At 33.1% G+C, this 266,213-nt stretch overlaps 25 protein-coding genes, 7 long non-coding RNA genes and 2 pseudogenes across 51 annotated transcripts; 18 read left to right on the top strand and 16 right to left on the bottom strand.

Moving 5' to 3' along the window:
- Positions 1-8,113: 8,113 nt before the first annotated feature.
- On the bottom strand, positions 8,114-16,576 carry LOC103869181 (transcription factor bHLH87). Its single transcript, XM_033291583.1, has one exon. It carries the CDS (start codon positions 9,469-9,471, stop codon positions 8,473-8,475), a length of 999 nt encoding a protein of 332 aa, XP_033147474.1. The 5' UTR covers positions 9,472-16,576; the 3' UTR covers positions 8,114-8,472.
- Positions 16,577-19,456: 2,880 nt separating this feature from the next.
- LOC103869182 (protein HEADING DATE 3B) lies at positions 19,457-24,023 on the top strand. Its single transcript, XM_009147238.3, has 5 exons — positions 19,457-21,710; positions 21,794-22,029; positions 22,192-22,766; positions 22,850-22,901; positions 23,147-24,023. Exons 2-5 carry the CDS (start codon positions 21,820-21,822, stop codon positions 23,918-23,920), a joined length of 1,611 nt encoding a protein of 536 aa, XP_009145486.1. The 5' UTR covers positions 19,457-21,710; positions 21,794-21,819; the 3' UTR covers positions 23,921-24,023.
- A 248-nt stretch (positions 24,024-24,271) lies between these two features.
- On the bottom strand, positions 24,272-29,453 carry LOC103869183 (glycosyltransferase BC10). 2 transcript variants are annotated; one of them, XM_009147241.3, is made up of 3 exons: positions 25,897-29,453; positions 25,095-25,605; positions 24,272-25,005 (listed from the first exon to the last, which is right to left on the bottom strand). In XM_009147241.3, exons 2-3 carry the CDS (start codon positions 25,599-25,601, stop codon positions 24,367-24,369), a joined length of 1,146 nt encoding a protein of 381 aa, XP_009145489.1. In that variant the 5' UTR covers positions 25,602-25,605; positions 25,897-29,453; the 3' UTR covers positions 24,272-24,366. The 2 variants fall into 2 exon arrangements, with proteins under 2 accessions (XP_009145489.1, XP_009145487.1); XM_009147239.3 differs by having other exon boundaries at positions 25,095-25,699; positions 25,897-29,452.
- Positions 29,454-29,476: 23 nt separating this feature from the next.
- On the top strand, positions 29,477-32,247 carry LOC103869184 (uncharacterized RNA methyltransferase BH0687). Of its 2 annotated transcripts, none has more exons than XM_033291575.1 (10): positions 29,477-29,932; positions 30,007-30,240; positions 30,331-30,492; positions 30,575-30,684; positions 30,847-30,955; positions 31,073-31,228; positions 31,319-31,434; positions 31,513-31,679; positions 31,772-31,902; positions 31,993-32,247. In XM_033291575.1, the coding sequence occupies exons 1-10, from the start codon at positions 29,561-29,563 to the stop codon at positions 32,098-32,100; spliced, it is 1,665 nt and encodes a 554-aa protein (XP_033147466.1). In that variant the 5' UTR covers positions 29,477-29,560; the 3' UTR covers positions 32,101-32,247. The 2 variants fall into 2 exon arrangements, with proteins under 2 accessions (XP_033147466.1, XP_009145491.1); XM_009147243.3 differs by having other exon boundaries at positions 29,479-29,932; positions 29,998-30,240.
- Positions 32,186-32,786, bottom strand: LOC108872023. Its single transcript, XM_018659237.2, has one exon. It carries the CDS (start codon positions 32,615-32,617, stop codon positions 32,393-32,395), a length of 225 nt encoding a protein of 74 aa, XP_018514753.1. The 5' UTR covers positions 32,618-32,786; the 3' UTR covers positions 32,186-32,392.
- A 347-nt stretch (positions 32,787-33,133) lies between these two features.
- LOC103869186 (uncharacterized protein At1g51745) lies at positions 33,134-37,338 on the bottom strand. Of its 2 annotated transcripts, none has more exons than XM_018659179.2 (3): positions 35,675-37,338; positions 34,786-35,583; positions 33,134-34,283 (listed from the first exon to the last, which is right to left on the bottom strand). In XM_018659179.2, the coding sequence occupies exons 1-3, from the start codon at positions 35,863-35,865 to the stop codon at positions 33,470-33,472; spliced, it is 1,803 nt and encodes a 600-aa protein (XP_018514695.1). In that variant the 5' UTR covers positions 35,866-37,338; the 3' UTR covers positions 33,134-33,469. The 2 variants fall into 2 exon arrangements, with proteins under 2 accessions (XP_018514695.1, XP_009145492.1); XM_009147244.3 differs by having other exon boundaries at positions 33,134-34,296; positions 34,787-35,583; positions 35,675-37,335.
- A 1,417-nt stretch (positions 37,339-38,755) lies between these two features.
- Positions 38,756-45,086, bottom strand: LOC103869187. The gene is made up of 12 exons (XM_009147245.2): positions 44,512-45,086; positions 43,787-44,013; positions 43,346-43,404; positions 42,954-43,028; positions 42,479-42,822; positions 42,316-42,384; positions 42,176-42,237; positions 40,020-41,864; positions 39,851-39,928; positions 39,637-39,748; positions 39,196-39,246; positions 38,756-39,106 (listed from the first exon to the last, which is right to left on the bottom strand). Exons 1-12 carry the CDS (start codon positions 44,896-44,898, stop codon positions 39,056-39,058), a joined length of 3,360 nt encoding a protein of 1,119 aa, XP_009145493.1. The 5' UTR covers positions 44,899-45,086; the 3' UTR covers positions 38,756-39,055.
- Positions 45,087-53,984: 8,898 nt separating this feature from the next.
- Positions 53,985-56,163, bottom strand: LOC103869188 (dof zinc finger protein DOF3.1). The gene has a single exon (XM_009147246.3). It carries the CDS (start codon positions 54,852-54,854, stop codon positions 54,279-54,281), a length of 576 nt encoding a protein of 191 aa, XP_009145494.1. The 5' UTR covers positions 54,855-56,163; the 3' UTR covers positions 53,985-54,278.
- A 5,576-nt stretch (positions 56,164-61,739) lies between these two features.
- On the bottom strand, positions 61,740-72,159 carry LOC103869190. The gene is made up of 4 exons (XR_004458178.1): positions 71,044-72,159; positions 64,858-65,159; positions 64,743-64,773; positions 61,740-64,497 (listed from the first exon to the last, which is right to left on the bottom strand). It is a non-coding gene; the product is annotated as an uncharacterized LOC103869190 (long non-coding RNA).
- Positions 72,160-72,308: 149 nt separating this feature from the next.
- On the top strand, positions 72,309-80,814 carry LOC108872026. The gene is made up of 4 exons (XR_001958750.2): positions 72,309-79,152; positions 79,547-79,774; positions 79,874-80,175; positions 80,377-80,814. It is a non-coding gene; the product is annotated as an uncharacterized LOC108872026 (long non-coding RNA).
- Positions 80,815-103,243: 22,429 nt separating this feature from the next.
- On the bottom strand, positions 103,244-110,921 carry LOC103844052. 2 transcript variants are annotated; one of them, XR_004458180.1, is made up of 3 exons: positions 107,936-110,921; positions 107,790-107,829; positions 103,244-107,678 (listed from the first exon to the last, which is right to left on the bottom strand). It is a non-coding gene; the product is annotated as an uncharacterized LOC103844052 (long non-coding RNA). The 2 variants fall into 2 exon arrangements; XR_004458179.1 differs by having other exon boundaries at positions 107,790-110,921.
- A 356-nt stretch (positions 110,922-111,277) lies between these two features.
- Positions 111,278-113,351, top strand: LOC103869192 (glycolipid transfer protein 3). The gene is made up of 6 exons (XM_009147249.3): positions 111,278-111,715; positions 111,931-111,986; positions 112,368-112,498; positions 112,594-112,729; positions 112,824-112,967; positions 113,077-113,351. Exons 1-6 carry the CDS (start codon positions 111,517-111,519, stop codon positions 113,110-113,112), a joined length of 702 nt encoding a protein of 233 aa, XP_009145497.1. The 5' UTR covers positions 111,278-111,516; the 3' UTR covers positions 113,113-113,351.
- A 6,834-nt stretch (positions 113,352-120,185) lies between these two features.
- LOC103869193 (ABC transporter C family member 8) lies at positions 120,186-126,719 on the top strand. Of its 3 annotated transcripts, none has more exons than XM_009147252.3 (12): positions 120,265-120,974; positions 121,414-123,359; positions 123,436-123,756; positions 123,833-123,919; positions 123,994-124,608; positions 124,687-124,851; positions 124,933-125,227; positions 125,306-125,520; positions 125,603-125,908; positions 125,980-126,043; positions 126,133-126,372; positions 126,459-126,719. In XM_009147252.3, the coding sequence occupies exons 1-12, from the start codon at positions 120,962-120,964 to the stop codon at positions 126,584-126,586; spliced, it is 4,395 nt and encodes a 1,464-aa protein (XP_009145500.2). In that variant the 5' UTR covers positions 120,265-120,961; the 3' UTR covers positions 126,587-126,719. The 3 variants fall into 3 exon arrangements, 2 of the variants coding, with proteins under 2 accessions (XP_009145500.2, XP_009145499.2); XM_009147251.3 differs by having other exon boundaries at positions 120,266-121,100; XR_004458171.1 differs by lacking the exon at positions 126,459-126,719 and having other exon boundaries at positions 120,186-121,100; positions 125,659-125,908; positions 126,133-126,208.
- A 4,361-nt stretch (positions 126,720-131,080) lies between these two features.
- On the top strand, positions 131,081-150,446 carry LOC117134066. The gene is made up of 3 exons (XR_004458184.1): positions 131,081-131,095; positions 145,989-145,993; positions 148,650-150,446. It is a non-coding gene; the product is annotated as an uncharacterized LOC117134066 (long non-coding RNA).
- LOC103869195 (4-coumarate--CoA ligase 2) lies at positions 133,359-136,739 on the top strand. The gene is made up of 4 exons (XM_009147254.3): positions 133,359-134,659; positions 135,677-136,089; positions 136,177-136,279; positions 136,361-136,739. The coding sequence occupies exons 1-4, from the start codon at positions 133,634-133,636 to the stop codon at positions 136,475-136,477; spliced, it is 1,659 nt and encodes a 552-aa protein (XP_009145502.1). The 5' UTR covers positions 133,359-133,633; the 3' UTR covers positions 136,478-136,739.
- A 2,323-nt stretch (positions 150,447-152,769) lies between the features above and the next one.
- On the top strand, positions 152,770-160,443 carry LOC103869196 (4-coumarate--CoA ligase 4). The gene is made up of 5 exons (XM_009147255.3): positions 152,770-156,337; positions 159,316-159,511; positions 159,601-159,814; positions 159,932-160,034; positions 160,134-160,443. The coding sequence occupies exons 1-5, from the start codon at positions 155,297-155,299 to the stop codon at positions 160,257-160,259; spliced, it is 1,680 nt and encodes a 559-aa protein (XP_009145503.1). The 5' UTR covers positions 152,770-155,296; the 3' UTR covers positions 160,260-160,443.
- Positions 160,444-160,675: 232 nt separating this feature from the next.
- LOC117134061 lies at positions 160,676-172,298 on the top strand. 2 transcript variants are annotated; one of them, XR_004458172.1, is made up of 3 exons: positions 160,676-163,136; positions 163,230-166,971; positions 167,006-172,298. XR_004458172.1 is itself a non-coding variant. In XM_033291574.1 (2 exons), the coding sequence occupies exons 1-2, from the start codon at positions 162,327-162,329 to the stop codon at positions 164,253-164,255; spliced, it is 1,836 nt and encodes a 611-aa protein (XP_033147465.1). In that variant the 5' UTR covers positions 160,676-162,326; the 3' UTR covers positions 164,256-172,298. The 2 variants fall into 2 exon arrangements, 1 of the variants encoding a protein (XP_033147465.1); XM_033291574.1 differs by having other exon boundaries at positions 163,230-172,298.
- On the bottom strand, positions 164,769-175,263 carry LOC117134064. Its single transcript, XR_004458182.1, has 2 exons — positions 174,509-175,263; positions 164,769-173,533 (listed from the first exon to the last, which is right to left on the bottom strand). It is a non-coding gene; the product is annotated as an uncharacterized LOC117134064 (long non-coding RNA).
- A 2,293-nt stretch (positions 175,264-177,556) lies between these two features.
- Positions 177,557-181,535, top strand: LOC103869197 (4-coumarate--CoA ligase 4). 2 transcript variants are annotated; one of them, XM_009147257.3, is made up of 5 exons: positions 177,557-178,736; positions 180,467-180,662; positions 180,824-180,956; positions 181,038-181,140; positions 181,246-181,533. In XM_009147257.3, exons 1-5 carry the CDS (start codon positions 177,690-177,692, stop codon positions 181,345-181,347), a joined length of 1,581 nt encoding a protein of 526 aa, XP_009145505.2. In that variant the 5' UTR covers positions 177,557-177,689; the 3' UTR covers positions 181,348-181,533. The 2 variants fall into 2 exon arrangements, with proteins under 2 accessions (XP_009145505.2, XP_009145504.2); XM_009147256.3 differs by having other exon boundaries at positions 177,559-178,736; positions 180,743-180,956; positions 181,246-181,535.
- A 1,871-nt stretch (positions 181,536-183,406) lies between these two features.
- On the bottom strand, positions 183,407-185,869 carry LOC103869198. The gene is made up of 6 exons (XR_633162.3): positions 184,710-185,869; positions 184,473-184,566; positions 184,353-184,387; positions 184,126-184,270; positions 183,898-183,987; positions 183,407-183,792 (listed from the first exon to the last, which is right to left on the bottom strand). It is a non-coding gene; the product is annotated as an uncharacterized LOC103869198 (long non-coding RNA).
- A 549-nt stretch (positions 185,870-186,418) lies between these two features.
- On the top strand, positions 186,419-191,117 carry LOC103869259. Of its 3 annotated transcripts, XR_004458174.1 has the most exons (4): positions 186,419-189,702; positions 189,767-189,806; positions 189,930-190,050; positions 190,210-191,117. XR_004458174.1 is itself a non-coding variant. In XM_033291585.1 (3 exons), exons 1-3 carry the CDS (start codon positions 189,084-189,086, stop codon positions 189,952-189,954), a joined length of 684 nt encoding a protein of 227 aa, XP_033147476.1. In that variant the 5' UTR covers positions 186,419-189,083; the 3' UTR covers positions 189,955-191,117. The 3 variants fall into 3 exon arrangements, 2 of the variants coding, with proteins under 2 accessions (XP_033147476.1, XP_033147475.1); XM_033291585.1 differs by having other exon boundaries at positions 189,930-191,117; XM_033291584.1 differs by having other exon boundaries at positions 189,767-191,117.
- LOC117134381 lies at positions 187,678-191,117 on the top strand (annotated as a pseudogene).
- An 815-nt stretch (positions 191,118-191,932) lies between these two features.
- Positions 191,933-193,852, top strand: LOC103869260 (the record flags this gene model as incomplete). The annotated part of the gene is made up of 1 exon (XM_033292682.1): positions 191,933-193,852. A coding segment is annotated over one exon (1,215 nt), but the record flags the coding sequence as incomplete, so codon positions are not given.
- Positions 193,570-195,404, bottom strand: LOC103869199 (glutamyl-tRNA reductase-binding protein, chloroplastic). The gene is made up of 5 exons (XM_009147259.3): positions 195,008-195,404; positions 194,834-194,914; positions 194,386-194,490; positions 194,153-194,302; positions 193,570-193,995 (listed from the first exon to the last, which is right to left on the bottom strand). The coding sequence occupies exons 1-5, from the start codon at positions 195,350-195,352 to the stop codon at positions 193,744-193,746; spliced, it is 933 nt and encodes a 310-aa protein (XP_009145507.1). The 5' UTR covers positions 195,353-195,404; the 3' UTR covers positions 193,570-193,743.
- Positions 195,405-197,054: 1,650 nt separating this feature from the next.
- On the top strand, positions 197,055-199,527 carry LOC103869200 (protein MANNAN SYNTHESIS-RELATED 1). Its single transcript, XM_009147261.3, has 7 exons — positions 197,055-197,140; positions 197,218-197,336; positions 197,772-197,922; positions 198,023-198,093; positions 198,194-198,279; positions 198,359-198,938; positions 199,009-199,527. Exons 2-7 carry the CDS (start codon positions 197,235-197,237, stop codon positions 199,285-199,287), a joined length of 1,269 nt encoding a protein of 422 aa, XP_009145509.1. The 5' UTR covers positions 197,055-197,140; positions 197,218-197,234; the 3' UTR covers positions 199,288-199,527.
- A 141-nt stretch (positions 199,528-199,668) lies between these two features.
- LOC103869201 (calcium-transporting ATPase 9, plasma membrane-type-like) lies at positions 199,669-206,195 on the bottom strand. The gene is made up of 28 exons (XM_009147263.3): positions 205,444-206,195; positions 205,243-205,359; positions 205,117-205,156; positions 204,905-205,023; positions 204,684-204,815; positions 204,517-204,606; positions 204,341-204,410; positions 204,167-204,237; positions 204,006-204,089; positions 203,862-203,939; positions 203,643-203,798; positions 203,483-203,565; positions 203,283-203,391; positions 203,155-203,210; positions 202,942-203,068; positions 202,729-202,866; positions 202,596-202,661; positions 202,411-202,509; positions 202,128-202,238; positions 201,520-201,912; positions 201,340-201,456; positions 201,157-201,255; positions 200,913-201,050; positions 200,726-200,826; positions 200,609-200,654; positions 200,372-200,509; positions 200,184-200,291; positions 199,669-200,100 (listed from the first exon to the last, which is right to left on the bottom strand). Exons 1-28 carry the CDS (start codon positions 205,645-205,647, stop codon positions 199,903-199,905), a joined length of 3,288 nt encoding a protein of 1,095 aa, XP_009145511.1. The 5' UTR covers positions 205,648-206,195; the 3' UTR covers positions 199,669-199,902.
- Positions 206,196-206,445: 250 nt separating this feature from the next.
- Positions 206,446-208,883, bottom strand: LOC103869202 (GATA transcription factor 24). Of its 2 annotated transcripts, none has more exons than XM_009147264.3 (8): positions 208,635-208,883; positions 207,874-208,152; positions 207,715-207,807; positions 207,486-207,619; positions 207,257-207,388; positions 207,047-207,152; positions 206,851-206,922; positions 206,446-206,744 (listed from the first exon to the last, which is right to left on the bottom strand). In XM_009147264.3, the coding sequence occupies exons 2-8, from the start codon at positions 208,147-208,149 to the stop codon at positions 206,652-206,654; spliced, it is 906 nt and encodes a 301-aa protein (XP_009145512.1). In that variant the 5' UTR covers positions 208,150-208,152; positions 208,635-208,883; the 3' UTR covers positions 206,446-206,651. The 2 variants fall into 2 exon arrangements, with proteins under 2 accessions (XP_009145512.1, XP_009145513.1); XM_009147265.3 differs by having other exon boundaries at positions 207,721-207,807; positions 208,635-208,882.
- Positions 208,884-211,397: 2,514 nt separating this feature from the next.
- Positions 211,398-215,263, top strand: LOC103869203 (mannosyl-oligosaccharide 1,2-alpha-mannosidase MNS2). Its single transcript, XM_009147266.3, has 14 exons — positions 211,398-211,950; positions 212,107-212,154; positions 212,239-212,412; positions 212,660-212,772; positions 213,000-213,065; positions 213,220-213,391; positions 213,473-213,562; positions 213,768-213,892; positions 213,981-214,046; positions 214,219-214,327; positions 214,408-214,509; positions 214,603-214,683; positions 214,766-214,936; positions 215,012-215,263. The coding sequence occupies exons 1-14, from the start codon at positions 211,780-211,782 to the stop codon at positions 215,261-215,263; spliced, it is 1,740 nt and encodes a 579-aa protein (XP_009145514.2). The 5' UTR covers positions 211,398-211,779.
- LOC103869205 (B-box zinc finger protein 32) lies at positions 215,262-217,924 on the top strand. The gene has a single exon (XM_009147267.3). The coding sequence runs from the start codon at positions 216,736-216,738 to the stop codon at positions 217,399-217,401; it is 666 nt and encodes a 221-aa protein (XP_009145515.1). The 5' UTR covers positions 215,262-216,735; the 3' UTR covers positions 217,402-217,924.
- Positions 217,925-220,124: 2,200 nt separating this feature from the next.
- Positions 220,125-222,960, top strand: LOC103869206. 2 transcript variants are annotated; one of them, XM_009147269.3, is made up of 9 exons: positions 220,125-220,576; positions 220,907-221,095; positions 221,212-221,314; positions 221,676-221,755; positions 221,843-221,920; positions 222,024-222,115; positions 222,184-222,295; positions 222,380-222,505; positions 222,609-222,960. In XM_009147269.3, the coding sequence occupies exons 1-9, from the start codon at positions 220,292-220,294 to the stop codon at positions 222,723-222,725; spliced, it is 1,182 nt and encodes a 393-aa protein (XP_009145517.1). In that variant the 5' UTR covers positions 220,125-220,291; the 3' UTR covers positions 222,726-222,960. The 2 variants fall into 2 exon arrangements, with proteins under 2 accessions (XP_009145517.1, XP_009145516.1); XM_009147268.3 differs by having other exon boundaries at positions 220,162-220,576; positions 220,901-221,095.
- A 770-nt stretch (positions 222,961-223,730) lies between these two features.
- Positions 223,731-229,788, bottom strand: LOC117134063 (annotated as a pseudogene).
- LOC103869207 lies at positions 225,300-227,014 on the top strand. The gene is made up of 3 exons (XR_004458181.1): positions 225,300-225,777; positions 225,866-225,929; positions 226,057-227,014. It is a non-coding gene; the product is annotated as an uncharacterized LOC103869207 (long non-coding RNA).
- Positions 229,789-233,688: 3,900 nt separating the features above from the next.
- On the bottom strand, positions 233,689-239,752 carry LOC103869208 (putative F-box protein At4g10190). Of its 2 annotated transcripts, XM_009147271.3 has the most exons (3): positions 239,442-239,752; positions 235,371-236,691; positions 233,689-235,274 (listed from the first exon to the last, which is right to left on the bottom strand). In XM_009147271.3, the coding sequence occupies exons 2-3, from the start codon at positions 236,092-236,094 to the stop codon at positions 234,943-234,945; spliced, it is 1,056 nt and encodes a 351-aa protein (XP_009145519.1). In that variant the 5' UTR covers positions 236,095-236,691; positions 239,442-239,752; the 3' UTR covers positions 233,689-234,942. The 2 variants fall into 2 exon arrangements, with proteins under 2 accessions (XP_009145519.1, XP_033147470.1); XM_033291579.1 differs by having other exon boundaries at positions 233,689-236,691; positions 239,442-239,748.
- Positions 239,753-253,221: 13,469 nt separating this feature from the next.
- On the bottom strand, positions 253,222-257,527 carry LOC103869209 (zinc finger CCCH domain-containing protein 55). 7 transcript variants are annotated; one of them, XM_009147275.3, is made up of 8 exons: positions 255,486-257,527; positions 254,973-255,149; positions 254,696-254,875; positions 254,514-254,617; positions 254,182-254,415; positions 253,994-254,081; positions 253,727-253,890; positions 253,222-253,583 (listed from the first exon to the last, which is right to left on the bottom strand). In XM_009147275.3, the coding sequence occupies exons 1-7, from the start codon at positions 256,292-256,294 to the stop codon at positions 253,740-253,742; spliced, it is 1,743 nt and encodes a 580-aa protein (XP_009145523.1). In that variant the 5' UTR covers positions 256,295-257,527; the 3' UTR covers positions 253,222-253,583; positions 253,727-253,739. The 7 variants fall into 7 exon arrangements, with proteins under 7 accessions (XP_009145523.1, XP_009145522.1, XP_018514704.1 ...); XM_009147274.3 differs by having other exon boundaries at positions 253,727-253,887; positions 254,514-254,620; positions 255,486-257,517; XM_018659188.2 differs by having other exon boundaries at positions 253,727-253,887; positions 253,994-254,063; positions 254,514-254,620; positions 255,486-257,514.
- Positions 257,528-266,213: the final 8,686 nt, after the last annotated feature.

The raw sequence follows: 266,213 nt of genomic DNA on the forward strand, positions 1-266,213 counted from the left end.
GCTTACAAATTACAATCTTACATTATACACACGGTTTAACTTTTACAGTTGGTAAACTCTAAACGAAATTAACAACAAACTTAACAACCAGCTAAAACCAAGATTTAAACAATCTCAAAGTTACCATCCAAACCAACTCCGGTTAGTTAAACCAGGATTCCGATGTACAGAACGTCTAATCTGATAACAAATTAATCTCGGGATCAAGAGTCAAGACTTATTAAAATCGAAACATTGGTCAGAAAGCTTACGAAAATTTTGGTTAGCCCAAAACAAAAAAAATGGTTTCCAATCCATTTTCTTTTGTTTTTTCATGGTAATAAATGGGTCGTAGGCCCTGGTATGGTTCAAAGTATCTAAGCTCTAAATATGTAATCAATGGGCCCGAGATGAATCATACCGTGGAGGATAAGAAGCATCTGCCAATCTATACTATTAAAGAAGTATAATTAGGTGTTCAAAAAAAAAAACTATTAAAATATAATTTTTATTAGAATTCTATCCTTATTTTTTAGATTTATTTATAATTGCATAACATTACCTTTTCTATTTTTATTAAATCTATACTATTAAAAAAGAAACATTCTGGAAAAATCTACTTATGCAAAGTTGTTGGACCTTTTCGTTAGATTTAATTTTTATTTTGGTCTTGTTTTATATATTTGTAATACTACCTTACTCAATAATATTATTACGTACATTTATCCCATTTTTACTCCTTTTGTGAGTTAACCACTATAACAACCACATATGTTTTTATCTTTAATTTAAAAGCACTACTGCAACCGTATATATTGCAATGTAATAGACATATTCTCTTATACATATTCCTTCCCTATTCTAAAACATATTATATTCTTCTTAACTCTTTGTTAACACATAATCCTTTTTAAAATATGTTGCATGCGATATATTAATTTAAAACTACGTTTTTATTACATTAATAATATAATGAACTTCTTTGATTAAAAACATATTATTGCATTCTATCAAAAGCAATAAATGACTTTTTATTGATATTCAAAATAGCAATTTATTTTATAATTCATGAATAATTGCATATAGAGTTATTAATTATTTAAAATTAAAGAATTATAGTTTATATTAACGACACACGCAGAATAATACTAAATTCACTTAAGCCTATTAATAAAATTAATATTATACATGCAGAATAATGTTATGCATTCCACATATCCTTTATAAATGACAGATGCACAATAATATTAAATTCGCTTAGACCTATTAATAAAATTAATATTATTCGTACGTCCATTTTAGAAATCATAAATTTAATTTTATTAATAGATCTAAACCCATTGTATGTTCTAAATAGAAAAAAAAAAAAATTATCTACGTTAAAATTGTAATGTTATTGATCACTGCAAAACCTATAACTTAAAATGCATAATATAAATACGATATATTTACTTTATATGAAAAATAAAATATTTATTTAGTTTCATGTACTATTATAAAGTATATGAAAAGTTTAATCAAATTTTAAAAGAATATTATAAGATTTTTTCTGTATTCTAACGGGTGTTGGTTTACGGGTTAATGCGGGTTTATAGGTTTTTTCGGATTCTCAATTAATAGGTTTTCTTTAAATCTGAATTTTGTGAAAATATATCATTTGATAGAACCTCTGATTAAATGTTATATGAAAAATAGAAACCAGCATTATACACGAAAACCGAATTTACCCGTTCAACCGCGGATCTGGTTCGGATATAAGAGTATTTCTTATGTCTTAATTCGTCTAACCCTAGATATGTACCCACACTAAAAAGAGTTAAATAATTTGTAAAAAAAAATAGAATGCTTTCTTTGCACCATTTAAATATATATGCACTATTAGTCATCAGGATTCATTTTTGGTTCATGTATTTTTGTTTTTGATATTTTGGTTCTAAACATTTAGGAACCGTTCTGGTATTTACAAAGTTTGTTTGATTTCAGTTGGATTATTTTGGATTTTGGTTTCGGTAAAATAGAAAAGTTGGGAAACGGCAAATATGCAAAAATAAAAAAAGGGTCCAATTCAGTTTCGTTCGATTCTGATTTTTTGGGTAATTGCAGATTTGTAGATAAAAATATAGGATAATTTTAGTTTTCAGTTTAGATATCAGGTAATTCGAGTTGTTCGTACAAAGTATCTGATAATTCAGATAATTTTGTAATACAAAATATCCAGGTAATTTGGTGATTCAGATAATTCATAATATAAAATATTATTTTATGATATTTGGTTATTTAAAAATAAAATATAATTAATAATTGTAAGCATATAATTTTATTTTTAAAATTCAGATATCCATTTGATTCCAAGTTTGGTTTCAATTTTCCGGTTTTAAAGATATATGATATGTTATGTTATTTATGAAATTCAGTTCACTTTTGATTTCAGTTTTTTCAGTTTAGTACGGTTCGGTTCGCGTCAAACCTATACAATATCTTATATAGAAATTCATTTTTAAAAAAATATTTAATTTCGAAGACAAATTTAATTTCGAAAACAAACCCGCGCTTTTCAAGAGCGGCTCAAAATCTAGTATCTACCTTTAGTTACAACCAATCAAAAGGTATTTATTATGCTAACCAATTACATGCAAACAGTATTTAACTAGATGATAACCCGCGTGCATGCGCAGAAAGAGTTCTTATAATAATGTTTTGTTTATGAAATAGTTTTAACATTTGGCAACACTACAATCTTTATCGATTATAAAATGACGAATATAAATGTTGGTCTCTTAAATATATCATCGTTGATGAATAGTTAACATATTACATCTCATTTTAATTATTTTTAAGACTTCATATGCACAAAAAGAAATTAAGTTTTGCGGCTAACACAAATCACCAAAACCAAATAGGCAACATCGATTATCAAATGTATAATGACAAAAGGGGATTAAGTTTTCTTCTATCAAGTTGTTTACTATTGGCTCTCCATAAGTGATTTCATTTTTTACCTCTATAGAATTGTTCTTTCGTTCTCGTCTTTGTTTCATTGATATGAGTTAAGTTTTTTTTTAACTTCTTTTTTGAATTCATTGAATTACATAAGTGTCAATTAAAAAAAATGGACATCTGTAAAAATTAGTTTCTCTCCATATATATATCTAAGAATCAAAATGTTGAAAAAAAATCATCGGCAAACTATATTAACAGGATAGTGTTCAAATCTAATATATCAAGTGTTATAGAATATAAGTGCAGACTCGAAATATAAATGTATGTCTAGTATATATTCACCAGCTCGGTCTAAAAGTAACAACTAAACAAATTATTTATTTCACCAGTTTGGATAATATCTGAATCCGAAAGGGTAATATCCGAACCCGAATGAATATCTGAAGATAACCAAACATAAGTATACTTAACCCTACATTTCTAGTTTATTTTTCTCATTTTATTAAAAATATTTATATTAATGATGCTTATTGCTCAAAATTAGATAATGTACATATAATTATGGATAAAATCATTTGCTACTCACTTGAAATACATATCAAGCTCTTGTTTCTTGCATTAACAAAAGTTGCATCTAAAATTTCAAAACAACAACTAAATTAATATCTTTCTATTTTTAAAGTTTTATCTCCAAACCTATTAGTAGTTTAATCTTTTAAAAATTAGAAAACCAGTTAAGTTAATATATATTTTAAATACAAAAACTTAGAAGATGAATAATTTACTTATTTTTTCTTCAAAATGTAAATATCCGAACCCAAGCAAAAATATCTGAACCCGAACATAAAATATCTGAACCCGACTCGAAGTGTAGAAATATCCAAACGGGTTCTATACCTTTATACTGAAATATCCGATACAAACCAAACTTGTATCCGAACGTCCAACCCTATGATATATGATCATTTTTATCTTGCTTGAACAAAAAAAAAAGTTAAACCATTGATCACAACATTTTTAATGTGGGACTTTTACCATTTTTTGGTAATTTGTAGTCGTTTTTAAAAATTCAAAATATAACGTATAAGAAAAAAATCTAATTTTCTTATTATATGCTTACTGTGATTGTTTAATTTCTTTTAAAAGTATAAAATTAAACAAAAAAAAGAGGTTAGAATTTTTTTATCAAATATGTATTATTCATAATCATTAATTGTTATATATATGTTAACCATATTAGGTAATTCTGTAACTTTTATTTAAGAAAATAAAAAAATATTCTTTTGTACTTTATTAATTAATTTGATATTTAGTTTAATAAAAACATAGTATACACTTATATGAACCAACTTATTTTTCTAACAATTGTAAGAATCATTCTCGTGATGACAAGTGGCTACAAAAACATGTTGTAATGCTCGAGGATTAATATATAGGGGATATATTTCCATTTTTGTCACGTTTTAATAACCAATTATATGTAAGTAATATTTAATATAACTCCAACTTAATCACATTCTTTTCTAACCAATTATATTCAAGCACTATTTAAAAAAAAATCAAACTAAACGATACACTAAATTTAAATTATTTAAAATTCACTTTACACCATAAATAAAAAGGTTGATATCCTAAATCACTCAAGTATAACTTTGACCTACACAAACCCTAAACCCTAACATACATACAATTAAATTTTAAAACTTATCATCAAATTAAATTTTAGATCTAAAATTAATAGAAATACAAACTTATCATAAATTATTAATAACAAAAAAAACTAATGGCATATCAAATTTTTTGCAATTTTCTATTATCATTATTTCATTTTTTTCAAATGACATAATAAAAATTTCATCAAAGTCTAAGAAATTACAAGTTTTTTTTTCAATCTTATGTAAGATTAAAAAGTATGAGTTATTGGTTAAAAGGATTTTAAAAATATTATCATTTTTTGGGTATTTAGCGGATCATCCGATATTGGATCGTGGGTTAATAACGAGGTTTATGATTTTTTACAAAGTTTTATCGGATTTTTAATTAACAAATTTTTATTAAAACCTAACCGGATTATACACAGTTCCCGGGTCTATCTGTTCAACCACGATTTGGGTCAGATATGAAAACATTGCTCGGAAATTAAAAAATATAATAGAATAATTTTTTTTTTGAAATACTAATAGAATAAATTTTAAATTATTTGTTTGACCTAAAATTTATAAATTCAATCATATTATATCAGAATGTTAAAAATATACATGTATTTTTAAGCATAGATCAAAATCTAGTTTATATTAAAGTGATCTTCTTCTGTACGCGTTCCATTTCATGTATGAAAATTTAATGTCTGTTTATTTCAAGCCCAAATAATATCAACAATGTTCATGCATGGTCATCTAGTTACATTTTTCAGTATTGTCGTGAAATTGTTTTGGTGTTTCTAATTGTCTCAGTCACTAATAAGATAAAGCTATAATGAATATAATTGTTCTAATTATTATCTTACTACAAAGTTTACTTAATTAATTGCATATGTGCTAATGTGCATTAGTTCGATATAAAAGGTTATACTTTAATTTGGTTTATTTTAAATTATCTCATAAAATTTACTTTATGTTGGTATATTGTAGTATTTTTACCTAGTAGTATATTCTGGTAAGTGCATACAAATTTTTAGCGCAAAGATTATCAGGTTACGTGAAATGATTAAAAGAGAACTTATTTTAACATAAAGAGAACTAATATACTATTAATATTTACACCAAAAGAAAACCTATATTGCTTTGAAAAGTTGAAAAATTCAAATTGATTTTCTGAAAGAAGAACAAGTTGAGGAATAATTAATGAAATAGAAATGATGATAATGTAGGGGTATATCATATCGGTTGATGATTGTGGACAACTGGATGCTGTTTTCGTTAATTATAAGCTAAGAAGTTGCCAAGTTGATGGAGTAAGAAATATTCAGCTCTTGTCATCAAGTGTGTGTATATCCTCTGATTTGACAAGATACTTTGTTCTTGAAGTTAATTTTATTTGCCCTAATAATTATAATACTTAATAAGTGGATGGACATGTGTACTCATGAGGTTGTTTGTTTGATTTTGCGGACCATGTCTTTGTACCATAATTTTGGAGGATTTTCTCTTTTGAATTCTAATGATTAGTAGGACCAAAATCTCGGATTTATTAAGTAATTAAGGTTCTATGTTAAACTTTCCGAAAATAGGTTGCTTCAGAGGAACATCTTTGTCTAAAACGTTACACGGAAACAAACAAAAAACCATAACCGTTCAAAGAAAAAGTCAATAAACATGATCGATCTCTCTTATCTCACCAGCTAGCAAACCTCCATCGAATCCTGACTTTTCTTTTGATTATAATATAGTTTTTTTATAAAAATGATTGTGTTCTTAGAGTTTTCCGTTTGTTGGGAGTCAACTTGAATATATGATATTATAATATCTAATGTAAAAAGCATATTTTATCTACCAAATCATCCAATTTATATACTTGACTTAAAATGTTTGTCGTTATAGATAAGCCTGTTTTTCATAACAAGCTACCAAACCAAGTCGGTTGCATCTCGGACTCGGATTGTTTCATTACTTTGATGACTCAATAACCGTTATACACTTAGACTATAATTTCATCGCCGGGTTGCAATAGGCCTTAATTATGGGTCTTTTCCACATGTAACTGCATATAGTGTAGTTTTTTAACTAGGAGTTTGGGTTTGGAGTGTAGTCTCTTCTTGGTCTGGAACCAATCTATGCTAAGACAAAACATGATGTAAATTGTAAAGCATCTCTTATATCAAACACACACACTAAAAGTCCAACAATACAGTCAATACTAACTCTTGCGTTTAACCACTAGCGTACTTCATAGTTCAGTAGTAAATAGACTATATGTGTAATTAGACCGTTTGTGCTTCCGTGTTCTGTTGTTTTCAGTAACATACCTTCTGGATTGAAAGTTTGAAACCAAAGTAGCGATCCAGTCATGATATTAACACAAAGTCACAGACGACTACATGTCACAATCTTTTTCATTTATGTAGTCTACGTTTTATAAGACTGTATACATCACGACATCAGTTTTTCTAAAACATGATGGAACACATTATGTATATTAAAGACCTTATAAGTTACATGCAGAACACATGGAGTTTTCTGGATTTAAACAGATCAAAAGAGTTCCATTTAATTAGTGTAACTAAACCAGACTAGTGCATGGGTTGCGGTTTACCGGTCCAAGTGATCGAATCAGATGGGTGGTGATTATCCGATTTTGACATCCGGTATGACACTGAAAAATGTAAAAATACACCCAAGTAAAAAAGAACACATCCATAAAAGAACAATATAAATAATAATAAACGAGGAAGATGGTGTTTAGGAGATATTAGGGGGAGAAACAAGACAAAAACCAAAAGACAAAAAAGAAGAATAAAAAGAGAGGGTGATAGAGAGAAGCATGTGGTGAGCATTTTAGGGTGTTCGAGTCAGGTGCGAGTTCTATTCTCAAGGCGCACGCCTTCAACATTCTTAAGTCTTTATTAATCTCTAAACAAACTGTTAAATCTCTGTCTTTATATACAACCAAACAAAACAACACAGTTCTGTTAAGATAAATTTAATATAAAGTATATAATAAATTTCTTCCACCAACTAATTCTATTCAGCAATCAGCATATATACATACTGGCCTTTGGCTGAAATTTATCCTGGAAGTAAAAACAGATCTGAAGTCAATTTTTGTGGATCAGTGTTCCTAAGTTAATTTATCCAGGGCTTCTGGTAAAGGGCTCACGGCTGTGAGTTCTGTCACCTGGATTAGAAATTCGGCCACTGGAAAATTTACATGTAGATCTCCCAGCGTCCGAAACTGAAGACCGTTCACGGAGTGCCACATGGTGACATTCTGGCAGCGTCTTTACTCGCTTCGGTCTCTAGTCTGGACGACTACGGTGGGACCAGGATACTCGGTTATATAAAAAAAAGTGCCAATATAGTAAAGAAAAAAGCCTTTAAAATCTTGCAATATAGTTATTGATATTTATATAAAGTTTGAGCGACAGTTTATAGATTACAAGAAAAAGAGGATGAATATTTAATCAGTTATTATTCTAAAGAGTTCTCCAAGAAAAGCTAAAACTTTTTAACAAAATTGTAAAAAAAGATAATAGAGATAGAGGCACTTTCTAAACACTTTTGCTAATAATCATTTCTTCATAATTGCAAGTATCTTACGGTTTCTTTCCTCTAGTAAAATAATAAAAGGGTGAAAAAATGTTGCAGAGAGAGTAAATTAACATCTTTAGGGCTCTGTTTTTCACAATTTCAACCCTCGAAATTCCACAGATACTACAAAAAAAAAAAGATAATTAAAAAAAGAACTTTGTATGAAAAGAAATGCAGAAAACAAAGACTGGAAAGTAGAAACAACACTGCCCAACACAACATTCTTGCCTTTTCTTGAGAACTGCTAAAACAATCAAGAAGCTATGATTCTGTTGATGATGATGATGATAATGATGAACTGACATGTTTAGATCTGATTAGGGTTTTGCATGGGAAGAAAAGAAGGGTGGAATAAAGGAGAGGAGAAGGAGAGATTGGTTGGGTCAAGCTTGGGTCTCAAGTTTTCTAAAGCCTTTACTTGCGCTCTAAGGAACTTAAGATAATTAGCAGCCTCATCAAGCATTGAAGCAGTGTCCATCTTAGTCCCACCTGGAACCAATGTCTGTAAAACCCTAATCTTCTCGCTTATCCTCTCCCTCCTCTGCCTCGCCGCCACCGTTTGAGGATCCGTCGATATCTTCACGTTCTTCCTCTTAGGCTTCTCCACGGTCTCCAAACCGAAGTTCACCGGTCTGAACGCAGCCGCTCTGTATATCATCTCCTTCATCTGCGCGATCGCTTCTGCATCTGGCTCGGCATTATCAGACAAAGAAGCTGAATGTCCGAAACTGATGTTGGAAGAACCACCTCCTTTCTCTGTTCTTGGTTTCTTGGATTTTGATTGATTCTCATCGTAAATGAGCTTGAAGCTTCCCTTGTCGGAATCATCTTGAGGATGATGGACAAGACGGAAGTGACTTCCTGTCTCGTCTCTGTTTCTCTTCAAAGACTTAGGCTTTGTTGTTGTCTCTGTAGTGATCTCTCTGTTCTCAGATTCTGCAGATGAGATTCCTCCACCAAAGCTCCAAAGAGTCTGACAATCTGAGAAAAGCGCAGAGATTCCTTCGTCGTCTTCCGTCGAAGTGTTCGTCGTCGCTGATAACAAACACTCCAGCGATGATGGATCTATGGAAGCAGCTCTGTTTCCGACATGTTGTTGATGTTGAATCTCAGCAATGACTCCAAGATCGGACATGAAACAGCTGCCACGATTCGGATTAATGAGCTGGTGAGAGGAAGAAGAAGAAGAACAGAGCTCTCGAGGGATCAGCCCATTGCCTCCCCAGATCAAATCTGATCCTTGATGCTCCATGGTTCGGTTCGTGCCGTACATAGCTTGCGCATAAACCGATTCTAAACCTTCCATTGGAACACAAAAGAGGAAGAAAACAAAGAGAAAGAGAACAAAGAGATGAGTGCAGAGAGGAAACTGATAACGGTTCTGCTTTATAGAGTTACAACCCCCAAAAGGGAAAGAAACAGAAAGAGGATTTGCTCAGAAAGGAAAGAAAGTAATGAAGGCTCTGTTTCTGTTCTGTTTCTATAATGAGCTCTGCTTAGAGTTATAGATGTTTTGCTATAAAGAAAGGACTTGCTACACCTCTATTCATATACCCCAGATTTGTTATGAGCTCATTTGTTATTATGCACATAGGTATATATATATATATATATATTTTTTAAAAAATATATATATATATACGTATAGATATTTGTATATTATTATAATTTAAAAGGTCCCAGCTTTTGATGAGATCAATTGTTCCTCTGAATCAAGCACTAGTTCTGTATATTGGTATGGATGGTTAATTTTTAAATTAGGGTTAAGCTCGAAATAACCCATTTGAATTATAATTTTAAAAGTTAACTATATGACCGCCGTCAAAAAGGCTTTAGATAGATAAAGAACATTTGATCCCTTGACTAAACCCCAGATTAGTCTTGCATTTGCTTTGAGGTTTTTTTTTAATAACTTTTATGATAAATATTTGAACATTTGTATCATATTAAGTAGTGTTTTAGGAGAGAAATTCAGTACATTATTAGTTCATCCGTGTAATTATGTGAGTTTGAATCGCGTATGTTACCATAACTATAGAAATATATATTGAAAAAGAAATGAAAAAGACACAATATTTAAGTGGATAAACCTCAATATGAAAATTATATCCACTTTCCCCCCCGCAGATTTGAGAGATTGGGTTCTATAATTAAAAAAAACAAATTAATTAAATATTGTAGCATTAGTACATATACAAATTTTATGGTCAATAATTTGGGATATTTTATGATCAATATTGTGTATACCGGATATTTTTAGAAATATTTTAAGAGATCATAAACCAGGATTAGTCTCAATCCACCTATTTTTACAACGTTCAAATGAGTTCGTTAAATTCCCTAATACTAAATTTCAAAACACCACCGAAAACATAAACTTTTGATTTTAGAACAAGTGTGCAACAACATTCCGAACGTAAACTTGATACCTCTCGTAAACCAGATTTATTCTTTACTTGATCCGAAATTTATTTTAGTTTTCGTGAGTAGCTGATTCAAAATCAATGTTTTACACATACTTTACATCATCACCAACTCACTTTTATAATTTCCTCTAAAATAAAAAATTCTGTTATAAATGTATATTTTAAAAAATATAGGTCTTTGTAATAGATTTTCTCTATTTTTAATAAAAATATAGAGAAATTCTATTTTTCATCTAAATATAGAATCAAAATAGCATTTTCTAAAAATAGAAAAATTGTATTGACCATCTCCATAATAAAATTCTTTTATTTTAGAAAAGAAACATAGAAAAATATAGAAACAAGTCTGAAAAGCTCTAAGATAAAAATGAAATTACTAATGGAAGTTGGGAGATGATCTTAAATCTATACTACTAATACACATATGTATATATATGAGGTTGGTATGCATTATCGTTCCTGGATTCGAAGAGCATCTTTTCGTAACCCTAGAAAACATATACAATAATTGATAAAACTATAGAGAATATGATTATGCACTTGATGAAAAGGGAGATGTAATTTAAAATCTATGAGTGCTTGAGCAGAGAAAAAGGACTGACATCCTTTTAGTATCGTGCGAACTGAAAAGTTTACGGGAAATGTCGAAACGAAGTTGCGAATTAGGGTTTGATTTCATTTTCGTGAATAAAAGATTTATGTTAAAGTACATTTTATATTATATCTAATCATAGGTTTGATCATGATCAAGCTGCAAAAGTAACTTGTAAGTTATATACCATTTCTTATTCTTCTAGCTGTTGGTTTAGTTTACCTTTTCGTTATCATCATGAGTCAATAATGATCAATATAATATCTTCATATGATATCGATCTACATATACTGTACACTTTTTGCAAACGAAAATTATAAAATGTATGTTTAGAACGTAATATTAATTTTTAAAATACTAACGTTTATTCCAATTATTTGTCATGTCATGTAAATATATAACTGTACATGAAATGGTATCAAGTACATAAAAAGTGAAAAGCTTAACCAAATCAATCAAAATGGAAAGCACATTACCAAACCTTTTTGGGAATTTAGTTACTTTTAGTTACAACTTACAAGATATAACGAAAGCGAACGTATATAATGAAAATATCGTAGTTTTACAATGTCATAATATATTTCCATATTTGCGGAAATCATTTTTTTTTTTGCGGAAATAGTAATAAAATGTACAGTAATTGCCATTTTACCAATACGGAAGTGTAAATATACCAAACATCTTCCATTATATATTATCTTCAAATTTAGAATGTATATTTCAGTTTACAAATAATCCAATCAAATTAATATTACCTCAATATTCAAGTTTGAGTCCTCATGTAAAAATGAAAAAAAAAACATGGGGATTTTCTATTAGTAGAATTGAGAACAAAATAAATGGAAATATTGTAGGGGTAAGAAGACACAAATAGCAACATCAGCTGGGAATAAAAGAAGAACTCTGGTTTAGTGTAAATTATACAAAACATCGCAATCTGTAGAACGGTGAGAAAGAGAGAGCAAAGAAGGCGACATGACCTCCCTGCCCAACCACATGCCTTCCATAATCCCACGTACAGCTCATTCAATTTTTTGCTTTTGTTTTTATAATTGTCAACTTTGTTATATCGTTTTATCCCACTGGTTTGCCCTCTCTTACTCATGTTTTACACTTACCATCGATGTTTTCTTCCTCCAGATAAATAAACAAACAAAACGTTGGTGGATTTATAAGCAGGTGTTACGTACAGTTTGAGCTCTCTAATCACACATATATACACAAAAATTTATAACAATTATTTTTTATCTGCTCTCGTGATGTATAAGAGAATAAGAAAAAAAAACCCAACATAATTCAATATAAGTGATTTCGTTATGTACTATGGATGTGTAAAAATATAAGTTAAAAAAAAAGAATCATCATTAATATACTAAAATCCCTTTCTTTCATTTTATAATTATGGTACATAACTTTATTTAGCTAAATATATATGTTAGTGATCACTAGATTATTTCGTACTATCATTTTATTAGAATTAAGTTTGACAACAGTCAAATCCAAATATATATATATATATATATATATATATATTCCCAATATTTTCAGAAAACACACATATATAAAAGAACAATTTTTTAAGAACGTAATTTATATAGATATAATACATAAAAATTTAATCTCTAATTTTTTTCTTTCTAAACCCTAAACACTCCATAACTGCGTCAAGACTTAAAATCCAAAATTTTTTGTTAAGATCCTATTCATTAAAATTTTATCAACCGTTTTAATTAATCTGAATCAAAGTTTTATACTCCTTCTGTTTCATAAAAAGTATCAATTAGACATTTTTCACATATATTAAAAAACTGATTGAAATTTATTTATGTTTTCATTAATGTCATCTATTTAACCAAAATCATTTTAGATAAATACATTTATTTATAAGATCAATGTATTTTACAATTAATATTGAGCTAATTGTATTAAAATTATAGAACGACATTTTTATGCAACAAGAAAAAAAATGTTAAAAAGTAATAGTTAATGTGAAATAGAGGGAGTAATACACAAAACCCTGGTTTATAATTTTTATATAAAACCTGGTTTAAATAAAATATAATCGAACTCGTTACTTCAAGAGTCCAAGTCTCCGATCATTTTTGTTGACATGTTATGTGTGGATGGATTATAACAATCAGTTCTGATAACAATATTATTATACATAATTATTAACTAATGTTCAATACAGCATACGATTTGATTGATAAAAAGGCGACAATATTTAGATAGAAATGCATTTATCTTCTGCAAATGTAGCTTATTTAAAATGTCTTTCTTGAAATGTCGAATGTGCAAACTAAATATAGAATAATCATCTACAGAAAAATGATCTCTGCACCAAATGCGTATAACCATAGATGGAAGGTAAATGAAGATCAACATCACATTCACAGTTGTTGACATCCTTAGGATACTCATAACGAAAGAGACATTACTTTGTCTATTCATGTGAACGCAATTTTCTTCTTAATTTTTTTTTTGAATAATCCCAAAAACATATATTAATTGGCAGACCCATAAAAAACAAAAATTCTCAAATCAATACTTCTCACACCTCAACCGGGAACCAAAAATGTCGGTCGAGAACAACTTCTCACCTTTAATTCACGAATTTGACTTCCCAAGGTCATGCATCCCATCCAATGTACCAAAATTAAAATCGACCGCGTCGGTTTACTAAGTCAACTTGGGGGAATAACTGCAACACGTATGATCATGAGAAAACATTAATAGACCGGACGTCTTAGGTACATACATAACTGAACAGAGATCATAGATTTGAGCTCTTGATGTTTCTTTCTAAAGAACCATAAGAGATTAGTGTAGAAACGTAATGTAACGTTTTGTCGGGGGCATGTCCATGATTCTGCACCCATGATAAAGAGATCAAGGTGGTCCATTATCTTATATATGTCAAAATATGAAACATTTTAAGAGCAAAACCATTACATTCTTTCTCTTTCAGCTACTTTGGCTCGGTTCGGTACGATTTCAATGGTCCAGACCGGAGCTGTACAAGTAAGCGAAGCTGAAGAAGCACTTGACTCTTATTCACTCTTCCATTATTGATGGCTCACACGTGAACACAACGTTCTCCACATGCACGTGGCTCTGTATAATTGGTTGTTATCCTAGAGGATAGTCGTCCCACGTGGGAAATCAGCATGGCGTCATAATGTAGGGACCCCAAGTTTTTTTTTTGTTTTTGTTTTTATTTATTTTTGTTTTTCCAAATTTTAACTCAATTTCTTTTTCTGATGTATCTAATATTTTCGATGTATCACCCCCGTTAATGTATTGAATATTATCCTGTAGGAATAAATGAATCTTGACAAGGATATGAGTATATTTGGTATCTTCACACACACACACACACACGTACATATATATATATATATATATATATATATATATATATATATATATATATATATATATATATATATATCTATCTATCTATTTAATTATATTCATACATGTAATTCCATATAATTTTGACAATAAACTTATATTTAAAACTATTTGAACAAAAATCGATGGATTGAAATTTAACTTATAATTGTGAATGGAGTTTTATTTTTCAGGTATGTTCACGTTATATTGTTGTGTCGAATAATAACGGTCATTAACCAATGTTAAGCTTGGTTTTTTCTTTCTATTAACACAAAATATTTTTATTAATATATCTGACTATTTAAACTCATAATTGGTCATGAATATGAATGATTAGCTTTCTCCAGTAAAAATATAGAAAATGTAGTTTATTATATATAGAGATTACATAAAAGAGACTAGGTGAGGTCCCATACTTTGTGCGGATATATCTAACGAATTATAATTTTAATGTCAGTATTGTATTTATATAAATTATTAAATTTGACAAAAAATATTAAATCAATATTTTTATTTGTTGAGAGTTTTATTGGCCTTTATTTAACCAAAATTTAATTCCTTGTTGTGTGAATTTTTTTTTCTTATGGTTTATGCAGGATTCTTCATTTTGAAAATATTAATTTTCACTTCAGTGAGTACAAACATTGACTTTTGCGAAGTTTTTTTAAGATTGCAGAGTGGTAGTGTTTGTCTGTTTTTGATTGGTTTGACTCTAGTTATGAAATTTCAGAGCTTTTAGGTCAAATTCATATTAAAAAAAAATATACATAACCATGATACAAAGAATTATGAAGCCATTAAGGTAGAAACAACGGATATGTATAGAAAAAGAAGTTAAGATCACCATAAGTTGTAAGCGAATGAGCTAAGAAATTTTTTATTATCTTGGTGAAACAAAAGTAGGATCTGAGAAATTTCACTCCACATATAGATATCAAAATTGATATTTTAAATAGAGACATTTTCAATTTTCCTTCATATTGTATCAAATAAGATTTTACAGTCTCCGTCGACCATAATTGATTTGAATCTTATGTTGCATGTGTACGTGTCATCAATAAACCTTTAGCCTCAGTTTCCAGTGGTGTGCTTGAGAAACTTGTTTTTTTTCCTGAACCCCAATAAAGAGGTTTCCCTTCGTGGTTGCATATCTATGTCTTGTATCTTTGTTGAACCTACATCGAAATTTCATTTAGCAAAGTTTTTTGTAACCAATGGTTCTCGAGATCTTGATTTGAGGTGTACTGTCTTTTGCTGATCCTATTGAAGATACATTAGCTTGAATGCAGTTTACATGATTTTTATGTTCACTAGAGTCTGAATACGTAGCCACAAAGCAAACAATATCATCCTGAAGTTTCTTGAAATCATCTGAATTTATAAATATATTTATATAACTAAGAGGTGTGTCTTTTTGGACACATAACTTTCGATTGATGAATTCATTTTAACATAACTTCGAACAATATATAACCCATTTTTACCTAAAGAAATATATATTTATATTTTAATGAATGCAAGAAAAAATTCCCTTTTAATAATAATAAATAAGATTATATCATATATTAATGTATACTATACATTCTAATTATTATATTTTTTTTTCAAAACTGTTTATTATTAAAATATATAAGTATTATGAAAATATATATTAAAATTATAAAACTATTGTTTATTCCTAAATTATGGAGAAACTAACAAATAAACAAAACTAATTCTTAAATTATATCATAAGAAAATATATGGATATTTTAATGACATGCAGAAAAAGAAAAGTTCACTTTTAAATAATAATAAACTAGATTTTCACCCGCACAACTGTGCAGGAATATATTTTCACATTTATATATATATAGATATTTGTTTTTACATAATTACTATATATTTTTAATATTACTCACATATTTAAATCATATATATGTTGCTTATTATATATTTGTCCTATTGAATTTGTGTTTGATTACTAAACTAAATTTTTTAATGCATGAAACAACATATATAAAAATAATTTTGTATTTAATTTATTATAATCATGATCCGTAACTCAAATCGCTAGATTTTGTTAGTAATTTTTTAATGTTTATTAATTTTATATAATAAATTACTGTATAATAAAAAGTTTAAGATAAGATAAATTTTTATACATGTATTATATAGTTTACTAATATTAACCCGTTCAACCAACATATTATATTTTTAGCATAAATATTTAATATTTATGAAAATAAAATATGTTAACTTATCAATTTAAAATAATTTTATCATATTTTGTTCAATATAACGTTTTTATTTTAAAATGATAAATATTATTATAAAATTGATAAAATAGGATATAATTTTATTCTTTTAGTAACATTTCATTACTAATTACAAAATTAGTTGAAAATATTTATATTCAATTTATGACAATTAAGATCTTATTATAATTTTTTTAAGAGATTTGTTAGAATTTTAATTTTTTTAAAAAAAATTAAAAGATATAAAAGATATTATGATTAAAGTAGTTAAAAATATTATATATATTAGCATTAGTGATATACATTTAATAGAAAATTTAAATGATGGTCCAAATAAAAATATCATTCATCAAAAACATCATAATTTTTATTTTATTAGAAAACAAATTTGAAAAAATTAAAATAGAAATAAATATTATTTCTAACAAAATCTTTAAAAATTATTAGTAAATGTATTTTTGAAATTATTTAATTTATTTTTATTTAAATTTTTGTTTATAAACCAAAACTATATTCAATTTTAATTTCTAATTATATTTTATGATAATTTAAATAAAAGCTAACTAATTTTCAAAAGTAAATTTAAAAAGATTCTAAGAAGATTTTCAAAAGATTTTGTTAGAACATTTTAAATATATTCATTTGTATTTCAAATAAAAAGATAAAAATATTAAAAGATATAATAATGAACTTATGTAAAAAATGATATTTTCTAGGAATGGTCCACACTAGATATAATAATGAACTTATGTAAAATATGATATCACACATGAAAAGAAGTCATGACTTCTGTTTTAATATATTAGATAAGACAGTGTCAAATATTTATGCGGATTATACATATAATTATCATAAAAATTCCAAAATTTGTGATAATAAATTATATAAATATTATAAAAACTATTTATTAAAATTATTAGGACTACTGATTATTTTTAAAATCATGGAAAAGATGAATTTTAAAAAAAAATCACTTCTCCAATAATAATAAAATTATATTTTAATGGCATGCAAGAAAGAAAATTTCACTTTTAAATAATAATAATAAATAAGATAATATTTAATACTTATGTGGATTATACACAAAATTATCATAATCTTTTCAAAATTTTAATATTAAATTATAAGAAATATTTTTTTAAATTATTAGGATTATTGATTATTCCTAAAATTATAAAGAAGATCACAAGTAAGCAAAATCATTTCTTACATAATAATAAAATCATGGAGAAAATGACAATTAAAAATAATCACTTCTCAAATAAAATAATAAAAATATATTATATTTTAATGGCATGCAAGAAAAGCTCACTTAAAAAAATAATAAATATGTTAATATTTAATATTTATGTGGATTATACATGTAATTATCATAATGTTTTCAAAACTTTTAATATTAAATTATGAAAATGGCATGAAAGAAAGAAAATTTCACTTTTAAATAATAATAATAAAAATATATTATATTTTAATGGCATGCAAGAAAGGAAAATTTAACTTTTAAATAATAATAATAAATAAGATAATATTTAATATTTAATTATCATAAAAATTCCAAACTTTGTGATAATAAATTATATAAATATTATAAAAACTATTTATTAAAATTATTAGGACTACTGATTATTTCTAAAATCATGGAGAAGATTATTTTTTAAAAAAAATCACTTCTCGAATAATAATAAAATATAGTATATTATAATGGCATGCAAGAAAGAAATTTTCACTTTTAAATAATAATAAATAAGATAATATTTAATATTTATGTGGATTATACATAAAATTATCATAATCTTTTCAAAACTTTTAATATTAAATTATAAGAACTCTTTTTTAAATTATTAGGATTATTGATTATTCCTAAAATTATAAAGAAGATGAAAAGTAAGCAAAATTATTTCTCACATAATAATAAAATCATGGAGAAGATGACAATTAAAAATAATCACTTCTCAAATAAGATAATAAAAACATATTATATTTTAATGGCATGCAAGAAAAGTTCACTTTAAAAAAATAATAAATAAGTTAATATTTAATATTTATGTGGATTATACATGTAATTATCATAATGTTTTCACATAATGGTGTTTTTAGATTAGAATAGATTTTCGTGAATTTGTATTATCTCTTTTAAAAAAAAAATTATTACCTCTTTTCAATTATTCTTTTTGTAAAGTAAATAAATAATTTATTTATTTTCTAAATCATATAGCCTCATTATTTATTTTCTTTTCTTTCAAATTAAAAAGAAAATAATAGTGATACATACAAAATTGGACAATTTTCTTAAATAACCATTTTTAAGTTTTTGTCACAGAAAACATTTAAAGAGGAAATGACCAAAAACAATTTCATTAAAAGGTCAAAAGACTATTTTACCCCTTGCTTTATAGATATATATGTAATAAAAATAAAAAATAATATGTTTCTTTTATAATTTTGGATTATATGTTTTCGAATTTGAACTTTTGTATATTTCTTTTATAATTTCGGATTATATGTTATCAAAAATAAAATAAAATCGATTTTTTTTTCAAAATATTTTTTTCGAATTTTCTTTTTAAAATTTGAAAATGCTTTTTTCAAAATATTTTTTTCGAATTTTCTTTTTAAAATTTGAAAATGCTTTTTGAAAATATTTTTTTTAATATTAAAATTTATTAATATTTATAAATGTAATTATTAAAATTTTACATTCAAAAATGATAATATTTATAAAAATAATTATATATTTTAAAAATGTAAAAGTATATAAATGTAAAGAATTATAGTTTTGGACATTTTATATATTAAAACTGAAGTCACGACCTTAATTCATGTGTGATTTTTTTTAAATGGATCTAATGGACATATTACTATAAAGTTATGTTACATTTAATATGTAATCTTATCATTATTATATTTCTAAATAACTCACTTTCTAGATTATAGGAGCTAAATAATATGTTTATAACACAATATTGCTATATTATAGGAACCAAATAACTATCAATTATTTCCAAGAATAAAATGTGATTTGGAAATTCTGTTATCAATTTTTACTTCCATATCTTGTACCATCGTGTTTGAAAGAGACTGCAAGGAGCAAAAATATTTCTCGAGACTTCTACACGTAATCAAGTACATTTTTAAAACTAAACTGTTTTCATATTAATTTGTGTTTTTTATATAGTTCATTTACAAAATAAATTTAAATGTTTTATAAATTCTTTATAAAATTTATACACAAAGCGTTAAGTTTAGTTTTTGTTAACTTTCTTATTTTGTGAAATGTTTGATTATCTTTGGAGATGATAATATTTTAATATTTTCAAAATTATATTTCTATTTATCTATTCAATAATGAAATACTAATCCAAAAAAACAAAAAAAAATATATAAGAAGAAATAACACATATGAAAGTTTGAAACAATCTACTTGATGAAGAACAATTATACTCTAATATTATTATGTTTGAACAACCTTAGTGTACTCGATAATATAAATTTATGAAGCTAAAAGTTTATTTTTTTAATAACTTGTGAAATTTTGAAATAACCAATTTAATAAAAAAAATATACGGTAAAATTATTATGTTCTAAAAATTAATAGATACACCTCATATATATTATAATATATACCAATTTAGAAATAAAACAAAATGTTTATATAAAAATAAATGAAAATAAACACCCGCGCGGTTGTGCGGGTCGAGATCTAGTATATGGATTTAAGGTGCAATAGATATTTGGTAGAATGATATTTTTGTTTTCTAGTTTTTTATCACATGGATTTTGAAAATCACATGGATACATATAATATTTTGAAAGTTGAGTCTTATGAGTAAAAATGAATAGAATTCATCTCCCAAATAACATTAGATTTAGTTAGAATTATTGAATTAAAAATAACTAACCTTTTTTAATAACAATAGATTTTGAAAATTCTTAAACCAATAACAATGGATTCTACTAAGATTTTTGAAATCGAAGAACCAATAACAATGGAATCTCAAAATTTTCAAAGTTCATGAAAATTCACTTACCAATAATCCCCCTTTAATGTGCAATCTGATGTGATCAAAAGCAACATTCTCTATCTTAGTTCTATACAAAAAGAAAAATTATTTAAAAACCCGTATGAAGTTCTCCCATTGGAGGAAGAAAAATTTATTTGCACTAACAAAGGTTCTTAACAAATCAAATCATCTTATTAACCACTAATTTAATCATAAAAACTCATTAGAGGTACTAATGGATGGACTTGCTCTTACATACGCGCGTTAAATTTGAGAACGCACGAGCGGTTGACTCGCGCGTGGACTAATCGTCCTTTGGTTTTGTGCTAAACCTCGCTTCTGGTCTGTCCCGATCCCAAACCGGGAAAATAGGCTCGTTCCGACCGAACACGCTTCTTCTCTCTCACTTCTGTGTCAGATGATTGCGATCAGAAACAGATATTTCGTTAAAGATAATCCCAAAATAGGAAAAGTTTTGGAAATGATGGAAGTTTTAAGTTAGCCACGCGAGAGATATTGAAAACATGTGGCTAGTGTTGTGCAAAGAGACCGAGTCACCCGAGCATCTTCTCCCTCACGCCCACTCCGACCTAACCAACCAAACCTCGCCACGTTATCTATAATCCGAGTTCCCGTGAGTTAGGGATCTTTACTTGAATGAACCAGACATGACCGCAGAGTCACACACACCCACACACACACAAGTTTTGTCGTCCCCTCGTATGGAATCCATTGTGGGGCGACACAAACATAATATCTTCTTTTGCTTCTGCTCTTCTTGATCTTCTGTCAAGATTCGTTTTAGCTCCCCAAATATATTTAAAAAGAAAAGGTTATAATCATTTGGACGTGGGATTGATCTAAAGTGTTGTTAGATCTTTGATATTCAGAAGGTAAATTCTTCAATAACTACCAATCTTTATTTCTTGAGATTACTTGCAGTGGAAGAAATTGATAGGGTTTGTTGGAAATGTAGGTACACAAAAGAAAGAAGATCTAAAGATGGGAGGAATGAAAGATGAGGCAAACAGGATAACAATTCCTCCATTGTTCCCAAGAGTTCATGTCAATGATACTGGAAGAGGAGGCTTGCCTCAGCCATTTGATGGCAAATCAAAACGTTACCCTCTTCCTTCTCCGACCAACAAGATCTGCGATTCTCCTTCCACACTCTCTCTGTCTCTTGCTCCCCAAGCCAACAACACCCGTCGCGTGAGTTTTCCTTTTCTCCTTAAGTCACTTCTTGATTTTGTGTGTTGTTCCATTGCATACTCTTGGTGTGACACAAAACATTCATGAAAATAAAATAAAAATACAAGGTTTGAATATCACTTTATACTTATTGCCCAATACTTTTTTCCTTGTTTTGAACAGCATGGTCGACCTGAAAAGAGTCAGTTTACACAAATCTGCAACACTTCTCCAGCATCTAAGTTTGAGGGGAAGGTGATTCATCCAAGTGCCAGGGGATCATCAGTTACTAATACTAAACCTAGTTCAATAATACAAAATGAGTACCATTTCAAGAACCTTACCAACTTGGATTCTCTTAAGGCTCCTCTTGTTAGACGCTCAGAAACAAATCCACAAGCAAACACAGATTTATCACTCCAGTTTTGTACTAGTAGTAGCAGCATAGCTGGAGGAGGTGGAGAAGCTGCTGGTTCCAAGGTTGCCCTGGACAATCTTCAAATTCGAGAATTACTTTTGCAAGATGAAAGCAAGAACAGGTCTCTCAATATGATGAAAACTCAGTTGTATAGAAGAAGAGCCGTTGATGTATCTAACGTTGAAACTCAAAAGAAGCTCAAAACCGTGCCTCCACGTGAACAAGATGTCTTAGACCGTTCTGCCATAGACTCTTTGTCTGGTATGAGTGCTTCATCTAATGATGTTGCAAGAGTGATAGGTGACAAGATGTTTTGGAAGATGAGAACTTATATGATCAAGTATGTATCCTTTCACTTACTTGTCAGTCTCAAGTATATAAACTTTGCCTTGTTTCTTACTTTTGTTCTGCTGATATGTTCAGCCAGCAGAAGATCTTTGCAGCACAAGTATTTGAGCTTCATAGGCTGATAATGGTAAGCTGCTAACAACTAACTTCCTATGTTTTTCAGCTTTCATTTGATCTGACCATTGACAGGCCAGCCCTGATTTTTTTTGGAAGGGGCCGGAGGTGATTTAGTAATGGTTTCAATTTTTTTCTTTACAAAACTAGTGGTGTATGTCTATATAATTTTCTTTAAAATTTTTGGGGGCTATAGGTGAATGTTTCATTTGGCTATGCCTAGGACCGGTCCTGACCATGAACCTTAACATGATACAGGTTCAAAAGATGGTTGCAAAATCACCAAACCTGGTTCTTGAAAGTAAGCTTAATGGCCTAAGAAGTGGTTCAATGGTTGCTTCAAAGGTTAAGAAACCAAACACAGAGAATCACAAACCTGTAACTGAAGAATATCCAGAACATATGAAACCAAAGCTTCCTCTACCTGCCATAACCAAAGAGCTCATGAAGCCAATTTGGCAACAACAGCTACTTCCTCCTCCTGGAAACCAATGGTTAGTTCCTGTAATGTCTCCTTCAGAAGGTCTGGTCTATAAACCATACGCAGGACCATGTCCTCCTCCTCCTTCAGCCTTCATGGTTCCAATCTATGGACAAGATTCGCTTGACACATCAGCATTCAAGTTCCCTGTTTCTACTCAGTTTAGCCACAACTACTTCCCACAGCCGAACGCTAGGACAACAGTACTTGACCAGACAAACCCGTTTGGTCAGCTTCAAAGATGGTCTAGCACATCGAGCCACATGACTCAAGCCATTCCATTTTCTTTAAAGAAGTCTCAGGAATCTAATGACAGTGATGTACATGGAAGTACAGCTTCAAGTCCACCAGAGAAGCATAAGTTCGATGTACTTCCTTTATTTCCTACAGAGCCTACTCATCACAATGATGAGCATGAGCAGAAACAACAACCTCTGCACCGTGCCATTAAAGCCATTCCTCATAATTCAACATCTGCCTCTGAATCTGCTGCAAGAATTTTCCGTTCCATTCAAGAAGAAAGGAGGGACTCAGATCATATGATTAGGTAGTTTTTCTTTACTTTCAACATTCCACATTCTTTTTGCTCTATAATTGCTTCTTTAAATCTAGTTAAGTTTTCCAGTGTATTCTATTTAATCTTCATGTGAAGATGTAACATAAAACACACACACACACACACATATACATTGATATTGTATTTGACAAACATCTAATAAAATAGAGAAGTTTTTGTTCCATTAATAACAATTCAGTTTTGAAATGTTATGCAAATGCCAAAACAATATAACAAGATGACTCTGATACTAAAAATATATCAATTCTCTTTTATTCAGTTATCTATAAAGTTAAATTTCATTAGTCATTGAAGTATCTATATTTTTTGTTTTTGAACGACAAAATAAACATCTATATATAAATGCGGAAGTGGACTATAATGATCAGTTGTGTCCATGCTAAAGCAAAGCTACAGTCAAAAGTTCAAAAAGCACATCCATTAGAACCCAAGAACCTTTGGTGCAAGTTTGAGTAATGGCTCCAATGCACTTGGAGCAAACTTTCTTGCAAAGAGATAACACACTTGAGATGTCTGATCATTGTATAAGCAGGGCTGACCTTTCTGAATCATCTTGAGAAACATCTCTGTTATAACAGACTTCCCAAAAGTAGTTGGATGAGGACCACCTTTTGACCAATCTGTCCAAGTTAATGTCCTCTTCGCCAGCAAATGAGAATATCTAATAGATAGCATCGTTGGGAAGTAATGTTCATCCACATAACAAGGAGGTCTACAAAACTCTTTGAATTTGTGATAGTAAATGATGTCTTCAACAATGTAAAGAGCAAGTTCTCTGTTGATTTCAAACCACTGAGACCCTTTTCTCCACTGGCTTAGTTGGACTTCTGGTCCCATTGCATAGCTGTATCTGCCTCTTCCGTAAGGCCCGTCCTCATCAGCAGAACCCATGAAACTATATCTTGATTTGGAGACATAATTGTAGATGAACTCGAAACCGCGGAGAGGAATGCAAGCTTCAGAGAGCAAAACAAACCATTCATTAGAGATATCGAGTAACGCGTTAGCCAAAAGCCTTCTCTCAGCTTCACACATACTCATCTCTCCCCAAGCCACATGCTACATAAAAATAGAGAAACTAAATGAAGACACAAGAAGCAACATTACTAAAGAGAAGTTTTGCTCAGTTAAAAGATCAATGAAAGTACCTGACTTGGGATCTGTCTTCTGTAAAACACAGATGAGCTAGGGAAATCCGATTTATAATCTGGCAATGTGTGAACGTATATTGAGTAAATCCCTTCATGCCCTTTGAAAAACCTTTCCCAAAGTGGAGCAAATGGTAATGGACCTTTGGTGAGAAACATGAATGCCATTTTCGGAACCCTTTTAAAAGGATATTCATATCTCCGTGGCTCAATAGATGCACGCCAAAGAAGCTCGCTGTCATTCATGGAGTGCCAAACACTCGATGGAGGCTTGATAAAGCTCTCCAATGTAGTTATCTCATCACTCGTAGAGATAAATGTGGTAGGTGCTAAAGTTTGAACCTTCAAGTACTTGATCATGTGCATGCTAACGACTGAGATTCCAAGAGCCAAAACAACGAGCATCAAGAAAACCTGAAGCACCCGCATTGGTAAAAGAGTCCTACATTGGTTTGTAGGTTTTAAATTAGAAGCTGGTGTATCTTTGACCCCTTCCTCCTTCCCCATTAGCCTGAGTTTATGGTTTTAGCAAATGGGTTATTTTTTTCCAGAAATGCAAGCAAGCCAAAACGTACGAGAAGTTTCAAACTCCAACCTAGTAGTTCCTGTTAGTCTCCGAAGAACACAGAGAGAGAGAGAGAGAGAGACATAAATATCCGACAAACCGTTTTTGTGGTAATATGAGTACATTTTTTTGATTAAAATCTAAAACAAAGCTTCGAGAGTGAGAGTATGGCGAATTCAAGTGTTACTGATTGAAAAAGAACACTAAAAAGATGGAAACTTTGAATAGAAAACGCACCAGAAAAAAGACAAAATTAGTATTTTGTATCTTCTCTGTTACCCATTTGGTTCAGCTGTTGGATTAGTCCATATGTTAGGAGGACATGTTAATGGAGCTTAAATCTTGTCTCATGATCTTAGCCGAGGGATGTTGTCTGAAACTCTCATTTACTTACGAAAACAGAGAGCTTAAATATAAGAAAACTCGGAGAAAGAACATAATAAAAAGCATTAAAACATAAGTACGTTGGTAACTGCTGGTCTTTCTTTGTAACTGATGGTCTTAGTTAGAGACGTTTATTACAATACAAAACGTTTATGACAACTCCGAACGTACGTGTAATGCAGTTTCATGAGCTTTTCATGCCGTCAGAAAAAACGTCTGACGGCGTAGTTCATGAGCTTATCACGCAACAATCCTGGTCTTGAGACTGTCTTGAAGCCTATTGTTCCCTGCGATATCCAATTCAATTACCGAAATAAGATTGTAAAATATGTATAAGAATGTGTTTGTTTATAACAAAAAAAAAATTATATGTTTTTAAAAGTTATCTTTTAATATAAAGATGTGTTTTTCATTTTAAAAGTTGCATATATTTTAAAGGATTCTCATAATAGGACATATCTTTTTTCTCTTATTTTAGTTCATTTTCGTATCTATTTGATATACATTTAAAGAATATTAAATTTGTCTATAAATATTCAGGTAATTTGAGTTTTGGTAATTTAATTATTTTAAAACATTATATATGTATAAACTATTACAACTATTGGTGATTGTAGTCTTTAGAGACGAACTACTACAACTATGATAAACCATTTCAGTTATGATACTTATTAACCATTGTAATGCTTGGTTACTAACCATTGTAATGGTTGATTATTAAGCATTGTAACCTTTAACTCTCTGTATAAAGATATTATTTTAGATTCGAGATTCAGTAAAAACAAAAGGCAGAAAATATTTCTAATAACACATATCTCTTTTATTAGAAATCATTTACAGGATCTCTTACATACTTACTTGATTCGAATTACACAACTGAACACATATTGATTCTTAATTTATCCACCTTGCTTGACTCAACACCTGTTGATTAATTATCTCAGTTACTCAGCTATGAAACCCCAAAACTTTTGTGTTTTCCTCTTAGAATTACAATGTCAAAAACTCTAACCTAGTTAGAGGATTAACCGAGATATATATCAAATAATATTTTTCTATTATCTAATATAATATTTTTTTTTATTTTAGCATTATCAAATCTTCTAAATTGTTATCAAATAATGTTTCCTTAATGCTTATCACATCAAACAAACATATAGAAATGCTCCACATCAGCACATCTTGACGTTTCTTTCCATTCTTTGAAGTGTGTGTTGCTGTGGGGCGTGCATGGTTCCTCCAAATTCATGATGTTGCTGGTGCTTGCGGACCTGAGTATTGATAAGTTTGATCTCTTCCTGTTGCCGTGAACACATTCTGCACGTTTATTTGCGTCACTGAAATTGGTGTCCACAGCATCTTGCCTCACATGTTTAGGAAGGTCTTCAAAAAACTTTTTCATTGTATTAGAGATTTTTATTTATTAATTAAATAGACCTCTGAGTATAACTGAAAAGAAGAGACTTAGTTGAGATGACGTGACAACATGACAAAAATATGATTGGATGAAATATTTCATCTGACGTGGATAGCTTGAGAAATCTTTAAAATTATTCCTTTTATTAGATTATCTTAACAAAAAAGATAAATATGATCGATTCCGGTTAAATTTTGATGAAGTTTGAGTATCATGAATCTTTGTTGGATCCTAAAATGTCCAAATATGTATCCAAAATTTATAGCTATTTTATAGGTATTTTAACTATAGATGCAAACTGACCCGAACCTAAACAGAATCAACAAACTCAAATATAAAATCTGATTTTTACTTTACACTAGGGGCATTGCCTCCGTGCAAACGCGGGGTTATAGACATAGTTTTTGTTTTATTTCAATATTTGTTAGGGTTATTGTAGCTGTGAATTTTGCGTTTTGGGTTGATCATTGTTTTTCAAGTTTTTTATTGTTATAGGGTTAGAATTGTGATGATAAACTCTGTATGCACTGTTTTCTACTCATGAAAGACTAAATTGTGTTAGTAATGTGATTGATATAGTACGTGGTGTTGCTTGTTGTGTCACTCAGACTTTGTTTGTTTGTCTTTTGTTACTTGTACTGTTGAGATTATATAAATTATATTAAGGTTGTTGAGAGTACCTTTTGTTTCCGGATATTTTTTATCCAGTTTAGTTGTGTAAGTTGTGTACGTATTAAGTAATATATTTTCTTATTCTTATTATGTTGGTTATATGTTTTTTTTAAACTTGTTGCTTTTAATGGACCTTTAAAACAAATACATGAAGACTTATAAAAATAACTATAAAATGAGTGACAATTAGTATTTGGGCCTTAATGGATTATAAACGAATATATGTATTTTTCATAAGAAGACAATATCATTGGCCTGTTGACATTGAGCATGTAAGCTATTTTCATAAGACAAGAGAAGTGAGCAGGTGGAGATGTTGTTGCCGCCTTTGTGTATGTTGGGATTGTCTCTTGTATCTCCTGGTGTGGCTGTGTTTGTTTCTCTTTTATTTGATGGATAATATGTAAACAAAAATCATTATTAGTTATATTTATCAGAGTTTGTAACTTACTCTGCTTTTTTTGTTTATGTAATTTCACTGATTTTGGTTGTCGTCTTCGTCTTCTTCGTAAGCATCTGCGAAAGTAAGTTTGTAAATTGTTAAATAGCTGGCCGTGTAGTTTGTATTTCTTTAGATGGCTCAATGTATGTGTCGTTGAGTTTTAGTTGAGTTGATTGGTTTGGTATATTTTTTTAAAAGTTTATTTGTAAGATTAGATAAAAAGAGAGGTGATCATTAATGATTCGTCTTTTTTGGGATTCTAGTTTTTGGTGTTTTGATTGTTTGGGTTATTGTGGTTTCTTTTAAGCTGTAAAATAAAGATTTATGTAAAATTAGATTGATAGGTGAGGAAGATAAATAGATGACCACAAATCTTAGGTAGGAAATATTTTTGATTATTGATGTTAGCACAATATAAACAGTAATATGTTCAAAACGATGTCGTATTATCTTGTTAACGGTTGACTAACTTCTGTTAGAGTCAACGTAGATTTAGACGTGTTTTAAAAAGTTTGGGTAATTTTTCTTAAATTATAATTGAGTTGAGGTCGTTTTTGGCACTGGCCATTTGTTCGGGTCCTATTTGGCACGACTGAGAGTGTTGAAGTTGAAATCGGCACTTTCCTTGTATATCAAAACGACGTCGTTTTATCTCGTTAACGGTTGATTAACTTCTGTTAGAGTCAATGTAGATTTAGGCATGTTTTAAGAAGTTCAGGTAGTTTTTTTAAATTATAATTGAGTTGAGGTCGTATTTGACATTGATCAATTGTTCGGATCGTATTTGGCACGACTGAAATTGTTGGGGTCGAAATCGCCACTTTTCCCGTAAGAAGACGAAGAAGATAGTTTTCTGACGGCGTGAAACGCTGTCGTTTTAAACGCTGATGAAGATGACCAATTCACCCTTTATCACAACTTCTGAGAAAGTCATTTTTCTTCCTCTTTCGAGCTCTCTCCTCACTAAAACCCACACATCGACTCCAATGTTAGCCACCACGCCTGCCCATGCCCTCAGGCTCAGGTACGTGGTCCCCACGCGCGCATGGCTTCATAAGTTCCGATGCTCCTCCTCCTCCTCCGCGGTTCCTCTCGCTCACCTCTCTGCTTCTCAGCTCTCCGGCGGTAACAACAACACACTGAAGGCGAACAAAGAAGAGAACAACAGCGAGAAGAAAACGGCGCCGTATTACCCGAAACGAGGGCAGACGGTGGAGCTCGTCTGCGAGAGTTTGGGGTTCAAGGGAAAAGGAATCTGCAAGGTTGATGGCACTGGCTTCGTCGTCATGTGCGACCGTGCTCTTCCCGGCGAGCGTTTCCTCGGCCGCGTCACTCGCCGCAAAGGCAGCTACGCTGAGGTTTCATTAAAAATCTCTCCTTTTTTGTTTTTTTTTGTTCGTATTTGCTTATTGTTGTTGTTTAGGTGACAAAGATCAAGACTTTAACTCCACACCGTGACTTAGTAGAAGCTCCATGTGAGTACGCTTCCTACTGTGGTGGTTGCAAAGCTCAGAATCTCTCCTACGAAGCTCAGCTTCGAGCTAAAGAGGAACAAGTTCATGAGCTCATCACTCATGTCGGAAGGTTCTCTGATAACAATCCAGGTCTTGAGACTGTCTTGAAGCCTATTGTTCCTTGTGATATCCAGTTCAATTACCGTAACAAGGTTTTGATTTGTTTTTGTTATCAAGTGTCCCTTTTGGTTGATTTGGTCTCTCAGCTTATATTACTTTTATTTTATTTTTTTGTAATATAGATGGAGTTTTCATTTGGTCCACAAAGATGGCTTCCGGTTGAAATGTTGCACGAGAGAGAAGATGGTCCTGTGAGCTTTGCGTTGGGGCTACACGCTCCTGGATTTTTTGACAAGGTTTTGAATGTTGATAAGTGCTTGTTACAAAGCGAGCCTGCTAACATGGTACGGTGAAAGCAGTTTTGTTCAGAGTTAGAGCTCTTCTTTGAGTATCGTTTAGTAACATTTTTTGTTATTATCCATATAGGTTCTTGCTGCTGTTCAAGATTGCTGGAGAGATCCTGAACTAAATCTTTCGCCCTATAATGCTCGTTCACATGCCGGGTTTCTTAAACATTTGATGCTTAGAACTGGAAGGTATTGAAGGTACTTGAATCATAATGTCAAATAGAACAAGCAATTTGTTCTCTTATAGAGAAGTGAAAATTATTGTTGTATCTTCGTATGATCAGTAGCAGTAGTTCTTCTTTCATCTCCTAAGTTTTGCTAATACTTTCTTATTATCAAACTTGAGCATAGGAATGTGGAGACTGGTTCACAAGAACTCATGATCAATTTTGTGACATCCTCTTATAAGCCAGAGCTGTTGAAGCCCCTGGTTGATAAAGTTTCGTCAATTCCTGAAGTGGTTCGTAATATAATCTTACTTGCTTCATTCCTACAGCCTTAATAGATTGATCACATTCTTTTCCTGCATTGTAATTTTAATACTTTGCATACTTTTCTTTGGGTCATGAAAATGCAGGTAAGCATCATGAATAATGTAAATTCCTCTGTTGGAAATACATCGGTTGGGGAACAGGAATATACACTTTACGGTAAAGAAACAATCGCAGAGGTCTTGAGAGGCCTTACATTTCAAATATCAGCCAACTCTTTCTTTCAGACTAACACTCATCAGGTATACATAGCAATGAACCAGCTTGATTCCTCTTACACCTCAAATATTAAACACAAACTTGGTGAAACTAAATTGGTATTCACCATGTAGGCTGAAGTTCTGTATAAGCTAATTGAGGAATGTGCTGGACTTAAAGGAGATGGCTCAGAAGTTGTGCTTGATCTTTTCTGTGGAACTGGTACAATTGGTCTTACACTTGCCAGAAGGTAAAAGCATGAGCCTAAAATATTGCCAAAAGATAATGAACCTTAGCAGTTCTGATCGTTTGATTCTCTTCCTTCTAGGGCGAAGCATGTGTATGGTTATGAAGTAGTACAACAAGCAATAACAGATGCACACAAGAATGCTCAAATAAACGGCATAGAGAATGCAACATTCATCCAAGGGGATCTGAATAAAATAGGAGAGGATTTTGGGAGCAATTTTCCTAAACCTGATATCGTTATTTCTGGTTATAATTTCTTTTTTTCATCTTGATTCTAATACTTTTTACCGGTTTTTTTTTATTTCCTACTCATTAGAGAAGTGTTTATTTTTTTACAGATCCCAATCGGCCTGGTATGCACATGAAGTTGATCAAGTTTCTGCTAAACCTTAAATCTCCACGGATCATCTATGTTTCATGTAATCCTGCAACCTGCGCTAGGGATCTTGATTACCTTTGTCATGGCGTGGTTAGTAGCTAATCCTTTTTCCTGAATCTTTACTGATTATATAAATTTTGTAAAGGTATTCAACAAAAACTTGGTGATTTTGAAACGTAGGAGGAGAAGAATATAAAGGGTTGCTACAAACTGATGAGTGTGCAGCCAGTGGATATGTTCCCTCACACTCCTCACATTGAATGTGTCTGCTTGCTTGAGCTTTCTTGATCTCTCTTGTGACTATGACTTCTTTCATTTGGTCTCTAAGCAGATGATAAACAAAATGAAAACACAGATTTTTAGATTGAGGGAGTTTTGTTTTTCCCAATAGAGTTAAGCCTTTTGTGGGATGGGATCAACAAGTCTCAGTAACATCATCACATCAACTTTCTCCTTTCACGAACCGACTTGAAATATTATTTGAATAAAACTTGCTTATCTACAAAAGGACAAAAAAAAAGAAAGTAGTTGACTTCAACAAGAACATGATCAATCTTCCAAAAAGCTTTCATCTTCCGTCTTAATTACGTTTTCTTGAGCTAAGTTGACGAGCGTAAGCCGCAACACGCTTTGCCCACTTCACAATACCTTCCTTCAGCTTTTTAGAATCCATACGACTCAAAGATGATGGTTTCTTCTTCCCATCCGTTGATGACTCCATGAACGAGAATGACAAGCATCGATAATAACTCGACTTGTTGCTTCCATTGTTCTTTCTCTCTGAAGCCTGTCTCTTCACAGACATGTCAGAGATCTTGAAATGGAAAATTAAGAATTGCTATAATCGTTGAGTTGTGAAGAGACTTTATAATAGAGCTTAGGCGCAGACATAAGAAAGATAGTCTTACAAGTTATTGGACATATTATGGTTTGCTTTGGCTTTAAGGTAAAAGACGTGTAAGCGAAGGATCATGTCTTGTTTCATTGCGTTTGACTTTGTCAACGCATATTCTTCTCTTCCTGTCACTTCCCAAATGGAATCTAGATGTTTTTCTTATTTTCTCTGTTCTAGTTAAAGAACTTGTAATATGACTTTTCTATGATCCGGTTTTGCCAAACCATTGACCAAACACATGTAAGAATAGAGTTGGGTCCACAAAGATGCAATAAACATAGCCAGCCACACACCCAAGTAGAGATGGTGTGTCTGAATATAATGCAGACATAAAAAGAACCAAATAGCTATAAATAGTTTCTTTTCCATCTGAGTTTGACAAGAACCTTTAAGAGCTACAACAAACAATCTGAGTTTATCTGGAAAAAGACTAAAGCAATCCTTGAAATGTTAAGTTGAGTAAATGAGCAACAATGTCTTCTTCCACCTATTCTGAGTTTATCTTTTTTTTTGTTTCTTTTAATATTACACCTCCCACCACCAATTGCTATGTCTAATATAATTACATATACACACATCCACTTCCACATTCTTTTCTCTCTTTCTGTCTCACAAGGACTAAGATATCTCTGTACTATACAGTAATACCCATCCAGCTCGCTAAAACCGGGCTAGTTTCATCTTAAACCTGAGTCAATAAGAAAAAAAGAAAAGACGAGAAATAGAGGCGAAATCAAACCAGGGAGGACCAAACTCATCTCATCAGGTAGTATTATTGCCTGAAGATGGCAATGCTCTATGTACTTGTCTCGCTGACCCCTTCACTGCTTCGTTTATCCTACTGAAGACTACTTTCAGAGGGATGCAAGACACAATCCCCTCTTTCATCTTCTCAATCATCACTTTCTTCTTGCTACTCACTGTCAGCTTCTGGCCACTTAGAGCAGAGAGGCACCTTGTCTTTACGGATAGGGACGAAGCTTTCTTTGACTTTGATGATTTGTGCGGAGGAATGTGTGGTTTCTTTTTCTTGGATTTATTCTTCCAAGATGGCTTCGGCTTCACATCACCAGCAACCATTGGAACAACAAGCGACTTGATATGACTGCACAAAATGCGGTCACACGATCCATCTTGAAGCACTTCAACGGTTAGAGGATGACCGACGATAGCTTCACCGTCCAGTTTACTCATAAGGGAAATCATCGGGACGTTTCTGGGTTTGTAGCTACCTTTTTCCTCGATCTTCACGTCATACAGTTGAGAGTTTCTTCCCATACCGCTGAAATGACCATGCGGATTTTGATCAGAGAGAGAACAGTGAGGCAGAGAATTGTTGTTGGCTTCTTCGGCGTAAGCAAGTCTTCTTTCCTCTTGTTTTTTACTCATCTGCCTTGGGTTCCTTTTCCCTTTTATCTGCCACTTGGAAGTGATATCCTCAATCCCATTGATAAGTAAAGCAGATGGACTTACACAAACAAATCCATTACATCCTTCCGTTTTCACCACATCATCACATTGCCTCGTTGGTTCAGAAACAAGAGCTAGAGCTTTCGTGTGTGAAGATGTGAAAGCTGCCGCCAAAGTACCTGGGAACAACAATGCACGTCAGTTTAAGTCATGTTAATTACAAACTGGAAAAAGAAACTACCAAAGGCGATCTAACTGACCAAGTGTTTGATCCAAACAAGCACAGAAGAAACTATAGCAGATAAACAATCTTAAGGCAATACCAGAAACAATTAGTCATACAAAAATAATAGGAAGCATCTGTAATGTTAAGTCACTGAGTTGAATAAAAGGAAAGCATCCATTGCCCAAGTAAAGATCATTAGTATTCTATCTGGATGAGTTGTCTAGACATTAGTGATATAAGTACTTTAATCCATCATGTGACAAATCCAACTGATGATTTATCCACGCTGTTATGTTTCCTCTCTTCCTAAAAGTGGAGGCATTCAGATTATTCCAACCAAGTGTTAACACAAAAATAGACACAGAAACTGCAAATGTCCCTCAGATCAAAAAGGGAACATTCAATCACCAGAAATTTTTATAAAAGAGTTTAGCCATCTATACCTGCAGAGTGTTTTTCTTCTCCAAGTAGGGGAACATCAAATACTTCATCCTTTGCCGAAACTGAGATGCTGGAGATTTCAGTCTCTTTTGCATTGTTATGTAACATCACTTCAGCAACATTCTCAGAAGCATTTAATGAAACATCATCATTCTCACATGAAACCCCATTGCTGTCCAAGTTATCATTGTTGACTACAGCAGAATCTTTGTTTTCAGAGACAGCAACAGAAGCCATAGCAGTTACAGCTGGTGACCTTTTACCTTTCATCGCCGGAGAGCTACCCCTGCTAGTACCATTTGCAAGAACCCCATTCGGCATAGAATCACTGATGTCTTCTTCATCACTAACCAATCCATTTTCCTGCTTATTACCCTCTCCGTTTGATCCTATTGTACCAACTCCAAGATCCTCAAGCCCTCTCATTCGTTTGTTCCCTTCATCACTCCCATCAACTTCAGAGTCATTAGGTGTTCTTTTCCTCCTCTTTCCTGACAAAGGCTGCACCTTTGAAGACTCGCCATTACTAGTCTTTTCGCAAGACACACTAGACTGCAAGGCACCTTCAGTCTTTGCCGCATCAGTCGAGTCAGAAGACGTGCTTGGCTTCTCATCTTTTCCAACAAGGAGGGCACTCTCGATCTCGAGAGCATGGACAATGGCGTCTTCACGTCGAGCGTACTTGACAGGCTTCTTACTAGCACCAGTGGCAGTAGCCTTAGCAGTCTCAATACAAGCATCATACTCCCCACAACGAAACGCCTTCACCCTCTTGGACTTTTCAAGATTATACCAATCCCTGCCAAGATTAAATCAAAACAACAAATATTAACTCTCGACAATGACTAAGAGAAGACTGAATCAATCAAAAAGGAAGAGACTTTACTTACACGCCAGCATCGTCACGACCTAGAAGCTTAATAGGTGTGCCTGATTTGGGAGAAACGATGGTATCATCAGGAACCTCGTGATGAGCCATGATCCGACCCGGCCACCATGACCCGTTGCGGCGTCGGACCCAAACCAAACCTCCAACGGAGGCATCAATCGCCTTACTGTTTCGCTCATCGCTACTCCCCATCACACACTTGATCTACAGATTCCAAGAGAGGTTCATGAGACTGATTGCGAGAGGGTGTTTATCTAATCTACCACGACAACAAGGACAACAAGGACAACGTCGTCGGAGAGTTCCCCCGATCTCCGATCAAACCCGCTGTTTTTTATTTTTGCTCTTTGAGGGTTTTGGTTTGTCTTCCTCCGCCAGAGAGAGAGAGAGAGAGAGAGAGAGAGAGAGAGAGAGAGAGAGAGTTTTCTTTTTCTTTACTTTAGGGCAAAGAGGCGGTTCTGAATAATTTTGTCTTCCAGTTATATATCTCAGTTTGTGTTTTAGATTCTAGATTTTATTCAGACATAAATTTCCGATTTTGATTCCAGACAATTATTTCTAGTCTAGTTTAGGAGATAAACTTCAGATTTCTTTTTGTTTTGTTTTTAAGAGTTTCTTCTTTCATTCAATATATCACCGAAGCTTTGTCGGACGTCCGATTTTCCGTTTTATAATCGGAATCGGAAGCTTTTCGAAGTTTTCGTAATCTCGTTTCTAAAATGTTTCTAAAATAACTTATTTAAAAATACGTTGGATGTTTACATTTTAAATCCCAACTAAATTTCAACGCGCGCTTTACAAATGCGAGATTACTATTTAATTAAAAATATTTATTTAATAAAAAACTGTAGTTTATTTATTTATTATTTTATTTTAATAGTCTTATTTATATTTATGTCGTTAATTGTTTTCTTTATATGGGTAAAGTTTTTTTGCTTTTAAGGAACTCCAAAAAATTATTGACTATGCACTCTATATGACAATTTTATCCTTGGACATAAAGTTTTGTTTATAATTTTCCATCGATTTGGTCATTTACGGTTCATAAAGCCAAGCTCTATCTTTTCAAACATAACAACCATTCATAAGAAGGAAAAAACCTAAAGACCGAGAGATCTAAAGGGATGATTGGTAAAACGACTAACTTGACCAATCATATCTACAATAACAAAATTTTATTTAATTTAGGTGAAAAAAATCTAAAATTTGGACATGTATTTACTACAGTAATGAGAATCAGTCTCTCACACAAGACACTTATAAAAACGTTAGATATAGCAAGACAAAAAGCGGAAACTAAAATAAGAAAATTGAATAAAAGTATCATATTCCTCGATGTAAGACCATTTCGAATAGCATTCTATTTTCTTCTTCGTTTTCTTTTAAAATAGAATAATTCTATTATAAAATAATATTTGTTTTATTGGTTGATTCTAGAATTTATTAGGCCAAGATTATAGAAGTCAATCAAATTTAAACATGGAGAGGTAATACAATTGAAGATACAAAATAACATGCATATGTAAGTAAATATATGAAAACTAACTATAAATATATTTCTATATCAATAAAAGTTTTATATGTTTTCCTTGTGAATTTATAAAATTTTAGAAGATAAAAAAACCATGCATATGTTAGAAAAGTCCAAAATATTAATTTTCAAATACGAAAATAAAATTAAAAACATCACTTTTAAAAATGTAAGTATATATATATATATATATTATTAAAAAATTCGATTACGATATTTAAAGAAGATATTAAAGAAAACAAATAAAAAATATTAAACCATATTCTAAAATATTTATATTTCGTTTAAAATGAAAGAAATTAATTAAATGGTTTATATATGTAATTTAATAAGGAGAAGAAAAACTCAATTTTTATTGGTCCTCATCATGTTTTAACTTCCTTTTATCAACATTTAATGACTATTATTGATCATAATGCATATTAGTGCAATCTAGTATGCATTATTAATGCACTGCGATGAAAACTTGGTCCTCACACAAATATGCATTTCAAAATATGCAATTAACATTACATATCGGTGTTATGTACATTAGTATTCAATTTCATGTCTTGTAAAAATGAAATAAACATTGCATATCGGCTCAATATAAACATGGTATTATATTTTATACCATTATATAGTATTACCATGTCTTGTATGCGAGAGTGATTGAATATCTGATCATATGATTTATAAGTAGACTTAAATCCTGTTTGAATAACATAGAGTATTTTCGAAATTAGTAATAGATTTATAGGGAAATTCAATGTTAAAATGCGTTAAAAGAATTAAACCATAAAAGATTTTGGAATACAAAGTACTTTGTATAAAAATAGTTAAGAAAATTTCATAAATAAAAAAATGGTACCATCGTAAATACTAAGAAAAATCAAGAAAATCTCAAAAAAGGATTATGTTTTAATAATAATATTAATATAATAAATAAATAAAAATATACAATCATGGTTTATGTTTTATTTTATATTCAAATCTCTAAAATTAGTAGTATTAAAATAGAAAGAATAAAATATGAAAATATTATAACTAATAGCATGAATTATATTGTATTAATTATTTGTGATATATTAAAAACATTAATTTGATTAATTGGATAATTTTTTATATATGTAATTTTGTTAGAAATTTTATAGCATAATGTGAAGTCGATTGACAGGATATAAATTATTAGAATGAAAAATTACTTTTTGAATCTTATAAATTTTAGTTGTAAGTTTTATTAAATTATTTATATTTTTAATATATATATATTAACTTTAGATATGTTTTCAATACGTACAGTATCTTAATTTTCTAAAAAAGATTTGTTTCCACATTTTCATTCTGATTCCATGGAACATAGTTTTTGTTCGGTAAGTTCTCAAGTGTTCCGGCACCATAATTTACAGTCAGAAATTTGTAACTCGCATGCTTCTCCACCGCTGATCGGTCTTTCCGTTGCCAATGAGTCGTTTCTTGAGTTGGACTCATCTGCTAAGAGTTGGATGAAGCTTTCTTCTACAAGATAGATTTGTGGAAATCAATGGGAAGGCGACACATAAACAAAAGTTAAATCAAGCAGAGCCAAATAGAATCTAAATTGATCTTGAAAATATGTACATATACTGCTACTGGTATGGACTGGTCAAAGGTCAGCAACCAAAATAAAGCCATAAAATCTACGAAATGTCTCCTTAAGGAACAACTCACACAAAACTGGGCCTATAAATCATTTCTAATTTCATATGAAGAAAACACAGGTAAATAATTAATCAACAAGATGACTTGACTCCAAAGGAGAAATGCACATCCATCCTCCTCTTTTCACAGCATGAGGTCCATCGTCTATAGAGAGTTTTGATTCCAGTTGCATCAATCTTTCCCGTGAGATGATGCATAGTCTTTCATTCTTTCTTTCAGTTGCTGCAAGAGATAATCAACATTCATAGTTATTATTACAAAACAGCTCAGAGCAAGATGAAAACCAAAACTGTGGGAGCTTTGTAACTCACCTTCAATTCTTCATGGAGAACAATAAACACTTTCTTCAAACGTTTGTGCCTCTGCAGATTAACATATATAAGAAAATCATCATCAAGTATAATGTGCAATTAAAGTGTAAGCAAATCTGGCAATCTTGTATCATGATGATTACTCGAAGTACCAAGATGAGCTTTTTTGACTCCTTTAACCCACTACATAATGCGATATGTTTTTCATAATTTTCGGAATCGTACACACAAGCAAACAAACTCATCATTCGTCAACCTCTTCAAACGATAGGCCCGTTTCCAAATTTCACTCTATATCTAAATCCAGATAAATAAGATGGAAAATAATCTGATTCCCTAGAAAATTTCAGTAAATAACTTGAGTTCAATCTTCAAGAACATGTCAAAAACGCTGTCCATAAGAAATGACTATGTATAAAGTGGTTAGAGATAGAATATCACCTCTCCATATTTGCGATAAGATTCGTTCAAGTCCTCCACAATTTTGTTATATCTCACCATGTCTCTTCCTTTTGCAAGCTTAAGGTCTTCCCCCAACTTTTGAAAGTCATTTCTGGGAATAAGGGAAATATATATAAATATTTCAAGAAAGCTGATAAACTAGAACAACACAAATGAACCGAGATTTCTATGAACGAAGAATTCATATAGGTACCTGTAGCTCTCTAATATCTTGTTAATGGAGCAGTAATCATCGTATTTATCCAAATATTCCTGCATGTATGCTTTATACCTGAAATAGAAGAAAGCAACATCTCAGTCTTTTTCGAGCCACAAATACTAAGCGATTAGATTTCCAAACATTATAGTTTCAGTTTACTCACTGCAAATGATCCCTAATAGGTCCCTTTTGGTCGGGAGAGGCTTTCTCGTATTTCAAATAAGAAGAGTCTTCTTCATCGAAAGTTGCATCTTTGTGTCCATTCATAGAAGTTGCATTTTTGTGTCTTTTGCTCTCCCTTGATGAGCGGGATGTGGATGGTCGTTTGGAGCCCTGCTTTATAACGGGCGTTTTTTTGTTCGTCTCTCCATAACCTTCCACACTGCTTCCTACTCTTCCTCTACTATCTCTCTGTCTTGATTTATAAGCTGCATCCTCTAAATTATTGTTATGTGAGCCGTTTTCAGTGTCTGTACCTGTATGGTTCTGTTCATGTGACTGCAAAGCCAACTTTTGGGATCTTTCTGAATCATCAACAACTTGTTGGGGCAATTCTTTTGTACCATTGCCAGCATGTGTAAGAGCTGGCTTTTTTGAAGATTTTTTAGACCTCCGTTTATCTGAGTCAATACCCAAGTTTTCTGAAGTGCTTGGTTTTAAATTTGACTGCCTAAACGAAGTTTTATCTTCGAGTTGCTTCAGTGCTGTATCTACCTCCAATGACTCAGGGAGTTCGCCCAACTCCAAGTCCGAAACTTGTTTTTGGAGCATAGATCCATTTCCCTTGGGTAATTTTGCTCTCTGGCTATCCAATGGAGAGGAACCCATGCCAAAGCCTGAAACATTCTTGGGATCCTTCTCACTTCCATCCAGTTCACCGTGTTTTCTGTTGGCTCTGTCAGAAGGAAATGAAGGTCCAATGGATGACTCACCATCTTTTTTATTCCTTGCAAACTTATTTTTTGAATGAACAGCATCCCTATGATTGTCTCTGAAGGCCTTTCCTGACCGACTAGAAAGGGTTTCATGCGGAAAATGGTCATCTTCGTCAGATTTACGAACATCACCCAAGGCATCAGAATGTTTGTTTGATTTACCTGAACTATCACCAAGCTTCATTTGACCATGTCTACTCAACTTTTCAGTAGATGACTTCTGAAGTCCTTTTAGTGGATCCATCATTTGACTAGCAGAAGCGTTCAGATGTTGTAAATCATTCTTGCGCTCTGAAGGCTGTGAATCTTTACCTATGGCAGGCAATTGCTGGGATTTTATGTTTCTCTCCCGTGCTGATTGCTGACTGTAGTGCTCCAAAGCAGGGGATATTTGGTTCTGGTCTGTGGCCAGCCTCTCAGAGATGCCAGGCTGGTCACTTTTTAAGCTATCCTTCGTAGTATTATCTGTGTCATCAAACAACTGTCCAATAAAATTTTGGCGCTCTCGTAGCTTGTCGTGACCAGAAGGTAGTTGTTCCAGCTCTGAAATGCCAACTTCATTCTTCCTGTCAGCTTCAGAACCATGACCCTCATCTGAACTGTGACCATCGATGTCCACCGCATCAGAATCATGACCATCGATGTCGACAGCATCAGAATCATTACCCTCGATGTCAATTGTCTGTCGGGGCTCTTTGTCACCATCGCTCATTATATCCACATCCTCATCAGAAACTTCCTTGCTGTTAGAAGAAGCCTCGCTATCACTGCTGCTCCCGCTATCACTGCTGCTCCCACTATTATCACTATCACTGTCGCTACTAGAGCTACGAGCCTGGCCATTTCTGTTCTCAGATCGCTTTTCCTCATGAAGAATGCCAGGTGAATGATGCTCAATGTCAACATTTTCTTGTGTACTCAGATGCTCTCCCAGAGGCAAAGGTGAACACTCTTGTAAACCTTCTCCTTTCCGCTCGCACACAGAGAAGGTCTCCATGTTGCTAACCCCTGGAACAGGTAACTGGTCGCGATTGCACTCAGTGATTGGAAGCAGTTGCTGGTGTTCAGGTGAACTGAAAAATAAAAGTTTTACTAAACCAGATACGACAATACAGGATAAGAAAGTATAGTAGATGCATGCGTTATAGTAAATAGCTTCTAAATTCATTCTACCCTAAGTTGGATAATAATGATTATTCAATTAGAGTTCACTGGCCACTAAACAAACGCCTTTGCTATTGCTTGATTTTCTATTCTTATCATAGATTTTATCCTCATGCAACTACTTGACATTATAAATCACTTGCATTATTTGTGCCAATCCTACTTCCTAGGGTGTCATATTCTACAATGACAAAAAAGCTATCATTTCGGGTACACGTACCTTCTGCTATCCAAATCTGCTTCTGGTTTTAAGAAATACCTTGGAGCTTGGAAATTTGCAATCTGGTTATCAACAACAATTAGGGACACAATAATACATAATGCACCTCATAAAACCACACCAAAGTTTTCATGACTTACTTTTTTCAAAATTGGCTCAATCTTCTTTGACGCATTAGGGGTTCTATCTCCAACAGCTTTCTCTAAAGCCTAGAGAGAAACAGAGAGAGTGGAATCAAACGTGGTGGAAACACATATTGGATATGAAAATAGCTATATAGCTGAAGTTTGATCTATGTATTACCTTCAAGCTCATTGGAGCCTCTTTTAGGAGATCAACTAGCAGTGCCTGCAAGTCAATTTCTTTATTAACATTGGTTTCTTGGCGTTCAGATGTGTCCCTTAAAGCATTTCTTTCCCAGGTTGATAAATCCTTTTCGCTAGCAACAATGCTCTCTCTGCCCTTTGTGTTGACTGGTGTGACATTCACGTTATCTGCATGAGTTTTAGCAATATTCCCAGTCCCATATGAAGAAGGGGTATTGTATTGATTAGATGGAGATGGTCCAGGTGAAGCCGAAAGCCTATTCTTCACAGAAGTGGTTGAAACCGCTGGTCTGAAAGAAGGCTTTGGACCTCCGATTGGAACTACAATAAACGACAAGTGATACTCTTAGAATTGACAAAACAGTAAGGGAGTATAATAGCAACTAAGAGTCTTTGAAACCCTAATGTGTTACACAGGCCGACAGGCTCATTGCAATGTTTTTCCTATATACCTGGAGGTGGATCGACTTTCCGCTTCTTAGGCGGAGGTTCCTTCTTCTGGTTATTTGACATTCTCCATGGACTTGCTGCAAGGACAGGGAATGCGTTAGATAATTACTAGTCGTACCCAAACATAAGTACAAGCAAGATATTCAAAGGTTTTGAACCCAAGAGACAAAAAAACTGACCATACAGTAAAATTATAGCATGGGATTCAGTTTCGAACAAGAATAGTTATCTAAGCTCATGTTAAAGTTCTAAAACCGCTTACTTAAAAGGAAAAGAGAACATATAGGAGGTGGAAACAAGGTTTAACAAAAGTTTCATATTAGCAGCCAAAAAATTCAAATAGATAGATATAGAAGCTGTTCCCATGGAGATCAAGTAATAGACGGGAAGTTACCTTCAGCACGAGCTAATTGCTTCTTCAATGATGGATTCCCAGGATCTAAAACAATTGCCCTGACATGACCAAATATGTAGTTTCAGGCATAATCGCTTTGAGGACAATAAAGTTAAATACGAACACAAAACGATGCAATTTGTTACGCAGTGAGAAACACTCTTGAGTCTCAGTGTAAAAAAACAGCTACGCTAAAAAGGACCCACTCCAGCCTAACCGCAATAAGATGAACAATGTGTATACGGATACTTTGTTCACAGCTCTGCTAAAGGTTTATATGTTATCGTGCCAAGAGTCATGAGACTACCCTACCGAAAGAAGACTGCAAAACTAGAAAAACTAAGATAACAGACAGACGACACCTTTGCAGCAGCGGACAGACTATGCTGGGAAAAGCTACAGATATCAGATGTAATTAAAATGTTAGGTTGGAATATGTACTTGCGCGATTTGGTCCTCTGTTCAGCTTCGACTGAGCGCATCTTCATCTGGCTTGTGGTTGACTCATCTAGAGTTCGCTGGACGTTCAATTTTCTCCAAGCAGATCCAGCCTCAATCAGCACACCATTTTCATCTTCACCACTTTGGTGTTCCTCATAGATATCACATAAATCACCACGCTCCCCTGACCAGGTAAATTTGAACTCCTTTCCACCAACATCGATGATCTGTTCAAAAAGTGTTAGTTCAAAACCGGTAGTGTCACGACTTTAAACCAATAGCCCAAAACGCAGTAGGAAATAAATGAGAAAAGGGTATGCAGCGGGGTTAGTAGATCCAATTGACAACCACTTCCAGTGACAAAACCACAGCTCAAGAGATCATGAAATGAGAAGCAACTAACCATACAATACATTCTCAACCAATAAGCAAGTCCAGAATTAATGTGATCCAATTGCAATTCAAGTAGCAATCGGATCTTCACTAACAAATCTAAGCAACAGATACTCTTCTCCAAAGCCATAGCTTAGAAACATGATAATAACAGCTACAGAGATGCCAGAAACAATTGGCTTATGCAGAACTAAACCATCTTCTTCTCCAATGTTATAGTAAGCTATTTTGTCCCAATTTCACTAATCTAGGTTACCTTGATTGAAAACTAATTAACAATTTCAAGACGTGCAACTAGGGTTCGATGAATTTGAAAGTAGGAGACGACTCACATTCCCAGTGCTATTGTTCGGAAAGGCATCGAACTTGATCTTGGCGGCTCCACCTTCTGCCTCCACGCGCTTGATCTCATCCACCAAGTCAGGAGTTAACCGTATTATCATCCCAAAAGCCGGTGGACTCTCCCTCGGAACTAGGCTAAACTTTTCCTCAACCGTACGAGATGAAGACGCCGCCGCCGCCTTGACGCTGGTAGTATTCCTCTGTCGCGGGGCGGCGGAGGAGCCACCACCACCGGTGGACATCCTCCCGATGGGGGAAGGATGTCGGTTGGTGAGAGGTGGGAACGAATTGCGGTTTCGGCCCGGTCCACCGCCGCCGCCGCCTCCTACTCCTCCACCCCTACCGCGACCGGGTTTCGACGATCCTCCGTAACTCATCGGGTCAAATTGCGCCGTCGTCACTGCGATAGATTTACAACCATGTATTGATTTAACTGATTGAGACGCGCGAGCGAGGAGAACAGAAGGGATAGAGAGAGAGGCGATGATTAGAAGAGAAAGAGAGAGAGAGAGAGAGAGAGAGAGAGAGAGAGAGAGAGAGAGAGGGACCCAAGGGTGCTGCTTCTGTTCTTCTCTTCCCCTTCTTCCCTAAAAAAAATAGTGTTATTGAAAACGCTGCGTTTAGGTTTCTGTACCCAGCGGTGAAAAAAAAACACCACTTGAACCACCCGGGTCGAGCCCATCGGACTGAAATTGGGCGGGGAGGCTGACATGTTATAAACGAATGAAGGAAATTTTATTTTTTGTTAGCCTTCTCTACAAGAAAGAAATTATTCTCGCTCTCTCTTTCCGCTTCAAAACATGTTAACAAGTGAACTTTTTGTTGTAGCTTACATAGTTAGTGCATTCATGTGTGTATGTATGTTGTTTCGGACATACTTCAATGGCAGTCTAACTTCTAAACATGAAACCTAGCTAGATATGTGAATCTCTTGATTGTGTTTTTCCTTTTACTTTGTCTTGCATAGAAGAACTGATGTGTGTTTATTAAACAAGCTATTTTTTGTTTCTGTAGGTTGCATTGCCAAAAAAGTAACAAAGAAAGTTCAGAGACAGAATCTGTCTACTCTCTGAAATAGTGAAATATCATATATCACATGAGGTGAACCACTTGCATGAAGGGTTAAAAACATGTGAGCAATTCAACCCATTGACACAGTTACTCAGAAATATAATTGAATCTGCTTTCTCTTTTGTGAAATGAAGTCCAAACTTGTGGTACATTATCTTGCACTCAGATTTTTATTTACATACAACTTTGTCTGTTGTTATGTGACATTATATCTCAGATAAGTTCATATGAAAAAGAGTTCAAATTCTTCTGGATTGTTGTAGGGACTGAAAGGAGAACTTTAATAAACATCTCCTGCTCTAGGACGTACAGTGATTTACATCAAGGATTCTCTTATATATTCGTTGCCAAGGTGATTAGTCTCTTCTTATTATTTGTTCTTCACTACTTAGTTCCCTTCAGTTTTTTTGATAAGCTTTATAACCAACATCTTCCAGAGGAAAAACTACTTCAGTTCTAATATGTTTTCTCTGACAAGAAGCTTCTTAAACTTTTCTTATTGATATTGAAGGTACTTGACTGTTCAGCTTGTGAGATTCTTTTAGAAAAGGGAGAGTTATAAGAAAGCAAAAACTCTCCGGGTATGGAAGCTTTCTGTTTTAGTGGGTTATCCATTGGAGTTGGATATCTTTGACCTTTGTTCCGAGGATCGTCGAAAGAAATTTGAAGCTCCTCGCCAGCTAGGTATACAGTTTGTGGCCTTATTATCTGAGGTGGTTCACCACATCAATTGACAATCTGTGGTCAAAATATTGGTCTACAAACCCAGTGCAAAGAGCAGCTCAAAGGGCGACGGTGTGAAATGACTGATGTTGAGGTACACATTTTAGTTTATCTGTTAACTCTGCTCTAAATACGATCCTCTACGATCTTTTTTCTCTATTTTTCTGGATCATCAAGCGGAACTGGCAAATCATCCACAAGCGACCAACACGGAGGTATATTCTCTGAAGAACACCTTTTCAACATCTTTCTTGTCTAGCTTGGAATGCGCTGTAATAGGTTTGTATGTTGGATTTAAGCGTTGGTTACATATAATGTGTAAATTTACTTGTGACTGTAGTATAACAGAAATAAAGGAGCAAATTTAGAAAATATTTAAAAGATGGTTACTTGCAAACGAAGCCTAAACAATGGTAGTAAGCACGAGAACGTGTATATATGTTACTCTTGGCTAGCGTAGTCTTTGATGGTTGGTATCATTCCCTAGCAAGTTAACTATATGTTTCTGTCTTCTTATTTTATCTTGACCTTTGCCTATGACATATATCGCAATGTACAAGGCTCGTGTTGTCTCCATGCAATCTCTTTTCTTTTCCTGATTCACTTCTTGAAATATCTAGATCGTTTTAAATTTTTATATAGACCAACTTCATGATGATCTTTATCTGAATTTTCATTTCTGGAAATTTTCACAATATTGTGCTGTTTTTATTGACAATGTTATAAGACCAGAAAACTCAAAAAACGTGTATGTGTTTTTTCAAAGGTTTTCTTTTGAGCTCCCATTATGGATATCGTGAATCCACTAATAAATATCTTATAAGTTTATTTCAAAGAGAAGACAATAATAAGCAGAATAGTTTGGAGTGATAGGGATGTCACATGTTGAACAGTGAGATGAATAGCAGTCATTGCACTTGAAGTAATTTATCAGAACATTAAATACTCGAATTGATATTTATTTTGTGGGTCAACCAATTGAAATAAGCGATTGAGGTAAAGAACAATTACAAAATAAAACAATTTTAATATTAAAAGAAATTGACAATAGAGGAAAAAAAGAAAACACTTAACCCCAATATATATAAATACAAAAAGAAAAAAAATTTACCTTCGGAAAAGAATATATCAAACCAAAACTTTGAAACAATTTCGCACAATAAATTAGCTAACATTTACCAAAACAGTCATCTAAGTATTGAAACAGTGAGCCCATCACAAAGAGGAATTTCAGAAATGATAGCTGAACATATTTAGTTAAACACTGTCAATTCAACTTTAAACCAATATTGATTATACATTTCATATCTGTTGCCCTGATTAGCTCCTTAGAAGTGGACCATTATCAAAATTCGGTATCAATATAGTATATATAGCCACATGGACCACCATTTAATCTGCCAGCCCTTTTCATTTTGACTTTTTTAAAAATGATCTACATTCAAACCTTTTTTGGAGTCAAATCTACATTTAAAACTTATTTCATGGTATACTAGGGTCGGCCCGCCCTACGGGCGGGATATACTTTATATATGATTTATATTATTATTTTTTGTATGATTTTGTGAGTTGTGTTTTTAGTTTACATGACTGTTGTCTTTTAAAAAGTTATAGGTGAGGAGAGATTATATGTGATAAAATATATTTCGCTTGTTTGTAATAATTATTTTTGTATTAAAGAGTTGTGGCATTGATATGTCGTGAGTGTTTCAAATGGTTTTCATGTTGTTTTTTTTACAAATTTTGATTCCATATTTGGTGTGTTATTTGTAGTTTGTAATATTTGGGTTCAGAAGGATTGAATTGTGAGTTTTGTGTATGATATAAAAATATTTATTTTTTATTTTGAAATCATAGTCTTTCGACATTCTATTGGAGTTGAAGTAGTGATTATTTGAAGTTGCATTTTAATTAAAATTAGAATGTTATATTATGTTGGTTCTGCAAAGCAAAATGCAAAAGGAATAAGATAACATATACATATCACAAACTAAAAGACTATGTTCATCATACCACGATTAGTGAAGGGCACCATTTAAAAAAAAATTAGTGACAGCTACAAATACGTACCAAGAACCCTAATATTTGGCCAACATCTCCACGAAATCGTTGTATAAATCAAACTTATTTTTGAAACAAATATATTGACGTAGCCGTTATTATCAGATTCAGCTGTGTGAGAAGGTTATTAGAGGAATTTAGTTTTTATCGAGAAAATCAGTCATAAATATGTTGTCTCGATTGATTTGTTCTTTTGAACGATATTCCTTGATTTCTATTAGTTTCTTCTCCATTTTTTTAATCTTCTCCTGCATTTTTTTTATTCTTTAAATTTTTATAATTTATCATTCCTTCCTAATTGCTATTACTTATTTTTCATCACTCAGAATAATTTTTTATTAAAAAATTCAGTCATAATATATTTCCTTCAAAATCGAATCTTTTCTTAATCTTTGCAATCTCAGACTTCCTTTTTTTCCTCTTAGTCTTATTTTATTCCTTTCATGGGCTCAATCTTTTCTCTCGCTCATTTGCATCTCATCTCCTTGTTCCCTTCTTCTCCCATTTTCTTTTTACTGAGATCAATTTTTTTTCAGATCTAGCCCTTTTGAGAAAGATCTGATGTTGATCACACAACTACTGTGGCTGACAGCCTCTCCAATTTCACTAACACCATCGAAGATCCACTGCAATCGCGTTTTGTCGACTACCACCACCACCGTCGCTTTTTTCGGCCACCACTACCATCTCGTTTTGTCGACAACGGCCAGCACCCGTCGCGTTGTGACGACTACTACAACCGTCGTGTTTTGTCGGCCACCACCACCAATCGCGGTTTGTAGACCACCGTCACATTTTTTCGGTCACACCAACAACAGCCGTGGCTCCTTCTTCCACGTTAAAAATTTGGGTTTGGGTTAGTTATATTAGTAGCCCAGTAAAGCCCACTAAGCAAACATCTCTTTAGGAACTCAGCGATTAAAATCTTAACTTCCCACGTGTCATTCTTTGTTCGCTTTATCTAATGACGTGGCGCAAGGAGGAGAGAGGTAAACATATTTTTATATTTATAGATTAAATAATAAACAAAAGATGGTTAAGATATGAATATTTTGTAAACATTTTGTATATGTTTATTTGGTCGACAATGTGATAGTTTTACACTTTGGTAGTTTATAAAATAATAACTTGTGCGACTAATTTGGTTTTCAAACATCAAATATAGCAGTCAATCAATATATTAATTTGTATAAATATGTTAAATACGATGTGTAGAATGTAAGAAATATTGATGTTGTTGTTGCACTTTAAGGTCAAATCGGTAACATCATTTCAAAGGATGGTTATGAATTTCGTAACTTGATTGAAATAGAAACGGAGGTTGCACTTGTTATCCATGTCATTGACATGACATTTTATTGATGTTTTGAGCTTTCACATATTTCTTTGGTACAAATTCGTGAAGACGATGTTAAATTGTGGTAGTGTTGTTCTACATTTAGTTAGATGAATAATATAAGATATTTTGTTTATACTATTAAAGCAAACTTATACATTTTTACTCTTGTTTTATAACTTTATATTATTTTTTTAACTATTATTTTTTGAAAAAATTGTGATTATCTATGATTTTTTACTGTGATTTTGTATCAATATCTTATTAAGTTCACTTAACATGGTTTTGGTGATTAAAACAAACAAAAACCCCTCTGATCAACATTTTTTCGTTTATCTTGGTTTGATCAAAATTGTTGAAAATAGTGTGAATAAATTATTACACTACTTTATGAGATTTCACTATATATTTATTTTTATGAAATTTAACTGTATATTTTTAAAAGTTATGTATTTTTAAGTTATATTATTTATTTTTGGTAAAAGAAAAAAAAAATATTTGCTTTATATAATTTTTTTGTTTTTCTTACTGTTTTTTTAAACATATGTTTTGACTATGTATTAAAGTCTATGTTCTCTATCAAAATTTTCATTTTTCTCTTAAGTTTAGGACTAAATCTCAATAAGCATAAACATTGCGATATCCTATATCTGAAATAAAGCCCACTAAGCTAATGCCAAGTTTGACACATCACAAAACCTTAAATATACAGACCCTAAATGAAGTTAGTGCAGTAGATGACGTCCATATTCAGAGGGACCTATTTAAGGATTTTTATAATTCAAATTAAGTAATCCTAACAAATAACAAAATGAAGATTAAATAAGAACATCTTGCTGCTATTTAAGTATGTGGATTACAGCATTATTGAAGGAAAACATAGAACTTTGTAACAAACAATGGAACTCGATTGTATTTTGCGAGTTCCAAGTCTCCATAGTTGAGTGATCACTCTTTGCGAGCTTTATTTGAACTGGGGACCTTTTCATCATCAATGGAGTCTCGGTGGAGGTTATGACTGAATCAGTATGTGCAGGCGCTGGGTCGGTGCTGGCTGGAAGTCCTTCAATAACTGGAACATCATCAGATGGCCGTTCGTGTGATCCGAACATTGCGTTTCACCACTGGATTTGGAACCATAGAAAGTAATTACAGCTCCAGCCATCATAAGCAACTCCACAGTTACTATAACTTTTCAAATGTGTAGCTTAGATAAATGAGCAAATGCAGAAAGCCAGCAACAAAAAATCTCTTACTTTCAAATAAGAGACGTTTTGATAAGAGTTAATTGTGTGCAGCATGAAAAAGGAGAGACAACGCAAACAACACATGTATTTGGTCATGTTATGAAAGTACACAGGAGCACATAGCTAAGTGCAGTCATTACAGTGATCCCTATTCAGTGAACGTACCTTGGGGTGAATTGAGAATGTAGCTATTAAGTTCAGAGAGTGCGACGGGATCAGTTTTCTTAACACCACCATACTTGGAAGATGTGGCAGGGGAACCACTATCTGCTCTACGGAGCCTGCATTTGGTGTGTTTATAGTGTGGGACGTGTGTCACTGATGTGGCATTGAGGAATAAACGATATGCACACACAGACTAAGAGAATAGGAAAACTGATGCGTTCCTGTTATTGTAAATGACATTCTCTCTCATTTCATTCATTTTCTGTCTAAAATGGAAAGCGCCATGATTCTGTTTGTGCTTTTTCCTGGAGTCTCCAAAGATTTTACACCTTTAAATCCTCAGTTTCTCCTCTCCAAACAGAAGAAGAACCTATCTCTGGCAAAGTGATATAGTCAGGAAGACAATGATTAGGAGATACCCTTTGGTCTCGAGCACCTCTGAATCCTCAGATTTTCCTGTCCAAAACAGAGGAAGAACCCATCTCCGGCCAGCCTTCCTTCAAATCAGCGAGTAAGATATAGATGAGAACAACAAATCCGCGGCCGGCCAGTCTTGAAGTTCTGGTTGCACCGAGTAACATCAAATCCGCTGACAGAGAACATGGAACCTGCAGTGAGCCGATGTCTGAAAGTAGACAGACGGTGGACATTAACGGTGGCGGGTATGAGAGTCGCCTGCAAACATGTAAATTGGTAAAGTAATCAACAAACGGAATTTAAACTATCTCCAAAAGAATAAAATACATATTTCGACTGAAAAAAGAAGAATAAGATGATCATGAGACAGTATACTGTAGATATAATCTTTATAGATAGTAGGAAGTGTGAGGATGTTGATCAAGTGATGAGGCCTAACCTTTTTATAGGTGAGAATCACCGCCTAAATGAAGATTAGATGCACTGAATGCGAGATCGTGGTTGTAGTGGGCAAGAAGAGTAAAGCTTTAGTTATTGGCGTTGAATCAATTCGATTTGTAACGGTTGGGATGAGAAGGATGAAAACAGACACGATATGAACAATCACCGACTCGAAGTTTGCAGACGAAACGACGAACCCCACACCTATTTCACAATCGCCATTGATGGCTTACAGAACAAACCTTCACAGCTGACGGCTAACCCTATCAACCCTAACTTCGCGAGTCAGGAAGAAGAGCGTGCAATAAACAGGTTTGCATTCTGTTTGTAACTTGGCCCAGACAGTATCAACAAAAAAATATCACCAAGGCCCAATCGTAAACACAGAAAGAGATGTGATTTTAAATGATTTTGCACGTGTCGAGTTCAGGTTGCACTAATTGATGACGTGGCTCTCTCAGGAGAGACACAAACATCTTTATATATATATAGATATGGGTAGAGCCATCTACCTCTTCTATCACATGTAGGCACTAGATTAGTATTGTTGGTCTTCTATACATTAACGTTTGAAAGTATAGAATTTGACTTTTCTAATTCAACATATAATATTATATCATTTATGTATCTTTCTATTAAAGAGTAACTACTCTTAATCTGAGAGTTTGATTGGACTTACAAACCTAACTTATCAGCGGCTAACTTTAGCCTTGGTGCATTTGATCATACAGTTTGATTGGACATTGTGTGATGCATTCCATTCACATTTAGAAAGAAAGCAAAAAAAAAATAGTGTAAACTCTAATTTGTCAGAAAACATAAAACAAAACGATAAATAAGTGAATAAATAACATAAAATGCAACTTGTAGTTCTTTGTCCCCTTGGTCAAATACAAAATATCTCAAACAGGGAGAGCAAATCTTTGTAACCACATTGGATCTCTCGTATATCTATCAGTCTTCCCATTTCCTAAACAAATTTATCGAGCCACTAAAATCCAAAAGCTTAATTTATGTTGAGGTTAAACAATTCGTTTTTATAGGTAGTGGATAAGAGAATGATGCATGGCATACATGTCAATAGATTTTGAGAAAATTAAGCGCGCGTATTAATAACAAGAAGGTATAATCAAAGTGTTATACAAAAAATCAAAGTGTTATACAAAACAAGGAACCCTTATTTTACAAACCAGTCATTTTCATATATCAGTATTTATATTTCTCTACATACTCTCAGCATAAATTCGGAACTAAGCCTGCCTTCGATGGAACCTTCTCAAAAAGTTCAGCCGGAACACTTAACCTAGACCGATAACCACCTAAAGAATTGTGATGTGGACTATAGATTAATCCATGAGAGAACCGTAGCCACATAACATTGATTATATTCTTCAAAGACAATAACATTAACCACTCCTCTCGTGAATGTCATTCGGATTGTTAACTGTTTTTAATGATAAAAGAACATGGTAGTAGTAGTAGTTAAGTAACAAAACGATAAGTCTAGTTAAGAAAAACCATCAAATACAAAACAGCATAAGTTACTTACTATTTTTCATTTCTTTTGAAGATGTATAAAATAAAATATAAAGTTGTTATTATCTTAACGACTTATTCTTTTGGCTTCTTTGTCTAAATAATTGACAATTAAACCGTTTGATCGCTAATATAGATCATGACAATTAAAAACGCCACACGGTTCAAGAAAAACCGGCGACTACTAGTACCGAGTCAATATCATGATGCTAGAACTTAGGAACGTCTTAAAGTAACTAAACATGCATAATTAAAATACGATCGAAGACCACATGCCGTAAGAATGTTGCTAATCTATGTCGGTTCATGCACAATTATTTTATTCCGTCATTGGGTTAAAAGAGCCCATTCTGCGCATATATGCATGTAAAAGAGCTTAAGTTTATATATTAGTTTTCATTCAAACTTACCTTTCAAACTAATGACATAGGATGATAGGAATGTAACTAAAATTGTCGGTTCAACCTAAAAATAATGTCGTGGCTAAGAATTCATTCAACGTCACGAGTTTTGCGAGTCTCGTTCTAGAAATTCTTCAATAACACAAACATTTTTTTTGTTTCTCACTAATGTTAAAGATAACAATAAACTGAAAATCTCCTCCTATTACATAAGTCTAATTATATTTAACAAACCGATTTATAAATTAAAAAAGGAGTAGGAATAGATTACCAAAATGACATAAACACCTTGAAATCAGTTTTAGCAGCTCCATATTAATTTACCAAACTACCCCTCTCCGTGTTCTGCTCCTCCTCCTTCAGTTTTTCTCCACTCTGTTCCTAGAAAGATCGGTCCACGGGTTACCACCACCTTCGTCACCCGCTTCACTCCTCTTTAGTCCCATACCCGGATCCCAACCCGACCCGTCTAGGATGATCCCACCAAGACCCAGCTGCATATTCGACGCCAAAAGCGAGCTAAAACTCCCACCACCACCACCCATCTCCATACCTTTCACGTCTTGGTCTCCGATCGGAAACCCGTACAGCATCCGGGTCGGATTCGTATCCGGGTTAGGATCCGGGTGTTTGGTCTTCTTCTTGTGTGTGTTGGGAGGAGAAGACGCAGAGGTTGATCGTTTAGCGTTCTTGCGAGAACCGCCGCCGACGGGAACGTTGCGGAGAGCCCCGCCTTTGGTCCAGTAACGACGGCAGCTTTTGCAAAAGTGACGGGGCTGTGACAGGTTGTAGTTGTTGTAGTAACAGAATTTTGTGTTCGGTGAGTCACAGCGAGGACACTTTAGCTGTTCTTGCTCTGGAAACTGCTGTGGTTGTTGTTGTTGTTGTTGTTGTGTCGCCATCATCGAGTTGTAATAAGCTGATGGATCCTGCATTTCTTCTTTTGAAAAACAGAGTCTTTTCCTTAAATTATAAATCTTTTGGTAACCATATATGAAAAAACCTAAAAAGATCGAATCTTGGAGATGTCAAGAGAGATATATAAATATATGAGAGTGAATGATTTTGGGGCTTTTATAGATAGAGATGAAGTGGTTCTTGACGCATTAGATAAGACAAATATAACACTTTCTCTCTCTACATATGAGAGACAAGGAGAGAGAGGAGTGGAGCAGAGCAGAGAAGGGAAGAGGGCTGAAGTCTAAGACGAGAAGACAAGCTTCTGTGAGATGTGACCGGTCTTAAAGGGTTACACAATAACAAAAGATTAGTACTTCCCTAATCTTCTTCCTTTTGATTAGAATTTTTAATATTATGCTAATTATTAATTGGTATATATATACTCTAATTATCATTTCAACTATAAAAGACAAGAGCGTGGGTGTTGAACTTTTTCATTGACTTATTTAACTAATAAGTATCAATATATCATCATCATAAGAGTTGTTTTTGTGTTGATGTCATTTTGTCGAATGGGTTAAAACTTAAAAGTGTTTACTTTTTATTTGTTTACATGATATCCTAACAAGATCGATAGCTTTTGATTATTATTTTTAAATACGGTACGGTTTCATGATTATAAACTCTACAAATCTAGAAAAATTCACAGGCATTGTGAATTATTGTAAACGAAAATAAGGTTTTAAAATGTGTTTTGTATATATCGAAGGGGTAATAACTGTTTCCAACATATTTGGATACGCCTGTCTTGGTGCTATGGTAGTTGTTTTGGCTTCGTATGTTTAGGCCAATATCGACTATAAGTATCTTTTTGTTTTCTTATGTGTGTTCTTACCTTTGCACCAAAAACAAACACAATGGCCTTTTCCTTCTGATGGCTAAAAGTCTCTCTGCTCTTTTTAATAAATATTTATCTAATCTTCTTTTTTGATAAAAAACATATATTTTCTAATCTTTATATGCAGAAATTGTATTTGTATTGTTATCACAGTTCAGATTCTCTCATAAAGACGAGTTTGATCATTTGGCATCGATTCTTAGCTTTGGCCTAGGAAATTTGGTGATTGGAGATCACTAACTTCTTTTTGACCTTCCGGCACTGGACAAGCAAAGCTCGCCTGAAAGCTAGATTTGCCTAAACTGCTTTTTTTTGCCAGTTCAGTAATGACCTTAAAATCTAGTTCTCATATTGTTAAATGTTAACGAAGAGTTAGTAACCATTCTCTGTATTAAACCCTGGTTAATCCACGTCATTCTCAATACCTTTTATTCTGTTATTATAAGAGAATTCTTATTTAAAATCTTGATTAAAACTATTGATGAGAAACATCCCACATCGGATATATAAGAATTAATCTACTACTATATAAAGGGTTAAGGCCAATCCACTAATTGCCAATTGGTTTTGAGTTGGAAGCCCATAATAAACCCAAATCTAACATGGTATCAGAGCGATAAGATCCTTTGACCTAATTTACTACTACTACTACTACTGTACCGATGTTGGGCCCTCTGTGGATGTTATTCCCACATTGTCCACGCTTCAGACCTAGATGTCTGAGCGTGAGGGAGGGTATTGATGAGAAACATCCCACATCGGATATATAAGAATTAATCTACTACTATATAAAGGGTTAAGGCCAATCCACTAATTGCCAATTGGTTTTAAGTTGGAAGCCCATAATAAACCCGAATCTAACATGGTATCAGAGCGATAAGATCCTTTGACCTAATTTACTACTACTACTACTACTGTACCGATGTTGGGCCCTCTGTGGATGTTATTCCCACATTGTCCACGCTTCAGACCTAGATGTCTGAGCGTGAGGGAGGGTATTGATGAGAAACATCCCACATCGGATATATAAGAATTAATCTACTACTATATAAAGGGTTAAGGCCAATCCACTAATTGCCAATTGGTTTTGAGTTGGAAGCCCATAATAAACCCAATCCACATCTAGCCCAAAGTTGGCCCATCGATCCTTGCCCGAACATTCCGAGATTGACGTTCAAAGAGCCATCATCTCGAGGGGGCGTATTAGGGATAAATGTCCCACATCGGATATTGGAAGGGATCCTAAGCAATATATAAGATAGATGGGTCACTCCATTTAGCGCCAATTGGTTTTAAGTTGGAAGCCCATAATAAACCTGAATCTAACATGGTATCAGAGACCAGATCCTAATAAGTTAAACCCCTAATTAATATTAACCCTACCCAACCGGGTATATAGGTCGTAATTGACTCGCTCGACCGAGTATAACTGTCTTAAGAAGTTTCCGAGATTTCTGGCCGATAAGAGCCATCATCTCGAGGAGGGGTATTAAGGGATATGTATCCCACATTGGAAAATCAATGGGACATTAAGTAATACTAGATTTTGACCCGCGCTTTCAAAGCGCGGATTTATTTTTGTTTTTTTTTTCAATTGACAAATATTTAGTAAATGTCACATTTTCATATATTTGTGTTTTATTTTGTAAAAGACTTAAAAATTTTATCTTTATTTATCGTATTGCATTTTAAATGACTATTTATGTTAAAAAAATTAAATTTTATTTTTTAATGAATTAAGTTGGTATAACTCTGATAAATTAATTTTATTATGGGGTTAATATTTTAATTAAAAAATTATATACTTTTAATAAAGATTTATACTTTTCAATAAAATAATTCAATTATTTTTATGAATGCTTAAATTATATTAAGAAAAAAAAAATAATTAAGAATAGTTGAAAAAAATTATTTGAACTTAGACTCAATGACCCAAAAGAAAAAAAAAATGAGAATTGAATCTGATTTTTTAATAGGCTCAAATGGCCCAAGAGAGATTTGATTTGGGCTGGATCCAAAAATAATGACCCAATATAAATTTGTTATTAATATTACTTAATTGCCCTTAATGAAACATGCAATGTTAGTGAAAGAAACATGCCCCTAAGGTAATTATGACAATAGGATCCTGCTTTAATAGTATAGATATAAAGGGTTAGGGCCAATCCACTAATTGCCAATTGGTTTTGAGTTGGAAGCCCATAATAAACCCAAATCTAACAAAAACATAATCAAGAAGACGTCAAGCAAAAGATAACAAAAACAGTTGTTCTTTCCCACTCATTGTCACATGAGTTTTCTCATGCATGCAGAGACCTTGCATGTACAGCTCAAATTCTTTTCGCAATAAAATATAAAGAAAATTGTAATTTAACTAATCCAGTTGGCTGTAAAATCAGAAGTGATGACCATCAAATATTATTATATTTAACTGAATATAAAAATATTGAGTAACAAAAGAAAACAATGAGCCATCATCATTCACTGCCATGATTTCTAAAACCCACTCTGGCTCAAGAATCAGGAGACAATAGGTCATTAGCGTTCTTTTGAAGCAACTAGCAAGTATGTATGCACTTGATGAGATCATTACACTTAAAAATCGAATTGCAGCCGTTGAGTTTTGCACTGCAGGGACTAATGAATCAGAGCCGTCCGTGTGTCGAGGAAGCAGACTAAGGATATTTTCGTAGCGTTAAGCTGCCGTAAGAGCTGACCATTTGGCCTTCCGTGTGTTCTGTTTTGCCAACACGTGGGGACAAACACTCCACTTCCTCTTCTTGATTCCCCCATCATCGCGTCTCTTCTACGGCTACGATTTGTGGCTACTGCTTGACGCATGGACGGTGCAGATTAAACCTGGATCTTTCGAATATTTTCACAACCAGGCCATATTGGAGAGTGACAAGAAGACATGTTACCAGAGTTGTCAAGTTACGTACAGAAAATAGCCACTCAAGATTAATCAAAATAAGAATAACGTTGTATATAATTGATTTTGGAGCCTTTGGTTGTGTGTTTTGAAGGCATGTATCAACAACAAAAATAATATGAATTTTGTTTTTATAATTTCAAAAATATTTCCAAAATAAACAACTCTCACCAAAAGTTGTGCGTGAGAACAGGCCTGGTCCTGAACCCATACCTAAGAAACATTCGTATGGGGCCCATAATTTGTACAGCTTTTGAGACTTTTTTTTTGTTAGCAGAAAAAGTATCAAATGGATTATAAAATGTGTTTCAAACATATTACAAAATAAATTTTGAATATTGTTTCTTATCTGTATAAAAATAAATTATACATGTATTACTTTTTAAGAAGTTGTATTTTTTTAATTGTAAATTAAATACTTTTATCAATTTTTATTATTATTTAAAGCCTATTTTTTTCGTATTGGATCGAGGACCGGTAGATGGTCACGAAAACGTACTCATCAGCTAGCACTGAGTCTACTGATGCAACTCTCTCCCTCAAAGTACAAGAAACTGACCTTTGGTCTTAAATATTCGTGGAACTTGAAAGTTGAAACTGGACCCGAGTCCATGTTGATATCCCATAACTGGCATGTACAAACATAACCATGATTTCAGTCCATGACTGGTTTTTTCGTTACAATCCGCAAACGAAGCTTTTGCGGTTGGTAGCGGTTGTTGGCATTTTGCAACAATCATTCAAATCGTTATAAATCACTCGTTTTAAACTTCTTAAATTCAAAAACTGGTTGTAGCTAGCGTTTTCGGTTGCAAGCGGTTAGGAGAGTAAATGTTTTTTCCTTTTTCAAAAACAACATAAATACAAAAGTAAAATAAAATAAAATTTAAATTGAAATAATAGAAATGATAAAATATATCTATTATATTTTAATATATATTATAAAAATTTAAAATAAAAAAGTTTTCTATAATTTTTAAAAATTTAAAATAAAACTTTATATATAAAATTTTTATATTTATTATAATATTATGATATTTAGTTTTTTTATAATTATATAAAATGTAAATATTGTTAATTTATTATTTAACCGCTATTGTATTTGGTGGTTAACCAATCATAAGTATCCCGCAAACGCATCAATTTCTAACGATAGTACCAATCGTACAAATCTCTTAAAACCGCTTGAAACCGCAGCCACTCACATCTGTAAATTTCCGCAACCGTAACCGCTGCGGTTACACCAGTCAGGCCCTTAGCTTAAAACTAATCACTAAATAAACAATGCAAATTGAAAAAAAACAGATGTTGCCAAATGCGACTCTCACGAATTAATAAGACATAATGCACACGGAAAATTCGATTAAAACATGGACCTTAAGAGTCATACTAGATTTTGATCCGTCGTTTCAGCGCAGAATTTGTTTTTCTTTAATATTTCACTTAAATATATAAATTTTGTTAATTATAATATCATATGTTTTCATAAGAAAAATAAGACTATATGTTTTAATATTTGATAAGCTGATATATTTACAATTATGTGTCGATTTTTTATGTTTGCAAAATATTTCTACTTGTATAAACAATTTTTAAAAAATTATATTTTTAACAGTTTTATTGTATTAAATGTTTAAATTTACTTTTAACAATTATATTTACAAATATAATAAAAAAATATTTTCATTATATATTTTAATATTTGTTGAGACCAAAAATGAAAATGTGATTCTAATATTCATATTTTACTTTTAATTTTAAAACAAAGAAGTATAGTGGGCTACATGGATTTTATAATATTTTCAACCAAAAAATTAATCACCAAACTGTTTTTAACGTACGAGTCTAGAATAATAGGATAAAACCTATTTTTACTTGAATAGTTTCTCACATTCCTATAGTTAATGGCCTGTAATCTTTTAATAGTTACAAATATTGGGTAGTTAATGATTTACTACGTATTGCACAAGTTATTCATCTTCTTACAGCTAAGAAAGTTCTAAAATTTTCGAGGAAATTAAAGCACAAAATAGGTAATGTTAACTAAATATTCTTACCAAATTATTAAGTTCTTAAGGATGATATTATAAAAACACAGCAACTATGAGAGTATAAACGTTATGTCGAAAATATTGTTTGGATAACCATTTTATTATTCCAAAAAATTAGGACAATAGTTATTATTAAAGTTAGATATATATATATATATATATATATATATACTATTAAATCGATTATGCTGTTTTAAAAATATACTAAAAAATCTTAATCAATGTTTAAAGCCGTATTTGTTAATATATTAAATTACTGAGTCTTTTATACTACATACATGATTTAGGGTTTATGTTTTGGAAGTTAGTGTTTAATTTTAAAGTAATGGTTTTATGTTTAATTCAGGTCTTGTAGTGAGTTTAGTGTATGCGCATGAACTAATAAAGATGTTCCATACGAACTTATAAATTATTTGACAGTGTAAAGGTAGAAAACTATGATCTTGTCAATATATCTTTTTTTTTTTAATCTACATCTTGTCAACATACCATGGTATATAATCATTAGTTGACTTAACTATCAAACTCATCTTTTACAACTTGCAAGTGGAACGGTCGAACATGATCCAAAATTTTAGAGAATTTGTAATTTTTTTTGTTTTAGTAATAGTTATAAATTTAAAATCATATATTTATAAAAAAGTCAGAATAACTATATTTGAATTTAAATTTTGTATTTATAACCAATAAATATGAATAAAAATTCATTATTTTGTTTATATAATCAACTGAAAATGCAATAAATTAGAAAGTAATTAGTATTTATATCACTTATATATTTTGGAAAGTAAGAAATAGTTGTTGATGTGTGTTTGAATATTTAATGGTAGTATAGAAAGTTAGTATTCTAATTTAATTATGTTTAGGAAACAATTATCAATTAGTGACTATAAATAGGCAGAAGAAGATATATTTTATTGCCTACCAAAAAAAAAGAAGATACATTTTATTCACAATTTTCTAATAAAAAAATAGCAAACATAAAGAAAAAAAAACTAGCCTACAATTTCTGTCGACAAGCAAAAAAGAGCGTCTTGTCTAATCAAAGAGTATATAGATTTTTGTCTAACTACTAACCAGATTTTGCTCTATTATATTTATAGATTATAATTTCTCATTGTGGATTTAATAAACGTAAAAAAAAACTGAAAAAACTAGAAGAATGATCAAATTTGATGATTTGATCGATGAATTTGCATTGAAAAATGTCAAATGATCAAGTTCAATGATTTGATCAATGATTTGCATTAAAAACTTAAAAATTGTGTTATTTAGATATAAAATAATTATATTTATGTATTTATTTTATATTACAATGATATATTGTAAAAAAATCTAAACTATTTCAGATTATTAAAAAAGGTCTTGTTTTCTTTTTTTGAACAGAGTTTGTATAAAGTTTGAGATGACCCTGTGAACAATTATAGTATACTCACAAAAACTATGGTTCTAAAGAAACGTTATATTATCATTAGTGGAAGGTTAGTTTAATTTAGAGAAAGAGAGGAACATTCATTAATTTCAGTTTTTATTTCCGTTTTCTTTTTTATTTAAGTGGGCATACCATATATATATTTTTTTATAAAATAGTTCGGTGAATTATTTAGACAGAATACCACTTGGATTTATCTTTTTAAAGGTCAAAAAAATAATGGCATACCATTGTAAATAAGTCTAAAAATTAAGGGCAGAATCCTAGTATAGATTCTGTTTTAATAGTACTGACATTTTTTTTTTCAAATTTAGTGTCTGAAATTGAAGCAATTATCTCTGTGAAAAATGATTTAGAAGTTAGTTTCTCTATGTCCTCAAACCTACAAAAACAAGCAATGTTAGACTTACCTTGATGCAACAAGTAATAAAACGTTAGAAGAGAATTTGGTTTCTTTTGTGTTTGCTATACAATTATGCAGTGCCGTGTGAAGAGTTTTAGGGACTTAAGGCAAGTTTTAAAAATAAATTTATTTACAACCGTAATGAAAATAATTTTTTAATATGATATATTATTTTCACCAAATACACAAGTCTAATACTGTAAAAGAATAAGTTTATAACGTAAATATATTATATTATGTCATATAGAAAAAATACATGAATTCAAAAGAAGAATTAATTAATTTTCGTAGAAATTTTTTTTTTCAAAAAAGTCTAAATCACTATGCTGGAAATTATTTTAAATTTTGGGACCTTAAAAACAGTCATATTAATCGGGGACCTGAGGCGAATGTCTTTTTCAATACACTGTAGGCACGCCTCTGCAATTATGGTATCCTCAACATTAGTAGTTAACACCTCGTTCACTTTATTCTAAAAAGTGTTACTTTAGAACTAGTGATTTACTGTGTTGATACGAGAGATGTTAGATTCTGAGAGATTAGTTCAGATATTTTTTTTTGTCAGCTATTTAACACCTCGTTCATATTAGTTCAGATATTTATACATATCTAGATCCTCCTTTCTATAAATTTCATTACTGAGTAGGTCTACTATGCTCAAGACTTACAATTTTGGAATGTGAGTCACATAAAGCTGACTGACGCAGATCAATCAGGTGAATTGAGCCTTTCAAACTGCTATACGCTAAGGTATTGCAATTGTAGGATGTAATTCAGCTGATGTTATAACCTCTGCAACAAGGAATAGAATAAATATTCCAGCTCTAATAAACTCCCCATCAACTAATAATTTACATACAAAATTAAACATAAAAGAGAGAAGAGAGAAAGATACCAACCAAGTTAGAATTTACCATTTCAATATATTATTTTTGTAGCACACCAAAAAAAATGCAGCTCCCCAGTTAGATCTTCCATATTCACAGGCTTGACGTCCACAATGTTAAAACTCTGATTGCTTATCTCCAGGATCCAAAGATTTATACTCAAATCGTCAGCATAAATAAATGTCGCCGTCCCTTGAAATTTGGTACCAAAATCACCAAGACAAAAACATGATCAGTGCAAGTAAGAGGAAGGACAACAACAATGTGACCAAATGGACGGGTAACCTACCTATTGTTTGAGATTGAATTGATGTGATAATCATGAGCATGAGTGTACACTTTTCCACATGGTTAGTCTCAGGGCTTATAGTTACCTGTATGTTGTAGATGAACTATTAGTCTACACTCTCAAAATAAATAATTCCACATAAGGAAAAAAAATAGAAATTTGCTAATCAAAAGAAGAGAAGAACATATGAAAATAGGACTAAGAGTAGGATAAAATCATTATCCTAGAGACCCTAAATGGGTCTCTTATTTTTTTTTTAATATTTTTTAGTTGTAAAAGTTAATTAAGAGACTGGATTAAGAGACCCGAAAATTTACATGCTCCATTGCAAGTCTCTTATTTACGGGTTTTTAAAAAAAATTAATTAAACACCAATTTTTTTTTATTTTTCTTATTAAACTTAAACTTTTTCTTAAAACATAATATAAGATAACATTTTAAACATTGAAAAATAAAAACATAAAAAATAAATATTGATCAAAATTTTCATCGTCCGATCCCTCAAAAATGCTATGAGAAGAGGATGCCATATATGAAATTTTGAAAATTTTGTGAAGACAAGAAGAATGGAAGATTGAAAATTTTGAAAATTTTGCTTTTCAAGTGAATTGCAAATATATATAGAGAAGGATGGAAGTTGTTGTGAATTGCTTGTGAAGATAAGTTGAAGTAGAGAATGGAGTAGATTACTTTGTGAATTGCAAATATACAATTACAACTCAATGACACAAGACAATGAAACAACAACTCTCTGTCACTCGTGAATGCTCCACTCCACTTCACCACCTGAAACAACAAGAATGAGAAACACAAGTCTTTTAATGCTCTAGAACACAAGACAGTGAAACAACAAGACGCTTGAAACTTAAACTACAAGGACAGTAACAACAACAAGCTCAAGGAACCGAGACAGTAACAACAACAACACAAGCTTTTATATTATCATAAACTTAAACTACAAGGAACAGAGAATTAAACCGAAGGTTAAGCAACAAGAAACAACTTAAAAGTTTGAAAGTTATTAGATTTACCTCTGTTGCAACTGGAACCTGACTCATGTCACTTGATCCATCCATGTAAAGGCAAGAAAGACAGAACAATCAAAAAGAATCTATCATTATGTGGACAATTGTATGACCATATTACCTGACAGAACATACTTGCCATCTGGTGCGAAGGTGGCTTCTAGGGATGTACCTTGTGAAGGCTCCAAACTAAAACCACATTTCTACAAAACAAAGAAAAAAATGATAAGCTCGCTTCAACATCTCCTCACCAACAGCTGAATGACCATTCTCTGCAGCAGTGTAAAGAGGAGTCTCTCCCTCAAAATTCTGCTTTGACAACAACTCTCTCAACTCCTCTCCATCGCAACCGCCTGGAATCAGCTCTTTAACCTTCCGTAAGTTCTCAGTTCTAGCAGCTATATGAAGAGGCGAGTCACCTCTCTTCAGAAGACCAAGAAAAACATTAGCAAAAATCTGAGAATTGGATTTTGGCAAAGTTAATCGTATTGACATACACAAGTCACCAGACTTGAGAACAAGTCACAAGACTTGAGAACAAGTCACCAGACTTGAGAACAAGTCACCAGACTTGAGAACCAGACTTGGAAACCAAACTTGAGATGCAGCCTTGCAAGTTCAAACTCGCCCAAGATGTGTTCAAAGGTCAACCAGACCGTTGGAAAGATCAGAAACAAGTTGGAGTTCTAAATTACTTAAAGTCACATGATCTATTTAGAGGAGAGAGGAAGAAAGAGCTGTTGAGGTGTTGTCCCTTTCAGCTCATCTTGCAGCATCATTCTTTATTATTTATCTCTTTGTTTGTATCCCATCTCTGAGCCTTTAAATATTGTAACATTGTGAACTAAATGAATTAAAGGAAAAAAATATCCTTCTTTACTCTATCTCTTTTACTCTTGATTTACTCTCTCTCTCCCTCTCTCTCTTGTTCTTGAGCATTATCACTCTTGTTCTTCATTTTCTAACATGGTATCAGAGCATTAAGCTCCTGATTACCTCAAACACTTCCGCAAAACTCACTCTGTTACTTCATTTCTCTTGATTCTCTATTTTATTTCACAAATTTCTCTACAGATTTTTTTTTATCCAGTGGATAATAAATCTGAGTTCTTGAGTGTTCTTGAGTATTTTCTTCAAATTTCTTGGATGTGCTCACTCTGTTCTGTCTCTAATCTTATTTCTTGAGAGTTTATCTTATTTCTAAGCTTGAGATCTCTCAGTTCCAGAACTAATTTCTCTCAAATCCAGTTTGAAATTTCAAAATATTCTTGAGAAAAAATGGAGCAGTACAGAGCAATTCACATTCCAGTCACACTCAAGGGACCAGGAAACTATATTACCTGGTCTAGGATGGCCAGGAAAGCCCTTGGAGGTAGAGGTCTTTGGGAGCATGTCTCTTCAAGTTCAGCTCCAAAGAAAATCACCCAAGGAGAAGATGGTAAGGAGGTTGTAGTGGTAGATGAAGGCAAATGGGTTCAAGAAGATCTCATGGTACTGTCTACCTTGCAAAGCTCTCTTGATGGTCCTCTTATGGATTCTTACTCACATTGTACCACCACAAAACAGTTGTGGGATACTTTGCACAAGGTATATGGCAACACTTCAAATCTCACCAGAATCTTTGAAGTGAAGAGAGCCATCAACAACTTACAACAAGAAGAAGGAGACTTCACCAAGCACCTTGGGAAGTATAGTCAGCTGTGGTCTGAGCTGGAGATGCTAAGGCCAAGCACCAATGACCCTGACACACTTGAAGCCAGGCGTGAGCAAGACAAGACCTTTGGGCTACTTCTCACACTCAGCCCAAGCTTCAATGATGTGGTGAAACATATATTGAGAGACAAGGAGCTTCCATGCTATGATGAAGTGTGTGCTCAACTTCAAAAGGAGATAGGCTCAGATGGTCTTTTTGGAGGTGGAAAAGGAGGTCTTTCTATGGCACACAAGGCTGAGAATATGGGAAATGCATCAGCTAACAAAGCTTACTTCAAGCCAAGGGGAGGAGTAGACAAAACAGTGACTTGTGAACATTGCAAGAAGCAAGGACACTCCAAAACCAACTGTTGGATCCTCCATCCTCATCTCAGGCCAGCCTCAGCCAATAAATACAACCATGTCAGAGCCCATGAAGCAAGAGCTCAGGAGCATCCATCACCAAGCTACATACACATGGGAGATGGTGGGAGAGCCTTTGTCTCTACAACCCACACTGGTACCTCCACCTCTCATGCCATGCCTCAGCCATCTCATGAGGATGCATTCATCAGGAAGTCAGACATTGAGGCCTTGATCAAGGCTCTCAATGCAAATTCTGGTAACCGAAGTATTAATGCTTTAAATTCTATTCACACTGAACCACACACTGCTAGGCCAATGATCATTGATTCAGGAGCTTCTCATCACATGATTAGGGATGCTAGACTAATTAGTGATATTAAACCAGCTCTAGGAAGTGTTGTGATTGCAAATGGTGATAGAATTCCAATTAAAGGAGTAGGAAATCTGAATCTGTTTGATAAAGAATCTCAAGCCTTTTATATGCCTACATTTACCTCTAATCTTTTATCTGTGAAAAGAGCCACTAATGATTTAAATTGCAATATTATTTTTAGTCCTAATGATGTGTGCTTTCAGGATATTGAGACAAGTAATATGCTAGGCAAAGGTGTGAGCAAGGGAGAGCTGTATTTCCTTGAAGATGCCAAGCTTAGATCAGATTCTACTTATGCATTTACTTCTGCCTCTGTTTTAGCTAATGATGTGTTATGGCATGCTAGATTAGGCCACCCTCATTTTCATGCTTTGCAACTGATGTTACCTAATCTATCTCTTAAAAATGAAACTTGTGAGGCTTGTATTCTTGGTAAACATCATAAATCTGTTTTTTCTTCATCTATGACTATGTATGAGAATTGTTTTGATCTAGTTCACTCTGATGTTTGGACTGCTCCTTGTGTTTCTAGAGAAAACCATAGATATTTTGTGACATTCATAGATGAGAAATCAAAATATACTTGGCTCACATTGATTCAAAGTAAAGATAGAGTTTTAGAAGCTTTTATTAACTTTCAAAACCATGTAACTAACCATTTCAATTCCAAGATCAAAATTTTTAGGTCGGATAATGGGGTAGAATACACTAGCAATGCCTTCAAACAACACTTAGCAAAACATGGAATTATTCACCAGACAAGCTGTCCATACACACCACAACAAAATGGAGTGGCTGAGAGAAAGAATCGCCACCTTATGGAGGTTGCAAGAAGCATGATGTTTCACACCAATGTTCCAAAGAGATTTTGGGGAGATGCTGTGGTTTCTGCATGCTATCTCATCAATAGAATCCCAACCAGAGTCCTCAAAGATGTCTCTCCATTTCAGGTATTGAACAAAACTAAGCCTCCTATTGATCACTTGCGTGTGTTTGGGTGTGTGTGCTATGTGTTGCTACCAGGTGAGCAAAGGACCAAGCTTGATCCCAAGAGTATCAAAGCTATGTTCATAGGATACTCTCACACACAGAAAGGATACAAGTGTTACCTGCCAAACTCAAGAAGGGTAATGGTCTCAAGGGATGTCAAGTTTGTGGAATCAAAGGGGTACTATGATGAGAAGAGCTGGAAAAACCTTAGGGATCTTTCACATGGACCATCTGATAGAGCAAACAACCTGAAGATCATCCTGGAAAGTTTAGGAATCAGTAAGCCTCAGAGCAGTGAGGCGCATAGAACCTCTCCATCAACACCAGTGGCTGTAACTAATGAAGAAGCAGTACCGATTGTTGAGCCAATCCATCCTGATCATGAGGGGGGCAATGAGCATGAATCAACACCAGAAACACCAGAAGATGATTCAGCATTAGTTCATGATCAAGATGGAGCTGAATCTGATCAGTCTAGTAGAGATCAGTATGATGGTGATCAAGGACAGGAAGAAGCAGTGGTAGAAGAGCAGATTCAACCATTGAGGAGAAGTATTAGAGTGAGGAAACCATCCAAGTGGGTCGACACCAGAGTATACTTCAACAGTAATGCAGTGGCTCATCCTATCCAAGCAACCTGCTCCTTTGCAAGCTATCCTCAAGAGCATATAGCTTTCATCACCAACCTGGATCAAGAATATGTTCCAAAGACTTATGAAGAAGCTATGGAGGATGATGAGTGGAGAGAGTCTGTTGGAGATGAAGTTGGAGCCATGATCAAAAATGATACTTGGTATGAAACTGAGCTTCCGAAAGGAAAGAAAGCAGTCACCAGTCGCCTACTCTTCACCATCAAGTACTTGGCAAATGGAAAGCCAGAAAGGAGAAAGACAAGGCTAGTTGCAAGAGGATACACTCAAATCTATGGAGAAGACTATCTGGATACCTTTGCACCAGTAGCTAAGCTCCACACTATAAGGATTGTTCTCTCCTTGGCTGTGAACTTGGAATGGGATTTATGGCAGATGGATGTTAAGAATGCTTTTCTACAAGGAGAGCTAGAGGATGAGGTTTACATGAGACCACCACCTGGTATGGAAGACATGGTCAAGCCAGGAAATGTCCTAAGATTAAAGAAGGCCATCTATGGTTTAAAACAATCACCAAGAGCCTGGTATCACAAACTGAGTACAACTCTCAATGGAAGAGGGTTTGTAAAATCAGAAGCTGATCATACTCTCTTCACCCTCACAAGCAAGCAAGGAATTGTGGTGATTCTAATCTATGTGGATGATATCATCATCACAGGAAGCAATAAGGAAGGTATCATCTCTACTAAAGCTTTTCTTAAATCTAGCTTTGATATTAAAGATTTGGGTGAGCTAAAGTACTTTCTAGGGATAGAAATATGTCGCTCTAAAGAGGGGCTTTTCTTATCTCAAAGAAAGTACACACTTGATCTTTTAAATGAGGCAGGAAAGCTTGGAGCAAGAGTAGCTAAGACACCACTTGAAGAGGGTTACAAAGTCTTGCGTGAGGGGGAGATTGAGGACACTCCTTTTGGCGACTTTAAGCTCTATAGAAGAATGGTTGGGAAGCTGATCTATCTCACCATTACAAGACCAGACATCTGCTTTGCTGTGAATCAAGTCAGCCAGTATATGCAAGCACCAAAGGTTCACCATTGGAATATGGTGGAGAGGATCATGAGATATCTAAGGGAGGCTCCTGGTCAAGGTGTTTGGATGGGTTGCAACAAGAGCACTGAGATTGTAGGATATTGTGATGCAGATTGGGCTGGAGATAGAGTGGATAGGAGGTCTACTACTGGTTATTGCACTTTTATAGGAGGCAATCTGGTTACTTGGAAGAGCAAGAAGCAGAAGGTGGTATCATGTTCAAGTGCTGAGGCAGAATACAGAGCAATGAGAAAGCTGACCAGTGAGCTCATTTGGATCAGAAACTTGCTAAGGGACTTGGGCATAGAGACAACAACACCAATTACAATGCACTGTGATAACCAAGCAGCCATTCATATAGCTTCAAACTCAGTGTTTCATGAGAGGACAAAGCATATTGAAGTGGATTGTCACAAGGTTAGATAAGCTGTGGAGCAGAAGATCATTCTACCTTGCTACACTAGAAGTGAAGACCAGCTAGCTGATATCTTCACTAAAGGAGCAAGCACCAAAGTCTGTGAGTTCATCCATCCAAGACTGGGACTCATAGACTTGCCTAGATCATGATCCTCTTAAGCCATGAAGCATCTACTCTTTTTCCTCTTGTGTGTTTTTGTCCCATTGGGTTTTTCACACAAGAGTTTTTAATGAGGGATGTCTTCATGGGTTTCAAGCTCAACCATACCTTATGGTTAAGCTTGAGGAGGAGTATTGACATACACAAGTCACCAGACTTGAGAACAAGTCACAAGACTTGAGAACAAGTCACCAGACTTGAGAACCAGACTTGGAAACCAAACTTGAGATGCAGCCTTGCAAGTTCAAACTCGCCCAAGATGTGTTCAAAGGTCAACCAGACCGTTGGAAAGATCAGAAACAAGTTGGAGTTCTAAATTACTTAAAGTCACATGATCTATTTAGAGGAGAGAGGAAGAAAGAGCTGTTGAGGTGTTGTCCCTTTCAGCTCATCTTGCAGCATCATTCTTTATTATTTATCTCTTTGTTTGTATCCCATCTCTGAGCCTTTAAATATTGTAACATTGTGAACTAAATGAATTAAAGGAAAAAAATATCCTTCTTTACTCTATCTCTTTTACTCTTGATTTACTCTCTCTCTCTCTCCCTCTCTCTCTTGTTCTTGAGCATTATCACTCTTGTTCTTCATTTTCTAACAAATCGGAGATCATAGAGAAAAATAGTTGCATACGAAGTCGGAGAAGACTGCTCCGATGGCCATACTGCGTACCAGTCCGTCGTCTAGCTCCGTCAACGACATCTTCACGGTGAACAAATTGTGGAAGCACGAGACGGAGAGGAAGAAATAGAGAGGAAGAGAGAAAGGCGAAGAGAAGAAGGCAAAGAGAGGAAGAGAAGAGACGTCTCTTCCCGTGCTTAATTAAGAGACGTCTCATGTGATTATTACATTTTTTCTTTTTTTTTTAAAATCCCAATTACACGAAGAGACCTGTCTAAGAGACTAGGGATAATGATGCTCTAAGAAACTTAAGGTAATAAAATCTTCAGAACCAAGAACCTAAGTTGATGTGAGTGATTCTATTGAGATCTCACTAAATCATATATGCCAATGCTTCATATATTATATTCGCTCACTTAAGCACTCAATCTTTGACCAGCAAGTCAGCTAAAGAATAGAACCAACCAGAAGCTGTAAAAGGTTCTAAGTTCCTTCCTTATGTGTATGATTTATTCAGGTTGAAGTTCATATTGACACTAAAATCTAGCAAAACCACAAACAATCAAGAGAGAACAAAAGTCGTTCATAGTTAACTACCGCTGGTAATTACTGAGATGGGATGCCTTCTGGTGGAGATGTGGAGTCATTACTTAAATAATTGTTAACTTTTTCAGGTAATCCTCCATTAGCAAGACATGAGTTTGTACTGTTTGATTACTTGTTTGGATGAATGTTATATATAAAACTAATTTTTATCTATTATTATTTATTTGTATTTATTTACGTATTATGTATATAATTAAATTAGAGTAAATACATAAAGCAAAACAATACATCTTGTTTATTTACTATATTTTTTAATAAATAAATCAAAATAATCATTTTATTTATTTTACATGGTATATAACTAAATTTCAATGACATGTACATAGATATATAGTATATTTTAAAATAAATATTTATTACTGGGAATTTATACTAAGATGATAAACACAAAAATTTCTAGTGTGCGATTTTTTAATGTAAATTTCAAAATTAAAATGTTAAGGTTTTAATATTTTTTATTCAAATTTATAAATTATCATATTTAAGTATTTTTATATGTTATATAGTTTAATTTAAAACTATATTAATATATAATATGAATTTCTATTAAATGAGACTCATATTCATACAATTTATGATCATTTGTATCTTGTTATTAGAAAAAAGTTAAACCATTGATCACAAAATTTTAGTGTTAGATATTTAACGTTTTTAGTAATTTATAGTCGTTTTAAAATTTGAAATATAACATATAAGAAAAATATATATTATATGGCTAATGTGATTGTTTAGTATCTTTTAATAATATAAGATTAAACAAAAAAGAGCTAAAATACAAAAATTGTTATCAAATATTTATTATTCATAATCATTAATTGTCATATATACGTTAATCATATTAGGTAATTTCGTAGATTTTACTTAAGGAAAGTGCGAGAATATTCTTTTGTATATTATTTATCAATTTGATAGTTAGTTTAAAAAAATAATATAAATTAAGATGGACCAACCTATTTTTCTAAGAATTGTGAATTTCATTTTCATGGTGACACGTGCCTACAAAACAATGTTGGAATGTTTCTCAATTAATATATAAGAGATTCCAAGACTATGGTCTTCATTCTTTGTGAGATCTTTCATCGGATTTGAGGCATACTCATTTTCATATTCATGACTAAAAAACTTTAGTATGAATTTATCAAATTTTTGAAAAAAAATCTAATTAAATGTTAATATAACTTATATTCCCATTTTAAAAGAAAATCAAATACCACTATCTTTTTTTCAATACCAATATCTTAAAATGTTTCAGTACATAAATAATAATCTTAAAAAGTTAATGTTGAAGGAATTGAATTATTATTTTGATATAGAATAGTGTTTCAAAATAAATAAAAATTTCAAAAAAAATCTTTGTAAACCATGAAAAAGGAAAATTAAAAGCTCCAGTGATTTTAACTAAAAAAATTATGTCATACTCGTCCTCCAAAAACTAATTAAATAAAAATTTATTTACATGTTAAAAATTAGTAAAAGACAACTAAACTAAAAGAAACTTGCATAATTACAAGCCTACCAAAGGTATTTCCCGGACCATCCAGATCCAACCCATAAAATTTGGAAGGAGCTCCATAACTTCCGAATCCAGAATGGTATAATTTAGTAAACTTGGTGTAACTGTAAAATTTTGTATAACTGAGTAAGATTTGTTGTAGCTGTATAACTTAGTAAGACTTGGTTAGCTGTGAAACTTTGTATAATTTAGTAAGACTTGATGTAGCTGTAAGACTTTGTATAACTTAGTGAAAATTTATTCTGTTATTTTTTTTTTTTTGGATGCAGGTGTTGTTATTGATATATTTACTGACGTTAAAAATAAAAAAGAAAGATTAATTTATAGAGAAAAACTAGATAAACTAGATAAATTACATAATGTAAAATTTCTTTTTCAAATGTCAAATTCAAGTCATCTCCTCCTCACTGTGGTCACCATGGTCGGGAACAGAGTTGTGGCCGCCAAAATCATCGTCGCTTTGGTTGGAGATGAAAGAGAAAGCTTCACAGGAGCAACAATGGTGAACTTTTGATTATTTGCACATCTGGTCTTACAACTTTTGTTTATTTTTCAATTTGCCGCAATTTTTTTTCACAAATTTTCTCTTAGACTTTTAATTGTGCAATCTAGACCAAAAGAATATTCTGATTTTACAACATCTATGACTGCCATTTTGTTTTATTTTGTTTCTGCCACAGATGTTTCTGATTTTCAAATAAATCCATTTTATTTGGTCTCATATTTCTAAATGTGCATATATATATGTGTATATATTTAAATGCATCTTAAAATGATTAATATGAGCTAAATGAGATGATAAATATCTGTAAAATGATAACATATCAATGGTGTATAAATAATTTCTTGTGTACATTGTTTCTTATGATATTTGCATGTAGTCATATGTACATGACACTATGTAGAAACTTAATATTTTGCTTAAAAACCAGAAACTTAATATTTTGCTTAAAAACTAAAAAAATTATTTTAGCTAAAACTGAAAATACTTAAGGATTTGCTAAAGTATTTACGCATATTAAAAAATACAGAAATATTTAGAAAATATAACTTTACGGAACAAAGAATATATTTATTCAGTGATAGACATGATATCTGCATACCATTTGACAGCATTCAACAATATTATTTAAGTATGATCCACACGTACGATGATTCTTGAATATCTATATGTACATGTCATGGTATACACAAACATTTTCGGTATCCACATGTACAACAATGAATATGTACAAGGTTTTATGATAAATAACATGTACAAATGTTCATTGGTACTTTGCGCAAGTTATGATATTTAATGATTTTGAGTAAGTTGTTTAGTTCATTTAGATCTCGTTAGGTTTCATTAGATATATATATATATAGAAATATGTATTGAATTTGTTTGTACAATAACCTGTACAATAATACATAGAAACCGGATAATTTTGTAGATACATATGCAAGAAATCACATATACACCTGATAAATTTGTTAGAAACATTTTAAATTTGCAATATTTGCATGGTTAAAAATTGTCATGGTGTACACTTTTTTTTATTGTCCACACGTACAACGTTTCACCAAAAAGAACACATGTACACCAAATAGGACAATTAGAAATAATGATAATTTATGATTTGAATGATTTTGAATATCTTGTTTTAGTTAATTTAGATCATTTAAAATTTTATTTATGTTTATATTACATTTAAATGGTTTTTACCATTTTAATTTAGTTAAATTTTATACACTCTATTTGCTTCATCTTAACATTTTATGATTTTAATGATATTTAGCATTTTAATTTAGTTACTTTAAGTCATTTTAGGTTATATTTTGTAATATACATTGCGATTATGCGTTCATATGTATATACTAAGGGAAACAGTGCATATTTGTAAGTTTAGGATCAATTAAAGAGGACAAATTTGTATATTCAAAAATTTGGGGTCAAATAACAATAAAGCTAATTATGAAGGGCTTAAAATGAAAATAAAAGAAATTGTTTGGGTAACGCTCGCTCGATCCTGATCTCAGGCTCGAGTTTCAGTTCGCCATGGGAAGAGCTCAATCAAAGCAAAGGATCGTGGGAGAAGGTCTCGGTGGTGATAAGGTTGCGGCGGTGACCTGAAATCATTGAGAAGATTTGAAATTGTTGAGAACAAAAAGGACTGCGGCGGAATGGAGCTTGTTGCGGTGGATTGGAGCTTGTCGGCGGAGCTCGGATGGAGCAATGGATCTCTGTCTTTTTTTATCAAGGATATCTGTCTCTTTAAGCTTGTAACCATGGATCTCTGTCTTTTCAAGCTTAGGATTCACAAAAAGAGATGAGTTCGCCGTCGTCTTCTGTCGGAGTAAACCTGTCGTCATCTAAGGTCATGAGCTCTGCCACGCCGACGGTTCTTAGCTCGGCCACAAGAACGGCAACTAGAGATGGAAGCTTGTTGTCTCTCTCATTTGCCTCCCTATCTTTCTTTCAATGTTAGTTAGGTCATTGGAGATTATCAGAGATTGAAAAAAAGAATTTTTGTTATTTGATTTAGTGATAATTAAAGAACGTCGTGGATGAATTGAAAAATGTATAATTATAAAACTTAAAAGAAAATGTTTTGAACATTTTAAAATTAAAAATATGTAAAAAACAAATCCTCTGAACAAAAAAAGAAGGAGAATTTGATCTTAGAAAGAATAAGTTGATAAGAAAGAGAACTATCCTAATATAAAGAAGTGTCTTATAATGTAATATTAAACTAGAAAAAGTGTCTTATAGTGTAAATGTTTCTTATTGAACTCCTACAAACTTAAGACTAACGTCTTTTCAAGTTCGTATTTAAGTGACGTTGGAGGTGATGAAAGCTTTGATTCGAAATCAAGTGGCAATTGTCTGTTTGTATATAGTTTTGAATCTGTGCTGTCAAATAAATTCAGTCCGTATCACGCTTTCATTTGTTTATTTTTTTGGGCTACACTTTCCTATATAAGAACTTGAAAAGACGTTAGTCTAGGAGTTAATTGACTAATTTTAGTCTAGGAGTTAATCAACCAAGAAGTTGAATTGGTTAGAGTAGCTTTTATAACTATTTTTTAATAATTACTATTTTTGGTTAAAGTACAGTATGCAGCATGTATAATGTAAAACCAATTCAACTTCTTGGAACTGAACTTTTTCATAGAAAAGATATAAAACTAACTCGTATATTTTAAAACTTTCATCATTATATTGAAGGTGTAGCAGGTAGTAACGATCATGCATTATATATATGCTGAACGTTAATCTCGTCCAAAACTTTTAAACAAAACATGAACTAATTTTTTTGTTGCATTCCTAATAATTTACCAAACAATCGGCTAGACACTCAATTCAGAATATAATTAAGTTTCGTATGTAGTTCTTTTTTCCTCTTTGGATGAAGTGATAACTTGGGTTTAAGAAAGTCTCGCATTACACAAACACCCATATCACGGTCTATCCATGAACTGGCTTGTTCTGTAGCATTGTTAAAGCAATGATATGATGCAGATCATATACATCGTGTTATCTATATACGATGTATATATGAATAGTGAGCGCTGACATAACGAATATATCATGAATTGATATATATATATATATATATATATATATGTACAGTCCTGTATATGTATGTATGGGGGTATATGAAGAAAACGAGAAGGTTCCTTTTTGTTCATCCTTGTATGACTTACGACCTACCATGTACAACTTAACTAGTACGACCTTACAAACCAAAACCCTAAAAATATTTTTAATCATCGTTTTTAATTAACTATTTATTTTCAACTAGTATTTAATAGTTTTGTCTCAAATAGCCGGCTTGACTTGTTGACAAGCAATTTTTCTTAAATAGCGTTTTCAACTTGAGCACTAGATAAACGTACATATATGGGTCCGAATGGTGACGGCGGATTTAGTAATAAAAGCGGTGCAAAATTAAAGTACGGGACGGGACAACTGCGGTTCGTGCGGAATTAAAGTGCGGTGCGGTACAACTGTGGTTTTAAGTAAAAAGCGGTGCAAACTATTGTTTGATTGGTGACAATATATATTTGCAGTATTGAATAAATATTTAATTAATAAAATAATTTTATTTTGAATATATAATATAGTTAAATAATATAAAATAATAAATTATATTAAAACATTAAATAACAAAATAGACCGAAATAATTTTGATCGGGAAGAATATATTTAGCAGTTTTGCTAAGTAAATTTAAAGTAATGTGATTTAAAGTATATATATATTTACAGCTTTTTAATTTTTAATTAAAAATTAAACCGACTCATTAGTTTTAGTGAATTTAATTAACCATTATCGACTTAACTCAAATATAGTTTTTAACATAATATGTAACTGGATAGATAAACTAATTACGGTTCGACTGACCCGTCCATTTCAATTTTCAAAACACTTTTAGGATTGAGATATGAATTGGGACAAGTTTTTTTCGTGATTTTGAATTTTTAAATTTTCGGATATCCATTTAGGTTCGGATTCGGGTTCGGACAAAACCTATAAAATGAAATACCATAAAAAAATTCATTCGGTATTTATGTCGGATTTGAATTGGTTCGAACTCATTTTTATTGGACCGGGTTTGATCCATATTTTCGAATTCGGTTTATTTGCTCAACCCTAATTTTAAGTATCTAAATTTTTATTTTGATATTTAGATAGACATTCATTTTGGTTTGATGAAGTGTTTTGCAATTAAAAATCTAAAATCTGATTTTTTTTTCAACTACATAACTATATTAATTAGAATTCGTATAATTATATATATAACTGCAGTTGTTATTAAATGAGCAAGTAGTTAAATATTTGAATTAAATAATAAATAAATACTTAGAAGTAAAAACGCACATATATCTCAAATTTATTGTTATGCTTTTTGTTAATGGAAAAGAATATATAGCTTTAAAATTAGAAAAAAAAGATATGAAATGCAATACAATAGTATCAGATAACATAAGGAAATTAATAAAACAATCAATACAATACTAAAAGGGGAATACCCTCAAAATTTATGCTGCCACGTCACCTAAAATAATTGCCCAATGAAAACCACTTAAACGGCCACGACAGATGGACTCTCCGTGTTATTTCTGTCCAGAGTCCACCATGTAATAAAATGGATTTCTATTTGGGCTTTGTTAAATAGCTGGTCCAAGTCTCATAAAAAGTCTGTTGGATACTGTTTGTTTATATGGCCCAAAAAAAGTAGTTCTGAGATTTTATTAGTTTGTCGACCAAACTTTGTCGTTTCATAGATTAGGTTTTCATTGTTCTCATTCTTCAACCCTTCAACGCCATGAATCTCTGTTAATTTTCACAAGTCTGCAAAACACGTTTCTTTCTCAACTCTTAACCTCCCAACTTTGTTCATATACATATTTTCGTTTGGGTTTGTTCAACGTATTCCTCTTTAATTTGACAATGAATTTTTCTTTCCCATTAATGATCTCCAACTCTCCGTCTCCCTTCTCAGACAATGAAAACCGTAAATTCACCTCTCAAATTCTATAAATTAGAGATGGTTGGGTTGAGAGTAGGATGAATCTACACAGATTCTCTCAGTTTATCTTCTACCTCAAACCAAGCACCCGTCCACCACTCAACCTTTGATCCTTTAATGCTCTCCGACTCAGCAGATCTTCTCAGCTCGGGTAATCGTTTTAGGACTCTCGAAACATCAAGAAGAACGGTGAATTCATGGGAATCACTTTACTTCTCTTCATCTTATTAGGCTAAGAAGATCATATATTCCCATCTCTGTTTCATTTTTGAAAAAGCCATATTATTTAACTCTTCTAGCTTTCAACGTAGGATACAGTGATCCGGCGGCTGAGCCACGTCCCGGTGGTGCTCGCGATCCCACCAGAATTGCAGACCTGAGAGTTGTTGGTGTTGGAGAAGAGAAGTGTCGCTAACCTCTTCGTAAGGCCATAGCTCTCTAGGATCGTTGGAGGAGTTGTGGGAATCAACAGATCTGCTCAGTAATAGGTGTGATATTACAGTTCGTGCATTGTATTAGCTATTTTGTTACTGATTAGTAGTTTTGGGTTTTGGTTGTATCATACTTGAATCATGCTTATTTGACTTTGAATTCAGATTGTTGTTAATGTTAGCCAGCTCCCTATTATTTTTCATCTTCTATCTTTTTATATTAAAACTGGCCGTCCTTTTAAGATTATACATGTAAAGATGTAAAACTTTTTATTAAGTTATAACTATTTCATGAAATTGGTTTATTTTTATTTTGTTTTTAAACACCATATAGCTCTCTTGCTAGAGTGCTCTTCTCATTTCTGCATATTACCTTTCTGCTCACAATGTTTTCTGGTTCATTTTCTTCCATTGCATTAATTTAATTTTGTCTTAACTGAACCTTATGCAGTATAAGGTGTCGGTTGTTTATGTGATCTGTGGAGCATTGTGTTGCAGAGAGAGAGCTTCTCCGAATGGTGAGGCTGCAGCAGAAAGCAGTGACGTTGAGAAAAAAGCATAATTGATGTGGCTTCAACTTTGGAACCTGAGGAAGCAGACAATGGAGTAGGCTACAGTACTCTGGTCAACCAACAAAGGAGTATATCGACTATGCAGTTAAAAATGTTCTGTTATACATGTGATAGTTTCTTCTTCCGAGTTCCTCATTCTCTTCTTAATGGTTTAAGTACAATAAAAATATCTGAAGCGATTGTGATTAAACCCCATAAATGTGCAGGGTTTGCTTGGAATCAAGGTTAAGGTCATGCTTGACTGGGACTCTATTAGGAAGCTAGGACCAATGACACCATTACCAGATGTTGTTATCATCCATACTCCCAAATGAAAAGATGTTAATTCCGCACCTGATCAGGTTGTTAATTTTGCTGCTCTTCTATTGGAAGCTCCCCTCACCCTCACAGCCGTAGATTACCCTGAGATGATCTCAGTCGTCTAGAAGAGATGGCCAGGAAAGCCTCATGTTCTTCATAAAAGTAACCTTTCTAATGGAGAGAACTTACTCTATATGTTGGATTCAATGTACATCACTCTCTCTCTCTCTCTCTCTTCTCTCTTTGATTTTATAATGTTACTTTTAGTCATTTTCTTTCCGTTTCTAGCTTTAAACGTGTCGGTAACGTGATATATATTCCTCTCATCTTCTATTATAGAGAGAGGTAGGTGAGACCTTTATAGATGTTATGAAAGTATTTATGTGTGTTGGTTTATACATTTTTGCAGATTGTCATCACTCTTGAGATATATGCTGAGAAGAGTGCTAATGGATGGGCGAGTCTGATGGTGAGGGCCACTGAGTTGAGCATTCCAGCAAAGCGGAAAACTCCTCCCTTGGTATCTATTTGCGCAAAGCAAGTGGAAAGAGTCACAAAAGTTGCTCAAAACCAGGAGATTATAAAGTCACAAGTGGTGGTTAGAGTTTATTTTTTTCTTTTTACAGTTGTGATCTGTGGGATCATTATGATTCACCCTGCTGGGCTGAGGGAGAAGCTATCTTCAGACATGTGATTTGTTATCTCTTAAATTTAGCCATTATAGAGAGGTAGGGTGAGACCTTTACAGATGTTATGAAAGTATTTATGATTGTTGTTTTATACATTTTGCAGATTGTCATCACTCTTGAGATATATGTTATTGAGTATATTGTTTGGATTCCTTGGTTATGGTGGGTTCAAAGCATGATGGTTAAGATTATATAGTTAGAATTTCAATCAAATTTTCATTCATGAAACAGTTTAAAAAAATATAACATTTAAAAATAACCAGAATGTTAATTTCTAGAAATTTAGCAAAGACACAAACTGTAAAGAAAGTCATGTGCTATAATTTAAACCTGATGGTTTATGAGATATTTTGAATTTCATCCGTTTGACAAAAGAAAATCTGATACTCATATTAATATGAGAAATACTTATCACATCATCATATTTTCAGGTGGTTTTATGATAAAACATAGTCATCTTGAAGTTATTTAGTTTGTTACGTGCTGATGTAGTGTGCCTATTGTTGACCAGAATTGGGAGAAAACAATGGATTGTCGTAGTCCAGGTTTAAGGTATACGGTTTGATGCCAGCTGGCTTCAAGGTGCTAAATGTTCCTCTTAAAGGTGATGATTCACTCACCAAGTAACTTTTCGATCCTGATTTTTGAGAAGCAATTTGACGTGTGAGCTCTATTGATTCTGGTGAGAGAAGCTTAAATATGTTTTATCATATAAGTTATAACCATGTGGAAAAAGATATACAGATTTGTTATGGTATTATTTTAACTTAATTCACTTTTTATTTGTTTTGGAATTATGGGGTTATAATTGATTACAAAAATGAGATGCAGTACAAACTTTATAAATTAATACTCGATAAATTAAAAAGATTCTGTGCGGTTCAAAATTTTAACACAAATCAATAAAATAATAAGATAATAAAATTTCAGAAAATCCTATGTCAATATATGGTCTCCGTATAAATTAATAATTTATATGTATATACATTTTATATAAGTACAAACCAATCATTATATTGTTTGTTTTATATTCATAATGGAATTATCTTTATATTTTCTTAATATTTAATATCTTTTGATGAGATTTAGTAAAATTATATCTTAAACACATTTAAATTCTGTGAAACATATTTTATATACACCAAATAACATAATAAAACTAATATAGATGTAAAATTTCAAAATATTAATTAATATACATACATTAAATCAAATATTTTTCTTAGTTTAGAAAAATTATATCTTAAAATTGAAAAACTTTAAAAGGAACTTTTTTTAGTAAATTGATAACTATGTAAATTACTAAAATACCAAAATCCTACATTGTTAATTTATAAAGTTTTTACTATAAAATGCACAAATGTGTGTATATAGGAAAGAGTTGATGTGCACACTAGAATAAAGAACCAATGTGCAGAGCAAGCATAACATCAACCCATAATAAACCTCTTCACTAATCAAACAAATCAATCTGTAATACTTCCTAAAAAAATTTTAAACTTTTATAACACATCTAATGTCAACAACTCCGCGCTTGCGCGGGGGCTTGGCCTCTAGTATAAAATAAAAGTCATCTAGTGCGTTTTTGTGTGGACCGCTGGTCATTACCTGTGGGTGATAATTGAAGTGCGTATTTATATATACAAGAACAAAGAAAAAACAGTTTTTAACAGAAGCGGTATTTTCAGAAAAACGCCATTTTGTTATGTTTTGTGTTGATTGGTGACGTGTGCGTTTTTCCAGTCACATCATTCAAAATACGCCCCGCGAATGTGTTGCCATTCTCAACCATATTATAGAACTGATCATTACAAGCCGTAGTACTTCATTTATATCTATTCTATTAAAAGGGAAGCACTCTTGAAAAATCTACTTATTTAAAGTTGTTGCACCCTATCATTAACTAATAATATTTTGGTATTAACCTATATTTCTCTAACTGTTCTATAGTCTATCTAATTTAAATAATCTCATTTAAACTCGACATCATTTGATACAGCCCGGACAATTCTAATTAGTTCAAATATATTAAAACACTTCTTACCAACACCGGATAATTCTTACTTCAAATATATTAAAACACTTCTTACTATCACGTCCCTTATTAATACCAATACAAGAATGTGAATGATAAATTATAAAGCCAAAACATGACTATTGAAAATCATTCCAGCAATCACGAATTTAATTTTATTAGTAAACCTAGACTCATTGTACACATTTAAACAAAAAAAAAATTATCTACATTAAGACTGTAATAGTATTGATATTAAAATACATAACATAAATACAATGCATTTACTTATATAAAGTATATAAGAAGTTTAATTAATTTTCTTTTAAAAACATATCAAATTTCTGGGCTTTTAGTGAGATAACCAGTGTATGTTCATGAGTTAGTGGTGGATTTTTAGGGTTTATCTGATTTTAATTAATAAGTTTTCATTAAATCCAATTTTTATAGAAACATATCAGTTGATAGAACATCTGACAGAATGCTACATGAATGAAATAAGTCATTATATAATTTATATATAGCTAACGGGTTTTCCAGTTCGTGACCATAGATCTGGATTGGATATGAAACATTGATTATATTTTAATTCGTATATAAACTACATATGTAATCCTACTAAAAAGAGTTAAATAATTTGAAAAAAAAAGCTTTTTTCGCACCGTTTAAATGTAGATGCATTATTAGTCCTCAATATTCAATTTTGGTTAGGGTGTTTTGGTTTTTTGTTTCTAGAAATTTTGAAACCGTTCATGTATTTACAAAGATTAGTTTGGTTTCAGTTAGGTTATTTCGGATTTTGGTTTTGTTTAGTAGCAAAGTAAATGTAATTAGAAATTAAATTAATTATTTTTTTCTGGGTATATATCTGTATTTCAAAAATTCAGGTACCCATTTAGTTTTAGGTTCGGTTTCAGTTTTTGGTTATAAAGAAAAATGATCTTCTCGGTTATTTATGAAATATAGTTAAATTTTGGTGTCGTATCAGACATGTACACTCTTTATATACAAATTTATTTTAAAATAATTTATTTAATTTCAAAAAATAAATATTTGATTTCAAAAAATAAATATTTGATTTCAAAAATAAACCCGCGCTTTCCAAGCGCGGGTCAAAATCTAGTTGTTTATTAAATAACTATCTGAATCATATAGCTAGACTTGTTACTAAAGACAAAGTCTCCTACATTAGAAAATATCTTAAATAATATAAAAGAGACATAGATCAATCTAATAATCACTAATTAATTTTATGCTAGAAGTCTATTTAATTTTACATGATATTAAAATCTGATTTATGATGTCCAATCCAAAAAGTATCTTAAATAATATATAAGAAGATTGATGACCAATACATTTATCATTGATTGGTTTTATGTTGGAATCACATCTAACTTAACAAGTATTATAGCATTTAGATAATTAGATGATGTAGATCCGTCATCCTTATATGGCATTGACTTATCAAATGGATTCTAGTAAACAAACTGATGCAGAGATAACATTCTAAGTATTTTAATTATTTGTTTATTAATAATTTGATAATTATTTTTATTATATTAGGATTTTACGGTTTTCTTATATATAGCCGTTTATGCTTATGTTTGTATGAAGTTCATAATTTGATTAATAAAAGTTGAGGATTTTTGTGTGTTCTTTGTTTTCGGTAGATCATTGGTAATCTCAACGAATTTAAGAAGACATTGATCTTAGGTATTCTTAGACTAAATAAGATCATTGTGTTATCGTAGCTTCCGCTACATCAGGTGGTATAGAGCTGGTATTTTGGTTTCTTAATCAAAATTCGATTCTGGATCATGGAGACTTTGTTCGTGGAAAGTGAAGTTATTGTTTACAAAGAAATTGTTGGAGTCCAATTTTCGATGTTTACAATGATGAGGGTGGAATCCAAGTCAAAAGCAATGAATTTGATGACGAGATGGACAGCGTAAAAGATGATATTGCTCTCCCAACATTTGAGTTAGGTTTTGGCAAAAAAAAAAACATTTGAGTTAGGTCACGCAGGATGCAACAACTGGGAAACGTAGACGTTGACATGGGCTTTTACAAAACAAAGCCCAACGAAAGTGTTTCTTAAAGATCAAGCTTTTAGATACATGGGTGAGTATGGGAAGCTGTCGGTGGGTTCTGTATGGTACAGTGATATTGCGCAGAGACATGTCCCGTCTTGCTATATAATTATGGAGAGTGATTGTATTCAACAATTCTTCATGGCACGTCTGGTACATCATTATGCACAAGTCAACGTTGTTGAAATATGTCAAACATGCTTACTTGTTTGGCAAGAATACTATCATTGGATGGTTAAGAAGAGAAGAAACAAATTAATTAAAGACCACGGTTAAAATTCAAGGACGAATCTTCTCCAACCCGGAAAGAATGATGCAGAGATAACATTCTAAGTATTTTAATTGTTTGATTTATTAATAATTTGATAATTATTTTTATTATATTAGGGTTTTACGGTTTTCTTATATATAGCCGTTTAAGCTTATGTTTGTATGCAGTTTATGATTTGATTAATAAAAGTTAAGAGATTTCTCTCTGTTCCTTGTTTTCGGTAGATCATTGATGATCTTAACGAATTTAAGAAGACATTGATATTAGGTATTCTTAGACTAAATAAGATCTTTGTGTTATCGTAGCTTTCGCTACATTACAAACTGTACATGATGAAAAGAGGTGTTATCTGTTTATGTGTTGCGGGTGTTTGAATATAAATAAGACAATCTCATGTATACTTTTGATGAGTTATGATACCGTAGTGTGCTGCAAGTCGTCCGTAGTTAATTAGTTTTACATGTTCGACATAAATGAGATATGGCTCGATAGCAAACGGATACGTGTCAGAATACAGCCTCGATTGAAGCTTCACATTGTTTTCGTTAAATGAGTATTAAAGGGTACAAAGATTAAAAAGATAAAACTAAGCGTAGAGAATCTTGAGTATTTATTACAGTATATATATTAGAAATTCCATGGAAAGCTTGTGGTGCATATCTGGCAATATTCGAAGAGTTAATTATTTCTTGATCGAGCCCTCTACATTTTAGCTTATCCTTGTTCTATTTGTCATGAATCCTTTTTTTTTTAATTTGGCAGTATCTCGAACTTCTGGAAGAGCTCAAAATAACTTTTAAAGAGAGATGCAGTCAATGAATAAACTCTTTCTTTGTATATTCAAATAGGTCATAAACAAAGAATTCATATTTGCATAGTTATACGATAGAGTGTATTGAAGTGTCTTTGAATCTATATTGCTTATCAATCCAAGTTCGTTTTCCAGTAAATCACCATCGAGTAGTTATGAATCCCTTCTTCTAGGAGGTATAATAAAGTAATCTAAAGATCACGGCGACGAGGCTGTAAATAATATGATAGTTACCTCAAGAGAAAAAAAAACAATGATGATGAACATAGTTATTATTTTTATGATAAAACTACCTAGATTCATGCACATATAATTTAGATTAAATAATATTTTGGTGGAATTGTATAGGAAATTTCGTCGTGCATGTTAATGTTACATAATAGTTTTGCTGTTAAAACTTTGCAAAAGCTCAGACAATTCAATGGACAAGATTCATCGACATCTAACATCAGCTTAGACCGATTTGTAGGGGTTATTGGTAATTCTAGTATTTTAATAGATTTAGAAAAAGGTTTTGGATTTAAAAATTATTGACAAATCCTTTGATTTCAAAATCAAACAAACAGTTTCCAAAATCAATAATATAAATTTCAGAATCAAAATAAGTGGATTTTATAAATGAATGGAATGGACTTGAAACTAATTCATCATCATCTTCATGCGATCTATATTTTCTTCTTCTGAAATATCTTGATATCGAAGAAATTCTGGCTTCATATTTGATAATGTATACATTTAATAAAAAGCTTAAAACCTATCAAAATAAGCACCAACATATTGGTAAGTTTGACAAAATATAATTTTCTTGTTTCATTTGATGGTGTTTCCTTTTGATTTGTGATTGATTGTGTTATTTGAATCACAATAATATGATAATCAATTCAGTACGTAGGCAAGACACGATTTATTTGTATGGTTACTGTCAATATTCCAGCAGGTCTTGCGTAGACAATGACAACAAAGACATCACTGGAGTTGTTTCATTTAAGTGCACAAAAAAACTTAGAACATAATTAATAATTAATTTTTTTGACTATTTTCTCTTACCCTGTTCTCGTATTTCTATCGAATCTAACTACGGCTTTCTCAATAGACCTCTTACCTGATCCACTCGGCCTCATATTCGGAGTTTGTCCCTGTGACAGAACGCTATAAATCAAAATATCAACCTACGGAAGAGCTTAACAATAACGATAATGTCTTTATTGTCTTTGTTTCCATGGTCGCTTTGACTTCTAGATACTATACTGTAAGGAACAATCGAAAAACCAATAATTCTAAAGTGCCTATAATTTATTTGGAAAATTTTCTCTAGGGTTCTCCGTATAGATTTTTATTAGAAAAAATATATCAATGAGACAAATCCAATCAAAATAACAAGGTATAACCCAATATTTGCTTCTTTATATTTTACTCTTTAAAACATTTATAAATCTATTCAAATCCAAATCCAAATCAAATGTTTAATTAAATCCTTACAATTAAATAACACCTGATTTGAAAATCTATTTTGGAATCACAAAACCAATAACAGTTACTTCTTATGTGTGTTTTCGGTTCTTTTTTACAGAGTGGATTCCTCATTGGACTTCTCCGTATGTGGAGAACATCCCGACCATTCTGTAACTCTTTTATTTACAAACCCAGTGTTAAAAAAAAACCAATAACAGTAGATTCAAATATAAATTTTAAAATCAAAAAACCAATAACAATATATTTGATTTGAATTTCCAAATCCATTAAAATGTAGAAACCAATAACTATAAGTTTTATTTTCTTGTTTTTACTTTGCTTTCGTTTTAGTTGTCTCCATAATAGACATATTTTAATAGACTGTGTTTTATACACTAACAAGTTTTTTATGTCCGAGTTCTTTTAGATCAACTAATAATTAACTTGGTTTTAAGATAGTCTCGTAAACTAAACGCTCTAATCACGCTCCGCAGTCCAATTCGCTGGTTCTGTTATATTGATTAAGCATTGATGCAAAACATATGTGAAGGTGAATAACATTATAAGATTCCTTTGTTCATCCTTGCATGCCTTACCGACCTACCTAACACATCAAAACGGAGCCCTAGAATAACTTGCTTTTATATCATCTTATTTTAATTAATAGTTGTTTTCAACTTGTATTGCTTAAATAATTTCGTCTCAAATATAAAGTTTGTTTTGCCGGATTGACTTGTTGATTGATTATAATAGGCATTTTAAAGCATTTTGAAGTTGACCGCTATATATATTATATAACTTCATTACAAACCACAAATCTTCATTTGGATTTTATTCTGCAACCGTCCAAATATAATTAATTAGCATAAATTATATCATAAGTCAGTACTTAGATGACAATGTAGATTTTTAAATGACCCAATTACAAAATAAACCACCAAAAGGAGTCATATATAATAGAAAAATTACTCAGATTAACTCTAATCTTTTAGTTAATTACTAGTTTAACTCTATGCAATCAACAAATCTGAATATAGGTACATAACGATCAAATAACCCCATTAGTTCTTCTTTACTACAATATTGGCATTATCAATTTAATTAATTAACAAATTTAAAAACTAAAGAAAAATAAAATAGTTTTTCCTTTTGTTGTACGTCGACAGAAACAAAAATAAACATTCTCAAAAATCCATTAAACATCTTAAAAATATGGGCATATGAGTCAGTTATGAATTGCATTTGTTTTGACTTGTTCCAAAAATCCATTAAATTGCCTTTGATTTCCAATATCTATAGGCGGTGTGTTTTGCGGTAATGTTAGCAAAACTTTCTTTGGATACATGTAGTTCAACTCAACATCGTAAATCTCCATATCGACATTGTGCGCTCTGATCACCATATGAACAAAATTCTTGTAGCTTGTTTTGTGGTTCACTGGTATTATCTTGCTTCTCTTTCCTTTATCAACACCGAATAATCATTTGGGTTTTCCATGTATCCATTTACAGCAAACAATTTTACGTGAGCCATAATTGAAAAAAGAAACTCAATGACACAAGAAACGTAACCTCTCGTTGAAGAAGAAGACGTGATGGTTGGTTTGTACATTAGGGTGTTTTTCCTTCTTGGTTTAAATTAATTGGTTTACTTAATTTATTTCGATTTATTTAATTTAGTTTGTTGGTTAGAAAGATTTCGGTTTAATTTAATTGACATATCTGTATTGTTTTAAAAATCAGAATCTAATGGTTAAATCCGGTTTTCATAAACCAGTTTGGTTAAATAAATTTAATTAATTTGTGGCCAAAGAATTATTAAATCTGTCGCCAAAGTAAAAAAACAATCTGTCAAATTGTAGTTAAATATGTGGTCAAAAGATAAACAAATTTGTCAAATTCATATTAAATCTGTCAAAATTAAGTAAATTTGTGATCAAAAGATAATAAATCTTTTAAAACTAAAATAAATTTGTCAAAATTAGAAAATCGGTAGCCAAAGGAAAAACAAATCTATCGAATCCTACATAAGTCTGTCAAAAATAAGTAAATTTGTGGTAAAAAAAAATTAAATCTGTGAATATTTAATAAATCTGTGACCAAACAAGACAGATATATCAAAATAAATCTGTAGAAATCTAATTAAGCCTATAAAATTAAAGATAAATCTGTGGCCAAATAAAAATAAAAATAAGTATGTGGCTACATAAAACATGGATAAAATAAGTCTATGAGTAATGGCATTTTTGTAATTATTATTTTTGATTACAAAAAACTTCAGGGTAAAATATGTATAAAATTTAAATTAGTAATTATAAAAAAATTAGAGTTATTCTAGTAATAAACTGATGAATTACGGTTAAACTAACTTTTTCCCATAATAATAAAGTTTTTTTTTAATAAGAATGTGAATTTTCATTATAGGATAATGACACAAGGCACAATTTGTCTTTGAAGATAAAATCCTAATGCATCAATAGAGACTAATCAAAGTAGAGGTCCAACAAGGCCTCAAAAAAAGATAAAAAAGACTTTGGAAGACATAAAGGTTTAATCAAAACCACTGAAGATTTGATTAAAGCTTAGCTAGTATGGGATTGTCCGAAACAGCTATGGATTTTCCGTAGACCAGGCGCAGAGTCTTGAAACCGGTACCTGCAAATATATATTAGAAAAACGGGTAAATGGGTACGTGGCTGATCGAACACAAATAAGACAACTTCATATATAATTTGGATACATTATGCAAAATTGCTATAGGTGATTAGTTAGTTACTTAGTTATAAGTTATAACTTATAATATGTTCGATCGACATCTTTCATATGTGTGTGTATGTGTGTGTGTGTTTAGTAGGTATATGTAATGACTCAATTAATAAGAGATGGATACGTGCCAATATGTCACATTACTATAGTTCTTATAGTATTATTCTTAAATGTTAGTAAGCGATCCAAAGTGACAAATAAAGACTAGAAATTAAAAAAAAAAAGAATCTTAAGTGCTTAAACTATATAAAATTAGAACTGGCACATGTCAACTAGTTTCTAATACGATAGATTGAGAGAAATAAATAATTGATGAAATTGATAACTGTTCGGGTAAACATAGGTGAATCATTTATTTTATAACCGTGTATAATATATGTAGTTCAAAACCTCATTGTAAATATTGTAAAAATCACCTGTTTATCGTCACGTATAAAATATAATTTAGTTTTGTAATTTAGCTGTTAAGCCTTCCAAATTGATATACAGGCACAATGTATAGTAGTGACACCTAGCAATTATTGAGACCAAATTGTCTTTACTCGCGGTTTGGACTCGCTTATGCCCTTTATTGAGTGGTCGAACGCAGACATAACAACCATTTTATCTCTTTGCAGTAACGAGCGTAAGGCTATTCTGTCTCTCTAGTACGTCTCCCCAAAACGACCTAGGCACTTTGTCAGGGGCCATAGTGCAGTAACCCGTCGTCCATATATAGTTCAATAACTGTGTTACATTGTTTCGCTCTTATCATATGCATACAGAGGCGGAGCCAGGTAAAGCACTTTGGGGTCCTGTGCCCCCGTACAAATTAATGATATTTTAATTTTCGTATGTAAAAATATAAAAATTCTATTAGAACAGGTGGAAAAATTGTATTACCCATAACAACCCAAGTTCAAACTCACCTTTCGACTGCTTTCATTGTATCACCAATTGTACACCCACTAAATAAACATATCATGGATTCACCCATGTATGCATATTTCGTTTTCAGTACGAAAATGGATAATATCCACTTACCAATCCTTCATGTAATAGAAAACATAAAAACATGTGTTGCTTGAATAAATGTTGTATATAACGGTTTTAAGTCCAAAACAATAGAGGAATTCGCCAAAACAGATGTCACCAATGACAACATGCGTTATATTTAGGGCAAGACATTTTATCCGTTAAATTTGATTTGATTCGTTATTTGTTTCTATTCGATCAGAAAAATCTGGATATCCGTAAATTATCAGAGCAAAGCAAATATTAAAATTCAATATCCGTTAAAACGAATCAAATCATAAATACTAAAATTTTATGTGGCGGATATCCACTCCGGTCTGACATAGATATAAATACATGTATGTCTATGATTAAAAATGAAGTTTTAAATATAAAATGTTATGTTATAACTACTTTTTAACATAAAATTTGATTAATTTCATTCCACACTTTTATGAAAATATTAAATCAAGAAAGAAAAATAAAATATTTATAAAGTTTATCATTTTTCTAAATTTACTTGTGTTTTTATTATCATTTATATATATATATATATTTGTGTTTAACAAAGCGTGTGAGATATTACTAACCGCAATATTCGTAATTTACGAAGAAAATTATAAATACCAATTTTTTAGCGATTCCGCGCCCAGTCCCAACTATATTGTCTTTGAATATTTTGACTATACATGAACTTTTGATCTAGCTAGTATCCGACTTGGAATTATATATTCTCTCTAAATGCTAATTTTTTTATGGGGTATGAACTATAGATACTCTCAGAGGGACATACTTTTTTGACTAACATGAATTTACTTATAATATACTTCTCTTAGGTTTGTGAATTTGAAACCTCACTTTTTCATCATAAAATAATTTATGAGTAACAAAATACAATGTATACCATTTTTCCATCTTGGTGTGGAAGAAACCCAATTTTACTCTATACATGTTTTCTGGGGTTTTAACAATTAAAAGAAAAATAAAAATTGAATATATATGAGAGAAGAAGAATAGATTTTAAATGATTTTTCAAATGAATTATTTTGAGAAAAAATTCAATACATGTTTGTTTATCTATAAATAATTCAATTTTAGCTAAACATTAAAATTTAACTAAGCAGCTAAATTATAATAATACTACTATTTAGATTTTAGAAATTTATTGACTGTATATCAATGTAGATGTTCTAATGATTACATGAGTATTAACATGTTATCCAACTCTATGAAATTGCATCTTTTTTTTTTTTGTAACACTATATGAAATTGCATCTATAAGAGGAAAAAAGGGAAGAAAGCATGACAAAGCGATGGCAATTTGGGTTGCATGGCATTGACAGATTTCTTTAGTTTTTCAGGATAATTTTTCTGGTTTTTTTAAAACTCTTTCGCAGACAATAGTAGTATTGCTTGTAGCAAAATTTTTGAAGTGAATAAATTTAAAATTAAGACTATACGAGATTTGCCGCTCATTAGATGGACTCATTGGAAAACAGTTTTCATTTTTGTCAACTCAGATTCATTAAGCACAACATTCACATGCATAAGGAGAAAGAGATAATTCTTAACAACAGGAAAATTAATGATATAATTGGTAGTTTATAAGATATAAAATTAATAATTAGCAGTGCGACAAAAGATCATTATTAAGTGGTCGTAGTATTATATTTTTAGAATCTACATCGCTATTTGTGGGACCCTATGGTCAGGATAGGAACGGAAGTGGACCATATTCGAAGGACATGTTAATTGGTATGCTGTAATATAAGCATCGTATTACCTAGAAAGAGACTTAAAACAACTTTAAAAGTCCAAAACCAAACTACACCACAAATAATAAAGGAAAATGGTTTAATCATTTGTTGACTAAAATATAAACGGCATGATTTGCATAATTATCCATGTTAAGTTCATTGTACAAAATCATTATTGCAAAGTCATTAATCATGAATCGGGATGAGATAAGAGGGAATTGAGATTACGCAGACCATATACTTAAAATTATAAAATTTATTTGTATATAAATTAATAGATAAGCAAATATATTCGTCCAACTAATTGTTGGAGTGCCTTACCCACTAGCATGTTCGACAGACTCTAGACAACACTTAATTTGGCAAAGATACCGTTCAATTTATGTTGTAATCTTGTTTATAACCAGACGAGAATTTTAACTATGCATTCATGTTCTCTTATATTAATGATTGTCCCCCTTGTCGATTTAGTTTTATTACTAGCTAGTATATATCCATCGTTAGGCCATTTCTCGGCCATTTCTCCGAATGTTGAATTATGTTAATTAACTTGAACTTAACATTCGTAACAAAAAGGTCAATAAACTTGGTTAAGCGAAGGTTCAAAGCATTAGTACGTGCGAAAGATAACAACTAACTTCCTATCTAGCCGGTCGTTTTAAAATTTTAACCACCTGAATATAATCTTAAGAAAAGTAAATATACTTTTCTCAAAGCTATCTCTAATAACGATGTTGGACCCATAAATTAAACTAATAAACTCCATAACTGCCCCCACTTTCTCCAAGTTCATTTGCACACAAAACGACATGCCAACACGTGTAAGTTTTGGTATATGTACATGTAAACTATATTTGATGATGTACTATGTAAATTATTCGTCGTTTAACATTTCTATCTTACGTCTTATTGTACAGCTTTTGTTGTTCATCTTATCGGTGGAATACATGATACTAGACCATTTAATAAAGATTTTAAAAATTAAGAGATCTAAAATATTTTCTTACAAATCTGGGATCTATTTACATATAAATTTTTTTAAAAATTTTAGAAACCCTAAACAAATGTTTCATTAGGCTTGACCCATGACCGGACTTAATGGCGGAAGCAATGAAGGAGTAGGGAGGTCAACTGACCCCTATCAATTTTTAAATTTTGTTTAAACTAATACTATAACTTTAGAATATATTGAATAAGTGGGTCATTTTTAAGGATTTGACCCCCTTGTTTTTTTATGAAATCGCTAATAAATCTCTACACATATGATTTTGACTCCATTGAATTTTGTTTCTACCTCCGCCACTGACCGGACCTGAACACAACACTGGTTCTTATCGGTTAGCCATTTAGCTTTTAATATAACTTTTGTGACAAAAAGAACACTACAAGAAAACATCGGGATACTGAGGGAAAAAATCGTCGGTATGTCGTCGGAATAACGCTATTCCGAGGACATACCGACGAAAAAAGTCCTCGGAAATAACTCCTCGGAATTTCATAATTCCTCGGAATTCCGTCGGAATTTTCCGACGGAATTCCGAGGAAACAAAATTCCGAGGATACTCCGAGGACACGAAGTTCGTCGGAAGGTTCCTCGGAAAATACCGAGGGAATTCCGATGGTCCAATCCTCGGAAGTTTCGACGAAATATTCCTCGGAATGTTTATCGGAAAATACCGAGGAACAAATGTTCCTCGGACTTTTCCGAGAAACTCCACTCCCTCGGAAAATTCCGAGGGAGTGGAGTTTCTCGGAAAATTCCGAGGAACTTTTTCCCTCAGAAAATTCCGAGGAACTTAAAGTTCGTCGGAATTTGCCGAGGGGAGAAAGTTCCTCGGAATTTTCCGAGGAACTCCATTCCCTCGGAATTTTGAAAAAATTTATTTTTTTTAAAAATTTATTTTTTTTTAAAATTAATTTTATTTTTAAAAATTAAAATTTTTAAAATTTAAAATTAAAATTGAATAAAACATAAAATAAAACATAGTAGATAATATTCAAATTTAAATAAAACATTCAGAGTTTTTGGAAAAAAAAAAAACTACGGGTCTTGAATGTTCGGGAACGTCTCGTTCGGGTACATCCTCTTCATCATCTCCATCATCTGCTCGTTCAGCCTCTTCTGGGTCTCATAGCCCGCCTGTTGAGCTGCCATCTGAGTCTCCAACGCAGATATCCGATCATCCTTGTCCTTCAGCTGAGCCGTAAGAACTTCTGGATCAACATACGCATGTGGTGCAGAAGAAGGAGCAGCCGACCGGGAGCGACGACCCAAACCGACCAAACGTCCCTTTTTCTTTGGAACCGACTGAAATATAAATAACCAAGTTTAGATAATTTAAATTGATGATAAAATAAAAATCAAGAAATAATTAAATTGAACTTTTAAAAAAAAAAAACTTACCGATTCAACGATTTCGTTGATTCGAACCCGAGACAAGTTGGTCGAGGCCGTCGAATCGTCATCATCGGTTTGAAGCTGAGACACTTCGTCATACACCTGAGTTTGGACCAGGTCGACCACGTCCCTCACAAGACCATCATCAATCTGGCCGGTCTTCTTGTTGGTATACGCCCTTTTCATAAGGGCGAGATCATCAACTGGGTGGCCTTCATTTTCTTCCGCCTTGAAAAAAAATAAATTAGACAAACATTAGAAATTTGAAAATGCAAAAAAATAAAATTCTGAAACTTAAATAATTGAAGAAAAAGCGGTTGAGCTTACCATGCGATCCGCCAGAGTGGCAATAGATTGAGCACCCAAGTTATGCTTGTAGATGCCCTTTCCTTTACGGTCGCTCCTGCGGTTGTTGGAGTTGGTGGAAGAAGTTTCTTTCGTCTCTTCTTTATCCCAATGCGCACACAACTCCTTCCAGACCGTGTCGTTCATCGACTTTGGGACCTTTTAATTTAAAAAAAAAAAGTTTAATAATTTTAAAAATAGTGTAATAAATTAAAAATTGTTAATAAATTAAAAACTACCTTGTTTACTTCCCACTTCTTCTTCCATTCGTACATCTGCTTCCCATAGTTGTCCATAACTTTATGAACAAAATGGTGATAGATAGAGAGCGTATCATCGGCATTCCAGTTGAATTCTTGCTGAAATAGTTTAAAAATAGTTTTTAAGCACAAAAATATAATAGTTTAATAATTACAAAAATCATCGTTTTAATAAATAAAAAATAGTTTAATAATTAAAAAAATAATTTAATAATTACAAAAATAAGTTTTAATAATATTTAAAATGTCTAATAAATATAGAAATTAGTTTAATAATTACAAAAATAAGTTTTAATAATATTTAAAATGTCTAATAAATATAGAAAATAGTTTAATAATTACAAAAAATAGTTTTAATAATATAAAAAATATAATTTAAAAATTAGAATACTTACCGCAAACTGCTGAAACCACAGATGCTGCTTCTCGACAGGGAAGTGAGTGAAAGTCGGATGTCCGCTGTCGAGGGCCGAGTACATCATACGGTTGATCCATGCGCTGATCCCATTCCCGGATCGGTTGAACCTAATAAAAAAAAATTATTAATAAAAAAATAGTTTAAATAAAAAATAGTTTAAAAAATAAAAGTTTAAATTACCATGTTTGACCATGTCCATGTGGATACTCAGTGAGATAGGGAAGATGGTCACGACCGGACTGTCGAACCAACTCCGCAACCCTCATCACTCCCAGAGGACCGGGTGCAGCAGCGGGACCAGGAGCGGGTGCAGCAGCGGGAGCGGGAGCAGCATGAGCGAGTAATGGAGAGGGAGATGTATGGTATGAGCTGTGGGGCGAAACGGAATCCTGAACATGGCTGGAAGAACCCCGAGACTGGCTCCCCATACCACCCCGGCTACGACGCTGGCGAGGCCGGATCTTATCATCATTAGACCTGTAAATTAAAAAAAAAACATATTTAAAAATTAGTTCTAATAATTTTAATTAAAAAAAACAGTTTAAATAAAAAAAGTTTTAATAAATAAAAAATAGTTTAAAAATTTTAAAAATAGTTTAAATAAATCCCAAAAACATAATAATTACGAAAAATAGTTTTAAAAATGTTTAAAATGTTAAATAATTACAAAAATAGTTTTCATAATATTAAAAATGTTTAATAAATATAGAAATTTATATTTTACATATAAAATACAAAAAAAATGTTTTTAAATATTATATAAATGATTTTTAATCTTAAAAAAAGTTTTATAGATTTTAAAAATGTTTAATAAATATATAAATGAATTTAAAATGCAAAAAATAGATTTTATATACAAAAAACGTTTTCAATATATATATATAATTTCAAATTCGATTTTTATAACCACAAAATTAATAAAAACTCTAAAAAAAAAATTCAAATCAAGTGAAATACATAATCAAACTCGATTTTACACAAATCTACCATTCACCCTAACAAAATCTATAAATCTCATTCCAAAATCATCAAATCTACTTAAAAACCATACAAATCTAACCTAAAAGAGTGGGATAGGGTTCTTACATGATTATGGGGGAGGATTAGGGGAGATTCGCCGGAAAAACGCGAGAGAGAACGGTGGAGTCGCCGGAAATCGCGAGAGGAGAGGCTCAGCGGCGCGGAGAGAAAGAGAGAAATGGGGAAGAAGATCGGGCTCGCCCTAATATTATGAGGCGTCCGACGGAAACTATCCGTCGGAATTTCCTCGGAAATATTTAATATTTCCGTCGGAATTTCCTCGGAAATATTTAATATTTCCGTCGGAATTTCCTCGGAATTCTTTGATTCAATTTTCCCGAAATATTTGGCGGCTTGGTTTACCCGGTTAAATGAAAATATTCCGACGAACAATGATTCCTCGGAATACCCTCGGTAATCTCCGAGGAATTTCTGAGGAACCAGGGTTTGGGGTTTTAAAACATCGATTATTTTCGCCGTATTTCATTTCTTATACAATTATAATGCATACCATTGAGGATTCTTTGTATAGATGATCATAAACCATGAAATAACACAATTTCAAAAATAATTGTAAGTATTCCCTTTACCATTTATTAAAGTGTATAAGTGTTTCTCTTATGTTGTGTGGTTTTCGTTCATGCAATCGTAAAAGTGTTTGTTATTGGATAAAACACCAAAGTTCATAGTTCCAAACATCATAATCTGGTTATGACACTTAATGAAGGTTATATACGTGTTATTCAATCCGTAAAACGTTGTTTTCGATTTAAAACCCCCAGTTCCTCGGAATTTCCTCGGAATATACCGAGGAGATTCCGAGGAAATCCTTATGTTCGTCAGCATTTCCTCGGAATATACCGAGGAGATTCCGAGGAAAAAGAATCTATAATCAAATCCCCATCTCCTCGGAATTTCCTCGGAATTTTCCGAGGAAATGCCGACGAACATAAAGAGTTCCTCGGAATTTCCTCGGAATTTTCCGAGGGAATTCCGAGGAACTTGGGGTTTTCAATCGAGAAGATCTATTCCGAGGAAATTCCGAGGAAAACCTATCTGTCCTCGGAATTTCCTCGGAATAGATCTTCTCGATTGAAAACCCAAGTTCCTCGGAATTTCCTCGGAATTTTCCGAGGGAATTCCGAGGAACTTGGGGTTTTCAATCGAGAAGATCTATTCCGAGGAAATTCCGAGGAAAACCTATCTGTCCTCGGAATTTCCTCGGAATTTTCCTTTAAAAAAAAAAAAAAAAAAAAGGTCGACGCTAGTCTGTTTCCGAGTCGTCATCACCAGATGAATCTGAATCTGGATCTTGGTGAAACTCTCCAATCACTGGTTCATCCTCTACGTGAACGGCGGCTTCTTCTCCGAAGTCAGTTAAATCGACTACAAGGCCAACTCCACCTAAATCTTCTGCTGCACTTAAGTTGCCGGATGTGCTTGGTTGTAGTGGGTCTTCCAGCTCAGAACTTCCCTGAACTCGGCCTCTCGGGTTGAGTCTTGTAACAGTAACCCATGGATCATCTCTGTTCCTTACCCGGGGGTACTTGATATAACAAACCTGATCGGCCTGAGAAGCAAGAATGAAAGGATCATAATATTGCAGCTTCCGTCTTGAATTTACTGATGTAACACCAAATGCATCTGTTCTCACACCTCGATCTGGAGTGTTGTCGTGCCAGTCACAATAGAAAACAGTACAGCGCAATCCAACCATGCCCAAATACTTGATTTCCAAAATCTCATTTATGTGTCCGTAGTATACATCATCTCCTGATGCAGAACAAACACCAGCATCGTAAGTCGTACTCGAACGTCTCCTCTTCTGAGTTGTGAATGCATATCCTCGAGTACAAAATCTCGGATATGACTTCACAACAAAGTTTGGTCCAACGACCATCTCGCGTATCCAATCGTCAAATGTTTCGCCTCTGGCCAAACCATCACTCACATAAGTAAACATCCATCCACCAAATTCTCTCTGCTTCATTTCTTCTAGTTCGTCCTCTGTGGCGTATCTATATTCTAACCGCTCATATACCGCTCATACAGATACCGCTCATACAGATACATCCATCTATACTGCACAGGACCACCAAGTTCCAATTCTCTTACCAGGTGAATAACAAGATGCTCCATAACATCAAAAAATGAGGGAGGAAATATCTTCTCAAGGTTGCACTGAATCACAGCTATGTTAGTCTTCAAATTTTCAATACCTTCAAGAGTCACTGATCTTGTGCATAAATCGCGGAAGAAACCACTTATCCCTGCAATTGCTTCATGAACATTTCGTGGTAATAGTTCCTTGAAGGCAAACGGAAGGAGACGCTGCATCATTACATGGCAATCATGGCTTTTCAAGCCAGTAAACTTTCCTTCATTTCTGTCGATACAGTTACGCAAATTAGATGCGTAACCGTCTGGAAATTCCACATCGTTTGAAATCCAAACAAAGAACGCATCCTTTCCCGCTGCATCAAGTCGGTATATGGGAAAAGGAGCCCTACCACTCTCATCAACATGAAGTTCTGAACGAGCACATATATCGACTAAATTCAGTCTTGACTTCAAATTATCCTTTGTTTTACCTTGAACATTAAGGATCGTGTTCATGAGATTGTCAAAAAAGTTCTTCTCGATATGCATGACATCTAAATTATGCCTTAGTAGATGATCCTCCCAGTATGGCAGATCCCAAAAAATACTTTTTTTGTGCCAGTTATGTAGGTTTCCAACACCATCTACCGGAAAATGCTCATGTCCACCGACGTCTGGCGTCCTTTCTGCACCAAAATCTCTAAGTTGTGTCTTCAAATCTTTCCCACGAATTTCCGGAGGTGGACTGTCAAACACCCTCTTGTTCTTCGTAAACAAATTCCTACTTCTACGATATGGATGATCTGGTGGTAGAAATCTCCTGTGACAGTCAAACCAACACGTTTTCCTTCCGTGTTTTAGTTGGAAAGCATCAGTGTTATCTTGACAATATGGACATGATAGCCTTCCATGCGTTGTCCATCCAGATAACATACCATATGCTGGAAAATCACTTATTGTCCACATTAGTACTGCCCGCATTTGAAAGTTTTCTTTATACGAAACATCGTATGTTTCAGCACCTTGAGTCCATAGTTGTTGCAACTCATATATTAGTGGCTGAAGAAACACATCAAGTGATCTCTTAGGATGCTCTGGTCCGGGAACGAGAATCGAGAGAAACAAAAACTCTCGTCGCAAGCACAAGTTTGGGGGTAGGTTGTATGGTGTAAGAATGACTGGCCATAGAGAATACTGTCTTCCACTCTTGCCAAACGGGCTGAAACCATCAGTACATAATCCAAGGTAGACATTTCTTCTCTCATACGCAAAGTCGGGATACTTTGATTGGAAATGCTTCCACGCTTTTGCATCTGAAGGATGTCTGATCTCACCATCTGTTGAGTGCTCCGCATGCCATCTCATTGGTTGCGCTGTGCGTTCAGACAGATACAGCCTCTGCAACCTTTCCGTCAAAGGCAAATACCACATCCTTTTATATGGTACTGGAACTCTTCCACTCGTATCTTTATAACGAGGCTTCCCACAAAATTTGCATGAAACCCGCTGTTCATCCGCCCTCCAATAAATCATGCAGTTGTCTCTGCATACATCTATTACCTGATACGATAAACCAAGACCAGCTACGAGTTTCTGAACCTCGTAGTATGAGCCAGGAGCTACATTATCTTCGGGTAGAATACCTTTTACATAATCAGCAATCGCATCCACACAGTCTTCAGCCAAATTATAATCCGTCTTAATGCCCATCAATCTTGTAGCAGATGATAAAGCTGAATGACCATCTCTGCAACCTTCGTACAATGGTTGCTTTCCAGCATCCAACATATCATAAAATCTCTTAGCTTCGGCATTGGGTAAATCTTCCCCTCTAAAATGATCATTTACCATCTGCTCAGTACCTACACCGTAATCTACATCCGTTCTAATTGGATCTTCTAATCTAACCGCTGGCTGAGGTTCGCTAGTACTACCAAGTTCATAATCAGTTTCTCCATGATGATACCAAATTTTGTAACTTCGTGTAAACCCACTCAAATATAAATGAGTCCAAACATCCCATTCTTTAATAACTTTTTTATTTTTACAATTAGAGCAAGGACATCTTAACATACCTGTTTTTGCTTCCGGTTGTCGGTGAACTAACCCCATGAATTCGGTTATACCTTGTTGGTATTCTTCCGTAAGCAATCTCGTGTTCGGATCCAAATGAGGTCGATCGATCCAAGAACGAAAATAATTTGAAGAAGACATGTTTTTTATGAATCAAATTCGTGTGTAAAGAAAGTGAGAGGGAGGATGAAGATATGGTGTGAATGAAGAGGAAGAGGGGTGCTTGTATTTATAGTTGAAATCCTGCCGACGGTCCGACGAAATTCCGACGGAATTCCGATGCAAACGGCTAGTTCGTCGGAATTTCCTCGGAATTTTTAAAATCCCCCAACGGCTCTCCAACGGCTCTCTAACGTCTATAATATTTCCTCGGAATTCATCGGTTTTTTCCGAGGAATACTAGTTTCCTCGGTATTCCGTCGGAATATTCCGACGAAATGAATTTTCCTCGGAATTCCGTCGGAATATTCCGACGGAATTCCGAGGAAGCAAAATTTTGTGTTTCCTCGGAATTGCCTCGGAAATGCCTCGGTATATTCCGAGGAATTCATTTTCCGTCGGAACGTCCGTCAGAATACCGCTGTTTTCTTGTAGTGGAAGAGAAGATTATTGTGCCAAAAATTTTTCTTTCTTATTTATCAGGCTATCATTTGAACATCTGAACGTACCGAAGGTGAAGGTAGACTTAAACTTCTAAAAGCATGATTAATGGAAGTTTTTAGGATGGGTTTTTACAGAATATAAGAAACCGTTTTTTAATTTTTAACTAAAAAAACTAAGAACCGGCTCTTAAATAAGATATTTAAGAGCCGGTTATTATTTTTTAGTTAAAAGTTAAGAGACGATTTCTTATATTCCGCTAAAAGCTCCACCCTAAGAACCCCCATTAATCATGCTCTTATCTCCAATCCCACTCTATTTTTTACACTAAACTATATTATAAAGTAAAATCTTCTCCAACCCCACTGTATATCCCACTCTAAAATAGTGCAACTCTATTTCTTACTCTATATTTGGAGTAACTCTATTTCTTAGTTTATTATAGAGTGAAACTTTTTTATTTATACTTTAGTCTTTTTATTTTGTAGCTATTTATTTAATTTAATTATGCAAACAACACATAATTATGTTTAACACAATATATATAAACATTTAAAATTTATTATATTAAAATCAAGTTTTCCTCCGCAAAATTGTAAGATTGATGGTTTCCACCAAAAGAACAAATTGACTTTTCTTGACAGAACTGTAATCGTAAAATTGAGTTTTTCGACCAAATGAACAAAATCATTTTTTTTTTCCAAAAACCGCAAGATTAATTTTTTTCCTCTAAAATTGAAAATCGAGTTTCTCGCCGAAACCATACAATTGGGTTTTCCTACCAAACTCGTAGAATCAAAGTTTTTCTGCCAAAATCATAAAATTATGTTTCTCTGTTGAAACCTTACAATCATATTTCTACTAAAACCGCAAAAAAAAAATCCAAATTTAGCCACTAAAACTGCAAAAGTATATTTTTTTCAGTCAAAACTACTAAATAATATTTTCTCACCAAATTCGTATATTTTGATTTTTTGGAAATAACCGAAAAGTGTAATTTCTCACCAAAATTGCAAAATCAGATTTTTTCACCAAAATTGAAAAACTGTATTTCCCATTAAAATCGTTAAATAATATTTTATTTAATAACCACAAAATATTATTTTCTAATTAATTTAATATTATAATTATATTTTTTTTAATAATATAATTTTAAACATATTTATTCAAAATAAATCAAATTCAGTATTAATAATATTTATCATATACAATTTTTTAATTAATAGCATTTAAATTTTCTTTTAAAAACTGAATGCCAAATTTGGATTTTTTATTTTTTTTTAAGGTAAGGTAAAGAAAAACAATTATATTATTAACAAAAAATTATATTATTAACAAAAAAATTAAAATAAAATTGTTAATAATATAATTTTAAACATATATTAATTAAAAAATGAACACATTTGGATTGAATATCTAAAAGTATGTTTACCTTAACAACTTTTATCCTCATTTAAAAAAAAAGGAAAAATACATTTATAACCCTAGTGTTAACTAATATAAAATTAGAGGTTAGAGTTGAGAGGTGGAGTAGAGTTTTTGGAATATTTAGAAAAAAATTCAAAAAATAGTTTTAAAACCAATTTTTTGAATTTCAAAAAGAAAATTTGAAAAACAAAATTCTAAAAAGTTCAAAAAAATTATAAACAGTTTAAATTGAAAAAGTATAATTCGAAAACTTAACGAAATATTTTTTTAATTTTTTTTAATTTTTAATTTTTATTTATTTAAATAATTATTATTATATATATAGAGAATAAATGTATAAGAATTGTTTTGCTTTTAATGAATTTCAAAATATTTTTTTAGTGATGGTAAACATGAATAATGGTACCAAGAAAGTGGTAAATATGAAAATTTCCTAAGTTGTATTTAGATGTTATATTTACATGTTACATCCAAATATAAAAAGGAACATGACCTTGGTTTTTTTTTTTTGGCAAGAAGCGGCTATTCTATTACTCAAACATGAGTTGGTCTGGGTAACCAGACCGAAATAGAACAACCAATAAAACAAAGAGATCTGTGAAAAGATCGAGCATTCCTAGCTAAAGAATCAGTAATTTCATTATGTGCTCTTGGCACGTAGTTGATCTTGAAATCCGAAAAGCACATGAGGATGATTTGAATGACTTCTAGCTCTGTTGAAAAGTTTGGCCATGCTTGGGGATCCTTTATCATCGCAATCAAGTCCTTACAATCTGTTCCAAAGTGTTAGCAGTTTGAATGTTGAAGCATGCTTTCCAGTGCTCATTTCAAAGGTTCCAGTTCCAAGTGTAATGCTATCTCCTGCCTCCTTAAGTTATGTGTTCCCATAAGTTGGATCATCCCCGTGATATCTTTCCAAACCCATCCGATTCCACTGAATTGATCTGTAGATGTCCATGAACCATCCACCATGCACATATTATTCAAGCTTAAGGCTTGTACCACTTCAGTGATTGGTGCATGTGGTGGAGTAGGTAAAGACTCCTTAGCATTATACCAAGTCTGACATTCACTCTCTGCATATCTGACCAGTTCCAAAGAGTCCCTATCTATCCCCCTGAATAACTTATCATTCCTCGCCTTCCAGATGTACCAGATTATCCAGGGATAATGGTCTCTGTCATCTTATGGCCTCCTAATTGTATTCTTCCTCCAGAAAAGATAATCTATATTGGCGTACATACTCGATATAGGGAAGATTTGGGGATTCGACGGCATTGATGATAGTTCTCATACTTGTAGTGCTGGGGGACATTCAAAGATTGTGTGGGTTACAGTTTCCTCTGGCTCTCCACATCTTGGGCAGTAATTATCACACCGTATATTCCGACGTATTAAGTTCCTTGTTTCTACTACCTGCCCTGAAATTAATTGCCATATAAGATGGCAAATTTTCTGAGGTGCATTCACTTTCCAAGTAAAGGCTTGAAGTTCAGTGATTCTAGGCTGTATAACTTCTGGTTCCTCCTCTGCTTTCAATATATTTGTGGCAACCCAATACCCAGACTTAACAGTGTATTGGCCATTTTTAGTATAACTCCAGCAGAAAAAATCTCTACGATGTGTCGGGCTTATGGCCAAACTCATAATCAACTGTATATCTTCTTGATCAACATACTGTGCCAGAATCTGATCGTCCCACTCCTTTGATTCAAAATTAATAAGATTACTTACAAGCATCTTCGGATTTACGACTGGTACCCTAGGGCGGGCCGGCCTGGCTGGCGTTGAAGGAATCCACGGATCCTGTCAGACATTGATTTCATATCCTGAATGCACTTTATTCCTGATACCCAAAAGTAAAAGCTTCTTTGCCGCTAAAATACTCGTCCACACATAGGATGGATTGTCCACCGCAGCAATTCGCAAGGGCGAACTGAGGCAGTAATATTTTCCCTTAAGGACTCTCGCTACTAATGAATCCGGGTATTGAACAAGTCGCCAGAGTTGCTTCGCTAGCAGAGCTAAATTAAATTCATGGATCATGCGGAATCCCACTCCTCCCTCCTCTCTTGGAGCACACATCTTTTCCCATTTAGCCCAGTGAATCCCACGTTTTGGTGGGTTTGAACTCCACCAAATTTGTGCTATGGCACTTGCAAGGTTCTCGCAAATCTCCAAAGGGAGCAAGAAGCTCGACATGACGTATGTGGGAAGAGCTAGGAGAATAGATTTGATCAAAACTTCCCTTCCTCCTTTCGATAAAAATCTACCTGTCTAACCATTCACTCTATGTAATAATTATTCTTTTAGGAAAGCGAAAAGCTTACACTTAGATCCGCTAATATCCTTTGGTATTCCCAAGTATTTTACCATTCTCCCTTCATTCTGAATTCCAAGAGTGTCTTTGATTTGCTGATGATACCGTTAATAATAATTATATGTTTTAAATTTATAAGTGAAAATATTAATTCAGTATATTACACCTTAAATAAAGGGATTATTTGCTGAATAACCTAAATCATAAGTGAAAGTAAGTGCATGCTTATGATTTTGACATAATTAAGTAAGTAACAATTATGTCTCTTTTGATCCGGTTATAACCCTCTTTCATACAAGTAGCAGGTAAAAGTAAGAAGGTAATGCCACACCACTTAAATTAAATATGACTAATAATGAGGCCACATCACACACATACAAACCACATCACCCAAATTAAATGAAGCCACATCATACACATACAAACCACATATGTTTTATTGTTTCAGTAAATATGTAGAGGATAATAGAAAAACAATAGTTTGATAAATGGTGTAGTCCATTCATTTGTGTAAATATAATGATGTCGTTCTCCATTAAAAAATAAATGTTGACAAATGTGTAGATGATGTAATATGGTAAAGTTACAATGTCTTGCGTACTATTCTTTAAGGAATTGAATATCTCTAATCTAATCTGGATATGTCAACCTACATCCAAGATATAAACAGTTTCTCACGTTTTCAAATATCAAGTGTACCTAGGTTCATACCACTATACTATATGGTGGATATAGTATAGTATGTTTATAATATGGTTTACTATATACCCAAATATAAACCCAAATAGAATGTATATAATATGGTTTACTATACCCAAACCTTTACTTAGTAAATCTAAACCCTAGGCAGAAACCTATAAACCCAAATACAATCTATAAATTGTTTTCCAATATTAAACACTTAAAAGCACATTTACTTGAAATAAATAGATTAAGCTAAACCCTAATCAAGAAAATATAAACCCAAATAGAATATATATAATATGGTTTACTATACCCAAACCTTTACTTAGAAAATCTAAATCCTAAACTCTAATCACTAAACCCTAAACTCTAATCACTAAACCCTAACTCAAATATAAACCCTAAACCCAAATATTGACACAAAACCCAAATAGAATGGAACAAAATAAATAACATAGTACATATTGGTGAAACTATAAAATATCTATGATTGCATGAAAGAAATTAATGCTCACCCCAACCATATCCCCTCACCTTCTAAATACTAAACCTTACATTCTAGTCATTAAACCCTAATCCAAATATACCCTAACCCTAAACCTAAATAAATAGATTAAGCTAAACCCTAATCAAGGAAGTATAAACCCAAATATAATGTATATAATATGGTTTACTATACCTAAACTTTTACTTAATAAATCTAAACTCTAGGCAGAAACCTATAAACCCAAATACAATCTATAAATTGTTTTTCAATATTTAACACTTGAAATCACATTTACTTTGTTAGCATATTACATATCTTATATTCCATATATTCTAAGTAGTATAGTAAACGAATGTTCCAAATAATTAAATTTGTCCAACACTCGAAAAATGAATTTCATATTACAATCAATCACACAAATTGACAAAGAAGAGACCTATCAAATTTAAAAACTTGACATATTATTATAATTTTAAGGAGTAGTATAGAAATATGTCTCAAATAGTATGGTAACTGTATATAAGTAGCTATACTTAAAAATATATACTATACTATTCATTTCACCAAATATAGTATAGACGGCGAATTCATCTTCTTCAATTCTTTTTTTTTTAGATAGGCTGATACATATTCATTTCGTTCACCACCATATATAGAGATCATCTTTATCTCCTCTCTTTTTCCCGACACGATGATGCTTTAACCGATTCGCCGTCGTTGTTCTTCACCACTAGATCTGTAAAACAAAAACATAAAAGAAAACAGAGTATGTAAACAAAATCATAATTGTGAGAATCAATTGATTTAAGAAAAAAAAAGAGAAAAAAAAGTTTTTGTGTGTGATCACCGTCTACGCTTTCATCGCTGTCTGTTCTTCACCACTGGATCTTTAAAACAAAAACAGAAACGAAAACAGAGTATGAAAACAAAAGAATAATTGTGAGAATCAATTGATTTAAAAAAATATATGAAAGAGTTGTTGTGTGTCCTCACCGTCTATGATTTCATCGTTGTCTCTTCTTTATAATTGATTGTTTTTTTGGTGAAGTATTGAAAGAGAAAAATTATGTGACAGAAGAAAATGTATGATTTTTTTTGATAATCTAAAGAAGAAAGAGAGACACTGGAAAGAGATGGCGGAGTAGAGACGTAGAGGTGATGGTGATGGATTAGAAGATGTGGCTAAAAGTTTTTATATATTTTTTAATTATTTTTGTCAGCAGGTTTCACCGGTTGGTTGCAAGGGTAATATGACAATAATCTATAATGTGTACAGTGTATATTGAAAAAACATGGTTTTTAATTATTGGATGAATTATAATTTGTTTGATTGATGTAGGATACAATTCCCCTTAAATAAATTATGTCATTAGTTTTGAAAGCTGATAGGTAAGTTCGTCAACTACGTCAAATTAATATCTAATAGGATATTATTGGAAAAAAATATATGTAACAACACACTTTCTAGAAGTATATATACTAAACCTATTTAACTTTATGCCTTACGATCAGAAATCTGTTTAGGTTTTAGTTTAGTTTATATTTTTGTTTGTTACCCAATTTTATATTGCGTCTAATATCTTATATGGTTTTGTAATTGTGCAATTTGTTCTTGTATTGTTCGGAATCTTATAATCTATTTTTATGTTTCTCAGTGGTTGTGGAGATAGAAAGGAATTCTATTGGCTGAAGTAAGAGATGTATCAACACATAAAATGCAGATAAATATAGCTGTTTTCTTTGTGCTCGTTAGAATTATTTCCTTTAGTTTATTTTGAATAATTTGATCATGGCAATATTATTTTGGTTTATGAATCATTGGAAAATGGCTTTACACCTGAAATATACGTATAACTATTTGATTTTGAATAGTTTGATCAGACATCACTATATTATAAAGTAATATAATAAAATTAGACGAAAAGTAGTTTTTTTTTTTTTTTGAAAAAGAAGATAATTCCTATATACATTATGTTGTTATTGACAAATAATATCAAACATTCCTAGATACACAACTACTAATCAAATATAATTTTTTAAGAAAATTTTTATACTACGGGAGTGTTTCTAATTATTTTAACCCAATATCAAAACATTTTGATGTAAAATATGTCAAATATGAAAATTTGGTGTTTAACATGAATTAATTAATAATCTATGTAATAATAAATAGGAAAAATGTCTAAAATACTACATTTCTAATAGTATTTTTCATGTTTAACTTAACCACTTTTACCTTCAATTTTAAAGAGGTAAAAAGACACATATAACCCTAGAATTAATTAATATAGAGTTGGGTTTAAAGTTGAGGGGTGGGTAGGATTTTGGAAAATGGAGTTTAAGATTCTAATAAATACATAAATAAATACTTAATTTTTTTTTAAAATGGTTTCAAAAATAAATTTCGAATTTCAAAAAGAAAAGAAAACTCAAAAACAAATTTCATAAAAATGAAAACAAAAATTGAAAAAGAAATTATATAAAATTCAAAAACTATTTAAAAAACTATTTTTTAATTTTTTTATTTATTAAAATAATTATATATATAAATCAACGATATAAGAGTCTTTTGCCTCTTATGAAAAAAATTGTGAAAATGTCCCTTTATTGAAGGTAAACATAAATAATAGTACCAACAATGTGGTAAAGATGAAAATTTTCCTAATAAATATTTGATCAGATAATTATGTCCACACGTGCGAACATAAACCCTAATTTTATTTTATTTATATATTGTAACTAGAAATATTCATATATAACCTCCGTAAATTAATAATTGACTAATTACTAATTTGATAATAAGTAGAGTTTTGTTTTGAATTAAAGTTCTCAATCTATTAATTTGTGAACAAATAAATATTTATTTATAGAGGTTTAATTAGATTAACATAGATACCAACTAAGTTTATGCTTATAAAAAATCCATTAGAATATTACAAAAGGCAACACTTGATTATTTTTCTCGTTGACTGCCTAATTCCCGCGTTGGCCGCCTAAGTTTTTTTTTCATTCATGTAAAGTTGAAACACTTGATTATTTTTTATTCTTTATTGACATATTTTGTGTAATTATTCATTACTAAATAATTACAATTAGCTATCAAACCCAAAACAACACATACATACTGCATTTAGAGATTTTTTGTACCAAACACACCATAATCTAAGGTGATGATTGTTTCCGGTTTTTGTTTTAGTTTTTGGTTTTTGTTTTCTCAAAAACCATTTTTTCTCCAATCAAGTTTTAGTTTTTAGTTTTTGTTTTTGTAAAAACCATTTGATTTGCCAATCAAGTTTTTTAACAAATAGATTCTCTAAAATTTAGGGAAACTAGTTTTCCAAAGTTTTAAACAGTTTATGAATAAAAACCAAAAACCAACTTTTGTGGGTTTTTAAAGGAAAAAACGAATTTGTTTCTTTTTGTACATAAAATATCATTTAAATAATAATGTAAAATAATTATTTGTATTTTATATCTGTAAAATCATTTAGATATTCATATATAGTATAACTATTTGTAAAGAATTAGTTATCTATTTCTATAAATAAAATTATTGAATAATTATAACAATTATTAGACACATTCAAAATAACTAAAATTAAAAAATAGAAAATGTTTAAGTAATTAAAAATATTATAGTAATTTTTAAAACAAATGGCATTCAAGATTAAAAAATAAAAGTCTTGTAAAGAAAATTTATACATATTTTCAAAATTTTAATATTTTAATTTTGCATAATTTATAGATATTTTTATTTTTTGTTCTAATATAATACTTAAAATAAAATAATTTTAAAACATTTTAATGTATTTTTATTTTTAATTAATAATCACTGTTTTTGATATATTTTCTTTGTAATTTCTATATATATGTTATTGCTATTTTTTGTTTAAAGAATGTCCATTTTTTAAAAAACTAAAAATACTGCACAACTAAAAACCATAACCATACGCTAGAAACCAAAACCAAAAACTGAAAACCGAAACAAAAACTTAAAAATCAAAAATCAAAAACCAAAATCTAAAAACTAAAACCAAAATCTAAAAACTAAAAACCAAAAACTAAAACTAAAAACTTGTTCAAACAATCAACACCTAAATGTTGGACGAATAAAAAATGGGCTGTTTAAAATTATATATAAAAAAATATATAATTATATCTACAAACTTGTGTCATCATATTTAAAATTAACTAAATATATTATAAATATATTAAATTATATTTAAAACTAAACCCTTCGTAATTTTTGAGTACTTTCCGATTTTTCGGTAATTCGCTAAGTCCGGAATTACCGTCCGATTAGCGGCTAACGTAATGCCGATCATGGAGTCAAACACCGGGGCCACACCAATCAGTAATCACCCTCGTCTCGATGAGAGGATCTCTAATTATTATTATATAATCTATTTACTATTAGTATTTTTCGAATATTCACAAAAACGAAAACATACTAAATGCAAAGGAAACACTTAATATCCGGAAATATAAATAGCTGACTTCCTGATGGTGATTTAGTAGAGGCACACAAACACACGCACCCACACATACTCTAGAGGCAGGAGAATCAATCCAAGATGAAACGAAAGAGATGTGACATGGAAGAGGCAACCAAGAAGAAGAAGATGACAGCGATTGGATCGGCCATTGAAGAACTCTCTGTTCTTTCCATAGCCAAGACCACAATAGTTACTACCAAAACAGAAACCACCAACATCATCAGTTTACCTTTGAAGCCTCTCCTCGCTTTCTGCAAATTAATCGTCCAAGTTCTTGGTATATGTATATATATATATGTATATATATATATATATATTCAAAAGTAGTTTTACGAAATGTTATGCAATTTTTGTTTCTTGGTATTGAGAATAATATAAAATGAAAACGTTATGTTCTTCAGAATCTAGCTCACCGTACTATTTAGTTTTCTTAAATCAAGCTTAACTAGCTTCTCCAATGGTTGTCCTGAAACCTTTGTTGATTGTTTGCAGATAAGATTGGCCCGACAATGGCTGTTCTCCGACAAGACATTGATCAAAATATTCAAGTAATTATTTTTTTCCTTTTTTATTAATACTAATAATGTTAATATACACACGCATCATTTTCAATGTTCGTAATCGCTTGCGTAAACAGTTTAAAAATATGTATTTTGGTAACTAACGTATTAATTAGTTAGAGTGATTAAAAAAAGTAAAAAACTGATGTCCAATCTACTCGACGTCCAAGAAACTTTCATCCCTTTCGACACACGGACCCGTCTACACCTTTACATTGCTTTCAGGGTCATTTTCGTCATACCTTCGCTCTCCTCTCGAATGAATGGACCTTATTTCTTTTACCCCATCCTCATTTTTTTATATTATTCATTTTATTGTAACCTTTTATAATATTGATTTAGCTCATCCTGTTTGTTGACTTGGTGTAGAGATTAGAGAAGATGTGGGAAACTGATCCTATCGTGTACTCAAATTTGGTTGAGATATTGAGAAAAGAAGCGAAGGAAGGATCCTCTAAGAAGCCTAAAAGCTGCAGCAGAGCTGCTGTTTGGCTAACCAGGTACGCACCATTTTAATTTATATCCAAATCGGTTTGGTTAAGACCATATATCAAATACGATCCAACAAATTTTTGTACTCCCAAAATATTTATAGAGCGATGGATTTTACATTGGCCCTATTGCAACGGCTTGTCAAAGACATGTCACAGAACATGCAACAAGCCGTCGAAGAAAGTTATAATTTGACTATAAAACCTTGGCATGGATGGATCTCTTGTGCTGCTTTCAAGGTACTATTATTATATTACTGTTCTTTATGATTATAAACTCCAAAAATAATCTTTATTGAACAATTTCTTGGATTTTGTTTGTATGTACCTTAAGGTTGCTCTTAAGCTGGTACCAAACAACAACACATTCATCAACGTGCTTGCGGGTAAAGACGAGAGTTACCAGATGGTTCAAGATGATATAAGAAGTTTGATTTCTTTGCTCATTCCACTTCTAAGCCAGCTCCATTCTATTTTGGTAAGATTATCATTACCATTTTTATAATAACTGATAGAGAGATATCAGATATGTATGGATCTTTGTGATTAGTTTTGATTTGTTTCTCTGATTTATTTGGTTGCGGTAGGAATTATACGAAGTGCACAAACTAAAGTCAACATGAGAAAGAGAACCGAAAAGGGAAGGATTTAAAGGGTTTAGTTTGGTTGTAACACAAAGTCTAACTTGTAGCAACTCTTTTCTAATGAATTTTTATCAATTTTTCTTCGAATGAATTGTTCGTCTAACAGCTTTATCATGCATGCAATGATGATTTTCTTTGTTGGTACATGAGTGTGTATGGATCATACATACATGTATTGTTGTTTATATATGCCATGCACGCACGAAGTGGCAGAGCTAGAAACTTTTTGTACTGAGGTCAATTTTTTTTTTGAACATAATCACTAACTATATAAAACTTATATTTTACGACCTTCATAATATGAAACTTTTTAATTACAGTTTCGTTGACTACATATTTAAATATTTGTTTCGATAAAAGTATAAAAATATTTATTCCAACCAATTATCATATTTGACAAAGTTCTCAAGTTAAATATTTGTATTTTACTTTGTCTCTTTGATTATGGTGATATTACAATATTTTTTCACCAGGATCATCTAAACAAATTGGTCCATTAGTTATCTAATTAATAAAAAATTAGTCCATTTCTAAATATGAAACTAGCTGTTAAAAATATTCAGATTATAAACATAAATCCTATATTTTTATTGAATTTGAATCAATGAATCATAATCATTTTTAGTTTAATAAATAAATAATCAAAACATCAAAGTATAAGATAAAAAAAAGAACCCAACTTGAAATTAGTCCAAAACATGTTTGCTCTCGCGTTTGTCGAAAAAGAGGAGTTTGTTTATTAATTTATTTTTAATGTTCTTGATATAAATTATTATACTATTTGGGCCTAATATAATTTGGGTTTAAAACTAATATATAATTAAGTTTAAGATAAAAACGTATTATTGGTTTCATGGTTTTTTCAATAGTAAAAACATAGATAAAAATTAAAACAAATCCAAATTTTAACAAATAAATGATATAAATGTATTAGTTATATAAGTGTGTCTTTAAATTTTAATGTTTTAATTATTTTGTGGGGTTCTACTTTGAGTGGGATCAAATTTAATTTTCTATAGATCAAACAAAGTATGAAAACTGATGATACTAAATTTAATTTTCTATTGGAATCAATACATTTTTACTCAAAAAAATGCAAATATTAAGAATAAAACCTAGCTATATATAGTTGAATCAAAGATCTAATTAGAAGTTAGAATCTAATCTTTATATTTAAAAGAGTGTTTTGCTCTCTCCTGAGAGCTCCACATCAGATTCCAGGTCAGAAAGTCGCTTCATGAGGAGTTGACACGTGTCCAGTAAAACTACACACAGCGTTTCATTTATTCTGTGTGGATTTCGTTTGGGCTCACGATTATGTTCGTGGGCATTAGCTTACTTCATAAAGCCTATTGTTAGAGTGTAAACCAGTATAATCAAAACACGTCGTTTTTTATTCTTTTGTTTCATCTCTTTTTTCTTCTGTGTGGCTGCGATGTCGAAGGAGGGTTTTCGATCCAGATGATTCATCTTCTTCCTAACTTCCGAGGAATCAACCAGTGTCAGTTATTTTTTATACTCATGGGGTTTATGATCTTTATCGTCCAAATCCATTTGGGCTAATATACATTGTTTGTGAGTCAACTCAACCTAGCATACAGCAGCCACCGTCCTCTTCGATCCCTTGCTTCCCCTCATCACAAAGCTTCAACTTTAACACAGCCATTCGAGTTAACATCAACCTCTTCCATGGATTACAAGAACGTGATATGCACCTCCTTGCCACAATGAATCGTTAGGAGATGGTAAAATTAGACGAGCAAACGCGATCTGGCGTCGACGCGTCGAGCCTCAAGCACCAAGACAATTACGCAATGGAGGCTGTGGCTTTGGCGGAAGGAATAAGAAGACAGATAGTAGTCTTTAGACCAGTGGAACATTTGCAACAATTGAGGAGGAGAAACGGTTCTTCTAGAGTGACTGGTCGGCGGCAAGCAGATCCACGCGATGATGGTTAAAGACGGTTTTGTGTCATGAGAGGTCTGGATTAGCGATTCATTTTTTGGTGTCGAATCATTTGAATTGGGCTCGACGTTGATCAGGATTAGCGAGAAAATTGGAGATTAGTGGAAACTAAAAGAGAAGAAATGATATGTAGGATTATCACAGGAGATGATGCTACCATCAAATGAATCTTTGGAAGTGATATAAAGCTCTGCTAATTCAGGTCAACTCAAGAAACAAAATCCGGTAGTGCAACTGACTATCAACAAAAGTGAATCAATGTCAAAGTTTTCATCTCAATTATGGATATGATCTATCGCAGTGGTGAGTCTAATCAAAGTTTTTGGAGCACGGTGGAGAAGTGGTGCCATCGTAATGGCGACTGATGGCCATAATGGCATATTGAGTCACCACGAAGGGGTGTGCTCATAGCATGGCTGCGATGGTTGTTTGAATCGTCACTAAACGCGCTTTAACTCTCCATGCCCACTACAACATGATTTCACTTTCTATTAAACTACTTCATCTGGAGGTGAGGCCTTTACCATTAATCATCATCTTTACATTCGTTACTACTCTCGATATAGATGTACTTTTCAGTGTAATGATGATTTCATGTGTTTCTCTCTGAGTTGTAGGCTGGCCATTGTTCTTCCACCGTGCAACTGTTCCGATTCTGGTAAGCAAGGACGTTAATCGTGGTGGCGAGTTGATGTCTGAACCTTACACGGAGGCTTAAGTACAAACACCAGCAACATGCTCTCAAATTCTCGGATTCTGTATTCATGTTGCTTGCAATTTATAACCAGGCTGTTACTATATGGCGAACAAGTAGTTAAGTACCTAACACTTCTGAACTTCTTCCTCTGTACCATTCTTGCTTAATTACTCTGGCCTTATTATCTCAGAGCAGATGGTCATTCTTGATGAATAGTCATATATGCATAGTGTTTGCTTGGAAAAGGGTGATTTGTTTTTGTATATATAAAATTAAATTTAGGGCAATGGAAAGGGATGAACGCCTTCCTGCTCTTATTACATTTCATGTTCTACTATGTGCTCTATTAGTGAGACTGTGAGAGAGTTGTTTTAAAGTATGATTTTTCTTGGAATGTTTGCATGAAGCACTAAAGCCGTCCTCGGAATGTTTGAATATGATTTTTTTCCTGTAGATATAATAGACAATAGTACAAACAAAACAAGTTGTTGGTTCATTCTACTTTCGCTTATTTTTGTGCACATGTCTTCCTGTAGCAGCATAAAATTGCAAATACATGATTTCTCATTCATGTAAGAGGACATGAACAGAATTGATAGGATACTATATGTGTTAACAGTATTATCAATGTTCAAGCAAAGATGCTATGCAATCAGATTCTTGGTTTTAGATTTTTGGGGTTTAAAAAAACCTGCAAAAGAACTTATGTTTCTTAATGTTTCATTGCTCTTATGGTGCAGGTAGATCTGAATAGAGAAAGAGCTCCTTTGCTCGAGATTGTAACTGAACCTCATATGGAAAGTGAGGTCGAAGCTGGTCAATACGCCAGTGAGATGCAATAGATTGTAAGGTATTTAGGATTGACTACATGAATATGCAAGAAAGCTCCCCCCACTGCGTTGTCAATATCTCAATCTGCCCAATTAGGCAAGTTAAGTTTGTCACCATGGTCAATAAGTTAATTTTATTTATTTGTCGTTTGTAGATTCTGATCTTTTCCAGTAAATGTGGACTGTTTAATTTAATTCAGCAGGAAAGAGGCATTATATTGGTACATATCTTGGTATGCAATCAAAAGGTTAATACTTAGTTGCATAATTTTAAGCCTGATAACTTACACCAAACGCAGGGAGAATTTATGAAGGACGGTCGGGTGCTGCTCATCATAGGCTCATAATTCAATCATGTCCCATATGTACGAAACCAGAGACTCACTTCAACTAAAGGGAATACCAATCAGTAATTCAGTTTTAAATAAGCTTTTCCCACAGCATAAAATGCCACTAAGCAAGTTGTTCCAACATCATCAAAAAAGCCAAACAAGAACATGAAAGTGTCATTTTTGAAATTAATACAAAAATCTATTTACTAAAGTACATTGGTAGCAAAATATTGTCAGACTACTTTTTTTTTTTTTTTTTGGCATCACAGGATACGATCAGACTACATTTAACTTTCAATATCACTCACTATATTTTTCAAGCCAAACTTGATCCATGATGCAGGAGGCCCCTCAAAATACAAATGATAGTGAACATGATGCATAATAAGCAGTACGTTCATATATCAATGATACGTAAAAAAAAAACAAGTTCGAATTTGTTATTCCTTGCATATTTATATTCTTTTTTTTTTTACTAAAACCTTTATTCATCTTTCCTACTTCCCGGAAGGATATTGTTTTGCATATTTATATTCTCTATGGTAATATTGGCAATCCATCAACTAAATAAATATGTTGTCCACGCAATATTGTCAAGCTATAAACTAAACAAAAAATGATTTATAAACTAAACAAAAATGACCCTAAAACTCTCAAAACAAGAGGAGTTCTGCTAAGCCGTGACAGTGAAGAAGACGAGAAATAGAGAGACAATGGACAAACAAAACCCTAGATCCAAAGATCAGAGAAAATGAGAAATAAAAAAAAAACATTATTCCTCTGTGCGTACGGTTTATCAGATAAGTGGCAGTTTTAATTAATTAATTTTTTTTTTGTCGATGGTTAATTATGCTATTACAAACTATGAGAAATGTTACAAGACGATTTTACAGCCGACAAATCTACCTGCCTTATGAGGATTCACGTCTGACTGTATCATTCTGAGCCGTCTTATGAGATTCATGCCTGGCAGTACTCCTTGCGCCATGCCGAAGATCTCCTGTAGCTTTTCTCCATAAATTTGCATAATTCGCTTTTGCTGGGATTCGAAACCCAGACCTCCTGGTGTAGAAACATTAATGAACCTTTAGTAGATAAATTAATTAATTAATTTATTTACTAAGTTTTCTTATGATAATAATACAATTATTTTATTTTGAATTTTGGTTGAATATAAAACAATTAATTCCTCCATCTTTTTTAGGAAACAACTATCCATTTGACTTATTATATGTATACACAACTATTAATTTTAAGACATTCGTTTTAGATTTGGAGTTAGTTAATAACCATTTTAAGAGATAGCAATACATAATAGATTAAAAAAGTTTCTACTAAAATAAGACCATGATAAAAAAAATAATAGATAATAAAAAATCAAAAATAATTGTCAGAAAAAATAATAAAATACAGAAATAAAAAATAAATATAAAAACAAAAATGAATAATTTTTCTATGTAAAAGAGATATGTTAAGTTATTCCAATTAAACAAACGTAGAATGTATTTTAAATGTTTATGTCAAAGATTCTACAAACAAAAACAGAATAAAACTTCAAATTAAAAAAAATAAATCAACAATTCTACCCCATCAAAATAAAAACAGAATAAAACTTGAAATAAACAATTTTATTAATCGTAAAATTTTTTAGCTAATTGTGATGAGAATAAAACTGAATAAAGAATAATAATCAATAAAAATATAAATAAAAATATTTATTCTAACTATTTAAATTATTTTTAAATTATCATCCTGCCCGTAGGGCGGGCCCGCCCTAGTTACCAATAAACCATCACACACGATAACAACATTGAACTTAATCACTAAACTAGATTCTGACCCGCCCTTAAAAGGGCGGGTATATTTTTTGTTTTACATTTTTTTAGAAATTTAATTTTTATATTTTGTGTTTTAAATTTTAATTTTAGAAATTTGATTTTCATATTTTTCATTTCTTTGTAATTATATTTGTATTTTCTTTGTAATTATATTTGTGTGTAAATCTTAATCAAAATCTATTTTATGAAATAATATCAATTCAAAAGTTGATCCGGCATACGCTTGGTTCTTTGTAATCATATGCCGATATAGCCGTTTTTTTGTAATCATATTTTTTTTGTTCTAGGTCTTGACCCGTGAATATATTGTTGGTTTGTAATTTTTGGTTTTTTATGTTTCTGTAAATATGCAACATTTTTCTGTAATTTTTTTAATATGTTAAAGAAATTTAATTTATATACACTTATGGTAAGTAAGAATAAGAATGAACGAAAGGTGTTCCTCGGAATTCTAGTAGGATTATCCTAACGTAGTGGTAAGTATATATTAACTGAAAAAGGTAGAGTTATATAACATAGGGTTAATTTTTTTTTACTTGTTGATAACCACCCTAATGTATTGGTTATTGTTTAAATAAAATCAAATACAGTTATGTAAAGAGAATAATAAGTGGCTCATTAAATAAATGGAATAAATAATTGGACATAACATTTATCAATAGATACTAAAGCGGATCAATCCATTTTTAGTCTATTTACTTTAAATTTGTTTTGATATTTTTAACAAAATAAAATTAATTTATTAGTTTAACTTGGTTTATATTTGATAAATGTTTTGTATATTTTATTTAATAACCCGTGAAAACATAAATAATTATCTGGTACACTATAAAAGTAAGATATTATAAATATTAACTAACTTTAGATATTTTTTATTAAAAATAGATAATAATTTTAATTGTGACCATGTTATATTAAACAAATAACTTAAATTCAATTAAATCATATATTGATCTAAATTTGAAATGTTCGTCGTTTGTTTGTTGTAAAAAAAAAGAGAATACAGATAATGGTTACATTAAATATTTGATAGGTTAACTATAAAACCAAAAACATGAACCAAAGAACTAAATATCATAAATAAAAGAATTTGCTTTAATATTCCGTGGATGATAAATACCATGGTCCCTTAATGGTTAAAAATAAATACCATGGTCCCAATTTCAAAACAAAAACATTATACCATGGGTCTCTGAAACTTGATAGTGGCCTTCTCTGACCACGAAGAGTGTCGTAACACTTAGCATTAGAATTTAGTTTTAACTTGGAACTGTCTACTATTATACGTTAGTGAAGCATATATTTAATAATTTATTTTTATATGTTCAAATACTCTTGATAACCGTCGCGTAGGAGAGGAGTCCGAGAATTTTGGAACTTAAAAGGGAAGTTACAAAATATTCAGATTTTCAATTGGTAATTTAAATATAGGTCTAACGGTATAATAAATAATATTCTAAATAATGATAAGAATAAAAATAATAATATTTGGACCCTACTTTTATCAATGGGTCAAACTGCTGTTTTAATAGAATAGAAAACAAGACCAAATCATTCTCAGCATCATCAGGAATAAAGCAGTAATAATTTTTAATTTGCAATATAAATTCTAATTTGAATCAGAGCCCATTATTGGCCCAATCTGTAGATATCGGATTTTATTTTCGGCGTTGGCACTTCCTTCCTTTCAGATATTCAGTTTAGGTGGCTAACTTTTTCCTTCTCATTAAATATCAAAAAAAGTTGGCCGGAAAGCTCACAGGGCTCGAGGAGGTTGCAATGGAAGACAGCGACACCGCTAGAAAAAAAGGTGGTTCACACAGCTTTTGTCTTTTTCTTTGACGACAAACTTCAGAAATAAAACCCCCTTCAAATACGATAAAAAGATATAAATGCATAATGTTTCTTTAAAAAAAAGAAATTTATCTCCTTCATAAATGGAAGAGATCCGTGAATCTCGTCTCCTCGTCGTGTTAGTGAATGCTTCATGTTATTATTACGTAAGCAATTACGCACCTCTATGAAAGTTCGAGAGAGACATAGAGGCTGGAAGATAAAAAGTTGGTTGTCCCCTCGACGGCTAATTATAAAAAAAGACAAAGAAAAAAAGTAAGAGAAGAAAGCTATCAATCATTTTTTGCTCAACAAAGATTCTAATCTGAGGAGATGTGGACAAAAGGTAGATACATCGCTTTTTACTCAAACTCCGACCTCACGTTTCAATAAAAAGGGATAGCTTTTTCTGCTCATTTGTGTAATTTGATTCTGCTCTTGCTGCGTCCTTCTACAATGGCGGTTTCCATTGGTATGGTTCACTCTTTTTCTTTACTCACTCTGTTGCTTTCTTTGGCTTTTACTTGTTTCATTGCTTAGTTTTCAAGTTTGTGGCATTCTTGGGTTGTGTGTGTTGGGAGGTTCTTGGTTTAAATAATCTTATATGAGAACAATCATTGATGATACTATATATGGTGGGGGAACTTTGTTATTCACCATCTTTGGCTTCTTGTGTTCCTCTAAAGACAAAAAAAAATGGCTATTAAATAAACTATACAAGTGTTTGTGATTTGCTGATTTATTTAAAGTCTCTTTGTGATTGTTTTTTTTTTGTCATGATGCAGGGGGCCTTCCATGGTGTGAAGTTGAGCTAAATCTTGGCTCTAAATGCTTCCAGAGAACGGCCATAGATCTCGTTAATCTACTGTTCCTCTCCTTCTTCTACTTGCTATTGATAGCTGGTTGTGTTTCACAGCGTTTTACTCTTGGGAGCCGCAAGAAAGGCTGGATCTTTGTTGCTGCAGCTATATGCTGTGTTGCTACTAGCATTGTATATCTTGGTGCTGGACTGAAGAATCTAATTGCTGGTGCTAATGATGAAGTCTCATGGGTTGCTTGCTTTGTTGAAGGGATCATTTGGGTCTCACTTACGGTTTCACTGCTTGTTAACGACTCCAAGTGGATCAAGATTCTCGCATCTGTTTGGTGGGTGTCTTTTGCTTTGCTGGATTCAGCAGCAAAGATTGAGATACTTTCTCAGGGGAAAAGCATCAGAATGTTTGACGTCATTACCTGGCTGATAAGCCTTTTGCTTCTTCTGTGCTCCTGGATGAACTTGAGATCTTCTCCAGAAGCTCAAGATTACAGCACAGCAGGTCTTTCTGATCCTTTATTAGCTGAGAACTCTAAGAAAAACTCGGCAAGGTTAGCAACAGCTGGATTTTTCAGCTTTCTATCCTTCTCTTGGATGAACTCTTTACTCTCGATGGGCTTCAAGAAACCACTAACCCCAGACGATATCCCAAGTGTTGTCCCGGAAGATGAGGCTGAGTTAGCTTACACTAAATTCTCCAAAGCATGGGATGATGCTCTTCTCTCAGAGCCAGAGGGAGCCAAGGAGAGAAACTTGGTGTTCAGAGCCGTTGCAAAAGTTTACTTCAAGGAGAACATACTCACAGCAGTTTGTGCACTCTTCCGAACAATAGCTGTTGTATCTCTTCCTCTAATGCTATACGTCTTCGTGGATTATGCAAACAGTGACCACCGCGATCTCCGCACTGGTTTCCTCAACTTAGCTTGTCTAGTTATGCTGAAGCTCGTTGAGTCCTTGTCAATGAGACACTGGTACTTTGCAGCAAGAAGATCAGGGATGAGGATTAGATCAGCGCTGATGGTCGCTGCATACAAAAAGCAGCTGAAGTTGTCAAGCTTAGGGAGGAAAAGACATTCATCTGGAGAGATTGTGAACTACATCGCCGTGGATGCGTACCGAATGGGAGAGTTCTTGTGGTGGTTCCACTCAGGATGGAGCCTTACGCTGCAGCTTTTGCTTTCTACAGCTGTACTTTTCGGAGTAGTTGGAGTAGGAGCTGTTCCAGGTTTGATTCTTCTTCTCCTCTGCGGTCTTCTTAATCTACCGTTTGCAAAGATGCTGCAGAACTGCCAGACCCAGTTCATGATCGCGCAGGATAAACGATTAAGATCCACTTCGGAGATTCTGAACAGTATGAAAGTCATTAAGCTGCAGTCATGGGAAGAGGAGTTCAAGAAACAGATAGAGTCTTGCCGTGATGAGGAGTTCAAATGGTTGGCTAAGGCTCAGCTGACAAAGGCCTTTGGTACTTTCTTGTATTGGATGTCTCCAACAATAGTTTCTTCTGTTATCTTTGTGGGGTGTGCTTTAATGAACAGCGCGCCACTGAACGCAAGCACCATCTTCACGGTTTTAGCTACGCTGAGAGTTATGTCAGAGCCGGTTAGAGTTATACCTGAGGCAATTTCTGCTATCATACAAGTGAACGTCTCTTTTGATAGGATCAACAACTTTTTGCTTGATGATGAGCTCAAGACCGACGAGATTGAAAGAAATGGTATGGAGAAGTCTGGAACAGCAGTTGATATACAAGCAGGAAACTTCAGTTGGGATCCAGAAACTAAGCATCCAACTCTTCGAAATATAAATTTGGAAATTAAGAATGGGCAAAAAGTTGCTGTTTGTGGACCAGTTGGTGCAGGTAAATCGTCTCTGTTGCATGCAGTGCTCGGAGAAATACTTAAAGTTTCTGGAACTGTAAGCAAAGCAGCCACCAAGAACCTCTCTTTGTTCATTTAATATATGTTTACTTTGTGTTGTTCAACTGAAACAGGTAAAGGTCTCTGGGTCCATCGCTTATGTTTCTCAGACCTCTTGGATCCAAAGTGGTACCATCAGGGATAACATCCTCTATGGGAAGCCAATGGAAACTAGACGATATAACGCTGCTATTAAAGCATGTGCTTTGGATAAGGACATAAATGATTTTGGACATGGTGACCTCACAGAGATAGGACAAAGAGGCCTTAACTTGAGCGGAGGACAAAAGCAAAGGATTCAGCTGGCGCGTGCTGTCTATGCTGATGCTGATGTTTACCTCCTTGATGATCCTTTTAGTGCTGTTGATGCACATACAGCTGGAGTTCTTTTTCATGTAAGTAAAAAAACATTGATTTTGACGAAACTTTCTTAAAGAAGGCTTCTTAATATGTTTAGTTATGACTTTGCAGAAATGTGTTGAGGACTCGCTGAGGGAGAAAACTGTCATTCTGGTCACTCACCAAGTTGAATTCCTCTCAGAAGTTGATCAAATTCTGGTAAAACTTGAGTAGCATCAGATAAAAAAGACTGTCTATGTCTAAACTTATTAATGATTGATGATCTTAATCAGGTTATGGAAGAAGGAAGAATCACTCAGTTAGGAAAGTATGAGGAGCTCTTAATGATGGGAACGGCATTCAAACAGCTGGTGAATGCTCATAACGATGCAGTAACTGTGTTACCTTTGGCTAGTAATGAAAGCCTAGGAGATCTTACCAAAGTGGGCAGAGACAGAGAGATAGGAAACATCCAGGTTGTAGAGAAAATCGAAGAAGAGATCACAACAACAACCAATGTTCCAGGGGCACAACTTACACAGGAAGAGGAAAAGGAGGCGGGCTATGTTGGCTTGAAACCTTTCTTGGACTATCTAAATGTCTCCAGCGGATGGTTTCTTCTGTCGTCAAGCGTATTGGGTCAGGTCGGCTTTGTAGTTTTTCAGGCCGCATCAACATACTGGCTGGCTTATGGAATTGGGATCCCTAAACTCACAGCAACAATGCTTATTGGAGTCTATAGCGTCATCTCAACTCTTAGTGCTGGTTTTGTATACGCGAGAGCTGTAACGACTGCCCATCTTGGACTAAAAGCTTCTAAAGCTTTCTTCTCTGGTTTCACAAATGCAGTCTTCAAAGCACCAATGCTTTTCTTTGATTCTACTCCAGTTGGACGCATTCTCACCCGAGTAAGATCTCTTTGCTTATATGAAATAACACTACATCTCAGTCAATGTATGATATATAATTGCATGTAACATTTGCAGGCATCATCTGATTTAAACGTCTTGGACTTTGACATTCCATTTGCAATCATATTTGTCGTATCACCTGCCGTTGAGCTCACTGCTGCACTAATCGTCATGACATATGTGACATGGCAAGTTATCATTATCGCTCTTCTTGCTTTAGCGGCCACGAAAGTTGTTCAGGTACGTATCTTCCTTTGACTTATATTTGTAGCAGCAAAGAAGTCATTATTAATTGTCTCTGCCTTCTTCTCTGAACAAAAGGAGTACTATTTAGCCTCTGCAAGGGAGCTGATTAGGATCAATGGAACAACCAAAGCTCCAGTGATGAACTATGCTGCAGAAACCTCGCTTGGAGTGGTGACAATAAGAGCTTTCGGAACTGTAGATAGATTCTTCAAAAACTACCTAAACCTAGTGGACGCAGATGCTGTGCTGTTCTTTCTGTCCAATGCAGCCATGGAGTGGGTGATTCTGAGGATAGAGACTCTTCAGAATTTGACTTTATTCACTTGTGCACTTCTGCTTATCCTTATTCCCAAGGGCTACATAGCTCCAGGTGCACTTTTCACTTTACATGTTTCATAGCTAATGGCAGTATCATACTGAAAGGTTCTCCATGAACTTTGTGTTGCAGGTCTTGTTGGGCTTTCACTATCCTATGCACTGACACTGACACAAACTCAGGTCTTTCTAACTAGATGGTATTGTACCTTATCGAATTCAATCATTTCGGTAGAGAGGATAAAACAGTATATGAGCATACCAGCAGAGCCTCCTGCAGTTGTTGATGATAAAAGGCCACCTTCCTCATGGCCATCCAGTGGTACCATTCACCTGCAGGAACTTAAGGTATATAGAAACATTACTTGTTATAAGATGATGGTTCCAGTTATGTTAAAGACATATTGCTTTGCTTCTTTTTCTTTTGAAGATAAGATACCGACCCAATGCTCCCTTGGTTCTCAAAGGAATCTCTTGCACATTCAGGGAAGGGACAAGAGTGGGAGTTGTGGGGAGAACGGGAAGTGGGAAAAGCACGTTGATCAGTGCTTTGTTCCGGTTGGTGGAACCAGCAAGTGGTTGTATATTGATTGATGGCATTGACATAAGTAAGATTGGTCTAAAAGACCTGAGAATGAAACTCAGCATCATTCCTCAAGAACCAACTCTCTTCCGTGGCTGCATAAGGACCAACCTTGATCCTTTAGGTGTTTACTCCGATGATGAAATATGGAAGGTAAAAATAAGAAACAAGAATTGAGATTTCTATCTGAAACCTCTCTAGTGAACCATTACTTTTGCGTGCAGGCTCTTGAGAAGTGTCAGCTTAAGGCCACCATTAGCAATCTACCTAATAAACTTGATTCTTCAGGTTGAGAACAAAAACAAGATGCCATGTTGGCTTGTTAGCTCTCTTTATTGACAACACCTTTTTGTTTGTCTTTTTCTTGACCCGTGAAGTGAGTGATGAAGGAGAGAACTGGAGCGTGGGACAGAGGCAGCTGTTCTGTCTTGGAAGAGTCTTATTAAAGAGAAACAAAATATTGGTGTTGGATGAAGCTACGGCTTCCATAGATTCAGCCACTGATGCAATCATCCAGAGAATCATAAGAGAGGAGTTCGCAGATTGCACGGTGGTAACAGTTGCACATAGAGTTCCAACGGTTATAGATAGTGACATGGTCATGGTTCTCTCCTTTGGTAAACATCTTTGTCGTCTCAAATGATCATTACGTCTTTTGGGAAACTATATGTTTAATGGGTTTTGGTTTGGTTTTTGAAAACAGGTGATCTTGTGGAGTACAACGAGCCTTCAAAGCTGATGGAGACTGATTCTTACTTCTCCAAGCTCGTTGCTGAGTATTGGGCAAGCTGCAGAGGAAACTCTTCTCAGAATCTACAAGCTCACATCTAAACTAAATCGTTCAAGTCTATGGAAAGAAAGACCATTTCATAAAACTCATCAAGGAAAATTATTCATAATTAAGTTTTTCGATGTAGTTCACCAAACTCTCTGATTGAATCAGTTATTACCCTTTCACCAGCCATCTTCCCTTCACCGGCGATGTTCTTTATAGTGGAACACTGATCATACTCTGCCTCAGTCTCACCCACCGGCCTAAAATAAAGAAGCTATAAACTATCCAAGATAATAGTTTTAAGTTACTTTTGGAAAAATGTATACACACATTCAGAAACCAGTATCATATACACGATTGTCTAATAATAATATCTATACTATTAAAAGAGAAGCAGTCTTTAAAAATCTACTTATAAAAGGTTGTTGGATCCTTTTATTTTTTTATTTTTTGGTATTCCTTATATATTATATGTTATCCCTATTTAATCTCACTTAGTTATCATCAAAATAAATATTATTAATTGGATTTTGGACGTTAAACTTAAAAAAGATAATTTAACTGATACAACCCATTTAGAAAAGAAAGTTATAAATCCAATTAACTTTTGTTACCGAAAAAAAATTAACCAAATTAACTTTAAACCCATTTTTTTACAAAATCCCAAATTATAGACCATTTTATACATAAATACATATAAATGTAACATTATTTAAATTGTATGGATTTCTAATAATAAATATCTGTCACAAACTGATTTTTTTTTAAAAAAAATTGATAATTGTTTGATAGAAAATTAAAAAAGGAAAAAAAAATAATACTTTCACTATTTTGATAGATTGATAATTAATATATTTATAAATAAACTTAACAATATTTGTTAAACGAAATTTCTTATACAAGTAAAATGTATATTAATATATCAAAAATTTATAAAACAAAAAACAAATTATATTTTTCTCAGTGGGTTAATAACGGTCTTTTTGATTTTCAGATACTTTTACTATATTCATTTTATTATATTCTATCCCACTATATATGAGTTACTAGATCTTACGGTTCGACCACAAGTCTGATTCGGATATGAAAATTCAATGAAAATATTGTACCGGACTGAAATAATAATAATAGAACAGCTTTTAAATATTTTAGATATCTAATAATAAATATAAATTCATTTAATATTTGAGTTTACGGTCACCAAAAAAATACCCGCGCTTCTTAAGCGCGGGTCAAAATCTAGTATGTAATTAAGAAGAATGCAAAAGATATGAGATCTGTTAATTGATAAATAATTGGTTTGTTACGTTAATAATTGAGAATTCGGCCAAAAAAAACCTCAACTTTACACGAATTGCCAAAACAAACATGAACTTTGGGGCTGACCAAAAAAACACCAAACTTTCATTGGCTTTAAGAATTAATTAACAATGTTTTCGCTGACTTACCAATTTAGCACGCCGTCAACAAATTTAACAGAAATATTTGACGTCGTTTATTGTTGACGTTAAGTGAAACGACGTCGTTTTCAAATGAGAAGAAACGACGTCGTTTTACACGATTGAAATTAAAAATATGTAAACCCCTGGATTCGAACCCAGGTTAGTTGGTCAAATGGGAAGGTATTTTACCACTGGGCTACTGGTATTTTTAATGTACTTACTAACATGTTTACTTTTATTTGGTACATATTAAATATAAAAAATTCTCTAAAAACTTAATAAGATCTTTAAAATTCCAAAAAAATTAAAAAAATAAAGAAGATTTTTATAAAATTAATTTTGAAATTAAAATTGAAAATAAATTTTATTTTTCTTTTTAAAAAATAAAAATTCTTCCAAAATTTTCTAAAAAATTAAAAAGAACTTTAAATTCCAAAAAATTGAAAAAATAAAGAAATTTTTTATAACATAAATTTTGAAATTAAAATTGAAAATAAAATTTTATTTTTCTTTAAAAAAAATAAAAAAATTATTTTTCTTTAAAAATAATAAAAAAATCTTCCAAAAATTTCATAAAATTAATTTTGAATTAAAATTAAATATTTGTTTTTCTTTAAAAAATCAAAAAAAATCCAAAATTTTCATTTAAAAAAAAAAAACAAAATTTTTAAAAATTATAATAAAATGCAAAAAATTAAAGTTAGAATTATCAAATTTTTATGTGTGTATAATTAATTTCAACTTTTAGCAAATGTATTAAAAAATTGAAAATTTTGGAAGATTTTTTATTTTTTTGAAAAGAAAAAATAAAATTTTATTTTCTATTTTAATTTCAAAATTAATTTTATAAAAAATTTCTTTATTTTATCAATTTTTTGGAATTTTAAAGATCTTTTTAAGTTTTTAGAAAATTTTGGAAGAGTTTTTATTTTTTAAAAAGAAAAATAAAATTTTATTTTAATTTTAATTTCTAAATTAATTTTATAAAAATCTTCTTTATTTTTTATTTTTTTGGAATTTTAAAGATCTTATTAAGTTTTTAGAGAATTTTTTATATTCAATATGTACCAAATAAAAGTTAACATGTTAGTAAATACATTGAAAGTGCCAGTAGCCCAGTGGTAAAATATCTTCCCATTTGACCAACCAGCCTGGGTTCAAATCCAGGTGTTTACATATTTTTAATTTCAAATCGTGTAAAACGACGTCGTTTCATCTCATTTGAAAACGACGTCGTTTCACTTAACGTCAACAATAAACGACGTCAAATATTTCTGTTAAATTTGTTGACGGCGTGCTAAATTGGCAAGTCAGCGAAAACATTGTTAATTAATTCTAAAGTCAATGAAAGTTTGGTATTTTTTTGGCCAGCCCCAAAGTTTAGGTTTGTTTTGGCAATTCGTGTAAAGTTGAAGTTTTTTTTGGCCGAATTCCCGTTAATAATTGTTGGTAGTTAATTATGCAGCTCATGTTCCACGTTTCAAATCCATGAAAAAGAACGACTACATTTTGGACTACTTCCATATACTAGAAAAGTTTACATAGAGCTTCCATAGAGCTGACAAACACACTGTCAAAATCTTAAAACATGGCATTAAGCCAATGGAAGAATATTATGAGAAATTTTGACGTTTAGGAAACGCTTGGAGTTCAATGGTCATGAAGAAGCATGCAATCATGATTCTAGCTAGGATTTGTTGGCTCAATCAGTCGTAGAATTCCTTCTCCCCCCTGCATAGCTAAGTGTATGACTCTATTGGTCATAGTTTCCTGCTGTTGCGGTGAAACCTCGGTAACTAGACGTAGTCTCGAGGCACCCCAAATGAGTTATTACCAACAACCAGATCCGTTGGAAGTCAGTCTGAAAAGGTACTTTAAATGGATTTCCAACGGATTTTACTGTCACTTCCATATGGTTGAAAATTGTTCTTCAGTCGAAAAGCATTAGAAATTTCTAACCTTTTCTAAAAGAATGAGTATGTCATAATTTCCAAGGATTTAAATTATCAGAAATTATAACTTTTTATCACCGCTAAATGTTATCAAAAGTTTCCTACGATTCAACCCATCAAAAAATTCCGAGACAGTTTTCATCAAAACATTTTAACAGATAACCCATCAAAAAATTTCGAAAGATTTAGTCATCAAAACATTATAACAGAATAAACCCGCACAATTTTAAAAAACATTTTAAAAAGCAAAAAATATTTTTTTGAAAAAATACATTTTATATTAGTATTATACATATAATACAAAATTACATTTTTTACAAATCGTATTTTCAAAATATTTTGGTTAAATGCATAATAGGTATCATTTAATAAAAATGGATTTTATATTATAAAAAAAAAGAATTTTAGGAAAATGTTTTAAGAAAATAATTTCAAGGGTACAATACTAAATACCGTTTAAAACAAATGTCATAAAATAACATATTAAAGACCATATTCTATTTTTTTTTTAAATATTAAATTTAAAATATTTTTATGATTTTCAAAAAAAAAAGTTTTTATCAAAACACATAATAAAAACATTTTAAAAATTGGTTTCTAAAAACAAATTGATGAGAAAGGCATTTACAATTTTGTTTATTATAAATTACATAATAAAAACAGATATTCAATAAGAAATCTAATCAATCTAACACAAAATATCTAGAACTATCCTCAATCAAACACAAAACTAACAAAGTTAACACAAAACATGTAGATCTGACCATAAAAGATATCACCAACCACAAATCCATAGTTTTAGTTATTCAAACCTAAAACTAAAAAAAATCTACAAAATAATGGATAATAAACCTTAGATTCACGTCAACTTACATATTTGGAAAATTATTTGGTGTATTTTTAGTCCTATTTGGAAATATGGAGGAGCTTGTGAAAAAGTGAAAAAGTGAAAATATGAATAGAAGATATGTTTGTCAAGTGAAGACGTATATATATATATATTTAACGGGAAAATGGTTGGATTTCGTTTTGCTGTGTAACTTTTTATGTTTGCGGATAAATATCTGGTTCAAAATGGTCGGATAACCTATTGAAATTTTCTGACGGTTTAGTCAATCTGAAGTTTCTAACGATTTTCTCATGGAATTTCTTTGGTTTAAGGATCAGGGATGTAAAAAAATTGTGATACAATTAACCTAAAGTGGTCTAATTTACTAATTCTATATGAAATTATGTAAAGTAAAAGTTTCTTAGATTACATAAATTTGACAGCATTATAACTATTTCGAAAATATATGTTACTAGGTTATCATACACTAATACTTACACTTATTCTAATTTTACATCATACATAAAACCTGATGATTTACTAGATTGATTTCTTAAACAATATTTCATCAGAATTTTTTAAATATTTCATCAGAATTTTTTAACATTTTTCTGAAAATTCTTTTTTTTTAAAAGGACTATTATACCCGCCAGAAATTTCTGACAGTTTTTCTCACAAACAAAAATATCCATCAAACATTTATACCAAATTTTGATAGATTTAGTTTTTTTTGGATAATCCTTTGAAAGCCGTCAAGAAATTTCCGACAATATTCTTACAAATAAATATCTGTCAAGAATTTTTGAGGAATTTTGACGGATTTAGTTTTTATATAATCTGTTGGAATTTCATAAAAAAGTGATTGATTTTTTACAAACAAATACTTGACGAAATGTCTGACATAATTCTGATGTCAGTTCTGTTTGCTATTTTTTTGGAAGCAAACAAATACGCGCAAAATTTTTTGATGAAATTCCGACGGATTTTTTCTTCCGGATAATTAATTAAAATTTTGTCAAGTTTTTTAACTTAAATTGGTTGGAAAGTGTGTAAAAACTACTTGTTTTCTTGTAGTGATTACTGGTAAAATCTCAAATGCAATATGTTATATAAAAGACCTTAGAAAAGTTATGAGAGATAACCAAATGACTAAGCATATAATTTGAAGTAATCATTTTTTTTTGTAAAAATGAGAATACTGATTATGCTTATAACTTTTATCTATATACGAAAATACATAAATTAAATGTTGATATTTATTCATTAAATATTGCAAAAATAAAAGAGTTCTTTACTTCATATTTGGTTGCCAAAAAATTAATTAACTTATTTTTTTAATGAAAATAAAAATTAAAAGAAAAAGGCTAAAGATTATCTGCCCGAGTTTATTAATGGGGATGCTCTAATAGGGGTGGGCGTTCGGGTACCCGTTCGGGTTCGGATCGGGTATTTCGGATTTTCGGGTATTTCGGTATAGAGGTGTAGAACCCGTTCGGGTATTTCTGTACTTCGGGTCGGGTTCGGGTATTTTTAGTTCGGATTCGGTTTTTCCGGATCGGGTTCGGATATTTAGATTTTGAAAAAAAAATTAAAATTTTTATTTCTCAAGTTTCTTGTATTTAAAAATATAACTTTCAGTTAACTAATTTTTTTATTTTTAATAGATTGAATGGTTAATAGATTTGGACATAAAATTTTAAAACTAAAAAGATATTAATTTAGTTATTTTTTTTAAAAAAATTGGATGTAACTTTTTGTTAATTTTTGAAATAAAAAACTTGACATGCATTGTAAGTGAGTAGCAAATCATTTTTTCGTAATTATATGTATATCATATGAACTTAAAGTATGTGTAGTATCAATATAAATATTTTATATAAAATAAGAGATGTAAACTAAAAATATAAGGTTAATTATACATATGTTCGGTTATCTTCGGATATCCATTCGGGTTCGGGTATTATCCGTTCGGGTTCGGGTATCCAATCTCTCCTTATTCAATATCCGTTCGGATATTTTGCTACTTCGGTTCGGATTTCGATTCGGATTTTTCGGATCGGGTTCGGGTGCCACTTCGGATATCGGGTAAAGTGCCCACCCCTATGCTCTAATATTATGTGAGATTTACCGGCGGCCTCGGCATCGGTGTTTTCCAGAGCAACCAGGAGTGTGTTTGTTGGCAGCACGGGGAGTGCCACCAGGGTTATAACATGCATAATTTGTAGGATTTTTTTGAAGGCATTTGTAAACAGGATTGTCTTCTATCGTCTGACCCTCTGATTGCTTCACAATAACAGCGGCACAAATCACCAACATTAATATCACGCATGCCTTCATTTTTTGTTCTTAAGGGAAATACGATGGATACTTCTTCTTTTTGCTTTTCTTTTTGCGTGAATTAGATGTAAAGTAGGTCTATATATAGAAAGAAAATTAGGGCTACACTAATTTTAGCTGATCCTTGTTTAGAGACTAGATGCTAAAATAGGATTCTTTGGGAGACTTTTCCAAGGTTATGTTGGGTTTTTATTTCGTTTTTTATATAAATAAGGTATTTACAATATCACAAACTTGAAAAAATGAGATTGGTCAAATTTCAAACCATCATATAAAAAATAGAGTATGTTAAACTCTCTGATTCGGTTTGATTTCAAATTAAAATTTTCATTATTATGTTTTGTAGCTCACCAAACTCTCTGATTGGATCAGATATTGACGATAATACCCTTTCACCAACCCCTCAAAACTGTCTTCTTCCCTTCTCCGGCGATTCTTTATAGTGGACAGCTGCGTCATACTCTGCCTCATTCTCACCCACCGGCTTGAAAAAACAAGAAAGCTAAAAAATTTACAAGATAATAGTTTTAAGAACTTGTGATCATGTCCACACGAGAAGAGACGGTCACTGATCAGAAACATAGCAGTGCTGACGTAATTTTCCGATCAAAGTTACCGGACATTCACATCTCTAACCATCTCTCTCTCCATGACTACATCTTCCAAAACATCTCCGAGTACGCCGCAAAGCCTTGCTTGATCAACGGTCCCACCGGCGAGGTTTACACATACGCCGACGTGCATGCCACGTCACGCAAACTCTCCGCCGGTCTTCGCAAGCTCGGCGTGGGCCAGCACGACGTCGTGATGATCCTCCTCCCGAACTCGCCGGAGTTCGTTTTCACCTTCCTCGCCGCCTCCTTTCTCGGCGCAGTCACCACCGCCGCCAACCCTTTCTTCACCCCGGCGGAGATCTCTAAACAGGCCAAAGCCTCCGCCGCGAAACTCATCGTCACGCAGTCCCGCTACGTCGACAAAGTCAGAGACCTCGGCCTCTTGATCATCTGCACAGACTCCTCCTCCCTCATCCCCGAAGGCTGCCTCAGCTTCTCCGAGTTGACTCACGCCGGAGAAGAAGACAACGGACCCCGAGTCAACTCGGTGGAGATTTCCCCTGAAGACGTCGTGGCGCTACCTTACTCCTCGGGCACGACGGGTCTCCCCAAAGGAGTGATGCTAAGTCACAAGGGCCTCGTCACGAGCGTGGCGCAGCAAGTGGACGGAGAGAATCCGAACCTCTACTTCAACAGAGAGGACGTGATACTCTGTGTCTTGCCCATGTTCCACATCTACGCCCTAAACTCCATCATGCTATGTAGTCTCAGAGTCGGTGCCACTATTTTGATCATGCCCAAATTCGAGATCACTCTCTTGCTAGAGCAGATCCAGAGGTGTAAAGTTACAGTGGCTATGGTCGTGCCACCGATCGTTTTGGCCATGGTGAAGTCTTCGGAGACGGAGAAGTATGATCTGAGCTCAGTGAGGATGATTAAGTCAGGTGCGGCTCCTCTTGGTAAGGAGCTTGAAGATGCCATCAGTGCTAAGTTTCCTAACGCAAGGCTTGGTCAGGTTTGTTCCATTCTTTTTGGCATTGCATGTTAATAAAAAAATTTCTTGTCAGATGATTACTTAGCTTTACTGGTATGTCTTACCATGATTGATAATATGTTTGGTTCGTACTGGTTATCACATGTAGCTATGTAGAAGCAACCACGTGATTCTACATATGTCGGCCCTTATGATGAGGTTGCGTGTGGTATTTGGACCCTTTTAATTCAATAATTACGATATTAAATTTTACATTTGGACCATCTGAAACTTTTTTTAAATACTACTCCCTCCATTTCAAAATAGATGATGTTTTAGTGAGTTTTTGATATTTTAAAATAGATGATGTTTTCATATATCAATCCACTTTTTCACTTTATCAAAAACTATATAACCAATGATATTTTGTAGTATATTTTGTGATTAGTTAAATAATTTTTAATTTATATTTTTAAGATAAAAGATAAGTTTTTTAATAGTTGTGTACAATCTTAAAACTTCATGTATTTTGAAATAGATAGAATAGTTTTCATCGTAGGATTCCCTATAAATAATTTTTTATTTTTTATTGGATCATGAACCCTCGTTTTTATGACCTTTTGCTCCTTCCCCTCCCCCTCCACTTTCTAATTCATAAAATTTTAATAGTTGTGCACAATCTTAAAACTTTATGTATTTTGAAATAGTTTCATCGTAGGATTCCCTATAAATATTTTTTTTATTGGATCATGAACCCTCGTTTTTATGACCTTTTGCTCCTCCCCTCCCCCCCTTTCTAATTCATAAAATTTTCTAAGCTTTAAAATATTGAATTTAAACTTTCGAAAAAGCTTTTCAAATTGACTTGAGATGATCTTTCGTATACGTTTATGAATTATTTTTTAAACACTTTTTTGTTGTTGGCGCGCGGTTTTAGAAATTTAGAAAGTAAAATCTTAACTTCTAAGGTTAATATTAATACACCTCCTTAAAGAGTCAGCATTAGTGGAATAATTTAGCGGATAAAGTCGATATAATTCGCATGATGGTTACACGCAGGGCTATGGAATGACAGAGGCAGGTCCGGTGCTAGCAATGTCACTAGGGTTCGCGAAAGAGCCGTTTCCGGTGAAATCAGGAGCATGCGGTACAGTCGTCAGAAACGCCGAGTTGAAGATCGCTGATCCAGACACTGGAAGTTCCCTTCCTAGGAACAGTCCCGGAGAGATATGCATCCGCGGCCACCAAATCATGAAAGGCTACCTCAATGACCCGGTGGCCACAGCAGCAACGATAGACAAAGAAGGTTGGCTTCACACCGGAGATATTGGATTTGTCGACGATGACGACGAGCTTTTCATTGTCGATCGCTTGAAAGAGCTTATCAAGTACAAGGGATTCCAGGTGGCTCCGGCGGAGCTCGAGTCTCTCCTCATTTCTCACTCGGACATCAATGATGTTGCAGTGGTCGCGTATGTCGATTTTGAGTATAGTCTTTTACGTTATGATTATGTTTTTTCTACTTAGCTCAGTTTTTGAAAGTGTTATTGGATTTGCAGCATGAAAGAAGACGATGCTGGTGAGGTTCCTGTTGCTTTTGTGGTGAGATCCAAAGAGTCAAATTTATCGGAAGATGAAATTAAGCAATTTGTGTCAAAACAGGTAATGATTATTTGGTTATGTGAAGATAAATCCAGTTTTGATGATTTAGGGATCCCAACGTTAATTGTTTGTGTAATGCAGGTTGTGTTTTACAAGAGAATCAACAAAGTTTTCTTCACTGACTCCATTCCTAAAGCTCCATCCGGGAAGATATTGAGAAAAGATCTAAGAGCAAGACTAGCTAATGGATTGACGTAAAGTGCTAAATGATCAGAAACAAATAAATATGCATCTATATTATTAAAATTGAAATACCTTTTAGTATTGTTTTGATACATGAATAGTAGTATAAATGATAACTAGATTTTTCACCCGCACGTCCGTGCGGGTAGATTTTTATTTTATAAATATATAACAGATACCATCGCAAAACTTTCAAAGATACAGTTTACATTTTAGAGTTATATATTGTGTAAATCTATAATGTTATTGGTTATGTTTCTTATTTGATATTATTAATATATAATGATTTGTTTTATACATTTTACTTTATTATTAATTTTTATTATATATTAATATATTTTCGAATTTGCTAAAATAAATTCATAGTATGAAATAAATAAATTTAGAATCTCTTTTATTTTTTTCTAATTTTTACCGACTGAATACAATACATTTTAAAAGTTTTATTTAGTTGTACTATAGAGCTGATATTTTTTTAGCATAATTTATTTTTCTATGTTATTTATTTTAGTATATTGTGAGATTTTATAAGTAAATAGATTATAATAATACTATATTATTAATTATGAAATGAATCGCTGCATTAATTTAAAAATATTTTAAAAGTTTATTGAGATTTTGTTAGATTTTTTCCAACATATTTTGTTATAAGTAAAAATAAAATTTAAATTTACAGTTAAAATTTATTTATTAATATCTATATAATTTATAAGATTTTTTATAAATGTTATTAAATAGATTAACTTAAATAATCAAATAGATGTATAGACCTAGTATGAATTGTTTATGGTATTTCTTTTAATAAATAAGATATATAATATAATTATAAAATTTGAAAAATAGCATACATTTTTATTTTATTTTGTTTTATAATAAAATCTTATTTAAATTAATGTATAATAGTATATATTATTAATTACGAAATTAATCAATGGTATTAATTTAAATAAAATATTTTAAATTTTTAGAAAGATTTTATTAGATTTTTTCTCAATATTTTGTTATAACTAAAAATAAAATTTAAATTTACAGTTAAAATTGATTTATTATTAATATCTTTATATATTTAATAGATTAATGTAAATAATTAAATAAATATAATTAATGAGATGGACCTAATAAGGCTAGTATGACTTTCTTATGGTAGATAAAAATGGTACTTCTCTTTTAATAGTATTGATTGTTTGGAAACATGTATAACAATATAAAAAGAAGTATTGTGTCATTTTAGTAATCTATATATCTAATCTATTAAAACATGAGTACAAATAATAAATCACTTTTAGATTTACAGTTTATTTACAATCTTATACCACTAAAGTAATTAAAAAATTTACCATTAATATTCTTTTCTTTTTGTGCATATCAATGCATTTTCTTAAATAGATAATCACCTAAAAACACAGCAACAACAATAATTTAAGAAAATCTAGGCAAGTATATAGTTTAAAAATTATATTCTAAGTGATAATGTCCCAACTTACTGCAAACTAATATAAGTTTAACTTTCATTAACATAAATAAATAGCTTGAAGATTATTCCATAGCCCATAGGATCCATTTATATGTTCTAATTGTACTTTTATAGAGGTGTAATTCATTATAAATTTTACTTCTATTAAAAAGACTAAATAAACTATACAAATTAAAGAAAATTTTAACATAAAAATAAAATCATATTAGAACACAAAAATCGTATAGAATATTACCTATTAACTACAAATCTCAAACAATTGTGGTTAAAAACCAGCTATTTTCTCTTAGTCAGGGTTGAAAACACTTCCAATTAATAATCTAGCTAACTAATAAAATATTTTCTATAAATGAAATCATCTTCCATTAATTTATGAGATTAAATTATTTCCTTATTGATTGACATCCTTGATATTTCTATATAACTGGAATATAATATATATCTTCGCTCTCCAAAATATATGAAAATAAATCTATATAAAATATTTTCTTTGAATTTAATAATCGTGATCTGCCTTGTAAAGGTTGTTATATGGCTTCTCTATTCTGAAAATGTGATCGTAAATCTATAGAAAGTATACTTTTTGAATTCATTATATGTGATCTGCCTTACAAAGTTAGACTAAATATTTACTATACCCTAAGGTTTCATGTAACGTACATATATAGGAACATAAGTATTGGTAAATGAAAATAAAAACAACCCAATTTTTTATATAATTTAGTAAATAAAATATAAACTAGCCTATTAATATATCATTAGTAAAATATTATTATATAAATATAACTCTAGTCATTTTACCATTTAGGGATTTGCTTATATGATTCAATGTAGGTGATTCATTTGACAGTTTAAAATACAAAATACAACGAGTCAATGTAGAAAAAAAGTATTTGTGAACAATCATAATTAACATAGAAATATATATTAAATTTTTTTAAAAATATATTATACCATTTAGCAACAACAAAAAATATATATAATAAAGTGGAAACAAATACCCGCACGATTGCGCATGTCAAATCTTTAGTTTTATTAAAACTAAAATAATTTTTGATACTGTTTGGAAACATGAATAGCAGTATAAATGAGAACTGTTTGGAAACATAGATAACAGTATAAAAAAAAATATAGCGTTTTTTAGTAATTTCATTAATATAATTACATTAATTGTTTTTCCATATTTCACTTAGTTTAATAATTTCTTTAATTATATTACCTTAACAATACATCACATCATGAATTATATTATCATAATAATAATATTGCAGATTTTTATTTATTAGTTAATCAACATTAACTTTGTGCCAATTATAAAATCAAAAATGTAAAATAACTGACTTTTGCATAAAACGTTCGGTTTAGTTTGTTTTACTAAAATTTATTTATTTTAGTTTCAAATGGTGAAAATTATGTAGCCAAAAACATAATTCAAAGACATGTTTTATGAATAAAATAATAACTTAAATCAAAATAATAAAAATGTATTATATTTATTGTCATATAATTATCTTACTAAAGAAAAAACTTTTCTATTTCACTTAATTTACCCAAACACGTAGAAAAAAATCCTTTTTATATAGTTGTTAATCAACATTAATTTTGTGCCAATTATAAAATCAAAAATGTAAATTACTGGTTTTTATATGGTTAAATGTTTGGGATAGTTTGTAAAATACTCTATAAATAGTTTAGAATTTGAAAAATACACCTTCTTTTTTATTTTTTGAAAACTACACTTTGTTAAAAGTGAGAAGAAAATTTTATCCATATTAAATACTAGATAAGGTCCGTGCATTGCAATGGGTTTTGTTTGATGTTTTAGTAAAAACATAAAAAATAATAAATCATTTTATTATAGATTGAGGATTTTTTTTTGTTTGCATAAGCTGTGAGATATTTATTTTATAATTACAAACTCATTTTTACACAGAAATTCCTATTAGTATTTGTATTTATAATCATGGTGCATAGGTAAATTGTTATCAACTTTGTATTCAAGTCTAGAGAAAACACCCATACCTACAAATTTAAACCAAACTCAACCAAAGTAAAAATTAAAATGAAAAAAATTGAAAGCTAAATAAGGTCAATCTAGTTAGTTACAATATTATACGGGAAATTACCATAAATACTACATTCTTAATACCACTTTTATTCTCACTTTAAAAAAGAAAAAAAAAACACTAACAATCCTAAGGTTAACTAATCTAGACTAAGGGTTTAGAATTGAGAGGGTGGGGTAGGTTTTAGGAATATAGAATTTAATATTCTAATAAATATATAAATAAATAATTATTTTTTAAAAAATGTTTTTTATGTAAACTAAAAATAGTTAACTCATATAAGTTAACATAAATATATACTCCATTTGTTTCAAAATACATGAAGTTTTAAGATTGTGCACAACTATTAAGAAATTTATTTTTTATCTTAAAAATATCGTTAAAATATAAATTAATAGTTATTCAACCAATCACAAAACAGACTACAAAATATCATTGGTTACACAGTTTTTGATAAAGTGAAAAAATGCATTGATATATGAAAACATCATCTATTTTGAAACATCAAAAACTCCCTAAAACATCATCTATTTTGAAACGAAGGGAGTATATGTTAACTAATATCGAGCTTCATAAACATCATTATTCATTTAAGGATTTTCAATCATATGGCCAAGATTAACCAAGCAACCATGATCATAGCTGAAACTAACAGAAATAATAAAAATTAGTATATTAAATTTTCTTCAACAAATAGAGTTAACTAATAAAATAAACATCCCATTTTTTTTTATTGGAATTTAGTTTAGAAGATGCTGATTGAAAAATTACACCTTGATATCTCTTGATAAAAGACATTCATGATAATAACAATATTATCACATTTCACAGCACGATATATATATCTTCAAATAGTTCTACTTCTCCAGCTCATAATTTTGCGTGTATTTCAATTTCACTATATAGAATAGTGTTTTTGTAGAAAAAAAAAACTGAAATTGCTTAATGGAATTGGACTAATAATAATTCATAGGGAAAAAGTGCTACAGTTATTTATAGAAAACAGTTAAGTTAGAGTAACTATTTGAACATCAGCTTTTTCATATCATTGATATACCAATTACACATCTGTAACAAAAAAAGTTATATATATATATATATATATATATAATATATATATATGCATGAATATTATCATCTAATTAATAGTTTCTTGTATCTTAAAGTTGAGCAAAATCTTTGTAGTTGAAAACAAATTTGTTTCATATAGTATTTGAGGTAATGATTGTTTCACATATATGCAGTTGTTGTTCTCTCAATCACTCTTATCTGAAATTTATGATCGGAGACTTTATAGTTCATACTGCAATCTTGCACATTATAAATAGAAGATGTCGATAATAATTCCTTCACATAGTTCATCTCCAAGCTTTTCAAGAAGATAATGATAGCAAATTAAATAAAAATTTCCGTTAGAAAATAGTAAATATTTTTTTTTTCAAACATAATCTTATTCTAAGAAGTGTCTAGTTAATCTTTTGACTAAACCCTGATGGCAATCAAAATCATAACAATTGTTGTTGATTGTAAAATTATTATCTAACTTGCATAACCATAATAAACCGTTTATACTGCATGGATCAATCGTTGTTGACGTAACATAATAAATTGATGTTGACATTTACTTACTATGATTGAATAACCAATTTTATATCGTCAATAGGAACTAACACACATAATTGTGCCAATAACTTACGCACAACAACATCATATTTTATGATAATTATAAAGTTATATAAAAAAAACAAACCTAATGTTTTTCTTGTATGAGAGAGTTTCTGATTTTAATCAATTATGTTTGGTGACAAAATATAGGAGAGTTTAATCTTATATATAGATGTGAATAATTGTAATCCTTTCAGTTACAAAAGAAAAAGAATAATTGTAATCATTTTTGGATTATGATTTCTTAAACATAAAATTTACTATTTAAATAAGAAAGTTTATTATTATATGGAAATATTTGAAATGCTTGTTTTACATATTTTGTTTAGATTTGAAGAAAAAAAAGAAAACTACAACTAAACAGTCTTTAACAATTTTATTTTGTAGAAGATTTTATAAAAGGACAATTACTATCAAACAAATTTTTACAATTATATTTTCTGTATGATTTTATAAAACGAAAATTAGTATTAAGTAAATTATTATACATATTTTTTTAAGAATTGTAAAAAGGAAAAAAAAAATAGAAAAAGGAAATTATGGTCAACTAAAAACTATCAAACAATCTTTTGCTATTATCTTTGTTTAGGATTTTAAAAAGGAAAATTATTATTAAATAGTTCTTGTGTTATTATCTTATTATACTTATATTATTAATTATGATATATTATGCAATTATGTTTGGTGACAAAATATAGGAGAGTTTAATCTTATATATAGATGTGAATAATTGTAATCCTTTCAGTTACAAAAAAAAAATTGTAATCCTTTTTGGATTATGATTTCTTAAACAGAAAATTTACTATTTAAATAATAGAGTCTATTATTATATGAAAATATTTGAAATACTTATTTTACTTTTTTTTTAGATTTAAAAAAAAAACTACAATTAAACACTCTTTAACAATTTTCTTTTGTAGAAGATTTTATAAACGAATAATTACTATCAAACAAATTTTAACAATTATATTTTTTAATTTATTATATATATTTTTAGGAATTATAAAAGGGAAATTTTTTATAAAAATGAAATTATTGTCAATTAAAAAGACTATCAAATAATCTTTTGCTGTTATCTTTAATACGAAAATTAGTATTAAGTAAATTATTATACATATTTTTTGTTTAGGAATTGTAAAAAGGAAAAACAATTAGAAAAAGGAAATTATTGTCAACTAAAAACCATCAAATAATCTTTTGCTTTTATTATATTTGTTTAGTATTTAAAAAAAGAAAAATTACCATTAAATAATTCTTTTGAGTTATTATCTTATTATATTTATATTATTAATTGATAGATTTTAACACATGTCATCATCTTAAATTTTTAATTATCATGTGTTATCGTCATGTTAATTAGCAACTTTGAAGAAACAAGTTTTATATTATAAGATTTCAATAGTTAAAATATAGAATAGAAATTAGTAATAATATTATTACTAAACTTCAAAATAGTACATTGGCTCTCTCTCTCTCTCTCTCTCTCTCTCTCTCTCTCTCTCTCTCTCTCTCTCTCTCTCTCTCTCTCTCTCTCTCTCTCTCTCTCTCTCTCTCTCTCTCTCTCTCTCTCTCTCTCTCTCTCCTGCATCAGTGTTAGTCATGGGATATTAGAGTGTGTGCAATTCAAATAAAATAAAAAAATCACATGACTCTTGATTCTGTGTGTAGAATGATATTTTGTTGGTCTGCGATAATGAGCTTCAAACAATATCAGGTGTGAATAAAAAGGTAGCTACAAAATGTCGCCTTTTTTTATTTTTTTCTTCCAAAAATATAAAAACTTAAGATATTTATTATAAAGATTTTATTTAAAAAAAAACATATCTTATAATTTCTGAAGCTGTTAATTTAAGTATTAAATAGATTATGATAATATTAAATATTCAGATTGGCTACTTTAGTAAATTCATATATACAAAAGTGTATTTTTCAATAAACATAATTAATGATGTAGTTTTCAAATTAAAATCTTATATAAGTGTATTTCTCCAAATTTTCCCTAAATGTTTGGTTTATTTGTTTTATTAAAACTTTTATTTTTATTTTAGTTTCAATCGGTGAAAAATTACGTAGCGAAAAATATAATTCAAACACATCTTTTGTGAATAAAATAATATCTTAAATCAAAATGATAAAAATATATTGCATTTATTGTCACTTAATTGTTCACTACATGTAATTATTTTACTAAATAAAAAAACTCTTTTTATTTCATTTAATTTCGCCAAACACATAGAAATAGTCTTTTAATTACTTTGTAAAAGCAGTTAGGCATGAACATTGGATATCCATTTAGATATATATTGTTCTTTTCGTATATCGTTTTTATTTTGAAATTAGGCCCCGATTGAATATTATAAATTTATGTGTGGGATTTTGAGTTGGGTCCTTCTGGGTCTGGATGAGTTTTATGATGTATATAAACATAGAAATATCTAAGTAATAAATGTATTTGAAAAATGTTCAGATATTTGTACCAAAAATAACCATATTACCCGATTTGTTCTAGGTATTTTCAATACAATTAGTTATATTACGACTCATCTAAATATATAACACTAATTATAAAAAATAAATATCAATGTATAAAAATGTAAGAACCAATACCCGCGTATGTGCGCATGTCAATCTCTAGTGTAATGTTATAATGAACAGTTCGTTGGTAAAGGAATGAAAGAAACTCAGAGGACAATATCCCATCAAATCTATTAAAACAAGAGTACAAAATTAAACTTACCCTTAAACTTGCACAATATTTAAAATAACATGCCACTGAAGTATTAAATAACCATAAATTTAAGCTATTAATGTGTTTTCCTAATTTAATTACTCTTTACCTAAATAATTATTCTAATTATTAAAAACATCCCTCCACATATCTCTCTTATTAAAAGCAACGATTCTATTGTTACAAAAAATATTCCTGTTTATTGAAAATCATTAACGTGTAATTTGAAGAAACAAACAAAATTATAAGCAAATTTGAATGAACCCTAAAATGATATCAATTGGTCAAATAAAATCTAAACTTAACTTATTAATGGAATATTCCTTCCCTATATACTATCACAAAAAACGAAACTAAGGAAATCTTGTAGTTAGTTCGAATTTCCATCAACAACAATATTCCATATTAGTATCTTAGGAACTAAGTCGTATATGGAAATAAAAATATATTATTTTTTATATAGTTTAAACGATTGTAAAGTATTGTGACAAAATCTAAATATCTAAGTTTAACTATGGGTCTAACCGGTTATTATTAGAGAAACATTAGGAATGAGTAGGGAAAAAATGCTGAGGAATAAAATTATAGAAATGAAAAGAAAATTTATTCTTCATCAATGGGGAGGAACAAATGTGTTCTATATTCCTCTCGAATAAAATGAATAAGAAGGAATGAAAAGGAAAAACTATTCCTTATAAATGATAAAATTAAAAAGGAATATCAAGGAATACATTATTCATTTTTATTATTTGGTCACCAGTTAGACCCTATGTACAATATGATATACTTTCGAAGCCAGGTATTTTGCCTGCTAATGCCGGCATAATCATTTTATTCTTATTCATAAACACATGCATTACAAATTCAAAGATAATTATGATAAAAATTGTTTATACTCTCAAAATTTTAAACTCAATATAAAATTATTAAATAACAAAATTATTTATCAAAAATATATGTTTGTTATTACAAATACTTATTAGTTTATGTCTTATTAATACAAAACAAATAGTATGATATGTTATTATTTATTCTCTTTAAAATTTCAAATTAAAAATCAATTTATTTATATAAAAAAGGTTTTTTTATCTATAAAAAAATATGCTTATTATTGTGTTGAAATTTTAAAAACACTTATATATTAGAGATGTTATAGAAAATTCATAAATCTTTCAAAATACGTTTTTATATTAGTATACTCTTATTCCAAAGTCTTGAAAAACATGTTTTTGATATTATTATGTTTAAATTTTTATAGCCTTCGCACAAGCTAACAATATATATTTATTCTATTAAAACTGAAGTAATAACTAATACTTGCCTACTTTATAGTGATTTTTTACATTTCCTTCATTCTTTTTAACTAATTTAACCCCCTTATTTTATTGTATTTACCAAATAATCCGACTTCATTTATTACCCTATTATATTCCCTTTTTACTCTTCCTAATTACTTTATTAATTATATTTAGGATAATAATTTGACAATATTTATTTTATGTGCTAACCAAAATAATTTCACAAGTTTGAATGAAATTAATTAATTCATAACAAGAATTCAAAATGTTAATAACTTTTTTAATTTGTTTATAGAATCAGTTAGACATGGGCATCCAAGTACCCTTATCGGATTTTTGGATTTAAAATTAAACTTTGTTCGGATATTATAAATTTTCGGACGGGATTAGTACTCGGATCCTTCTGGATCCGGATAGGTTTGCATGAAACTAAAAATATCCAAACAACTTATGTGTTTAAAAATGTCATTAAACAAATTATAAAAAAAGTAAAAATTAACATCTGCACGGGCGTGCGGATCAAGCTCTAGTTATTATTAAAAGAGAAGCATTTAAAAAAAACCTTGATTTTATGTATTATTAACAAGTTTGCTATTATGATTATGTGTCAATACCAAAAGTCTTCTCACGCCACATTTTAAACAACTTTTTATTTACTAGAAAAATTACAACATATGCCATCAACCTTTTATTCATTATATCATTTATCATTTACTATATCATTTATCAAAATATATTAGTTTAAATGTATTTCCATATCAGATTTTTAATTGGTAATACATATAGAAACTAACTAATATATCGTGTATAAAATTTTTCATTCTTTAAATGTCAATCACATACATGGTCATGTGTGTAAGTTTTGTTTCAAAAATACAATAATTTTGTATGTACAAAGTTACACAAATTATATAAGTTTTATTTTTTTTGCATTTTACTCACAGTTTTTCTATAAAAAGTTTTTGTATATATATCTCATCCCGAGCATGGTTCAGGTCATTAGATTGCTCTATTTGCCTTATATGTATGATGAATAAATGATTTTTGTATATATATCTCATTTGATTGAAGTAGTTTTTTTTCTTTTCGTAAAATTGGTGGAAAAATGTTGCATTCCGATAGTATGATATGAATATATAGTAGCAACATCTGCCAAGAAAAAAAGAAACAAATAGCTTTCACCAAAAGAGAATCACATATTAAACTATTGAAAAAGGAAAAGACCCCAGGTTTCAATTTGTAGATAGATTTAACAGAAATCAGAATAATTTTGCGTAGAACATAAAGGATAGAAACTACTACTGATCATGAGATTTTATATAGCTAAAAAATATTGAATAAAGAATTGCACAAAATAAGTCAAGGTAAAATTTATAGATCACTAGATTTAACTTGTGAATTTCTTACAAAACATTCACTTCAATCCTCAATTTTTTTAATTATTAATTTGGGGGTATTCCCAGCCTGTGAATCCAGATTTATATTGAAAAGACTTCCACAAAGGAAAATGTAACCCACGTATAAATCTTTTTATTCAAATGGATCTTAAACAACTAGTTCATATCTGCGTGGCCAAATTTTAAATAGTTAATATACATAATATTATGGGCTCTAAATAGCAACGAGACATATTTATTCAAGATTTACCTTATGGTCCTATAAATTTCCCGATCAGCCGGGTTAATTGGGCATTGATGAACTTTAAAGTCGGATTATTATCTTTTGGCTAAAATTCAGTTTGAAAAAAGAAAAGGGTATAGACAACTGAAACTTGAATTACTGGTTTATTTAGTTAGTTTTTTTTTGTCATCAACAACAGACTCATACTGACTCTGTGAACCACTCCGGTAGATGTTGATCCATATGAACGACAAACGACGGTTGTTTCCTCACACTGCGTGCTAGGCTATCCGCTCTTGAATTTTGCGTTTTTGGTACATAGATGATCTCCGAACGTGTGAAACCTTCTTTCAGGGATTTAATATCTTCCATATAACTTGCAAATGTTGGTCATTCCTCTGGTTCCGAAACCATCTTTACCAACTGACAACAATCCATGAGTACATAAATAAATACATGATGAACTCTCTATTGATCCATAACACACACAATACACTAATACTTTATGAGATTTATAAAACAACTTTTTTTTATTGTTTTAAAAACTTCTCAAAACTAAAGTTCTCAATGTTTTTTTTAGATCTCTTATGGAATAACTCTTCATGAGACTTCTATTTATATATATGAAAGTCGATTCTTTTTAACATGTGGAATATGGAAAGACAAACCTAATCTAAATAGAAAACTCCATTTTCATGTTCTAGATTTACTTATTGTGAACATCGCCAGCTTGGAATTATCCCACATGGAGATCTCGCCTGATGATGCATTGGCGATTCCTCACTCCTCCGGGACCACTAGACATCCAAAGGGAGTGATGGTAACTCATAAAGAATTAGTTGCAAGCATTGCTCAAAAAGTCATCATCTGTTTTCTCCCAATGTTTCACACTTACGCGTTCAACTCGTTGGTACTCTTAGCGATGAGGACTGGTGCGGCGATCTTGATCATGCCGAGAGATTCGAGTTGAAACTGGTTATGGAGCTGATTCGGAAGTACAAAGTCACGGTTGTTCCGGTGGCTCATCCGGTAGTTTTAGCGTTCGCTAAGTCTCCGGAAACTGAGAGATACGACCTAAGTTCCGTGAGGATAATAATTCTGAATGCCGTAATAGGTCAGGTAAGTTTAATTAGTTAGTTTCCTCACTTTCAAAATTATTTTTGTCATATTCTTCAATTTTAGTGCAATTAAAAGACATAGAAGCGTATAGTTCGATGATGAGTAATTTACTAGAGAATGACTTGAGTAGATTACAAATGATTCACGTGGTACGTGCTTATGAGTTAGACTGTTTTTGTCGTCATATAATAATATCCAACGAAGCAAGAAATGCTAGTAGACAACTGTTAGAGATTGTCAATCAAGAGAATCACTGATAGTGTTGCAAAAAAAACGATAATCATTGATAAGATTAATAATGATCTTAACATTATTCTAAATCTATATATATATAAAAATGTTTGCATCCTTCCTGTTGCGCCACGTCACAAAGTCGTTGATTGTGAGTGCGACACCTGTCCAACTTTTTTTTTACTTTTCGTTTGGTTTTTTGGGTTTCACGAGTGGGCTTCTGCTGTTCGTTAAATGAGCCCAAGTCTTAAATCCCTGCTTTTTCTTCTACCAACTAAACCAGAGACGAGCCAGCACACACTCTATAACATCCTCACCTGTGATACGCATCACTTGATTAAATCTAGAAACTTTGTTTCTCGCAAAAACTCCAAAGGTTTACATCTAAGCCTGCGATGTTGGTTATTCTGGAAAAATTGGTTAAGTTGATACTGTTCTCTGTTTTATCAGACTGAGAAAAAGCTATAGAACTGATCCAAACAGAGAAAAAGCTGTCACTGTATGTTGATGAAATGTAAATAAAATCCCAATTTATCAAGTAAAACAAAGAAGAAGAAAGTGAAAGAAGCAAACTACATCTCTTAACGGGCATGAGAAAAAACGAAACGAGGGAGGAAAACGAAGTAGGAGAGCAAGACAAAGCAGAATTAAATGAAAAGGGAGATTAGGTGGTGAAGAAAAAGATGCGGTGAGGTGGTGAAACGAAGAAGAATAGGTTTTGTCGGCTGAGAGTGTAACATCGAAGATATATTTTTTCTTTTTCTCTTTAGGCCAGTTAAACATTCGTTTTTTTTTTATCGACTTTCTTATCATTAAGAAGCCCAGATGGGCAAATATACAAGCTTACATACAAAGGTCCATTCCAGTACAACAACCCCAATATTAATTAAGCCCATAAACCCAAACTAGGACTTAAACATTCGTTTTATGGTACAAAATCGAATTAAAGTCAATGAATAACCCAATAACTAAAATTCATTAACACAAAAAATATGGATATCAGACAAAGAAAACCCCTTACTATACGCCTAAAAATATGACCATCAGTTTAAAAATAATACATCAAATGACCTATCATTTTCAAATAAAAAAACCTATAATACACTAGAATGTGTCCGCGCTACGCGCGGATTGTGCCGTTATAAATTTTTTTTTTTAATTTAGTATAAAAATATCATTTGATTATTTTGTCATAAAGAACCAACAAAGTATCAATTGAAAAGTAACTATTTTGTTGTTGTTTTTTTTTTAACTTACTATTTTGTTGTTTTTTGTGTATGTTTTGTCGATGATCTCTTTTAGTCTTAAGATGTATTTACAACAAAACTTTTATGCATGTAAGTTTAATATTTTCAAAAAAATTCAGACTAATTAGAGTTAGACATTTTGAGAAATAAACCATGCATATCGAGATGAAGTGGTTATGCTTTTCCTTAGAGAAACATATTTTGTTTTTTTTTTAAATCATTGAAAACATGTGGACAGTGTAACTTTTAAAGTAGCATTCAATATGAAACAAAATATTTCCAGCAAGATAAAACAATTTTACGACTCGAATATTTATTCAAAGAATCTTCTTCTTCCTCTGCCCTTGTGACTTTTGTTGTTTCAGCCGGTGTAATCTTTCTTTTTATGACGTCAATACGTATAAAAAAACACATGTATTCATTAACAAACGATAGTCTAAGAAATAGATCTGTGATTAACCATAATATATCAACACAATGAATACTAATTTAATCCAAGAAACGGATCTGTGATAGACACCACACAAAATTTGAAACTGAGAACATCAATTTAAATTTATCTTCACGGCAAATGTACTCACCTGAGTCTTTGTAAATCCCTCCAACAAAATCCGATAGGTTGCACCGGTTAACTTCAAGGGCATAAATGCATTATTACATAAAATATAATGTGTATATTGAAAAACTAGGGTATTTGGCTATAGATCTAATTATGCTTTTTTTCTTGGTCATACATTCCGATTTCCCCTTTATAATTGGGCTAGCATTCCATTTTTGGCGAACTGGTCTTTTGGTGGACTTCGAAGTGAAGAATCGTTCTAATAATTATTTCTTCGTTAAATCAGTGTTTGGTCATGAGATAGCCAACTAATAAATATCTTATGACATTTATTTTTGCTTAGAACAAATTCAAAATAGTTTATATCATCTTTAATAATTTTAATATATGTAAATAAGCTAAAAATATGAAAATTTATTATGTAAATTTAAAATTTTAAATACTTTTTTAAATATATTAGAAATATGCATCAATGTAAGAAAAATAAAATATAGTTTCATCTATACAATTTCAACAAACCTATTAGAAAAGTTAGTCAACAACAAAAAGAGGAAAGATGAATATTAACAAAAAAACTACGTAAATAATATTAATGATTAATATATAATATAAAGCTAACTATTTTAAATTTAAACAAATATTGAAAAAGTATAATGAAACTAAGCTTCCCGCGCGAAGCGCGGTACGATCCTAGTTATTTATATTAAATTTCAGAACTTTCAATCTTACTGTATGAATGTATGTTGTCTTCTTCATCATAAATCTTCTATGCAAAAGGGTTAGTAATATCATTTTCGGAAAAAATCAACCACTTTCTATACATTTATATAGCAAAACTGAGGGCTAGAAATTTATTTATTTATATAATTTCATAATTATTATGAATTTTAATATTATGGTGATTGTCATCATTGTTTTGATTGACAAATTTTGTTGAAGATTTGTGGCTATGTGCAATAGATAATTAATCAAATGGAGGTTTTTACTATACATAGATAGATACACTAACAATAATTGTGCTTGGTGAAGATTTTATTTTGATCTTTATAGTTGTTTGTTTTGATGTACAGTCTCTGTATAGAGATATTGATGAGCTGTGATTTGTTCAACGTCCTTTCCAAAACTGATTCATCTATAGAGACTTGATTTTTGTCTCCTTTTGTGTTTATTATTTTTGTTGGGTTCACCTAACAATAACACATCACATATCAGCTAGAAATGTTTTTAAACTACAGTCATCATTGGCTGTTCCGTCAATTCCTTTAAGTTTCTGCCTTGCGAACATACTCTTTCCGTAACCCAAAAACTTTGATTTTTCATAAGGTGTCAACGGAGTCCTAAAAGCAACATCCGCTGATTCGTGGTCGGCATCGTTTATGGTTGAGACTAGGACGATATCTGATCGTCTTCGAGTCCCCAAATTTTGTTCATGATTAATGAAAACATCTTTGGTAAATGCTTTCGTAGTTGTTCGTTTTTCATAAATCCAAGAAATTCACCTCTGACTATGAAATATGAATGTCCCCGGCTATCCCTGTTAATCATTACTCTGATCCCAAAGGCCAACACAATAGGATCAAAATCATATGGTATTATCCCATGCTAATGTATACAAAGCGTAAGATTGCTTTGAGCACTATAATTTCTTCAAAGTATCTGTGCCGGAGGCACGACCTGGCCAGTTAAGGCCATGAGCGTATCGCCGACAGAAGGGACAAGCCGACCGGTGCTCACCGAAGGCAGACCGGGCGACCCATCGCAATGTTCAACTATGAGCTTTTTAACTGCAACAACTTAAATATACGCTATTGGAGCTAGAATTACCGCGGCTGATGGCACCAGACTTGCCCTCCAATGAATCCTCGTTAAGGGATTTAGATTGTATTTATTCTAATTACCAGACTCGAACAGCCCGGTATTATTATTTATTGTCACTATCTCTCCGTGTCAGGATTGGATAATTTGCATGCCTGCTGCCTTCATTGGATGTGGTAGCCGTTTCTCAAGCTTCCTCTCCGGAATCGAACCCTAATTCTCCGTCACCCGTTACCACCATGGTAGGCTACTATCCTACTATTGAAAGTTGATAGGGCAGAAGTTTGAATGATGCGTCGCCAACACTAAGGCCATGCGATCCGTCGAGTTATCATTAATCATCAGAGAAACGGGTAGAGCCCGCGTCGACCTTTTATCTATTAAATGCATCTTTGTCAGAACTTGGGGTTTGTTGCATGTATTAGTTATAGAATTACTACGGTTATCCGAGTAGTAGTTACCATCAAACAAACTATAACTGATTTAATGAGTCATTTGTAATTTCACAGTCTGAATTCGTTTATACTTACACATGCATGGTTTAATCTTTAAGACAAGCATATGACTACTGGAAGGATCAACCATTTAGCAGTCATAAATCACGGCAAGAACATGTTGTATTCCCGCAAACACAAGAAAAGTGGGAACAAACGAGGACTTGACCGTCATCTTTTGTCTGGAGACAAACGTGCTTAGCAAGACATAATTTCTTCAAGTCACCGCAATAACCTTTCTGCAGCTGAGATCTCAGTAAATAGGTTATTCACCTTTGCGGACGATGCATAATTTCTTATGTGTTCACGACTTCCCCCACTGAAGGATATGCCGCAAACAACATTTTAAGCAAAGCTTAACAATTCCTTCTAGATGGGTACACAACACATGCCCCTAATCAGTTCAACAAGCATAACTATGCTAGTGAAGAAACTTAGAAGGATAATTGGTCTGTAATTGGGTGCGGGAGCACAAAACATACAAACACCAGCTATCCAATCACCACTCATATGCTGCACGTTCAATTTCCCCACTAACATCAATCTTTCCAACCACTCTCGAGATGTAATCAAAAGAGCAGTTGGAAGAGGGATGAAACCAGGACATGTCCACATAAGCGCAAAATTTTGATGTTAGGAGCAAAATGATCCGCCAGAAAATTCGCCAGAAAAGTCACCGGAGACAGTCCGGCCATCGGACCTCAACCCAACCATCGTGCTGCACCAAGCACTCGGACTACCCATTCCGACACCCACCCTCAGCGTAGGCACATAAGAATGCTTACCCCTCATTAGTATTGCTATCCATGTTTCCAAACAATACCAAAATGTACTTCAGTTTTAATAATATAGATAACATAACGGTAAAATATTAATCAATAATTGTCCAAGAAATTGGAGAAGCAAAACAACGTTTACCAAAAATATTCTAAGAAATTTATATAGATTTTCTAAGATTTTTATCTAATAAAATTTTTCTGTATATTTTCTCAAGAATATAAATATACGGTTTAAAAATTAAATAAATTAAAGATGCAGTTATAATTTCTATTAGATAACATTTTGTAAATAAAAATAATCATGTATCATGAAATCGCAGATCAAAATCTAGTTAATATATAAGAACAAGTTGTTTCTTGATTTCCAAATCTTCCATAGCAACCATAATTTATGGAGACGATCATTCAATGTAAATAATTCATTGCTGGATGCATTGATGAGGCTCCATAAGTTTGTTTCAAGCTGAAGGCTGAAATAGGGAGATGCTGGGCAGATTAATGGACAATCTCCATATGCATACCCCATGTGTTTAGTCTTGTAGTAGTTCCAATTGCATTTGAAACTATTCTACACAGAAAATGCTTGAGCTTTGGCTAAATTGGTAGTTTCCAACTTTTAGATTTCGAATGAGTGAGCAGGTCGAAGAAGTGTTGTTGGTATCCAATTTTCGTTGTAAACATCAGTGTGTTCCCCATCACGGATATTGTGATTGTTTCCCTTTTGAAGGAGTTCCACTCCCAAAGTATAGAAAACCAACCAAATCGATTGTTCTTATTGTTGCTATATTGCATCCAAGACTGAGCTATTTCTCTAGTACTTTGCCTTAAATATAATCTTGCAGATAAGGTATTAAGATGTTTCAAAAATCTACAATCATTATTTACTTTACCATAAACTTAATGATTAATTTAGAGAAATTTTCTAAGATAGCATTAAAAAAAATCTTTTTATAAGCATTCAAGGATCAAAATAATCTAAATAAATTTTACTAAAGAAGTAAAAAAATTTATATTTCTAAGTTAACTAATCTAAACTCTCAGTTTAGATTTGAAAGATGGAGTTCTGGAGAGAAGAAGTTTAAAATTAAAAAAAAAATTAATACTTAAAATTTAAAATAATAATTTTAAAAATAGTTTCAAAAAGAATTTTTAGATTTCAAAAATAAAAGATTGAAAAAGGTTTTCAAAAAGGTAAAAAAAAATTCAAATTGTAAAACATATTTTTCGAAAATAAAAAATCATATTTCTTTATTTTATTATTTATTTATATATATTCATGTATTTATAACTACCAGAATAAAATAATCGTTTACATATTTAATAAAGTATATTATGATCATTTTTCTTTTTGGGTGCTCTATTGGTAAAAAAAAATCATATTTTATGGGTTTTTTGAGAAATTTGCTTTTTAATATATTTTGTAATACATTATGCATTATATGTTTTAAATTTTTAATTGATAATTGGTTTCTTCAGTAACTTTGGTAGTTAGTAACGCAGCTCATGTTCCACGTTTCGGATCCATGAAAAGACACGACGGTCATGGTTCACATTTTTTTTTTTTTGAAGAAGGGTTTTATGGTTCACATAATTGCAAAACCTTATCATTAGGAGTTTTCTAATCCGTAAAACTGGACTCAACCATTATAAAACCCAATCAAACGTAAAATAACAAAAGTTACAATTCAGGTTCGAGAGTAAAGTCCTTATCTTTGTTTTTGTTTAGAATCTCCACAAAAATGGCGCTCCTACAACAACAAGAAACACTTTCTCTAGCAAAGAATCAAGAACCATCTCAAGATTTCATTTTCCGATCCAAACTTCCTGATATCTCCATCCCTAACCACCTTCCTCTCACCGATTACCTCTTCCAGAAATTCTCCGGCGACGGAGGCGGCGATTCCACCGCCACATGTCTCATCGACGGTGCCACAGGACGTATTTTCACCTACGCCGATGTTCAAATCACTTTAAGGAGTATCGCTGCAGGACTCTACCGGCTCGGGATCCGCCATGGTGACACTGTCATGCTCCTTCTCCCAAACTCGCCGGAGTTTTCTCTATCTTTCCTCGCTGCAGCTTACCTCGGGGCCATATCTACGCCCGCGAATCCGTTATTCACCCAACCGGAGATCGCAAAACAGGCACAAGCCTCCGGCGCGAAGATGATCATTACAAAGCCATGTTACGTCGATAAGCTAAAAAACCTTGAAAACGTTTTGATTGTTTGCGTACCCGACGACGTTCCGTTACCTGACGGTTGCGTAAGTTTCACGGAACTGACGCAAGCTGACGAGACAGAGCTTCCTAAACCGGAGATCTCGCCGGAGGATACGGTGTTAATGCCGTACTCCTCCGGGACCACGGGACTTCCAAAGGGAGTTATGATTACTCACAAGGGAGTAGTTACGAGTACTGCTCAGAAAGTCGACGGAGAAAACCCTCATCTCAACTTCACCGGAGATGACGTCATCATATGTTTTCTCCCAATGTTCCACACTTACGCGCACAACTCCCTGATGCTTTCGGCGATGAGGGCCGGTGCGGCGTTCTTGATTCTGCCTAGGTTCGAGTTGAATATGGTGATGGAGATGATTCACAAGTATAAGGTCACAGTGGTTCCGATGGCCCCACCGGTGGTTCTAGCGTTCGTTAAGTCTCCGGATACGGAGAGGTACGACCTGAGTTCGGTGAGGATGATGTTTTCAGGCTCAGGTGCATTGACGAAGGAGCTTGAAGACGCAGTGCGTCTTAAGCTTCCCAATGCCATATTTGGTCAGGTCAGTTTAATTAATGATGCTCTCACTTTTACAATTATTTTAAAATTTGGTCATTAATTTTAGTGCGTGGACTCTACGAATTATTGAAGTTCGAGAAATTTGACTGAGTAATGAGATTAAGATTGAGTAATTGTTGAGATTCGAGAATTGAGATAGAGTAATGATTCTTGATTTGAATAGATTACATATGATACGGGTCATGTGGTAGTTATGAGTAGGTGTGAAGATTTGTTTCCTCAAATGGATTTTTTTATGTATATATATATATATATACACAGCAATCATGCACATGGTATAAATAATTAAGAAACGATTTAGTAATTCACCAAATCAAGCTTTAGAATTGTCCAGATCATGGTGTCACCGAACTCTGAATATTCATGCATATAATAATTTCTTTTGAAATATAATAAAACTATGTGTACCAATTTTCTTACGAATAATTATTACTTTATTTCTTATTAATTTAAAAACCAATATAGTAAATAACTTTTTTATTTTTTTAACAAAAAGGTTAAATAAAACATCTATATATATATATAATGAAAATATATGTTTATTATTGTGATAAACTATTAAAAGCACTTATATATTGCAAATATTTTATACAAAAATTTTTGATTGATTAATATTTAATTATAAATTGTTCTATATCTTAATATTTTATAATAAAAATATTATTTTCAGATAACAACAAAATATATATATATATATATGTAAATATATATATATATAAGAATTATATTATTTTTTAAAACATATATTATTATTTTGATGATTTTATCATATTAGTTTATAATCAATTAGCTAATATAACTTATAATCAAATATTATTAGTATACAAATCTTTTAATTATATAATAAGTAAAAATACCTAAAATCATGGAAAATATGACACATAAACAAAATCAATTTTGGGAAATTGCCACAAATAACACATTTATAATACCACTTTTCATGTTTACACTAACTATTTTTACCCTTACTTTTAATGAAGGATAAAAGACAATTATACCCTTAAGGTTAACTAATCTAGACTTAAGGTTTAGAGTTGAGGGGGGGGGGGGGAGGGTGGGGTAGGGTTTTTGGAATGTGAAATTTAGGATTCTAATAAATATGTAAATAAATACTTAAAAAAATTTAAAAAATAGTTTCAAACATAATTTTCGCTTTTCAAAAAGAAAAAGAAAAAGAAAAAAAAAATTCGAAAAAAATAATTTTAAAAAAAAATTTATAAAAAAGTTTGAATTTGAAAAAGTATAATTCGAAAACATAAAAAAGAAGTTTTTTTTTTATATATATATTTTTATTTAAATAATGATTTATTATATATATAAATAACAAGGGTATAAGAGTCTTTTGCCACTTAATGAAGAAAATATTTTTGAAAATGTCTCCTTAGTAGTGGTAAAAATGAAAAGTGGTACCATGAAAGTGGTAAACATGTAACATGGAAATTACATGTTTACCACTTTCATGATACCACTTTTCATTTTTACCACTACTAAGGAGACATTTTCAAAAATATTTTCTTCATATAATAAATCATTATTTTAATAAAAAAATAAAAATAAAAAAAATAAAAAAAAATCAATAATAATAATAATTTGTTTTTTATGTTTTCGAATTATACTTTTTCAAATTCGAACTTTTTTATAAATTTTTCTTTTTGAAAATATTTTTTTTCGAATATTTTTATTTTTTTTGAAATTTCTTTTTGAAAAAGGAAAATTATGTTTGAAACTATTTTTAAAATTTTTTTATATATTTTTTAAGTATTTATTTATATATTTATTAGAATCTTAAATTTCACATTCCAAAAACCCTACCCCACCCTTCAACTCTAAACCCTAAGTCTAGATTAGTTAACCCTAAGGTATAATTATCTTTTACCCTTCATTAAAAGTGGTTGTAAAAGTGGTTAGCGTAAACATGAAAAGTGATAATATGAATGTGCTATTTGTGGTAATTTCCCATAAATATTTGATTAAGTACTTCTTAATTACCAAATATTTATATGAATTGTCAATGATGTTATTGATTATATATATATATATATATATATATATATATTTTTTTTTTATTTCTGAGAATTTATCTTTCTAAAGTAAATATATACATTTTTAAAAGAGTTCCCAAATTATTTACATAAAATACTGTTATTTGGTATTAGTAGTTTTTTTTTTGTTTTTAGTAATGTTTTTTTAACATTTTGTGTTATCTTACTTGATTTTTTGCTTCTGTGTTTCCATGATCTTTATTCATATATAATAATTTTGTTCAAAATCAATATAGGAATTTCTCATGATTATAGATTATATTATCTCAATTGTTCTGGCACCAGTTTTTTATGACTGTTACTTTTATTTTCACTCTCTTTTTTTGAACAATTGAAAATAATATAACATTTTGTGTCTGTGTGTACTTTTTTGTTACATAGACTTTAAATTTTTATAAGTATAAATAGTATTTCTAATGAGTAAAATTTTCGTTAAAATTATATCTCTATAATAAGAGAATTCAATTCTCTATAATAAGAGAATTCAATAGAAACGCAAAATCAGTGAAAACTAAAAAAAAAAATTGAATAAGATATGATTTGGAATGAAATTCAAAAATCTTTAAATCAGTAACAAATACTTCTACTAATTAAGCTCTTAAAATCCATAATCCAATAAACCGAATTTCTAAATTTCAGAAATATTTAAAATTCATCTACCAAGAGTAAATGCTTGGGGTAGAATATTATATTTCCATTGATTATTTATAGCTATCGTAATATTCACTACAATGTTATTCAACTATTTGTACAATAAACACTAGTATATTAAAAATTTCTAGAACCATTATAGTTTATTAAATTTTAAAATATTTATTTACCAATAATAAATAATGGGATGCTAGAATGGTGGGGAAATAAATTCAAATGTTTTCATTTCTTAAATTTTGGTAATGACAAAAACAAAAACACATTTCAGAGTTATGGAATGACTGAAATGGGAACAGTGGCTAAGTCGTTGGCATTTGCAAAGAACCCGTTTAAAATCAAGTCTGGTTCGTGTGGGACTGTGATCAGGAACGCCGAGATGAAAGTGGTCGATACCATTACTGGAGTCTCCTTACCACACAACAAGCCAGGCGAAATTTGCATCCGAGGCGATCAACTTATGAAGGGTAAAACAAAGTTTAATGATTCCTGTTAGTATTTTTTTTCTCCCTTGGAAGAATACTTTGATAGAAAAGAAATGGTGTGGTCTTCTTAGGTTATTTGAATGATCCGCAAGCTACTGCACAAACCATAGATAAAGACGGGTGGCTACACACAGGAGATATTGGGTTTGTGGATGACAATGATGAGATCTTCATTGTTGATCGTTTGAAGGAACTAATCAAATTCAAAGGCTATCAAGTGGCTCCAGCTGAGCTTGAAGCATTGCTTATTTCTCATCCTTTTATTGAGGATGTTGCTGTTGTCGCGTGAGTTTAAATGCGTGTATCTTCTAATGATATTTCATTTTTCCAAATTGAAGCATACGGAAATTTTGAATTTGAAACTCTAAATGTGTGTACCTTCTAATAATATTTCATGTTCAGAATGAAGGATGAAATAGCTGGTGAGGTTCCGGTAGTGTTTGTGGTTAGATCAGAAGGGTCACAGCTAACTGAAGATGATGTCATGAGTTATATCAACAAACAGGTAACATTTTGAGATTTCACTTCCGGTCTTCAACATGGGAAACACAAACTGGTGAAAACTTAGATGTCTTATTAAATATTGGTGATATGATCTGTATAGGTGGTTCACTACAAGCGAATTAAGATGGTGTTCTTCACTGACTGCATTCCTAAAGCTCCATCCGGGAAAATATTGAGGAAAGATCTAAGGGCAAGATTAGCTAATGGATTGATGAACAAAAGTTAAATAATCTTATCTGATACAAAAACAAAGAATGTGTTCATGAACAAATAAATAAGGGTTCTTTCAAGTTTTATTTCTTTAAATTTAGTGGAAATATGACCGTTAGAACTATTGAACAAAGGAACAAAATATCATTTACCAAAAGGAATAAGCATCGTGAACAAAAGACTTGACTGTCAATGGCTAGTGTTGATACCAAAAAACATCTTAAACTATTGAATAAGTTATAAGTACATTGCTAATTTCTTTGTTTATCCAATATTACTCGAGAAAAACAGTCGCATCTCTGTAAAACACATTGTGAATCAAACAAGATTTTAACATGGAAGGACAATCATTCGAACGGAACATGAATGAGATTTACTCACTAATGTTTTTGCGAACTCAGATATAACATAGTGAAGAACAGTATCAGCATTCTTATATATATCCTTGAGTTTACACTATGATTCAACATAAGAAAGGGAAACCTGATCAGGAACCGAAAAAAAGAGAATAGGTTGGGGTTGTTAATCAACGAAATAATTTTCATTCTCATGATAAGACTATAGTAAACGTAATTATATATATAGCAATTAAAAAAAAAAAAAATATATATATATATATAGAAATATAGATTTACCAAACTTTATAGTACCCGATGTAGATTAAAACGATTACTAATGGGTGGAAAATCTATTATTCCCTATGCTTATCACTAAGTAATAGTTAGAATTAGTTATGGCAGATAAATAAGAAAAAGTTAAACGTAGAGTTATTACTAGAAGTTGTAATCAATCTTTAGGTATACATACTATCAATATTTTGCCAGAATACAGACGAACGAACTAAGCGAAGGTAGAATATATAAGAAATTTTTGTTTGCGGTTTTTAACAAAGATAGATCAATATATAATATTTAGAATCTGATTTCTAAACTAAGCACATGGCTAGAATGAGTATTATATGCTTAAGTAGGACATAAAAAAATAATATGATCTGACTATTTAAAAAATAAAATTAAACATTTGGATAGTCATACTTATGTTTCTAATAATTTTAATATTTTTTCTTATTTTAAAATTTAGTTTACTATTTTTCTCATTATAAAAAAGTAAAACATGTCCAAAATGACCAAAAAATCAAAAGTCTTAAAAGAACAAACAAAAGTTCAAAGTATCTCTTTTTCTAATTTTTCCAAATAATTTTTCCATATCTTTAACCTACATTCACATGATTGGTCAAAAGAATGCGATAAATAATTAAAATATTTTGATAACAACCAACACTTTTAACTAACTCAAAAACTTCGCCAGGTTTTATAAACGGGAAAAATGTTAAACAAATCCTCAGCTTTTTCATTTGGACCATTATAATCCCCAGGTTCCTAACTGACCATAAAAACCTCAAATTTTTTGTCGATTGGATCATTTTAAACCCGGCGTTAAGTTCACTAACAGAGCGTCTAAACGCAGTTAATTTTCGTCGTTAACCAAAACGACGTCGTCTTCTCCTCAATTAAAAAAACACATCTTCCTCATTATCTCTCAAAATCGATTTGGGGGTTTTCTCAATTAAGAACCCTAATTTCACGATTTCGCCAGAAAGAAGAAGAGAGAAGATGGGTAATAAAAAGAACAAGAAGTCTCGACAAGGAAAACTCGGTGGTGCCAGTTCTGTAGCGAAAAGAAAAGGTGGAGTCGACGACGAAGCTGATGTACGTAAGAAGAAAAAAGCAAAACAGATGCACTCGACAGGGAAGAAGAAGGAGAAATCAGCGAGGATGACTGTGGTATTGTCGGTGACGACGAAGCTGATGAAGCCCCAGACAACGAAGAAGTCCCAAACAACGAAGAAGTCCCTGATGAAGCAAACGGTCATGGTGGTATCAAGGAAGAAGCTGGTCGCGATTTGACTGTCTTCTTCGGAGAAGTAGCGAGGAATGATGATTGTGAGAATGATGAAGATAGTGGGGACGAATGGTATTGGGAGCATGAAAAAGAAGTTCCGGATCCTCTATCATCAGATGATGAAAATGAAGAACAATCGATTCCCAGTTTAGCCTACAGAGAAGATGTGGATCCAGAGGCAATGCTTGGGCTGGGAAACACTTTCTCCACTGCTGAAGAATTCAAGCATACCCTTCTCAGGTATACATTAAAAACCCGACGCAACATCGAGCTTTACCGGTCCACTGCTTTGAAGTTAGGTGCGAAGTGTGAAGATGGCTCGTGTCCCTGGAGGGTGTATTGTTCTTATGAGAAGAGCAAACAGAAGCTGATGATCAAATGTTATGTGAATGAGCACAAGTGTGAGATAACAGGACACTCAAAGTTTTTGAAGTGTTCTACTATAGCAATGTTGTTCGCTGAGAGGCTGAGGTTGAATCCCAAAATCACCAAGCATGAAATTGCTTCTGAGATCCAGAGAGAGTATAGGATGTTTGTGAGTGTGGAAGCTTGTGGGAATGCGAAGACAAAAATTATGAAAGAAAGAAAAGCAAGCCACGAAGAACACTTCAACAAGATATGGGATTATCAAGCTGAGATTTTTCGAACCAACCCTGGCACTACAATGGATATCGAAACCATCCCTGGACCGACAGTAGGAAGTAAACAGAGGTTTTTCCGGCTATATGTTTGCTTTCATGCGCAGAAGGAGACTTGGAAGACTTCTTGTAGACCAATAATGGGTTTAGATGGAGCTTTTCTAAAGTGGGACATAAAGGGTCATCTCTTGGCTGCTGTAGGACGTGATGGAGACAATCGGATTGTTCCGATTGCATGGGCAGTAGTAGAAGTGGAGAATGGCACGAATTGGGACTGGTTTGTGAGACACCTCGCAAATGACTTGGGATTAAAGGATGGCAAAGGCTATGCTATATTGTCTGACAAACAAAAGGTAAACTTCTGATCTTGATTTTTTAAAGCTTTTAGTGCTTAAAGCATTACTGTATCTTAGTGTTTTTAACTGTCTCATGCTTGTAATTGGCAGGGTTTAGTGAAAGCAGTCCACACCATTCTTCCAGAGGTTGAGCATAGACAGTGTTGTAGACACATTTTCGATAATTGGAAGAAGAGCAGCCATGACATGCAGCTACAAAGACTCTTCTGGCGAATAGCAAGGAGTTATACAATTGGAGATTATAAAATGTGGAGTGAGAGGCTGAAAGAGTACAATCCAGGCGCCTATGCTACTCTTCAAGTCACCAAACCAGAAACTTGGTCCAGAGCATATTTCAAATTAGGGACCTTGTGCAACGATAATCTCAATAACCTAAGTGAGTCCTTCAACAGAACCATCCGTGAAGCAAGAAGAAAGCCATTATTGGAGATGTTAGAGGATATAAGGAGACAGTGTATGGTTCGAAACTTCAGAAAGGCTGTAATGGCTAAAAATGCTAAGACAAAGTTCACAAAAAGGACGCATCTTCAGATGGCTAAAGTGGAGTCAAAGTCTAAGGATTGTATGAGCTTTCCAGCAGTTGGTCCAGTCACAGAGGTTGATTATGGTGGTGTGGCTTATGCTGTGGATATGGATGAGCTAAGTTGTGGGTGTATCCAGTGGCAAATGACTGGAATTCCTTGCATTCATGCCGCCTATGTGATCCTTAAAGATGGTAAAAAACTTTCTGACTTTGTATCTCCTTGTTATACCATAGCTATGTGGCGTCAAACCTATAGTATGGGGGTAAGGCCTGTTCAAGGGAAGAACCTATGGCCTGAGACGGGTAGATTAGGTGTCCTCCCACCACCTTGGAGAAAAGGAAACCCGGGAAGACCAAAGAACCATGATAGGTTCAAGAGCAAGGGTGAGACAGAGAAGGGCCCGAAAGTCTCTGCAACTGATAGCACGAAGCTAACTCGTGCTGATCGAGTTATTACATGTTCTAATTGCAAGCAAGAGCATCATAACAAGAAGACATGTAAGAATGACTTTGTTGAAAGTCAGCCCAAGAAACCACGAGGTCGCCCTAGGAAAAATCAGGCAAGTTTCAAGATGTTTTTGGTTTGTTTCTGATCTTCTTATGCTCACTTGATTTTCTTTTTCATTGTCAGTCTAATGCATCATCGTCACAGCCAAGCCAGGGACAGTCTCATGCTTCATCATCACAACCAACCCAGCCACAAGTGTCAACACAGCCACGAGGGGAATCAACACAGCCACAAGGGTCAGGGAGATGGGAACAAGCCACACATGCACCACCAAACTCAGATGCGTCGGTATGGGGTCGATGGTTTTCATGATTTCGAAGTTAGAAGGGGCAGAAGCAGAAGATAGTATTTTCGGATTTAGTGTTTTGAAGTTTTAGTGTTTTGACACTCATGTTTCAGTTTTAGTGCTTTGACACTCATGTTTCAGGTTTATGTCTTGTGTATCAGTATTTTCGGATCTATTTTGTAGTGCTTTGACACTTAACTTATGCTATGTTTCATCAAGCTTTATTTAAGATTGGTTTGTATCTCAAACAACAACAACAACAACAACAACAACAACAACTTAGTTCATTACTTCAAACAACAACATAGTCAATGAAACCAACATAATAGTCACTAAATTAAGCCCCAAACATAGTCAAGACCAAACATTAAAATTGTCACTTAATCAAGTAAATACAACAAGACACAAACACCAACAATTTAGTTCTTCACCTCAAGCAAATAACTAACTTAATTCTACATCAAACTAACTAGTAGGACAATGATGATCACGCACATGATCACAAACAAGATCGTCATCATCACCTTACACCTCTTCACCTCTTTTTTGGCTCTTACAACCTCTTCCATCAACTCAGTGACCACGCCTTTCAAATCCTCAATATCAGATTTTTCTTTGTTAAGCTCAGCTTCAAGCAGTACAATCTTTGGTAAGGCATCTTGAACCTCTTCATAAACAGCATCCTCAACCCATTTAAACAAGTGGTTCTATGCAAAAACCATAAAATTTTAGGCATATTTCTTTATGTTCAATTTGAATAAACGACAACAATATAATCAAGAAGATAAGAAGCTACCTTTCTTCTCGTAAGACATCTGAAGAAAGGTCTCCCCGGATTCTTGTTAGTCTCAGACGTGTAGATTGTTGTCTTAGTCCCGCAAACACAGCTCGCCGGAAACCCGCGAATACCGTATGTGTTCACGGTTGAACTCTCAGCTGTCAAATCCGAACTCATCTTCGTGCTATGGGAAGTCAGTCGTGTGGGATTGGAGGATTTTGAGTTGTAATCGCAAATTTTAGGGTTGGTGTGTCAAGAAAATCCCCAAATCGATTTGGGGGAAAATGATATTAGGGTTTCGGATCTTATTTTGAAGTTTAAGATAAAACGTTGTCGTATTGGCTAACTGCGCAAATTAACAGGGTTAACATGTTCCGTTAGTCTAATTAACGTCGGGTCTAATTTGATCCAGTCAAAGAAAAGTTAGCTGGTTTTTTTAAAGTCAAAGAAAAGTTTATTGTTTTTCAGGTCTTTCCGAAAGCTGGGGATTATAATGGTCCAAATGAAAAAGCTGAGGATTTGTTTAACATTTTTCCCTTTTATAAACACAACACGTAAAGTAATTTACAAGATTCTCAATTCAGAATAAAAATGATTTACAGTATTTAGCCATTGTATAAGTTATTTTCAGAGTCTCTATTTAGAGTATTTCAGATCCAAATATGTTTTGGAGCAATGTGGAGATTATGGAGCATTTTAGAGCTTATGGATGAAAAAACTTGCAGCTTCTCAAGAAACTAGAAGACAGAGCCGACATTCAGAAAAGTGTCGATCGACACCTCTTCCTTGGTGTCGCTCTACATCCGCGCAAGTAGACGGGCCCGACTTGTTTCAAGCCGACTCAAGCCCAAAATTTCCACATATTACAAGATTGCTCCTGGCAGACTTTATACCTAATATTTATAGTTTTTGGTATTGTCTACCCAAAACACACATCTTACAAACCACCTTATACATATTCACAGAGCTTTTAGTTTTAGTAGTTTTTGGAGAGAAGATCAAAGACTCATTCAGAAATTTGTATAAGAACTCTGATATCTCTTACTTTATTCTATTCATGCAATTTCGTTCACTTATTCTTTATGTCGAAGTAACCATCATGTTGGATTTAGTGTTTTATTAAGGTTTCAATGAATTATTGATACATAGAACTGGTAGGATAATTTATGAGATCCTTCCTAGAATTGATCTAACTCCTTGTGTTCTATAATAGCTAACTAGAACCCTGAACATAGGATTATAGACAACCACACAAGTGAGTTCATTACGTGATAATAATCCTGCTGAGCTAGGTTTTTAGGCGCATGCGAGAGCTGGTTTAATCATCAGGTCAACATATCGATTAGGCATTAATGCTTGTTTAAATAGGTATCGATCGAAACAATGTAGTATCGATCGACAATCGCTCCTCATTCTTACGCGAGAGCTAGAATATTGGATTAAAGATCTGATTAGACTCGCAGCAAGAGCTGGATATTTTACTATTGCATTAGAGTTCTAGATCGGTTCATCACACACCCTTAGCATCTATAACTGATAATTATGATTGCCTGAAATCCGAAGTCTAACTTTCATCCCAATATCTTACAACCGAATATTTACTTATTTATTGCTATTTAATACTTTGATAATTACTTCCCTAGCTTAATATTGATTTTTATAGTTTATTGTGTGACCACGCTCCATGTGGATTTGATCTTTTAGTACTACAATTCGATATCTTATTTGAGAGAGAAGGTTGCTCTAGGTTAATTTGAGAAATATCAACTAGGTTGCTCTAGGTTAATTTGAGAAATATCAACTACTATGAAAAAACCTTTGTGAAAATTAGTACAATGTTCTCATACTTTACTTTCATCGAATGCTTTTAATGTTCTCAAATCAAATAAAAAAACCAAAAACACTTTTAAAATTCATCATTTGATTAAATATGTTTTTGACTCAATTTATTTCCATGTCAATTAAAAATAATTAACTCTAAAAATCATCTTCACACTCTAGTATTTTTTTTTCATGTAACTGAGTTTCGTCAAACTGTTTTTTTTTCAAAAGATTTAACATTTATGTAAATACAGGATCAACATCCATATCATGAGAAATACATTGAGTTATACTTAAACTAAAAGTAAACCCTTCATGTCTATACTTCCCCAAAAACAGAATTAAACTACACCTTCTAATTGTTTCAAAGCATTATCAATGCATACAGATTTAGCTTGTAAGTTCAAATAAAACTGACTTGTGGAGCTTGAAATCTAATTGCATTGAGACTTTTGATTGAGACTCTTCCTAGGAGTACTGTATAAAGATTTCACTCTAAAAAGAACATTGTCAAATTAAATCTTCTATCTCTTTGTAGAACAAGAAATTAAACAAGGCATATACATATACACTGCAAATTTCCAAAGAATGAAATAGCTTTTACACACGAATAAGCCACATCACTAACAACAATATTAAGACTATGACAATCACACAATATGTACAATGCTTTTAGATTTATATCAAAAAATTATTTTCTGAACACCTAGATGTTTTCCTTTCCATATTGGAACCACCATTATAACATTGATCACTCACATTACCAACATTAATAGTAAGAGACTTTAGAGAATCTAACAATTTTCAAACAGTCCTAGTCTGGATGTGTCATCTACCATATGAAACTCTAAGAAATACTCTTGTACTCTTATATTTTTATTTTATAGATTCACATATTACTACTAGAGTCATTTGTTCTTGGTGGCCCGCATCCGGTATCCGGTGTACAATCAAGAATGACAAAAAAATAATTTCCTCTTTAATGACTTATACAAAGGAAATTTAAACATTATGAGCTAAAAGAGAAATAAGCTCATTCAGAATATTATTACCCAAATAATGATGATGGATTTCTAGACTTTGAATGTGTCTATTATGAGTTTGAATTACCAAGTCAAGTTCTGCAATCATCTCAATAGAGCTTAAGAAATTATCATTGTTATCTTGATAAAGTTTTTCATTTTTCCTCTAAATGCGAAATTCCGTTTAGCAAGAAATTTCACTTCAACAATTATTCTAATTAAAATAAGCCTCCAACGCTCTTTTGCTTTTGTAATTTTTTCGTAATCCTTTATCACTCCTTAATTTTTCTCCATTCTAACTTTTAATACATTCCAAGTTTTCATGTTAGTCATATGATCTACTTTTTTTATCATGGTATTTAATCCTCTCACTGAGATGCTTCCATTCTTTTGATTTATCATTAGCTAACGAACTTAAGAAAACATTAGATTTAAAAAACTTGCCACAAAAACAGCAACATATGTCCTCATGTTTAGAGTAAACCAACCAATTTTATCACTAATTTCCCCATTACTCAACTTAGAATCATAAGCATATGAAAACCATCTAGAGCTCTTATATAAGGGAAACACAAGATTCATTGCTTTTTTAAACCTCTTTTCAACTAACAAATCTTCCATGTTATTATCAAGGTTGTTCCAATGCCTAGGATCATATATATCAATGAATGAGCCATTTTTTGTTCATGAACATTCAAGCCTTCAACATTAGATTCGTCTAACACATTATTATGCCCGCTCAAATGATCATTTGATTCAGTACTATTATCCTCTTAATAGCAGGTTCATGATATTTATTAGAATTTTCTCATATCACAAATTTATCCATAGAACCTTTCTGAGATTTTATAAACAATTCTGCTAACTTGTTTTCTTTTCCTTTTTTGATATCCCAATAAGTAATTCTCAGTCATAATTTAAGCTAAATATCAAATAACCCGAAAATATCACCTTGTAATATGAATTTCCAAGGAAGTGAGTGAACCTGAAATTAGAAAAACGTTTAAATTCAGTTAGACCATTCACTGTACACTAAATCATATACAATACGTCAATGATTAAAACAATATATAGGAACGTTTGATGTGGAGAAACACTTATAGAGACAAAATATAAATTGTATCATAACTAAAGTGATTTTTCGTAGTTTTCCAGAAAAAAATTGTGTGAACACAAAAATATAGAATAATAACAATATATAAAGATCATAGATCAATAATCTAAAAACGAAATATTGGCCATGGTGAATTGCTAATTTAGAGAAAGGTTTTGTAAGAAACAAGTTTTAAAAAGACCATTAAACCTTACTCAAAAATATTGTCTCTACTTCAACAAAACTAAGTAAAACTCTTTTTATGGCAATTGGTGTCATGATCCATATCAGTTAGGAAGAATCTGCGCACAAGGGAAATAGAAGGGGACATATGTTGTGCCCGTTGTGGAGCTTCAGACGAGTCGATAAATCATGAATTGTTCTTTGAATGCCCTCCAGCACTTCAGGTTTGGCGTTATCAAAGATCTCATCAAACCCAACTATTTTTCCAACTAGTTCCATATTTACAAATATGGATCACTTTTTCTGGAGAGTTCTTTCGCAAATGGATGATCATCAGTTTGCATAGATACTATGGTACATTTGAAAAGGAAGAAATAATAAAGTATTTAGCAATTTGGACATGGATCCCACGGAAACATTCAAATTGGGGGAAACCAAATCAACACTTTAGGCGGAGGCACATGTGATGAACACCTAGAGGGCAGTACAATCTGCAGAGGTTACGACCCTACCGTTAATCCCAGGATGCTGGTATTTTACAGACGGTTCTTGGAAAGAAAATGACATTTTCTCCGGACAAGGTTGGTATAGTACTCTAGAAGGTTTTGATGGTTTGATGGGGGCAAAAAATGTCAGGGGTAGTCTCTCTCCGCTTCACACGGAGGTGGAAGCGCTAATATGAGCAATGAAATGTATGATGAACTTACGTCAGTTTCAGGTTACATTTGCAACGGATTATTCTCAATTGGTGAAGATGGTTTCAGAACCAGAATAATTGCCAGCTTTTGCAAGTTATTTAGATGATATCAAGATCCTGAAAAAAAGCTTCCCCAGCTCAATGATCATTCATGTACCACAAACGCAAAATTCAAAGGCGGAGAGCCTAGCACGCAGTGTCAGGAGTCAACTGTCTTACGTCGTTCACATGGATGTGGAATCACCCGTTTGGTTTACACAGTCAATATGAGTTTGTATATGTTGATGACAAAAAAAAAAATTAAAACTCTTTTTATGGGCTCCTTTTTTCTAAGGCCCAAAATGTCCATCCATTGACAAATTCTTTAAGGTAGCCTTGGACTTTACCAAATATTATTAAATATATTAAAGTATTAGTAAAATATAGAGATAATTCAGTTGTAAATATAAAACAAACAAATAAAATGTTTAATTTGTATTTATATTGTTTATATATATATATATATTATTAATTTATGATTTAATGAAATTATGTGTATATATAGGATTTTATCTAAAAATTGTTATCTTAGTATCTTAGCGATTTGTATCATTTCTGAACTGGTTCATTTCAGAAGCGATGAAATTTACTAATTTATTGAGTATTAATTTATAAAAAAATTACTGTATATATTATTTTTTGACTAGTGCATTATTTTCTTATGGTAACTGTAAAATTTCTATAACAACAATACAATGGTATCCTATCAAACAAACAAAGGAAATCAAAAGTGGTAAAACTATTATTCATGAAAGCAAAAGTCATAACTAACTATATATTGTATTTAATTTCGTAAGAAGCTTAGTTGCATGTTTGAAGTAATGAATGACATAACATTTGTATGAAGAAATTAGTGCAGTTTCATTTCAAATTAACATTATTAAAAATGGTATTTTATATCCAAACGTTACAGTTTTTATTTAGGAGGTGATTGGTCTATTATGGGTTAATTGGAGTACTAGCCATAGGAAGAAACAAAATTAAGAAAATAACCATAAGCATTTGATGTGACAGGTTTGCTTATGAGTAGACATTTTTCTCATTCACCGCGAGTCAACATATGAAACATGCGCTGGCTTTATCAATAACAGGGTACATAATACTATTATGTTTTCTTATTTGCAAATAGAACAATCTATATAATAAAAGACAACAAATCAAACGAGGGAGAGGGAGAGGGAGAGGGAGAGGGAGAGGGAGAGGGAGAGGGAGAGAGAGGGAAGGTGAGAAAGATATGTGTTGTAAAGTTATGGTTATATTATATAGTGAGATTGCATCCTATATACACAAGTTTTTTTCTAATTAAGTCACTATCCTATTCCATATCATGGTGTCTTTATTGATAGACACCAAACTTGTCAAATCATGTGTATTTATCTAATTTCAAATTTCTTTGTGGTTTTTTTAACTAATTGACTCTATTATATATTTCCTAAATAATATAGAACACAACAAAATTACAATATATGAATAAGAAATAGAACTATACTATATAAATGTAAAATATAGTATAGATTTAAAACTTAGTTTATGTAATATAGATTAAATTTATAGAAATATTTTTTAAAAAAATTTTCAAAACATATTATGTAGAAAAATCTATGTTTTTATTATGTAAAATATAAAACTGAATATTTATATTAAACAAAACTAATAGCTATTAAAAATAGAAAGGGAAACATGATTGTAACCAAAAAAAAGAAAAAAAGTAATAAAAAAATAAGTCTAGACAATCCTAGATAAAGGGATGAAATGACAATTAATATATAATGTATAAGTTATATTCTAACCATGACTTTCTAATGGTTACTTGGTGAATTAATGTTTTTTTATGGCTATTGTGTGCAAATTCCCACTGGTCATATATAGGTGTAGATACTTTAGACAACAAATATTTAGTCTATTACTATATATGTTTACCAATTAAATTTTTCTTTAAAAAACTACTGTTTAAAATTCTCTAGATAATTAAAATTGATGTAGAGAATTTTATTTCTAGAGAAAAAATAGTGTCTTACAAAGTTACAGTGAAATATTTTTTACAATAAATAAATCTTCAACTTAAATTCTAAAACCAAAAACGTAAAATTAAAGCTCATTTTCACTAGCTAGGTTAGATAGTAGAAATAGAATCTCTAAACAAATGATCGATGCTCCAACAAACACTACAAAAACATATAAACCGGTTATAAAAAAAAAATTCTACAACCAAAAAGGTAAAGTTAAAGCTCATTCCAATCACTAGTTAAATTAGGTAGCAGAATTAGAATTTCTAAACAAATGATCGATGCTCCAACAACCGCTAACACAAAAAGATATAGGTTATGAATGGCAACATTTAATTTGCGTATTTCACTGTGGTTTTCGAAAAAACGCTTTAATGTCACCAATCACATATTTCCTAATTTTTCTTTTGCGGTTTTCCAAAAACTTCACAAAACACACACAAAAATTTCGATGTCTTACAAATAAACAGTATTACTACCAAATCCGCGAACGCACTGAAAAAGTGTTTTCTCAAAAACCGCACACATTTATATATGTAAATTATTTTAACAGCATATATGATAGTATATACTATAATTATAAAGGCACGTAAATACACAATTATGAGTATAGGTTCTTTTTTTGTAACTGTGCATAGGTTCTTCATATATTTATTTTGTAAACATGTTAACCTTAGTATATAAACTGAAATAAAAAATACTCAATTATAACATCATATTATCTGAAATGAAGTATAAAATTATTAGAAAATATATTTTACTGCATGATATATGATTTGTTTTATAAAGAATTAATATTTCTCTTTTTTGTATTTTTATTTCAAAAGTATTTTAGTAATCAAATTTAATTATTGAATAATCATTCAATACCGTAAATATGCATTGTCACCAATCAAACACAGTTTTTTTACTTAAAACCGCAGTTGTCCCGTACCGCACTATAATTCTGCACGAACCGCAGTTACACCATCCCGCACTCTAATTCCGTCCCGCTTTTATTATCAATCTGCTGTCACCATTCGGAGCCATATACCGTTTACACAACTCCAATAATTTAGGACCCCTCGATTAAAGTGACTTTGTTTAAATATTGACAATTGTGATGACAGTAATTTGGCCCAACGACCAACTACATAGCAATAGACCAATATTCTATATATCGATAAAATCGCATGCAGTGGAAGCAAATCAACAATGGATTTAATCATAATAATACAAATGGTATCTTTCAATTTATTTGTAATTAGTTTACTAATCTGACGTACTATTATAAAAATGCAATCAAAGGAAAATGACAAAGCATAAGCTGCATTTCACTAATTTTATTTTGGTATCCGAAGAATTAGAATCTCCACGCAAAAAAAAATAATCCCCAAACACTTTGAAAACACCTTTTATTTTCTTTGTCAAAGCATCATTTTCTCCAAACGAATGGGTGCTACAACTCAAATGAACGAAAACATATTTAATAGTTTTATTTCAGAAAAAATCAGGTAAATATATTTTTTTTTGTTTAACCTAGAGGTATCCTAGGCCCATAGAAAAATCTAGACTAATCTCCAAAAAAGTGGTACGTAAGATTAACCCATATCCGTGTGGCCACAAGTTGAAGCGTAGTGGTTAGTAATTTCAAAATCCGTCTACCACTAACCACCACATTATGGTTAAAAATAAAGTAAAGATTAGAATATAATAATTGCAAGGTTACCATTAGAATAAAAATGAATGGAAAATTGAAGGAAAATAAAAAAGTTGGTGGTTGTCTTCGACGTTTTATGGAGGGATTGCCGTCAAATGCAAATAGGTAAAAATTAAAGTTTCCAAAAATCGGAAGACTAAGGTATTTAAAAAGAAAGGAAATGAAAAATATTTGAGAAAACAATTTAGATTTGGCAATTGATTTATAAATTAAATAAAAAGCAATTTTAAATGTATATTAAATAAATAGTAAAAACTGAGCTGCTACTACTAGGAACTAGACACAAAATGTGGAGAATATATATGTGCTATATTGTAAACTACTCATGCGTGAATATAGATAGTATAAAAATTACCTGAAAAGGAAACGCAAATAGCATTCACCCAAAATGAGTAAGCATCTTAAATTATTGAAATAAAGGCCAGAGGGTCAGTCAATTCATAATAGATCTACTAGAATTTTAAGTAAATTTGCATAAAGTAGACACGATAACGACAACAGAGAGAATGTAAACCGCTAACCAAGAGATTATATATATACAGTATATGTATATATATATTAAGAATTTGGAATAAATTATTTTTTTGACAAAGGGCTTAATTTCAAATAGAATTGCATAAAATAGGTAATGCGAAGGGTTGCATAGAAATAAACCACAATGGAAAAAAAAACGGCCAATTGGAATGATACCATGACTGGTCTACAGGATAACACCTTCTCAGCTATGGACTACGTTTTGATCTGTCTAGCGTTCCAAGTGACAGTGTATCTAATCTAGAGGCAGAGAAATGCTCGCCGACATCGAACTAGTTGGATGAGAACATAGCAGATGTGTCGACATATTGACCGAACCAACCGTAACTGCATTCTTGCGTTCAAATATGGAGCCGCACACAAGTACGAGGGTCTCTTACGGCGTTGGTTCGCCATCTATGATTGAGTTTGGACAGTGGCCTTTGGTCCTTTAATGACCTTTTACTCTTTGTTGCTATATATCTTATCTTTTATACATATGTAAATGACCATATTCTTTCATTCTTATAATCAATTTGATATTTTATCAAAAAATAAAACGGCCGATTAGTATCCGAACTAAGGTCATATTGTCTAATCGATACCTAAACTATTTGTCTGTGCATCGATATGATACCTAAACTAACAAAATATTTGAATTTAGTACCTATATCTATATATATAAAGAAATGTTCGCCTCTCTCCCGTGAAGCCACGTCATCAATTCGTGTGTTTTGGGAGTGACATGTGTTCCATTTTATATTTAGGGCCAAAATAAATAAATGCAGTTAAAGGTAATTGAACCCAGCACCTATAGCACTGATAATTTCTCTTAGAACCACTAGGCTAAAGTCACTTTTTATAAATATGTGGCCGCGAAAATACTTATTATCATGTCAGCTGGAAGCCCATGCTTCTTCTGCTTGTGGCCAGGGCCGACACTGAACTGACGTCAAGATGAAAATCGTGAAGTTAAAAACTTTGCTCCAAACAGTTTTGCAATGTTTCCAACCTTTATAACTTGATGCATATAATATATATCAAAATACATTTGTTGTATACGCTTTTATTAGTTTTGCTTTTAAAAGAAGGTATTTACAGTTATAAATGTTTTGTGTCAGTGAAGTAATGGTTAAAAAATCTCTATACATATGTCATTTTAAAATAACACTCAACTTTTATATATAGTCAATACATATGTGCATGTTATATTCTAGACTAAATATTTTCTCTTTTAAAAATATAGAAAACAATTTTTTTAGTCTACAAGCAAATGTTGTAGAACAAGTATGCATTATACAAAATGATATATATTTAAAATCCATACACAAAAACATAAAAGTTGTTATAGACCTCTTTCTGACACATGCACACTCCACTATGAATAAGAATTAAAAAAAAACAGTAGTGTCATCAAACTTTATCACAAATCCACATTTGTACATCTATAATTATGAGTTAGACAATTAGTTAATTTGATACAATACCAAAGGAAAAATAATCGAAAAACAACTATACCACCGCATACTAATAAGTAAGACATAACAAATAACCAAATTCTTGAATCTTAAAACAAATTTCAACTCGAACATTTAGTGAATATCAAATTAACTAATATCCCGCCCGTAGGGCGGGCCGACCCTAGTTTAGAATAAAAAGATTTTAAATTCCCACGACTGACAACATATCAGTAACATGTTGATGTGGACGAGTTCGTGGATGAGTCAGCTTATACTAACTTAAACGGATGTCGTTTTGAGTCAGAATATTAAGAGAATAAAACACACACTTACCACACTTCGAACCCGGGTTCAGCACACTGTCGTATACAAGCATTAACCACTTGTGCTATATATATATTGTGAAACAACCACTTGTGCTATTAAAAAATCAAAGTTCACTTAAAAAACCAAAATAAAATAAACAATCAGACTTTGCTCTTCTTCTATAAATCAATGTTCTCACTTGCCGACACCAACTTCCTTCTCTTTTCTTCAGATCGTGTTTTTTTCTCTTGAAATTGTGTTACTTCTCTTTCCCCATCAACTTTAGATTTATTAATTTCATTAAAACACTTCATTTTAGGGCAAAATTATAAAATAAAATATTTATATATATATATATATATAGAAAAATTAAATATTTTGATTTATAAAATAAATTTTTATTTGAATACTAAAAATTTGATAAACATATTTTGCTTGATAAATAATTTAAAATATTATATATAATAACAAATATAATTAAGAAAAATATTATATATAAATTGTGTATTGACAACTGACAAAAAGAGTGTTTTGACAAAAATACAAATAATGCATTTTAAAAGGAATAATCGCTAATTTAAAAGGTAATATTATTTTCCTTTGTATACAGTTTCTATAGTAGGACAATTGGGTAAGATGTCTTATCAGCTTATGAGAGATCCAGGTTTGCTCCTATTCAAGCGTGTTTGCGTGTTTTTTCACTTTTTTTTTACCACTGGTTGAAATGATATCGTTTATTCCACGCTAGCATATCACTGATAAATATTACCAGTTACCTGAAACGATGTCAGTCGTGAGTATTTAAAAGCTTTTTATTGTAAGTGCAGGTACTAAATTCAAACCTTTTGTTAGTTACATATCATATCGCATGTACAAATAGTTTAGGTATCGATTAGACAAGATCCTAGTTCATGTACTAATCGGCCGTTTTTTCCGCCATAATGGTACTTCTAATCAAAATCCAACATTGCTGAACTTGTTGGTCGTTTTGTTTTTTTTGTTCTAGCTAAAATTAAGGGCATCTACATCAGTGAATTCTATGGGGAGTTTACACAGTTTTCGAAAAAAAAAATATTAAAATAAACAAAAGAAGTGAACTTGTCTCCTGCGAGATCATTGCACTGAATCCGGGTCATCACTGTAGTGCGGGCTCCATGGTACGTGGCGGTCCGCGATTGATCCGATTAATTAATTTTTTTTTAAAAAAAAGTAAAAATCAAACAGAAAAAAATAATAAAATAATACTTTATGAACCCCTTTCATAAAGTTCACTGATGCAGATGCCCTAAGTCGGTTTAAAGAAGAAAGCCATAGAGAAACTGAGATATATTTTAACTGATAAATCTTTATTAGTTAGTAATTCAGCTCAGTTTCCACGTTCGAATCAAAACAAAAATAGAAGATGGCCTACATGTTGAATTATTGCGATTTGACTGGTGCTTGGTTCAGATGCATTTATTGAGATGTCATCTTAGAGAGTGGTTGCAAAACCTTATCGTTAGGAGAGTATTTTTTTTTCCTTTTTGAAACACGAGTTTTTAACACGTAAAACCGGACTCGTCCATTAGGTCCATTATAGTGACAAAAATAAAGTTACATTTTGAATCTCCACACAAATGGCGTTCCGACAACAAGAAGCACTTTCTCTTACAAAAAAGACAGATCAAGATTTCATTTTCCGGTCCAAACTTCCCGATATCTCCATTCCAAACCACCTTCCTCTCACCGAGTACGTCTTCCAGAAGTTCTCCGGCGGCGGAGACGGCGACTCCACCACCACATGCCTCATAGACAGTGCCACCGGACGTACCTTCACCTACGCCGACGTGCAGATCACTTTACAGCGGATCGCTGCCGGACTCCACAGGCTAGGGATCCGCCACGGTGACACCGTGATGCTCCTTCTCCCAAACTCGCCGGAGTTTGCTCTATCTTTCCTCGCCGTGGTTTACCTCGGAGCCGTATCGACCTCCGCTAATCCGCTATTTACCCAAACGGAGATTGCAAAACAGGCAAAAGCCTCCGCCGCGAAGATGATCATCACAAAATCATGTTACGTCCATAAACTAACAAACCTTAGACAGCTTGGTGTTGTCATCGTTTGTGTAGACGATAGAAATGACGTCGTTTCGTTAGCTGACGGTTGCGTGAGGTTCACGGACCTGACTCAAGCGGACGAGGCAGAGCTTCCTAAGCCTAAGATTTCGCCGGAGGATACGGTGTCGATTCCGTACTCCTCCGGGACCACGGGACTTCCAAAAGGTGTGATGATTAGTCACAAGGGATTAGTTACGAGCATTGCTCAGAAAGTAGACGGAGAAAACCCTAATCTCAACTTCACCAGAGATGACGTCATCATCTGTTTCCTCCCGATGTTTCACACTTTCACGCACAGCTCGTTGATGCTTTCGGCGATGAGGACCGGTGCCGCGTTCTTGATCTTGCCGAGGTTCGAGTTGAATCTGGTGATGAAGATGGTTCAAAAGTATAAGGTCACGGTGGTTCCGATGGCCCCACCGGTGGTTCTAGCGTTCGTTAAGTCTCCGGAGACAGAGAAGTACGACCTGAGCTCGGTGAGAATGATGCTTTCGGGCTCAGCTACGCTCAAGAAGGAGCTTGAAGACGCCGTGCGTCTTAAGCTTCCCAATGCCATATTTGGTCAGGTCAGTTTAGTGACGCTTACTTTCATAATTATTTTCTCATAAACTTTAAGTGCAAGGGACTCTACAAAATTGTTGAAATTCAAGAAATGTGAATATTGAGATTGACTATTGATTCTTGGATGACTAAAATTACTTGGAGACAGAGCTAATTGATTTGAATAGATTACATATGATACGAGTCATGAGGTAATCAAATGAAGTTTAATGTATATTCACAGCAATCTCGTGGTCTATATCATTAAAAAAAATGGTTTAATGATTCACCATATCAAGCTTTAAGACTATTTACGCCACTGTGTAGATCATCATGAGGGCACCGTTTCGAACTATAGAAAAATTTATTTACTAATTTTTAGCACATTTATATATTACTTTTAAACCTGCTGAAGTGTGAAATCTGACTTAATCTAGTAACTAATGCTTCAGGTTGGATTATTAGAATATGTTGTTTCAATTGATTATCTTTGTTATCATAATCTTGTCATCAAGCAATTGGATTTTACAGTAACGTACACTTCAGTAACTTCGCAATACTATTCGTGCCAAGGTTTATAGATGCCCGAAGCAACCAAAAATTAAATAACTAAAGCTTGTAAATTTAAGTTCAAAAAAAAAAACTAAAGCTTGTATATTAAATAAATAATATAAAGAAAATATATTCTTAAAATCTATTTTAGAAAATACATCCAAAACTATCACCGCCAACCACTCTAATTGTCATTAATATTTAATTACTTACATTTTTATTTTTTATTTTTGACTGAACTTACTTAAGAAATCAATGCTTTCATGGTAAATCCATGTGTGTTATTATTATCCTAATTACCCACAGCGCTTTCATGGTATAGTTTCATGTTTTTATAATTTTATTATGCTTTTTATCTTTACATAAAATGATGCCCTTGAATTTTTTTTAAAAATTGATGCCATAAGCGAATGTTTCTATTTTTATTACTGAGGCACGGGCCTGACTAAAACCATGATATTTTGATTAGTTTGTCAAATATAAATTTACTAATACATTACTAAATTTAATGGGGATGCTAATATATGTTAAACTCAAATGCTGTCATTTATTAAATTTTGGTAATACCTAAAAATAAAACACATTTCAGAGTTTGCTAATTCATTGTTTCAAAATGATCCATATTTTAGAGTTTTATAAATTTTCCATTTGTTTCAAAATGATCCATATTTTAGAGTTTTCACACATATTAAAATATATATATATATATATAATTTTAATTATAAATGTATTATTTTGTGTGATAATTTTTCAAATAGCTTTTAGCTAATCAAAATTCAGTTATAACAATTATTTAAAAAAAAAAATTATCATTATTACTTGATAAAAAATGGTTTGAGATGTAAAAAATATTTTTTTAAAAAATAATGATCATTTTGACGCTAGAATAATATTTTTAATAATATATTTATATTCCTTTTTAAGCCTGCTGAAGTGTGGAACTGACTTAATCTAGTAATTGATGCTTCAAGTTGTATTACTGCATATCATGTTTCCATTAATACTAGAACCATAATATTTTATTAAGCAACTAGTTTGTACAGTAACACTTCAGTAAATTAATAATACTAGAACCATATAATATTTTATTAAGTCTAGAAATATAAATTTACCAGTAAATTAATAAATTTATGGGGAAGTTATTATGGTGAAAGTTCGTTTATTGAATTTTGGTAATGACTAAAAAATAAAAATCTATTTTCAGAGTTATGGAATGACGGAAGCGGGAACAGTAGCTAATTCGTTGGCATTTGCAAAGCACCCGTTTAAAACCAAGTCTGGTTCGTGTGGGACTGTGATCAGAAACGCTGAGATGAAAGTGGTCGATACCATTACCGGAGCCTCCTTACCACGCAACAAATCTGGCGAAATCTGTATTAGAGGCCATCAACTCATGAAAGGTAAGGCTCGTGTTGCGCCGTTTTGGTTTGTTTTTTAGGAGAAATTAGTTTGATGGGGAAAAATGATGTGATCTTATAAGGTTATTTGAATGATCCGGAGGCTACTGCTCGAACTATTGATAAATACGGATGGTTACACACAGGAGATATTGGTTTTGTAGATGATGACGACGAAATTTTCATTGTTGATCGTTTGAAAGAACTCATCAAATTCAAAGGATATCAAGTGGCTCCAGCTGAGCTTGAAGCATTGCTTATTTTTCATCCTTATATCGAAGATGCTGCTGTTGTCGCGTAAGTTTCAAAAACAAATATGAAAACTTTCAACTCGAAATGACTCATTTCTATCGTTTGTAATAATATTTGATATTTCAGAATGAAGGATGAAGTAGCTGATGAGGTTCCGGTAGCGTTTGTGGTTAGATCGAAAGGATCTCAATTAACCGAAGATGATATCAAGAATTATGTCAACAAACAGGTACTACTGTTATGAGATTTCACTTTAATTTGATCTTCAACATGGGCAAACACACAAGGATAAAAACTTAAGATGTATTAATCGACCATGCGATGATCAATATAGGTGGTTCACTACAAGAGAATCAAGATGGTGTTTTTCGTAAAAGCTATACCCAAATCAGCATCTGGAAAGCTTTTGAGAAAGGTTCTCCGAGCTAAATTGTAAACTGAGTATCCTAAACTTATATAGATAAAAGAGAGTTTCAAAATGTGTGTGTGATCTCGAACATTGAAGTCTTAAGGACGTAAAGAGCAACTATTTATCATCTCATTTGGGTTTTGAGACATGCAATGATGTTTTTGTCCAAAAAAAAGAGAAGACATGCAATGACGTAAAGACGAGGGTTTTCTACACGCATCTTTTTTAAGGGAGTTTTTCAAAACCAACCCATATTTTCAAGTCAAACCTAAAACTAACCCCCTTTTTTTTGTCATTACTATTCATCAATGAATTTTCCAAACTATCCTTATGTTTTTGAAATATTTACAAAATTGCCATTATTATTTAATTTTTTAATTATTTCAAAAATGACCAAAAACCAATTACACCCTAAACATTTCTTCTTATTTACAACAATGCCATTATCATCAATTTTGCAACCACCATGAACTACCATTTTTGAGCTTATAAAAGCTCAAGAACTCAATTTCTAACCACTTTTTTCTCTTTCTAAACCAACAAATCTACATTTCATCTCATTTTCTCTCCATTTTCATCTAAAAATCTCTCATAGATTTCATTTTCATAAGCACAACTTTCATATTTTCGAGTTTATTCAGTTGTGAATCATCAAAGATGCTATTTTTTGCTCATATTTGGAGCTTGGATAGTGGAAAAGGGTGGAAACGTGCTTTGCATCAGAAAAAGGTAACTGTTTACATGGTTTTCGTCATTTTTCAGATCTGTGTCACGATTGTAGACTGTTTTGTATGTCTACACAGTGGCGTAGACTTACGATGCGGTCTACTTGTCAATGCTTAGCTTAGTTTTGCAATTGACCAAAATAATTTTTTTTGTAAAGAAGACTTCCTTAGAAGTCTACATCTTTTCCTTTGAAAACAAAAACAAAAAAATAGGTAAACTTACTAAGAGGTCTACGTAAAAGAGGTTAGTTTTGCATTTGACTGAACTTTTGATTTTTCAAAGTAGACTTCATTAGCAGTCTATATTCTGGAGATTATTAAGGAAATCTACAAAATGTTAGTTTTGCATTTGACCAAAACTTTGACTTCGTTGAATAGGTTATTTTTGTATTTGACTAAAATGTTAAAAAATTGACTGAAAGAAAAAAGAAATGTAGACTTCATATTCAGTCTACTCTTCTCGGAAAAAAAAACATAGACTGCATATGAAGTCTACTTTTTTATTTTGGTCAAATGCAAAACTAACCTGTCGGATTTGAGAGTAGACTTTATGTGAAGTCTACACATGTGTAGACGTTAATTTCAATTTACTCATGGAAAGTCAAACTTGGTCAATTGCAAAAACTAACATATTCCAAGAAAATTAAAAATGTAGACTATATATGAAGTCTACTTTTAAAATTCAAATTTTATGTGAATTCTGGTCAACTGTAAAAACTAACCTTTTCAAAATGTAGACTGAAAATAAAGTCTACAAATATAAAATCACAAATTTTATTTAAATACAAATAATAACCCGTGAATTTTGCAATTGCAAAAACTAACCCAAATAGTAGACCTACATGACAGTCTATGCATGTAAGACGAAATATGAAATCTACGTCCAAAAATCTATATAAATGAATTTGTGTATTATTCATTAAGTATTTTTAAGATTTTATTGTTTGATATTGTGTGTTAGTTAATCCTAATGGTTTTGAACAATTTTCAAAAGATAATCTTTTATAATTATGAAACTATCAATTTTTTTATTTGATTATATAGTTAGCTAATAAATGTAGACGTCTTTGTAAGTCTACTTTTATAATTTTATCAAACATGAAATTTTGGTTTTGATATGTTGTTAATTAGTAAGTGTATACTACAATCTATTTCTTTAATTTTTCTTTTGCAAAGAATCAATGGTGAAAAACTCTTTGTGGTGGTTTCATGAACTTAAGTCTTAGACCCTTACTGCTAAACACAATGGATTCACATCTTATGTATAACGTGTGTTTAAATGGTGGCATCCATTTTATAATCACACTATTACTGCAACTAGATTTTGTTATCATCTAACACTTGAGAAGCAATTCAAAAACTGGCTGTGAAAGTAAACAATTATTGATCTGTGAATGATAGCAATATACAAAGTGAAGTTACATACAGACAATGGATATGGACCCCAAAGGTAGCATAAATGCGCCAAATTTGGCCAGTCGCCGAAAATAATATATAAGATCACAATGCGCCAAATTGTAGAGCCTTGGTAGCTCATGCTTTACTAAAACAGAAGCTCTTGGGATAACTCTTTCAAGTTCACCTCCCTTTGGGCTCTTGAACGCGTGCATCAGCCTTGATCACTAGCTCTGAGTTGGTGTTACCTCCACATTTTATGATGAATGGGGCTGAAGAACTTGGGTTGAATAGGAGGACTGCCTTCTTCCAAGTTAAGCAAATGTGCATCACCTCTCATTTGTTGTAAAATCTGATAAACAGAGTAGACTAAATTCATGAGCATAAGAACACCTATACAAAAACAATCAAAGTAACCTCAGAACTTTATCATTTATTTACAAGAGAGATGATGTACCTTTCTTCTTTTGTGGTCAACGGACTCCAGAACTGATCGAAGCTTAGCCACTTGGCCAGCATCTTCTGCCGCCAAAGTACCAGCAATATCCTGTAGCACGGTTACATATTAGGCATCATTCCCAACGAAATTGCTCAGGATACTACCTTAGACCTCAGCATAGGCCGTGTTAAGCCAGCCACAACAACAGTTATTTGCACTAATTTTCGTAGCAATGAAATCGCATACCTTCATGTGCTGCATTTGAGAAGTATATATACATGGTCTGCATACTCGGATACAAAGCTTCCACCCGTCTTGCAATTTTCTCGTCTCAGAGTTTCAGGATTGATGTTGTCATGTCTACAACCAGTGGAGAATCTCTCTTAAACGTCTGTTAAAGAAACAAACAAACAAAAACAGTTTCAAATTTTTTTGTGCTTTTCAGATTAAGAGAAACGTAAAGTGAAGCCTACCAAGACCGAGCCATGCCAAGAGCTGAGAAGCTAACCTGCAAGTGCAACCCAAACTAGAAAATTCAGAAAGCTCTAATAATGAACTACCAAGTTCAGGGAATATTTACGAGCTAAACTTACAAGATCATTGTGATGAGTTGTCTTCGGGGTGGATACTTTCAACATCTCCCACATCTGAGACCAGAAGCACTGCTCGCCGTGAAACCAACCAGATCTGAAACAAAAGAAAATTAAAAGATTACTTAACAAACAAACAACTACGAAATCGACAACAACGACTACAACCGACACGACTCTGACACGACAACAACAACGACATGACTCTGACGAAGTTCTGAAAATAGACATCAAACATACCATGTCAGAGGGAAGATGTTGCAGCGACGACAGGACGGTGATGGAAACTACTTGAAGACCGCTGGAAATGTGCCGAAAATCGTGCCGGAAATCGCCTTGTCTGAGAGAAAGAGCAACGGCGCTAGGTTTTGTGATTTTAACCTAATTTCACAAAAGAAAGTGTATTTATATGTGGGGTACGTGATCCGGTTAGGTTAAAATTTTCCTGGTTTAAGTTTGGTTAAATTAAACTATTTTGGTTAAAGTCTGGTTAGCATAAATTATTTTCGGTTTGGTAGACTTGTAAATAAGTCTACTATGATTTTTTGATATTTATCTTTTATTATATTTAAGTATAATATATGATTTAAATTTCTTTTGTTCTTAACTATTTTAATAGTTTATTGTTTTAATAATTTTAATATATGATTTACTAAATTTTTTTTAATAGTTATAATATATGATTTCACATTTTTATTCATAAAGAACTAAATTTAATTTTAAAATAATATTTTTTGTAAAACCGATTAACATAGACAGAAAAAATCGTCTACAGTGAAGTAGACTTTATTGTAAGTCTACGAAACCCTAAATCACAAATCTCAAACCCTAAATATTTGCTTGATAATCAAAAAAATCCTATCTATTGTATCAAATATCAAAATTTGCAAAATATAAACTACTCAACACTAATATACAAATTTAAATTAATAAAAAAATCTCAATCTAAAATCTAACCCTAAGAATCTAACCCTTATAGACATAATATGTTAGAACCTTTTGTTGCTATACCATAACCAATGTTCTAACACATGGTTACCAAATCAATATATATTCTCTTAAATTGTTAAATTATATAAACTTTTAATTTATAAACCTTATATTAACCCTTATATTGAAGGTTAACTAAAAATTTCATAACAAATATTTTTATACATTTTTAAAATTAAATTATTAGATCAAATTAAAATGTAGACTATATAATAAATCTACAAGGTAGAGTTCGTATGAAGTCTACATGTATGTAGACTTCTTTCTGTTATATGTAGACTTACGAAGGACATAAATGTAAAATACATTTATTTTTTTTGTTTGGTCATAAGGGTTAAATAGTACTTTTACCACCCTTTTAGGTTGGTTTTGCATTTGACTGAAAGTGGGGTATAATTTTACATTTGACTTGAATTTTTGGGTTGGTTTTAGCAAATGTCCCCTTTTTTAATTCAAGATGAGCGTGGTTTTTTTTTTTTTTAGTTTTTTTTTCTTTCGTTAAAATATAATGTTCTTGTTCATTTACGAATTTTCCTTCTTGTTTGGAATTAATTTATCGAGCCGTGGTGGACTCGATTTGGACTGATCCGGATCAACCAGACTCCATGATCCAAAAGGTATGGGCAATTGTCAATAATAGCACCTTTTGAAATTTATGTCTCAAAAATAGCACTAGAAAGAAAAAGTCACAAAAATGACATTTATTAAAGGGTAAAATATCCTTAATACCTTTGGTTTAAAATTAAATAAACAAACAAAAATAAATTAAAATAAATAAAATAAAAACAAAAAAAAAAAAAAAAAAAAAAAAAAAAATTTATAGCTTCAGATTATATGTTTTCAGATTCGAAATTTTTATAATTTTTTTCGAAACTTTTTTTTGAAATTTTTTTTTATTTTTTTTTTTCAAATTTTCTTTTTATAATTTAAAAATAACTTTTGAAACTGTTTTAAAATTTTTTATTTTTTTATTTCAGTATTTGTTTTTTATAAAAATTTTAACCCTAATTCCAAAAACCCACCCCCTTAACTCTAAACCCTAAGGTTTGGATTAATTAACCCAAGAGGTATAAGTGTATATTTACCTCTTTAATGAAACATATTTTTGTGACTTTGAGCCTTGAGTGCTACTTTGGGAACAAAAACTTGGTTTGGTGCTATCCTAGTCTTTTTCTCAAAAGATATTTGGTTCGCTGTCCTAATTAGATTTAAAAACATTTAGGTTTAGTTACTGTCATGTGACTGTGTTCTAGTTTGTTTATGCTTTCTATTTGTACAAATGTAGGGTTTAATTTTGTAGGGTTTAACTGATGACCAATGAATGAAAATGAATAATACATTTTTTGTTATTCCTTTTTTATTTTACCGTTTATAAGAAATGGTTTTTTTCTTTTTATTCATTTTCATTCTTTTTATTCTAGAAGAATATAAAGCAAATTTTTTCTTCCCTAAAATTGATGAGGAATAATTTTCCTTTTCATTCCTATAATTTTATTTCTCTGTATTTTTTCCATACTTATTCCTAATGTCTCTCTAATGGTCACCAGTTAGACCCGTATAATGTCTTGTAGTCTGATATGTGTTTCAACAAGGATGTAAACACTAAAAATATACTATATATCTATATTAATATTATTTAAATTTAGTTACATACCATACAAAATAGACAAAATAATTGTTTAAGTTTATTTACCACAAATTGATTGGAAATAAATAAAAGTGATTTCTTTAATTTACGTATTTGTGTCAATTTAATTATATGTGTAGCAGTTAATAGTTTTGCAATTATTCAATATATAATTATGAATATGTTTCATATTATTTAAAAACGCTAAGCATATAATAATACGTAAAAATAATTTGTATATAAAATTCATTCCGCACATGAAGCGAATCTTAAACTAGTGTTTGATAAAAAAGGTGGATTTAATAATAGTAAAAACCTATTTAATTGTTGTCAAGAAAAAGACTTGTTTAATTTACTAATCAAACGTACCATTATAAATCTCAATTAAAAGACACAAATGCAAAAGCAGATGTTTCATTTGAGTATTTCACAAAGAAGTTTTATTTTGAATCTGAACTCTGAATAGTTAATCTCCACGCAAATGGTGCTCCAACAACAACAACAAACACTTTCTCTCACAAAAAAAGACATATCAAGAACTTCTCGTGATTTCATCTTCCGGTCCAAACTTCCTGATATCTCCATCCCACATGTCTCATAGACGGTGTCACCGGACACATCTTTACCTATGCCGACGTACAAATCACTTTAAGGAGGATCGCTGCAGGACTCCACCGGCTCGGGATCCGCCACGGTGACGCTGTGATGCTCCTTTTCTTGTTGACAAAAGGAAAAAGCCTCCGCCGCTAAGATGATCATCACGAAGCCATGCTACGTCGACAAACTGAAAAGCCTCCAAAACGTTTTGATCGTCTGCGTAGACGACGACGTTCCGTTAGCTAACGGTTGCGTGAGTTTCACGGAACTGACCCAAGCGGACGATATAGAGCTTTCTAGACCGGAGATCTCGCCGGAGTACACGTTGTCGATGCCCTACTCTTCCGGGACCACGATGCTTCCGAAGGGTGTCATGATGATCACTCACAAGGGATTAGTTACCAGCATTGCTCAGAAAGTAGACGGAGAAAACCCTAACGTCAACTTCACCGGAGATGACGTCATCCTCTGTTTTCTCCCAATGATTCACATTTACGCGCTCGACGCGTTGATGCCCTCGGCGATGAGGACCGGTGCGGCGATTTTGATCGTGCCGAGGTTCGAGTTGAATCTAGTGATGGAGCTGATTCAGAGGTACAAAAGTCACCGTAGTACCGGTGGCTCCTCCGGTGGTTCTAACGTTCGTTAAGTCCCCGGAGACGGAGAAGTACGACCTGATCTCCGTGAGGATGATGCTTTCAGGTGCAGCTACGCTCAAGAAGACGCCGTGCGTCTCAAGTTTCCCAATGCCATATTTGGTCAGGTCTATCAATACCTAATTCGCTTGACGTGTCAAGGATTACTTTCTACGAGAGGATTTCTCGTATTTCAATCGTTTCCCCTGAGTAGGGTGTGGTGTGTTGCTAAATAAACCGCAATAAGTGGTTGTAAGCTGAAAGAACGGAAGAGGGGAGAAAGCGCAAGAGTGGGCCGTCGACAAAAGGCGGACGAGGACGAGATTATCCCAATCCCCGAGTTTGATTTCACAAATCTGATAGAGAAGCACAAATTCACGCTGGTGGGTAGTATGTTTCATATCGATGGAAGAAGTGTTGATGCTCTGATTAACCATATGCCAAAAATACATATTTGGGATCAGCACCTGCTCTAGGGGTGTGCAAGGAGTGCACATCCACAGGGTCCCACATTTTTGGTCAATATTTATTTATTTTTTAGGGTTCTAAATTTTTAGTTTTTATATTTTGGTCAACATTTATTTACTTTCTAAGGCCCTAAATTTTTAGTCTTTACATTTTGGTCAACATTTATTTACTCTTTAGAATCTTAAATTTTTAGTCTTTACAAATTAAGTCAATACTTTTTTTATTCTTATGGCACTAAATTTTTAGCTTTTACATGGATTTAACTTTCAAATTCATGTTCACTAATTTAGAAAAAAAATGGCACAGGGTCCAACAAATTTTTGGGCCGGCCCTGTTTGGGATGAAGTAGGAAAAGTTAGAGGAGTAAACTTGGGGAACAATAAGTTTCAATTTGATTTTGTCTCAGAAGATAAACTACAGAAAGTTCTTCAGCGACCACCATGTCACTTTAACAAATGGAGCTTCTCCTTGGAACGCTGGACCCCGACAATCCGAGAGAATTTCCCAAATACCATGTTGTTCTGGAGAGATGTCTCTGGAGTACCAAATCACTATAAGAAGGACGAAACGTATCACAATATTAGAAAAGCTTTGGGACAAGTGGATGTTGTGGATGTAGATGGTGGGAGAGTTCGAGTCTATGTTAATGCGGATGAACCTTTGCAATTCACGAGAAGAGCTGGCTTCGCGAATGGAGATGTCACAAGAGTCACATTAAAATATGAGGATTTGCACGGATACTGCTTCACGTCCAAGAGAATCTCCCATAAGGAAGGAACTTGTCATGAGCTTTCAGAAGGACAGAGGGAGAAAAACAGGTTAGATAGAATTGAACAAAAAGAGAAGGAGGAAAGAGCAATGAGGGAAGCCTTCTCTCTTACAACTCGACATGCACCAGAAAGAGCGCGGTCTCCGGGTTAGTATCAATTTATCATTTTTATCTCATGCCTTTCTCACTGATTTATTTTTATTTTTTGCAGGTTTTTCATTACATGGTTCTCATCTTCCACTACTTGAAAGGTATATCTATAAATCGTATTTATTCATTGGGTAACCTCTTTGTTGTTTCAATTTCTTACTTTATTTTGAAGCTTTTCAAGGTTTTAAAGTCATTTGAATGTTTTAGATATGCATATTTTTCAGATATGAGACACACTTGGGAGACTAAAGTCTTCTAACATTTAATGCACTAGAAGACTTCCTGAAAGTTTACTGGTGGAGTTTTCTCATTTGTCCCTCTTTCATAACAGATCTGAGTATTTTGGTAAGTCTCCATATCTGATTTTTCTTTATTTTATAAACTTTTGTTGCCTAAAACTCTTACATTTTGAACTCTTTTTGTTGCTTAAAGCTTTTACCTTATCTTGAAGCTTTTCTATGTTTTAAATTCATTTGAATGTTTTTGAATATGCATATTTTTCAGATATGAGCCAAGCTTTGGAAGACTCTGACGAAGTCTTCTCTCATGTCTACTTATTCATAATGGATCTAAGTGTTTTGGTAAGTTTCTATGTATGATTCTTGTTTCACTCGATAACCTCTGGTTGCTTAATTCTCTTACTTTTATCTCAACCTAAAACTCTCCAACCTCTCTCAAATCTCTTAGAACTTGAAAACACCAAACTTATATCAATTTATCATTTTTTTGTCTCAATGTGTTTCTCAATAATTCAACTTTTTTACATATTTTTTATTACATGATTCTCATCTTCTACTCCTTTAAAGGTAGATCTAATTTTTTTGGATATGTATTTTTGTATGTTCTTTAAAGGTAGATCTATCTCATTTTTCACTTATTTTCTATGTTTTAAAGCCATTTGAACATTTTTAGATTTGGTGGTTTTTAACATTTAATGAGCTGGAAAACTTCCTGGAAGTCTTATGACGGAGTCTTTTCTCATGATAAGTGGAGTCCACACTTGTCTTTGTGGAGGAATGATTTATAATAGTTTTTTTTATGGTATGTTTGGTGGTTTATAGGTGTACTCTTTTAGTTGTGAATTCTTTTGTAAATTTGAAGAGATATTAATGATTTTTTTTTTGGTAAATATGTTCATGTTTCCAAAAGATCAAACATTACACAAGTTCAAACATTACATCCCAGAAGACTTCTCAAGAAAACTTAGTCAAATTCACAAAAGATCAAATATTACATAAGTTCAAACTTATAACAGTTTCACTAGAAGTCTCGGAAAACTTAAATTTAAAGCGGAAAATTTAAAGCAGAGAATTAAAATTTAAGCGGAAAACTCAAAATTTAAGTGAAAATTAAAATTTCAAATTTCAAGTAAGTTAAAAAGTATATCTTATTATCTAAGAAAACACATTAAACCATATGACTTGATATTCTTGAAGTTACTTAACACTTTTGAAAGTTAAAAAACATATCTTAAATTTACTTTACAAGTTCACAAAAACTAACATAGAAGACTTTCATGGACGTCTTCACTTATTAGCTAAAAATTTTAATAAATATGAGTGTTGGTAACCTCATAAATATCACCAAATAAGTTATTAAAGTTTAAGGGAAAATGAAATTTTATTAAATATTGATGTAGAGGACTTTCACATAAGTCTTCTAGAAGAAATCGAGAAAGTCTTCTATTTAGGTCATTTTTGCAATTGAAAATTTACAAAGAAAGACTTCTAGGAAAGCCTACTCTACAACACACTTCTTTGGAAGTCTTCCTTTGTAAATATTGACTTATTTTTGTTTTTGAATTTTTTTCTAAAATACCAGAGAATACTTCTCTGTAAGTATTCTAGAATAAACAAGTTAGTTTTGCAATTATTCGAATTGTGTCAGAAATTTGATTTTTTCTAGAAGTCTTACAGGGAAGTCTTCCACCAGAAAAATAAAACTTAATATTTTATTTTTGCTAGAAGATGGAAGTCTTCTCAAGTTAATTTTTGCAATTGAAAAATAAAACATAAATATTTAACTTTAACTTGAATACTTCCATGTAAGTTTTCCAGCATAAGACTTCTGTGTTGACCAAATGTTTGACCAGAATCTCGGAATAAAACTCTGGAATACTTTCGTGTAAATCTTTTCTCGAAATACTTACATGGAAGTATTCTAAATAAAATTAAATATTTAAATTTTATTTTCAATTACAAAAGTAACCTGAGATGACTTACACTGACAGCTTAGAAGATTTCCCCGGAAAAATAAAGAGTGTCTAAACATTCCATGCATCATAAGAATATCACGTCATGAACACCGCATCTCTTTCAATTCTTCTCTTACTCCCGAAAAATTGATATGCGGAGTGTGTCACTGGAAGATAGACACAAATTATGGAAGATATTCTTGCGTAAAGGGTTGCAATTATGGTGTTCATTCTAAATGTGCAACACGAGAAGATGTATGGGATGGAGAAGAACTTGAGGGAAAACCAGAAGATCCATATGAAGACATTAGCTCCTTCATTGAGATAAGTGAGGGAATTATACAACATTTTAGTCATCAAGATCATCATATGAGACTCGATGAGAAGACCGATAGAGCTTTTGACGAGAACAATTATTGTCAAGCATGCACACTTCCCATATGTGATGATATTATTTACAGTTGCATACAATGTGATTTTATCCTCCATCAAGAATGTGCACAACTTCCTCGGAAGAAACACCAAGTGACTCATCCTCATTCCCTTAGTCTACAAGTGGGTCATCAAGGCTGTGCATTGTTCGAATGTAAAGCTTGTCTTCGTTCAAGCAATGGATTTGCGTACTTATGTGATGAAGAGGATTATGAGTATATGTTAGACGTATGTTGTGCTTCTATAGCTGAGCCATTGGATCATCGGTGTCATCAGCATCCCTTGTTTCTTACATTTGAGCCCCGATCTAAACAAATATGTTCGGTTTGCCACAAATCTCAAGGTCATCGTCTAAATTGTGGAGAATGTGGGTTTGTTGCATGTTTTGGATGTGCCACTTTACCCAATAAGTTGAGGTACAAGCATGATGAACATGTTCTTCTTTTTTCTTACGAAGAAGAGGTAAATGGTCAATACTTCTGCGAAGTTTGTGAAAAAGAAGCAAATCCGAAGAATGGAGTTTATATGTGCCATGACTGCAACGTTATACTGCATATTAAATGTCTACTTGGAAAAGACGAAAATATTATGCATGGTGTAGTAATCGAGTATCCTGAAGTGGATGTTTCTATTCTTCTCAATGATCGCCTTAGTCGCAACATATGTAAAAGTTGCGATAAACTTTGTAAACACAAAATAGTATACGAAGTATCTGATTTTGAGATATGTTCTCTCAAGTGTCTTGAATTTTGTTGTTCTATATTTTACTATGTTTGCTTAATGTTTATTTTCTCGTTCTCTATGTTTTACTCATAACCAATGTTTAGTTGGGAGGCATATTATAAAAACTTTTGCATTTTATACACTTCTCCAATACTATGTAAGCAATATTGAACCATTGTATATTGTCATATTGCACGAAGGGACTCCGAACATATCGATTAATATATGTATATATATAAAATAAAATCAGAATTATAAGGATGTCTGGATGGTACCAATTTTCTTACCATTCAGATTTATGCAATATTGGCTAGTGTGTATCAAAACACCCATATCTTCCTAATCACTCATTCCAACATTGTAATTATCGAGGTGATTATATATGCCTTTGTTGTTCAGACTTGGGGTTTCTATATAGTTGCGCAAAAAAAACGTCACTCCTTAAAAGACTATGTTGCATATATTGTATGAAGTTTACAAGACTAATGAATACTATTTTAAGGAAAATTAAAGCATTTGCTCAAAATAATTACCAAAATAGATATGACAAATCTTACTTCAAGTTGTGGGTACAAGCACTATAACTCAGAAAATACACTATTCCAAGAGTTACAACAGAGCCAATGCCATATTTTGGCATCCACTAGTAAAGAATGTAAAGAAAGAAAAAAAGAGAGTCAATAAAACGGCTATTGCCCTCGTCCCTTTTGTAATGATCCAACTACTGGTTTAAGTAGTTTAACCTTGTTGAAATCTGCAGGGCAATAACTTTTCTCTACTTCCCAAGCGAGCTGTGACATTCCATTAAACGATGATTTGGCTCCTTTTTCATCTGTTACTTCCATTGGAAATGGAATCCTGACATCGTATACACCTCGTGGAGACCACACTCGAAGGTCGAATCCAAGCCTATCCATCCATATCATCTTTGTCTCTGAAACCTGGCATTAGGCAGTGAAAGTATAATAGTTCTGAACATTCCACAAGACAACTAATCTGAAGTGTGAATCTAGTAGTTATGCTCCAGAAACATCTAATCTAATCTAATCAGACGTTCTTTAAGTAGTACTTGTATAGCATGTTGAATAATACACTAACCACAAAGTCCAGATCAACGTATACGTTGCAGAAACGGAAAATGTCTTCCACGTTGTTAGCGTTAATCTGGTTGACAATGTCTTCTGCAACATCTCGAAGTGGATCAGGACTTGCATTTTTATAATCTGCTGACGCCACCCAAATCCCATCCTGGAAAAGTTATCGGAGTTTGGATCACAACAAGACTTTAACTGAGTGTCACAAGAAACTAGAAGAGAGCTAGCGGTTTCTACCTCCATGAAGTCTTCCATCTGGAGTACACGGTCAATAGCAACAACATATAAACTGTCTTCCTCAACTTCTTCACCAAACTTTTTCCTCCATGTAGCACTAAGACGCTACACAAAACACAGGGACAAGTAAAATCACATGCTTAACCAATTAAACCAAGGATTTTATTTTTAATGAGAAATAATATGTTCTCTACATTCATCTGCTAGAGGGTATTAATACTACACATGACTTAAAATCACCAACAGTTTTCTACAAACACCTGCTATAGACAAGGAGAACAAAGCTACACACTCAGTGAAGAGAGACAACAACTAATTAATTTGATTTCAACCAGCCAGAACGAAAGGAAACGAATAAATGTGCAAGTTGTTTTCTTTTTAAGTGCAAAGGACAAAAGAGTCAAATGAAGAAAGCTTGTGTTAGAAAGACACAACACAAAGGTAGTACCTTTAGAGCAAGATCGTCTCCAGGTCGAGCAATGCTACCTTGAATCGTACACTGAGGAGTCCTCAATCCACATTGCTCCAACTGATTAAAAAAATATCAAAAACAGGAAAAGATCACAAACAATCACTCTCTCTTTACAACCCTAAAAGGATCAAACTTTAAACCAGAGTGAACCTGAACGTGAAGAGCAGACCTCTTGTCAGGAGACAACGCGCGATTGAGGCAGAGCACAGGAGTGCCGTCTCCGTCTACGGCGAAGCGAACGCCCACGCCGAGCGGCCACCCGTCGCGGGTCAAAGTGGAGAGAGTTCCGACCGAGGAAAGCTCCATGATGCTCCTCGAAACCTCCGCCGGAAAGGGCTTGTGGCTCGACGCGGAGAGCTGGTGATTGGTGGTCGCCGTTAGCGGCGTGGAGACGGAGCATCGGAGGGAGGAGATTGGGTCTCGTTTGACGATGGGTTTACAGAATTTCGGAGATGGGAGAAGGTTGAGAGCGAAGGATTGGGTTTGGAGCTTCATCTCTCTCGATTTTGCTCAGAGATAGAGAAAGAATTGACTCTTGTGTGGAATAATGTTGTAAAGATAAAATCTTCCGAATAAAACAAACCGGAATCGTACCGACAAAAACCAAATCATTTCCAAATATTTATCCGGTCAATGTGTTTCCAAACTTGGAAGAACCATCTTTTTTACGTTGGGGTTAAATTAATAACAATACAAATCTGACCACACATGATGCCATCTATGCATGGGCATGTTGGGTATCGGTTTGCTTCGGTTCGGGGAGAACATTATGCCAATGGAAGTATTGAAGAGGATGATAGAAATAAACTAAGTTTGATGAGATCAAAAAGAGTAAGAGGAATGGGGAGTAGTTTACAGTTTTGGTTTAGTACAAGATTTTGAAGTTCATCAAAAAAATTTAGAGTTTAGATCGGGGTTATTACAAATTTACAAAGTATGTACTTGATGTAAAAAGGTTTTTTGATGAATAAAAATTTAACATTCATTCAAAAAAATAATTATAATAATATGGTTTTGACGTTTTGTTCATCATTATTTTTTTATTAGCATAGCTTTCTGACAATTTATGTTGCGTAGATGTGTTAAGAAAATCATATGTAACGGTATATGAGTGCGTAGATACTATCGACTCTCTGTATATTATTCTTGAGTGGTGTAGTTGCTTCACACTGCCTTACGCTACCATTCAACAATCAATCAAGTGTTCATTTGTGATCCCCCCACAAACTTAGAAGACAAGAAAACCAAGTTAAAATACACACAGTCAGGCGTAAACTTGTAATCATTGAGCAACATGTGTATGTTTGTTTTCCCCAGGCTGATGTTCACTAGTTTTTTTTACGCAAACCGGTATCGGAGAGAAGAACATGTAATTATTGTGACATAACCAATATGATGTACTAATGGTGTGGTACGGGAAGTCGAACAATGTGTGATTAATAAAAATTGAGCATTTGGTCTTGTACGTGGCCTCTAACGAAAAGCTAAATGCATGCATCATTACAGTTTTGCTTTTAAGTAATATAATTACTAAATCAGTCACGTCAAATAAGTTACACGTCTATAATGTGTTCTAAACCTATCTGTAATCTCCTTTATCATTTGCTTATAATTTGTTTGCTAAATAATTACTCTTATGTTGTAGAAAGGGACTTTTAGTATATTCTTACGATCTTATTTATCATCAACGATAAGGAGATACACATTTATATCTATTGTTGTACTTGTATCAGTAGTGACTTTCTTTTTTATATATTTCTTGGTATGAATAGTGATAAGGATGTGATTTCAAACTTTATATCAAAAATTTGAGAGTTAAATTTGTTACATTTACTAGTATTTCAGTTAAATTTCTTAAATTTTTGACTCGCATGTTTTTGTTTGGTTGTTGTACCATGGTTTATTTGAACATTTACTTACTGGGTATCGTTAGGTAGTATTCTCTCAAATGAAGGCAAAGATTAATAAAAACAAAAGAGTAAGAAATGTTTAAAAAGTAAAAACAAAACAATCATAATGTCTTGGTCTAATTGGTTTAGTACCGGTTTTAAGAAACCACCGGTTAAAGATTATACCAACATTCACGGAAAAAGCGTCGGTGGCTGTGTTGTGTTTTGTTTGCGTAAAACATCGACTTCAACAATGAACAGTGACAATAACACTCTGAAAGGATCTTTTTTGGCAAAGCTTTAATTACAAAGTAATCAAAAAGGAAACTGAGATATCATATTTGAGGAAGATAACTTGTCTCTTACCTGCCCCCACAACACAACACCTCTTTTTGTTGGTCTTTCTTTTTCTTTACTTCCTTCTCTATTTCAACTCATCTGATTCTTCTGTTTTCTCTGTTTCATCATAAGCAAGAGAGAAAGAAGAAATGGGTGTGGATTTGAGGCAAGTGGTTGCTGGTATCCTCACCATTACCATGTTCGTGATGCTCGGACAGATGCTTCATAGAGATTACTTTGATTCTCTTCAGGTACGTTCTTTGCCGACACGTTTTTCAAATCTTTTTGCTCTACTTGAGCTTACTTCAAGTGGGTTATGTTCGGTTTCTCTTCTTCCTTGTCAGTTAGTATTTTGTCTCCTTCACTTTTTGTGTTGATACGTCTACCTGATGTCTTAGAAACAGATATAGTTCAAGGTGAACTGTTAGCTTGTTCATTGAGACTTTCTTGATTTGTGCGTTATAGGGGTTTCTTCCTACCAAAACTTTCCATTTTTAGCTAAAATGTGGATTTCATGGATCATAAAGTTAGAGTCAGTAGTGAAGTTTTTTTTTTTTTACATTGATCATTAGGACATGATTAGTTTCATCTCTTTTGGTGTAAACTAATAGTGCAAAAGGTCGAACCTTCTCTTCTGTAGCTAAACTCAAGATCCTTGTCTAATTTTTCTTTCATTTTGTTTACAGGAGAAAGCTCAGGGAGATGCACACGATATTGAATTTGAAGGATCTAGAGTATCTGTGAAAGATAGTCTTGTCGGAGCCGTAGAAGGCAGTAAAGGGCCTTGGATGGATGATACCAATGACCTTAACCCTTGTTGGCCAACTTTACTATCCGGTATGTGTTTGTTTTACTCAGACTCTTGTCGTCTTTCTCAGTTTCATGCTTTTGTATGCATTGTAGATCTTGGACTTATAAGGGCCTCTAATTGTTGTAGATGAGGCGGTATCATCAAAAGGGTATGTTACATTCTCACTAACGAATGGTCCTGAGTACCATATCTCTCAGGTATACTTTATAAAAGCTCTAAATTTGTATATTCTCTAGATGTGTTTGTTAATTTATTCCATTTGTTGTTTGTGTGGTTAAATTCTGATCTTCTGTTTAGATCACTGATGCTGTAATGGTGGCAAAGCATCTTGGAGCAACATTAGTGCTTCCTGATATAAGAGGAAGCAAACCTGGTGATGAAAGGTTAAGAGTTGTTTATTTCTATGTTTGTGGCATTTATGGTTTGATAATTAGTTTCTAAGATCAATGTATGGCTTATCAGGAACTTTGAAGACATTTATGATGCTGATAAACTGATCAAAAGCTTGAAAAACGTCATCAAAGTTGTCAAACAATTGCCTGAAGAAGTATCTCTAAGGGACATCGCCATTGTAAAAGTCCCTACCAGAGTTACAGAGGACTACATTAAGGAGAACATTGACCCAATCTTCAAATCAAAAGGAAACATCCGAGTTGCTACGTACTTCCCTTCTGTAAACTTGAGAAAATCCTCGCAAGAAGGCGAAACCGATCCTGTGGCTTGTTTGGCAATGTTTGGTTCCTTGGAGTTGCAACCTGAGCTGAATGCAGTAGTTGAATCAATGATTGAGAGGTTAAGGACTCATAGCAGGAAATCAGCTGGCCGTTTCATAGCTGTAGACCTTAGAATCGACATACTTGAGAAGAAACATTGCCACTCAACTGGTGTAGTTGGGTCCAAGACATGTTACAACGCGCAAGAGATTGCTGTATTCTTGAGGAAGCTTGGATTTGCTGGTGACACAACTATCTATCTGACTCAGCCAAGGTGGGACAGTAGCCTCAATATCCTTAAGGATATCTTCCCAAAAACGTTCACAAAGGTGTGTATAGATCAAAACATTCTTTAGTCCAAGGAAAAGTTTTTTACCCTTTTACTAAATCTTGATGCAGGAGGCAATAATGCCAGCAAGCAAGAAATCAAAGTACCTTGAATCAGAGAGTTCAGAGTATGAAAATGTTATTGACTTCTACATAAGCTCGAGAAGCGATGTGTTTGTTCCAGCCATATCTGGTTTGTTTTATGCAAACATAGTTGGGAAGAGGATAGCTTTAGGTAAGCCACAAGTGCTAGTTCCAGCAGAGATCTCAGAGACATCTGGCCTTGCTACAGATTTCATCTCTCCTTACATCTCAAAGAAGAACCACTTGGCTTATTCATGTTTTTGCTGACCTTCTCACATTTCCAAAGTGGTCTTTAAGATTGGCCCTTCTCAGTTTTCACCAAGTGTATGCAATTTAAAAAAAAAAAAATCTTGTCTTATTTGTTATGTAAGGTTGTTTCAATATAAGTTGGGTTTTTTCAGGTGAGTTTATTTTTGTTTGCCATGTGTAGGAAAGAAAACTATTGAGGTTTACAATTTGATTCTGTTGGCTCTCGTAGCCTTTGCATTCTATAAAAAAATTTCTATAGTATGAAACACATTTACACATCAAAACTTGTTTGTAAGATTTTAGGAAGGAAGAAGAACCATGTGATCCTTACTGTGTCCTTTGTTCCCATGAAAGGTTTCAAATCATGCTTCTTACAGACAGAGAGCAAAAAAAATTTGGTTGGTATGGAACCAAAGACTGAGCCAAACTTCCATTAGTACAACCCCAAATCCAATTCAATTCACAGTACTTTTACATCAAGACAAAAAGAAGAAATATGAATAAGGGACAAAAGAATTGAATCTTGCAGTATACATTTGTAAAAATACTATTACCAATTAAAAGAGAGAAAGAAAAGTTAGAGGTTTAGGCCATTGTCACATGTTATTGCTTCTGTAGCATCTAGTAATGTGTTTATGCATTTCTTGAGGCTTTGAATTTCCGGAACGGTTTCTTGAAGTAGACACTCATTGGAGTCTTGGGTACAGGAATCAGTTTCCCAACAACTGCTAGTGGCCAGCTGACCAGTCCGATGGCAATAGAAGCAAGCCATAGTTGCCAACTCAGTGCAACGGTGTGGGCAAACTCCCCAAGGAAAGTCACAATGAGTATCTGCATTTTTCAACCACAAGAGTTTACTACCAGATGCTATCAAGTGTCCAAGACACAAAAGAGGTTTTGTGTTATTGTCTTACCTGAAGTACAAAAGTGACTCCAACAATTGCAATGAAGAGAGGGTTCTTAGATACTCCACTGAATACATTCATTTCATCAGGTTTCCTTGCGTTGAACTCGTTGAATATCTGCAAGACTTGCATGATTTAAACCAATACATATGATTTTAAGAATAAGAAGATTGAAAAGAGGAGATGATTTTGCCTACTTGACACATAACGAAGGCATTGAATATCATAGTGTTCTTCACTTCTACAGCATGTGCATGGTTGCTGTCTTGGCTCAAGCCAAGAATGCTCAAGCCTGCAAAGTTGAGAACTAGGAGGACAGCCACTTGGTAAAAAGACTGAAACATCCCACAAATTATAATGTCAGAGATATGCACTCTACAAAATGTTTTTAGTAATAAATCAACATAATTTTTTTTTGCTGAACAAGTCATCACCTGCACAAGCAAGTTCCTCCACATGATGTTTGTTATAAGAGGTTCCCTAGAAATCCAGAAACAAACCATCACGAACCATACATAGAAACCACAGTTTATCTAGTTATGATGTTATACCTTCTTCCAACAGGGGTTCTGTGCATAAGATGATCAGTTGGTGGCTCTGTAGCGAGTGCAAGTGCTCCAAGAGTATCCATAATAAGGTTGACCCAAAGCAGCTGTATCAAAAGAACACCATTATAGTTTAACGTGTCTTAAGAGTTCAACCATCTCATGCTAGAAAGACGGGGGAAGATTAATTAACCTGTACAGCCTTTAGAGGAACATCACCAGAAGACATTGCTGCTACAACATTGATTACAAGAGCTGCAACATTCACAGTAAGCTGGAACTGTATGAACTTCTGAATATTTGCATACACAGAACGGCCCCATCGAACAACCTAGAAAAGTAAACAGAGTTACACTATTAGAAAAGGCATAAAGAATAGCTGTGGAAGTATAAATTCACTGAGAGATGAAGAATAAGCTCAATGCTCTAAGACAAACCTTTACTACTGAAGCAAAATTGTCATCCAAAATGATGATGTCTGAACTCTCTTTAGCAACTTCAGTTCCTGATATACCCATAGAGAGACCTATGTCTGCCTATAATACAAAGGCATAAGTCAGATTTGGAAATGAAACACAAAACCTAATATAGCATGTACCATTATCACCAATGAATGTTACCTCGTGGAGAGCAGGAGCATCATTAGTACCATCACCAGTGACAGCAACAACATCTCCATTTTTCCTTAGTGCTTGAACAAGTAAAAGCTTGTCATTAGGAGAGGATCTACCCATCACCTGCATTATTTTTACCCCAAGTTAATATTTGAAATAGCGATGATCAGTAAGGTCACATCATACCGTTATTTTCTTGGCTACTTGTTCTCTCTCTTTCTCAGATAGCTCACGGAACACTTTTCCTTCAATGATAGTAGGCTCAACGGCTTCTGTATCTGAAGAAAGTATACCACACTCCAACGCAATTGCTTTTGCTGTCTGAAGATTGTCTCCAGTCACCATACGTACCTTAACACCAGCACTGGTGCAAATTCTCACTGCTTCTCTGACACCAGGACGACAAGGATCCTTTATACCAACGATAGCAAGCAGAGTCAATTCATCTTCTGGCAAAGACCATTTATCCAAGTCCTCCTGTTCCTTGGGAACTTGGCTCAGCTCTTGTGTCCTGCATGCAATAGCAACACAACGCAAGCTATTTTTCGCCATGGCATCAATAGCAAGTCTGAAAAACTCCTGTATAATAATTTCCAAACAGGAATATTATTGATGTTTGAGATGATAGCAAATTAATAAGCAAATGTTAAGTCCTCCTAGGTTATCAGAGTGTGTCTTAAAGTGAAATTTTAAAACAAATTTCATCTTTTTGATACCATCCTATCTCCTAATTTATTCTCTAGCCCAATAAGAATTTGGAGAGATTGTTGTTTACAAATTTTGAGTCTTCTCACCTTCTGGTCGTCAATGGGCTGAAGAGTACCATTTGAGTCCATGTATTGTGTACAGCAAGCCAGAACTATCTCTGCTGCTCCTTTCCAATGAATGAAAACTTCAGAATCACCCTGCAGTTAGTTTATATTCTCCTTCTGATCAGCTTCATATAATATAATTAGAGACTTTCCTCACTGAATAGTAATGAGAAGATGTTCATTTGTTTAGCAGAGAAACTACTTAGTCCAATGTCTCCACAACATTTTCATAATCTTAAAACTGGAGAGGGGTTCAAGAAATTACTCGAAGCACAGCAACACCACCACGCTTTTTCTCAGAATTGAAAGGGAAAGCATGGATGATAGCAGACTCAGACCTTATGGTATCAAACTTCATCCCCAACTGCAACAATAGCTTCTTTAAACATACTGTCCATGCAGGGAAAAAAAGATGTGAAAGATGGACCAGAGAAAGCAAACATTTGATACCTTATACGCCCATGACAGAATAGCCTTCTCTGTGGGAGATCCAGAGATCTCAACCTCTCCACCATCCTACAGTAAAAACAACATGAGCACTAACCATCCATCATTTGATAACCTCGGAGTAGAGAATACCAACCTTGGGGTGAAAAACGTTGCCTGTGGTGTTCTGTGCCACACCCTCACTTATTAAGGCAACAAGTTTAGGGTGGAGCCCAGAGGGGTTGTCTGCTACATCCATCTTTGATCCTCCAGCATAAGTCTCAACCACAGTCATCTTTAATTTTGATAAGGGATAAAATTAGCTATCTAGAAGGGTATATGATGAATTCATGTCAAGGAAGATACTGACCTGATTCAAAGTTAAAGTTCCAGTTTTGTCACTGCAGATTGTTGTTGCTGAGCCCATGGTTTCACAAGCTGAAAGTCTCCTAACCAAAGCTTTGTCTGCCATCATCTTTCGCATAGAGTATGCCAAACTACACAAATGGAGTCAAGAAAGGTTAGATCAAGAACTACAATGTAGTTAATATTTTCTTAGTGGATTATATGAAATAAGACTTACGTGAGGGTAACTGCTAGGGGAAGTCCCTCAGGAACTGCCACAACCACAATAGTAACCTAAACAAAAGCCAATAATTAATTGATATGTCTATTGAGCAACATAATCATAAATGTGGAATAAATACTTACGGCGATTGTAAATATCTTTACACAGTCATCTACAATGTCACTGATACTAGTCTTCCCTTTGACAAACTGGGTTGCTCCATTAGAATCTTGAGTAGTTCCAGTAAAGTATCTGGAAAAAAAAATAACTCAAGATTATAGCCCTTAACATGCATGAATTTGTAATCCAAAAGTTTTATTGACCAAGGTGTATCAGATTTTACCTCACAAGAAGAGCTACCAGGACAACAACAGCCACCGTGAGCCCCACTATACCAATGAAGGTTGCAAGACCATTTAACCGCACCTGTTAAATAAGATTACCAAAAGGCACTGTCAAACTTCTTTCAAGACATTGTGGAGACGTCCATCAAGATGATATACCTGCAAGGGAGTTTCTTCACCAGTATCCTCTGAGATACTTGCCATCAACAATCCCCATTCAGTGTTGATTCCAACACCAGTTACCAGCATACTACCGACTCCGTCAGCTACTTTACAACCAGACATTAGAAAAGGAGATTTTTGATCCTTGTTAACCTGCAACCAAAGTCCTGTGTTAACAAGTAATAGAAGAAACAAGAAGAGTCATGATGAACTCACAATCTTGCTTTCACCGGTCATGCTAGATTCATCAATAGCAAGAGAATGACCACTAATTAGCACTCCATCCGCAGGGACCTAGATTGGTACAATACGTTAGGCTTCTAAAGCCACAGATGAAATATATTGAGAAAATAAACCTACCTGGTCTCCTATTCTAAGAGGTATAACATCTCCAACAACAACGTCATAGATTGAAATTTTCAATGTTCTCCCTCCTCTCATGACCTGTAACGTTTTCATTAAACTGTCAGCTCTAAAAAACCATAGAAGTTGCAAATAATATAAGATGTTAAAGCAAGAACCTCTAGTTGTATATTTCTTTTTTCATCATTGAGGTTTTGAAACTGAAGAGATTGGCGATAGTCACTAACAGCTGAAAGAATCAAACGATTGAGAGCAGTCAGTATTAGGAAAGAATTTGACATAAACACACAAGCACAAAATAAAGGCAAATAGACGAAAAAACATGTTCATACCTGTAACAATAATGACAAGAAAGACTGCAAACGCAATGCTTCCACCATCAAGCCAACCTTCTTTCAATCCCTGTTGAAAGTAGTAAAACCCAAAAAGATTAAAGCAGGCATAAAATAAGTGAGTTCCTAGTTTGGATCATTAAGAAGGAAACTATATGAAAAGAAAAGAAAAATACCTCAGTCTTTATACCCAATGCCAATGATGTTACAGCCGCAATGATCAAGATGATAAGAGTTAAATCCTGCCATGCTTCCCAGAGGAACATCTTTTGGACAACAAAAAATGAGTTATAATCCACATAAGTTAGGAAAGACTGTTGAAGAAACCACCACAACTACTTACATAAAAGCTCTTTCCCTTCTTCTTTGGATAAGTGTTCGATCCAAAAGCATTCTTCCTATCTGTGACCTCTTTCTCATCCTCCTGGATTCCTTGCTCCATATTTGTCTTTAACTTCTCTGCAACACCTTTGACCTAAAAACGGTAGTAAATATATTTTCAGTATCATGAAATCTTATTGCCATTTATAGCATACAAATGAATACAATACGATCGAGTCTAACCCCTCCATGTTGCTGCAAACTGGACATGTTTTGGTTCCTGGTCATTGACACAAGCTTCTCAAGGTCGATGTCAAAGTTACCAGGTGAAATTGCTGGCGTTGATGATGCTGATCCAAACCCTGAAACCACAAAAATAAATCAAGATTGATTGATAATAAGAAAACTAAAACATAATTTGATCTGACTTATATTAAAAAGAAAAAGTCACATACCAGTTTGTTGTTCTCCAGCCAACTTGAAAAGCAATGCTGCCTGATTCAATAAAGCAATAAATGATTGTGATAAATCAAGAAACAAACAAGAAGCAATCAAGAAGAGGATAAAAGAAGAATATATACCCTAATGACTTGAGCATGAGCTCTGATCATCCTCCTCCGATTCTCATAGTGTTCTTCTTTGTTTAGATCCAAAGTGTATCGAAACCGACGTGATGCGTTCAATACAAGTGACGCTTGCTGCAAAATTATCACCATTTCAAATCCATGTTAAGATCTAAGAAACTGACGCAATGATCAAAGAAGAGAAGAGAGATGACATACTCTCCAGCGACGGAGAGAATCTGCGGAGGCGTTCTTGGTGTTATCAAGGTCGAAAGGATCATCAGGATCGTGTTCAAGCTGTTCATGGTGATCAGAAGGATGCTGCACATCTTCAGGTAATTTAGACGATCCACCAGCTTCCATGTTGTCGTGTCGTCCTGACATTGACGTGAGGAGCAATCCATTGCTGGACGAAGCGCTCATTCTTTACCTCTTCTATATTTCTCCTCTAAACTTTCTTGAGAAAACCACAAAATAAAACAAAAATAAAAGAAAGAAATAGAAAAGACCTATTCTGATTAAGTAAGGTTGTTCGTTACTAATTTGGCGAGAGAGATGGCCAAACTCGTAAGAATGAGAAAGGCAACAAAAAAAAAACGAAATCACTATCTCTCTCTTAAGATTTCTCTCTGTCAATCACAGAGAAGAAGAAAATAATAAGAGAAACTAATTTAGAGCGAACCTAATATTTGATTCCAATAAAGAAAAACTAAAACAAAAGACAGAGAGAGAGAGAGACAGAACACAAATGATTGGTCTGTTTGCTATATTTGGTATGTTTCTTTCCAACATTTGCGGAAAGTTTGTTTGTTTTCTTTCTCCTTTTTTTATGGGGAAGGGAAGAAAATGAAGAAGGAAGGAAGAAAGAGATTTTCCCGGGAATTAACATGGGCATATGATAGATATTAGATAACATGGTATTTCTATATAATCCAACATTTAAATTAGTATCACTGTTTAATAATTCCTTATACTACAAAATCTAACTACATTTTTTCTTAATTTATTTCTTGGCTCAATTCAATGACAAATAAATTAATTTACTAAATTATACTCAATTAAGAGAACTTGTCAATTATTTCAAGAAAATGTATAAATGATCAGGAAAGATAGTGACGTTGCAGAGAAAGTTGGTACTAAACATGGTGAACGTGCGTACGACGTTAACCTCACCTGGGTGCACCATCACCAATCATTGTCTGTAATGCTAGTTATTATCTCTACCAAGTAGGCGTTTAATCAAATATTTTAAGTGGCTTTAATAAAGATACAAGTAAATGTTCACTGTTTCTACTTGAGGAAGAAAAAAAATACAGATGAGAGAGACTGAGCAAATGTGTCTTTTCTCTCTCTCTCTCTCTTCTGATGAGTGATCTAAATAAGTAAAAGAACAGCTTATGAGTGTCCCAAGGAACCCTGAACCCAGCTCACATCTTTTCTTGCCTGCAATGCTTTTCCCAGTTCGAGTTGCTATTGTCACCAGCTACTACCATCATTTGATCAGCCTCAAGATTTGACTCCTGCAACAATGTCATCGATAAATATATTGAATGAAATGTTTTATCTTTTAAGAAACTTCTCTCCTTTTAAGCACAAGAGGTAACAAAAAAACCGATGTTTACTCACATCATTCTTATTTGCAGGCAGATTCCTGGTTATTTGAGGAGGAGGGCCTTTGGATAAGTCTCTAAGAGCTCCCTGAAATTATCGAAGACAAATGTTGTTAGTGTTAGGTCTATATACAGTTGGAATCAGACTGATCAATGAGTGATAATAAACGAGGTGATCGATGTCAATAAAGAAAGTAATTATCTTAGCTTACCTTGTTTGCCCACATCAGTCCACATGCATTACAAAGTGTCCTTGGCCCTTCAGGTCCACGTCGCATCATTGGTGTTGAATTCTCACTCGTTCCACAGTGCCGACATCTTCACATGTCCACAAACGTTTCAAGATAAAAAAAAAAAGGTCAGAGAAAAGCCTTACTCTCAACTAAGTACACACCAAGCAATAAATAACTTCACCAACTTACAAAGCCTCTGGCTTCTGAGTTTCACACCCTTCTAAGGCCCAGCTCTGGCCTGACCCCCAATCCGGTCCTGTTAATGCAGATTCCTCATTGCTTGATTTGGCAGATGTGAACTGACCTTTCTTACGCTGCATCCTGCATTCGGAAAACGAAACCTTTTAATCACAAAACATCTTATCTTTAAAAAAAATGGATAGATATAAACAAAACCTAGTAATGATTTGGTGCGTACCTCAATGCTACCTCCTTCCTGACTGTGTAGCGAATGGTCTTATCAAAATTCCTCCCTTTTCTTTTCTCCCTGAATCTGAGCAACGAGGCTTGCCTCTGCGGGGCACTAAACCTTTGAGGAGTACCAGATAGACCCTGCTTCATTCATGCATTACTCAGCAACAAACTCAAGGGAATAAAACTTATTATACCCTCCCCATATATGGTATTATAAACAAGTCTTTTATTACCAGTACCCTATTGTTCTGATGAGGTGATCCTACGGTTGTCGGGACTGTCTGTGGTACTTCCCTTCCACCAAGTAACAAAAGCACAGCTTGAACCTGCAGTAAGAGCTTTAATAACGCAGACATCAAAGAAGAGAAGTTACAAGAAGAAGTTAAAGTCACCTTCTCAGGCAAGACATGGTCAAAAACATAAACTTGTCCCTGATAGGACAACGTCAACTGGTCTCCGTTTTCACCGCCACGGTCCACAACTTCACCGCGATGATCAGATGAGTTTACAAGGTGAGAAGGAACGTCTGTCTCAAGTCCACCATTCATCCCATCATCAACGTGTTCATCCATCATGCCGTGATGCTCATACTGCACATGCATTGGAAGTTCATCTCCGCCATTGTGCATTCCACCGTTGTTTCCATGAAGTGATCCATCATCATCCATGGTCTTTAATTCATCAAGTTGTCACCAATGATAAACACGTTCAAAGAGACAGTCATATTAAAGGAACACCATTAATAGTTACTGGTTTGGTGCATCAATCTTTACCTACTTGCAATAGATTTTTGAGTTTTTTATTATGATATATAAAGTATGATGATTCTTAGTTTCCCACAAAAGAGAATGGTTTCTTGATAAGCTATTCTTTTATAAACAATATTATTAGATTAAACTTGACAAACTAAAACCCTAAGAATATTATAAAAAAAAAGATTCATATAATCACACATTAAACTAGCAGCATAGAATCAATCAGATCCGAATTGGAATAAATCTACACGCTATAGACAATTCCACATAAAATCTAGAGCCCAGATTAACATATAATAATAATATATACATATCATCGTCTCTTGAGAATGATTTCGTGTGAGTTCAGAGAAGCTAAATATTGAAAAAGCTCTAAAATTGGAGGTCAATAAGGGTACCTGTTGTTTCAAGGCAAAGACAAGGGAGGAGCGAGAGAGCCTAAGAGAATGACGACAATGGAGAGAGAGACGGTGGTAGTTTGCGATAAACACAGGATTTTGATTTTATTTACCCAAACAGCAAATCCAGAAAAAGGGCAAACGAGCGAAAAAGGAAGCTCTTTGATTTTTTATTTTTGTTTCCTGGTCTAATGATTTGATTTTTATTATTTTTTACTTTTTGAGGAGAATCTCATTCATTCCCCTTTGATAGAAAACAGAGGAGGATCTAAGGGTTTTTGAACCCAAATGGCGTTCTTATGTGGGCTAAAGGCCCTTTAAGATAGAAAACCAGCGGCTCTAAAATGGGCTTAAGGCCTTTCCCATTCATCCTTATCCATTTGAGTGTTCATAATACAAAACTAGAGTGAACAACATAATGTAGGTTGCCCAAACAAAAAGGATAACATAATGTAGTTTTCTTTTCTACAACAATTTATCCTTTCTTTTATTAACTTGAAAGTTATAAGTCAGGATCGATATATACATATATATCATATATATATATATATATATATTAATTGAAGATCATTTAAAAAGTTATAACTTTAAGTTATAACCTTAAGTTTCTACTAATTAAAAAGAGATTCGGCATAAATGTCTCTTAATTACGATGTCAATTTAGCTTACGTGACAGATTAAGAATCAATTGGAAAAAAATGTTGGTACAAATTCAATTATTAGGAAACATTATATTAACCCAAAATATAACAAGCGCGTATTTTTTCCTTAAATAAAAGCTACAGAATTACTTAATATAATTAACATCTATATGACAATTAATGACTATGAATAATAAAGATTTGATAACAATTTTTGTATCCTTCTTCATTTTTGTTTAACTTTATATTATTAAAAAAATAAAACAATTACATTAACTATATAATAAAAAATTAGATTTTTTCTTATATGTTATATTTTAAATTTTTTAAAATGACTTTAAATTACAAAAATGAAGAAACCTTATATGTTATATTTAAAAAAATTAAAACGACTTTAACTTACAAAAATGAGGAAACCTTATATGTTATATTTTTCTTATATGTTAGATTGTTAAACTCAGTCACTATGCATTTTGTTTGTTTTTATTATCTTTTCAATATAAGAGTTTAAAAATCTACAGTATGTTATAATAATTGTTTTTCTGAATTTGGCTCTCAGCCAAATCTAGAGGTGGTGGTTGGAAATATTTTTATTTAAAAAAAAACAATTGGTCAAAATAAATATTCTACAAAAGGAATATTTATTTAAGATGCTAAAAAAAATTTGGTCTGCAAATATTATAGATTACAATCATAAAGTTATATTCTAGATACTAGAGATAAATTAATTATGGAGATATATTATTTTTGAAAAGTTATTGATATATGATATTTTTGAATACTAGGGTATTAATTTCTGAATTCTTTTGTTTTTAAATTAAGACTTCAAAATATTACACTACTAACTATTGAGTTTGACAACATAATTTGTTTTCTGTGTTGTATTTCAAAATAAAGAGATGCCATAAGATTTTAATGAATTAGATAATTTAGAGGATGGTTTCATGATTTTGCTGGTTTCAGTTTTATTGTTTGTTTTGATTGAGTTTAACTTCCTGAATGTTTCTTGGCCTCTTGTAGATCTTTGAGTAGATGGAGGGTCAGAAAATGACACTTTCCCCCTCCCAAAACGGAGCTCGTCTGGATCTGATTGCCGCCATTAAAGGCTTAGCAGCTGCTGAAAACTACTTCAACAGCAGACAACTTGGTGCCAAGAATCAGTCCACTTACCGGAAGCTCTTGAAATGGTATTATCGAGAACTCAAAGAAGACAAGGCAAAGGCTCTTTTCCAGGAAATGGATCATCTCCAACTTGTCAACACTTTTTTACCCTTTATGGATATGATGAATTTGTTCATGGGGTTGCTTCAACCAGAAAAGGTAGAGAAACTGGTCTATGAGATGGATCGGAGAGATATCGATCTCAATCTTGCCTGTTATGTTATCTGGGCCAAGAATTATGTGGCAACAGATGATGAAGTTAGAATTGAAGATGTTTTTCTCCATACTGACTTTAACTCAATTCCAATTCAGCCGACTTTTGCTGCACTCGCACTACTTGATGATAGTGGCATTGTAGTGCCACACTGATTTGGCTAACAAAGCCCATATCACATCAATGGTTGGGAATGTCGAAGTGTATGTAATATATTCACTTATTCTGTCTGGATCATCTTGGATTGTTGTCTAGGTAAATTTTTATCTCCGACTTTCTTAATTTATAATTTCAGGATTTATCGTATGTTTTGGTAGCAACCACTATGATCTTTCTCTTTATGCGTAATATTCTCTAAGGGTTTATCAGTTTGATTCAATCTTTTTCCACTAATAAAGAGAGTAATGAACCATCAACAGTTTATGAAACCGAGCAACACAAACACATTATCTACATGTAACATGTCACTAAACGAAACAAAATTAAGTTCAAGACACGAGGGAAAGACCAAAGAGGAACATAAGCAAGTGATTTGAAGATTTCCTTGTCAATGTGGAAAAAAATTACCTCAAAAATAAAGCGGTGGCCCCTTTTAAGAAATGGCTGCAGAAGCCAAGAATACCAATCCTCCTAATTGATGTAGTGAAGTCACAAGACGCAGCTGGCTTGTTTATTATTGTAATCCGGATATGCCATCCAAACCCCCTGATCTACTCTCGTCCGTACAGAAAACAAAGTCCAGTTTAGCTGGTTTAGATTTTATTAAACAAAATTTACAAAACCGGTAAAATCATTGAGAACCAATCGCAAAGCGTCCACCTCAGAAATTCACGAGAATAACGAATTTTCACACATGTAAATCAGCGGTTAGCGTTGTCGAATCAAATTCTCTTCTCTTTTCCCCAAAATTGTTGAATTGTCGTGTGCTTTAGAATAAAAAGACATCACATTCTCCTTTCCAAACACTCTTCTTCTCTTTTACCCGTCGGATCTCCGACATTAAGTCTTTCCCCTATCTTTCCTCTGATCCCGATCTGTTCCTCATTTTTCTTCATTCTCATCCTTCTTTTTCGAAATTTTTTTAATCACCAGTCTTGTAGAGGAGTCACGAGATCTGATCGTTTCCGTAATGGCGAGGAGTAAGGCGGTGGTGAGTGGTAGTCATGCTCATGGGATATGGAAATACTTCAACCCAGCTTATTATCTCAGAAGGCCTAGGCGTCTTGCTCTGCTCTTCTTCCTCTTCCTCTCCGTTTCCATGGTCCTTTGGGATCGTCATTCTCTCTCCCGTGATTACCAGGTGTTTTACCTTTTCTCTATATGCTCCTCTGGATCTCAGTTTTTTTTAAATCTTGTGTTAGGGAGAGATAGCTCTGCTTTGAATTGCCACCAAGAGACCATACTAGTTTATTGAAAAGAAGAGTGAAGTGAATTTATTTATTTTTATTTTATGCAGCTTGAAGTTTCCAAGTTAAATGAAGAAGTTATGCGGTTGCAGCTGTTGGTAAGAGCTTATCCGATGTTGAATAACTTTAGGATTTTTTTTTTGATAAAAAAGCTGCTCTCACATTCATTACATTTCTGATAGTTAGAAGATGTAAAAAGCGTCGTCGCGGAGGATGTATCTGTGAATAGTAGTACATTGAAGGATGATGTTCAGGAAGATCCGGTTGATGCCCAGAGAATGCTGAGAGTAAAAGAAGCAATGATTCATGCTTGGAGCTCATACGAAAAGTATGCCTGGGGACAAGATGAGCTTCAGGTACAGCTTTATGTTTGTTTGTTTGACAACGAGTTCTACAAATTAGATTTTTGGTTCCTTCTTTTGATATAGCATGGTTAATAGAGTATGTCAAGTTTCAACACTTTTAAGAGGCTTGCATGTATTGTGTTGTTTACCTAGTTAAAAAAAAATATCAAAACACTTGCAATGGTATGCAATAGATATATGTCACTGAAGCTATCTTGTTTCTTTCTCCATTTTTTTTTTTTGGTTTTTGAAATATCAGCCCCAGACAAAAGATGGCGTTGACAGCTTTGGTGGCCTGGGAGCAACTATGATAGATGCATTAGATACACTCTACATAATGGGTCTAGATGAGCAGTTTCAGAAAGCCAGGGAGTAAGTCTATCTCTTCTCTCCTCTCGCCATTTTCTAGGATGATCTCTCTCTAGCATGATATGAAAAAAATTGTGACTTTTTTCTAGCTGTAACTGCTAACCCCTATAAAGAATCATGTTTCTGCACTATCCAATTGCTTTCTTTTCCATTATTTAAGCTTCAAACTCCCAAACTTTGCCTGTTCATCTTTTCCAGCCTTCATTTGCTTATTCTCATTCTTTTTGCAGGTGGGTTGCAACCTCATTAGATTTCGACAAGGATTATGACGCCAGTATGTTCGAAACAACTATAAGGTTGCATTGAACAGGTTTACCATGTTGTTTTTCGGACCTGTAGTAATAAGAGTCATCTTGTTTAGGTTATATGTTGTGGTTGCGCTTAACAGAACATGTGGTAATGGATGTCTTGCTTCTGCCCTTACATCTTTTCTCTTTCTCTGGCTTTCAGAGTGGTGGGAGGGCTTCTCAGCGCGTATGATCTTTCTGAGGATAAACTTTTCCTTGATAAGGCTAAGGATATAGCAGACAGATTATTGCCAGCATGGGACACTCCATCGGGTATACCATACAATATTATCAACTTGAGACATGGAAATGCTCACAATCCTACATGGGCAGGGGTAAGTCCTACTACATGTGGTACTAGCAAGCTAATGTGGCCTATAAGTTTTAGTTGATCTTTTGCTTCTTTCTTGTACTAGGGAGACAGTATTCTTGCAGATTCTGGTACTGAACAGCTCGAGTTTATTGCCCTTTCCCAGAGGACAGGGGACCCAAAATATCAACAAAAGGTGCGTTTCCTCTGTAGCATGGTTGAATTACCAAATATTCCATCTTCTTATCAGAAAGATCAGAGATACATATTGTCATAACTAGTGATCGATAACTTATTCTATGTTTGTATTATACACTGATTAGGTTTTGGATTTGGCAATAGGTCAGGATATATATAATTTGCAACTCAATGGTTGACCTGTTTGTAACTCTGTGTATCAGGTAGAAAAGGTTATTTCAGTGCTAAATAAGGACTTCCCTGCGGATGGTCTACTTCCGATTTATATAAGTGCCGAGACAGCTAATCCATCGCACTCTACCATTACATTTGGTGCCATGGGTGACAGGTTTTTCTCCAACTTGATTTCATTTTATATTGCTGCTTGTCTTATTCCTTCTGGTTTGATATGTGACGGCTAATATTTTTGAATACAGCTTTTACGAATATTTGCTCAAAGTTTGGGTGTTTGGGAGCAAAACTTCATCAGTGAAACACTATAGGTAAGTTTTTTCTCTTTTCTACTTTGTCTATATACGTATGTTTCGTCTTATAAGTCAAAGACAAGAAGAACATTGTTGATTGTCCTCACATGATGATATCTATGTGCTTTTCTTTGCTTGGTATTGTAGTTTTGGTATTTTGTACTGATATGTGTTGAAATCTTGGCATCAGAGATATGTGGGAGAAATCAATGAATGGTCTGGTAAGCTTGGTTAAGAAATCAACACCTTCGTCGTTTACATATATCTGTGAGAAGAGTGGAACCTCTTTGTCCGACAAGGTATACCCGTCTGTGATAAGTGAAAATCTCTGTTGCCTAGCGTGTTCCAGTTCTCATGTTTCTTTCTCATCTATGTTCAGATGGATGAGTTGGCATGCTTTGCTCCTGGAATGTTGGCTCTAGGAGCATCTGGGTATAATGATCCCGCTGAAGCAAAGAAGTTTCTCACCCTTGCTGAAGAGGTAAAGCTATGGCTTGACATCAATAGGATTTTCAAACAATTTATTCTGTTGGAACTTTCGCCTTTATTTCTATTTTTTTCCACTAATCTGCAGCTTGCATGGACATGTTATAACTTTTACGAATCAACACCAACAAAACTGGCTGGGGAGAATTACTTCTTCAACTCTGGGAGTGTATGTCCTTTCCTTGTTTGGTTTATGTTTACATTTTCTGTTTAGTATACAATCTTTAAACATGATTATGATGATGATTCAGGACATGAGTGTTGGAACATCGTGGAACATTTTGAGACCAGAAACTGTGGAATCACTGTTTTACCTGTGGAGGTTGACTGGTAACAAGACATATCAAGACTGGGGATGGAATATATTTGAAGCGTTTGAGAAGAACTCTCGCATAGAGTCTGGATATGTCGGTTTAAAGGATGTAAGTTGTTCTCCTTAGGCTCCAAATTAGACCCCACATTATAAAGTATAATCTGATAGTAGATTCTTTTTCCAGGTTAATACAGGAGTTAAGGACAACAAGATGCAAAGTTTCTTCCTTGCTGAGACGCTCAAGTATCTCTATCTCCTCTTCTCCCCCACAACGGTGATTCCCTTGGACGAGTGGGTATTCAACACAGAAGCTCATCCACTTAAGATTGTGCCCTGGAATGATCAGGTGAGTCTCGGACAATCCACGGCCGTGCAGCAACGCAAACCAACAATTAGATTACGCCAGAGGCGGATTGGTCGGATGACAAACAAGTAATTAAGCACGCTCGCTCGCTTGAGAGATCACAGTGTAAATTCTTGCTTTGTGATTTCACTGGAGTGTGGATCAGTGGAAATGTCTTAATTGACCAATGTCCAATGAGGATTTTGGCTTTGGCTATTCGAAGACCCCTGTAATATGTGGTCTCTGTTGCTTTATTCAAGGAACCATTTTTTTTAAAAAAGATTTCAAGATAGACACTATGTTATATTAGTGGGGTAAAATAAGTAATAACTCAACAGGTTTGTCTTGTGTTTTGTACCCTTAGAATATGAAAATTAAAGAGTATTTGTTTTTCATGCTTTTTATCAGAGGAAACAATTAAAAGTTTTTTTCAGCTTAAATCTTTTTTATTATTGTCCTGTGTTTTAGTCAAAGCTAGACATGGGCATTTTGGATATCGGTTCAGATATTTTGGATTTCGGGTAATTCGGGTAGGGGGTTAGATGATTCATTTAATACTTGACCTATTTTTGGTTTGGTTCAGATAGTTTCGGGTTCGGTTCAGATAGTAAAATTAGAAACTGGGAAATACCTAAAAAATATTTTGTTTTCATTTGGTTCTGGTTTGGGTTCGGATTGTTCGGATATTTCGGGTAATTCAGATAAAATATTAGTTATTTAGGTTAAAATATCAAATAATTAGAATGGTTTAGATAAGAATTTTGGATATTTTGGATTACTTTAGATATTTCAAATAAAATTATCCAGATAGTTTCGGATATTTTCAAGTAGTTTGGATACTTTATAATAATTTAGTTATCCTCGACTATTTTCATATACTTTTAACAGATCTTTAAACTAAAAATATATATTTAGTTATATCATATGTATATAATTAATATTTTTATATATTCGGGTATCTATTCGGTTCTCGGTTCAGTTCCAGTTCGGTTCGGTTATTTCAGATATAAAAATATAGAAACCATTCGGGTATTTGAAAGTTTTGGTCCGATTTTAGATATTTTGGTTCCGGTTCGGTTATCCAGTTTCAGTTTTTTTTTCCAGACCTAGTCAAAGCCTTAGTATTAGGAAACTTCACACGAGTCATGACCGAAAGAAACAAAAACTAGAAGAGAGAAATAGCGCAGAAGAAATGAAATGGAAACAAAACAGAGTGCAATGACCAAAGACTTTGGTGTGTTGACTAAATCTCCACGTCACGCCAGAAGAAGAGGAAGAATGACACGTGGGCTAGTGCAACGGTTTAAAAGTAATAACCACAGATATCACCAGCCTCAAAACCTCTCCACACGTCAATTCTCCAAACCACATTTTCATTTCTCCATCAAAAAAAGAAATATATGATTTTTGGTGAGAATTGTGAAAGAGGGAAAATAATAGCCACCCACTAGTATATATATCATCAAAACCATGAACCATAGTCCACCGTTTTTCTCTCCCTCAAGTCAAATCATAACTAAACATCCATCATTCTCCTCCCATCATCGATCATTACAGACGAGAAGATGGTGAAATCCTGTGAGCTGTGTGGTGCAGAAGCCGATCTCCACTGCGCCGCGGACTCCGCTTTCCTCTGCCGCTCCTGCGACGCCAAGTTCCACGCTTCTAACATCTTGTTTTCCCGCCATGTCCGCCGCATCATCTGCCCTGGCTGCAAATCCCTCACCGGAGATTCCTTCTCTGGTCCTCTTTCCCCTTCGCCTCCGACAACAACCTGCTGCTCTGGAACGTCTTCGGAGTCTTCTTGCTGCTCGTCGCTGGATCGTGTCTCCAGCTCCGAGCTATCGTCAACGACGAGGGAGAAGACGAAAACGTCGCGTGCCGTCGTGAACAAAGCGCGAGGGAGGGAAAAGGGTGTTTTGGTAAAATGGTGCGATGAGTTAGGACTAGACGGAGATTCTAGAAACGCCGTCGTTTCGTTGGCGTCTCTCGCTTTGGCCGTGGAGAAGCCGACGAAGGTGATTTTAGCGGCGGCGTTTTGGTTCGGCGTTAGGAACTCGCCGAAGAAGGTGATGCGGCCGAGTCTAAAGAAGGTGGCTGATGTGAGCGGGGTTGCAGCTGGAATGATACGAGCCGTCGAAAGCAAGCTGGCGCGTGCAGTGACGTTGCAGCTTAAACGGTGGCGCGTGGACTCGGAGGAAGGATGGGGTGAAAACGAGAATGTTATGTGACGTGGGTCCCGTATTGCACCTAGGCCTTTTTAGTGATACAAGTTATATGTATAATCGACGTGTTGATTTTTCTTTCCAAACGTTTAAAATGGTTCTGGAGCCTCGTGAGATGGTAGAAAATTCTTTATAGTAGTGTCGAGAATCTGGAGATTGAAATTCCAAATTGGTCTTCAAGTTCAGTTGCTGTAATGATTAAGTCCAATATTCAAACGAGTTGAAGAAAAGGATATATTGGATCGAAATTATTGGTGTTATGTAACCTAATCTAAATTAAGATATTCTAAAAACTAAATATATATACCTGTAAAATGTAAATATTTATAAGAACTCTACGACTAAGCATGGTTTAAGCTTAAACTCTTTAGTTTTTGATAACACAAAATTTTAACTTTTAATCACACTGCAAATGCATACTAAATCACAATAGTATATAAAGATTGAATCCACAAATATCAAGATTATACTACAAATAACAAAAAAAAGAAGAAGATAATAGATTGTTTCTCTAAAGCTAAGTAGAAAAGTAAATATGCAGATATAATAATGAAATAAAAAAATGCTAGGCATCAAAGAAATCACATAAAATCATTATAAATATAAACAATTTATAAGAGAATCAATTAAACATCATTCTAAAATTCAAAACACGAATGTATAATAGTTCAACCCATGTGTCTCTAATCAATATATCCAGCAAGTCAGCAACCTTGAAAATTAACTCCTGTTAAATCTAAGAGATTTTTTTCTTTTTTTAACGCTGATTTATTATGATCTTACAATTATGATGTAGGAAATATTACATAGACGATTCGACAACCGACAATACTACCTGCTTTATGAATACCTACGCCTAACTGCATCACTTGAGCCGTCCTATAAAGATCCGCGTCTGGCCAGATTTACTTGCACTGTGTAGATTTACTTGCACTGTGTTGAAGATCCCTTGCAAGCCTTTCCTCTGTAGTCTGCATAATTGTTTAATAAACCGCTCTTTCCGGGACTTGAAACCTGGATTTTCTGTAATCTGTAATAAATTGCATAGTCTGAAATTTGAACCCTAGACATGGGTGTAAAAGCCTTTAAACTTTAACCAATAGGCTACGGTGCTTCCACAAATCTAAGAGATTAGACATGTTTTAAGTTTGAGTTTCAAAACATAATAACATTCAGCTCTCAATGGCTAAAAATACCATGCTCACATGGATTATATTCAAGCAATCAAATCAACTAATCAATTAACCTAAGATTATGAACTAAGTGATCAATCAATTCTAAGCACTAAGAACCCTCAAAGTCTCTAATGAAAGTTCTCTAAATCAAACAATCCTTATCATTCATTCTTTTTAATCTTTTGAAACCGTAAAACCTAACTATCAATCTACTCAAACATAACCAAAAAATACAAAATTAATGATAAAATCTGCATAATTAGATTAAAGAGATATAACCAGTGGTAGAAGCAGAATTTTTTTTTTGGAGGATCAATTAATAATATATATATATATATATTATGTGGGTCAATTAGCAACATTTTGCAATATTAAGTTTTTAAAGAAATATATACATGTTAATTTTTTAAAATCAGAAGTCCACCAGGACCAATTGACCTCTTTGCCAACATGCTGGCTCCGCTACTGATTTTTATGTAAAGCCAAACAAAAATTAAAGAAAACTGATTTTTTTTCTTTTACTCGTATTGAAGCGTCGTTATAAAGATTACATTAACTTTTGACTTAATTTATGGGTCTACTTCGAACTTGCGGAAATTGAGAAGCTAATCAATATTTTATCTTGTGGTAAAATTTTAGCTCAATCGGATCGTGAAAAGTTTTTCATCTGTTGATAAACTTCTGATGCATCTGCATAATTTATCATCTTTAATTTTTATTTTTCTGTATTCAATGCGATCTATTTTGTTTCAACTAGACTTAAACCTTTGAAAACATCACAATAACACTAAAAGACACCAAAATATACACTTTGACTCGATAAAATACTTAAAACATTGGTTAAAAATTAATAAAAACACCGACATATCAGCTTATCAGATATACTGTCTAGTTTAGTAGAGGTAATACTAGTATATATATATTGGTGATGCTGTCGAGTCTTAACCTGAATTTGAAGCTGACGTATGTATTCATGAGTTAAACCGGTTTTCAAAACTAATAAATTGTGAGGCAGAGACAACGTAATTAGTGATGCAAAAAAAAAATGGACAACTTAATTAGTGATGCAACAAAAATACAACTTAATTAGTGATGCAAAAAAAAAAAGACTACTTAATTAGCTAGCTAGCATGCGTGTAACTCATATCTCTTGTCTGAGGTAGTGAAATAATTTCCACGTGAGTTGCAGATGATACAAAAAGTAAACTAAATCATGATTTACATAAAGAAATTCCAAATTCATTTATTACAGTTTCCTATCGAGAGAAATTAAAAATCTATTTCCAATAACTGTTGTTGTTATCAATAATAGTAAATTTTATACTACTGATTTTATGTAGTCACCTTTGTGTGAAACGAGATATGCGCTAAAGTTAGATCATCTTTCGTATTTATCCTAACAAAAGAAAAACTAATAATCGATTTGAAAAGAAATAGGGGGGAATTTCATGTTAACCTGAAAATAAATAATTTTAACAACCTGAAATAATAATTTTTGTTTGTTTGTTTAAGGTTATCAAATAAATTTCCTTCAATCCCAATCTTTTACAGCAACAAAAAGATTAAAAAAAAAAACTTTATTTATTTGTATATAATCAAACCCTACTCTGGAAAAGTCCTAGTTCCTCTAAGCTTTACTTACTCTCAATAAAGGCGCCTGACGAATCTCTACCTACTGCCACACTGAAAGATCGCAAAAAGTAAATCTTCACCTAACAACCATGGAAGCGCTCTCTACTTCGTCATCATACATCTCTAATCCTCTCCCGAAAACAAAGCATCTCTTCAAACCTTCCCTCCTGCCACTCGTAGCTTCATCCCAGTCTTCCTGTTGGCTCTGTAATTCGCCACCCAAGCTGAGAATCCCCAAGTTGAGAATCAGAGACGGATCAAGTCACGGCCTTCGTATACACTCTCTCTTACACAACGAGGGTGAAGGTGAAGACAATCTCGGCGAAAGCAATGGGTTTGGCTTCTTTCCTGGGGACATCTTCTCTTTATCACAGGTTCTCTTTTTCTTGTGGATTCTTAAAAAGTTGAATACTTTATTACAATTCTTGTCGTGGTTATGAGGGATTCTTTGTATTGGATACTCCTTGTCTCTTGTCTTGTGATTATTAGGTGTATTATCATGTAAAGTTCAAATACTTTTTGATTACCAAAAAAAAAAAGTTCAATACTTTATTACCGTTCTTGTCATGGGTATAGTTTTCTTTGTATTTGGTAAGCTTCAGCTAGTTCTGGATATGATGCAGAGTTTGTATTGGTGTAAAGATGGTAGCTTTGGCATATAAGCTAATAGTTTTTTTTTTTTATAATGTTGTGTGAAGGAAAAGCTTGAGAGTGAGACATCTCATAGTGTAATAGATGTGGAGTCATCTCTTGCACTTCCTCAGGGTGCTGGGAACAGTGGGGGAAATCGAGGTGGGCTTTTTAGAACTCCCATATCTGGTGGAGTTCAGAATGCGACATCAGCTCATGCGTTGCCTAGGCCTGCTTTGGCTGTTAGGAACTTGCTGGAGCAGGTAAAAAGATTCGTCCTTTCAGATTGTTTTAGAGTTCCTTTTGTTTTTGCTTTGATGAGAAAGATGATAAATTATTTATCTTTTTGGTTATTGTTTTCTTTCTTGAATGATTCAAGGCTAGGTTTGCTCATCTATGCACGGTGATGTCTAAAATGCACCACCGTAGGGAAGGTTACCCATTTGGCTCTTTGGTGGATTTTGCACCTGATCGTATGGGGCGTAAGTCACACTATATCTCTCTCTCTCTCTCTTTCTTTGTATGTTGAAATGTTCTTTAGGATATGGATTTAGTGACTTACTAGTGGACAATTGATTCATGAGTATTAAACGTCATCCCACTCTACAAAAAAGTGTATTTTGATTTGGGTCTTGTGGGAATGTATAGGAGGGAAGTTAAAATCAATTTATGGATTTTTTCTGTCTTTATTTTCTTCAAATCTCATTATAGGTGTAAGTATAGTATTTTCTTTGGGGTCTGGATAGTGTTGAAGGCAATGCTTAGTACATTAGATGTCTTGTGTTTGGTGGCTGAGATAATAGATGCACATTTTCTTGAATGGCTTCTGCTTTTTGTTTTCAGATCCAATCTTTTTATTTTCACCGTTGGCCATCCACACAAGAAATCTCTTGGCTGAACCTAGATGCAGTCTCGTTGTTCAGGTAATATTGGCTAACTGTATTCAAACTACAAAAGCAAAACGGTTTTATTTTCTCTTTCGTTCTGTAATATGGTGATTTGGCTAGCAGATACCTGGATGGAGTGGCCTATCGAATGCAAGAGTAACATTATTCGGTGATGTGTACCCATTATCAGAAGATGAGCAGGTCAGCATCTAAATTTATTTTTAATCTTTGTTTCTTTTCAATTTTGAGTATACATGAATCTTTACTTGCTAAAACATCATCTCTGGTTGTGGCTTGTTGGTAGGAGTGGGCACATAAGCAATACATTGCAAAGCACCCGCACGGGCTTTCAGAGCAATGGGGAAACTTTCACTATTTTAGAATGCAGAACATAAGGTTTTGTTTCTTAACTCATGCCTCATAATCTACTTATCAACTGTATACTCAAATGTGAATATTGGCAGTGATATATATTTCATTGGAGGGTTTGGCACCGTCGCATGGGTTGATGTCAAAGAGTATGAGGCTTTACAGCCAGATAAGATCGCCGTCGATGGTGGAGAGCACAACCTCAAGGTGTGCTAATTTTCAGATTCTTGTCCTTTGGTAAATTGAAGTAGGCTCTTACTTTTCCCCTTTTTGTAAAAAAAATTGTGGTAGGAACTAAATGCCATCTTCTCAAAGCCGCTTAGAGAGCTACTGTCTTCTGAAACAGAGGTAGACGACGCTGCTCTCATCTCTATAGATAGCAAAGGGATAGATGTAAGGGTTCGTCAGGGTGCTCAGGTAATGTAACATTGTATATATATATAACAATTTAATCCCAAATGATTCATGGATCATGCACAGTCCTTATCAGCTTTCTCTTCTCTGTTTTGGTTAATTGCAGTTCAACATACAAAGGCTGCCCTTTGAGGAAGGTCATGGTGTTGAAACGCTAGAAGAAGCTAAAGCTGCACTATGGAAGGTGATAGAGAAAGTGAAGCTAAACTATTTCCAGAAATGACCAAAGATCCTTGAATTTGCAGAAATGACAAAACGTCTTTTTCTCTAGAAGACGGGGTCTTTAGAGTGTTGTTTGGTTACTCTTTTTGACTTTTTAGCTAAAGTTTTGTAGTTTGCTCTATGTATTTGGCCCTCCTTCGACGGAGTTACTAAATGGGGTTAAAACACGACAATCTTGAAATAACAGGGTGAATCCTGAGTTTAATAATATGTATTTCCATTCGTGGATTTGCAACGACTGCTACGTTGTGGAATGCAGTTGCTTGTTGTGGCGCCAAGTCACGATTTTATACTTTGTTCAGGAAGATCCGATTAACAGAGAGCATAGTAGTCGGATTCATCATATGGTGTATGGATGAGTTATTTACCAACTAATTTGAGTTTCAAGAGTGTGTGTGTATTTACTATACAAAGGGTTTCTTTTAGTCCACCCTTACGACATGACTGGTGCAGAATTAGGTCTCTTGTCGCGCAAGTAACTCTACTTTCTTGAGATTCCAAGTTATCTTCGAAATGTTAGTGCGACAACCTGTCCCGTGGACCTCGGGCTTTCACTTATGAGATTTTACTGACTCAATTGATAACAATTTGTCCAGCGAGAGGGTTGTTAAATGGTGAGAGATCTTGGATTTGAGGATCGCCAAACGTACCAATAACTTATCTCATTTACAGGAGAAGGATTAGGGTTGGTGCTCTGCAGAGCTAGCCTGAGTCCGTGGGACAGGTTGTTACAATAAAATTAGTGACAGTTTGTCCTGTGGGAAAAGGTTGTTAAAAGGTAAGGTCTTGAGTTTAAGGTATACCAAGCGTACCACCAACCTAATTATAGAGTCAGGGAGAGCTCATAAATGAGAGGTCGAAGTCGATGCTATGTAAAAACAGCCTAAGATCCACGGGGCAGATAGTTCCCAGGACGGGTTACAATTATGATGGGGAAAAGAGCATGGTTCTTGAGGATTTGGTCATGGAGATACTAAGGGCATTTCCATCCCTACTCCATTTTTTTCTCTAAAATAGAGTAAAAATAAATATGGAGTAAGAAATGCTCCAACCCAATTTCATATCTCACTCTATAATAAAATTTACTCAATAAATGGAGTAATATATTTCTTGTTTGTTCATCACTCCATTATAGAGTGGAAAATGGAGTAGGGTTGGAGCAATTTTACTCAATTTTTACTTTTACTCCAGTTTGGAAGAAAAAGAAGAAGTTTTACATTGGAAATGCTCTAAAAACAATTAAGGGATAGAGAACTTGGGTTTGTTACAAGACAATAGCGCTTCTTAGGAGATGATGTTGTTGGCCTTGTTAACTTCTAATTTTTTCCTTTAACCTAGGGCTGGGCAAATAAACCGAACCTGAAAACCCGAACCGAATCCGATCCGATAAAAATGAATCCGAACCGATTCGAACCCGACGTAAATACCGAATGGATCTTGTTTTGTGGTATTTCGGGTTATGGGTATTATCCGAACCGAACCCGAATCTAAATGGATATCCGATAAAACCCGAAACATTCAAAACCTCGAAAAGATCTTGTACCAAACATGATCTTAATTCCTAATATGTATCCAAAATACACTATGAAATATTGAACATCTAAAATACTTATCTATTACACGAAGGTTGGTGGTTCTATTGCATGAAAGTTGGTGGTTCTATTACATGAAGGTTGATGGTTGAAGATGGCCGTTGAATCTTGAAGTATTTAGATTTTGATTTTGTTTTCGTTAAACAATGTTTCTCATTTCATGAGAACTTGTTTTTTATTTTATGCTTTTATTTGGTTTTATTTTTATCAGTAAATATGTTTACTTTTCGTTTGATTTTGAATGATCACGGTTGATGTCCTTATTTTTGAATCGATTTTACTTAAGTTTTGGTTACAAAATAGGTACAAATCAGGTATTTTAAAACTGAAGAACCGATTTTAATCATGTTTTGGTTATAAAATAGGTAAAAATCAGGTACTTTTAAACCGAAAAAACCGATTGGGACCCGAACCCGAAAGTATATTGGGTTGTACCGGTTCTTTGAAGATTTACTAACCCCAACCCGAACCCGATAGAACCCGAACCGGTCCCGAACCGAACTTTCATATAATCCGAATGGGTCTGATTTTGATAAATCCGAAAAACCGAAACCCGATTGGATAAAACCGAAACTCGTTTGGGACCCCAAATGCCCAGACCTACTTTAACCTCTGTTAAAGACCAATGAAGAAATTTTTTGTTCTCTCTCGTATTGAGAAATATCTTTATAATGATTAATTATTACTAAAGACGAATGTTGAATCATTGTAAATATTCTTCTGTGGGTTTGGATGTGATCACATGGGACAAGACACGGTAAAGTATTCGTGCCTAATTTACAATGCAACACAACTCTAACCATACGAAAATGATACTAAGCTCAATGTGAAACAAAAGCTAAAGTGTCTAAGTTCGTACAGTGGTATTGTTGTTACTTGCTTATTTAATAAGAGATAACCCAAAATATTGTTCCAGTCGCATAAAAAACAGAATCTGAATTACATTTTTAAGTTCTCAAATATCATGAAGACTTGGAGCCTTTCCATGTGCCTAGCCCTAGAGATGGCAGTTCAAGGGCTTGCCCGCGGGCCTGACCCGAAAAGGCTCATTGCGGAGCGGGATTGGGCAAAGATATTGTGGCCCGTTTAGTTGCGGGTCTCGCGGGACAGGACCGCGGCGGTACTGGGCCGAAGCGGGACGGGCCGAAGCGGGATGCGGGCAAACATTGAGGCCCGCTGCACTTTTCTCACCGAGAACAAAGCTAAACGGTGATCGGGTGACTATGGCCTATGGCCATTCTTGCTCTCTGTGTTTCTTCCCTTTCGATCGACAATCACAAACTCTTGTACACAACTCATCTTTTTTGCATGCGATCAAAGACTCGCCTTCTTCTTCTCTTCTCTTTTCTTTTCGTTTCTTCATCTCTTTCCGCCTGTTCACTTTTTCTTCTTCGATCAACGACCACAGAGCATCTTCTTCTTCTCCTCTACACAGTAGAGCGTCGATGACCATGTGCAGAGGTATTTATCTCATTCCTCTCTGTTTACACGATTTTAGATTTCACATTAATAATTACACTAATATCCTAATATAACATCTCGTACTTAGAGAAAATTAGGAGGGATGATCTGGAGTCTCTTGGCTATATGATTATGTATTTTCTTCATGGAAGGTAAAATTGATGAAGCTGCACTTTTTTTTCTATTCGTCCTTTGTATTATTATAGTTGTCACGGATCCTTCACATCTGTTTTTTTTAGCCTTTCGTTATTAATCAGATTTTTTTGTTTATCAAAACAGTTCCATCAGGCTGTGGGCTCTAAGTGGCGAAGTTCTAAGTCACGACTCTTCACCAAGGTGGTTTGTTTGGTACAGTGGAGTACCAGCTTCACAGCAGAACCTTGAAGACACTGATGAAATTTGTGCAGATTCAAGATATCATTTTGATCATGGAAGTGGTTCTCAGGTACCAATGATAAATAACTTATGATATGCATGATCGTTCAGTCTGATAGCACTTTAACTTTTATTGCTTAGTTTGATAGGTAGTGCACATGTATTGTTTAGTCTGATAGAACTTGAACTTGTGATATGCATGATCTAATCGTTAGTCTAATTGTTACTCTTATCTTTGTTCTCTACAGCTGCTCCCATGGACTCTTTGAACAATACTGCCGTCTCTAAGCCCAGCTTCAAAAGCAGAGGAGATGAGAGCATGCTTAAGATCACTAAGACGAAACCACAAGTAAGAAAAATGTTTTATTTTTAAGAGCTTAGATAACAAACAAGAAACTTACATACGTTTGCGGCATCTGATTTGTTAAGAAACAAGCAAGATGTTGCTATGTTTCTTGATTATGTCATTATGTGTTTCTAAATCTTGTCCCTGAATATTCCAAAGCCTTTTGTTTCCTATAGCTGGACAACCAGTCGTGCATGTTTTGATGTTTAGAGCTAATGAAAAAAATTAGTTTTGATAACCGAACAAGAGTTTATATATATATTTTGATGTTTGTTTCTGTGTCCAGACGCAAATGAGTTATGTCTGATCATGTTGTTTCGTTAATGCAGGTATGATAAACCGACGTCCCGCGGACCGACCCGCAAAGCCCATGTACTATGCGGGGCGGGATTGGTCAGCCCTCGACAAAACCGCATCCCGCGCGGGCCTGTCCCGCTGAGACCCGTTTGAACTGAAGACCGCGGCGGGGCGGGACGGGACGGGACGGGAAGACCCAATTGCCATCTCTACCTAGCCCCAAAGAACCTTGTTGGATCTGAACCAAAGTCGGAGTAGACCTGACAGGAATTGTGCATTTTAATCCTACATTAAGGTTCACTTTTATGTGTTTATAATTCTCCCCCACAATGTGTAAGCTTCTTGTATTTAGTTGGATGTACGTACTATAACTTTATTCTCCCGATCGACCATTATTAATATATAGAGTTCGGTTTAGTCCGGTTTAGTTGAATAGGTATTATGATTCTCATTTGGTTTACAGGATCAGTCAAGTGTATATATATCTTGTACCAAACTCATTTTATCAGTTGAGAAATAAGAGATCATTTTACATACGATTCATCTTTACTCATGATCTCTATTAACCATGAAACTCATCCATTTACGAAACCCAAGAAGCTGCTGTGAATGGGTTCGTTTCACTGTAAGGAGTTTACTCCATGACATGTCTCTGGCACCATTAATCTTAGTTGCCATCCATACATCTGCATCGTGTACCTCCTCATCATGTGAAGAAGCTAACAAACAAAGATTTTGCTCTTCTCTAGTCACTGATAAAGCAAAAACATTATAAGAAAGAGTATCACCCGGAAGAGACACAAGTCCAAACCTCTCTTTTGTAAAATCAAAACATTGTAAGGCAGCATTCCTCGTCCCCGTTGGAGAATACTTATTAGTAAGCCAGTAAGTATTTCCATCCATAGACGTGCCATCTCGCCAGTCCCCTGGAATGAACCAGTCTCTAGTCTCACCAACAACACTCCACGAGTTAGATGTGAAGTCATAGGTTTCGTACTCAACAAGGCATGGTTCATGATGTTTAACCCTCAAGATTTTGTACTCGTTGTTACTTGAGGATTTACCGAGAGCGTAGGTATCGAACTTATAGTTGGAATTTAACCGTCTGATAATCCTACTTGTTTCCCCTGAACATGGATTTCAGACAACTAATCTTTTTTGTCCATGGTGGTGCATAGCAATAAACCATCGCAGTGAAAAACGTGGCGTATACCGACTTCTTTCAAAGAAGAACTTGAAAGAGGGTCATTGAGGCTGAACTGACTTATTACCTTTCCAACGTTGTTCTTGTCGTGAATGCCGTGGAGATTAAACCTAACTAAATAGACCTTACTATAAATTACCATGACAAAAAGAGAGTTATTAACAAGTCTCCCATCTCTTTTTATAAGAGCATTCCACCCTTTTGAGGTAGATTGGAACCGTGCAAGTGAAGTCTTTGGAACCCTAGAGAGTATCTCCACAAGCAAATCCTCGGGAAGATACACTGTGTTTCTTCTCTTCTTCACTTTCTCTGTCGTCAAAGATCTTCTCCTCCTCTTCATCATCTTTAACAAGAGTCTCCTCTTCAGCATCTTTAACCAGAGAGTTTTCAGATAACTTGGAGATCAAAGGCGTGATGCAGAACTTTCAAATTTGGTTTTGTATAAGAACTTTCAAATTTGGTGTGATGCAGAACTTTCAAACCCTTGTAACCTAGTGCTGTGTGTGTATGGAAACCCTAGTGTTGTCTGTATGAAACTCGCCCATTTAAATGCTTCTATTGTGGGCTTATTCTCCTTGGATTCAGCTGAAACTTTTAGCTTGTGGGCCTGCGATGGTATCATCAGTAGACTGCTTCTTATATTTAAGCTACATCATACACATAGTTGGAGAGGATAAATACATAGAAGTGGTTCATCATGGATTAGTGGTGGGTGTATGGATAAATTAGATAAGCAACTTGAGTTACAAGAATGTATGGATAAACTATATAAAGGGTTTCTTTTCGTTTGTGGAGCAAAATTTGATTTCTTGTCGACAAGTAACCCTAGTTCTTTTGTGATTCCAAGTTATCTTGAAAGTGTTAGCTCCTAAAAGGTAATTAAGGGGAGGAGCACGGTAGATCGTCGTGATGATTGGTCGTGGAGATACATGCAAAGACTCTTTAGATCCAAATATACTTGCAAACACGCTTAAGATACATAGACTATGTACCCTGACATTCACTACTCAGTAGTCACTATGATACATCTAAGGTGTTCAAATTTTCTATAAACTCTAGATGCTAAATTCAGATTTTAAATATTATTCTGTGAACCGCTGATCTCTAAAAACTGATCACAACTCTATAACCATATCTAAAGGACACTAAGCTCAATCTGAAACAAAAGCTAATGGAACCCATTTTTAAGATCATTCAAGATCAATCACAAACGTAAGTGTCGTCAGTGGTATTGTTGATTTTAAGGACAAGGCTTGCTTATTTAATAAGAGAGAAACCAAAAACATTGGAATTGTATAAGAAACTAAAACATTATAGGTAGCACGACTTACATTTTAATATATCAAATATCATGAAAACTTGGTTATTGGTGCTTTCCATTTGTCTACCCCCGACGAACCTTGTTGGATTTGAACCAAAGTTGGATCATTGCTGACAGGAAGTGAGCGTTTAGATCCTACATCATGAAGGTCCACTTGTATGTATTTATCCTTTCCCACAATGTGTAAGCAGTTACTAAAGTTCTTATATATACATGTATTTATACTTTGTATTTCATTTTATAATTAACTAATAAAAAATTTAGAAAGCTTATACAATTATATACATGTATTTATACTTTGTATTTCATTTATACCTTTTTAAATTGTAGACTGAAATGAAAGTCTACATGTACAAAATAACAACTTTTATTCAACTATAGAAAGCAACCCGTAAAATGGTCAATTGCAAAAACCAACCCAAAGAGTAGACCTATTTGACAGTCTGCGTCTGTAAACTGAAAAGAACGTCTACATCTTCAGAGACTGAATATTAAGTCTGCATAGAAAAATCTATAAAAATGTGAATTTGTGTATTATTCATTAAATTTTGTCTAGTTTTTTTGTTTGACAGTGTGTGTTAGTTAATCCTAATGGGTTTGAGTGATTTTGAAAAGAATTTTTTTTATAATTATGAAGGTATAATTCATTTGATTTGACAATGTTGTTAGCTAATAATTGTAGACGTATTTGTAAGTCTTCGTTTATAGTTTTGCTAGTAAGGTTGAGCTTGTTTCAAAGCTGAAGTCGGTGACTGTGGAATATAAATTTACATACTCAGCATATAAGACAACGAAAACTCTGTATGTGGCTAAGTGTCGTGTTCAAGGATGTGGTTGGAAACTTAGAGCGAGTGTGAAGCATGGGCCAAAGACATTTTGGATGACAAAATATTCGAAAAGGATGAAGAATCAGAAAGGTTGAAGAATATTCCTTGTGCATGATGGCTGTACACATGGTAAACTTCTTGAAATGACACAAGAAGATTATGATCTGGACAACAAAATTGAGAAGATGGTGCTAACCTATTCTTTACCAAACATCATTTAAAACAAATGACTCTGAATAGGAAAATATTCATCTTATGCCTGTCACGAATAATCGACAAGTACGGAACTTGATCGAGTTATCTAAGACACACTTTGTACGCCTTTGTGTATCAACCTTGCGCCAAATACACTAAAATTTTTGGGATTGACTATATGTTAGATAATAAGTGTAGACGTTTTTGTAAATCTACAAATGTAGACTGCAGTTGAAGTCTACGTCGTAAATTCTATTAAAAGTGTATTTGTGTATTATTCATCATATTTTTTCATGATTTAAATATTTTACAGTGTATGTTAGTAAAATTTTAATGGTCTTGGATGAATTTCACAATTTAATGTGTTATAATTATACACTTGATACTTATTGCAAATTGTTTTGATTAGTGTTATTCTTGAAATTTTTTGGGAAAATTTTGTATAGATTTTCTTCTTCTCACATGTGTGTTACTTATTATTTTAGCTTATGGTGGTTTTACTTGTTTGGTTGGTTAGATCTTGTGAAAAAATTGATATCTAACAAAAAATTAATAATATCATACAAGTGAAAACAACTAAAAATGAATACAATGTTTATAGATTATGCATTAAAAAATTATTTAAAAAATAATATTTTATTATGAAAGTTATTACAGAGCAATATATTAAAAAGTATTCTTGAGTATGTTTGATTTTTCATAATCTTGATGCTTCAAATAAAGTCTTGGAAAAAGTACCTGCAAAATAAGATAGAGTTATGAGAAAAACATAAGATAAAAAATGAAATCATATTTTAGTAGACTTTTTATTAAGTCTACGTAAAGTTATTGTTTAGTAGACTTTAGTTGAAGTCTACACTAATGGAAAATTTTCATATCTAAAAGTGTGCATTTAGAAAATTTGAAAATACTTTGTTCTGGAAAATATTTCAAAAATGGTTTTTTGTCATCCTTGTAACAAAGCAAAAGATAATGTATGAATCTATAAATTTAGTTCATTATAAACACAAAATATCTTATAATGAATATATGGAAAGCTTACATTTTTGGGAAGATGATTTGAAAACATTGGAACATAATACCTGCAAAATAAAATAAAATTATGAAAAATAAGATAAAAATTAAAATCATATTTGAGTAAACTTCTAATGAAATATGCTTAAAAGTCAAGGCTAGTAGACTTCATTTGAAGTCTACCAGCCGTAAGTTTTAAGTAGATTTCAAATGAAGTCTACTCTATAAAAAAAATAGATCTGAAAAATAAATACATTAAAAATATGAAATAAGTTTAAATCTAAAAAACTTTTAAAAATATGATTTAATAGACAAACTAGTTATAAATTAAAGACATATTAATATGAATTTTAATATGTAACTTTATTTGAATATAAATACTAGAACACATATTTTAAATCTATATATGTAAACCTTACATTTCTAGGAGGAGAAGAGAACAACTATGGAAGAAAATACCTGCAAAATAAGATAAAATTATTAAAAAACATAGAAAAAAAATTAAAGTCATATTTTTGTAGACTTCCAATGAAGTTTGCTTAAACTTTGTGGTTTAGTAAACTTCATATGAAGTCTGCAAGCTTTAGTAAACTTCTTTAGAAGTCTACACTGTCTGATAATTTTCAGATCTGAAAAAATCTATATATTTTGAAATGTGAAAATAATTTTAAATCTGAAAATACTTTACATAATAGAATTTATAAGGTAAACTAGTAGCAAATTAATGTAGAGAGCTTGATCTATAAATTTATTTGAATATAAACATGTAAATATATATTTAAAATCTATTAATCTAAAACTTACATTTTTAGAGGAGATGATGAAATCCATGAGTGATAATACCTACCAAAAAAGATAATATTGTGAGAAATAAACATAAAAATACACATTTAAAATCTATAGATCTAAAACTTACATTTTTTAAAGGAGAAGATGAAAACCATGAATCATAATATCTAAAATGACAAGATAATATTGTGAGAAAGACTTGAGAAAATTTTAGAGAGAAAGAAGATAATGAGAGAGATTTAGAAACAATTGAGAGAATTTTAGAGAGAAGAGAGAAAGTTTTAGAGAGAAGGGAGAGAGTTTTAAAAACTTGTGCAGCCACTTTAGAGAGAGATTGTATAAATTTTGTTTATATAGGGAGACAAAAATGTAACTAGGTTAAAATTTACGATACTGTAGACTTCGTTTGAAGTCTACTAAAATTAAAATTTTGGAGTAGATCTTACTATAACATAGTAGACCTTTTTGGAAGTCTACTATAATAATTTAATTATTGTTGTTTATTCTTTATTATTTTAATAATTTTAATATATGATTTTTTTAATTTATTTCTTTATTTTTAATAGTTATAGTATATGATTTCACTTTTTTATTCGTAAGGAACTTAACTTAGTTTAAATATAATGATTTTTTGTAAAAAAAATTGAAAAATATAGACTGAAAAAGACGTCTTCAGACAAATAGATTTTATTGTAGGTCTACGAAACCCTAAACCACAAATCTCAAACCCTAAATGTTTTGCTTGATAATCAAAAAGTCTCATTTATACAAAATATAAGCTACTAAACATTAATATGCAGATTTAAGTTAATAAAACAAAAAAAAAACAAAATCTAAAATCTAACCTATGAAATCAACTACTAAAAGACATAACATGTTAGAACCTTTTGTTTCTAAACTATGAACATAGTCTAACACATGATAACCAAATTAGTATATATTCTTCAAAATTGTTCGATTATATGAAATTTTTAATTTATTTACTTCATATTATCCATTATATTGATGATTAGTTAAAAATATCACAATAATTATTTTTATACATTTTCAAAATTAAATTATTAGATCAAATTAGAGTATAGACTACAAAACAAGTCTATAAAGTAGACTTCGTAGGAAGTCTATATATATGTAGACTTCTTTTATTACGTGTAGACTTCCAAAAGATAGAAACGTAAAATACATTTCTGTTTTTTGTTTGGTCATAAGGGTTAAATAGTACTTTCACTACTCTTTTAGGTTGGTTTTGCATTTGACTGAAAGTGGGGTATACTTTTACATTTGACTTGAATATTTGGGTTGGTTTTAGCAAATGTTCCCTTTATAAAAATTGTATGAATTTAGTTTATTTTTAAACTTTTACACTGTTAAATATATAGATTAGTCTTTTACATAAATTAATTGTTTTACAAATTTTATCTACTAATGGGTTTGTTATAATTTTAAAGTATATGACCAGTTATGCAAGTTCATACTAAAAAAACGTAATGGAGCGTCCCTATTTAAATTTGAAACCTATTTAGTTAATTTTTATTTTATACTGTATTGTTAAAATCAATTAAAAGTATCTTATTTTTAATTAATGCATGTGTTCGGTGGGCTTTATATTCTTGAATTTCAGAATGGTTTAAAATGGGATAAACTGATTGGTTGAGTTATGTGTTGTAAAAATTATTTTAAAATCAAAATAAAAGAATGTCATAACTACGTAAATAACTTTAAAAGGTAAGGGCAGAATCCTATCAGAGATTCTGCTTTAATAGTATAGATTCATGGTGGCTTGTTATTGGCCTCTAGGGACCTAAAAGTCTACAATAATGGCCTTGTTACTTTTGTGATTCTTTATAAAAGAGGCTTTCTGTACAATTACAGACTAAAAAAATCATATATAACACCTAAACATGAAATGGATTCGATATCATGATTCATGACCAAAGTTGAAACTTGAACTTGCTATAGAGATTTTGCTTTTAGTTTAAATTAAATGACCCAGCTATAATCTTCACCTTTGAAACTCCATGCAAGGGACAAGAAAACTGCAATCTACTCGAAAATAACATCTTCTAGACCAATTAATGCCGGACACTCGCTAATCAGTAATCACTATGCAACATCTAAGAGCATCAACAACGCGGAGTCTTAAAGCTGCCTCTTACAAAGAAAAAAAATTAAAATCATGCGGGTCTTACCATTATCCTTAGGGCTGCCTCTTCTACCTCTTCCGTAAGAGGCAAGTTTGAGAGGGTTTTGCCACTTTTCGCGGATCCCACTGATACGTGACGACCTGCAATTGTTTTGTTTTTAATTTTTTTTTAAATCAGACAAAAAAAAACTTCTTAAGAGCCCTTTACCGTTAATGATGCTCTAAGGTGTTCAAATTTTCTACAAACTCTAGATGCTTTATTTATTCAGATTTTAAATATTATTCTGTCAACCCTATGTCCTTGATAACTTATCACATAGTCTGATCTCTAAAAATTGTGGATCTGCACGTCGATGTGACAAGACACCGAAAAAGTACTCATGTCTAGTTTACAATGCATACAACTCCATAGCCATATCAAAAGGACACTAAGCTTAATATGAAACAAAAGGAAAATTGTCCAAGTTTTAAGATCAGTAAAAATCTATCACAAAATGTAAATGACGTCAGTGGTATTGCTGATTTTTAAGAACAAGACTTGCTTATTTAATAAGAGATAACCAAAAATATTGTTCCAGTCGCAGAAGAAATAGAATTGGAATTGTAACTAAAACCTTATGGAGTAGCAAGACTTGCATTTTAATTTATCAAATATCATGAAAACTTGGTGATTGGTTCTTTCCATGTGCCTAGCCCCAAAGAACCTTGTTGGATTTGAACCAAAGTTGGATCACAGCTGACAGGAAGTGCGTATCCTACAGCACAAAGGTTCACTTTTCTGTATTTATCCTCTCCCACAATGTGTAAGAAGTTCCTAAAGTTCACATCTTTAATGGGATGCACTATAACTTTATTCTTCCGGTCGGCCAAGAAACTCACACCTTTACAAAGCTTAAAGAACTGGTCGCTACTGGTTCGTTTCACTGTTAAGAGTTTACTCCATGACATGTCTCCTGTACCTTTAATTTTAATTGCCATCCATACACCTATATCGAGTAGTTTGACACAAGAAGTTAACAGACAAAGATTTTGCTCTTCTCCAGTCACTGATAAGGCAAAAGGATGATAAGATAGAGGATCACCCGGAAGAGACACAAGTCCAAACCTCTCTGTTGAATAATCAAAATATCGTAAGGTATTTTTCGGTCTTTGACGGTCTTGACTAAAATCAAAAGAAAGCCAGTAAGTATTTCCATCCACAGACGTGCCATGTCGCCAGGGCCCTGGAAATGTCCACCCTCTAATCTCACCAACAACCCTCCAGGAATTAGATGTAAAGTCATATATTTCGTACTTAACAAGGCATGGAGACATCCAACCATCTCCATGATGATGGACCCTCAAGATTTTATACTCGTTGTTGCATGAGGATTTACCGAGCGCGTAGACATCAAAACTATATTTGGAATTTAAGGGTTTGATAATTCTACTTGTTTCCCCTGAACATGGGTTCCAGACAACCAGTCTTTCGTCCATGGTGGTGCATAGCAATAGGCCGTCGCAGTGAAAGATATCACGTATAGAAAGAGGATAATCATTGAGGCTGAACTGACTTTTTACCTTTACAACGTTGTCGTCGGTAATGCCATGGAGATCAAGCCTAGCAAAATAGACCCTACCATCAATTAACATGACAACAAGAGACTTCTTCCTAAGTCTCTCTTCTGTTTTGATAAGAGAGTTCCATTCTTTTGAGGTAGATAGGAACCGTGCCAGAGAAGCATCCGGAACCCTAGAGAGTATCTCCACAAGCAAATCCTCTGGAAGATGTATTGTGTTTCTACTCTTCGCTTCTTTTTCCGTCATCAATGATCTTGGAGATGAAACCTCGTAACCTAGTGATGTTTGTGTCTGAAACCCTAGTTTTGTGTCTTTATGAGACTCACCGATTTAAAACGCTTCTATTGTGGGCTTTGTCGCCCTAGATCCATCTGAAAGTTTGGTTGGCTCGTGGGCCTGCGATGCTATAAGTAGTAGCCTATGCAATACAGAATTGGTTCTTTGATAAGAAACAGATTTTGCTCTACATGACACTCTTGTTACGGCCTGCTTAGAGGAGGGAACACAGGGGAAGGAAAGTGGTGAATATAATAAGCTAATAGGGATGTAAAGCCAAGTTCCATTGCAGGAGAGATAGAAATTATAACCTTCTACAAGTTCTTCACCGAAGTGGCATGAGAAAATTTCCCTCTCTTCATCTGCTGCAGCTGCTGCCTCCTACTGTTGTTGTTTGACAAAAAAAATTAGGGAAAGAGATAAAAACTAGACTAGGCATGGTCGGTGGTTTCAACATACTTTTCAAGGATTCTTCACATGGTATGGTAACTTATTAACAGGCTAAACAGGGTCTTAAGCATGCATGGAGATTTACCATTGTATTCAGGTTAAACTATAAGATTTCGCCTCCATTGTTTGTACAAGATTCGGTCCTCTTGTCTTTCTTCTTCTTTTTGGGACTCGGAGCAGAAGGTTCGACGCTAACACCCTCGTCGTTTGAATTGGAGGTTCCCTCCTTTGAAGTCCCACGATCCCCGGAGGCTCCAGCGCCTCCAGAGTTAGTCGTCTCCGAAGGATCAACGGGAGCCGACTTCTTCGAAAGCAACTGCAGCTTTCCTTTCAGTAAAGCGCTCAGATCCGGAACTCCCTCCATCTCTCTAGCTTTGTTAAGAAGCTTCTGCTGTTTCCGAGTAAACAAAGAAAGACGCGACTTGCGGGGACCAAGGATGCAGGAAAGCCTCGATTTCCAATCAACTGCAAAAGTCAAGAGTTTAAGGTTAGGAGTCGCAGAGCCTAGCCTTGACGGGTTAAAGGAATTTCCAGAAAGCAAACAATGAGTCTACCTCTAGCGATTCTAGCTTGTTGACGACGAATCCACTCGCGACTAAGGTCCGGCCAACGAAGATGACTATGCGTTGCTATCGCTTGCGCACTCTCAAAGAACTTCTCCGGATAAGCGATCGTATTCGGGTGACGAACTGCATAAAAAGCAAAAGAATAAAAGCGGTTAGGTTTGTCGAGTAAAGAACAGACAAACAATGAGATTTCTACCAAGTTCTTTATTCCATAAAACACGGAAGTCGTCCCCAGGCGGTTCTTCAAAAGCATGCTCGTCGGATTTGACGTAGAAATACGCACGCTGCCAGTCCTGCGTCTTATTTGGATGACCGGTCAGAACGTTGTAGCTCGCGCGCATCTTCACCAAGAAAATCCCGTTCGGTTCCGCTTTCGTGAAGGTTAGCTCCTCAAATACCTTCACGCTCATCGAGATGTCCATCTCTGCCGCCATGACCATCAGCATGACTGCTATGCGTAACGACCCATTCAACAACTGAGAGATAGCGATATCAATGCGGTACGCGTACGACGTGATCAACCGAGGGATCGGGAACCAGAGCTTGGTCTGATCTTTGAAATAGGACTCATACACGCATTGATATCAAACTGGAGGCGACCAAGGACGTTGTTCAGTAGATGGGATGAGGTAAGTAACGCCGGCGCCACCGCACTGTCTCAACAGGTCTTTCACATTCTTGTCGGAGGAGCAGAAGCTAAACACGTTCCCCCACGATTGAACCCGCGGGTTACGTAGTACTTCAGAAGGAAGACGAGGGAGCTCTTCAAAGATTCCACCCGGATGATAAATAACAGGACGACAGTCGATCTGATCGTAGGGAATACTCTGAACCACAGGACGACGCTCCGTCGGTCATAACGAACCCCCCGTCGAGCTCGCCTTCGAGGCCTTACGACTGATCTAGGCGCTTCAGAACCACTACAGCTCGCGTTTTCACCCTTGTCTCCGAGGCTTTCCTCCTCCCCAACATGTTCCTCGTCTTCGACTCGCCCCTCTTCTTCTTCACGAAATTGTCGGTGGGCGTCAGCGACTAAAAGACGCTGAGAAAGGCTCATCTTCTATGTATCCCTAAGCGCATCGCGATGAATCAGCTCAAACTCGTCTAACGGGTTACCATTCGCGTCTTTAGCCGGACTCGAAGAATCAGCGATATCCTTCCCTTTTTCCTCGCGAGACAATCGACTCTTCGAAGCCATATCTATTCACTCGAGGGACGACTAAACCGGCGAAACTACAGTAAATCGCACTATCCTAGAGTCGTATCTAGAGAGAGAAAGTAAAAGTAGAGAGAAGGGAGAGAAAGCGGAATACCTGAGCTTGCAGAGAAGAATGACGAAAGCGAAGGGGAAGAGCCTATTTATAGCAAAAACAAGGGCACATCCTCCGAAGCGCAATCATTAGGTCTACAGAAACCTAAATGGGCCTCAAAGGCCGCCTAAATGCCCAAGAGCTTACTCGTGACGGTTCAGTTTCTCGCTCGAACCAGTCTCCAATCGGAAAGTTCGACCGGAATCAATTCCCGGTTTCGGTCTAAACCGGTTTTTCGATGCAAACCGACGAAGACCAACCTAAACTCTTATCTCGAGATAATTTGCCAACCGAGTAAAACATGCTTTCACGACAGAAACGTAGGCGAGCAAAACAGATCATGAAAAGGTGCTACTCGAAGCGACTAGAAACGTTGATAAAACAGCGTGCGACTAAAAATGCTTACCGCCGACTAGGTGAGACAAACCCGTTAGGACCTGTTATACGAACGAACCTGACCCACAAATTCACTGAGACCGCTACGCCGCTCACAAGTGAACTGGGGGGGACTTATTGTAGGAGATGGATTACATCCCTCCACAAGGCCCATCGAATAACAGGCCCTAGTCCGGCAAGCTCGACTGGTTTAGTCGGCTTAGCGGCTAGAGGAATCGACTCGACCCCAGAGTACTTTTAGCCGATCAACTAAGCCGATTAAACATACTCGGCTTAGAAGGAACAGTACCAAGACCCGCGTACTCGGTCTTTCATGGCAGGGTCCAAAGGACGGCGTAATTAGGGCATCACGAACAAATACACTTTAAGAGGAGATGAGGAGACAACGCCAAAGGGACTTTTGCACAATTTACACACTAAGCGGCTAGATCTAGGGTTCCTCAATCATCTCTTCGATCTTGTTGCTTTACCCTTTGATCTTGTCTCCTTACTTCCCGATCACTCTTGTAACCCCTTTTGTTTGATTCTAATGAAAACGTCTTTAATCACCCCATTTCTAAGTTCATCATTCTAATCGATCGAATCTTGTACAAACATGCATGGAGAACCATCTTTTGGTGTCAGGATGCTTGTTAACCACTTTCCAAGCAAATTCAGTTTGTAACGAGGATCTTTGGACCTGTTACCTTTACAGATGGAGCAACATCGTTCCCTTCGCTGCAGTATCGAATTCACTACTAAATAGACCCTAAAATTGTCAAACAAAATGTCAATAGACTGCTTTGTATCATTAGTAGAATGCTTCTTAGAAAATCTCCTATCTTTAAGAAACATCCAGGAGAGAATAAATATAAATTAATGAATCATTATGGTGTATGGATATGTCTCTCTCTCTCTCTCTCTCTCTCTCTCTCTCTCTCTCTCTCTCTCTCTCTCTCTCTCTCTCTCTCTCTCTCTCTCTCTCTCTCTCTCTCTCTCTCTCTCTCTCTCTCTCTCTCTCTCTCTGTTTCTAAAATATATAAAAAAAAACAAAATTTAAAAAATTATGTTTTAAAAGATATATGTTTACTGTTTATATGCAATTTTTATTAGTTTATAATGATAAACTGTATATTTCAAAACAAAAATTACTTATTCAACTTTTAATATATTTTCTTAATATGTGAAAAATATAAGAATAAGATAGTATATAACTAATTTGAGTTACAAGAGTGTATGGATTTACAATACAAAGGGTTTCTTACATAAATTGTGAAGCAGAACCCTATGTCCTTAACAACTGATCAAATACGCTAATTTCTTTTAAAAAAACTGTGAATTTGGATGGAAGAAGACATGGTAAAGTATCCATATCTAATTTACAATGTTACACAACTCCATAACCATGTGACACTAAGCTCAATCTGATACAAAAACTAAGGTGTCCAAGTTCTTAAGACCATCCAAGATCTATCACAAACGATCCTCAATGGTCTTGTTGATTTTTAAGGACAAGACCTGCTCATTTAATTAGAGAACCAAAAATATTGTTCCAGTACCAGAGGGAAAAAAACTAGAATAGTATGGAAACTAATTATGGAGTAGGAAGACATACATTTTAACTTTATCAAATATCATGATGAAAACTTGGATAACAATGCATAAACTAGTATGACAATTACAAGTCACATCATTGGTGCTTTCCATGTGCCTAGCCCCAAAGAACCGCGTTGGATTTGAACCAAAGTAGGATCACACCTGCCGGGAAGTGAGGATTCAGATCCTACATCATGATGGTCTACTCGTATGTATTTATCCGTTCCAACAAAGTGTAAGCAGGTACTAGAGTTCTTATCTTTAGTGGGACCAGTGCCGGTCCGGAGTCTATTGGCGCCTAAAGCGCATCCAAAAATTGTTGCCCTTAGTTAAATCTAATTTTTTTCTTTACATTTTCAACACTATTAAAATTTCAAATTTTAAATAAAGTATATAAATATCAATAATTCTTTTTGAATTTTTTTTTGTAAAGTTATTCATAAATTTTGAATAATTAAGTGTTTTCAATACTTTTATGTTTGTTAATTTTTTTTTTTGAACAACAGTTTGTTAATATTATCGACAATACGTTAGACATACTAATGTATGATTATAATCATCTGTTGTTTTTTAAAAGAATAACATTTCAATATTTTTCATAGTTTTCTTTGCAATATTTATCAAATAGTAAAGTTCTACATTCATGTTTTGTCGATTTTGAAGAATAATTATAATTTATAAAATTTACGAAGTAGTTATGTTTAAAATTTCAAAGAGAAAAAAAAACAATTATACTTTCATGTTTACTTTTTAAAAGTTCTTAAACAATAAAAATTAGGACAAAAGATAAAGAAAATAAAAATTATAAAAACTGAGAGATACATCAATGAACAATGGGGAACATAAATAATTCAAAAATGATCAATTTTGAATTAATAGATACAGTAAATAATGGAGAACATAGACTTGACTTTTTTTTATATTTACTCTCTATATTTTACGTTTGATATTATATATATTATAAAAATAAACAAATATTCTCTTAAAATCAACCGTAACTTGTTTACAGCTTATTTACTTGCAATCATTATTAATAGTAGATTTACTGGGATAGGGATACAAAAAGGAAGCTCAATCAAACTCAGAACCTGTAGGACAACAAGAAATGTTAACATACCACTAGCCCAAAATAACTATTTGAAATTTGGTACCCCTAAATTGTTAATAATCTTTGGCCCCTAAAGTTCATGCTTTACGGGCTTTAGCCCAAGGCCGGGCCTGAGTGGGACACACTATAACTTTATTCTCACGGTCGGCCAAGAAACTCATCCCAGTAAAAATCTGATGGGTTCGTTCTACAAGAAAACATCGGGATACTGAGGGAAAAAATCGTCGGTATGTCGTCGGAATAACGTTATTCCGAGGACATACCGACGAAAAAAGTCCTCGGAAATAACTCCTCGGAAATTCATAATTCCTCGGAATTCCGTCGGAATTTTCCGACGGAATTCCGAGGAAACAAAATTCCGAGGAAACTCCGAGGACACAATGTTCGTCGGAAGGTTCCTCGGAAAATACCGAAGGAATTCCGATGGTCCAATCCTCGGAAGTTTCGACGAAATATTTCTCGGAATATTTATCGGAAAATTCCGAGGGAAGAAAGTTCCTCGGAAAATTCCGAGGAACATTTGTTCCTCGGAAAATTCCGAGGAACATTTGTTCCTCGGACATTTCCGAGGAACTTTCTTCCCTCGGAATTTTCCGAGGGAATTGAGTTTCTCGGAAAATTCCGAGGAATCCTTTCCCTCAGACAATTCCGAGGAACTTAATGTTCGTCGGAATTTACCGAGGGATAAAACTTCCTCGGAATTATCCGAGGACCTCCATTCCCTCGGAATTTTGAAAAAAATTATTTTTTTTTGGAAAAAAATTAAAATTTTTAAAATTTAAAATTAAAATTGAATAAAACATAAAATAAAACATAGTAGATAATATTCAAATTTAAATAAAACATTCAGAGTTTTTGGAAAAAAAAAAACTACGGGTCTTGAATGTTCGGGAACGTCTCGTTCGGGTACATCCTCTTCATCATGTCCATCATCTGCTCGTTCAGCCTCTTCTGGGTCTCATAGCCCGCCTGTTGAGCTGCCATCTGAGCCTCCAACGCAGATATCCGATCATCCTTGTCCTTCAGCTGAGCCGTAAGAACTTCTGGATCAACATACGCATGTGGTGCAGAAGAAGGAGCAGCCGACCGGGAGCGACGACCCAAACCGACCAAACGTCCCTTTTTCTTTGGAACCGACTGAAATATAAATAAAACGAAGTTAAGATAATTTAAATTGATGATAAAATAAAAATCAAGAAATAATTAAATTGAACTTTAAAAAAAAAAAACTTACCGATTCAACGATTTCGTTGATTCGAACCCGAGACAAGTTGGTCGAGGCCGTCGAATCGTCATCATCGGTTTGAAGCTGAGACACTTCGTCATACACCTGAGTCTGGACCAGGTCGACCACGTCCCTCACAAGACCATCATCAATCTGGCCGGTCTTCTTGTTGGTATACGCCCTTTTCATAAGGGCGAGATCATCAACTGGGTGGCCTTCATTTTCTTCCGCCTTGAAAAAAAATAAATTAGACAAACATTAGAGATTTGAAAATGCAAAAAAAATAAAATTCTGAAACTTAAATAATTGAAGAAAAAGCGGTTGAGCTTACCATGCGATCCGCCAGAGTGGCAATAGATTGAGCACCCAAGTTATGCTTGTAGATGCCCTTTCCTTTACGGTCGCTCCTGCGGTTGTTGGAGTTGGTGGAAGAAGTTTCTTTCGTCTCTTCTTTATCCCAATGCGCACACAACTCCTTCCAGACCGTGCCGTTCATCGACTTTGGGACCTTTTAATTTAAAAAAAAAAAGTTTAATAATTTTAAAAATAGTTTAATAAATTAAAAATTGTTAATAAATTAAAAACTACCTTGTTTACTTCCCACTTCTTCTTCCACTCGTACATCTGCTTCCCATAGTTGTCCATAACTTTATGGACAAAATGGTGATAGATAGAGAGCGTATCATCGGCATTCCAGTTGAATTCTTGCTGAAATAGTTTAAAAATAGTTTTTAAGCACAAAAATATAATAGTTTAAAAATTACAAAAATCGTCGTTTTAATAAATAAAAAATAGTTTAATAATTAAAAAAATAATTTAATAATTACAAAAATAAGTTTTAATAATATTTAAAATGTCTAATAAATATATAAATTAGTTTAATAATTACAAAAATAAGTTTTAATAATATTTAAAATGTCTAATAAATATAGAAAATAGTTTAATAATTACAAAAAATAGTTTTAATAATATAAAAAATATAATTTAAAAATTAGAATACTTACCGCAAACTGCTGAAACCACAGATGCTGCTTCTCGACAGGGAAGTGAGTGAAAGTCGGATGTCCGCTGTCGAGGGCCGAGTACATCATACGGTTGATCCATGCGCTGATCCCGTTCCCGGATCGGTTGAACCTAACAAAAAAAATAAATTATTAATAAAAAAATAGTTTAAAAATTAAAAATAGTTTAAAAAATAAAAGTTTAAATTACCATGTTTGACCATGTCCATGTGGATACTCAGTGAGATAGGGAAGATGGTCACGACCGGGCTGTCGAACCAACTCCGCAACCCTCATCACTCCCAGAGGACCAGGTGCAGCAGCGGGACCAGGAGCGGGTGCAGCAGCGGGACCAGGAGCGGGTGCAGCAGCGGGAGAGGGAGCAGCAGGAGCGAGTAATGGAGAGGGAGATGTTTGGTATGAGCTGTGGGGCGAAACGGAATCCTGAACATGGCTGGAAGAACCCCGAGACTGGCTCCCCATACCACCCCGGCTACGACGCTGGCGAGGCCGGATCTGATCATCATTAGACCTGTAAATTAAAAAAAAACATATTTAAAAATTAGTTCTAATAATTTTAATTAAAAAAAACAGTTTAAATTAAAAATAGTTTAAAAACATAGTTTTTAATCACAAAAATATAAATAGTTTAATAATTAATAAAAAAAGTTTTAATAAATAAAAAATACTTTAAAAATTTTAAAAATGTTTAATAAATATATAAATTTATATTTTACATATAAAATACAAAAAAAATGTTTTTAAATATTATATAAATGATTTTTAATCTTAAAAAAGTTTTATAGATTTTAAAAATGTTTAATAAATTTATAAATCATTTTTAATTACAAAAAAAAGTTTTAATAAATAAAAAATAGTTTAAAAATTTTAAAAATGTTTAATAAATATATAAATTTATATTTTACATATAAAATACAAAAAAAATGTTTTTAAATATTATATAAATGATTTTTAATCTTAAAAAAGTTTTATAGATTTTAAAAATGTTTAATAAATTTATAAATCATTTTTAATTACAAAAAAAAGTTTTAATAAATAAAAAATAGTTTAAAAATTTTAAAAATGTTTAATAAATATATAAATTTATATTTTACATATAAAATACAAAAAAAATGTTTTTAAATATTATATAAATGATTTTTAATCTTAAAAAAAGTTTTATAGATTTTAAAAATGTTTAATAAATTTATAAATGAATTTAAAATGCAAAAATAGATTTTATATACAAAAAACGTTTTCAATATATATATATATAATTTCAAATTCGATTTTTATAACCACAAAATTGATAAAAACTAAAAAAAAAATTCAAATCAAGTGAAATACATAATCAAACTCCATTTTACACAAATCTACCATTCACCCTAACAAAATCTATAAATCTCATTCCAAAATCATCAAATCTACTTAAAAACCATACAAATCTAACCTAAAAGAGTGGGATAGGGTTCTTACATGATTATGGGGGAGGATTAGGGGAGAATCGCCGGAAAAACGGGAGAGAGAACGGTGGAATCGCCGGAAATCGCCGGAATCGCGAGAGGAGATGTGCAGCGGCGCGGAGAGAAAGAGAGAAATGGGGAAGAAGATCGGGCTCGCCCTAATCTTATGAGGCGTCCGACGGAAAATATCCGTCGGAATTTCCTCGGAAATATTTTATACTTCCGTCGGAATTTCCTCGGAATTCTATGATTCAATTTTCCCGAAATATTTGGCGGCTTCGTTTACCCGGTTAGATGAAAATATTCCGACGAATCCAGTTTCCTCGGAATACCCTCGGTAATCTCCGAGGAAATTCTGAGGAACCAGGGTTTGGGGTTTTAAAACATCGATTATTTTCGCCGTATTTCATTTCTTATACAATTATAATGCATACCATTGAGGATTCTTTGTATAGATGATCATAAACCATGAAATAACACAATTTCAAAAATAATTCTAAGTATTCCCTTTACCGTTTATTAAAGTGTATAAGTGTTTCTCTTACGTTGTGTGGTTTTCGTTCATGCAATCGTAAAAGTGTTTGTTATTGGATAAAACACCAAAGTTCATAGTTCCAAACATCATAATCTGGTTATGACACTTAATGAAGGTTATATACGTGTTATTCAATCCGTAAAACGTTGTTTTCGATTTAAAACCCCCAGTTCCTCGGATTTTCCTCGGAATATACCGAGGAGATTCCGAGGAAATCCTTATGTTCGTCGGAATTTCCTCGGAATATACCGAGGAGATTCCGAGGAAAAAGAATCTATAATCAAATCCCCATCTCCTCGGAATTTCCTCGGTATTTTCCGAGGAAATTCCGACAAACAAAAAGAGTTCCTCGGAATTTCCTCGGAATTTTCCGACAGAATTCCGAGGAACTTGGGGTTTTCAATCGAGAAGATCTATTCCGAGGAAATTCCGAGGAAAACCTATCTGTCCTCGGAATTTCCTCGAAATTTTCCTTTAAAAAAAAAAAAAAAAAAAGGTCGAGGCTAGTCTTCTTCCGAGTCGTCATCACCAGATGAATCTGAATCTGGATCTTGGTGAAACTCTCCAATCACTGGTTCATCCTCTTCGTGAACGGCGGCTTCTTCTCCGAAGTCAGTTAAATCGACTACAAGGCCAACTCCACCTAAATCTTCTGCTGCACTTAAGTTGCCGGATGTGCTTGGTTGTAGTGGGTCTTCCAGCTCAGAACTTCCCTGAACTCGGCCTCTCGGGTTGAGTCTTGTAACAGTAACCCATGGATCATCTCTGTTCCTTACCCGGGGGTACTTGATATAACAAACCTGATCGGCCTGAGAAGCAAGAATGAAAGGATCATAATATTGCAGCTTCCGTCTTGAATTTACTGATGTAACACCAAATGCATCTGTTCTCACACCTCGATCTGGAGTGTTGTCGTGCCAGTCACAATAGAAAACAGTACAGCGCAATCCAACCATGCCCAAATACTTGATTTCCAAAATCTCATTTATGTGTCCGTAGTATACATCATCTCCTGATGCAGAACAAACACCAGCATCGTAAGTCGTACTCGAACGTCTCCTCTTCTGAGTTGTGAATGCATATCCTCGAGTACAAAATCTCGGATATGACTTCACAACAAAGTTTGGTCCAACGACCATCTCGCGTATCCAATCGTCAAATGTTTCACCTCTGGCCAAACCATCACTCACATAGGTAAACATCCATCCACCAAATTCTCTCTGCTTCATTTCTTCTAGTTCGTCCTCTGTGGCGTATCTATATTCTAACCGCTTTTCTGCCATGAAAATCCTTTCATATTGAAGAACATCTTCGCAGTTGGTGAGTAAATATGTTTGCAAATGACTGCGCTCCTGATCAGTAAGTCGACGGTCTTTTGGTTTTCCGCTAAGTCGTCCAACGTCTGTGAAAATGTCTGGAACCTTCCAATGATATGTTGCCCGTTCGCCTCTATCATCATGCCGAGCAGGTCTTCTGTTTTTGGTCTGAACTTCTGCTGGAAAGTAGTACTCGGCAAAGTTTGAAGTTTCTTCATTGATCATCTGTGCGACTATAGACCCTTCCACCCTACTTAAATTTTTCACCATCTTCTTCAAATGGAACATATACCGCTCATACAGATACATCCATCTATACTGCACAGGACCACCAAGCTCCAATTCTCTTACCAGGTGAATAACAAGATGCTCCATAACATCAAAAAATGAGGGAGGAAATATCTTCTCAAGGTTGCACTGAATCACAGCTATGTTAGTCTTCAAATTTTCAATACCTTCAAGAGTCACTGATCTTGTGCATAAATCGCGGAAGAAACCACTTATCCCTGCAATTGCTTCATGAACATTTCGTGGTAATAGTTCCTTGAAGGCAAACGGAAGGAGACGCTGCATCATTACATGGCAATCATGGCTTTTCAAGCCAGTAAACTTTCCTTCCTTTCTGTCGATACAGTTACGCAAATTAGATGCGTAACCGTCTGGAAATTCCACATCGTTTGAAATCCAATCAAAGAACGCATCCTTTCCCGCTGCATCAAGTCGGTATATGGGAAAAGGAGCCCTACCACTCTCATCAACATGAAGTTCTGAACGAGCACATATATCGACTAAATCCAGTCTTGACTTCAAATTATCCTTTGTTTTACCTTGAACATTAAGGATCGTGTTCATCAGGTTGTCAAAAAAGTTCTTCTCGATATGCATGACATCTAAATTATGCCTTAGTAGATGATCCTCCCAGTATGGCAGATCCCAAAAAATACTTTTTTTGTGCCAGTTATGTAGGTTTCCAACACCATCTACCGGAAAATGCTCATGTCCACCGACGTCTGGCGTTCTTTCTGCACCAAAATCTCTAAGTTGTGTCTTCAAATCTTTCCCACGAATTTCCGGAGGTGGACTGTCAAACACCCTCTTGTTCTTCGTAAACAAATTCCTACTTCTACGATATGGATGATCTGGTGGTAGAAATCTCCTGTGACAGTCAAACCAACACGTTTTCCTTCCGTGTTTTAGTTGGAAAGCATCAGTGTTATCTTGACAATATGGACATGATAGCCTTCCATGCGTTGTCCATCCAGATAACATACCATATGCTGGAAAATCACTTATTGTCCACATTAGTACTGCCCGCATTTGAAAGTTTTCTTTATACGAAACATCGTATGTTTCAGCACCTTGAGTCCATAGTTGTTGCAACTCATATATTAGTGGCTGAAGAAACACATCAAGTGATCTCTTAGGATGCTCTGGTCCGGGAACGAGAATCGAGAGGAACAAAAACTCTCGTCGCAAGCACAAGTTTGGGGGTAGGTTGTATGGTGTAAGAATGACTGGCCATAGAGAATACTGTCTTCCACTCTTGCCAAACGGGCTGAAACCATCAGTACATAATCCAAGGTAGACATTTCTTCTCTCATACGCAAAGTCGGGATACTTTGATTGGAAATGCTTCCACGCTTTTGCATCTGAAGGATGTCTGATCTCACCATCTGTTGAGTGCTCCGCATGCCATCTCATTGGTTGCGCTGTGCGTTCAGACAGATACAGCCTCTGCAACCTTTCCGTCAAAGGCAAATACCACATCCTTTTATATGGTACTGGAATTCTTCCACTCGTATCTTTATAACGAGGCTTCCCACAAAATTTGCATGAAACCCGCTGTTCATCCGCCCTCCAATAAATCATGCAGTTGTCTCTGCATACATCTATTACCTGATACGATAAACCAAGACCAGCTACGAGTTTCTGAACCTCGTAGTATGAGCCAGGAGCTACATTATCTTCAGGTAGAATACCTTTTACATAATCAGCAATCGCATCCACACAGTCTTCAGCCAAATTATAATCCGTCTTAATGCCCATCAATCTTGTAGCAGATGATAAAGCTGAATGACCATCTCTGCAACCTTCGTACAATGGTTGCTTTCCAGCATCCAACATATCATAAAATCTCCTAGCTTCGGCATTGGGTAAATCTTCCCCTCTAAAATGATCATTTACCATCTGCTCAGTACCTACACCGTAATCTACATCCGTTCTAATTGGATCTTCTAATCTAACCGGTGGCTGAGGTTCGCTAGTACTACCAAGTTCATAATCAGTTTCTCCATGATGATACCAAATTTTGTAACTTCGTGTAAACCCACTCAAATATAAATGAGTCCAAACATCCCATTCTTTAATAACTTTTTTATTTTTACAATTAGAGCAAGGACATCTTAACATACCTGTTTTTGCTTCCGGTTGTCGGTGAACTAACCCCATGAATTCGGTTATACCTTGTTGGTATTCTTCCGTAAGCAATCTCGTGTTCGGATCCAAATGAGGTCGATCGATCCAAGAACGAAAATAATTGGAAGAAGACATGTTTTTTATGAATCAAATTCGTGTGTAAAGAAAGTGAGAGGGAGGATGAAGATATGGTGTGAATGAAGAGGAAGAGGGGTGCTTGTATTTATAGGTGAAATCCTGCCGACGGTCCGAGGAAATTCCGACGGAATTCCGATGCAAACGGCTAGTTCGTCGGAATTTCCTCGGAATTTTTAAAATCCCCCAACGGCTCTCCAACGGCTCTCTAACGTCTATAATATTTCCTCGGAATTCATCGGTTTTTTCCGAGGAATACTAGTTTCCTCGGTATTCCGTCGGAATATTCCGACGAAATGTGTTTTCCTCGGAATTCCGTCGGAATATTCCGACGGAATTCCGAGGAAGCAAAATTTTGTATTTCCTCGGAATTGCCTCGGAAATGCCTCGGTATATTCCGAGGAATTCATTTTCCGTCGGATCGTCCGTCAGAATACCGCTGTTTTCTTGTAGTGGTTTCACTGTTAGGAGATTACTCCATGACATGTCTCCGGTACTCTTAATCTTAGTTGCCATCCATATATCTATTATATCGTACATCTCAACACGAGAAGTAAACAAACAAAGCTTTTGCTCTTATCTAGTCATTGATAAAGCGAAAAGATTACAAGAAGCAGGATCAACCGGAAGAGATACACATCCAAACCTCTCTGTTGAAAAATCAAAACATCGTAAGGAATTTCTCGGTCTTTGACAGTCTTGACTAAATCAAAAGAAAGCCAGTAAGTATTTCCATCCGCAGACGTGCCATGTCGGCAGTTCCCTGGAAGTGACCACTCAGTAGTCTCACCAACAAGCCTCCACGAATTAGATGTGAAGTCATATATTTCGTAGTCAACAAGGCATGCTGACATCCAACATGTCCACGATGATACACCCTCAAGATTTTGTACTCGTTGTTGCATGAGGATTTACCAAGAGCGTAGGGTATCGGAACTATATTTGGAATCGAACGGTTTGATAATCCTACTGGTTTCCCCTGAGCATGGATTCCAAACAACCAATCTTTCGTCCATAGTGGTGCATAGGAATAAACCATCGCAGTGACAGACGCGGCGTATATCGACTTCTTTCGAAGAACTAGAAAGAGGATCAGTGAGTCTGAGCTGACTTATCACCTTTACAATGTTATCGCCGTGGAGATCAAGCCTAACTAAGTAGACCCTTCTATGAATTAACATGACAACAAGAGACTTCTTGGCAAGTCTTTCTTCTTTTTTAATAAGAGCGTTCCATCCTTTTGAAGTAGATCGGAGTCGTGCGAAAGAAACCTCTGGAACCCTAGAGAGTATCTCCACAAGCAAATCCTCAGAATGATATTCTATGTTTCTTTTCATCTTTTCTTGTGTTGGAATTTGTAATGTAGAATCAAAGAACCTTAAATCGTAGTCGGAATAGCAAAAGAGAAGTAGATTTGATTTCTAGAAAGAAAAAAAAGGGATCTAATCGATGTGAATGATACTAACTCACGTCTTACATAAGTGTATCTATATTATTTAAGTAGAAGTACACAATGAGATTGTTTGGAAACTTGAATAAGACTATTAAAAAAAATTTAGAGTGTTTGGAAACATGAATTGTAGTCTTTTATAAAAACTTAATTTTGTTTGAAAACAAGGATAATAGTATCAAGAAGAAAAAGAAGGTAATTGGCTCATGTTATTAAGAAAAATTGAAAGTCCATCATATTATAAGAAACTATCTATCTGGATCAGTTTTAAAATATACGAAAATGAGTCAATCTAATTGCATAAAACTTTTTTTCCTAAACTAACCATAAAACAAAATTTAAACTTTATATACATATTTCAAATCAAAATAATAATTCAAAGTTGATTTAAATCAAAAATTGATTCAAAAATATACATATATTCAAAAATAGATTTTTACTAAACTATTTTTCAATAACCATTATAAAAAAATATTGTCAATATATATAAGAAAAATACAATACAAAGCTCAATTTGAAATACCAACTCAAATTATGGTTTTTATATTTCATAGTAAGTTATAAAAATATAATATATGTAATTATTTATATGATGGTACGTATAAAATACTATTAATTATATGATTACTTATATGATGGGACGTATAAAATACGATTAATTATATGATGATAATATACGATATATAATAATGACTAGGGATGGGCTTTCGGGCACCCATACGGGTTTGGTTATGATCGGTTTGCGTTTCGGGTTTTCTAGGTCAAAGATTTCAGTCCTATTATGATGTTTCTTAATTTTGGTTTGAGTTCGATTCGGATCTTTGCGGGTTTGGTTCGGGTTTGGATAACCCATTTAAATTATTTTTAAAGTTTTAAATCATTTTATATTTTAAATTTCTCAAAATCTATAAATAAAATAATATATTACCTATAAATTTGAATAACATATGTCATAATACCTAAGCTTAACATATCAATTGGCTTGATTTAAAATTTTGGATATGAAATCAATAATTATTTTAAGTATTTTTGGTGATTGAGTATACTTTAACTATTTCAGATATTTACTTTTGACCATCTATATATATATATATTTTTTTTCAAGTATTTAAACCAATTTAAAAGTATCATTCTTGATGTTTTATATACGTTAAATCTAAAAATAATTAATATATAAGTATATAAATCTATTTTTAGATAAATTCGGGTACCCGAATACTTCGGTTCGGATCAGATTCGGTTCTCTAAATAACAAAATTTTGAATAATTCAAATATTTAATCAATTTATGTTCGGGTTTAGTACTATATTTTCGGATCGGTATTGGTTCTGTTCCTCGGATTCATTTTGTCAAACCCTAATAATTACATGAAAAATAAATATCAACATATTTTTCAAAATATACATCCGCGCAGGTGCGCGGATCAAATTCTAGTATATAGTTTAAACTTTATCAAAATAAATAGAAATTTTCTTCTTTGTTTTTCAACAAATAGAAATTATCTGTTCTACAAAAAAAAAAAGCTAATTTAATTATTTCCTATTCTTATTTTATAAGGTAATTTTCTTCTTATTCCAAAGATCACTTGTTTGTAAGTGACTTGAATCTCTTCTTCTTCCTTTTATGCAGGTTGGCTTCATTCTCCATTTTAATCACAAGATATTTTCGATTATGGGAAGAAACATTAAACGTGTACACGCTGTAGACTCTGTTAGCTTTACGTTAGTAGTACGGATTTTAAAGAATTGATGGAAGAATACGTATTCTTGTATGAAACAACCATCACTGGATCAAAAATTGACATTCCTCAGGCACAGGTGTGTTGTGATTTTTGTTACATTGGAGATTATAACGGCTTTAGAAGCGTATTGAATCGTAGCATTATCAACAGGAACCAATACATGACCGAATCTCAAGAAACACCAGCCAAGCATTCTCATCTCTCCCTGGACACTACTAATCTTTGATATAACCAAGGAGGGAGAGAGCATAAGTCTCTTTCTAGTTGCATTTTTATGTCATTGTTAACCAAGAATAAAACCACTTTTGATTGGGTGAGAAGAGCCCTGAAATAATAATTTTGTTTAGTTATTGACTTGGCTATTTAGAAAGTAGAGTTGTATTAGAGAAGAAAGGATAGACTCAGAGAATGAATAACACCGAGACAACGATGAAATATTGAGACAACTTGAAGTAACCTTGTCGAGAACCAGGTCTTGTGACCCGGTAAAAAGGGTAAAACAATCATCATCATCAATGAACAGACGAAAAAACTTAAAACTTGAGGTTTGAGTAACTGTATTGTTCTTCTGCCTATCAATGCACTGTCTGAGGTTAGTACTTAGTTTCTATTGCATATTGGCATTTCCATAACCGCCGTCCTTTTTTAATAGAGATATGTAAAAAATTCTAACTCGTTAACTCTCTACTCTTTCTTTCTGTTCCACCACTTTAGCTTCTTCTACATATAGACAAAGTTCTTCTACTTCCTGCTTTTTATCAGTCTCTACTTTTCTGCAACCAAAGAAAATTAAAACATCTCAAAAGTTAATTAAAGTAGCTTCAAAGTTGCAGAGTATGACTTATTAGAAGGAAGAGAATTAACACCAGGTTAATAATGATTGTGCAGCTTAATGGAGGATGAATTTTTAACATACCAATATAGGTAAGCTAAGCTGATTGAAGTGTTGAGGCTGGCTTACTTTCCACAGTAGCACAGTTCTCATTCTCAGACTCGGACTGTTCTTGGGTTTCACCGGTCTTTGATGGGGAAGCAAAGAAGCAATCAGGCAGAGCGCTCTCCAGACTTGTCTCTTGCCTTCTTCACCAATGAGAGAATAAAAGCATTGATGTAACCAGTTTTGAATGTGAAAGCTGATAAGACTTAAGAGGTCCAAAAGGTAATGAGAACTGATTATGCATACCCTGTGTTGAAATGGTTAACATAACCACCTTCTTGGCTGTTTTTATTTTCAGAATCAGAATGAAAATGTCCTGAATCACCATTACCTGCTAAGAAGAAACACAGGGGAAGAAGGTAAGTGGTGAATAACTGAATATAATAAGCTAATATGTAAAGCCAAGTTCCATTGCAGGAGAGATAAGAATAAACCTTCTTCACCGGCGTTTTCAGATCGAAAGAGCATGCTTTGATTGACGCGGGAGGGGTAATGAACAGGGGAGCCAATAGAAAGACTGCGCTGGTGATGGTGAAACGACTCGCTATCCAAATCGGGCAACTGCAGATTGACAAGTCTTCTCCTCTGGAATTCTAATGCTTGTTGTAACTCAGCTTGCTCAGCTTTTCTCCTCATCATTTCTTGTGTGCTAGAAAACATCCTCGGTCCTGGTAGAGCAAACAAAACACGAGACTGAGAGCTCTGATGAAACCATATCCACCACATAAGAGAAGGAATCAAAGGAGAGGAAAGACATGCAACTAACCGAAGTGGCAATCAAAGAGATCCCTTGCGTCCATTCCAGATGGACTCGAACCCGGAGAAAAGTTCCCTCTCTCCATCTGCTGCATCAGTTGTTGCTGCTGCCTCCTACTATTATTTGACAAAAAGGTACCATAAGAGAAGAGATAAAAACAAGACTAGGCGTGTTAGGTGGTTTCAACATACTTTTCAAGGATTCTTCCTTTCTCTTTGTAGGGTTTAACAAGCACGCGTGAGTCGCAGATGAAATGTGGGTTTCCTCTGGCCAATATGATTCTCACAGTCTCAGAGTGGAGAAAAGTGACGAACCCAAACATCCGTTTCTGCTGGTATGGAATCCTAACATCCTGCACTGGTCCAAAATTGCTACAACAAAAAGAACAAACGTAAGTAAATATCAACCAAAGTTTAGATGATGCAAACGCATAACAGCTTTTGATGCAGTTGTGTTTTTGAAAGATACCCAAAGTAGTTGGAGACATCTTCATCTGTGAAGGAGCTGTCAGCTGGAAAAGTCAAGTAAATCTGCTTAGATGCAGAGTTTGATTTATCTCCCATCCCCAAAAACTCATCTCTTTCATGTCGCCCTGGACTACCAAACCAGTAACCCTCATCCCCAAACTGTCCTGCTCCTCCTGATCTGCAAAAGCAAACACCACCAAAAGAAAGCTAAACATTTACACAACAACATCAAAGTAATACAAAGACTTCTTGCACTTGTCCAAGTTACTGAAGGATACCAAATAAACCAAAACCAAGACACTCAGAAAAACATTAGCATGTAAATGTAACACCAAAAGTAGAAAACAATATGTAAAAGACTTCAACGACCACAATGTTAATTATTGGCATCGTCAGGCACCTTAATGATTCAGTAAAGTTATTATAAATGCACTTTTTAATGATTCAACCAAACATGTCTAGAAAATAAACATTATTATTTCAAAAAAAAGGAGGTCCATTTGATGATGATTACCTATGATGAGCGTTACGCGAACCCAAGAGAAAATTAATGCCTTTATCATACGACATTGGAGAGCCACCACTAGCCGCCAAGAACTGCGCCGCGGCCATTCGCTGCCGTTGAGCCAGTTTCATCCTCGCTATCTCCTCTTGCTGTCTGAAATCCGGAGAACCAAACCCACCACCAGGAGACTCAAAATCATCTCCTAAACCAGGAAACCGACAGTAACCGCCATAACCGGGTTCCTCTGACCCGAAACAAACATCGCTCGCAGAGAAACTCCTCTTGTGCAAATGGGCATCGTCATTATCACCGGAGAACCCGAACAGATCCGTGGTTTCGTCGTTGTTGTTGTTGTTCTTAGAAGAAGACTCGTTGAGGAAGGACAAGTAGTTACCGAGTTGCCCCTCATCGACTAAATCGTCACCACCACCATCTGAAGCGAAAAGAGAGGAACTTGCTTGAAACGGACTCGAACCCACGTTAGGGTTGCTACTCCCAGGAGTGTTGTTCAAGGAAGGGCTCCTCGAGAACTCCATAAACGGAGAATGGCGGTGGATGTTAATGGGTCTCGAGATAGGGTTCAACAACGGCGGCGTCGTGCCAGAAGAAGAAGAAGAAGATCCGTTCGAGAGACCCAAAGCGGATTTAGCCTTGAGACAAACGGACTGCAAGAGAGTGTCGGGTCCAAGAGCGAGACGCATCAAGTCTCTCTTGCCCAAGTCCTGTAAGAGCAAGTAGGCTATGATTTTGGAGGCCAAGTCCGGTTCTAGAGTTCGGATCTTTGTGAAGAGTATGGAAGTGGGATCTCCAGGATCCATTCGCGAGATTAAAAATCGTTTCTTTTAGTGTGAGAGATTGAGAGGAGGAGGAAGGAGAAGAGGCTATTATGTTTTTTTTTTGTGTGAGTGGGTTCTTTAGTACTTGCTTGGGTTTATTTATGCGTTTAAATGCATATGTTTTTTTCCTTTGGAGATTTTAGTATATGGTGTTTTGTCTTGTTATGAGAGCATTTATTGTTTTAAAAGAAACTACTTTCGTAATGTGTTACTTTCTTTTCGGGTTCTGTTTTTGATATCGGGTTTAGGGCTTTCAAGTTCGTCGAGGCTCTTTTTAGCAGGATTATAGATTAAAAAAAAAAATTAATTTAATTGAAATTTTTTTGAGAAATTTAATTTGTTTCCTTATTTTGCTTAAAAGTTTGTTACTAAAGATTTGTATTTAATAAATGTGTTTTTCAACAGACCAAGGGTCTCCCATTGGATGCATGATTTACATTTCCTTGTCAAAGATTGGATGCATGATAGAGCCTTACTTTTTGTCGTAGTCAACTATATGTTTACATGGTAAATTTTGTTGTAACACGTTCATATACTTCTAAAGTCTTGCTAAAATTAAATGTTCTTGATTTTGTTAAATAAAACTAATCATTTTAAGTTTATTAAATCTGTCGTTATAATATTACAAATTTGTGATTTTAACCAAATTTATACGATATTTAAATACTTTAGTTCAACAGAAAGTATGTGATCTAAGATTTTTAGATTTTAAAGATCTTATATTTAATTATTTTTACAATTGATGCAAAAAGAAATTAATTTTACAATTACAATATTATTAAGTTAGTGATTTGGAAGATTTTTAATTTATGGATCATTACTCTATAAAGATTGGTATAAAAATCATATATACAATTTATCAATTGAATATCATATGTACGCAAACTATACTTTAAATAGCAAACTGATAAGTCAGTTTAATAAGTTTGTTTGGAAAATATAACTAATCATTTAAAGTTTATTACATTTGTCATTCTAAAATTAATAATTTGTGATTTTAACTAGATTTATCTGATAATTACACAATTTATCGTAATATAAATTATATAATCAAAGAACTTTAGATTTTAAAGATCTAATATTTAATTAATTTAAATTACAATATTATTATGTTAGTGATTTTAGATCATTTTTAATTTCGAATCATAACTCTATAAAGATTAATACAAAAATCATATGTGTAGTTTAACAATTGAATGTCATATGTACATAAAATTTTACGGTAGAATATCAGTTTTATAGGTTTGTTTTAGGGGTGTTCAATCCGGATATCGGTTCGGTTTCGGTTCGGTTTTTTTCGGTTTTCGGTATTTCGGTTAGTAAAATATAACTACCATTTTAAATCCATATTTACTTCGGTTCGGTTCGGTTTATATACCGTCGGTTTTCGGTTTATTCGGTTTTATACCAAAAAATATAATTATTTTGTTTGAGATCATATTATATGAATTTTAGAATCATATTGTCAACACAGTCATTTATTAAAAATATATTACATATTCAAATAAATGAATAAAAAAGTAAAAATGCTTCTACCATCAAATAAAATAATTAAATCTATAACTAAAATCAAAGCTTGAAATTTTGAAAATAAAAATATGAAACAAAACAAAAACATGAAAGAAAAGTTTTTCCACTCTTCCATATTTAGTGTTCATTAAAGTCATGTTTTTTCAATTGAAAATTTTCCATTAATTATTGTCCATCAAATTTATAATCTTAATATTAATTTAGTGAAGACTAAAATAAATCAAAAAGATCAAAAAAAGACTTAGAAAATAAGATGTATGAATTGCGATGTATTGTTATTTAGTTATAGTTCAAGTGTTTTACAAATTAAGGTTTTTTATTACTATAAAATTATAGTAATAGTTATTAACACAAATTTAACTTATGTAACAAATAGATTGTCATGTATTGTTATAAAATAGATACATATTTACATGTTTCTACTTTTAATCGGTTTTGTTCGGTTTATTCGGTTTAATCGGTTATATACCAAACCATATCCAAATCCTACGGTTTTTATAAAATTATATCCATTCGGTTTATATGGTATATACCAAAACCAAACCATATTGTCTATTTCGGTTCGGTTCGGTACGGTTCGGTTTTACCATATTGAACAGCCCTAGTTTGTTTGCTTCGCACTAGGGGTGGGCAAAAAACCCAAACCGAACCGAACCGAACCAACCAAACCGAAGTTAAACCGAACCAAACCAAACCGTGCTCTTTAATGTAACCCAATTGGTTCATGTTTTACTCAACCCGAACGGTTTGGTTTGGTTTGGGTTTAAACCGAACCAAACCGAACCAAACCGATAATCCAATATATATATAGTAAAAATATATATGATATATATATGTATTAACATATTGCAAATTTTAGTTAAAGTTTCGTTTTTCATTTTTTTCATAACTTCCATATCTTTAAAAAAAATTATAAATACGATTCAAATAATACTATTATATATAAAATCATGTAGCATAAGTTTTTATATTCTCACTCTATCGTTTATGAGTTGATTATTTTTTAATAAAAGTATAAAACTGATGCCTTCATATTTTATAACCAACCCGAACTACACCGAACCAAACTAGACCATAATAATGTAAACCGAACTAAATCTAAACCAAACCGAACTGAACCGAACCGAATTAAACCCAAACCGAACCCAAACCAAAGCTACTTTGGTTTTAATTGGTTTGAGTTTTATAAAACCCAAATTACCCAAACCAAACCGAACCCGAAACTAAACCGAAATGCCCACCCCTAGTTCGCACAGCATTTTCGTTAGGCTATTATTAAAAATGACAGTTGTATTTCAAAAACTAAATTATACTACGACCCATATTTGTAAAATTTTATTACTTATCTGATTTTGTTTTATAATGTTATTAAATATTTGATACAAACAAAAGTTTATAATATTGTGATATTTTGTTGTTTCAAAATGTAAATCATATAAATACTTTATAAATTTGATTGAATGATTTTTTATCAATAAATTGTTATATGTATGTTCGGTTAGGTACCTAGAATATTTATTTATATATTATAAGCTTGTTTTTTTTTTTTTTTGGTCGAATATTATAAGCTTGTTTACGATCATCAATTCTCAAAGTGTAAAACTTTGGTGCAAAATAATTCATCTTTGCTTTATTTCTGTATTGTTAAAGAAATGTTATTTCTGTACTTCGATAATCTGCAGTGCATTGTAATTTTGTAAGCTATATTTTTGAATTTTAGGAAAACAGAGGTTTGGATGACATCTATTCCATTATATTATGTGGCATTTATAAAACTCTAAAATTGAGGACAAGTATAAACGATATTCCCTTCGTTTCGATTTAATTGTCGTTTTAAGAAAAAATATTTTATTATAGGTGTCGTTTTAGAGTTTCAATGTAAAATTTTATTCACTTTATTTTTTTATTAGTTGGCATATGGTTAGGTGTATAGGTAATTGTGTTTTTATTTTGAAAATATACAAAATCTTATGTTTTCTTAATTTGTGTGCATAACCTACAACGACAAATAAAATGAAATGGGTGGAATATCATGCTCTCTATTTAAAAATTGATGTTTAAATTTTTCACATTTATTAAAAACAATTTTGGTTATATCAATAAAATTTTATTAGTTTTAGTTTTAAACATAAATCCATTGATCTAATCTATTAAAAGTGGAGTATAAAATTAGATTACTCTTTAATTTTACCACTTATTTACGATTACATGTCATTAAGATATTTATTGAACCTATATTTAAGTATGTTTGTCTTTTCTTAATTTAAATTTATATTTCCTTAATCGAATAATAATCAAAATAAATTTTCCAATAGATTTCCTAATATATTTCGTATTAACGTATTTTTCGATATTTATTAGTAATAAATAATAAAGTAAAAACCACATATCATAATCAATTTATATAATATATAAATAAAATATAAAATAATTTATAAAATACTGTGATATAATAAATGATTTAAATAAAAAATATAATTATTCAAAGTAATAAATAAAATTGTTATGTTTTAAAATATTTTATACAAACAATTAGTTAATACATTTAATTTACAAATATATATTATACCATTTAGCACAAAAAAATTAAAGTGAAAACAAATATTCAGACGGTCACATGTCCAACTCTAGGATTATACAATAACAGCGCGGGATAAGTTTTGAAAAAAAATATTTTAATAGAAATTATAATTTTCGAAAAAAAATTATTTTATTTATTTTAAAGGGTGATACAATTTTGGAATTAGAAAAATTTATCACCCAACCCTATATTGTTTTAGTATGAATAATTGAAATTTATATCATAATTTTTTATCAAAATTTTAATTATAAATTTTTTTATAACTGCATAGTTACTTTCCAATCCAAATTTATGAATAGAAAGTTCAACTTTATTTTGTGATATATATTTTTGTTTGTGAAAAAATAATTTAAAATATATACTACAAAGCTTTGTGAAGTAAGAGCAAACAAATATATGAGTTTAAAATTATTAAATTATCTGCATAAATGGTAAAAAAAGTAAAGGAAAATGAATATCATACATGTTAATTATGACATTATTTTGTTAAAAAAAACAATAAACGTTTGAAAATATGGTTAATGTTAAAAATATTTGTTATTAGTAGTGTATAATTTTTTATGTATATAACAATGAAGTAAATATCTGCGCGGTTACGCTGGTTAATTTTTAGTTATATTATCAAGCATAAAGCTTTTAGTATAGTATAAGGAAAAAGGCAAAAACTTAGGGAAAGAGTATTGTATTTGATAGGAAACAACATAAACAACAAAATTATCCCTAACCTTTGTTATTAATAGCGCTAAAATCTGGAACCGGGCTGCTTCGTTAACGGCGCTCACTTTTCCCCTGACTCACTAAAACCCGCGCGTGACATTAATTTTTTTTTCTCAATTAGAAAAATTCCAGTACAGCGAGTGCACCTAGCTTTAAATATTGGCCAGATCTTTACCGTTAAATGCAGCAAACAGTATGTAAGATTGCTTTACGGGGACACGTGAGGTTCTCAATAGTCATAGTCAATTTGACCAGAGTTCGTATTATTTGCCAGAGCAACCATGCATCAGACAATAATGAAAACAAAAGTAAATGCTCTTCATCGAAAACGAGACTTCTCAATTTTACCGATTACTTTTACTACAGTATATTTTAAGTTATTTAAAACAGTAGTATCTGACTAAATAAGATTTTATAAACTATACTATTATTATCCGGAAACGGATAAAAAATTATCACTATAAAGGACCAGTATCTAACATTTTTAAAATTAAATATAGCTATAAGTTTTAGTATCCTAGGTGTGTGTATGAGTAGCTGTAAGCTGTCACATCATGAATGCCAGAAAGAAAGGAAGAAACAAATCATGTTGCGATTTTGAATACATACTTTGTTCTTTTGGGCAAGGTTGCTCCCTTATCTATTATCCGTGTAAGCTGAAATAAATTTATTCATTTCCAAGATTAAAGATAGAAAATTGATCGTCAATCAAAGGCCCAAATAAAACCCTTATATTTATAAAGAATAGAACCTTGTTTCCTGAGAAACGTTAAAAAGCCCAGTTTCGACCCAAAATGTAATTTACTCTCTCGTTCAAATGCTTCCAAATTTGTGTTGGCATTTTGTTTAAACCTAGAAGTAATTTCTCGGTACGGTTGCTTTGAGATTAGTCATATTTTCCTTATTCATCAACTAAAAACTTAAAGAATTTGCTATATGTACTCTGTTATAGAACTTGAATATTAGGTATAACACACGTCCATCTTAGTGTGCAGCAACTAAAACTAGTGTTAAATGTATTTCATCATGTTAGAAACCGTAAACGTTTTTTCCATGAGAAAAGAGAAGATATTATTCTTCTTGTTTAATGTTGCCTTTAAATAGACAATTACGGTGTGCTGGTAGACTTTGGATTGGTTAGTGATATAAGGGTAAAGATATACTTCCCTTTGTTCCTAAATATATGATGTTTAGAAGAATTTTTATGCGCGGCTCTGATAAGCTTTCTCTCTCCTCCAACCTTTCTCTCTTACAGACAAGAACGCGTTTTGTTGCAGCCGGTGGCGCGTACGTGCGCATGACGACGTCGGAGGCGTCCGCCTTACACCTCTCTCCATCTCTTCTTTGCTGCTACTTGATCCCCATCATCTCTTCCGATATGCTTGTGTTCTCTGGTCTTAGGGTTTTGCTCCGACGGCCGCTCCGCTCGCGAGGAGTGTCTCTCCAGTGGTGTCTCCGCTTCTTCTGGTATCGTGGTGAGGTCGCAGATGTGGTGATTCGTAGTGGTGGTCGGCTTTTAGGATTTTGTGAGGGGATCGTTTTCACTTTTGGATCTCCTATAAGTTTCTCCGTCGTTGGCGAGGGTGGAGGCTTGGTTCGTCGTTTCGACTCAGCAGCAGCCGTGGTCGCTCTCGGGATGGTGGTCATTCGGTTACAGAGTTTGGTGTTTCGATTCTTTTCAGTGTCGGCGAGGATCTGCTCCTCTCTCTCTGTAATCAAGAGGTCTCCGGTGTTTCAGTTGGAGGCGAGCTTCGGTGGTGAGTATGCAGGAGGGTTGGTACTTGCCTGGTCATGCTCGTGTGGGTTCATTGGGTGTCCGTATCTGGTGGTCGTCTATGGCCTTCTTTGGTGGTTTCTCATTGGACTACGTCTCTTTGGATCTCCTCTTCACGGCTCTCTGTCCTGCTCCTCCAACAGGTTTCGGCGGTTCTCTGCTTGGAGTCTCTGTCTCTCGGGTTTCATTGTTTCCATCTCCGATGACACCAGAGTTGGTTCTTAGCGAGTCAGTACTTGATCCTTCGTTTCTCGAAGGTCACAATTGTCGGGATGGCTCTCCAAAGTCATTGGTCATCCGGGTGTCTACCTTTGATCGTTGCTACCTTCCCGGGTCCGTCATTTCTTGCATGAGGAATTACGGTGGTGTAGCTTGATGTATTGTCCAGGTGTGGAGACATGCTAGGCAGGGAGTGGCGGGAACAACTCAACCCGTTTTCTTGCAAGGTTCGGTGGCGGTGATAGCAGGTGCTTTGCTCGGTTTGGGAGTCGGTTTCAAGCGCTGTTTGGCGTCGAGTATAAGCCCGGCTTTGGTGGCGATTGCAAGGCTGTGTGGTAAGTACCTGGAATCCTCCCCTATTGCTCGTCTAGCGCTTCATGGACAGTGACGGTTATAAGATCGTGGAGATCATCGGGAACTAGCTATTCCGGAGATGACATGGGAAGTCTCGGCATTCGAGGCAACAAGGAGAACTTCACCTTCCCGTGGTCCTCATCAAAGGTTGAGAACGGCAACCGATTCCAAAGAAGTTCGAAAAACAGACTAGCGGAATGTGCCGGGTTTAGTGGACGGGCGAAGCTAGTTTTGTAATAGTTTGACTTTGGAAATTTTGTTCAAAGCAAGTTTGTAACCGGATCTGAATTCCCGATTGTTCGGGTTGAATAAATATTTATTAATTAAAAAAAAGAATTTTTATGCTCTAATATGTAAGATGTTCTTATATTTCAAAGTAACTTTAACTTTATCAAAAATTGTGTAATTAATTAAATTTAATAGTTCTATTTTGTAGTTGGTTCAGTTGTTTTTAATTTATAGTTTTAATAATACATTTTAGATAAAAATAAATTTTCTTAATAACCGTGTTTTAGCTAAAACGTCTTGCATTTAGGAATAGATGGAATATAGTCTTTGTCTTTGAGAAACGAGAAGAGTCTTTAATCGTTAGTCTAATAAGTCAAGACTAGGTTTGCAGTCACACTGATTTGTAAGAACAATTCGAAATATTGTTTGGATGGCTTTAGGGCGTGAAATGTTAATTCAAGCTACAAATCTAAAGTTTAAATAAATAATATCTAATAAGATGTACAACTCTTATTAGTACAAAACTTTTTGAAAAATATCTCAATGAACTTGCTTTTTAGATAAAAATGGACAATAATGAATTAATCAGATAATAGAGAGTTAGACAAAGCTCAAGAAAACCCAACATAGAATATATAAATAACTAGGTGCAGAAATAAATATTTAGAATATTTTTTAAAATAAAATTTTGTTAATTTTTAGATTTTACTATTTACTTACAATAATTAATTTTAATTTAATTAAATATAAAATTTAAGATAAGATAGATATTTTATTAAAATTTTATTTAATAATATATATGTATATATTTAAAATTATAATTTTGGAAACATTTTTCATTTATATACTGTGGTTAAAATATATAAAATCAAATTCTATAAAATTAACATAAATATTGCTAGGTATATAATTATCAAAACGTAAAAATAAATAATATATCCAAAACTTTTTAGATATTAAAAAAACTAACGGTATTGTGATTAGAAAATTACAATTAAAAAAACTGCATAAAATTTGAAGAACTGTTCTAGTAATAAAAAATAAATAACTGTAAAAAATAAAATTAAACAATATTTAAAAATTTGTGAAATATTATATATTATTTTCCCATTTCTAGTATTATGTTATTTATTGTTATATTAATGATGATTTATGAATTATTATCATATTTTAAAAAATTTACCAAAAATATAAAGCGACATTAAATTGAAATGTTCATGTCACAATTAGCTTCAAACCATATTATCATTGTTAGTATATCATGACATCATTTTTCTTTCAAGATCAATATAGGGAATATACATCCGAATATGGACCGTTCTACTGAATTTGTCAAGGTGGTAACTAGTGAGATCTTACATTGGTTATATGAGGTTAATAATTATTCTTGTTTGATATAAGAGGTTTTTTGTCTTCTTGATCAAAACTATTCTTTGATACTATATGAGAAGCTAGGTGAGCTTTTACATGGGTGTCAGTGTTGTTGGTTGGGCCCTTCGTGTGTTGGAACTCGAATCATACATGTAGAAGAGGTTTTGCAAATTACTAGTATCTTAAAGGATCATCAGCGATCAATTTTTTTAACAATGTTTCTTAACATTTATATATTAATATTGCAAGGCAAACCAATTATCTGAATTATGTTTAATGTTTCAAAATCTGTTCTATATGACACCTGTAGAACATCTCTCATAAAAGCTATGAAAATTTCTTCATGAAGATATTTTTCTTCTTTTTTTATTGTTTTTCTTTCATATTTTTCAATTTCTTCATGACATTCTGTGAACGATCTATTTTCAAACCACAATTTGTTTCGTGCTTTCCATCTGTTCCAAAGGAACCAAAGCTTAATGGGGTCTTTAAAACCCAAAGGAAGTAAGTTGACATAACCTTTCCCATTCGCAATCAGGTTTGACATTTTGAGATCCCTCACTGTCGGAACTTTCTTCACTGATAGTAGGTTTCAAAAACGTGACGTAAATGGACAGAAGAAAAGAACATGGACAGCATCCTCAACTCCTCCACACTGAGCGCATGGAAAAGGGGCCAAACCACGAATCTCTAAGTTAGAACTGACTAGAATTGCCATCTTCATTACTTTCTATAGAAAGTTCTTGATCTTAGGTGTAACACTACTGGATTCTATTATAAAGCTGGTGGTTGTATGTATCATATAGCAGAATATATAGCTCTTGACAAAATTGTCAAATCATTACAACCAATCATATGGCTTTCACATCTGTGAATTTGGTTGGCGTTATGGTATGAGATTGTGACTATACTTTTATCGGGTTAATTTTAATTATAGTAGAGGACTCTGCCAACCCAGTGAAAGATTTGCAGTACGTACTTACACATTTTATCTTTTGAATAAGATGTTTTCTTGTCATATGAAATCGTTATGGGTGCTATACAAAATAAAACCATGTATAAATGGAGAAATATAATCATATTATCGCACAAATATAAATGTAATAATCATAATAACCATATATACC

This window comes from Brassica rapa, chromosome A05 (assembly GCF_000309985.2).
Source record: "Brassica rapa cultivar Chiifu-401-42 chromosome A05, CAAS_Brap_v3.01, whole genome shotgun sequence".
Taxonomy (NCBI): Eukaryota; Viridiplantae; Streptophyta; class Magnoliopsida; order Brassicales; family Brassicaceae; genus Brassica; species Brassica rapa.

Excerpts from the sequence above, each read along its gene's own strand:
- LOC103869196 (XM_009147255.3), top strand. The coding sequence starts at position 155,297 with ATGGCGCTCCTACAACAACAAGAAACACTTTCTCTAGCAAAGAATCAA. Across the intron at positions 156,338-159,315 it reads CCAATGCCATATTTGGTCAG|AGTTATGGAATGACTGAAAT; the intron begins GTCAGTTTAATT and ends AACACATTTCAG. Across the intron at positions 159,512-159,600 it reads AGGCGATCAACTTATGAAGG|GTTATTTGAATGATCCGCAA; the intron begins GTAAAACAAAGT and ends TGGTCTTCTTAG.
- LOC103869182 (XM_009147238.3), top strand. The coding sequence starts at position 21,820 with ATGGGAGGAATGAAAGATGAGGCAAACAGGATAACAATTCCTCCATTG. Across the intron at positions 22,767-22,849 it reads ATGAGAACTTATATGATCAA|CCAGCAGAAGATCTTTGCAG; the intron begins GTATGTATCCTT and ends TGATATGTTCAG. Across the intron at positions 22,902-23,146 it reads AGCTTCATAGGCTGATAATG|GTTCAAAAGATGGTTGCAAA; the intron begins GTAAGCTGCTAA and ends AACATGATACAG.
- LOC103869184 (XM_009147243.3), top strand. The coding sequence starts at position 29,561 with ATGTTAGCCACCACGCCTGCCCATGCCCTCAGGCTCAGGTACGTGGTC. Across the intron at positions 30,493-30,574 it reads AAAGCGAGCCTGCTAACATG|GTTCTTGCTGCTGTTCAAGA; the intron begins GTACGGTGAAAG and ends TTATCCATATAG. Across the intron at positions 30,685-30,846 it reads TTGATGCTTAGAACTGGAAG|GAATGTGGAGACTGGTTCAC; the intron begins GTATTGAAGGTA and ends ACTTGAGCATAG.
- LOC103869205 (XM_009147267.3), top strand. The coding sequence starts at position 216,736 with ATGGTGAAATCCTGTGAGCTGTGTGGTGCAGAAGCCGATCTCCACTGC.
- LOC103869201 (XM_009147263.3), bottom strand. The coding sequence starts at position 205,647 with ATGAGCGCTTCGTCCAGCAATGGATTGCTCCTCACGTCAATGTCAGGA. Across the intron at positions 205,024-205,116 it reads GGCTGGAGAACAACAAACTG|GGTTTGGATCAGCATCATCA; the intron begins GTATGTGACTTT and ends TTGTGGTTTCAG. Across the intron at positions 201,051-201,156 it reads ATTTTGCTTCAGTAGTAAAG|GTTGTTCGATGGGGCCGTTC; the intron begins GTTTGTCTTAGA and ends TTACTTTTCTAG.
- LOC108872023 (XM_018659237.2), bottom strand. The coding sequence starts at position 32,617 with ATGTCTGTGAAGAGACAGGCTTCAGAGAGAAAGAACAATGGAAGCAAC.
- LOC103869193 (XM_009147251.3), top strand. Across the intron at positions 123,360-123,435 it reads TACTTAAAGTTTCTGGAACT|GTAAAGGTCTCTGGGTCCAT; the intron begins GTAAGCAAAGCA and ends CAACTGAAACAG. Across the intron at positions 125,521-125,602 it reads TTCACCTGCAGGAACTTAAG|ATAAGATACCGACCCAATGC; the intron begins GTATATAGAAAC and ends TTTCTTTTGAAG.
- LOC103869181 (XM_033291583.1), bottom strand. The coding sequence starts at position 9,471 with ATGGAAGGTTTAGAATCGGTTTATGCGCAAGCTATGTACGGCACGAAC.
- LOC103869188 (XM_009147246.3), bottom strand. The coding sequence starts at position 54,854 with ATGCAGGATCCATCAGCTTATTACAACTCGATGATGGCGACACAACAA.
- LOC103869192 (XM_009147249.3), top strand. The coding sequence starts at position 111,517 with ATGAAACGAAAGAGATGTGACATGGAAGAGGCAACCAAGAAGAAGAAG. Across the intron at positions 112,499-112,593 it reads GCTGCTGTTTGGCTAACCAG|AGCGATGGATTTTACATTGG; the intron begins GTACGCACCATT and ends AAATATTTATAG. Across the intron at positions 112,968-113,076 it reads GCCAGCTCCATTCTATTTTG|GAATTATACGAAGTGCACAA; the intron begins GTAAGATTATCA and ends TGGTTGCGGTAG.
- LOC103869195 (XM_009147254.3), top strand. The coding sequence starts at position 133,634 with ATGTCCACACGAGAAGAGACGGTCACTGATCAGAAACATAGCAGTGCT. Across the intron at positions 134,660-135,676 it reads CTAACGCAAGGCTTGGTCAG|GGCTATGGAATGACAGAGGC; the intron begins GTTTGTTCCATT and ends GGTTACACGCAG. Across the intron at positions 136,090-136,176 it reads AATGATGTTGCAGTGGTCGC|CATGAAAGAAGACGATGCTG; the intron begins GTATGTCGATTT and ends TTGGATTTGCAG.
- LOC103869208 (XM_033291579.1), bottom strand. The coding sequence starts at position 236,094 with ATGACGGAAAAAGAAGCGAAGAGTAGAAACACAATACATCTTCCAGAG.
- LOC103869206 (XM_009147268.3), top strand. The coding sequence starts at position 220,292 with ATGGAAGCGCTCTCTACTTCGTCATCATACATCTCTAATCCTCTCCCG. Across the intron at positions 221,315-221,675 it reads TGCACCTGATCGTATGGGGC|ATCCAATCTTTTTATTTTCA; the intron begins GTAAGTCACACT and ends TTTTGTTTTCAG. Across the intron at positions 222,116-222,183 it reads TTTAGAATGCAGAACATAAG|TGATATATATTTCATTGGAG; the intron begins GTTTTGTTTCTT and ends GAATATTGGCAG.
- LOC103869209 (XM_009147272.3), bottom strand. The coding sequence starts at position 256,294 with ATGGATCCTGGAGATCCCACTTCCATACTCTTCACAAAGATCCGAACT. Across the intron at positions 254,621-254,695 it reads AAAGGAAGAATCCTTGAAAA|TAGGAGGCAGCAGCAACAAC; the intron begins GTATGTTGAAAC and ends GTCAAATAATAG. Across the intron at positions 253,891-253,993 it reads GTTAACCATTTCAACACAGG|AAGGCAAGAGACAAGTCTGG; the intron begins GTATGCATAATC and ends TCATTGGTGAAG.
- LOC103869186 (XM_009147244.3), bottom strand. The coding sequence starts at position 35,865 with ATGGGGAGTAGCGATGAGCGAAACAGTAAGGCGATTGATGCCTCCGTT. Across the intron at positions 35,584-35,674 it reads GGTCGTGACGATGCTGGCGT|GGATTGGTATAATCTTGAAA; the intron begins GTAAGTAAAGTC and ends TAATCTTGGCAG. Across the intron at positions 34,297-34,786 it reads AGAAGAAAAACACTCTGCAG|GTACTTTGGCGGCAGCTTTC; the intron begins GTATAGATGGCT and ends TGTTGTTCCCAG.
- LOC103869183 (XM_009147241.3), bottom strand. The coding sequence starts at position 25,601 with ATGGGGAAGGAGGAAGGGGTCAAAGATACACCAGCTTCTAATTTAAAA. Across the intron at positions 25,006-25,094 it reads GAAGACAGATCCCAAGTCAG|CATGTGGCTTGGGGAGAGAT; the intron begins GTACTTTCATTG and ends ATTTTTATGTAG.
- LOC103869259 (XM_033291584.1), top strand. The coding sequence starts at position 189,084 with ATGGCACAGGGTCCAACAAATTTTTGGGCCGGCCCTGTTTGGGATGAA. Across the intron at positions 189,703-189,766 it reads AGAAAGAGCGCGGTCTCCGG|GTTTTTCATTACATGGTTCT; the intron begins GTTAGTATCAAT and ends TATTTTTTGCAG.
- LOC103869197 (XM_009147256.3), top strand. The coding sequence starts at position 177,690 with ATGGCGTTCCGACAACAAGAAGCACTTTCTCTTACAAAAAAGACAGAT. Across the intron at positions 178,737-180,466 it reads CCAATGCCATATTTGGTCAG|AGTTATGGAATGACGGAAGC; the intron begins GTCAGTTTAGTG and ends ATCTATTTTCAG. Across the intron at positions 181,141-181,245 it reads AGAATTATGTCAACAAACAG|GTGGTTCACTACAAGAGAAT; the intron begins GTACTACTGTTA and ends TGATCAATATAG.
- LOC103869200 (XM_009147261.3), top strand. The coding sequence starts at position 197,235 with ATGGGTGTGGATTTGAGGCAAGTGGTTGCTGGTATCCTCACCATTACC. Across the intron at positions 197,337-197,771 it reads ATTACTTTGATTCTCTTCAG|GAGAAAGCTCAGGGAGATGC; the intron begins GTACGTTCTTTG and ends TTTTGTTTACAG. Across the intron at positions 198,939-199,008 it reads TCCCAAAAACGTTCACAAAG|GAGGCAATAATGCCAGCAAG; the intron begins GTGTGTATAGAT and ends ATCTTGATGCAG.
- LOC103869202 (XM_009147264.3), bottom strand. The coding sequence starts at position 208,149 with ATGGATGATGATGGATCACTTCATGGAAACAACGGTGGAATGCACAAT. Across the intron at positions 207,389-207,485 it reads AGGAAGGAGGTAGCATTGAG|GATGCAGCGTAAGAAAGGTC; the intron begins GTACGCACCAAA and ends TTCCGAATGCAG. Across the intron at positions 206,745-206,850 it reads TGCCTGCAAATAAGAATGAT|GAGTCAAATCTTGAGGCTGA; the intron begins GTGAGTAAACAT and ends ACATTGTTGCAG.
- LOC103869187 (XM_009147245.2), bottom strand. The coding sequence starts at position 44,898 with ATGAGTTACGGAGGATCGTCGAAACCCGGTCGCGGTAGGGGTGGAGGA. Across the intron at positions 42,385-42,478 it reads AGGCTCCAATGAGCTTGAAG|GCTTTAGAGAAAGCTGTTGG; the intron begins GTAATACATAGA and ends GTTTCTCTCTAG. Across the intron at positions 42,238-42,315 it reads TTGAGCCAATTTTGAAAAAA|ATTGCAAATTTCCAAGCTCC; the intron begins GTAAGTCATGAA and ends GTTGATAACCAG.
- LOC103869199 (XM_009147259.3), bottom strand. The coding sequence starts at position 195,352 with ATGAAGCTCCAAACCCAATCCTTCGCTCTCAACCTTCTCCCATCTCCG. Across the intron at positions 194,491-194,833 it reads GAGACGATCTTGCTCTAAAG|CGTCTTAGTGCTACATGGAG; the intron begins GTACTACCTTTG and ends TGTTTTGTGTAG. Across the intron at positions 193,996-194,152 it reads ACGTTGATCTGGACTTTGTG|GTTTCAGAGACAAAGATGAT; the intron begins GTTAGTGTATTA and ends GCCTAATGCCAG.
- LOC103869203 (XM_009147266.3), top strand. The coding sequence starts at position 211,780 with ATGGCGAGGAGTAAGGCGGTGGTGAGTGGTAGTCATGCTCATGGGATA. Across the intron at positions 212,773-212,999 it reads CAGTTTCAGAAAGCCAGGGA|GTGGGTTGCAACCTCATTAG; the intron begins GTAAGTCTATCT and ends TTCTTTTTGCAG. Across the intron at positions 214,047-214,218 it reads TCATCAGTGAAACACTATAG|AGATATGTGGGAGAAATCAA; the intron begins GTAAGTTTTTTC and ends TCTTGGCATCAG.
- LOC117134061 (XM_033291574.1), top strand. The coding sequence starts at position 162,327 with ATGCTTGGGCTGGGAAACACTTTCTCCACTGCTGAAGAATTCAAGCAT. Across the intron at positions 163,137-163,229 it reads TATTGTCTGACAAACAAAAG|GGTTTAGTGAAAGCAGTCCA; the intron begins GTAAACTTCTGA and ends TGTAATTGGCAG.